Source organism: Aedes albopictus, chromosome 2, assembly GCF_035046485.1.
Source record: "Aedes albopictus strain Foshan chromosome 2, AalbF5, whole genome shotgun sequence".
Lineage (NCBI taxonomy): Eukaryota > Metazoa > Arthropoda > Insecta > Diptera > Culicidae > Aedes > Aedes albopictus.
In genome coordinates, this window is record NC_085137.1 from 435,859,290 (window position 1) to 436,125,423 (window position 266,134).

Here is a 266,134-nt window from a genome sequence, read left to right on the forward strand (position 1 = left end):
TTGATTCCAAGCTTTCCTGGACACCTCACATTGAGTTCAGAATCAAGAAAGCTTGTATGGCCTTCGGGCAATGCCGGCGTACTTTTGGTACAACTTGGGGTCTAAAACCCAAGTATATCAAATGGATTTACACAACTGTGGTTCGGCCAATATTGGCCTATGGATGTCTTATGTGGTGGCAAAAGAGCGAAATGAGAACGGTCCAATCAAAGTCAGGCTATCTCCAAAGGATGTGCCTAATGGCGATGTCTGGAGCGTTCTCTTCAACTCCCACGGCAGCGCTCGAACTCGAAGCTATCTTTGACGTTACTCCACTACATGTTCATCTCATACAAGAAGCACTTTCTTGCACTTACCGTCTACGGGTACTCGGTCTACTAAAAGAACCTCCTGTGAATCGCACATCAACACACACTTCGTTGTTTCCACTTTTGTGTGAATTGGGACAAAATTGCTCCAAGTGATCTTACATTGCTGCTATTTCCTATATAGCACATTTTCCACGAAATTTCCTTCCCGGAAAGAGTGGACATCTGGATATCTGGAGAGAAGTATTTCAGACGGCATCGTATGCTACACTGATGGCTCCCTTTTCGAAGGTCGAGCAGGTGCTGGTATATATTCTCGTGAGCTAAGGCTGTATCAGTCTTACTCATTTGGTAGACACTGCACCGTTTTTCAGGCCGAGATCTTCGCTCTTTTGTGCGGAGTGCATTCGACACTTCAGCAGCACGTAATAGGCAAAGTAATATACTTCTGTTCAGATAGCCAGATAGCTAAATTCAGCAAACGCTGTTTTCCTTGTATGGGTACTAGCGTGGTTTAAAAAATCGTTTTTGTTCCACACCGCTTATTCGATTCGTAATCAGATTCTATGCCTTCTCCCAAAATTTGAGCTCATTTGGTTGAAAATTAGGACTGCACAAGCCCTTCAAAGTTTGTATGGGAATTACTATGGGAAAACGATGTTTTTCATTCAATCGACCATAGCATTTTCCCAAGTGCCCTAGAGGATAAGTTGACCCTTGGTACTCCTAAGTTACTGTATCAGCTACAACTTTACCGAAGACCGCATTAAAATCGCATGCGCTGTCTGTCTGTCTGTCTGTCTGTCTGTCTGTCTGTCTGTCTGTCTGTCTGTCTGTCTGTCTGTCTGTCTGTCTGTCTGTCTGTCTGTCTGTCTGTCTGTCTGTCTGTCTGTCTGTCTGTCTGTCTGTCTGTCTGTCTGTCTGTCTGTCTGTCTGTCTGTCTGTCTGTCTGTCTGTCTGTCTGTCTGTCTGTCTGTCTGTCTGTCTGTCTGTCTGTCTGTCTGTCTGTCTGTCTGTCTGTCTGTCTGTCTGTCTGTCTGTCTGTCTGTCTGTCTGTCTGTCTGTCTGTCTGTCTGTCTGTCTGTCTGTCTGTCTGTCTGTCTGTCTGTCTGTCTGTCTGTCTGTCTGTCTGTCTGTCTGTCTGTCTGTCTGTCTGTCTGTCTGTCTGTCTGTCTGTCTGTCTGTCTGTCTGTCTGTCTGTCTGTCTGTCTGTCTGTCTGTCTGTCTGTCTGTCTGTCTGTCTGTCTGTCTGTCTGTCTGTCTGTCTGTCTGTCTGTCTGTCTGTCTGTCTGTCTGTCTGTCTGTCTGTCTGTCTGTCTGTCTGTCTGTCTGTCTGTCTGTCTGTCTGTCTGTCTGTCTGTCTGTCTGTCTGTCTGTCTGTCTGTCTGTCTGTCTGTCTGTCTGTCTGTTTTTTTTTTTTTTTTTTTTTTTTTTTTTTTTTTTTTTTTTTTTTTTTACTTGGTGGTAAAGCCTTTCTGCCTTCCCGACACGCGTTCGATAAGCATGACCAGTGCTACCGATTTCGTCCATCGCGTGCCAGTTCGTGAGGGACTCAGAACAGAGAAGAGAACTCTGAACCCAACGCCTCTAACCTCCACCAAGGTCTACAGTGCCTGCTTCCCCCGGATTCCACTAGAAGCGACTACTTCGGGGGGGCTGTGCTCATGCACTTCACTTGTTATCAGGCATAGCTAGTCACGCTAGATCGCTGACTTTATCTCCGACATAACTGCTGCGCTCTCATGAGCTTTATCTTAGTCACATAGCTTTAACTGCTGCGCTCTCGTGAGCTTTGACATACTGCTGCTGCTCTCCAAGTTGACCAGTGGAATGCCGAGGTCAGTTCGGCAATGCCAATTGGAGGGTGGCTATTCTACTTCGGGTGGCTTTCTCGCTGCGTTCGTTGACCTTTTCCTGGGCGAACCGGTTGAGTGCCGAGGTCGGTCCGGCGATTCCGGTTGGAGGGTGGCTTCCGGTTCGCTGGCGCCCCGACGACTCGAACCCGGTTGATTCGACGTAGTTTCTTGCGACTCAGCGTAGTCCCCGGCGTTGGAGCTAGCTTACTCCGACGGAGAGTTCTCCGGCGGTAGAATATCTCCCGAAACCGTTGTTCGCGTTGCGTATTCCTTCGATGTTGATTGGCAGGGTGTCGAAGTCGGTCCGGCGATTCCGGTTGGAGGATGGCTTCCGGTACGCTGGCGCTCCGACGACCCGAACCAGTGGTTTTCCACGGGCGCTGATTACTCAGATAGTCCCCGGCGGTGAATCTATCCTACTCCGACGAAGAGTTCCCCGGCGATGGAAGATCTTCCGAACCGATACTTCCCAGATCGGTGCCGAGGTCGGTCCTGCGATTCCGGTTGGAGGGTGACTTCCGGTTCACAGGTGCCCCGACGACCATTCACTGGTGCTTCTCGCGACATACTCGTCCTAGTCCCCGGCGGTGGAGCTAGCCTACTCCGACGGAGAGTTCCCCGGCGATGGAAGTTCTCCCGAACACGGTGGTTTGATCCCGACCAGTCAGGTGCCGAGGTCGGTTCGATGATTCCGGTTGGAGGGTGGCTTCCGGTTCACCGGCGCCCCGACGACCCAAGACCAGAGCGTTACGACTACTCGGACTAGTCCCCGACGGTGGATCTAGCCTACTCCGATCGCGATCCGATGCCCTTTGGTCTTCACGCCATTTCCGCTGCAGTGACGACAGGATCTGTCCCACAGCCCTGTTCACCGCATTCCAGGTGGTTTCTTCCCGACACATTCGTTCTACAATGTTGTCGGGGCTAAGGCTTGTGGTACTCTCCGCTAACATCCCGTCTCGTGCTGCCCTGAATCTGGGACAGTGGAAAAGCACGTGCTCTGGTGTCTCCTCATTACTCGGGCATGCTGGGCAAAGTGGGGACTCTGCGTGCCCGAATCGATGCAGGTACTTCCGGAAACATCCGTGGCCTGACAAGAACTGTGTCAGGTGAAAGTTGACCTCCCCGTGTTTCCTATCCAACCAGGTTGAAACGTTCGGAATGAGCCGATGGGTCCATCTACCGTTTTCAGCGTTATCCCACTGCTGTTGCCACTTTCTTACGGTGTCAGCTCGGGCTCTTCTTCGGACTCCTGATATGCCTCTATCTCTATAGCACTCGTTTTCTTCCTCGAGTAGAAGATCTATGGGAATAGTTCCGGCTATCACGTAGACTGCTTCTGACGAAATTGTACGGTACGCACTGCATACTCGCATGGCCATCAACCTGAACGTACTGTTCAGCCGAGATCTGTTCCTCCTTGTCTGTAGTGCCGTCACCCACACAGGCGCTGCGTATCGGAGCACCGATGTGGACACACTTGCCAGTAGTCGCTTCTTGCTACTGCTGATCGCTGAGTTGTTGGGCATGATCCGAGATAGTGCCGAAATCACCTTTGCAGCCCTTTCACACGCGTAGTCGACGTGACTATTAAAGTTTAGCCTATCGTCTAACATAACTCCTAGGTGTCTCACATTCCGCTTCGATTCGATGATGCACTCTCCGACCGAAATTCTCGCCTGTTGTACCGCCTTTCGGTTGCTTATCAAAACCATCTCGGTCTTGTGATGAGCTAGGGCCAGCTTTTTCCCCCGCATCCAGTTTTCGACAACATCTATCGCCTCCGTGGCGAGCACTTCTACTTCCTCCAATGATTCACCGATCACTAGGAGCGCCACGTCGTCCGCGAAACCGATAATCTTCACGCCCCTGGGGAGGCGCAGCTTCAGTACTTCGTCATACATAGCATTCCAGAGGGTCGGACCGAGAATGGATCCCTGGGGAACTCCCGCTGTTATGGTTTTACTTCTTCTCCCGTTGTCAGTATCGTAGATCAATGTCCGATTCTGAAAATAGCTGCTCATAATGCTACAGAGGTACTCGGGAACTCTCAGTTTGTGCAGCGCATCGGCGATTGCAACCCAACTAGCACTGTTGAACGCATTTTTCACGTCCAGCGTGATCACTCCGCAGTAGCGGTTACCTCTTCTCTTTTGATTTTGTGCCGTCTGCATTGCTTCCACGACCGTTCGGATGGCATCGAAAGTGGATCTACCCCTCCGGAAGCCAAACTGCATATCGGACAGGCCGTGCTCTCCTTCCGTGTATTTTGTGAGCCTGTTGAGGATCACTCTTTCCAGCACTTTGCCGACAGTATCCAACAGGCAGATTGGCCTGTATGCTGAAGGATCTCCAGGAGGCTTCCCTGGTTTCGGCAGTAGCACAAGATTTTGGCGCTTCCATATTTCGGGGAAGTTGCCATCATTGATACACCTTTGAAACGTAATCCTAAATAGTTCCGGGTTCGTTAGGATTGCTGTTCGCACCGCTACGTTCGGGATACCGTCTGGTCCCGGAGCCTTCTTTGTTTTAAGAGCTTTTGCTATTGTTATCAGCTCCTCGTTGGTTATTCGAGCTTCCGCTTCCTGATCCTCCTGAGCACCGTACGGTGTGGGTGGCCAACCCGTCAGTTCGTGCTGCGGAAATAGCGCGTCTACGATGGCTTTCATCTTCTCCGGACACCTTTCCGGTGGTATAGCTGGTCCCCTTATTTTCGCCATGGCTACTCTGTAGGCGTCTCCCCACGGATTAGAATTGGCGTTCCGACAAAGCTCTTCTAGACATGCCTTTTTGCTGAGCTTGATTTCTCTGTTAAGTGCAGCTCTAGCTATGTCTGTCTGTCTGTCTGTCTGTCTGTCTGTCTGTCTGTCTGTCTGTCTGTCTGTCTGTCTGTCTGTCTGTCTGTCTGTCTGTCTGTCTGTCTGTCTGTCTGTCTGTCTGTCTGTCTGTCTGTCTGTCTGTCTGTCTGTCTGTCTGTCTGTCTGTCTGTCTGTCTGTCTGTCTGTCTGTCTGTCTGTCTGTCTGTCTGTCTGTCTGTCTGTCTGTCTGTCTGTCTGTCTGTCTGTCTGTCTGTCTGTCTGTCTGTCTGTCTGTCTGTCTGTCTGTCTGTCTGTCTGTCTGTCTGTCTGTCTGTCTGTCTGTCTGTCTGTCTGTCTGTCTGTCTGTCTGTCTGTCTGTCTGTCTGTCTGTCTGTCTGTCTGTCTGTCTGTCTGTCTGTCTGTCTGTCTGTCTGTCTGTCTGTCTGTCTGTCTGTCTGTCTGTCTGTCTGTCTGTCTGTCTGTCTGTCTGTCTGTCTGTCTGTCTGTCTGTCTGTCTGTCTGTCTGTCTGTCTGTCTGTCTGTCTGTCTGTCTGTCTGTCTGTCTGTCTGTCTGTCTGTCTGTCTGTCTGTCTGTCTGTCTGTCTGTCTGTCTGTCTGTCTGTCTGTCTGTCTGTCTGTCTGTCTGTCTGTCTGTCTGTCTGTCTGTCTGTCTGTCTGTCTGTCTGTCTGTCTGTCTGTCTGTCTGTCTGTCTGTCTGTCTGTCTGTCTGTCTGTCTGTCTGTCTGTCTGTCTGTCTGTCTGTCTGTCTGTCTGTCTGTCTGTCTGTCTGTCTGTCTGTCTGTCTGTCTGTCTGTCTGTCTGTCTGTCTGTCTGTCTGTCTGTCTGTCTGTCTGTCTGTCTGTCTGTCTGTCTGTCTGTCTGTCTGTCTGTCTGTCTGTCTGTCTGTCTGTCTGTCTGTCTGTCTGTCTGTCTGTCTGTCTGTCTGTCTGTCTGTCTGTCTGTCTGTCTGTCTGTCTGTCTGTCTGTCTGTCTGTCTGTCTGTCTGTCTGTCTGGTGTGCAGTTACCACTGGTATGGAAAGTGTTTATGACATAAGAGAAAATCGAAATTTTTGACAGCCTAATGAAAATAACAATTCGTGACCCACCAAAAATTCGTCCACTACCCACACTCTTTACGTACATTTATGGTTTACGCACGTGTAAATTCATATTTTTTAAATAGTGCACCAATGGGCCGCGACCCTTAGTTTGAGAAACGCTAGTCTAAGATAATCAAAATGAGGGGTCTGTGATGTTGTTAGAAGTGACCCTATTAACCTCCATAACCACTCATTTGGACTCAAACTTGGTTTTGTGATTCATTGAGTATTGATTAAATCTGTTGATTGTGTTTTCCTTTATTCTTTACTATTTGATTACATATATCGTTATCTGTATGAAATTACATTACATACTCTACGTAAGATTCGATTGAGTCTTCTTTTTACCCTCTAACTTGTATGTAGGTTTCCTTCAATCATGTTTGACTATACGGTTTCACGTTTAGTAAGTTGTATGATTGTTGGCGTAAATGCGCGCTGCTTGCGTCTAACATATCTGCCGTGATGGTTCCATGCTCTTCAATATTGTAGGACATTTTTTTCCTTATCGATGACTTTATCTAACAACAATGTACATAAAATACTATTTATTTTGATTTTCGATCTTCAAAATAATCTCTGCTCTTTGATAATCCATATGGTAACAAGTGATCTGCAAAATATGGTGTCATATTACAATCGAGTTGTACTTTATCCAACGAAAAACTTCAACCATATTGTGTTAAGATTTGCTCCTAAAAATTGTACAAATTTCAAAAACTATACATTTTTCTCCTTTTGTGGTGAAATTATTGCAATTCGATGAGTGTGCTGTTGATCCACCATTATGTTATTTGCTATTTGCGCCTGTAAGTAGGCTATTCGCTGTACAGGAGTTTTCCTCTTTTGTTCTCTTTCTCTGCACACGTTAATGTATGCTTACTCATCATTTATGTTGGTTTTACACAGCGATGGCAAACTTTACTGATTGGTTTTAAAATTACAGAAACTGAAAGTGTTATACGCAAGAAGAAAAAGAGTGTTGTTGGGATTGTGTTGCAATTATTTTATCTACAATTCATATAAAGTTCCAGCTATGGTTTGCTACGGTTTTAGTCGAATATACTACATATTTTGATTTGGACTCGTTCTTTGATTTTTACTGTTTGTTCTACTTTCAACTACTAGCTTTATCATCGACACATGTGAAGACGGAAAAAGTATGACGTTCTATAGTACTTTGTGTAAATCGATATGGTTTGTTTTCGTATCTGTTCCCTTGTGTGATTTCAGCACCATCCGGATGGTCGTTTGATGGTTGTGTTCATATTTAAAGTACCTATCTTTGGCCGTTGGACAGCTATTTTAGGTTTGGATTGATTAATGATTCCTGTTTGGTGGCTTTTCCCTAATATCATATCCAAGTTTCAATTTGAAAGACAATCTCGTTTCCGATAGAAGCTTATCTGTTCATTGTGTATTTGTATAAAAATAAAGCATTTCAAAATGTAAATATAGTTCAAGTTGCGTTTTATCATCATTCCCTAAATAAGTTTTCATAGTCATAGAGTTGTGCATTTCGCACGATAGTTGATTGGGATACTGGAAATAAAACGGCTTCGTACAATAAGGCTGACACAAATTTCATTTTTCTCTTATGTCACCGCCCCCTTGTAAAATTTTGGTCGAAATTCAACATTTTGAAGGGGGACACCAATAAATCATTCAAGCAATTTTAAAATTTTAAGGTGAAATTAGAGTTGCACAGAAAATTTCTTAACAAATCCGATGAGTTTATAGATTTTGCCTAATTGTTTGGGTATCTATTCGTCAAATACATTTATTATTTATTGTCCTTCCCCTTAGCGAGCCAACGAGTATTGTGACGAAAGAAGAAAATGAGATTTGTTCCGGCCTAAGAGAGGTATAAAATAGTTCCATTAAGCAAAAATTGCAGCATAAGTATGTACTTTGGTATACAAATAGTGGTTCCTTTCAGGTCCACCGTTCTTAGCTTGCGGTTTGGTCTTTGAAATAATTCGATTAGGAATAACATAAACTATCACTTTTTATGTGTGGATTTTTCTGTCTCTGACGGGTTATCAAAACTTATGACATTTTTATTCACATGGGTGACTTTTGTTCTCTACATTGATTTAGGTTCGTTTGTTTGTATAAGATCATTTCGACATTATCATTTCAAAAGGGTGTATTTACTTTTGGATACATTAGCTTTTTTCAAAGCTGTAGATTGTGCTTTATTCACTTAATTCACTGACAGTACTTGATAGAAGAATTGTCTCACTTTCCAATAGTAGCGATAGATTGCGTTTGAGCAATGCAACACGATCTATTGCTACCTTCTTTGAGATTTTGTTCCAAAAAGCAATTACTCCCTTTTTGTATGTTGGTGCTCATTTTTATATTATCGATAGGTACTAGGACAGATGAAGACACAATAAGTAGACATGTTTGTAAGGATCTTTAGGAATAATAAATATAAATTTTGAAGAATATGTTTCTGTTCTAGAAATTACATCAGCAAATCAATCATGGAGTAGGGTGCAAAATATAATTTTGACATGTATGTAGTTTGGACATGCACGGTGCTGTATGTCTTGTTTCGAAGAGCGTAAAAGAACAGAATCTTCTTAATGTCGATTACTTTCAGTCCTAGGCACCCACGTTGATGCAGAGGGCCGAATTGAAAGACTTCCATCGTGGGTGATTGCCAGCCAGGGTTGTGCAGTTTCAGGATGGTTAATGTCGAACGACACTCGCTTTAACCATCACTTTATATACGACAAACGCAGTCCATCAAAACATAATCGATTCACACAAAAGCCACTCAAGCCAACCCTCGTTCTATGCAGAGTCAACCACATCCAGCAACAGCGATCGTCTCTTGTTTTCGAACCACACGAAGAAACGCCGAAGCGAGTTTTTGTTCTACTCCTTGCATTCTATTCATACGGCGTGCTATGTTTGTGTTTGCTGCGCCATGCAATACTACTTAAAAAATTGACCTTCATCCTGGCCCTTTCAGATGATAGTCACCCAGCAGTGACATAGCTCTGCGTCGGAACGACTGTTAAGAAGCGTTCGGCTGCTCAGGAGATTTGCAGAAAAAGAGCGTGGCGGCGGCGGCCACCGTATCAATGCGTTCGTCTCGAATGTGTTCGTTAGGGGCTGTCCATTAATTACGTAAGGGAATTTTTGCGAATTTCTGACACCCCCTCCCCCCCTTGTAAGATTTTTTGTATGAGAACCCAAAAATTTTTGTATGGCGCGTAAGATTTCTCGAACCCCCCCTCCCCCCATAAACCCTTACGTAATTAATGGACAGCCCCTTAGCAACACAGAGACGGTCGGCTGTAGCGTTGATGGAGGAAGAAGGGCAATGTTGATGTTGCGGCTTTTTTGTGTTATGATGGTGATCTTGCACAAGACTGGATTGCCAGCCATCACCTTGACCTGTAGCCAGGTCAAATTTCTGTCGACTTGCTTGATTTCGTTGTTGAGGCTTCTCCGCCATGAGCTCTGGGTTTGCCTCTGCTGCGATGTCCTGCTGGGTTCCAATCTAACGCTTGCTTGCAGATATCGTTTTCTCCTCTGCGTAGAGTGTGGCCGACCCACCTCCAATTTCGCTCCAGAATTTCTGTCGCTATCGGCTTTTGATGACATCGGCGATGGAGCTCCATGTTGGAGTTCAAATTGTGAGGCCACCATGCACGAATTATACACCGCAGCCATCTATTGATGAATATCTGCAGCCGTTGAGTATTCTCCACTGATACACACCAGGTTTCACTGGCGTATATCAGCACCGAATTAACGTTCGAGTTAAGAATTTGGATTTTGGTGCGTTGACTGATATGGTTGTTGTTCCATACATTTCTTAAACTCGCAAAAGCAGACCTCACCTTCTTGATCCGTGCACCCAAGTCGATCTTGGTGCCGCCATCGGCCGCCATTTGGCTACTAAGATATTGGAAGCTTTCAACATTCTCCACTGATTGCCCAGCTACCGTAAAGCTGGAAGGGTTGATCGTGTTTACATCCAACGATTTGGTCTTGTTGACGTTGATGGTTGAGGAGCGATTGGCAAGATCATCGAGCTTGCTCTGCATAACAGGGCGCCGTTCAGCTAGGAGAGTAACGTCATCAGCCAGTTCGAAGTCATTTAGGTGCTCCATGGTCCACGATTTGGTTCACAGTCAATGGCACCTACCAGGATCTCGTCGATTACGATGAGGAACAGTAGCGGTGATAGGATACATCCTTGCCTCACTCCAGCAACGACCCGGATGGGATCGGACAAAACACCGTTGTGCAGTACTCTGCACGAAAATGCCCTGTACTGTGCTTCAATGAGGCTGATGATTTTCTCAGGGAGACCCTTGCGCCTGAGGGTTTCCCACATGTTTTCGTGATTGAGACGGTCGAAAGTTTTTTCGTAATCAATGAACACCAGGTAGAGAGACTCTTGGAATTCATTGATTTGCTCCAGGATGATACGGAGTGTGACAATATGGTCCACACGGGATTGTCCAGCATGGAATCCTGCTTGCTGCCGTCGGAGAGTTGCGTCAATCTTCTCCTGTATCTGGTTAAGGATCACTTTGCAGAGGACTTTGAGAACGATACACAGTAACATGATGCCTCGTCAATTATCGCATACAGTCAGGTCACCCTTTTTAGGTACCTTTATTTAGACGCCTTGCATGCAGTCGGCCGGAAATATCGTGGTTTCCCATATGTTGCAGAATAATTGATACAGTAGTTGTGCGGATACTGCTGGGTCAGCTTTGAGCATCTCAGTTGATATGCGATCGACCCTTGGGGCTCTGTTCGATTTCATGCTCCCGATATTTTCTTGAGATTCCTTTACGAATTACTTTAAAGTATTCTTTCCAGCATTCTTTTGGCTATTCCTCCAGAGATTTATTTAAATAGTGATTCTCCTGGATTCTTTCAAGAACTCCCTTAGTGATTTTCTTGGATATTTATCTATTAATGATTCATTCATAGATCCTTTTAGAGATTTCAACCGGGATTCCATTGCAGATTCCCTTGGGATTTCTCTCAGGATTCCTACATTACTCCTTATTGAGATTTCTCAAGGGATTCCTTTAATGTTTTTTCATAGATGTTATCCTGAGATTCCTTCAGGAATTTCTCCAGGATTTTTTATCCGAAAGTCTTTTAGGGCTTCTCTCAGGATTGGGACTCGGCTCCTGGATTCATTTGGGGGTTCCTTCAGGGATTTCTTGAGAATTATTCCTGAGATTTCGCTTGGAATTTCTTTAGAGATTTTCCGAGTTTTCTCCATGGCTTTCTTTCAGAATTTGTTTCAGGAATTTCTCCCAGGATTCTTTAATTGCGCCTTTCCAGAATACTTTCATTGATACTTTTTTTGTCTGTATTAACGAGATTTTTAACCCAAACCCAAGGCTTGTTCATCTCGGGACCCACACTATACTTCCCTACTGAAGGAAGAAACCACATCTTGTGAGTATTTCAGGTCTTGTGTTATAACCACCACACCAGGTCCGCTCCATTGATTCTTCTCAGATCCCCTTTTGGTATTTCACCCAGGCTTCCTTCAGGGATCCTGAGACTCATCTGTAACACGTAGCCCTTCACTTTAATTACAACTTTTTATTACCCATTATCCTCCCTGAGACTCCCATATTCCCTTCAATAAAACTTATTGCATATCTTTTAGGCAGAAGCATGAGTGCATCAGAAATTTAGGATTTTATTTTTTTACAAGTTGTAGCTTGTACTACCGAGAAAGTATACTTTGTGTTGTTGTTGTTGTGTTGGTGTTGTTTTGCATATTCGGTGACTTCAAGGGTGACTTTTAAAACATATTGCTTATACCCAATAAAGTTATTTGTCACTTGTTTTTAGAACTTCGATTTCGTGTACGGAGGAAAAATATATTCTCTCCTCTCTCTTGTGAATCTTCTTATAAAAAGTGGATCCTGAACCCGGTTGAGATTGGAAGGCTTAACCCGTGTCACGATGAAGGAACCGTCAGGGGGGAAATTTCTCGACTCTGCTAGTTAGAGGAGCCAGCTGCCGTTTTCAAGCACGGTAATTTTGCTGCTGTTAGTCAGAATAGTGTGAAAGGTGAGTCGTGATGTTTTTTGAAGTGTGATTTAAAGATTTAGAGCTGCTCAAAGGCTCTTGTTTGAGGTAAAATAATATGCAGCCGTAGACGCTCTTATTAGGTTCATAATCAACAACCATATTTACAAATTTAAACATGGCGAACAATTGTATTCTTAAACTATGTTTATTAGCGTGGGTCATCGGATCCGTTTTCTCAGATCAAAGCTTTTTTGGTTCCATTTTGGGTCCCGAGTATCTGTGCAAAATTTGAGCACGATCGGTTGCGTCTACACTTTGCGCATTGCAATTGAAATTTGTATGGGATTTTGTATGGGAAATTCGTAGAGGGATTCCTGCAGCCTGCAGGTATCACAGTAAGAATTTCTGGAGGAGACCTAGGAGGCATGCCTGAAACATTAGAAGCAGCAGAAATCGCTTTAGAATCCCAGGAGGAGTGTCTGGATGAAAGTCAAGAAGAGTTCCTGGAGTAATCCAATTAGAAATATTTGGAGAAATCTCAGGAAAACCCCATTTAGGACTTCCAGGAATAAACACTGAAGGTACTTCTGCAAGGCTCCTAGGAAGATTTCCTTGAATAATCCCACCAAGTTTTTGAAGGGATCCCTGGAAAAAATCATAAACGAATCCCTAGAGAAATTCCGGGAGTAAGAAGTAAGAATTTCTGGAGGAGTCCTAAGAGGAATTGCTGGAAGAATTACAGCAGAAATAGCTTGAGAAATTCAGCTGAAATTCCTGGAGGAAGGCCAAGAGGAGTTCCTGGGAGAAAATCTATGAGAAAATTATGAGAGAATCCTTGGATAAAATATCTTGGATTTTAATTCCTGGAGGAATCACCGGAGAGCTTCTGAACCAATCCCAAAAAAAAATCTCAGGAGGTATTCTTAGAAGGATTCTGAGATGTATCATTGTAAAAAACTCAGCAGAAATCCTAGGAAGAATTGCTGGAGTAAACTATTTATACAGGAATATCTGGAGAAACCTCATCAGGAATGCCTGGGGGAATCTAAAGAAAAATCCTTGGAATACCTAGAGAAGTTCCAGCAAGAACCGGTAGAGGTATTCTGGAAGAATATGTAAAGAAGGCCCTGAAGGAATCGCAGGAGGAATTTCTGAAGGATTCTCAGAACGATTTCCCGGATATATTCCAGCCATTATGCTAGAATAAATTCATATAGGAATCACTAGAAGAATTTTTGGCCGTATTATAGTAAGAACATTGATTTGGGATTTTTCGACTGGAACTGGATCTTATTGCGTAGAAACGGCTATCTCAGTCTTAATTTACGATTAAATTAAGACTGAGATAGCCGTTTCTACGCAATAGGGTAACCAATATAATTTGGACCCCCATATATTTTGGACCCCCTGTGTCTTATTATCACAACTTACACAGGTTTAATGATGAGATGACGGAAATTTTTAGAATCATTCGCTAAATAAGATCGCTCTGCACGGGCAGCAATCATTTCCTCACTGGAAATATCCGTATTTGCTTTGAAATTATTTTTTATCAATCTCGTCATCCGTGCGAGTTTCGCATCATGTTTACAAAAAGAGATTGCGGTGCTGAGGAAACTTGCAGATGTAAACAAAAACGAATATCATTCTAGCGCATTAAATTCGCAAAGTTCGTCTAATCAGCCTTTGTCAATCAAGTAATTAGGATGTGATCCAGCATATTCAAGCGGCAAATCTTTCCAAAATAGTTTCAAACGAGTTTAAACGCCGGGTGTCCAAAATATATACTGAAGAGGGTCCAAAATATATTGGGGTGTCCAAAACAGTGAATAGTGATCCTTCAAAAATCAGTTATTTTCATCAAATTTTCAGTCAGAAAAGACCTTGTGGGTATTTTTAACGGATAGTGGAGGTTTTTACGAACATACTTACATCATCATTATGTGTAAATACCCTCTGAATCTGTTTGATTTTGAATTAAATTCACACCAATGTCCTCTAGGGGTCCAAAATTCAACCGTTACCCTATAGTAAGAACTTCTGGAGGGATTGCTGGAAGAACCGCAGGAGGAGTTGTTTGAGATATTCTTGGAGGAAGGCCAAACGGAGTTTCTGAAGGAATTCTATGAGGAATATCTGGATAAATCTTTGGATAAAATTTCTAGAGGAACTCCTGGATGAGTCCTTGGGAAATCCCTGGTAGAACAACCAAAAGAATTTCTGCAAGAATTCCAGGAAGATTCCCTGGTAAGATCCCAGCAAAAAAGCCAGGAGAAAGCTCTAGTAGAATTCGTAGCATATTTTTTTAAGTACCACGGTTAGAATTTATGGAGGAAGAATAGCTGGAAGAACCGCAGGAATTGCTTGAGGAATCCCAGCTGGAATATCTGGAGGAATTCCAAGAATTCCGGGAGGTATCACAGAAGTAATTTCTAGAGAAATCCTTGAATAAGGAATGTCGGGGCGGAGATGCCAGATATACAGATTTTTCTGTATTATACAGAATTTTGACCCTCTTTACAGACAAGATACAGAATACAGAAAAATACAGATTTTCAAAATTTGATACGAACTCTACAGAAAACATAAAATGTTTGGATAGGGTCTTGTACCATTTGGGCAGATGTACCTATTTTGGGCACTTGTCGCTATAATTAAGTCAATATCAAACCGATTGATTTGAATTTTTGTATAGAGTTAGATACTGCACGTGCCTAACTCTATACAAAAATTCAAATCAATCGGTTTGAAATTGACTTAGTTATAGCGGCAAGTGCCCAAAATAGGTACACCTGCCCAAATGGTACAAGACCCTACATACCGAAAATTTTATAAATTGCTGCTTAAACTTAGAAATATTTACGAAAATTTGTGCATTTTAACAAACGCCTTAGAGAAATAAATACCGGTAAAAATTAAAAACCGTCTGAAAATTGCACAATTTTATTAGTTTCTATCGAATTCTAGGATTTTTGGTGCCTGCTGTGCCCTCAAATACGGCGATACAGAAAAATCTGTATTGATACAGATTTTTGATAAAATAATATAGCATCTTTGGTCGGGGGTATCCTAAGAGAAGATCCTCTAACAAATGCCTGGAGCAATACCTGCAGTTCTCGTTGAAATAATCGGTAGAAGTATACTGGAGGAATCCCTAATGGAATCGCAGGAAAAATGCCAGAAGAAATCTTTAGAAGTATTTCTGAAGGAGTTTTAAAGGGAATTGATTGAAGAGTTCCAGCTGGAATTCATGGAGGAAGGTATTTCTAGAGGATAAATCCTTGAAGAAATCACCGAAGGGATTTTTAGATAAATCCCAGAGAGATTTTCCGGAAGAATTTCCAGAAGAACTTCCCTAGTAGAATTCCTGGAGGTACCAGAATGAGATTTTTAAAGGAGTTTTAAGAGAAATTGCTGGAAGAATCTCAGCAGGAGTTGCTTGAGGAATCCTAGCCACAATTGCCGGAGGAAGGCCAATATAACCTCCTGGAGGAATTTTGTGAGACTTTCCTGGAAGAATCTCTGAATAAATTCTCGGAAGGAATTCATAGAAGAATCACCGGAGAAATAGCTGGATCAATCTCTGCAGAAATTTCTTGTATGTACAACCCCATCAGGAAGCAGAATCCTAAGGGAAGTTTATTGAAGAAATATCGGGAGGAATCCATAAAGGACGCATAGAGAAATCACTGTAAAAATATAGAAGTATGTTCATTATTCTTACCAATATCCAAAACGCCAAACCATACAACAGTTATATAAGTAATTTTAGGTTTGCTTATATTTTGTTCAAATGTGCCATCAATAAATATTGGAATGTGTGAAGTTCTAAATTTTAGGTGCCAGTCAAGGAAAAATTCTAGGGGATGCCAAATTTGTTCTAGGAAGTGCCAGGCACCCCTGGAATCCCCCCTAGCTACGTCAATGAAGATAAATGCAAAAAAAAGTGTGTTTTTCCATGTAAAATTCCATACAAACTTTAAACGCTATGTGCAAAACGTAGACATAACCGATCGTGCTCAAATTTTGCACACTTATTTGGGTCCTGAAATGCTACAAAAAAGCTTTGATCTGATGGGATACCATTGATTTTTTCATTTTTTCATATAAACGATGACCCACTCTAATGTTTACAAGCTACTTGTTCCACTGTGAATATTATGTGGAATAACGGCAGTTAATGTGTCGGAAACAGCTTGTCGTCGTACATTATTACAACACCATTAGGCTATTGATGGAAATATCTAAACAACTTTCTTTAAACTTTTGTTCGATTAGTTGTTCAATTAACAAAAATATGATGAACAAAAGTGCTGTTTTCGCTTTTGAAATATTTATTCAACACTTTTTTCACATACTCTTGTCCAACTGTCAGCGCTTTCATAGAATACTTGTTAAAATGGCATACTTATTAGTGATTCTGAATTGTTACTTGGGTATTTAATTGTTTTTGAGCTTCTCGAGAATTTAAAGCATTTCGACAAGTTTCTCGTCGACCTCTAAGTTGCGCGCCAGGGTATAATGTGTGTTGGGCACTTTGCGACGATTAACTCAAATCCGCACACCAGCGCACAATTTGCGCACCGATTGCCTGTGCGCCAAGTTTTTCACTAGCCAAATCACTATTAATTAGTGGTTTAATGAAGTAAAAGCGTTGTTACCGTGAATAATATCTTTGTTGTACATTATTTCCGGACATAAGGAAGTTCAATGTTTTAGACAAAAAATGTAACCGAACCCTAAGAGAGATAGAGCTCTTGGCGCGAACCATTTTGACACTTGTTTATTTACATTGTGTATGGCGCACAACCCGGCGCATGGGCTGTCGGCGCACAACTTTTTGGCCGGTATGCGGAATTCAGAAAAGATTCGCATTAACACTTCAGGTCGTGCATAGTTGGAAAAACTACAATACTACCAAAAACCGCTGTAGGTATACGCGAGTGCGGTGAAGGGTCAGGAGCAAGCAAGCATGCGTCCTGATAAGTTAAATTTATAAGGCAAAAATTCTCAAACAGAAAGAAATGAAATTATTTTATGCTCGTGTATAACGTACCCGAAAAAAATATCCTTATTAATCCTTTCATGCACATGCCACACTTTTTGCGCCCATCATTTCCATATAAAACTAATTAACAACCCTGTTCCCCCCTTAAACCGCATCACTAGTGCAAGCGGGCGTCGTCATTCCCAACATGCTGGTCCCATTGACGGCTAGCTCGTCGTCTTTGCAGTAGCCCATAATGATGCCGGTCCGACAGTCACCGATGAGATTCGGTACCAGCAGCGCCGCTCCCGATATGGTCACAAACGTCCCGAACAGGACCAACCCGGCAGCTGGCAACTTTTCTCGGCTCCATAGCGAGTGTGGGCTTAACTGGATGTACGCTAGGCCAGGGAGTACGTAGGCCAGTGGTATCGCCGCCAGGAGACCCTGTGGGGGATTGAGAGATTGTGAATGAATGGTAGAATGTGCAATGCAGTAGGGTGTGAACTATTCATAGAAAGATTTTGTTGATTTTCTGTTTTCTTCGTATTATATATCTACCTTAAACTTAAGCTTTCTATTTTCACCTTTCTATTTTATTCCAACAAACTTTACTTTATCTATGCTAACTTTTTTCTTCCATATCTGCATATTTTTATCTTCATATTCTCTTTTCTATCTCATCGTTTATGTTTCATCTTTTATTCTTGTGTATTTCTTTTTCTGCCCTGAATTTTTCAGCTGACTGATGATAAAAGTTTTCTATCTTTTATTGGCATAACGCAATATCTTCCTAAACTTTTTGCTTTACTTTCTTCATGTTTTCCTATCGTATCGTCCTAAATTCGTTTTTTCCTATTCTTCTTCTTATTTATGACTCGACGTTCGCATTGGAACTTGGCCCGTCTCTCTTCAACTTTTTTGAGTACTTCCACAGTTATTAATTGAAGGGCTTTCTTTGCCTGCCATTACATGAATTTGTACTTTGTGTGGTAAGCACAATGATAAGTTATGCCCAGGGAGTCGAGAAAATTTTCCTGACCGGAATGGGAATCGAACCCGCCGTCTCCGGATTGGCGATCCATAGCCTTAACCACTAGGCTAACTGGAGACCCCAGTTTTTTTTCATATTCTGGAGTTCAAATCACGAAATCTTCCTGTTTTCTAATCACCCTTTCATACTATCTTTCAATCAACCTGCCTTCTTGTCAATCTTCCTATCTCCTTAATTCTATCTTTTATTTTACATATCTTCCAAATTTCTCATATTCTATCCTTTCTGTCTTCCTATAGGACAACCTTCTTATCTTCTTTTTGCCTTTCTCGTGCACCAAGGTGTACCGAAAGGCTATATGTTCACTCCAAAAACGAAAATTTGATAGAGCCTCCGGAGGGGTCAAGTCTTATATACCAATCGACTCAGCTCGACGAATTGAGGTGATGTCTGTGTGTATGTATGTGTGTGTGTATGTGTGTGTGTATGTGTGTGTGTATGTGTACAAAAAAACTCACATCACTTTTTGGCAGTAAACCTCAACCGATTTTAATGACCGACGGTTCATTCGACGCGGAATCTGGTCCCATTGTTTCCTATTGAAAATGGTTCGGATCGGTTCGGCCGTTCCGGAGTTATGGCCATTTAGGTGTTCCGGACCGGTACCCCTGGAAGGGGCCAGACATGAAAATGCTACAAACCCATGCATGCGACCCATCAAACCACGGCATTTGCTATTATCTGATGAATGGTAAGCAGGAAAATAGTCTCAGGCCATATCTGAACCGGAAGTGTTCCGGAACCGGTTCTGGGTGTCCCACCGGAAGTGACCAAATATAAAATTGAAAATAACCCATTCATGCGACACATCAATCACCGGCATTTTCGGTAGCCTGATGAACGGTTTGCAAGAAAATTGTATAAGACCATATCTGAACCGGTTGTGTTTCGGAACCGGTTCCGGATGTCCAGCCGGAAGTGGCCAAATATAAAAGAGAACCAAACCCATGCATGCGACACATCAAACAGCGGCATTTTCGATAACCTGATGAACGTTTAGCAGGAAAACAGTATCAGACCATATCTGAACCGGTAGTGTTCCGGAACCGGTTCCGGGGGTCCCGACGGAAGTGGACAAATATAAAGTGAACCAAACCCATGCATGCGACACATCAAATCACGGCTTTTCCTATAACCTGATGGCCGGTTATAAAGGAAGTAGGCTCAGACCACATTGGGGACTGCCGGTTGTATTCCGGATCCAGTTCCGGGTGTCTCCCCGGAAATGGCATTATACAGGGTGTTAGGTTCCTGAGTGCAAACTTTTTAAAGGGTGTTAGAGGACCATAAATGGAGAAAAAATTGTTCTACGCATATGTTCAAATCTTAATCGTTACGTAGTTATTGAACTTCCCATGTTTTTGACTCTTATTGCCTTAACTGGCTATAACATGAAAATGGTTAAACTTATCGAAGTTTTTTGACCCTTATTCGAAAAATTATTGAGTTTCCTATCAAATGGCATCTTTGAATCGATTGGTTTAGTTAAATAACTAAGTTTTCTAGAGCAAATAGCTCAAAAGTAGTGTGTTTTAATTTATTTTTGTCAATTATCTTTGAAAAAATGCGTAATAAATTAAAATTCTTTCTTAGGCAAAGTTGTGGCCCCTGTTCCACTCTACAATTCGTTCTTTGGCATCAAACTTCTATCTCTTATCGTTTTGTTGCAATTTTGATTTTAACATCGCATTTCAGATCATAAATTTGCAACTGTCATGGAAAGCACTTTTTTGCGCATTGTGCCGCACATTCAAATCCAAATTGCAAGAAAACTATAAGAGCTAGAAGTTTGGTGTCAAAGAACGAATTGTAGAGTGTAACAGGGGCTACACTTTGCCAAATAAAGAATTTTAATTTAATACGCATGTTTAAAAGATAATTGACAATAACCAATAAAAATACACTATTTTTAGCTATTTTGCTCTAGAAAACTTAGTTATTTAACTCAACCAATCGATTCAAAGATGCCATTTGATATAAAATTCAATAATCTTTCGAATAAGAGTAAAAAAACTGCGATAAGTTTGACCATTTTAATGTTACAGCCAGTTAAGGCAATAAGAGTAAAAAACATGGGAAGTTCAATAACTACGTAACGGTTGAGATTTGACCATATGCGTAGAACAATTTTTGTCACCATTTATGGTCCTCTATCACCCTTTAAAAAGTTTGCACTCAGGAACCTAACACCCTGTATAAAAGTGAACCAAACCCATGCATGCCGCACATCAAACAGCGGCTTTTTCGATAACCTGATGAAAGGTTAGCGATAACCTGATGAAAGGCGAAAACAAAATTTCTACGCATATGGTCAAATCTCAACCGTTACGTAGTAATTGAACTTTATATGTTTTTTGACTTTGCTTGCCTCCAGTCTTGTTAGAGATCACAGTCATTGACACCTTTTCGTCGATATTCTGCTGCCTTTGTCTCCGATATTCGCAACACAAGCAATCACACTACCGTACGAAACAAAAACGTCAAACGAATGCACTTGACCACGATTGCGCCTTCGGGAAACGGTTCGGCTTTCGTTATTCTTGTCTTCCTCCACAATGTGTTGGCCATATGTGTGTCGTATTAAAATCAACAAGCAAGAATAAACAAATATTAACATTCATAATCGAAATTGGCTGAAATCCATGCGATACGCTAGAATTAGACAAATGTCATCGTGTCAGGCGACATTGATTTGACCCTCTTTTATATTCATTGATCTTCGTCCTACCACTCGTGTTGTGTGTAACAAGTGCCGAATGTTTACAAGACTGCTTTCCTCAAACTGGCTATAACTTGAAAATGGGCAAGCTTAGCGCAGCTTTTTAACCCTCATTCGAAAGATTATTAAATTTTCTACCAAAAAGATCTTTGAATCTATTGGTTTAGTTAAATATCTTAGTTTTCTAAAGCAAATAAGCTCAAAAGTAGTGTATGGTTTTGTAAATTATCTTTGAAAAATACGTAATGAATTTGAATTTTCTCTTAGACACCCTGTTCCGTTCTACAATTCGTTCTTTGACATCAAACGTCTAGCTCCTCTCGTGTTCTTGTAATTCCGAATTCAACATTGTATATCAGATCATGAATTTGCAACTGTAAAGGTAAGTACTTTTTTGCACACTGTGCCACTGGAGCTAGTGCACGCTGGTATATCATTTTGCATCGCGCTCACAGTCTTGATCATATGCCGAACCACTGCACTGCTGCAGTGGTTATGAAATAAAAAGACAACGCCGCCGATGTGCGGTGTAAGAAAATAAAGGCACAGAGAACAGACATCCAAGTCCAGTTCCGAAACTGTGTAAGGAATTTAACGGCCATTTGAAATCGGCAACACAAGTGGCAATAGCGCGGCGCTGCAATCGGTTAATTTCCCATACTATTTTAATTCACCACTTGAAATGTTTCAATTCACCACTGACTGTGGCAATATGGTGTTTGGTGGCGTTAGTGTTGTCATCGTGTATTGGTTTGCAACCTTACTCAAGTAAAGATTCAAATCCTTACACAACTTTTCGAATGAAATTTGTTCTAGCCTGGATGTCTGTTCTCTGTGATAAAGGTTTGCACTCACGAACCTAACACCCTGCATTAGAGACTATCGGTAGTATTTCGGAACCGGTTTCGGGTGTCCCAACAGAAGTGGCCAAATCTGAAAGTGAACCAAAGCCATGCATGCGACACCTCAAATCACGGCTTTTTAGGTAACATGATGTACAGTAGACAAGAAAAAAGTCTCAGACCATATCAGTGTTCCACGGAACCGATTCCGTCTGTCCCGCCGGAATAATTCAAATGTACATGATAATCAATACATGTCACATGTCACATGATTTATTCGGTAACCTAATGAACGGTTAGCAAGAAATAGTCTCAGATCAAATTTTGGACAACAGATCCCGTATAAAAAAGAACCATTGAGTCTATTGGAAAAGGTATAGACAAACAATAGATTCTTATGTTAACCATGCTTTCTATTGTGAATGCGTTGTAGAGAACGTTCTAAAATTTGACGCTTCACAATAAATAAACATTAGATTTCAATGTTACAGTATTTTCTATTGCCATACCATAGATTAACATTAGATTCAATTGTTTCAGTACGAAAATGGGTGAAGAGTACAATTTTTAGTGTAACTTTTTTTAAGCGTGTATTTGTTTTGTTGGTGTGGCTTTTTCGGATGCCGGCTGTCCGCCGCGTGTGTTTTTTCAGTGAAGTTTGCTTCCGAGCGTTTGTGTGCCGTTCTTCCAGGCAAATCTGCTCCACCGATGCAGCCGGATAGGTCCGACGGTGAACGAGATTGCGGGGCTATTCACGACATGGCCGGAGACGATGACGGATCAGCGCTGGATCGTATGGTAAGTTTAAAAAGCTTCAAACGTTCGGTGTGTTTACAATCTTTGCAGTAATATTTATTAATATTGAAGTTATCAAACAACTTCTAGGTCGCCTCGCAGATTCAGAAGGACATGGTTGGTTGGCGACGAACAACACCAGATGTTCGAGCCCAGTGGTGTGGGACGAAAGGCAGCGGCTGTAATGTCAAATATTTCGGGGGAAACACGACGGAACACTTCGCGACGGGAGGATCACTCTGGCTGAAGGTGATTTGGCAAGGGCCAACTTTTCTAGGGTGGTGAGAACCAGAACACGAACGGCAACGCTTACAAAGCTATTCATTCCTCTGCTCTGAATCCGAAGGCGAATCTCAGCCGTTTCGCGCAGGTAAATTTCATCAGCCGTAGGCGTAGAAACATCTTTAGTGAAATCTACGGGGGCAATATTTTTAAAAACAAAAATTTGAATAAAAGGTATGTATAAACTTTGGAGCAACCCATGCTGGGCACTAGCTTCTTTGACTGGGATAATGGGGTATTAACTATGAAATTCATAGATTCTATTATCTACCTAACAACTATTTCAATTATAATTTTGTCGTTTCAATTTTGTGATGCAAAACAACTTTTGCGTGTAGAATATTTGAATTTGAACCATTAAAAAAATTATGGGAGGATCGTTCAGAAAAAATACCCTTGTTTCTAAAAATTAAGCAGTTACAGCAAAAGTTTGTTCGGCAGTTATTCTTGTAATGACCCATTTATTTATTTAGTTCAACATCTAATTCATCATAACATTGGATGCACAATTTGCCGCCATAACACTCGATTTGCAGCTGTAGCTCTCCAACGTCGATCACACCCAACGCTCTCCAGATCAATAGTTTACTAAAAATCGTATTGTGCTTCTAAATTCTTACAAAAACACTGCTAAACTTTCAAGGTATCTTGTTTTATTTATGACAACCGCTTTTTAAATTTTTACTTAAAGAAATTTAAGTATAATCTTTTGCATTTGGATGCATTGAGGGGTCTTCAAATGTAGGTTCACTCTTTAAGTTTGGAGCGCTTGAATACGTTTGCGTCAAATTTAATAGCCTTCTCATGCGGCAACTATCAAATTTGACACAATCGTATGCTTGTTCTCCGTGCTGTAGTCCGTCGAGTGTCTTGTTACAATAATGGTTAAGCACGCTGTAATGTTACTTTTGTACCTCATCACCCACTAAATGCAACTACATTAGTGGACTAATAACACTTAGCGCGCTTCGGCACGGTTCCATCATGCCGCTCATAGTGTTGCCACATATAATGCTTAGTTTGTTAAACCCAGTTATCTGGCTGGTGGGGCATGGGAGCCTAAGCTTCGACCATTAATGCAATCAGACGTTATTTGAACTATGACATGAGCGATCCGAATATTTGAAGAACTTTTCAAACTATATAGAAGCTTGTGTATGTCAACATAGAACGAACTAAATCTTTGCAATATTTTGCATTTTAACGCTTCGAACGATCTTCAAGTATAGGTTCAAGTTGTAGTATATCGAGTATTTTAAGTGCTACAATAATGGTTAAGCACGCTGTAATGTTACGTTTGTACCTCATCACCCAATAAATGCAACTACATTAGTGGACTAATAACACTTAGCGCGCTTCGGCACGGTTCCATCATGCCGCTTATAGTGTTGCCACATATAATGCTTAGTCTGCTGAACCCAGTTATCTGGCTGTGGGGTATGGGAGCTCAAGCTTCAACCATTAATGCAATTAAACATTACTCGATTTACGACATGATTGATCCAAATATTAAATAATTGTTCGATCTGTGTTCTTAAAATGTAGCCCTGAATGTAGCATAAAATATACAAGCTTCTAGTCCAAATGTATAAAAATAGTTCAGATTCACTGTTTTTCAGATTGTTTTCAAGCAATCAGTAACAAAAATAAAAAGCAGAAATAGATCAAACCATTCCAAAATGTTCATATTCGTTTGTAAAACAAAACTATTCCAAAACATTAGAATTTTCTGTTTCACAGTAGAAAACAATTCCCAAACCATTGGATAGGGCAAAACAGTATGTTCACAATTGAAAGCAATTCCAAAACAATAGAATCTAATGTGTAATTAAGTCACTGCTTAAATAACAATATGAAAACATAAGAATCATCTGTATCACATTAGAAAACAATTCCCAAACCATTGAATCAATTGTTGAACCAGTAATAAAATTACTACTCAAAACAATACGTTTACTGTGCAATTCACTGTTTTAAACAATTCGAAAACATAAAAATCTTCTGTATCACAATAGAAAACGATACCCAAACCATTGAATTCAATGTAAACACAATACACAACACAATAGAAAACAATTGATTCAAATGTGGAACCATAAATAAAATCACTACCCAAAACAATACGTTTACTGAGCATTTAATTGTTTGAAACAATTCGAAAACATAAGAATCTTCTGTTTCACAATAGAAAACCATACCCAAACCATTGAATCTAATGTAAAATCACAGTTCAAAACAGGCTGTTCTCGGCATATTTAACAGTTCAAAACAATACAAATAAATAAAAATCTACGGTATATTTGATTCCACATATATGTATTAACAACATTTCATTTACATTAGAATCTTATGTTTTGCGAAAAAACTTGTATGAAAAAAGGTCCTTTTTTGTATTGTTACGATACTTAACAACCTATTCAATTCAATGTGAAATGCTCATTCACATTTAATTCTATTGTTAGAAACATTTGATTCTATTGTTTTTCTATTGTTATTTTTACATTGAATTCTATTGTGAGAGCATGGTTTTCAATGGTACTGTTACATTAGAATCCTATGTTTTTCTATTGTATTTTTTATCCGGGATCCTTTCCGGGATCCGATTTTGGGTGTCTCGTTATAAGTGGTAAAATATAAAACTCTACCGTATCTATGCATGCGACACACTAAATCGCGGCTTTTTCAATAACCAAATTTTAACAGCTAAGCTAAAAGTCTCAGACGCATATTTGGGAGAATCAAATATGGGACTGATATGCGATGATACGCAGTGTCATACTGGTAGGGGGGGGGTTAAGGACTTCGAAAATTCCTAATTTCAGCGTGACATACTTACTTAATGGATGCTCCCCATGCAACACATCAATTCATGGTTTTCTAGGCAACCTGATATCCAGTTGACAAGAAAATAGCCATATATGATATATAGATAATATTTGGGACAACCAGTAGTGTCATGGAATCGGTTCCAGGTGCCCGCCGGAAATGGTCAAACGTAAAATTGAACCGAACTCATACATGCTCCACTCAAATAGTGGAATTATGAAAGAGAACAAAACCAATGTTAGCGATAAATCAAATTGTGGCTTTTCTGATAGCCTGATAAACTTTGGGTAAGATGAAAAGTGAAGAAATGATCTAAGTCTTCATATATGCAAGAGAACAAAATCGTGACCAAAGCAATCTCATCAAATCACACAATTCCAAGTGCCTGCGGTGTTTATATAATGTAGGATGGATCAACGTGTTATGGGAAAATTATAATTTGATCGCATCAACACTGAAAAGCACTGAATAAAGTTTTTACAATCTCCTTTTGCGTCTAAAATTACAGTGCCCAATTTCGGTTCATAAGGAGGTCAAATTTTACATGAATCGTATTAAGCATATAAGTGTCCTTAGGATCAGCTAATGTCGACGTAAAGATTATGAATACATATTCGACGAGAAAGGCACTACCACCACTAGGTGGATTAATCTGGTTTTTTCTTATCTTTCTATTCTTCATCTTCCCAAATTCTTCAACTTTTAGTTAACTATCCTCCTACCTTCCTTTCTTTAATCTTTTTATCGTCCTTTCTTTCTATCTTTCAGCCTTCCTATTTTTTCATATTAATTTTATTTTGCCTACATAATTTTGGGACACACCCTAAAGTACAAACCATTAACTCACATTCAGCTCCAGCACCGGTCCGAGGCATTCGGTGTACGGTGAGATGATAAATGCCGCCAGCACGATGACCAACGTGGTGGCAACCGATTTGTCGTCCTCCTCGGCTCCGGTCGCATGCGAGGGATCCTTGTCGGTGTCGTACTCCACCACCTCGTGGGAATAGAATCGTTTGATTTGCGTTCGGACGATTTCGCGCGATACAAAACACTCGATGGGGAACGTCAGGAGGATCGAGATGGAGAACAGGACCCGGGCAAAGTTCATCAGGTCGTCGTCCCAGCAGTAGTTTTCCAGCAGGTCACCTGGGGAGGGAGAATGATATGTTTAAATGGTAATTGATTGCAACTTTAGTAGAAAAAACGGGGTGAGATGGATTATCTTTGGATTAGCAACAGATTGACTACAGAATAGCTTTAGAGTGATCCTAGATTGGCCCTGGATTGGCTCCGCGTTGAAAATTTACCGCTTTGCCTTGTCCTTATGGTTGACGCGCGCTACAATGGGTTCTAGTGCTCCAACCTTTATGAAATTTGGAATATGTATTGTCTAGCTAGTATACTGCAATAAAAAAAGTTCATTTTTTTATCCCCGCAAGGTTCATAACCCTATAAGGGCGTTCCGTCAGGTTTCATTGGCATTTTAATTGGATTACGGGAATTTAGGGGGATGTTTCAATAGTATTGAAGAAGTTTCAGCGACGTTTCAAGGGGCTTTCAGGGCCATTCACGAGGGTCTCAGGACCCGTCAAGGGCATTACAAGGGTTTTCAGAGGAGTGTTGATGCATTTCAGAGAGCTTAAGTGGGTTTCAGGAATGTTTTAAGTGAGTTCCTTGAGATTTTAGGAAAGCTGGATAGATGTTCAATGGCGTTTTGAGGGAAGTTTAGGTGCGTTCCAGGGAGTTTTGGAAGCCTTTCAAAAGCGTTTCAAGGGTTTAGGGCAATTGATCATGATGGTTTCAAAGTCGTTTCAATGAGATTACGGAGGCTTCAGGGGCGTTTCGAGGCATTTCAGGTCAGGCTCGTATGAGAGGGTTTTGGGGACATCCCAATCAATGGTGTTTCAGGAGCAATTTAAATTTCTTACGGAGATTTCAATGGTATTTCAAAGGTTTAATGAAGGTTTTAGGGGGTTTTCATTTGGCATTTTAAGGAGTTTCAAGGGTTTGCGTGAAGGGGTCTCTGAAAATCCACTGAAATGTCCTGAAATGCTTCCGAAATCTCTCTTAAACCATCACGGACCCCCTGTAATGTATCGAGAGCCTCCGAAACTCCCGAAAACGCCTCCGTCCCTGAAATCCGTCGAAAATGCTCTGAAACTTCATAAAATGCCTCCAGAATCCTCATAAAACCTTTAAGAACTCCATGTCCCTCCGAAATCACTGAAAACGCATCTATAACGCTTTTAAAACCCACCAAAAATCCTCTAAAGCATCGTTTCCCTCGTGACGCCCCAGGATGTATGTTGCTACCCCGCTTTTCGTAGAACAATCAATGCGTACTTGCAAGCAGTTGGGGGTCGCGAAACGAAGGTTGGGAAATGCTTCCTAAAGTGCCTTAAAAATCCCCCTAAAACTTCTTCGGAGCCCATGTAATGTATCGAAGACTCTCCGAAATCTCTGAAAACGCCTGCGTAATGCCTCAGAAACCCGTCAAACATTCTCTGAAGTTTCATGCAATGCATTGCATGGCAAGGCATGCCTATGAAATCCCCTCAAAACACACTCGAACCCAATTTTACACATCTGAGACCTTCTCATACACTCGAAAACGCCTGCGTGACACCTGTGAAACCCACCGAAAATCCCCTAAAACATCCTGAGATGCCTCCGAAGTGCTCATAAAACCCGATGGGACTGAAACTTCGTAACTAAATGCCTATGAATCTCCCTACAACTCCCTGTAAGGCATCTGAGCTGAACCTCTAAAACCACCAAAGGCACACCTGTGTCGTCTTCAAAATCCATCGAAAACCCTCTCAGACCCCCGAAACCTCCGCTGAGACCCCCGGAACGCACCTGAGCCCCCTTAAGCGTTCCGAAGACCTCCTGGAGTCCCTAAAACCCCTTGAGCCTCTTAATTTCGCCCCTGAGACCATCTGGTACCCCCTGAAATGGTCATGGAACCCCCCGAAACACCCCTGAGACCCGCTTGAACTTCGCTGGAACCCCTTGAAGCGCCACTGAGGCCTTCTAGAACCCCCTAAGACCTTATGAAGCACCCCTGATACTTATCGAGGAGCCTCTGAGACCCCCTGGAACTCCCTGAAGCCCCTTTGAGAAGACCCTGAATACCCTGAAACAACCCTGCAACACAAACGTTATCGGCACTGCACCGTATTGACCATAGATTTGAAGAACGCGTTTAACACCGCCAGCTGGAAGGCCATTGCACATCAGTGCACATCATGAGGGTTTCCGTGCGAAGTTTTTAAGAGCTACTTTCAGAGCCGAGTACTGGCCTACGAGATAAATCAGGGTTACAGGGCTACACTGTGATATGATAAACGATCATTTAGTTCGGTCAAGATGTAACTGGCTCATTACAAAACAGCGGTAGTGATTGTCAGCAACTGAAAAACAGAGTAGCAGTTCAAAATCAGCGTTGGGAGTCACATAATTTCATCGAAGCCTGTACTAATACACCTGGGTGCGAAGGTTGACGATCGGTTAAATTTTGACAGCCACATTAACTATGCTTGTGAAAAGGCAGTAAATCTACTCAATGCGGTTCCATGATCATGCTGAACATCGGAGCAGCAAAAAGTAGCAAGAGGCGGATATACCATCATCGATACTTATGTATGACTGCCCGGAAGCGCTCAGACTGAAGCGAAACATAACGAGACTAACAAGCGCAACACGTGTGATCAGTGCGTATAGGACGATATTATCGGAGGCAGTTTGCATTATAACCTGAATAATCCCTATAAGCATAACCCTGGCCGAGAATATGAAATGCTTTCATAGGTTGCTGATGTGTTACCAAGCAGAGCCGTGTGTTGGCCGATGTCTCATGCTAGTGATCGTTTAAATCTGTTCAACCGGTGGTTTCTCTTTTGGGCCTTCATGGTTTATCGAGACTTCAGTTTTTGCTGGGACGGCTGAATCCTCTGGGTTTTTAAGTCTTTTTGATCGTATGAGTCTTCTGGCCCATCTTCTGGGTTTCATGGTTATTCTGGGTCTTTGGGTTTTTCTATGAACTCTGTCTTGACTGTCTCTTCTATGCCTTTTTGCAGTTTTTGGGATTTTTTGCGCTTCTTGATATTTTGGGTCTTCGGGATCTTCTGGCATTTCTAGCTTCTCTGCATCTACTGGGCATTCTAGGTCTTCGGGGTCTGTAAGGGCTTCTGGGTCTCCAGAGTCTTTTGGATCTGTTGGATGCTCTGCGTCTGCTAGGTCTTCTGAGTATGTTGGATCTGCTTGATTTTATGCCTCTTTTGGGATCCAGCATCTACTTGGTTTTGGGCCTTCTGGGCAGGGATGACAGATGATTTTTTGAAAAATCTGTATCCCATACAAAATTTGGGTGAAAAATCTGTATCTGATACAACAATAAAACAGCTTCTCTAGCCGAAAAATCTGCATTTCATAGGATACGAAATTTGTACGGATGCTCTAGAATCTGTAAATTTAATCTGTAATTGGCATCCCTGCTTCTGGGCCTCTTTGATCTGCTGAGTTTTTTTTAACTCTTCTTAGTCCTCTAAGTTTCTTAGGTTTTTCGAGTCTTCTGGGAATTCTGGCCTTCTAGTTTTTCTTGGCTTCTTAGTATATTGGGTTTTCTGAGTCTTCTGGGTTAATCGTCTTCTCGATCTTCAGGGTCTTCAGAATCTTCTGGTTATGCTGAGGTTTCCGAGTCTTCTGAGTTTTCTAGATTTCATGGGTCTTTCAGTCACCTGCATATTGTGAGTATTCTGAGTCTTTATCTTTATCTTCTAGGTCTGCTGATTCTCTGGGTCCTCGAGGTCTTTTCGGTCTTGTAAGCCTTTTAACACGCATGTTATATAAGAGTTATGGCAGCGCTAGTTTTGATTGAAGAGAAATCTTATATGTCATGTGCTTGGATTTTCTGAGTTTTTTTTAGGCCACTCTTCTGAGGTTTTTGAGTCTTTTGAGTTTTCTGAGTATGTATATTGAGTCTTCTGAGTCTCTTGGGATTCTTGAGTCTTAAGGTTTTCTGGGTCTTCTTGATTTTTTTTTTTGATTGTTGTTGTTGTCTCTCCTGGGTGTTCTGGATCTTCTAGGTTTATTAGGTCTATTTAGTCTTCTGGGTTTACTAGGTATTCTTGGTATTTGGGTACTACAACCCTGACATGAGATCGATAGACGGTCAGTACGTTCCACTATCATCGAGGATCTTGCTTACGTGTGGGCTAGTGTTCATCAGGCGATATAGCTAGATATAGTTGGCTAGATCATGGTTCCGATGCAGGTAGCTGTGCTGGCTCAAACAAATCGAATGTCGTGGAGTGGCGAGAGAATATTTGCAACGAACTCTTAGGTCAACTAACTTCGGTCATTACGACATCATCAATTTGATACTGGTTCAGAACGCGCGATCGTCGAATGTATAACGGGGTTAGTTACGAACTGGTCGTCGGGCAATGAGCATTGTATCGGGACATTTTATTACTACACAAATAAGTTTTTATTAAGATTATAAATACACGTAGACAGTCTTTTTTACAATAAATGTAGTTTGAAAGGTGTAATAAAGTGTGTTTCTGTATACTTGAAGGCATATTTTAAGTGTTATATCTAAGCATAAAGGTGAAAGGAAGCCCCGACAAGAATCCAACACCGCAAGGAGACAACTCGATGAGCCTTACGTGAGTGCTCTTAGAATCGAGATCGATGACCCCAATCTACACTCGTGTTGGCGTTCTTACAATCATATTCAGCCCAATGGAAAATCGAAGGTAAAAGGTAATCGGTACAGAACCCAACATAGGTGTTTCCGAGTATTATGGTTTTTTCTTGATGTTCTGGTTTCTTGGGTCTTCTGCATCTGCTGAGTCTTTAAGGTCTGCCGATTCTCTGGGTCTTCTAGGTCTTCTCGGTCTTGTACGTCTCTGGGTCTTCTAAGTGACCATGAAATATAACAGTTATGGCAGCACATGTTTTGGTTGTATACAATTTAATGTAACGTTCTTCCAACAGAATAGTAGAAAAACGTCGAGCTTCTATACAGCCTGCCTGTTGACTAGATAGGTAGGCGGGTAGGCTTAATCGAAATATGTAGCATCCATTGCGTAGGATACAATGCCCGAAACTGCTAGATTAAGGACTGTTCAATTTATAAAACGGACAACTTTACAAGCCTATAAAAAGAAGACGCGTAGTTCAAATTTAACCACCCTTGCTTCGTTGTTCAGTACGTCATCTCTCATTATAGTAATCATTTTTGAATCGAATGAAAATAGTTTTATTTTATAGAAAATCGGCCAGGTGTTAAATGAGGTGAATTTTTCAATTGCTGAAAATTGAAATTATATACAAAATTACTGTTCACATATGTCATATCGTTTTTAAACCAGAAAAGTATGTGCCATGCTGCAGCAGCACGAGTAATAAACATTCTGGCAAAATTTAAACACAATTGGAAAATTAAGTGTTGAGATAATAAAGTCTCAAGTGAGATTCGATTTTTTGAATAAAATTCAATTATAAAGCAAAAAGGGCATGAAATATTAAATAATAATAACATCCAGTCGAAAGTGGGAATAATGTGGTTTTAAATGCCGAAAACTGCTTCCTAATAGCATTGCCGGTTTGGTTACTGTGCGCCATTACAGACACAGTAATAAAAACAGTTTCAGTCTCTGAAGGTTCTTCCAAATAACCATGCAACCTAATGCAAATTTTGCATAACAATGATGTTGGAAATAAAAACTTTGCATCCGATTATTATTAAATAAGGTGTACGGTAACATAGGACCAACTGTGTTGAAAATAAATAATAACAAGAATCGCTAGAGTCGAAAATCTGCATCAATGGAGCAAAAAGTATGAAATTTTTTAATATGACCATCTTTATGGATTAAATTTTTGATGAAAAATGCAATTAAAAATAAATTTTTCTTCAGTATCATTCAGACAGCAATATTCTACTACTCTGGACAAATTTTTATCCGAATCTGTGATCATATTGCAACACAGGACTTAAATGAACATTTTTGAATAATTTCAATGAAAACAAGGCAACTCACTATATCAAGCCGGAGAATGCTTGGTGCATTATAACTGACCAACTATTGCGCTTTACCTTCAGCAGAATAGTATAAGATTCCAATACATTGAAAACTTCATGAAAATGTGCATGTTAAGTATGTGGAAAGTTATGTCGAATTTTGAGAAATGAGTTTTTATTGATGTTTTACGAAAACCGCTTCAGTTACACAATAAATAACATTTTGCTTAATGTTATATTTTTCCCATATTTGGGAATAGCTACAGAAAGTTATGCAAAAAACTGATAACGATTTAATTGAAAAATAAAAAAGATATCAAACCAGCAAGTTGTCCGTTTTATAAATTGAACAGTCCTTAGACAGCTTTTCCGAGACGCACGATTTCTGTCCGAATGTAGCCGAGACGATTACAAAGCAACCCGAGAAGAAAGTAGCCATCATGCTCAGTTTTGAAAAGGCAATTGAATTAGTCGTTACATATTAGGACTTTTCTGAGCGCAGTCGGCCACTGAGAATTTAAGTAGTGATTGTAGTGTGTAATAAAGTTAGATGTAGTAATAAAACTGTATTTAGTGCAAATAAACGGAGGGTCACTATTCTGTGAGGGTCACAACACTGCCCAAAACTACACTGCCGTAATCTAGGTTATCTTTTGGGTAAGTATTCTGAGTCTTCACTGGGTCTTCTTGGTTTTCTGAGTCACAGGTGAGTCAGTGCATTTCAGGTACCGTCGTGCGGGGTGACATTGGGCCACTATTACGCACGTTTAAATACGACGGGAATGCATATTATGAGCTAGACTACTAGAATACATAATTCTAAGATACTTTGCATCTACCGTTGGATTCTCTGACTTATATTGAATTCGTGGGTGCGATGGACCAATGGTACCCCCTAGGCCCAATGTCACCCCGAACGATGGTATTCTAGATTTTCAGAGTTTCTGAGTCTTCTAGGTCTTTTAGATCTGCTGGGTCTTGTACGTCTTCAGAAGCTTCCAGATCTTCTGGAATCCCAGATCCAGAAAATCCTGAAGACTCATGTAGTAAATAGAAGTTCATAATTTGCTTTAATAAATTTATCGGAGTAGGCATTACAAAGGTATTACTCAGAGTAGGCAATGAATAAGATTTTGAAATAATAAATCAGTCTTGTGAGATATTTCAACTCCAACGGACGTGTTTTAAAGATGTTCTACGAAAGCGACCAGAATTCGGTGGACTTTAATTCACCCGTTAGACGTCCCCCTGATCCATCAAAGCACCGTACTCCCCGAGGACCCGTCCCGGATAGCCCGTCCGAATCATCAGAAGACAATCCCGTTCTGCCACTCAAGTGCCGTGTATCAAGAGGACCCGTCCCCGATTGTCCGTTCGATTCCGGCAGCGCAAGCCCTTCTGCCAGCCCGTCAAGATATCGTGCATCCCGTCGTCCCGTCCCTGATCACCCACCGGATTCTGGCAGTGAAACTCCATCCGTCCAAGGCCCCGTCAGTCCATCAAGAGATCGCTCCTCCGCGTCGTCCCGTTGCTATATACCCTCCCTCAACGCGTCGCCGATTGGTTCGGCGTACTCCATCGATTCGGAAGCCCGGATCAAATAAGCGCGGTTTGTCCCGAAACTGCGGCTCCACGGTTCACTACAACTCAGTTCATCTAGAAGACATAAATGTCCCGTCTTCTAGATCATGTAAGTCTTCTGTGTTTTCTGGATTTGCTGTTTTTTTTTATAGTATTTTGTTTCTTTTTGGGTCTTTGCGATCATCTGGATTTTCTAGGTCTTCTTAGCATTCTGGACCTTCAGTTACAGGGTTGTGAAGAAGCCACTGCGCATTACTTCTAGCAAGTAAATGCTTAGGGTATTTGTGCCTATCTTAGTCTCATTAAGGATGTGCAACATGAAAAATCACTCACAGCGCAATGTATACGCTTCAAACTTAATGATACAAACCTTTAACACACGTGCTCACTTCCACTGTTGATCTTACGATGCACTAGAGTGGGATTTACCTTCAATATTTGATTTAATTGCGATCGCAAATCGCGAGCCACTCGCACCTATCTTCAGCACACCGTAAAATTTTCATCTCATCGCGGTCCACCGGGTGGCCCCTTATTCATCTCAACAGTATTTACAGCAAATCCACAACCACTCTCACATTTTCTCATCGTAGAGCATTCTGCACTCACCCACTAACGCACTCTCTTTCCCTAGCAGGTGACAGTTTCATTGTGATTGTTTTCCTCTCTCGCAAAGGAGAAGTCACAACAATGTGCCGCGCGATGAATCGTCTATGCTCGCTCCCCACGTTTTGCACTCGCATACATTCACAGCTGATTGGCAAATCAGTGCTGCCGAACTGGATGATAGTTCGTAAAGCTTGAGCGGTAGCAGCATATTTAGATGAAAACCAAACCAAATATTTTGAAAGAAATGGCGTTGGAAAATGAAATTATTGATCGATTTGCGTAGAAGTTCGATTACCAAGATGTTAAACCAAGAAACGACCATATTCTGATTGAAAAAAACATCGTATTTGTAGTGACCAAATCTCATTCAATTAACTACTTGTTTCTTGATGTCTGGCACCGCTGTGATGCTTGCTTTGGTGCTTCGGCAGAGATGTGCGCCGCGGTTAAAACATCATTTTTGGTCGTCGGCGGCGGCGGCGTTAAAAATGAGAATTCAATATTTCGCTCTTTTACATCTCATATAGCGAAACATTTTAACAAACTATACTTTGCATATGAGAATGTAAATACACTAAAACCTCAATTTATGCATGCTATTTTAATGCACTTTTTAATTTATGCACCTTTTTTTATGACCTGCATAAATTAAGGGAAAGCTACTCAGAACCAATATTGTGCATAAGAATATTTAATAATGACGGTAACTATTGCAACGGCGGCTAAAGGGTGTTTATAAGGATGAGCAAATGGAAGTCACAGGGGAGTTTCAGGGGGTTCCCAGGGGTTTCCGCGAGGTAGCAGGAGATCTCCGGGGGGTTTTCGGGGGTCTGAGGGGGTTTTCGAAAGCATTGCAGAGAGTTTCAGAGGATTTTCGACGGGGTTTGGAGGCGTTACTGGTACGTTTTCGGGGGTTTCCGAGGATCTCACGTGCGTTAAACGGGTGCAAGTGGATCTTAGATGGATTCGGAGGCGTTAGGCATGCGTTTTGGGGGGTTCAGATGCGTTACATTGGGTCCGAGGGGATTTTAGAGGAATTTTGAAGGCATTTCAGGAAGTTTCAGAGCATTTTTGGCGGGATTCAGAGGCCTTATGGAGGCGTTTTCGGGGGTTTCGGAGCGTCGCAGGTGCGTTACATGGGGTACGAGGCGGTTTAAGGGGAATTTTGGAGCCATTTCAGGAAGTTTCAGAGCATTTTCGGCGGGATTCAGAGGCGTTACGGAAGCGTTTTTTTTATGCACAAATTTCCCTCATTTTATGCCTTTTTTAATTTATGCACCCCCAGCCATGTGCATAAATTGAGGTTTTAGTGTAGTAACTTGTAATTGCGCACTCGTATATAGTGCGGCAGACAATTAAACGTTCCATAATAAATAAAAAAAATCCATAAGGCGCAGTCCACAAATTACGTAACGCTCTTGGGGGAGGGGGGTAGTATGGACAAGCGTTACGGCCCATACAAAATTTTTTGGATTTCCATACAAAAAAGCGTTACGGAGGGGGAGGGTGGGGGGGTCGCAAAAATATAAATTTTAGCGTTACGTAATATATGGATGCTGCCTAAATAATTCTTAAGCTATGGCATGAATTGAATTATTAGAACCTGAATTCTTCAGATTTCATTACATCGGAGAAAATTGGGTTGATTTTGAAATTCCTCACATTTTGTATGTATGTAATGAAAAATTGACGAAAAATTTTAAACCTCATTTACTCGAAAGTGGGTTTTTGTCACTTAGACCCCTTTGCTTATAACCCCCTCAATTATAAACGAACGTCGTTATGACGTCACGCGGGGAAAAGCATGCATGCTGTCATTGCATGCTTTATACACCTTGTGTGAAGCATATGATATTTGCTAGGATTTTTATATGATGATATACAGGGTGTTAGGTTCCTGAGTGCAAACTTTTTAAAGGGTGACAGAGGACCATATAGCCGAGGCGGTAAACGCACGGATATTCAGCATGACCATGCTGAGGGTGACGGGTTCGATTCCCGGTCGGTCCAGGATCTTTTCGTAAAGGAAATTTCCTTGACTTCCTTGGGCATAGAGTATCTTCGTGCCTGCCACACGATATACACATGCAAAATGGTCATTGGCAGAGGAAGCTCTCAGTTAATAACTGTGGAAGTGCTCATTGAACACTAAGCTGAGAAGCAGGCTTTGTCCCAGTGAGGACGTTACGCCAAGAAGAGGAGAGGAGAGGACCATAAATGGTGAAAAAAGTTGTTCTACGCATATGGTCAAATCTCAACCGTTACGTAGTTATTGAACTCCCCATGTTTTTGACTCTTATTGCCTTAACTGGCTATAACTTTGAAATGGTCAAACTAATCGCAGTTTTTTTACCCTTATTTGAAAGATGATTGAATTTTCTATCAAATGGCATCTTTGAACCGATTGGTTTAGTTGAATAACTAAATTTTCTAGAACAAAACAGCTAAAAATAGCGTGTTTTAATCAGTTTTTGTCAATTATCTTTGAAACATGCGTAATAAATTAAAATTCTCTCTTCGGCAAAGTTGTGGCTCCTATTCCACTCTACAATTCGTTCTTTGACATCAAGCTTCTATCTCTTTTCGTTTTCTTGCAATTTTGATTTAAACGTCGCATTTCAGATCATAAATTTGCAATCGTCATGGTAAGCACTTTTTTGCGCACTGTGCCGCACATTTAAATCAAAATTGCAAGAAAATGATAAGAGTTAGAAGTTTGGCGTCAAAGAACAAATTGTAGAGTGGAACAGGGGCCACAACTTTGCCGAAGAGAGAATTTTAATTTATTACGCATGTTTCAAAGATAATTGACAAAAACAAATTTAAACACGCTATTTTTAGCTGTTTTGTTCTAGAAAACTTAGTTATTTAACTAAACCAATCGGTTCAAAGATGCCATTTGATAGAACATTCAATAATCTTTCGAATAAGGGTAAAAAAACTGCGATTAGTTTGACCATTTTAAAGTTATAGCCAGTTAAGGCAGTAAGAGTCAAAAACATGGGGAGTTCAATAACTACGTAACGGTTGAGATTTGACCATATGCGTAGAACAATTTTTTTCACCATTTATGGTCCTCTATCACCCTTTCGAAAGTTTGCACTCATGAACCTAACACCCTGTATAAGTGACTAAAAAGTAACTAAAATCTCAACAGGATCATTGAACGAAATATTTTGTTTATTTGGCAATGAATGACATGCATTCATTTTGGGAGCGTTTAAACTTAAATCGATTATTTTCTGAAGATTATTGGCGAAATTCTAAGTTCGGCGGCGTGATGAGTTTTAAGCTGGCGGCGTGCTAGAAAATCAAAACATCCGGCGGCGTGAAGTAATAAATCTCGACGGCGCACATCTCTAGTCCTTGAGACAAAATGAGATGAATATAGGTACTAGGCCGAAGAAGGGGGCTTTTACCCTATACGGTGGAAGGGGATCTTTTTCGGTGGGTTATGTAAGCGAAGCTGGTTGCGTTTTGCTTTGGCTGAGTATTTGATGTATGTTCGAACTGTTGATTCATTTACTTTATGGTTGATAATCTATGAACTTGTAACTTGACTGGCAAAGTATTTCGAAAGTATAATATCTTGAAAACAGATGACTGTTTAACTTGTTGTTGCTGTTTTTTTTTAAATATTACCGTACGGGTTTGGGCCGAAGGGTCTCAAATTTTCATGTTTTTTTTTTCCACAGGCAGGTTTCATGGATATATGAATAAAAAATTTTGGATGTTCGAGGGTACGACTGTTTGGATGTAACGATTAGTGGGAGTTCGGCTTTGCAGTCTAAAGTTCTCTAGAACGACCGTTTAGGACTCGTCCCTAAACGGTCATTCTAGAGAACTTTAGACTGCAAAGCCGAACTCCCACCAATCGTTATGAATAAAAAAATTAGAAAATTCAGGGTCGATTATTTTTCCGGAAAGCTCAAGAGGATTTTTTTTTGTTTTTTTCCTGACACTACTTTTTTTGAAAAATCATAACTCAAGAACGAAGCATCGTAGAAACGAAGTTTTTTTTATGGAAATGAAAGCAGTTATGAGTTATGATTTTTCAAACAACAGGCTTATCTATCTATATATATAGCAATGCAGTGGCATACGTGGGACCGCGCATAACTTGCGAACGAATGGTCCGATTTGGGTCGTTTAAGTTTTGTTCTGTTAGTTTTCACCCAAGGAAGGTTTATGATGCAAAAAAAACATGGGAAAATTGTGATTTTTTTGAACATCGGGTTTTCATACTTTTTGAACGGGGACTCAAAAAACACAGTAGGCAAGACAAAGTTTGCCGGGAACAGTTAGTATCCCAAGCAGCACCTGCAACATCATGCAGATTGTGACTTTCTATGCTTTGGTCTAAATGAGTTGCACTAGAAGCACACGAAACTTTCAACTTGTCAGTTGAGTTGCATTTAAACTCCGAAATCCGTAAAGTTGCGGCTTTGTTTCATAGAAATCACAAATTACCACGTGTTTGACATCGATCTGTGGAGGCAGAGCTTACATATTGCTCGCAAGTGATAATACAGTCAGCTTACATTATAGTTATTTATGTAACGAGTTGCAAAATGATGATTTTTACAGCACGAGTCGTACATTTATCCAACGAGGCTTGCCAAGTTGGATAAATATGACGAGTGCAGTAAAAATCGAGTTTTGCAACGAGTTGCATACAACATTTTTTGCAATGAGAAAAAAAAAATCACTTTAATATGACTACAGGTCGGACTCGATTATCCGGGGGTTCGATTAACCGAGGGCCCGATTATCCGGGGCTCGATTATCCGGCAAAAATGGCTCGATTATCCGGGGACCAAATAATTTTTCGTTTTGTTTGCACAATTTAAGATGGCAATATGTCAAAAGATGTAGCAAATGTCAAATACAACACTCATAAATCAGATTCAGCCTTTTTGAGAATTATTTTTATTATGTAGATTTTTCGGGTAAAATTCCATTCTCAACAAATATTATTATAATCATGCCAGCCGTTGAGTTTAAGAACTATAACATCATACACGCTTGCTGCTATGTTTATCGAACTGTTTGTGATTGATAAATTTTAAAAACAAAATAAAAAAAGTTTGGCTCGATTATCCGGAAATTCGATTATCCGGGGAGATTTTTTTTCGGAGTCACCCGGATAATCGAGTCCGACCTGTATTTCCATCAGTAGCATCATGCTTCCTGGTGATTGAACGGGATCACCCACGTGTTCCGTCAAGCTAGACGCAAAATTTGAATCAAGCAAGCTGTGCTAAAACCGTCACAGTTTTTCAAGCTCTTGACGTGGAAACACAGGTTGTTGCCCAAACAATTGCATTATGATTCATAATGCAACCCAAATGAGTTGCATTATGAATCATAATGCAACTGTTTTTTATAGTGAGGAAAAGTAGGCCGTTGTGCTTGTACAGTCGAGTCAAGTACAAGACACTGAAGACGACCTTACAGTTGAGGTCGAAATACGTATCTGTCAAAGGATGCAAATTCTTAGTGGAATTAAAAGGAACAGTACTTAACGCGATTTTCTTTTTATTTTTTTATTTATCTTCAAAGATTCTACTGAAGGATTCTATGACATTTCCCGGAAAATCATTTTCCGGAAAGACATTTTCCGGAAAACATTTCCCGGAATGACCCATTTCCCGGAAACCCATTTTCCGGAATGTCCCATTTCCCGGAAAACCATTTTCCGGAAACCCATTTTCCGGAATGGAACATTTCCCGGAAAACTGTGATCGATATTCCCAGACTTATGAAATGCACAATAATTGACTCATTTTGGTTGGTATTCGTTGAAGAATTTGAGCAGGGCTTTCAGCGTTATTTCCAAATCTTCGAAAAATCATTAAAATTTATTAGCAGTTATGATGCCAACAGTTTTACTACAGCTTGAATTAACAGCCATTGTTTAATGAACAAAAAGTTTCAATTCTGGCAGTCATAATTCCAAAGGATAACATTCGAATGAAAACAAAAGAAAGGAATTATATCTAATAAAATGATAGCGATTGCATTTTGCGCATAGTGTGTAACCAGCATACTCTTGGATTAAAGTTCTCGCATAAACGATAACCATAACTCAACCACCCATTCTGGATACAATTCGAACATTATGCGGTATTGTTGAACCGTCTACATTACGGTCCGTGTATGGTGTTGGTTTATTAGGGTTTCCATACTACTTGCGAGCTCAATAGGTGGGTTGCAGGTTAGTCAATATTAGCTTATGAAATGAAAAAGTTGGCTCGTCTTTCGACAACGCTTCTGGAACCTACACATCAGACACGAACAAAAATTTTGTTAGAAGTAAGTAACAGTGATTTCTGCACAAATGTTAATTTCCAGTGACATGTGTGCTTGGGCTGGATTTTTTGAGTTTTCGAATTTTTAGGTCTTTTTGGTCTACAGGGTTTTCTGGGTCTACTGGATCTTCTTAGTCTTTTAAATCTTCTGAGTCGCCTCGTGGCCTTTCGTCGTCGTCGTCGTTTCTGGCCTTTTGGGCCTTCTAGGTCTTCTTGGTATTCTAGGTTTTCTGAGTCCTCTGGGTATTCTGGGTCTTCTGGGGTTTTTTCGGTCTTCTGGATCTTTTGAGGTTAGCTGGGGGTTTCCAAGCATTGGTTTTTCTGGATTTTCTGGGTCTTCTAGGTCTTCTCGGTCTTGTGAGTCTTCTGGGGCTTCTGAGTCCCAAGAATCACGCATTTTATATGAGAACTACGGTAGCGCAAGTTTTAGTTGTAATGAAATTACTGTGACGTATTTCTAGAACAATGCTAGACATACGTCGAAGTGACTTCTATACAACTAAAACTTGTGCAGCCGTAACACTTATATAACATGTGTTTGCTTAGATCTTCTGAGTCTTTTGAATTTTCTGAATCTTTTGAGTCTTCAGAGTATCTGAGTCTTCAGAGCCTTTTGGGTATTCTGAATCGTCTGAGTCTTGTGAAACTTCTCTGTCTTCTGGTTTTTCTGAGTATTCTTGGTTTTCTATGTCTTTTTTGGTCTCCCAGGTCTTCAGAGCCTCAGGGAATTCCCGGTGTTTTAGGTTGTCTGGGTCCTTTGAGTCTTCTAGGCTGTTTTGGAATCTTCTGTCACTCCTGGGTCGTTCGCATCTTCAGGTCTTTTGACTATTAAAAAAATAGTCTGTTAATAAACTCACCTTGCGAAAGCGCCCGAAAGGTGCAATACCCGGCGATCCCAAAACACACGGCCACCAGCCAGGCGAAGCCCACCGAAATGTGGGTCACCTTTTCCCACCGTTCCAGGGTGGCATTCCGCATCGATTGGTACACCAGGAACGTGTTGTGATGACACATAAAAGCTGCGGTGACGACCAAGAATCATCCAGAGAGAGAGAGAGAGAGTGAAAAAAATATATAGAAACGTAATGTAGACACAACATTATTGTGTCGGTGGGTGAGATGAAGTTGTAAAACTTTTGCGATGCCTTCATAAAGTGTGGTGAAAATTCTTACCGAATGCCATGATGCCCACAGCGGGGATCAGATCAGTGTGAGCAAATCGCCACGACTCCGGTGTGTCTGGCCTGCGGGGCAACGGTGGGAAAGTATGCCGAGGGAGAGAACGAAAAAGAAAAGTTTATGAGTCGAGTTGTTGGCCGCCGCAACCAACAGCACTTGTAGGCTCAGGGTAAAAAGTGTTCCACAGGGTTTTGGCACGATTATTTGCGGTTGTGAAAATTGTATTGGCGAAAGATGTTATTACACTGAAATCATTTATAACTTTTTAGTCTACTGTTGGTTGACAATGATTTTATTGCCCTTTTCCGGCTATACCAGTCGGCTAGTATGTCTGAAATAGACGTAAAAACTTGAAGTATTTTAGGCAAAGTACGTTTAATTGGCAAATTGAGAGATAAATTTGTGAAAAAATTACCACTTGTTTTGGTGGGATTCGAACCCACGACTCCGTTATCGCTAGTCCGGCGCTTTAACCAACTAAGCTACAGAACAAGTTACAACTCTGCAGAATAGAAAGTCAAACTGGATTCGAAGCACCACCCTAAACCGGGTCCGTCTTTCACAACTTTATCTCTCTTTCGGCTCTTAGATGCCAATCTCCCGCACTCTCGCGGCCTACCAACAACAAGTGTGCGCGTATTGTTTTTAGAATGTTGATATTGAAGCTCGATTGACACATACTTCGTCACCAACCATATCTGGAGGAACATTTGAAAAGGGCCCAAGAGGTCTTGTGTCTTTTTTCTAAAACGCTCCGTAGGGCATAACAGCAGCCCGCCCACGCAAATGAACACCGTTATCTGAAAGATCGTTGTTTGCTCTATCTGATAACGGTCTTAGTTTTTGAGAATAAGTTGAGGGGGGCTCAGGAGCGACGTGTGAAGTCATTGTTTACCAATGCTTGTATGCCCTTTTCAAATGTTGCTCCAGATATGATCGGTGCAAACTCAGTATGCGTTGAGCGCTCAACGCGGACGGACGCACGGCCGTCCAACTGCGCTAGAGAGAACGCAACTCATGTATGACAATGATTTTATTGCCCTTTTCCGGCTATACCAGTCGGCTAGTATGTCTGAAATAGACGTAAAAACTTGAAGTATTTTAGGCAAAGTACGTTTAATTGGCAAATTGAGAGAGAAATTTGTGAAAAAATTACCACTTGTTTTGGTGGGATTCGAACCCACGACTCCGTTATCGCTAGTCCGGCGCGGGAGATTGGCATCTAAGAGCCGAAAGAGAGATAAAGTTGTGAAAGACGGACCCGGTTTAGGGTGGTGCTTCGAATCCAGTTTGACTTTCTATTCTGCAGAGTTGTAACTTGTTCTGTAGCTTAGTTGTTTAAAGCGCCGGACTAGCGATAACGGAGTCGTGGGTTCGAATCCCACCAAAACAAGTGGTAATTTTTTCACAAATTTATCCCTCAATTTGCCAATTAAACGTACTTTGCCTAAAATACTTCAAGTTTTTACGTCTACTGTTGGTTGCTTGAGCTATGAATGATTGAGTGCATCAAATCTCACAGCGTGAATAATGTATCACTTTGATGAAGTGGAAATGAAGTTTTCTCATTATTTCTTGAGGGGCGTAGAAATAATTGACGCAAGAAAGAAAATCGTGGGGTTGTGATGAGGAATGGGTATATAGTATTCGCGTAAAGAATTTCCAAACAATTACCAGTTCTGTACTGTACTGTACTGTACTGATATACTCACACGACAGCGTAATCGCCGGCCATCAGTCTGTACACCACGGCAAACAGGATAATCACGACGCACGCCAAGCTGAGGAAGCTCGCCTTCGCCAGCCGGGAAACGTTCTTGTACAAACAGAGCGGTATCACGACGAACACGGTCACGACCAGGACCACGCCGAAGCGCACCGGGCCCATCGCGGTGCCCCAGGAGGGCACCAGTCGCAGCAGCACCTTGGACAGCGTGTCACCGACGACCACGTTGTACGATATCATTGCTGTGGGTGGTGGAGGAGGGAAACTCGGTTAGATACATATATTGGGAAGTGTGGGTGGGTGGGTTTGTTGCTTCGACGACTGTTTGTGACTGTATGAATTGGCTTTTGTGAGGCTGTTTGACACGAGGCATGACGGGATCGCGATGCTCATGGCTTGTTCATCTGTTAGTTGTTGGTGAAAGCAATACAGAACGCTATTTGAATGTGACGCATGTCGTGGGTTTCAAATGAATAGCATTATAGAATTATGTCAGAATATCGATTCGAAAGCGTTGAAAGCGAGAACTTATATTGCCCAACATAAGTGTGAAATCACAGATAAGTGTAGCAACAAGAATTGATCCTACATTAAAACTGGTGAGGCTATTACACAATACTTTGAAATTTTAATGATTCGCAGAGATGCCCTCTCTCGCAGAATTGTTCAGAAGGTCAAATGCAACAACATCTTCTTAGTTCCTCAGAATTAAGCGATGTTTTTGCTTGAAGCTAACTGAAGTGAAAATATAGTGTTACGTTCTATAAACGGGCAGGGCATTACTGAACTGAAAATAAAAACACACAGAAAGGATTAGTAAATACTAATAACTTATCAATTGAATCACGATTTACATTCTTGAAGTGTTTTTATCAAAATCAATGTTATGATCATAACTTATCGAGGCTTTTTTCTACTGAAATTCACACTCTACTATCTTGTACACCTGCTGAAAGAATATTACCAGTGAAGGAACGATTCACCCACGCTCGAGAAAAAAAAAAGTAGGTACGTTTTCTTTTTTGCAAAAGATAAGCATGTTTTATTCATTACTTGTGCAGCGAGCGATACCGGGAAAATCAGCTGGCGGTTGTCAGCTTGTTTGTCGTGTTTTGGATGTTTCTTTTTTTCCGCAGAAAACTTCATTCACTAGGTGCTTGTGCAGAATGATGATGAAATATGGCAGGATATTTTTTATGAAATGTTGATAATCTGTTGGGGAAAAATGGTACAAAGTTTCAAAAGTGGTCGAGAGGCAACCAGGTCGCGGATTGCCAAGGAAGCTGGTCTAGTTACAACTTACTGGTTGCCACTAGCGCGGGAGGCAAAAGTTTTTGCTTTGCATGGATGTTGGGCTGGTTGAGTTGGTCCTGTCTCTGGGTATCGGAGACTGATTTCGAGCTTAAAAACCGTCCTCTCCGTCGGGTTACGTTGGGCTGGAAATATTGGAACGGCCTTCGTTCTCACTACCGGGATTCACTACCCAAAAACCCGTCTGGTTGACGTCCACGGGGTTCCCTCGCGGTTTTGGGCTAGGCTGCCCACACAAAATCAAAACGTGCTCGATAGTCCCTTACACGGGCTCTCTAAGGCTGTGACCATAGTGGGTAAGGTGAGATGCGATCGGATGCGATAAGTTATGAGATGAGAAGAGGGATGTTTGATAGGCCATAGTGCATGAGGTATTCAATGAGGGTGCGCATGTTGTTTTCACATCCTTTTTCGCCTATTTCGTGCGCATCAACGACTCGCGTGATTTGATCGATGAAGCCGCTTGTATGTTGAAGCGCTTCTTTGGATGTGGGTAGTGAAATGATCGTTTCATCTATAAGAGCGGAAAGATAAAATGCACCCGCTTTTTGTTTTGCGCGGGCCGTTTTTTCTGCTATAACTGCTATAACAGTTTTGATCCTGTTGTAATAGCAAAAACCGACCAGTTCAAAAAAAAAATCTGGTGTAACTGTACAAGATTGAGATTATTGAATTAATTATTTAAGAAAAGATTGTATAACATGTAATTATATCCGCGTGAGCGATGTCTTTATTTATACACATATTTTTACTTTCCGAACTGGGCTATCTGAGTGTTGATTTTAATTTAAATCAATATGAGACTGTTATACTGATTTTCGGCATGAAAACATTACTTGATTGCGCTGACCTCGGCAAAAGAAACAAAAATTCGGCAAGTTTGTATTATTTAAGAGTATAGGTTTTTTATTACAAAATTTTCGGCGATATCTACGAGAAAAGATGTCTCTAATAAGTACACAATATTCATCATAAGGACTGTATCGTTAATTATGAGTACACCTTTGAGGCCCTGTATTAAAAAGACTAAGTCTTATTTTGACAACTGCTGTGTGTTTATGCTAGCAACACGTTGTAAACAAAAGATAACCTTCATTAAAAGTTAAAGTTTTTCCTCAAGTGGAGCAACGCGAGTGTTTACGGATGAGAAGCGAAAATCGATTGTGACCAGGTACTGCTATGAAAAATGAAAAAAAATAGCAAAAGTTGGAGGTGTTAGCGTTTTTTCTGTCCAAAATGCTGTCAAACGATTCGGTATACATAACACACTGATAGACTCACCCGGACGCGACAGAAAACCAGGTGCGTCCAAGCCAAATTTGGACAGCAAAATTAGCGAAATCTTCAAAAGAAAAAAGGATGTATTCATCATAGATTTCGCAAAAAAGTGAGGAACGACTATTGGTATGGTTCAACGCGCCAAGGAGCGTAATTCCCTGAAGACTTACCCAAAACAGAAATGTCCAAAAACAGTCAAATTCTGGCGGATTATGTGAAAACTCGGGCTCGGAAACTGTACGACGATGTTTTGAGCAAAAATTACATGTGCATAATCATGAATGATGAAACGTATGTCATATTGGACTACAAGGCACTTCCAGGGGCACAGTTTTTCACTGTGAAGCGTGGCACTGGTGTTCCGAATTCGAAGAAATCGATTTTTTGCAAAAAAGTATGGAAAATGTATTAGTTTGGCAAGCAATTTGTCAAAGTGGTATGAAATCGTCACCTTTCTTCATCGTCCCAAGTATGAACGTCGAAATATACCGGAAGAAATGCCTCGAGAAACTAATTCTGCCACTCATCTGAAAGCACAAAGGTCCTACATTATTTTGATCGGATATGGCATCCTGATATGGTATGAAGAAAACAATGTCCAATTTGTGGAAAAGGCAATGAACCCTTCAAATTGCCCACAAATTAGGCACATTAAGAAGTATTTGGCTTTGATGAAAGGGAAACTACAACAAAAGGATAGAGGAGCAGAGGACGTCATCAAATTCAAGAAAAACTGGGCCAACCCAAGCAAAACCATCGACGGAACGGTTGTCCAAAACCTTATGAAGAACACCAAGAAGAAGGTGCGTGAGCTGACAGACCGGGCATGATCCACGAAAAATTAAATACAAAATGATACCATGGGCTTTTCTGATGGTCAATAAACAATGTAATTGAATTTAATTTACAAAACAAATAAAATATTTTCAGATACAGCAACTTTCAGGTGTACTCATAATTAACGATACAGTCCTTTTATTAGGTAAAAGAGTATCAATCGAAATTGATGTCACACTATTTTCGTTAAGGGATCTAGTTTTGCCTGACAAAGAAAAAAGCAGAACTTTTCAATCAGAATCCTTTTAGCAATTAAGTTGAATACCATAAAACCTTAAACTTTCTAACTTGCACATGAATAACATGCACTGAACAAACTACCATATCAAACATTGATCACTTGATTCAAATTCCGAACAGAGAAAATAAAATGTTTCCTTATATACATATAATAACAAAATTTTGCTGTAAAAAAACTTAAATGATTTGATATAATACTACCTATTATATATGCAATGAAATATGTTATTTTACATAGTGATCGATAGACAATATGATAAATTTTTATTACGTCTGGTTCATCAAAATGCATGTCATGTGAAAAGCATTGAGTTATGTTTAAAAACCACCAACATACGACGCATTTTATATTACCTACTAGCATTCCCAGCACATTAAATCCGCATTGCTTTACATACACAACAAGCGCAATCATAAAATCCATACCCGACAAGCATTCTCTTGCGTTCTCTTGCGATCACATGCGTCGAAGCAGCTCCATCGCATCACCGCACTCATCGCAACTCATCTACTATGTACGGTTCATGCGTTCTGCATATAGTTTCCACAGAGTGTGCTTCGACGCTTATCCGATCTCTTATCTCTTTGCATCGCACCTCAGCCACTATGTGCTCAACGTAACTGGTCGGGTTGTTCGCCGAGTGATAGTCGCTTCGAAACTGCCTATTTCAATCCGCCTCGTATCTCGGCAGCCCCCACCAGCACTCAATTTCAACGATGTTTGAAATGCTGAAATTTTGCTGCGTTTTGCTGCATCCGCTTTTTCATTCTTGAGATCGCTCGGCCACCCATTCCTCAGACCGCGCATTCGAAGCGTTAAATTTTCAGCCGCCCGCACCATTTAATTTGGACGTTAACTTTTACAATATAATTATCTCTACATTTCCACATCATTTTAAACAACACAAAATGTTACCGTACGGTAACAGCACCCCCTAAGCAAACGTGGCCAAATAACTAAAATTTAGTTGATTTTATTCCAGTGGTTTTCGACTAAAAATTATATGCTATGGAGATTCTGGCTTTCTCAGTCTAGGAAATCCAAACGAATCAATTTGCATTGCCCGACGTTTCGGCCTGACTTATTTGACCTTTTTTAGGGTAAACTAAAAGAACAATTCACAATACATCAATTCTGTGGGGCCATCCATATACTGCGTGGACAGAAAAATCGTGGTTTTTGACTGACGCCTACCCCCCTCCCCTAATGTCAACGTGGACTTCAGAGAAAACATATTTATATTTTTTCTATAAAAAAACTGTGTTTTTTAAATTTTTTTTAAAAGTTTTTGTTTACTTCAGAGAAGAGAATTTTTTGTATTAAAAATACTCCATGGCTTTCGTATTACAAAATTATCAACATAGGTTTCCATGGCCGTGATGTTTGTTTAATCCATGATTGTCTCATATTTTAGATGACTTTTATGCTATGATATTTTGAATGCAATGAAAGTTTTTTTTTATTTTTTATTAAGAATTTGCAAAGCAAAAACAAGAACTAGCAAGATTTCGAAAGAGTGTAAACTCACTCATAGTGATATGATTTTGACTTTAATCTCTATCTTTAAATATAAACATTAGTTTGATGTCCCTTTGAGGCAACAAAACTCACGAATGGATGAACCAATCAGCATGATTTTTGCACGGTTTAATCCGTCTTCAGTGTGACTATGTTTATATGTAGAAAAAGTTACGAAATTCAACTAATATTGAAAAAAAATATTGAAATTGCTAGACGCGGGGAAAAGATTAAAACAATTGCAAAAAACAGTCTAGACTGAGTACTGAATGACCACATAAAAATTGTCAAGCAACCACAACCACCAAAATGGCAGTACAACGTCTGCCGGGACAGCTAGTGTCTCATGAAGTATCTCAAGTTTTAGTAGGAATTACAAGACAACCTTTTGTTGTAAACTTGCAAAGTATCTTGACTGGAATTTTAAGTTTCTACAGATATTGTAAACCTTTGAAGTATTTTTGAAAATTGGTATGAAGCTTCGAAAAAATCATTCAAAATACCAACAAAAGCTATTAAAAAATATCAATATCTACATTTTTGAAACTCCAGAATTTTGCTTAGTATTTTTAGTAGGTAATTCGTAATTCTGATTATTTTTCAAGAAATTTTGCTACAGTAATTAAAAATTGGTATTAAAAAGCTGTGATTTTTTTTTTCTGAAATAGCCGTTGTCAACTAAAACAAGTAAAGCAGCTCGCTGACGTAGTGTACGGATTGGGTCAAAAATGACCCAAATGCAAAAGGAGGGTTAATTTGAAACACTCCTGATTAACGCTGATCCGGCTCAGAGCTCAGTTCCCATAAAGGCCTGGGCTAACCCTCGGATGGTCTCCCTGTTTGCATAGATAACCACCAGGATTTTTGGCGACAACTTCATTTGTAGTGAGTGATGGCTCTAAGGGCAACTTATCAGAAATGATGACTACTAAATCCATGAATAACAACAATACAGGGGATAGACAAAATGGGCTTAGGGACAAATCGTCGAAAGACAAAACGTCGAATGCCAAAACGTCAAATGCCAAAAGGTCGAATGCCAAAACGTCGAAAGGGACAAAACGTCGAAAACGTCGAAAACGAGTAATCTAAGCAAATAGTGAGTTCTTTATTCTTTTAAAGGATACTCATTCTTTCACTTGTATCTGCCAACTAGTTCAGAGGGGAGCCTTCCTGAGGCTGCTTGAAACAACACCTCAGGGTGGGCATGTTTCTTGACCAGTTCTTCGCGGGTAGGGAATATTAGTACTGGCATATATAAAAACTCACGTTAAGTGTACCATTATTTATTCCCGGACTTTCCCGGCACTCTTACTTCTACTGGCACCCAGTGTTGCATTTGAACTAAACGCGAGCCAAACGCGAGCCAAAAATGAAATGCGCTTGGATGTGTCATCAAATCTTATGTGCGTCCTGACCAAGGTGCTGCCCTAAGACTTTCTGGAGCATCTGCATACATGCGTTGTTGCGTGAAAATATGCGCCACAATGAAGTGGTATATTTTGGCATCGGGCTTTAAGATTCTGCTCCGAAATCCGGATTTTCCGGTAATTCACGGTGACCGAACCGGTTCCCCCTCTCAATAGAGGGTGAGTTTCTGAATTGAATCAGTCCAAGATTGCTAGAATTGGTGAAAAAATGGTAGAAACATGACCATTTCAGTTTACCAGGTACGGGTACCATGTTGGCATGTTGGCATTCTGCGGGTGCAGTTCTTGCTCAAGTTGCGTTCACACTGTCGAGCTCACGTGCGTTATGTTATGTTATGTTATGTTATGTTTGATCGCAGCGTGTCGTTTTTGAACTTCAACGCAAATTGATTGCGTTCAAATACAACACTGCGAATTTCACAATGTCAGTGGCACCTTCCACAAATGTTCAGCATAACGTCATAACTTGCTTCAGGGTGGCTACGATGGTGGTCTCTAGCTATCGTCGGCCGGGTCTCTGGCACATTTAGGGTGGCGATGGCGATCATCGGGCGCATTATTTAATCAAGGGCGTCTGGTTTGGTTACGGCTGTACTTCTCCGCAACTCATCAGGAATTCTAGATTATGGTACTAGCATACCAATGTCAAGCATCCACACAATAATCTTTACAGAGCTGGTGGTTTCAACTCGGGTATGAAGCATCATAGAGTGCAAAATGAGTCACTGACCTTCAGCGCTTGGGCAGAGAGACCCGAGATAATGAGACATAATGAGTGTGTCCCCGTTAATTAGTTCGTCATCCTGCCATCTTGGTGGATCTACCGTATTGCCACCCCTCTCAAGTATCAACAAGATCAAATCGATCCACACAAAATCAAAAAAATCCACACTGAACTGCGAACAGTTACACACTTTTCGACGTTTTGTCCTTTCGACGTTTTGTCCCTTCGACGTTTTGTCCTTTCGAAGTTTGGCATTCGACGTTTTGGCATTCGACGTTTTGTCTTTCGACGTTTTGTCACCCATTCGACAAAATGATTAGGAAAGACAAAATTTTCCCATCCAAAAAAAAAAATTCAAATAGCTGTAACTTTCCGAAAAATGCATCAAATATTCTTAAATTTTCAGTATAAGTTAATCAACTAGTTGTGTATTAGTGGACAAAACTTGGAATAGATCGGACTATTCTGCACGAAGTTTTAAAGATGTTAGAAAAAGGTATAATTATCCGATAGCCAACTTTGAGCTGTCATATCTCCGGATTCAATGAACCGAATGCAATGGAATTTTGACCATTTATTACTTATATAATGAGCTTTGAAAAACTTTTGATGTAACTTTAAATTCTTAACAAGGAAGAAAATTATAACGATTAGATTATTTTTCTAATAAAACACCAAATGATCTAAAATTTCAACATAGTTTTAAAATTCAATATGATAATTAAAGTTCATTCAAATTCCCTCTAATTGTCTTTAATACAAATATGATTTGAAAGAAAGTAACACCATAGGTTGCAATTCATTGAAAAAGTAATGGGATGCATATTAAAAATAGACCAATCTACTAAAAAAAAACATAAAATTAATGGAATTGCTGTAACTTTTTCTCTTGTGAATAATTTCAAGTTAAGTCAAACGTTTTTCAGAGCTTATTATATAAGCCACTAGCTGACCCGGCAAACCTTGTATTGCCCATTTTAATTATTGCTCTTGCACAGTTTTTCCAATGTTTTTGTTCATTTTCTTAACTTGTTCTACAATGAACATAGCCACCCACCATGAAGACACAATTTTTAGTTGTATGGCTCCAAAGAGTATGTAAACTCATTTGTATAAACATCGGAAACCCGGCTCCAGAGGCACGTTATCCAAATGGAACATTTGTCTCAGATAAAGAAAGCTGTTTTGTGGATTGGTTGCTAACCAATGTAACTTAAACGGACAACTCGACCATAGAATTTACAGTTCAACTGCTATAAACTACACAACAGCGCCACTTGAAAGAAAAACCTTCGATAAAAAGAAGGAAACATTTAGGTATGTTGTGCATTTTAACAGTTTATGCGTAAAGAAAATTGAACAGTGTGACTTGAAAGTTATCTGTATGGGAACCTCCCGTTCCGGAAACCGCAGAGGTCTCACACCAAGCTAAGAATCTTCCCCGATCCAAAAATATCTACCTACAAAATTTTTACACCGATCGGATAAGTAGTTTCCGAATGCATAAGGGTCAGACAGACAGACAGTTAGTGCGAGTAATAAATTCCTAGAGAAATTCCCAGAGGTATTTCTGGAGTAATTCCACGAATTATTGGATGAATATCTGGATGAATTACTGGAGGAAGAATCTTTAGTGAAATCCCTGAAGGTATTCCTGGTAAATTACTGGGAAAACCTGGTGGAATTACTGGAGGCATCCCTTGAACCAATTCCTGGTGGAATCCCTGGGTTCTTGGAATAATGCGTGTATAAACTCCGGGTGGATGATTTCTTGAATAAATTGCTGTTGTAATTTCTGAACGAATTACTGCATTAAATTCTGCAAGAATTCCTTAGGAAATTTCTGCAGGAGTTCCTTGGGTAATTTCTAGGGCAAATCCTGGTGGAATTCATAAAGGTATTCCTAGAGGAGTCTCAAAATCAAATGCTGAAGAAATGCCTGGATGAATCTCTGAAGGAATCCCTATGAAAATCCCTTTGAAAATCCCTGGAGGAATTCCTGGAGGAATGCCTGGAGGTATTCCTAAAGGAATTCCTAGAGCGATCCCTAGAGGATTCCCTAGAGAAACTCCTGAAGGAATGCCTGGAGACATGCCTGTGCGAATTCCTGGACGAATATCTAGAGAAATTCCTCGAGAAATCTTCAGATAAACTCCTGGAGGGATTTTTGGAAGATTTTCTTGAAGAATCGTTGGAAAACTTTCAGGTAGAATCCCTGGAGAAATCCTATAAAGAATTTCTGGAGATATTCCTCGAGGAATACCTAGTGGAATTTCTACAGGAATTTCATGAGGTATCTCTAGAGAAATACCTGGAGGAATTCCTCGAGGAATCCTTGAGAAATCTCCAGAAGAACTCCAGGACGAATCCCTACAGAAATTCCATTAGCAATTTCCAGAGGAATGTTTGGAGGAATTCCATGAAAAAATCTTAGAAGAACATCTGGATGAATTATTGGAGGAATTATCGAAGGAATTCCTGGAGGAATCTCTGGAAGAATCTTTAGAGGAATCACTGAAGGAATTTCTGGTAGATACCTGGACCAATTCCTGATGGAATTCCTTATGGTGTGATTTCTGGAGGGATCCCTGGTGAAATCTCTGGGGGAATCCTTGGAGCAATACCTGGAGGAGAAATTACTGGAAAAACTCCTCTAGGAAACCCTGGAAGAATTCTCGGAAAAATAATCCTGAAGGTATTAATTAAGAAATTCTTGAAAGAATTTCAAAAAGGAATCCCTGAAGAATTTTCTGGATCAATTCCTGGATCAATTCTTGGGGTGATTCCTGGAGGTATTCTTGGTGGCAAGAAATGCCTGGATGAAATACAGAGTTCCTGAGGTAAATTCTGCAGGAATTCCTGAGTTAATATCTGCAGGAATTCCTGGGGTAATTCCTGGTGGAATTCTCAAAAGCATTCCTGAAGAAGTCCCAGAATTAAATCCAGAAGGAATGGCTGGAATCCCTGGAGAAATCCCCATGTAAATCCCTGGAGGAATGCCTGGAGGTATTTCTGAAAGAATTCCTGGAGGAATTCTTCAAAGAATTTGTTGAAGAATTCCAAGAGCAATCCCTAGAGGAACTCCTGAAGGAATGCCTGGAGGAGCTTCTGAAGGAATTCCGTTTCTACTGAGAGAATTTCTTGGGAAAACTCTAGAGAAATTCCTTGTGCTATCTTCTAAGGTACTCCTGAGAGGAATTCTTAGAGGAATTTCTGGACTGTTTTCTTGAAGAATCACTGGAGAACTTTCAGGAAGACTCCCTGGAGGAATTCTTTGTCAATTCCCTGAAAGAATTCCTGGATGATTCCCTGGTGTAATCTCTAGAGGACATGCTAGGGGAATACCTGGAGGAATTTCTAGCGGAGTTTATAGGGGAACTCCTGGACGAATCCCTGTAGAAATTTTTAGACGAATCCCTGAAGGAATTCACAGAGTAATCCTGGAATAATTCCCGAAGAAATTTCTGGAGGAATCCCAAGCAGAGTGATTGGAGTCATTTTTAAAATAATCCCGAAAGGTTTTGTACCAGAAGCCTTTACCACTCTTGTATTCCAGCGTCGTCTTCGCCGGACCGTCAAGTTCTACGTGGTGCCAGTTACTGGACACCACTCGACGCCACGACGCTACCACCTACGATAGCTGTCACGTCGCATTACCCCCATGTTGTAGAGTAGATAGAAATAATAATAAATAATAATAATAAAAAGAAATAAATGGTACGTACTAAGTGAATGTAGCCACTTTTCAGGACCACCCACATCCGCAAACTTCCCCACACTTACAACGCCCTGGGACCCGGGAGCATAAGAGGCCTTCTTTGCCGACCCCGGAAGCGGCCACGGCTCAGACCAGCTGCTTGGGGCCTAGTGACGTCCCCTTCTGGAGCGGCAAGATTCGCCCGGGGTCAAAAGCGAGTTTTACGTTGCTCAACTTACAGTAAAAATTTGAGAATATTTGATGCACTTTTCGAAAAGTTACAGCTAATTGGACATTTTTTGAAAAGTGAACATTTTGCCTGTCCCGATCATTTTGACTATCCCCTGTATGTGATTGAGAGCGGAGAGGCAGAGGGAACAGCGTTGAACCCGTTCGCGCTAGGAGAACTAGCGAGATCGCCACTACGAGGAGCTGATGTACCTACCAGCTAGCAGGTTTGTTTGCTTGATTTGTTTTTATTAATGTGTACAGACGCGCCAACTTGGTCAAATTATTGGGGGGGGAGTTGTCAAAAACATGCTTGCCCCCCTAAGTTGGCGCCTATGAATGTGTATTTTAACTAAAACCTAAACCAGCGAGCAGGTGCCAGGAGGTTTAACGGGAGGAGCACAAGGTGCAGATGACTGGCGCGGACCTCACGCGGGCGCTGAACCGCAACAGGAGTGGTTTACCATAGATGTTGGTGGTTCCCGAACAGCCGAGGCCGTTAATAAACCACGTAGGGTAAAAGGGTAATACGCCCCCCCCCTCATTTTCTAGCGATTCAAGCGCTTTTTGCATGCGGGATCGATTGGAAATCTTAAATATTGATGATTAATTGCCATCAAGCGATCAAGCTGATTCAAGCCATCAAGTCATTAATGTGTCGAAGACAAAGTACATGATGGCAAAGGGCTCCAGGGAGGAATCACCGCACCCGCCACCCCGAATTCATATCGGCGGTGATGAAATCGAGGCGGTTGAAGAATTCGTGTACTTGGGCTCACTGGTGACCGCCGACAACGACACCAGCAGAGAAATTCAGAGGCGCATTGTGGCAGGAAATCGTGCCTACTTTGGACTCCGCAGAACTCTATGATCGAATAAAGTTCGCCGTAACACGAAGTTAACCATCTACAAAACGTTGATTAGACCGGTCGTCCTCTATGGGCACGAAACATGGACCCTACGTGCAGAGGACCAACGCGCCCTTGGAGTTTTCGAACGGAAGGTGTTGCGTACCATCTACGGCGGAGTGCAGATGGAAGACGGGACTTGGAGAAGGCGAATGAACCACGAGCTGCATCAGCTGCTGGGAGAACCAACCATCGTCCATACCGCGAAAATCGGGAGGCTACGGTGGGCGGGTCACGTCATCAGGATGTCGGATAGCAACCCGACTAAAATGGTTCTCGAGAGTCATCCGACCGGTACAAGAAGACGCGGAGCGCAGCGAGCTAGGTGGGTCGACCAAGTGGAGGACGATCTGCGGACCTTACGCAGAGTGCGGAACTGGAGACAAACAGCCATGGACCGAGTGGAATGGAGGCGGCTACTATGTACAGCAGAGGCCACCCCGGCCTTAGGCTGACCGGTAAGGTAAGTAAGCCATCAAGCTGGTCCGTTAGTTGATTGGTATAGAAAAGCAATGAATATATCAAAAAGTCTTAAATCGAGGCTTTTGGCGTAATATTTTACCTCTTGCAAGCTGACTTCATCGTGGACGAAGCTAGTTCTGTTCGCTTATGTTATTTTGCAACTTTTATGCAGTTAAACACTTGCTAAAAGGCCCTCCTAGGATAAGCATGTGGTAGAATTATCCCCTGGTACAGTTTTACCACGGGGCTGGACTTTTTCCTTTGATGGGGCGTATTGCCCCGTTTGTTTTGATAAGGTAAATTTTGGAACGTTTTCGGAAAACGTTTCAAAGCTCCCATAGCCGCCCCTCCAGAAGTAAAGTTCTAATGCAACACTTCACTGACTTTAGAAACAACGATTTGCAGTGGACAATAGATGGAATAAGGCGCCAATTTTAGATATATTGCCATTTCTGCTTAGGGGGGCATATTATACCTGTTTACCCTAGAACACTGGACGAGCTGGGCCTGGTACTATGGAACGCGGCGTATGATGGCGTATTGAGGCTCAAACTTCCACCGGGCGTAAAGCTGGTCGGCTTCGCTGATGATATTACCCTCGTGGTATACGGCGAGTCAATAGAGGAAGTGGAACAGCAACGCACGCAATTGGCATAGTGGAGGACTGAATGAGGTCGAGGCATTTGAAACTCGCGTACCACAAAATGGTGGTGGTGGTAAACAACCGCAAGTCTGAACAACAAGCAGTGACCGTCAAAGGTGGATGCACGACTAACTCTAAGTGCTCACTGAAGCAATTGGGGGTCATGGTCGACGATAAGCTGAAATTCGGAAGCCACGTAGAATATGCCTGCAAAAGGGCCAGGATGGCGGTAATGGCATTGTTAAAAATAATGTCAAATAGCTCGGCAATAGTCTTGAGTAAGCGTAAGCCGCTGGCGGCAGTAGCGGTCTTCATACTACGGTATGGCGCCGCTGCATGGTCGAAGGCACTAGTGGTTAATCGAAACGTGAAGCGACTTGAGAGTAAACAGGCTGATGATGTGCCATAGGGTGGTGAGCGCATACCGCACTGTCTCAAAAGACGCGGTAAGTGTGCTGGCGGGCATAATGTCCATACCTATAGTGGTGGCAGAGGATGAAGAGTGCTACGAGCGTCGCGGCATAAGACATGGGATTCCTCCAGCAAGGGTAGATGGCTCATATCTCCGTGTCCAAGTGGACGAGCAGGCCCCATGGCGAGGTGAATTTTCACTTGACTCAATTTCTGTCAGGCCATGGGTGCTTTAGGTGGCATCTGCACAGAATCGGACACTCAGGTCCTCCCACATGTCCGGAGTGTGCAGATTCGACGAGACCGCGGAGTATGTGCTCTTTGAATATCCACGCTTCGTGGAGCAAAGGTCGAGTATGCAGGATGTATGCGGTAGAGATATCATGCCTGACAACATTGTTGAGAGGTTGTGTATGGGGGAGGACAAGTGCGATTCCGTTACTTCCACGGTTTCTCGAATCGTACTTGAACTACAGAGAAAATGGCGAGCCGAACAACACCTAGTTGAGTTGGCCCCCTTCCCCATCCAGGAGCTTGAGTTCAACGGGTAGTCTAAATACTAGCCAGGACCCGAGCCTCCAGGGGAGAGTAGCGGTAGCTGATGGAACGCTTACTATTAGAGTGTACAGTCCCCCCTTTCTCGATGTCATCCCTAACGGGCGTACCGCGAAGGTAAGGAAGAGGAAAATACGTTTTAGTGGTTCGATCTACACATCACCCGAGGAACCACCTCTTGGGTATCTGATCAGCAGATTTTCTCATTCAATAAAAAAGAGGTTATCCAGATTTCTAGAGGAAACAATCCTGAAGGACCTGAAGGAGAAATTCGCGGAGAAATGCCAAAAGCAATTCTTGGAGGAATCTATCTTTGTAGAAACCGTCTTAAAATTCCTGCACAAAAGTCTGATGGGATTATGCTAGACATTTCTGCTGAGATAGCTCCAGAGGTTACTCCAAGGATTCCTTATGGAATTTTTCTTGGAATACCAGCATAATAAATTTCTGCAAGGAATCATTCATTCATTTTAATTGGGATTTCGCCAGAAATTCGTGCTGGAACTTCTTAAACAAATGCAGCTGGGATTTTTTCAGTTATTTCTCTTGGGAGTGGTTCAAGTATTCCTGAAGGATTCAGATTAAAACAAAATGTTATGTTTCTATACAAATCTAGCTTCTGACGATGATTGAGTTTCGTTCAGTTTGTGTAGAATACACTTCTGGCACTCATTACGAATTCAGATCCTTATTTCATCAAAAAATTGAAACAGCCAATTTTATATTCTACAATGCGCATGACTTAGCTTCTTTAATTCGTAGGAATGCATGTGGGAAGCTGTCAGACGGACTATGTCAACGGTCACTCAACAATGGATGGATCTTCGGAATGGATCCTTCGGAAATGCTCACAAGCCACAAGGCGCGGTTTCAATACTTCTTGAAGACTTGCGATGAACTGAAAGACAGATTTGAGTAAGATGTGGTAAGTGTAGGGCGTTCCTGATTTTTGTGTAATCTAATGAAAAACTTGAGGGAATTCGATTCATTACAAATCTTTCCTAAGTATGTGAGATAAAACAAACATTGGAATTTAAATTAGGTATAACGGTAAGTTGATGGCTGGACGCTAACAGTTATAAAATTTAATTTACGACATTTTCCGAAACTTATGGTTTTTAATATTTTTATATAATGATGTCGGAAACTTTATGCACGTGCTTGGTGCCGCTAGCCTAACCATCAAACTTTCCCCTGTTATTTATAAGCCTTCTGAAACTAGCATACACGTCCGCTGATGAAGGATGATAGTTTGAAGTATGAAACCGAAATTGCTCTCGATATTTGCATTACTTACGAGCCAGCATCAGCATAGCCAGCACACAACAGAGTAAACCAAAGTCACACGATACCTACCGAGAAATGGATACATAAACTGCAGCAACGAGAGCAAGTAGTAGCCGGCCTTGCCGTATGCAGCTTCCATGACACCCGGGTAGCTGAATCTTCCACTGAGATGGCCGCACCGCACCTGGGAAAGGCATACACAAGAAAACAAACAACCGACCGTTAGTACCTACGTCTACTGATGGAGGCTGGCTGCATCATCTGTTTGAGGGAAATTTACGACCCCATCGAGAGAGGAGGGACCGGCAAAGTTGGCTACTACACATGTGCATATGATTTGTGTGAGGGGTGTTCTGTTTTGGGGATGCAGCTAGGTCATACCTGCTGCATTCTGGTCAGGTAGTTGTCGAATGTTCACGTTTCGAATTTGAATTACCCATTTGATACTGAATATGTTGGAGTTGAACGCAAACAGCAATCGTCTAGCGTTAAGCATACATGCAAGGAGGATTTAATTTGCGTTGATTGAATGTTTGAGTTAGACAAATGAACATGAAGGATTTTTGTAGAAAGAATTACACTAGGATAGAACGAAAATTGAACTTTCACACTAGTTCGCTTTGGTTTGCATTTTGGTAATATATTGACTGGTCTAGTTGCAACATACACAACCTTTCATTAAAAGTATACTGAAAAATCATCCACTTCTTGATTTTTTCTTGTCATCACTAATGCTTGCAATTCTTTGCGAGTGTGGTGGTATGGTCTGGATGTAAGTCGCAATTTCATTCGCGTGATGTCAAGACTTATGTCCAACCATTACTCGCTAGACGCGCATTTACACAGGATTAACCTCACGTTGAGCAATGTTTGTACTAAGTGCGGTTCCGGTTATGATGACATCGACCACGTAGTTTGGCAATGCCCGGATAATGACGCCTCCAGAGCGCTACTTTTGGATACCCTTGAGGCCCGAGGTAGACAACCCTTTGTTCTTGTGAGAGATGTGTTGGGGACCCGCGATGTCACATACATGGGATGTATTTTCGACTTTCTTCGCTCTGCTGGTATAAAAGTTTAATTTGCTTGTGTTTTCTTCTCCAGTTTTTTTCTCTGTTTTGTCCTCTTTGTGTTACCGAATACGCTAGCAAGATGCGATTCACCCCCGGAAGAGCAGCAGTGAAAGCTTTGGCCTAATCCTTACCCTGTCCATCCCTCAAAATGTGACCTTCTAACCTCGAGCTGCCACGAGTACCCTGGCTTCCACCCATTACTAACAGATATCATTAAAAAGTTATTACTCTGTATAATGTATACTATTAAGTACAAAGAAAGATCCTCGGCTCCATAAAGCGTTATACGCGATTGAGCCCCAAATAAACAAACTAGATTTAAAAAATATAATGCTTGAAGTACCTCTGATGATGATGTGATCCATTGAGGTGACTAAGAATACTGAGCAGATCATTGTTCATTTATCATTGTTATAGATAGCATATCGAAAGTTGGTTCCACATTGCACATTCCACGTCATTGAGTTGGTTCGTATTGTATTATCCGTTCGATTTTATAGTTATGCGTCAATCATCGAATTCGTCACCTTCAGCATGGTCTTGCTGAATACCCGTAGGATTACCCCATCACCTATGCTATATGAGCGATTCGAAGAGATTATGTTGCTCTAAATTCTTGATTTTCATACGAATTCTGTCATTGACGACTTGGAAATCACATATTTTGAAAATATATTCAGAACTTCATTCAAAAAGCTTCTGTACATAGGATTTGCCTTTATGCTAATTATACCCGTGATTTCAAGTTTTTGTGACCGATTATGAATCTTTATGATAATTGAATTTTATTGGCTTTTATCGGTGAACTTAATACTACTCAGAGAAGGAGGGAGTAACGAAAGTAATGAAAGAAACGGTGGATGGAACCGCAAGTGTGCGACGAGAGAAATTAAATAGAAGTTGAAAATTAACAGAGGGCCACAATTGAACAACACAATCACAACGACGACTCCTTTGCCATACGTCCTGGTTTTGAACGGCTTCCCGGATAAAAACTAACCATAGGGTGTATGGTGAAAACCATTCCTGCATCATACAGTGTACCAGCTACAATAAAGTGTATTGTAATGAAATGGTTCGCTATACTATACATTTACATTGGATTTTTATGTAACAATATATTATACTGTTTTTCTTACGTTTGAACCATTCACTTTTCCGAAACATTATTTTTCCGTGAATTTTTGATTATTTCTGGTGTTCGATTTGAATAGATCGTATGTTTGCTCTGATTCCTATGCAGATTCGACCTATTCAAATCGAACACCAGATTTATTCAGTTTAAGATTTTTTCCGTGCTTTGTTTTGTTGATGTTTGTGACTTTTTTGATGCAAAGGAAAGGAAAGAAAAAAAAGTGAATAAGTTGAAACATCAATTTAACCTTTTGGAATCGATTTTTTTCGCCGCTGTTGACGCAACCTCGCTGGTGTCGAACACGTTTGTTATGCTCGGTTTCATCGCCGGGGTCATATATGACCCCTCCGGCTCCAAAGGGTTAATGCCAATAACATGTTTAAATCAGTGGTAAACCAGATGTCCTAAGAACTGCAGGTCCAAGCAGGGGTCCAAGAGATATGGCGGGCTCGAGGGCGGGCTAGGTGTGTAGGGTGCGATGAGAGAAATACTAATGCAATGTAGGCCAACCCGGAAAGATGCAGGTCAGATTACCGTAAATCAGTAGATGAGTTCAACACTATTCTTTCTGTATTTGCATTTAGGGGAGTTTTCTCCTCTTCTCTCATGTGAACTTGCCTTCGACCACAATCGAATCAAATGCGGTTGACAAACTTTATCTTTGACGTAGAGCCATCTTTAACATATGGACTGGACTGAACACTGAAATGACTTTTAATATAGGTTCATCTGCGGGTTCGCTTTTTAACCTAACTTATATTTGAATCGAACTTGACAGTTATCTCATGAGTTGTTATGCACTCAGCCAAATAACCTTAAGATTTCCATAAGGCCCAACTTATGAAACGGCCTTTAAATAATTCATAATGATTCGGATGAATTTCATAAGGTCACTCTATGACGTAAAATCGTCTCACAGCTTGGCTTTTATTGATGTTTAGCAACATGGTATTCTTAAGCGTCGATAGCCGTGTGGATGAAACACGGGCTCGGTGATCCCGACGTTCATGGATCGAATCCAGTCTGCATCATTTTAAGATTTTTTTGTTATTTTCATAAGTTTATCTTATGAAATTTGTCATAGCAAGCACGATCAATTTTCATAAGGTATTCTTATGCCATCCATAAGAATTAGTTATAGCAAATTTTCATAAGGTATTCCGATGAATTTCGCTAGTTTTTTTCGCTGAGTGTGTATTTCAAACTTTAGTCAAACTGGTGCCTCAATATTGCAATAACGGTTAAGCACGCTGTAATGATACTTATGTACCTCGTCACCCACTTCATGCAACTACATTAGTGGTCTAATAACACTTAGCGCGCTCGGCATAGTTCCATCATGCCGCTCAAAGTGTTGCCACAAATAATGCTTAGTTTGCGAAACCCGGTTATCTGGCTGGTGGGGAATGGGAGCCTAAGCTTCAACTGTTAATGCAATCAGAGACTACTCAGACTTAGACGTGAGCGATCCTATATATGAAGGGTTATCCAAAACGCTCTGGGAATTCCCAAAGCGCATTCTAATAAATCTAATAAGCCTAAGATGCCATTAACAGGAGGAAAATGGCAAGATAATATAACAATATATGGTTTATGTAATGTAAAACAATTCAACATAACAAAAGAGAACCATTCCAAAACCATTTGATTAAATGTATAACCAGTAGTGAAATTACAATTAAAAACAATTTATTTACGATACATTTTATTGTTTGAAACCATTCATGTACCATACAATGTACGGTATATTTAAACCCACGTATCAGTATTTTGAACAATTCATTAACAATAAAATGTATGGTTTTGCAAAAAAATATATATGGAGAAAAATATTTTTTTATATTGTTACGATACTTAACAACCTGTATAATATATTGTAAAAATCTTATTTACAATTCACGGTATAGTATCCAACATTACATCTTATTGTTTTTGTATTTTTATTTTTACAGTGGTGTCTATTGTAAAAATATGGTTCTAAATAGTACTGTTACAATATAACGTTCGGTTTTTCTACTGTATTTTTTATTCGGGTTGGTACTAGTAGTTTGATGATGACTACTAGCCCAAGACAGGCAAAATGATCGTCGTTGTGATCTTTTAAACCTAGAAAGTAAAATCCAGTTGGCAAGACAGAATGAAACTCGGTTCGAAAAAGATCATTTGGACACAATAGGAGCATACGAGATACAAGCGCGAAAAAATCAAATAAGTAACGTTCGCTCGATATGAATCTCTGAACAAGTGCCACCGATCGATAGAACCGAAAGCAAAGCCGAACAACATTTAACAGATCATACCCACGATCTTTTTGCCTGTCTAGGGCTAGTAGTCATCATCAAACTACTAGTACCAAGCCGTTCAAAACCAGGACGTCTGGCAAAGGAGTCGTCGTTGTGATTGTGTTGTTCAATTGTGGCCCTCTGTTAATTTTCATTTTCTATTTAATTTCTCTCGTCGCACACTTGCGATTCTATCCACCGTTTCTTTCATTATTTTCGTTACTCCTTCCTTATTTGAGTAATATTAAGTTCACAGAGAAAAGCCAATAAAATTTAATTATCATGAAGTCATGCGGTTCTAGGTGTAGAAAGTATAAAGGATTCTTAATTTTTACAGAAATTAAGTTTATTGAATCATGTGCTACTAAACCGCTATTTCACAGAACAATAAGACATTTGCAACATTTTGTGGAATACAGAAAGCGTTGTTTTTGCGACTCTATATTTTGAAAATGCCTTCGGCACTAGCTTCGGCAAGATCTCTGAGGATTGTATTTCCATTTTTTAAGGTTCCTCTTAATAACTCCTTCGCGAATTCTTTTAGAAATTCAAACAAAAATATTGTTGGGATTTTTTTTCGTTATTATTTGTAAATGTTTTTGACATGTTTTTAAAATGTTTAAAATGTTTAAAATATTGCATCAGAAATTATTTTGAGAAATAGGTTTGATAATTATTTTGGCCATTTTTTTTTAAATTCATTTGAAAATTACATTGGGGTTCGTGGAAGAACTTCTCTGGGAGGAGTAGGACTTCTTCGGTACAACATTTATAATTCGACAACATATTCAGCATCTGAAAATCCCTTTAACAATATCTTTGGGGATTAGGCAATGTCTTTGAGAAATTTCCTAGCATTTTATTGTGAATTTCTTAGGTAATTCATTTAAAAAATATTTAGAAATATCATTGGAAAATGATTTTGATAATAATTTGTCAATTTCTTTCGTATTTATTTGGTAGTTTTATTGAAATTGGTAGTTCTCTTGGGATTTCTTCAGCAGTTTCTTTGAAATTGTATCAGAAATTTGCTTCTTTTGGGAATACTTTTCTCCAGAAGTAGCATAATGATAATCAAGCTAAAGCTTGTTCAAGGGTGAATCTACTCTTATGCAGTAAACATGTTTGCTGGGAATTTATTGATTCTATCGGTATTCTTCTGAAATTTGTTTAACAAACTCGTTGGGAATTCATTTTGCTGTTTGTTCAGTCATTTTTTTTTTGCGATTTCTATGTAAATTCCTTTGAGAACTTCTTTGACTACTTTGATTACTAAAATATCTTCAAAAATGTTTCGAAAGAAAAGTCTTTTTTTGAAAATTTTTTGGATATTGTTTCGGCATTTCCTATAAAACCTGTCGAGCATTTTCTTTGAAAATTAAAGATTTCTCAATTAATTTGCTTGAGATATTTGCAAAAGGGACAGCAGGAATTCTAGAAGAAACTTCAAAATTTTTTGTCGAATTTAGACTAGTTTCGATCAAATAGAATCATTCAATAAAATTCTTGACCGATGCCTGGCAAAAAATTTCTACAACGACTACCATTTTATTTGTCCTTTCTTCGCAACAACGTTCTGCGATCGAAAAAAAAACATTTTCTTGGGTGATTTAGTGAAGAACATTTATTTGATGCATGTAGGTCGAAAAATTCCGTTTGAACTGTGAACAGATGCTATAAGAATTTCTGGAATCGTGCTGGAACAATTTTCAAGGGTTGCAGTGGATTTTTTCGAAAGAATTTTCCAGTAAATTTGCCGAAGAAATTTACAGAAAATATAATAACAAATGTTCTTCTAAATACATTGACAGAAAAATCAAAAAGGATTTCCGAATGGAATTTCCAAAGGCGTTACTGAAGAAATAACAAATAAAAAAAAATGGGTAGAAGAATAGCTAAAGGAGTTGCTGTAGCATTTCCACGTGGAATTTCCGAAAGATCTGCTGCAGAAATTCTGGAAGAATTGCTATAATTTGCCAAAGAAATAGTCAAAAGACTTGCCGAAAATTTTTTGAGAATTGCCAAAAAATCTGAAATGGTTGTATTATTTCTAAAAGAAATTGTCACAGATATCTCCTAAGAAATTGGCATAGTATTTCACAGAAAGATTAAACGAATCATTCACAAAGAAATTGTCAAAAAATGAGTTAAAAAAAATAGCAGAAGGAATCTGTTAAAGAATTGCTAAATCAGTTTCGGAAGGCCGAATATGTTTCTAAAGCAATTACCAAACAAGTTTTCAACAGAATTGGCTAATGAATTTGCATAGCATTTGCTGAAAGAATTCCTAATAGAAATCCCTGAGAAATTCCCAAGAAGAAAAATGTTTCAATGGATTTGATGAAGACAGATAAAACTTACTAAGGGAAATTCCTGGAGTCGAGAAATTCACAAAAATAGTCGATTGTTTCACTTAGGAATTGTAGAAAGATTGCAAAAATGGATAGGGCACAATCGATGAAGTACTGGATTTGCAATAATGAGCCGAATGTTTATATGTTGTTTCTTTTAAATTCTGCATTTTTTTAATGAAATGGTGCATAAAGCCTCTTTAACAACACATTCGCCTGAAGTTTTTGTCAAACACCATCAAATTAGGCTATGTATCATAATCGCCACGCTTTTGGCGCCATTTCATTGCGGAAACGGAGAATATACCATCCAACAACACAACACACACAAAAGCTCATCAGCTCGTTACTGATAATCTAGTACTTCATCGATCGTGTTCAATTACCAAATGAATTCTACAAGAAACGGTATTAACAAAGGAAATTTCCAGACATTTCCAATAAAATTTCCGAAGAAATTACAAAAGAAGTTGAAGAAAAAGTATTAGCAAACCGAATTCATATGAAAATGCCGAAGATAAGCGAAGGAATAACAACTTAAGCTAGAGCTAAAGGAATAACAGAGTAGGTTTTTAATTTTTATATTTCAAGAGAAATTTCTTAAGGCACCCTCGAACACAAAAATCCCAAATAAATTACGAAAGGAACCAAATGTTTCTAAAAATCCAATGTTTTTGAGTCACAATTCTTCCGATATTTTTTTAAGGTATTCAGCTAACTCTTTAGGAATCCCTTTAATATATGGTTTTTTGAAATTGTTTCGAAAACTCCTTGGATAATTCCTTTTGAATGATGTTCAACTACTTTTCGACAAAAGCCTTCTTTTCGGCAATCTTTCTGGATGTGGTATCGGAAATTCCTATTAAATACAGAAAATCTAATAAAAACGCCTTAGAAATAAGTAAATGTATTGTAGAAGCATTTTAAAAAGAAAATGGAATTGCCAAATCAGTTTTTTAAAGGAATTGATGAAAAAGGTTTCAAAAGAGCAGCCGAAGAAATTTGCAAAGTAATTTCCAAAAGTGTATGTCAAATTTCCAAATGAATTGTCTGACAAATTCCGAACGGAATTTCTTATGAAGTTTTCAAACAAACTGATTGTTGCAGTGGGGATCTTTGAAGCAACTACTGAATGAATTGTCGAAAGAATTTTCCAATGTTATTTCGAAGGAATTCTCAATACATAAACTAAGACTTCACAAAGTATTGTCTGAAGAAATCTTATGGAAACACAGCGGATTCACTAAACATAGGCTGAAGCTGTTTCGAAAGGAGTTGCCGCAGAAGTTTCAAAACTTATGATCAAAGACGAAAATGGCTAATAAATTTCCAAAGCAATTTCTCAAAATCATGAGATATCCCAAAATAAACTTAAAAATAAATTCCATGAAAATAGTTGAACAAATTTCTTAAAATTGTTTCCGATACACTTTCCGACGTAACTGTCGAAAAAAAAAATCAATGTAAGTACTGCAGAAACTTTCAATAACTGATGGCATTTGAAAAATGCTGAGATTGAAGGAATTTCCAATGAAATTGATTTTTTTTTCTCTAAGGAACTGAAAGAATTCACGAAGAAATTTCCAAAGGAATTGCCGAATAAACTACCAATGAAATTTCTTAAGAAATAAGAAAAAAAAAATCGAAAAAATGCATTAGCAAAGTAGCTCTACATGAAATTATCTATCAAATTACAAAGTTATCACTAAATGGGTGTCTGAAAGAATTGCCGAAGCAATTTCCAAGGAAATTTCCGAGAAAATTCCCAGCCGAAGGATCCTTTTTTTGAGAAATTACCAAAGGTGTTTCAAAAGAATGCTTAAGGAATCAGATTATTCCGATTAATTATGGAAGGAATCAAAGAAATAGTCGATGGAATTTTCAATTTTGTGTGACTTTGGAAAAATTTAATGTTCTACATGTTTATTAGAAATTTAATTTGTGAGAGATTCTTAAAAAAGAATTGAAAATCAGTTGAAAATTGGAAAAGTTATGACACTTGAAGTGAAAACACCTTTTTATTACTTGAAAATTCAAATTTGAGGCGACTGCGCCACCTCTAATTCCCATTATTTTTGGCCCAAACTCAGAGGTTTCACTGTTTACGTCATTTGAATCCAAAAGAGCTTACGAATTCCAGGTTTCGACAACTTTTCAGAAATAAGCCGCAGCCTAATACGGAGACGTTGGTTCAAATCCCACAATAACACGGTTTTTTCACAAATTCTTCTCTCAATTTGTAAATTAGCAACATTCTGTGCCTTATAATTAACTACAAGTTTTTCCGTATGGAGTTTTTCAATAGTTGGAAAATAATTTTTAAATAGTGAGTATTATTTCTAAGTTTTTAGTAGTTTTTTTTGTTTTTATTTTTTGTTCCTTATTTATTTTTATCCCGCCCACGTACCTGATGAGAGGTCACAGACAAAAAAAGGGAAACATAATATTTGCATCAACCTATTATCATACACATACTTAATTTTGCAATGATTTGTAGTGTTTTTTTTGGATTCATGGTTTTCATGGTTGCTCACTTCTAACAAAAAATATAAAAATAAGAAACAACTCAAACAGCGCTTCAATCTTTTGTTTTTCGTACGAAGAAATTGGGAGCCACATGCTTAATAAGGGATCCAATAATCCACAATGCTTTCCTAGACGGCGTTGTGATTTGAATTACAAAAGACGAAGCTTGCTCTGGTTGTACTTTTCTCTACCCTTACCAAAGTTCTCACCGACGGGCGGCGGTCTGAAAGGTTTCTGTTGACTTTGACGCAAAACTCCCAGGAGCGGAAGCTGCGATTACCTATGTGAGCTTTGTGATGTGGTGGTGCACGAATAAGAGCAGTCTACAGTTACGCTTACACTTTCTGGTATCTTCTCGGTTTGGGTTGGGAAAATAACTTTGTAGATATTCCAATCTAATGGGGATTGCGCGGAAAATTGCATTTGAACTCAAACAATTTCGGTGAGCACACTTGCAAGTTAAACAGTCTGATTTAAAATCCGATGCGGAGGGGAACTGAGTTGAACAGTTAGTAGTTTAATTGAAGGGATTTATAAAATGCGCACCAATGAATTTACCTATACCTATTATTCAACACACAATCTAACTTCTCAATCAAATTTTCAAAAGCACTCAATTTCCATCGGAAACGAGTGTCCCCGAAAACGTATTAAAAGATTAGTTTTATAAATTGCCATTTTCCCACGTGGTTAAATAAATTGCTTCACCACCTATACTTCCATCGTTTGAACCGCCACGCAACCAGGAGGTGGGAAAAACATTACGCCTACAAGGATTAAAGACCAAACATGCCGTCACACTCCCATTCAAACGTGCTTCCCATAGTAGTCGGTGGAGTGTGGGGTCGATACGCCAGAGGGGTACACCGACCGAACAACGTACGTGTTGACAGAGTGATTCTTGCATATTTAATACCCGCACACCTGTTGTGGGGAATTACGGTCTACCTGCCTAAATGCCACCTGATATGGGACGGGGAACTGTGGAACGTGTGTGTTACATACTTCATTTGCCGGGGGATGCGTGAATGAACAACCATGGTTGGGGTCGGGTTTCTGCGAACGGCAGGGGTGCTGAATTTGTTGGTGAACTCTACAGGTGAATTAATCTGTTCGGTATAGCAAAACGATTGCTTTTGTAATAATTTGGGACCTTCTCTCAAGTACGAATACGAGGGTCACAGCTAACAGGGAAGAGAGCGATTTGAGTCTGTAAATCTGAGCGTCTGTACCCCGCTAATCAAGATCCAAGTTCCAATGAAAGCCTCTAAGTTCAACTGTTCACCGTGGTCTTCTGGAAAATTTGGGTTTGCCTGCAAGTCTGATACGAGTTCGAGACATATCAGAACCATGCGTTTTAATGTCTTACGCTTTTCAGCCGAAGGACTGCACGCTACATCAGAGGATAGGAGAGACCAACGGATCAGGCGATGTCTCTTGTTTATAAGAGTTTATCCATGAAACAGTCCAACGAACAGTGCCAACGAGTGACGAACAAGAAGAGTGCCGCCAGAACTGGAATGCTAGTGTCAAGTACTCGGTTCAACAGGGAGTGATACAGGATGCCAAGAGCAGATGAACGATATGCGGAGTTCGGTACGTGGAACAACCCATGTCACATCGTCATCGGGAGCATCCACCCACATACTCAACGATCTACTGAAGGACCGCGGGTTCGGTATCGTAGCGCTGCAGGAGGTGTATTGAACAGATACCATGGCGCAATAATTTAGAGGTAATCAAATCATCTACCAGAGCTACGGCAACATACGCAAGCTGGGAACAGCTCACATTGTGATAGACAAAATACAGAAGGGTGCTCTCGGAAAGGCCAACCCTTCCTGGGTTGAAGGAAGGAAGTATGGAAAGCATTTCAAGCAGGAGCTGGAAATTCAAGGTGGATTGGTCGGTGCGCTCGTTGAGCAAATATCAGCTGCCAGAGGCTTGCTTCAGGTGTTTCGACCGGGACACAAGTTTTGAGGTTGCAACCCTGATAAAAAATATCATAAAAATACGATAAATTTTATTGTTAAAACACCATTTTTTCGCAAAATATTCACCATTAAACGTATTGTAATTTTCACAGCACACTCACCATCACCCCTATTGTTCTATACCATTCGGCGAATGGTAAATGGCACTTTTACAATAAAAAATGGTGGTCGTTATGTATCTTAACCATAAAATTTTGAGAAAATTTTCATACACTTTTTCGCGAAAAACAATAGAATGTATTGTGTTTTTATGAGACATTTTTAGGGCAATTTTCAAAAGAAAACAATATATCTTAATGTTTTTTCATTGTTCTTACAATACAAATACAATTAATTGAATGGCGTCAAATGAATCGTTTTTACAATAAAAATACAATAATATTTGTTGTTATTTGTAAGCAGTTTTCGCTTTTGAAAATCCATAGAATTTATATTTTCCGCTATCATTTATATCCAGCATTTACGAGCACTAATGGCCGCCAGAATGATATGCACATTTTATGATAAGAGTCAAACACTCTGATGCCTGTCTGGTATGTGTTGCTTGGCAGCTGTTGATAAGATCTATCATCAATCTTTTCAAATAACTGCCAAATATCACAAGTCAGACTTCAGGTCGTATGATCCATACCATAAATCGTTCACAATTCATGTGGCCATTAGTATCTGTAAATGCTGATGAAAAATGTTACCGCGAAACATGAATTCTTTGGTTTTTCAAAGGCGAAATCTGTTTACATAACAACAAATATTATTGCATGTTTATTTTAACATCGGTTCAATTGACCCTGTTACACCACACGGAGTGTAAGTGCCCCGTCGTCAACAGACCCCATTAAACAAATTGTATTTATATTGTTATCAATTGTCGTTTACTATTTACTAGATTCCTTTAATTTATTGGAAAACATTAGAAAAATCATTGTTCATCTTCTTCTTCTCGTAACGTCCGCACTTGGCTAAAACCTGCTGTTGGGGCAGGTTCGGGATTTCCGGTGGAATTTCACAGGTGGAAAATCGGATTTCGGCTGTAGAGTAGCTCTATGCTGTGCGGGTGGTGGTGGTATAGGATTTTGAGCTACTTCGCGTTCCACAAAGCTCACGCAGTTTCGGCTAACTGCCACTAGGAGAACTTCTTCTTCGAAATGGAAACTTCTGGTACTCTAGCAATAACTTTATTCACTTGGAACTTAGATTTAGGCACAATTTAAGGAGTAGTTTATTTCTTGCGAGTTCAACTTAGACTAATTTATTAAATTAAAACTATTCAAGCAGGAAGCTTTCATGGCTACTACTACAAGCTTATTCAAACCTAACTCTATTAGTTTCTAGCACTACTACAGTTGTCTAGTCCATTTTGCGGTACTAGATTATGAGCGGGTTCGGCGCGAGCCTATAGAAATATACTGAGAACTAGTTGAGAACAAACACCTGCTTTTCAGCTAGTTCCTCAGTTATTCATTGAGAGCTTCTTCTGCCAACACGGCTTGACGTCTGTCAGTCGTTGAAGTTTTAGCGAATAACATTCGATAACCGAAACATCTGTACTCAAATTTAAAACGAAAACTATAAAAAATATGTCAAGTGATTTTGTATTTGATTATACAAACATGATCCAAGCAACAATAATATTTATTGTTATTTATTTGTTACGAATTGTTTTTAAGTGTAATTGAGAAATAAACTCTTTTTTAATAAAAAGTCCATGAGAACTTTGCAGGCACGTTTGCAACTATATAAAAACAACTTAAATGAATTTTACTGATAGTAACATTAAATTATTATAGAACGATTGAAAAACAATCGAATCAATTAGTCACTAATAAAGCTAATGTTCACTTATTGTACGAACTATATGGGCTTGATTTCTGTTGTAAAAAGTAACAATATATCTACTATGTGTTTTATTGTGAACAATAAAACCAGTCATATGTTAATAATATTTACCATGTAATGAATGGTAATTTTTTATCCGGGAAAGGCTCAAGCAGGAGCAATGTTTGCAGACTACGTGGAAGCCATAACACAAAACGCTACACAAAACCTCCAAAGTGTTTAATCTGTTCCGGGAAGACCGAGAACAGCAAACACCAAACGGGTGGCCTAAAGTGCCCGATTTTCTAGATCTAAAAGTAAATCACGGGCTGCAAAAAGGTGTGTTGAAAAGGAGTGCGTCCATCATAGCTTTGGTCCTCACAAGTTCCTACCTCATGCTTCCACGGGCCAATCGACGACAAAGAGCTCCAGCTAAGAGTTGTGTGCTTAGCTGGTAGTGCAGCCTGGAGACTGTTGTCCTCCTGACTTCAGTTAGATTGAGGAAGTCCCGTGTGTCTGTTCACCAAGGAGGTGCGGCTCAAACAGCGTCTGTTCTGGCATCCAGCGGCTGAGTGTGAAATGCTCCTCCACCGGAAGCTAAACCTTAGGTGGCAGCCCCACCACGGTTGATAGGGGACCTTAGGCCAACAACCTACTGTCTCCGAAACCCAAAAAAAACGTTACTGAAACCGAAAATGAAAGATTACGAACTGATTCAATGGCAACGACTTTTAGCGCGAAACAACGGACAAGAATTGGAGCTTGGAATGTATTAACCCTAGCCCAGCAGGGTAAACTGGCACAACTAGCCAATGAGGCATGCCGTATGAAGCTTGAGATCCTAAATAGAACTGAGCGAAGTCCGTTGGACGAACTTTGGAGAACACAGATTGGCGTCGGGTCAAATTCTGCTATACTCTGGCCTACGAGATGAACACGCTCCTCGCCACCGCACCGCGGAGTTGGTTTCCTGCTCAGCGCTCACGCCCAAGCTGCGTTCATGAAGTGGGAACCTATTAATGAGAGGATAATTGTAGCCAGATTCAGAACACGGGTTCGAAACCTTATCATGATCCAATGTTACGCGCCAACCGATGTTGCCCAATTACAGACTCCGAAAGGTGATATCAAGATCCTCATGGGCGACTTCAACGCGAAGGTTGGTTCCGACAAATCAGACTATGAGCACGTCATGGGACGCCATGGTCTCGGAGAAGTGAGCGAAAACGGGAGAGCTGTTTGCAGAGTTTTGTGGCAACAATGACATGGTGAATGGGGGATCGCTCTTTCCTCATCGACCAGTGAACAAAGTGACATGGATTTCCCGTGATGGCGTCACGGAAAATCAAATCGACCACATCTGCATCAATCGAAAATGCAGACGGAGCCTTCTTGATGTGCGGAGCAAACGAAGCGCCGACATTGCACAGTGATTCCGTCATAGGTCATTAATCCAAAAATTTGACCTCAATGAAACTGTGATATTATTGCAGAAACATCAAGTTTAATGCTTTAATAGCTAGGGACAATCATTACTTTTATCAAATGTATGCCGAAACTTTTCCGCAGATGTCATTGAAGTAGATGCTCTTGAGTAGATATTTTATTTGAATTTTTCTAATTTCAGTCCTATGCATTTATCACTCTATTGAAAAGTCTCATCCATTCGACATGTATTTGGTTGATTGTATTCGATTCTTACATAGTTGAAATCGATGTTTATCACAAATTTAGATGCCATTCTTTATCATTCTGTTTAAATAGGTGTGACTGAATTAGATGCTTTTTCCACAAAGTATAAAAAACTGAAAATTTTCAACAAGCCTAAAAAAATGTTTCCCCTTCCGACCCCTTCGGACGTTCTTCTATGAAACTTCCCTATAATCTTAAACAATGATTTACTGGCGAATTTAGCTGCGACCGCTTGCGACCAGATTGATGGTAGTCACTTAAGTGACGTACTTTCAATTTACTCAAAAACTAACAAATACCTCTTGCATTGCATTGCACGAAACACTTTTTTTCAACTTTCACTCTCTTTATACATTACATAATATGTGTTTCACTATTCTTGAGCAGTTTTGACTACCGTGGACCGCCTAAACTAATACTAGTATATCCAAATCAGTTGGTAACCAAAACTGCAAAATAATGAATTTCGGCTCCGTAAGGCCAAAAATTCGATTGAGCCCATTTTTAATAAACAACACAAAAACACATTTGGAATGCAAATATGCATCAAATTTAGCGGTTTTATCATAAAACTCGTTAAAATCATATTTATGGCCGCCCTCATATGGGGCTAGAACCACTGTGCATTGCGTCCGACCATCATCTTCTAATCGTCGAGATCCGACTGTGCATTGCCAGGCTCCAGCGACAGGAGGAGAACATCGGGCGCCGGTTCAACACACGCCGACTGGAAGACGCTGCGTTGAAAAGTTACTTCGTCGAGGAGCTAGAGAACCGTGCTGCGATTATTCCAGAAGGTGGAAGCGTAGAAGATCAATGGAGCGCCATCAAGAACGCCTTCATCGCCACCGGCGAGAATAATTTGGGTGAGCTACGCACCCGAAGAAAGCAGTGGATCAAAGATGATACCTGGAGGAAGATAGAGGAGCGAAGGAACACCAAAGCCGAGAGGAGCCAAAGCCGTAGCCCGCCAGCGCTATTCGGCTCTCGAGAAGGAAGTGAAATGCTCATGTAGACGGGATAAAAAAGCGTGGGCGGACTCCTTAGCCGACGAAGGTGAGAAAGCCACAAACACCGATGACGTCCGTCTCCTCTACGATGTTTCACGTCGCCTTAGTGGGACTAAGATGAATGCTACGATGCACGTGAAAGGCACGTCTGGACAGTTACTGACGGCAAAAGGTTATTGCAACCATAACAAATTGCAAATGCTCCATAGAAAATCAAAAAGCGCTCCATAAAGAATGAACATATGTTCCATGAAAATGTACAATGTTACCCATAAATAATTGAAAATGTTCCATACTTTATAAAAAAATGTACCGGTAAAACATAAAATTTTCTCATTAAAAGTGAAATTTTGCACCAATAAATAATACTGAAATGCTCCATAATAAAATATAAATGCTCCATAGAAAAATGCAAAAGCTCCATAAAAAATTAAAATTGTACCCATAGAAAATTGAATATTGCTCCATAGAAAAATTAAATTGCACCATAAAAAATTGAAATTGCACCATAGAAAATAGACAAATGCTCCATAAGTATTATCAAACTGCACCACATAAAATACAATTTGCTCCATAAAAAAATGAAAATTCTCAATAACTTCAAACATTTGCACCACTAAAGCAGTGCAATGTAAAGCAATTCAGCCCTGTCGAATTTAATTATGAGAATATGCTATCTATGGAGGATTTTCAATTTTTCATGGAGCAATTCATATTTTCTATGGTGCAGTTTGATAATACTTATGGAGAATTCACCTATTTTCTATGGTGCAATTCCAATTTTTTATGGTGCAATTTAATTTTTCTATGGAGCAATATTCAATTTTTATGGGTACAATTTTATTTTTTATGGAGCATTTTCTTTTTTCTATGGAGCATTTGTATGTTATTCTGGAGCATTCCAGTATTATATATTGGTGCAAAATTTTACTTTTAATGAGAAAATTTTATGTTTTACCGGTACATTTTTTATAAAGTATGGAACGTTTTCAATTATTTATGGGTAACATTGCACATTTTCATGGAACATATGTTCATTCTTCATGGAGCGCTTTTTGATTTTCTATGGAGCGTTTCTATTTGTTTATGGGTGCAATAAATAGGCTGCCGTTACTGACCGACCCGGCTGACCAGTTGAAACGCTGGTTTGAGCACTTTGGAAACCTTTTTCAAATGTCGGTCACGCCATCAACACCTCAGCATGATTCGCCAAGAGTTCGACACATTACCCGTGTCAACACCGATGCTCCATCAGTGCAGGAGATAGAAACAGCCATCCGTAGCATGAAATCGAACAGGGCCCCAGGGGTCGATCGCATATCAGCTGAGATGCTCAAAGCTGACCCCGAAGTATCCGCGCAACTACTGCATCAACTATTCTGCAACATATGGGAAACCGCGACATTTATACAAGACGCCTTAGTAAAGGTTCCAAAAAGGGTGTCATAACTGTATGCGATAATTGGCGGGGCATCATGTTACTGTGTATCGTTCTTTAAGTACTCTGCAAAGTGATCCTTAACCGGATATAGGACGCAACTCTCCGACGGCAGCAAGCAGGATTCCGTGCCGGACAATCCTGTGTGAACCATATTGTCACGCTCCGTATCATTCTGGAATAAGTAAATGAATTCCATGAGTCTCTCTACCTGGTGTTCATTGATTACGAAAAAGCTTCCGACCGTCTCAATCATGAAAACATGTGGGGTGCCCTCAGGCGCAAGGGTGTCCCTTGTCATCGACCTCATTGAAGCACAGTACAGGGTATTTTCGTACAGAGTACTGCACAACGGTGTTTTGTCCGATCCCATCCGGGTCGTTACTAGAGTGAGGCAAGGGTGTATCCTACCATTGCTACTGTTCCTCATCGTAATCGACGAGATCCTGGTAGGTACGATTGAACATGAACCAAATCGTTCGAAACATGAACATGAATCAAATGGCTTCGAACTGGATGATGACGTTGCTCTCCTGAATCAACGGCGCTCTGATAAGCAGAGCTCGATGATCTTGCCAATCGCTCCTCAGCGGCAGGTCTCATCATCAACATCACACGGTGTCAAAATCTCGATTATTATCGAACTTGCATGTACCTCGTATTTTTCTTCAAAAATGATTAGTATTTGGGCTATATATTCATAATCGGAAGACTAAAAAATATTTCATCGGCGAAAAATTTTCCATGCATTTTGTATGGGACGTATTTTGGGCTAAAACAGTATTTATTGAATTTTAGTATGGAAAATAGCCAAAAACTCATCTAAATCAAAATTTCCCCGATGGAATATTTTCAAACTTTCCATTTATACTATTTGGCCACAATTCTCACATCCCATAAATAAAACTCCAAGGTACATGAAAGTTTGATAATAATCGAAATTTTGACACCGTGCATCAACAAGACCAAATCGTTGGATGTAAACACGGTCAACCCTTCCAGCTTTACGGTAGCTGGGCAATCAGTGGAGAATGTTGAAAGCTTCCAATATCTTGGTAGCCAAATGGCGGCCGCTGGCGGCACCAAGATCGGCATAGGTACCCGGAAGGCGAGGGCTGCTTTTGCGAGTTTATGAAATGTGTGGAAAAACAACCAGATCAGTCGACGCACCTAAATCCGAATTTTCAACTCGAACGTGAAATTTGTGCTGCTATACGCCAGTGAAACCTGGTGTGTATCAGTGGGGAACACGCAACGGCAGCAGGTCTTCATCATTAGATGCCTGCGGTATATAATTCGTGCATGGTGACCCCACAATTGGATCTCCTCGGTCGATGCCATCAAAAGCCGATAGCGGCAGAAATTCGGGAGCGAAATGGGAGGTGGATCGGCCATATTTTACGCAGGGGCGGGGTCGAAATCTGCAAGCAAGCGTCAGATTGGAACCCAGCAGGACATTGCAGCAGAGGCAGACCGAGAGGCTCATTGTGGCGCAGTCTCAACAAGGAAATAAAGGAACTCGACAGAAATTTGACCTGGTTACAGGTCAAGGCGATTGTAAATGATCGTCCATGATGCAGTTCTTTCAATTCGGCCCTCTGCACTACCATGGGTCCACAGGACTCAAAAAAAAAAAATCAGGTAGAAAGAGAGTTAAAAGTGCACATTTGCCTAGGATCAGCTCAACGTCTTTGGTGTACCTATTCCTTGATTTGCAAAGAATAAGTGCACCGAAGAACCCAACTCGACCCGACGTAGTCCTGTGCTGCATTTTTACGGTATGTGCACACTATTATGTCAGTAAAATTTTGGGTGCAGTCAGTAATATAGAGCCATTTTTCTTTTGAGTTTATACATGATCGTTTTGGTCTCGAAGGGTTGACATACCTACACACCAACCAGAATTGCTTGAGAAATTGAAGACAAACGATTAAAAGAAGATCATGATAGTTCTTATCTGTTTTTATGGTGGAACTTTTAAAGAATTTTCTAGTGCACCTTTGACATCCATAAACATATCTTGCGTTATCTGGAGTAGTTTTTCCTAAAATAGATACCTGAAAAAAAGTAATATTAAAAGTAGGAAAGTTTGAGAAGAGGTCCAATATCAGTAACAGCTCCAACAGTCCAATGGAAGAAACAGCTCAATAGTACTCTCATTTTAATTCATTTCTGATATTATTCAACCCAAGATTCAACCTATTTTTGAAAACTTTGAAATGTGAGATTTGTTTCTGAATCAAAGTTGGCAATATCCAAATGTTTTGCGAGTGACCATGTGCATGGATGGGCCGCCTTACTAAAGCTGCGTCAAATACAATACCAACTGCCTGTTGATCGGGGTACGAGTGCATATAACTGCTAATCTCTGCAGCTATTACCTATACATACACGCAGAAAAATATTTTGTAAACACAATTAAATTCTAGTTCAAATCAACCGATTTTTCAGTTTGTTATAGCGACAAACTGATTTCTTGTTTAAACTGAACTGTTCCATTGTTTGATAATACAAAAATTATCATTTGCCAAAATTTTTGACAGTTTGTTATAACAAACAGAGATTTGGTAGTTTCAACATAAAATAACAGATTGTTTTAAACGACTGCACTTTTGCAACTAACAAAGCCGGGAAGTGATTGTGTTGGTGACGGCAGCTCCTGCGGCAGCTCGGAAATCTATTTTTAGACCCTCGACAAGCGGATGGAAGCGAGAACGAATAAAAAAAGGCAAAAAATCGAAACCGACCAACTTTTTTTTTGGATGCAGTCTTGAGTACCTGCGCGTTATCCATCACGGCCAAAACTGCACTTGGAAGTTGGAGTGATGGATTTGCTACACTTTCTTCGTTGTGGCGATGTTGGGGTAAGAATTTTGAAGATGTGTGAGTGCTTCCAGGCCATGTTTATGGTCCCCATTTTGTTGAAACAAATGCAGATTTTAACGTTATATGGAATGATGAGAATTGGTTGTTTTGATCGATAAACTCTAAGTAAGAACAAAGAAATATAACTTTGGAATAAGTAAATGCTCAGTTTGAAAATCAACCATGCGTTTTATTGTTTTAAACAAGCTCCATTTTTCTGCGTGTAGTAAGCTTGAGCTTGAGCTTGATTAACCGCCCGCAGTTGCTACTCCAGTATCGCCAGATCAGCTACACTCACACAAGAAACCAATGAGATAGCTGCTTGGGATTAACAGGTATCTTCAGTGTGTGAGCGTTGGTGGTCTTGTATTTTTAGGCGACAATGGCGCCTGCTGCATCAGGTTGCTGGTCAATGTGGGGAAGGGGAGGGAAGTGATGATTGCAATCGCTTGCCCACATCAGGCCGTTGAATCCTCTGCGCCTGCACAAGGTCATGCGGTCGAGCGGATGTTGGTGTGTTGGTGGGAAATGTTTATTTTTGGCACATGGATCATGCATTGGTGCAAGGGTGCCAGGCGTAAAGCGATAGATTGTGTGAAGATTACTGTGAAGCGGCACAGTCCGCTTGGTTGCATAAACTTGTAGGCGTTATATGATAGATTGACACTGTGCTGTGATGAAAGTTGGAAGGAAGGGAAACGGCTTTTTTATCAATCCGTTTCTGGTTCTAGCGATCGCTACGAACATACTAATATACATGAGATGTATATGTTGGAGAGAGAGTGAGAGAGAAAGTAGATAGAAAGATACAAAGAAGGAGGAAAGGGACGAGCCAGAAATTGAACCCAGGACCTTCTGCATATGAATCAGAAGCGGTAGCCACTAGAACACCAAGCTCGTCTATTATACAATTGTAAAATTGTAAAAACATTACAATCAGAGTTGAATATGGAATCGTAATTCTTCTCCTCAGAAAATGTCTCATTCGTTTCTAAAGAAACTCCACCAAGACCACTAATGGAAGTGACACAATTGAATTAATTGAGCTGTACTTGTCGTACAAAGCGCCCCGAAGGTATTTTTTTTTGTACCTTCTTAAATGCCTGAACGTTTCTTCCGGAGTTTTTATGCTACACCTCACCCCTGGCACAAAGAAATGGTACAGCAAGTTTGGGAGTACCAGCACCAGTCCGGTACCAGACCAACAAAGCCGGTCGGTTTCGTACCCTCGGTGAATGAAGAACGTGCCGGGAGTTTTCCCACGTACCTACTCGAGAGAATCTACAGAGCTCGGGAGAGAGTGGAATGAAACGCGTTCCCTAGAAAGAAGACACTTTGTAATTAATTCAATACTTGCTCTTTGAGTCTGCATATGGAAATCACATGTAAGTCAGATTTGTTTTAATAATTCGTACGTGTGAATACATGTATCTCACCGGCCAATATTATATTTATGTTCTATCATAAGAATAACTCAAGGGAAAAAAAATAGCTTCGAAGAGGTCTTCAGAACGGTGTCAGGCCATTCGGCCGAAGGTCATTAGGCCGAAGGCCATTCGGCCGAAGATCATTAGGCCGAATGGTCATTAGGCCGAATGGTCATTAGGCCGAATGGTCATCAGGCCGAATGGTCATTGGCTCTTCTTCTTGCCGTTACGTCCCCACTGAGACAAAGCCTGCTTCTCAGCTTATTAACTGAGAGCTTCCTCTGCAAATGACCATTTTGCATGTGTGTATCGTGTGACAGGCACGAAGATACTTTATTGATGCTGAATCTACTGATATTTTACCCATGAATTTTTCCTTCTTTTAAATATAGGCTGTTCTTTCTAGTATCATTGCTGAAATAGTTTTTGGCGCTGAAACTGCTGATATTCAATTCATAAATTTTTCCTTCTTTAAAACATAGGCTATTCTTTCTAGTTCCATTGTTAAACTAGTTTTTGTCAAAAATTGTTGGAAAAGGTAAAAACAACGGCTAACTTTCAATTCGTCCTGATGACCATTCGGCCTAATGACCATTCGGCCTAATGACCATTCGGCCTAATGACCATTCGGCCTAATGACCTTCGGCCTAATGGCCTTCGGCCTAATGACCTTCGGCCTAATGACCCAGCATCCCTTTTAGTAACGATTGTTTTACCAAAATGACCCTGGTGCCAAAAGATGGTTAAAGAAATGTACTTGTCTTATATATTTTTGCCATTGCCGTAAATACCAAAAATGTTTCTATCCCACGAGATGTAGGGCATTCTATGCCAACGTACCCCTACAATGCTCCCACATGTTTTGCATTTTCGCGTACGTAGTAGCTTCCGGAAAGCCTACATGGCGGCCACGACTTCCCCGTTACTTCCCTCCCACCAAAAGTAAGAAACGTATTATTTTATAATTTTTCGAGTCCTCCTCCAGTTGTTCACGTTAAAGTGCCAGCACTTTTGAATAATTAAAGCACAAATAACTGAAGGTGGGTGGCGGCGGGTGCTGATGCTGATGCGACGAATGGTTAGGCAGCGACTAGTGAGGTAAGGTAAGCACGGCGAAAATTCACACCACCTGGCAACCTGTAGCTGTTTAGCTGTACATGATGTGGAACGGCGTGGTACGGCAGCGGCATGTTGAATGAGAGTGCCGCTTTTCTTACCCGACAAGGATTTTGTTAAACGTTGGTTGGTAGGAGGTGGGCGGTTTAGGCTTGCGTTTTGTTCTGTTAGAAGGTCGAGTTTGAGTTTGCTTGTTGGCACAGGATAGTGTAAATCACGAAGCGAGCGACGACCAGCTTCACTGCGGTTTTAGCATGAGTAGAGCGTTCAAGCTCCTAATACGTTGAACCGGCTTCCGATTGAAAATCTAAATTTAAAACGATATAGAAAATCTTTGCGATACTTCACATCAAATATGCAATATGAATATTTTTCTCTTCATAAAGATGTAAGAAATTCATTAGACTAACATTTCTTATAGATTGATTTTTATTAGAAGTACGATATCAAGACTTCGAATCTGTCGAGAAAATCAGCATTGCTGAGTTGTTTTTCAGCATTCTTATTACATGCCCTATTCACTGTATCCTTCCGGCTTCAAAAAAATTTCAAAGTGTAAGATTTTTATAAGTGAACTTAATGATAGTTTTCCAACTTTATAACAAACTAGACCCTTACAGCATGTACCTAAAACCGCTAAACCCGACAGTTACAGGTAGACCAAACATAGGACAAATAGCGATAAAAGAATTGTAAGTTCAAACAATTAGAGATAAGGGGCTGTCCATAAACCACGTGGTCATTTTTTGGGACTTTTCAACACCCCCCCCCCCCCCGCGTGGTCATTAGTCCATACATTTTTTTTTTATTTGTCCATACAAAATGCTCATTGGCCGAAACCCCCCCCCCCATGACCACGTGGTTTATGGACAGCCCCTAAACACAAACAATTAGAATATATGTAAAATCACAGTACCCCCTGAGGAAGACACAAAACTTATGTCGAAACGTCGGGCAAATAAAGAACGTCGTTTGTTCAATAAAGGACTGCGTAGCCAAACATAATCAGTTGAATATTGAATTATTTTAAAAGTTTTTTCGGCTATCACTTTCAAAGTTCATTGTGATTTCTTCCAAGTTCAGGTTTAGGAGTTTCTTTGCATATTTACGCAACAGTTTTTACCCTTCTTACACTCATAAGAAGGGTATAAATATCGCTCGAAAAACCGACTTTCGATCCGAGGCCCGGAGGGCCGAGTCTCATATACCAATGAACTCAGCTCGACGAACTGAGCAAATGTCTGTATGTGTGTATGTGTGTATGTGTGTGTGTGTATGTGCGTTACAAAAAAAAAGTCACGCACGTTTCTCAGCCGTCTGTCAACCGATTTGAGTTCTCTGGGAAGCAAATGAAAGCTACTACATCCTAGTAGAACGCTATTGAATTTTTTTCAATTGGACGTTTGGTTACCGAGATATCTCTCGAAGAGTACTTATGAGTCATACATCTAAACTTTTTAAGATTTTTGACCAAGTGTATCATAATAAATATTTCGGCCGTTTGTCAATCGATTTGGGTTCTCTTAGTACCAAATGAAAGCTACAACATCCTAGTAGATCGCCCAGAAATTTTATTTCGATTGGACATTTGGTTACAGAGATATCTTCCGAAGAGTACTTAGGAGTTATACAATTAAACTTTTTGAGATTTTAACAAAATGTATCATATTAAATATCTCAGCCGTCTGTCAACCGATTTGGGTTCTCTTGGCACCAAATGAAAGCCACAACATCCTAGTAGATTGCCCAGAAATTTAATTTCGATTGGACATTTGGTTATCGAGATATCTTTCAAAGAGTACTTAGGATATATACAACTAAACTTTTTGAGATTTTTGCCCAAGTGCATCATAATAAATATCTCAGCCGTCTGTCAACCGATTTCGGTTCTCCTGGAACCAAGTAAAAGCTACAATATCCTAGTTGAACCCTATACAATTTTATTAGGATTGGACATTTGGTTACTGAGATATCTTTCAAAGAGTACTTGAGAGTAATACAGGTTAAAGCCTGTATCCGCAATAATCGGGACACAGAAATGCTGCAGTAACTCTGCAACAGATACATTAAAAATGCTCAAATTCGGCCTAATAACATCTTAAGATGTGTGCATTTCACCTACAAAATTTCATGTGAATCGGTGCAGTACTTTTCGTTGTACCAATGAAAGAGTAGAATGTACGTCATTGAATTTTGTACAGCCCCTAGTTTTGCTTGTCAGCGCTGTAACTTATGGATGTGGCAAAGGAAATGGCTGAAATTTTGAACACAAACCTCTCAATCTACATTTGTTTTATAGGCAAAATTTCAAAAAAATCGATGCTCTATCAACAATTTTATAGTCGAAACATGTATTGGGACTGAACGTGATTTTAGCCCCTCAGACAGCAATTAGTCACCACCCTTTAATCACCCTTTATTGTTTCGATTGTACTATTGAAAGTACCATACCAATAATCATCAAATTTTGCAGACATAATATACACATAATCAACTACCTTCTGTGAAAATTTCATGAAAATTGGCAGAGAAATTCAAAAGTTATGAATAGGCAAACATCGTACATGAAAAACACGAACATTTTTCACTAACACTCACCCCTATCAACACCAGTAGCTTTCAAACCAATGGATAAAAGTTGATGAAATTTTGCAAGAAAGTGTCTCTATAAGTATTATAACTGCTTACAAAATTTCATAATTATCATCACATAACTTTGAACTGTAGCGTAAAAGAACCATCTACTATGCGAATGAAAATTGGTCATGATTGTACAAAATGCTTAAAACCACGTCTGTTTGTTTTTCATCCACAGTTAAAAGTAATGTATCGATTTTTATGAAATTTGGCACAAATAATAAACATACACCAAAGAGTTCTCAGTCAGTTATTTGGCTAATTTTACCGATTCATTACAGAGCTACAGCCGTACTTTTGTGTCCCGATTATTGCGGATACAGGCTTTAACTTTTTGAGAGATTGCGTTGCGTTGCGTTGCGTTGCGTGGTAACGGAGTAATTCGTAGATTGCATACTGAAAGTTGTCATGTTAGAACTTTTATACTTCTAATCTAATTGCTTATGGAATGCTATTTGGGAAGGAATAGCTATCCAACCAGAGGTTGAAGTAAAAAAGACATGAGAACTTCCATTGCCGGCCACGCCCATCTTCTCCGTTACGAGGATAGGAAAGGATGTGATGATATGACACCTACTTTACAAGAGGTCAGCGACTCACCGACACTCCCATAGGTGTCAAGGAGTTGGATATTTGGAATGGGGTGATTTGGGAATCACTATAAGCGAGTGATACGACAACAATCAAATTGTGTAGGTGTATTGGGGTAAATCATGAAGATGTGTTGGAGTGAGTGAAGTTCTTTTAGTATATTTAAACACCAACGATGGGAGTGACTTAGCTAAGAAATTTTGTCACTCCATGGGCCTTTTTGCTTCCGGGATGGGGCACAGGCATTTACACTGTGTCCTGGCTAACAAGCCTAGGCTTAACCGCCATTGATCGGTCTCTGAAACGATAAGAAACATGATATGTGGATGGGGAAATGCAAGTAGGGAAGGGATAACTACTTATCGAAATGCCAGCGACTCACCGACGCTCTCGAAAATAGAAAGGAAATAGGATTGTGGTACAGGAATGGTCAGGAATTCAGTATAATTAAGTTATGCGTTATATATGTATGTAATTTGGCATGTTCCTAGCCCCCTTTGTGTTTGTGGAGCTATACAAAAATACATAAATGTGTCTAAAACGAGCAAAGCGTTAATAACCGTTTCCAATTACATTTCTTACACAGAATAATTAGGTACAAAACAGCAAATTATATGTTAAAGGAACATTCTCACCGAGTTTACACGATGAATAACAGCCACAGCATCCAAAGGCAACTTTTGTTCAGCATAAGGAACCACCATTTTCCTATGACGGTCTGTTCTGCAAGAATGCTTCCCATCTTAACTTTTTCTTCCTTTTGCCCAAGGTTTCTCCTTGCCTTTGCAGATTGACCACACACAAAACGGAATCATAAAATAAAAGCACCACGAAATGTTCCGAGAACCGGAGAAAAACTTGCGCAACGAACGCTGTAGACAAGGAGCAGTGAGTGTCCAGGAGTAATTATCACTCTTCATGTTGTCACGAAAATTTTCTAGATCTGTGAAACACCTCCCGGGCACGCGTTGGCACAGTACACTTCCGGCGGATTTCGTTACCGATATTGTATTTCCATTCGATAGAACCAGAACCACGAAGATTCATCTGTCGACCGTGGAACTAATGGACATTTTCTTCATTGATCTGCTTCAATAGCAAAAGGCCTTAAATCAAAAATTCGCGAACACGAAAAAAATGACAGCGCAAAAATAAACACCCGCACGCGCTCGCGGACTGCTGCGATCCGTCAGGCTTTAACTTTTTGAGACATTTTTGAGAAAGTGTATCATAATAAATATCTCAGCCATCTGTCAACCTATTTGGGTTCTCTAAACACCAAATGAAAGCTACAATATCCTTGTAAAAGTTTCTGAAATTTTATTTCGATTGGACATTTGGTTACTGAGATATCTTTCGAAGAGTGTTTCAATAAATTCCTTTTTTTTATTTATTATTATATTCGCTTGTTATCTTGCATTAGATTTTGACCAGTCTAAGGTAAATTATTTTTCAATAAATAATGCTGATCTCATATAAAGTGTATCGGAGGCGAATGAATTTTTGTTAAAACCTCTTTAATAAATAAATAAATAATAATAATAATATAAAGTGTATACTAGCAGGTTATTATTTTCAATAAAATTATAAATAACAAATTACAAATAAACAGGAATTCTTTGAAAACTAACAATATGTTAAATGAAAGCTTTGAATTTATATATTGTGGGTAAGTGCAAGACAGCCAAAATAACTAGCTAATGCCAAAACTGATTTACATAGTAGATATATCATTTTTGTCCTTTTTGCACCATAACTATGAATACCAAGTACTTCGGGGCTAATTTATTCGACTGATTAAGAGATATTAGACAAAGTGTATCTCGCTGATTTTCTTATCCATTTGTTGAATATGGAAGCTATTATTTTTAAACATTCCATACAATATTTTAGGAGGTGTCTGGCATTTCTGGTAGTTAAGTCCATGGTCTGATGCTATTTTGGAAACCAAACCACTAGATGCCAAATCCACAATATTTTCTAGAACTTTTGGTCAATCAATCAAAATAAATTTAAATAAAAAGAAAATCGCGTTAAGTACTGTTCCTTTGAATTCCACTAAGAATTTGCATCTTTTGACCGATACGTATTTCGACCTGAACTGTAAGGTCGTCTTCAGTGTCTTGTACTTAACTCGACAGGTTAATCATCAAAATAAATTTGTTAAATACGAATAACACAACAATATTTTTAATAAGTGTAAGAAGGGTTCTGTTCACCATAGGTGGATTAAATCGGGTTTTTAATATTTTTTTTAGTTGCTTACCCAGAAATTTCTCTGGGAGATAGTTCAGAATTTTTTTCATAGGTTTTTCGGGAGTTTGTACCGTAGTTCCTTCAATTATTGCTTCAGAAATTTCTTATAAAACTCCCCGGGATTTTCATCGCGAGTTATTTCAGGAGTTCCACTGTGAATTCCTGCCGGAATTCCATTATGAGTTTTTCGCAGAGTTTCTTTTTAGATTTTCTCCAGACAAAAGGTCCATTGGAAATTCCTCCAGGAATTCCTTAAAGAATTCTTTTAGGAGTTCTTCTGGGAGTTCCATCGGAGATTCTTCAAGAAACTTCTTCGAGAATACATCGGGAATTCCTCCAGGAGTTTCATCGGTAATTTCTTCAGGGATTCCATCGGAAATTCCTCCAGTAGTTCTAGCGAGTTGCATTTGGGAATTCTTTCAAAAGTTTCATCGAGAATTTCTCCACGGATTATTTCTTCATCAATTACGTCAGAAATTCTTTAAAAATTCCTCCGGGAGTGTTTCAGGGGATTCCTGTCAAAGGATTTCCTCAATTTCTGCAGGAAATACGTCATCAATTCCTCTAGAATTTTTTGTTTCCAACTTTTTTGACAATTTATTCTGGAGTTCCACTGGGGATTTCTTCATGACTTCTTTAGAGAACTATTTCAAACTTTCTCCGAGAATCTCTGCATGGATTCTTTAAGAAATTTCAAAAATTTCTTGAGGAGTTCCTTCAACAATTACTCTAAAAGTTTCTTGAAAATCCTTTTCGAGGATTCCTCCAAGAGTTACTTTCTCACCAGGAGTTCCTTCGAAAACTTCTTCAGGAGTTCAATCGAGAATTTTCACAGGAGTTTCTTCGTGAATTCCTCCAAAAGTTCTTCTGAGAATTATTCTAGGTTTTCTTTCGATAATATCTCAAGGATCTGCATAGGGAATTCCTTCGAAGGTTCATGTGGGAATTTATGGAGTTTTTCAGAAATTCTACTAGAATTTCTATTGGCGAGTTTTTCTAAGAATTTCATTTATGATTCCTACAGGAGTCTCCTCAATAATTTCTCCAAGAATTTTATCGAGAATTTCCCCAGAAATATCACTTTGAATACCTCAACAAGTTTCTTTGTGAATTTCTAAAGGAGTTCCAATAAGAACTTCTGAAGGATTTGGATTATCGATTCAGTAACAAATTTTGAAAACGACGTATAATCAATGCTACACCATTCCCATCGTTTTCAAAATTTGTTACTGAATTTCTCGAAGAGTTTCTCTGGGAACTCCAGAATTCTATTAAAAATCTCTGAAGAAATTCTATTGGGAATTTTCCTGGAGTCCCATTGGCAATTCCAATGGGAATTCATGGGAAAATTATCCAGTATTTCCAACGGGAATTACTCCTAGTATTTCAATTCTTCCAGCAACTTTATTTATCAACCTTATTTCTTCGTAAGCTCCTTCGAGAATTTCTTTCGGAGTTTTATGGTGAATCATTCCACAAGTTTTCCAGAAATTCTTGAAGGAGTATACTATCGCGAGTTCTTGTAGGAATTCTACCAGGTGCTCCTTCAAAAATTTGTCCTAGAATTATCATCGATAATTCCCCCAGAAAATGCTTCAGGATTTCTGTCGAGAGGAGTGTCCTAAGGAAATGCAGAAAAAAATCTTGAAGGAACACCTGGAGGAATTTTAGAAGGAGTCCAGGAGGAATTCGCAAAGGAACTTCCGAAGGAACTTCTGGAGGAATTCATGAAAGGAAGAAGTCCCGATGGACCTCTTCGAGGAACTACTGAAGGAACTTTTTTTAGAAATGCTCGATGGACCTTCATAAGGAATTCCCAACAGAGATCCTGGTGAAAAAACTGCAGAAGCACCTAGTGGAATCTCGAAGGGAATCCTTGAAAAAAAAAACATGGAGCTCCTTAAGGAATCCTTGAAAGAACTCCTGGAGAAATTGTACAAAAAAAAATCTTTGAGGAATTCCTGTAGCAACTCCTGGCTCAATTGGCGATGGAGCTCATGAAGGAAATTGTGATGGAATTATTGGTGAAATTCCTGAAGCAATAACCTAAAAAAGTTTTCGGGGAGCTCCCGGAGGAATTTGCGAAGGAACTCCTTGAAGAATTCTGCAAGGAACTTTATGGAGAATTTCCCAAGCAACTTCTTGAGGAATTCTACAAGAAATTCCTTCCGGGGGAAGTTCCGGATGAAGAATTGCATTTTCAATACCTCCACAAGTTTTTTTTTCCGAGAATTCCTACCGGAGTTACAATGGGAATTCCTAGAGGATTTCCGTTGGCAAGAAGAATTCCTCGAAGAATTTTATTAGCATTTTCTCTTTGTGCTCCTGCAGGAGTTTCTTGTGGAATGGCTTAAGGAGTTTCTTCGGTAATCCATGCAGGGCTTCCTTCAGAATTGGCTGGAAAAAACGCTCCTTAAAAACATTTAGATGAATTCTTAAAAGAACTCCTGGAGGAATTTCCAAAAGAACTTTATTTCAGTGTTTGAATTCTGAATGATAGAACTACTGGAAGAATTCCCAAATGAATTCTTGGGGGAATTTCCGGAAGAATTGCTCGAGGAATGCCCAAGAAGAAAAAAAAATGTCAGCAGAATTTATACAAGAGGAATCTGTTGAAAAAATACTTACAGGATTCTCCGAAGGAATTCCTGTTTGAAGAACCTTTAAAAGAATTCTAATTAGAGAAACACCGAAGGGGCTTTTCTGCTGGAGATCTCAACAGAAATCGCTGTTAAAAATTTTGCTGAAAGATTTCCTGTTCAGGATACTTCTGAATGTTCAGGATCTCCTAATTGAATCCCACCAGAAATCTCTGAGAGCATCCCAGAAGGATTTCCTCTTGATAGATTGACACAAGAGAACTCCTGCTAGAGAACTATCAAAAGGAATTTCTGCTGTGCTGGAGGACAGACAAGAGGAAATTTGTAGAAGGTGAAAAATCCGATTTGAAACTGAATATGCTGCTTCATGAATGTAAACACGAGTGGGACGATTTTCACGAAGTCCGTCCAGCTGCTTGGTTTCGCTGATGATATTGATATTATAGCTCGCAAATTTGAGACGATGGCGGAAACGTACATCCGACTAAAGAGTGAAGCCAGGCGAATCGGATTAGTCATTAATGTGTCAAAGACAAAGTACATGATGGCGAAGGGCTCCAGGGAGGAATCACCGCGCCCACCACCCCGAATTTATATCGACGGTGATGAAATTGAGGCGGTTGAAGAATTCGTGTACTTGGGCTCACTGGTGACCGCCGACAACGACACTAGCAGAGAAATTCAGAGGCGCTTTGTGGCAGGAAATCGTGCTTACTTTGGACTATCCGCAGAACTCTACGATCGAATAAAGTTCGCCGTAACACGAAGTTAACCATCTACAAAACGTTGATTAGACCGGTCGTCCTCTATGGGCACGAAACATGGACCCTACATGCAGAGGACCAACGCGCCCTTGGAGTTTTCGAACGGAAGGTGTTGCGTACCATCTATACGTCGGAGTGCAGATGGAAGACGGGACTTGGAGAAGACGAATGAACCACGAGCTGCATCAGCTGCTGAGAGAACCAACCATCGTCCATACCGCGAAATCGGGCAGCTACGGTGGTCGGGTCACGTCATCAGGATGTCGAACAGCAACCCGACTAAAATAGTTCTCGAGACCAATCCGACCGGTACAAGAGGACGTGGATCGCAGCGAGCTAGGTGGGTCGACCAAGTGGAGGACGATCTGCGGACCCTACGCAGAGTGCGAAACTGGAGACAAACAGCCATGGACCGAGTAGAATGGAGACGGCTACTATGTACAGCAGAGGCCACCCCGACCTTAGCCTGATCGGTAAGGTAAGTAAGCATCATGATTGTGTCTCCTAAAACGAGTTTTCAATTCAAGTACAACATTCTCAACTATGTCCGATGCCATTAAATTTTACAAAATGTACTGCATTGAAATTATTCGTTGCATTGCATAAACTTTGAAAATTACTCACTCAAAGAGCAAATTTTCGGTATTACCAATCCGTGTGGTCAATTATGAATTTCAAATAACTCAACGTACATATGTACAGATGGGTAAATTATTGGTTAAATTGGGAAAAAATCCACAGCTCAGGTGAGATTTGAACTCACGACCCTTATTCGCTAGACAAGTGCTTTACCAGCTAAGCTACCGAGCCAATTAATAACCCGGCAACCTAGTTGTCATAAGGTTCAATTCTAATCTCATCGATCTATATCATCTTCCCCTAAACCGCAAATATAACCATCTCTGTTGTACATATGTACGAAGAGTGAAAGCGATTTGTTTATTGTTTGAAACTGTTTGCCTATCATACAGGCAACGCTTCCCCAACCACTTGTAGAGGAAGAACAATGGTCCACTGCACGAATTTATTCTGGCCTGCTTACTCTCGCGCGAAATTTGACGTTTGAGCGGTGTCGGCACCGCTCAAACGTCAAATTTCGCGTGAGAGTAAGCAGGCCAGCATAAATTCGTGCAGTGGACCATGCTACCTGGAAGGCGATCAAACGCGTCGCTTTCGCTTTCGCTCTTCGTACATATGTACAACAGAGATGGTTATATTTGCGGTTTAGGGGAAGATGATATAGATCGATGAGATTAGAATTGAACCTTATGACAACTAGGTTGCCGGGTCATTAATTGGCTCGGTAGCTTAGTTGGTAAAGCACTTGTCTAGCGAATAAAGGTCGTGAGTTCAAATCTCACCTGAGCTGTGGATTTTTTCCCAATTTAACCAATAATTTACCCATCTGTACGTTGAGTTATTTGAAAATTTTCCAAGTTTAGAACGACTTCAGCGTTTTTAGTACAATGACGTACGTCATGCAATACATCATTGTGGCTTGTTGCACTGAAAGTCATTGCTTTAAACCGAGCTGACAGTTAAAGCTGAAGTCGAAGTCGATGCAGCATTGTGGCTCCCGCTTAAGGCGAAACTGGAAGAATTTCCTCACTTTTTAGTTTTGGATTTTTTATTAAATAACGAAGCAATATTTTCAAAATCGGGTTTCGTGCACATGTAGAGTATGGATCAAGGTATCTTCTGATTTTTTTATGTAGTGGAAAATGTTTTTCGTTTTTGCAGAAACCATGTTTAAATGAAAACCGATTTTGAAAATAATGCTTCGTTATTTTATAAAAAATCAAAAACAAAAAGTGAGGAAATGGATCCAGTTTTGCCTTAAGGTCCTCTATTCATCGTGATGGGGCTGCCACGTTAGGTATAGTGTCCGGTGGAGGAGCATTTCATTCTCAGCCGCTGGATGCCAGAAAAGACGTTGTTTGAGCCGCACTTCCTTGGTGAACAGACGCTCAGTGCGTACCTCCTTAATCTTACTGAAGTCGAGGACATCAGTGTTAAGACTGCACTACCATCTAAGCACGCTACTCTTAGCAGGGGGTCTTTGCCATCGATTGACCCGTGGAAGCATAAGATAGGAACTTTTGGGGGCCAGAGCTACGTTGATCACTCCTTGATGACTTACGATTTTGCAGCCCATTGTGTGAAATCGATGGACCAATATAACTCTCGATGCCCAATTTGATCCGGAACGGACGGTACCTAGCATCTTCCAAAACATTATTTAACCTTCATCTACCTTGACACCTTGTTGGCTTTGAAGTAACTTCATTCCATCGGCGAGTGTATAGTAAAACACCATTTTAAACACCATCAGGTTAATTTTTCTAATCATCGTAAAAATAAGCTTAAAAAAGTTCCTAAAAGCTTGAAATCTGAAGAAATTTTTCACCCCTTTGTATCTGGGACCATCAATTTTGATTTTGATGTTTCACGGGCTTACCAAAAATGTGTGACTGAGGTCACAGTGAATGAACCTAAAGACTTCAGTTGCCTCTACTAATGCATAATTTAAATCTTCCCTGCTCAGAGTACTATCACTTACCATCAATATCAACGAGTAGTCCGTAATCACTGCCACAATCACCAACAGGAACAACCCCAGTCCGAATCCTGCCCGGTGCAGAGCGTACGGAATGCCTATCACTCCGCTGCCGACGATCGAGTTGATATAGTTGAAAGACGCTTGCGGAAGTGACGACAGAGTTTCCTCTCGGGAGCTTTCGTTGTTTTGCTGCAAATGAAGGAAACGGGGAGAAGAAAGTGTTAGCTTGGTGTAGTCGAAAAATAGACACATTGTTGGCGTTGGTGTAGGGGATAGTGGATCAAGATACTTAAGTGATCAAATATTGATTCCGAAAACAAGTGTGGCTTTTTTAATTAATAATACCGTATGGAATAAAGTATTGTGAAACTAGGTAACATTGATCAGTTTGATTTAATGCACTACCAAAATATGATTATGCTTGAAATAAACATTAAACATTGTTGAATCAACAACAAATGGAGTTGACAGATAATATCTGCCGTATGCAGCATAGTTGTCCCATGTTCTATGGGAATCCCTATTAACATGGGACAACTATGCTGCTCACGGCAGATATACGGTACTATCAAGTTCATTTTGCTCCAAATTCTTCAACGTCGTTAGGTACCTAAAGTTTGAAAGTGTAGATTACAACGATTGCGGCCCTGATTGTGCGTGTAGAGGCTGCTTAATTTTTAATGAACACGAATTATGTGCCAGCTCAATCACGGCGTGTAAGAATGGTTGAATTATTGATAATGCCGGTAGGCCGGCAGCCTATGTAGAAGCTACAGGTGAGTTGGCCGAAGTTCATGATGGTTTGTCACCCAATTGAATTAGAATTCAAACAAATTGCGGCTACGTGTCTGCCTACCAAGTACCCAGAAGTGTTCAGGCTTTCGAAGCTGATTTGATTCACTTGTTGAAGCTCACTCGTGTCCTGGTGCCTTCGGGGGTAGTCGGTTGAAGCTAGAACACACACGGTTCTGGCATACGATTTATTTCAAATGCCAACGTCAGACACCGGCGCGGGTGGTGGTTGGACTTTTATTGATTTTCGAACTTTTCTATTTGTTTCCTCTCGGTTCCGTGCGGTGGGCGTAGAGAAACTTGTTGAACAGAGGGTAAAACAACATCACCACCGACTGTCGACGGCGTGCTAGAATTTCCTCACATGCCAAAAGCGATTGTGGGCGATGAAAGTATAGAAGAGAGTGGCGCATGGCGCTAGCTGAAGTAGCCGTTACCGGTGCCCCTGGGGGTGACAAATTTGCTTTGCTCTCAATCAACTCTTCGTTGAAGTGGGGGCACATTTGTTCTCGGTGTATGGAAAACAGGGCGGAAATAAATCAGATGTACGTGTAAATAAGAGTTTTTGCATTGGAACAAGCTAAAAACAGATGTTCCACTTAGACGTCTGGTCGTTTTGGGAAGGTTCAATCCAATTACGGGTAGCAATATTTGCAAACGGTACCGTCCGGTATGTTAGGAGCGGTTGATCATAGTCCGAGAACCAGAGAAGGACTTCGACTTAGATACCTAGAGGGTTTGTGTTAGACTATGCGACCCGAATTGGAAAGTCGATCTCAGTGACGAAAAGTTATATGCAAATGGAAACTCGCTAAGTGTCGCTAACATACTTCATCGAGAGAACTTGCATGTACTATCTAGTTGATGTTTTGAAAAACAACTGGTTCAGTATTGCAGTGCTGCAGTAAAAGGTCCATTTTTTTTCTTTTAGATAATCTGTTCAACAGACACGTGAACTAGGAGGTCCAGATAATGTGGGTTTAGGGCCGTCTTCTACAACCAAAGTAGATGCCAGGACTAGCATTTCCCCGACACTCTAAACAAAATTCCCATGGTCACCAAACCATTCGTCTCTCCGGAACCACCGAGAAGGCATTGCTTCAGAGAGGGGCACAGCATCAAGAACTGATACCGCGTGCACAGCTAGTTGACCTTCCTGCAAGTAAGGCCCTATCAGCCAGCACACAGAAAGGCGTGCCGACATGGGACGTCCACTTGCCCCGACCTTGTCGAGGACCCCTTTCCAACCGCGGGCTCGGATCCAACCCAGTAGACTAAAATCACGACAACAACGCTATCAGGATGATCTCCCCGCGGCCACTTATTCGCTGTAAGGGTAGATTTCGACTGTAGGACACCAGTAAGACCTAGGTAACCAACTCCGAGCCCTTGGACCCCCTCTTGTACAGCGTCCGTTCTCCGAGTCCACGTGTCGCCTTCTTTGTAGCTCCAAGACGGGGTGGGTGATGTCCGCTGAAACGGCTTCCAGCCAAACTCCACACCACATCCTCTGGATAAGATTTTCCGCATTGTGACCTCCCAACATGTGGCAAGTATGTGGTCACGCATTGTTAAAAAAGCGGGCACACGAACAATACGTGATCCGCCGTTTCCTTTAAACCAATATAAACCGGACATTCTGAAGAACCCGCATGGCCAAAAAGGTGTAGATGTAGATACTGTCGGAAGCAACCATGGCCCAAAATCCTTCTATCTACCCTCTGAATCAATCTGTGGACCCACCTTCCTTTGGTGGAACTGTCCCACGCGTGCCATTTGACCATAGAGGCCATCCTGGCAATATTGCGTATGCCTCTTGTGCCGCGCATTTCGAAGCACTACGATAGGCACCATACCAGTGATGACGTAGAGTGGAACGTGTGATACGGTACGGTACGCGCATTCAACCCTCAGGCGTATGAGTGAGTACTTTCCAGCTTACCACGGCACGGTAGCTTTTGGTACTTGGCGCCGTGCCCCAAGCTGGGCCACCATACCTTAGAATGAACGTAGCAACTAGCCAGAAACTTGCGCTTACTGGCGTACACCGCAGAGCAATTGGACATCATCCGGGGCAGTGCCACTATAGCTGTGGAGGCTCTCTTGCAGGCATATCCAACGTGGCTACCGAAGGTAAGCTTATTGTCGATCGTCACCCCCAAGTGTTTGACGGGGTGCTGCTCCTCCGACTTCCGGTTGGTCACAACCGTCAACTCAGTTTTGTGGTGAGTCAACTCCAGTTTCCTGGATATCATCCACGTCTCCACAACCCTGATCGAGTTGTTAGTAGTCAACCCCACTTCATCGATCGTCTCGCGGTAGACTGAGCGTAATGTCGTCGGTAAAGCCGACAATCTTCACTCCTACTGGGTACTCTAACCTCAGCACCTCGTCGTACATGACATTCCATAACACCGGAGCCAGGATGGAACCTTGCGGGTCTCCTGGGGTTATGTGAAAGCACTTCCGACCCACCTCTGTCTTGTAAACTAACACTCGATTCTGGAAGTAGCTTCCTCGTGCACTCGTGCATTATTTTGCTCTGATTTTATTTGTTGAAGTCTACAAAACATTTATAAGAAATTATAGCTGAACTCTTTTGGAAATTACGAACTCTTTTGAGGTCTAACCTAGAACTTCCTGATTCCTGTATGTGTCCTTTTTAAATAATCTTCTAATACTATTCACTGGAGGAATTCCTCCAAAAATTTTTGAAAAAAAAAACGGAAAAGTTATCAGTTAATTCTGGAGAAGTTCTTGGATACATCCTTGAGAAGATGATTGAAGTATTTCTGAAGTTTCCGAAGGGACTCCTGAATGAACTTTTAAAGAGAACCTGAGAGGAATTTCTGAAAAAATCACTTGAGGTGATGTGAGGTGCAGCAATCCCTGGAAGACTTCTTGGATAAATCCCTGAAGAAACACCTGGATGAATACCTGGAGCAATTCTTACAGGAATGCCTAGAGGAAGCCCTGTAGAATCTCTGGAGGAATTCCTAAAGGAATCCCTAGAAGAATTTCTGAAAATAAACCTTTAGGAATTCCTGGATAAATTATCACAGCACAACATTTTTTTGTCTCAAGAGCAAACTTAAGTGTCTCTGACAGATTTTGGGCCGCTGAATCCGAATCTGGGCTCGCACGTCAGAATTTTGAGCTATACCTCAATTTATTGGGCAAAATTAGCGATTTTTGGCGTTTTTGACTGCCATGCATAAAGCATGCAAATATTTTTTTAGGCAATAAAAAGGCGAATTGGTCAATTAACATCTAAATTAACGACTCATGCAAAATATTTCGTTTTACCAAATCGAATTTGATAGTTTTAAGCAATTAATGTTAGGTACGACATTTCCCATACAAGTTACCCTACAAAAGTTGCATGCAAGTTTACTTACTAATATAAAATGCTTCATTCTATCAAATTCAATTTGGTTAAAAAACATATTATGCATGAATCGTTAATTTAGATGTTAATTGACCAATTTACCTTTTGATTGCTTCTAAAAATTATCCCCACGCTTAATGGCTGGCAGTCACAAAAGCCCAAAATCGCATATTTTGCCCAATAAATTTGGGTATAGCTCAATATTGTGACATGCTGGAGCAAATCTGAGCCCGGATTCGGATTCAGTGGCCCAAAACCTGTCAGAGACACATAAGTTTGCTCTTGAGACAGACCAAAAGTTAATTTTTGTTACGCTGTGTTATGGGAGGAATACCTAGTGAAATTTCTGAAGAGATCTCATGAGGAAATCCTAGGTAAATTTCTGGAAAATCCATTGGAGGAAATTCTGGAGAAATTCCTGGAGGAATTCTGGGAGGAATCTCTAGAAAAATTCCATAAGAAATCTCCTGAGGAACTCTTAGATAAATTTCTGAAAGAATCCTTAGAAAAATCCCGACAAGAATTCCTGGAGGAATCCATTAAGCAATTTCTGGGAAAATCTCTGAAACGACTCCTGGAGGAATGCCTGTAGAAATTTCTATGCAAATGCCTGACGTAATTCCTGGAGGTATTCTGGGATTCTGGGAGCAGGAAATCCTGGAGAAATTCCTTGAGAAATTTCTTGGATGATTTCTTGGAGCAAGCCGTGGGAGAATACCGGGAGGAATTCCTGAAGAAATCTCCAGAGGAATTCTGGGAGGAAATGCTGGAGAAATTTCTGAAAAAAATCGCTTGAGAAATTCCAGGGAGATTTCCTGAAAGAACACTTGGAGGAATTTCTGGAGGATTCCCTAGTGGAATCTCTGAGAATATCCCTAGAAAAATTCGTGGAGAAATCCCTGGAGGAATCCATGAAGCAATTCGTGGAGGAATCTCTGGAGGAATTTCTGGAGGAATTCCTGACATATGCCTGAATGTATTCCTGGAGAATTTTCTGGAAGAATCTCTGAAGAAATCCCTAGAGGATTTCCAGGTGGAATTCCTGGACGAATTGCTGGCATAATTTGTGAAGGATGCAAGGAGCAATCCTCGAAGAAATTCCTGGAGGAGTTCCGAAAGAAATTTCTGGGGTATTTCCTGGAAGTATTCAAGAGAAGTTCCTGGGAAAAGTCCTGAAATAAATTCCTGAGGAATGAATGGAGGAGTTTCTAGTGGTATTCCTGTGGAAATTGCTGTTGAAAGAATTACTGGACGAATGTTTAGAGAAATCTGCAGTCAAGTGTAATTCTGAGAGATTTCTGTTTCTATTCCTAGAGAAATTCACGAAGGAATTCCTGAAGAAATCCCTGGAGTATCCTTGACATTTGTGAAGAAATCCCTCGAGAAATCTCTGGAGGAATTCCTGGAGGAATTCCTGGAGGAATACCTGGAGGAATGCCTAAAAAATTGCTGAAGGTATTCCTGGAGAATTTCCTGGAAGAATTTCTGAAGAAATCTCTAGAGGATTTCCTGGAAGAATCCTTGGAGAAACTTCTGGAGGATTTCCTGGAGGAATCCTCGAACCATTTTCTGAAGAGTTTCCATGGAGAAATCACTGATAGAATCTCGGGAGAAATTCCTGGAGAAATACCTGGAGGAATCCCTAGAGGAATTGCTGACATAATTACTGAAGGATGTCCAGGAGCAACTCCTGAAGAAATTCCTGGGGGAATTCCGGAAGATATTCCTGGGGTAGTTCCTGGAGAAATTCCTGGAGAAATCTCTAGCGGAATTCTTGGAAGAATAACTGGATGAATTTCTAGAGGAATTCTGGGAGATTTCTATTTCTGAAAAAAAAAACCCTTGAGAAAATCCTGGAGGAATTTCTAGCGGAATTTCTAGAGGAATTCCAGGCTAAATGCTCGAAGTAATTCCTGAAAGAATCCCTGGGGGAAACCTAGAAGAAGTTTGTAAAGAAGTCCCTGGAGGAATCTCTGAAAAAATTCCTGAAGGTATTCCTTCAGAAATTTCCTGGAAGAATTTCTGAAGAAATCCCTAGAGGACTTCCAGAAAGAATCCTTAAAGGGACTTTTGAAGGATTTTTTGGAGGAATCTTCGGAGGATTTCCTGGAGGAATCCCTGGGAAAATCCTGGAGGAATCCTAGAAAAATTCCTGAGGGTGGTCCTGATAGAATTTCTGAAAAAAATCCCCAGAAGATTTTCTGGAAAAATTCCTGGAGAAATTGTTGACATAATTTCTGAAGGATGCCCAGGAGCAACTCCTAGAACAAATTCTAAAGAAATTTCTGGAGGAATTCCTGAAAAAAATCTTGGGGTAATTCCTCGAGAGTTTCCTGGAGGAGTTCTTGAAGAAATTCCTGGAGAAATGCCAGGAAGAATTCATGAAGGTTCTCCTTTGGGAATTGCTGGAGGAATCCTTGAAGGAATTCCAGGGGGAATCTCTGGAGGAATTTCTTCAACAATTTCTGGAAGAATTTCTTGGGGAATCTCTAGCTCTGCGAGAAATTTCTGAAAAAAAAAATCCCCTGAGAAATTACCGGAGGGATTTCTAGAGAAGTCTCTAGAGCAAATCCTGGAGAAATCCTCGAACGAATTTCTGAAGAAATCCCTGGAAAAATCCCTGAAAAAGTTCCTGGAGGAGTTTCTAGCGGAATTCCTGGAGCAATCCCTGTAGCCATTCCTGGAGGAAAAATTGGAAGAATTCTTGGCGGAATTAGCGGAAAAATTCCAGAACGTATTCAAAGAGAAAATCCTGGAAGAATTTTTGAAGGAATCGCTAAAGGATTTCCTGGATGAAATCCTTGATTAATTTCTGGTGTAATTCCTGGAGGAATCCCTGAAGAAATTCCTGGAGAAATCTCTGCAAGAATCCAAGGAGGAATCCCTGGACGTATGCCTGGAAAATTTCCTGGAAGAATGCCTAGGAGAATTCCTGGTGAAATTCTAGTAGGATCCCCTGAAGTAATTCCTGGAAAAATCTTCGGAGGAATTCCCGTAGGAGTCTATGGAAAAAATCCTTGAAGGAATCCCTTGAAGAATTTCTGGATAAATTTCTGCAGGAATTCTTGGAAGAATCCCGGAAGCAGTTACTGGAGGAATCTCCGGATGAGTGCCTGGAGGAAGTTCACGGCCCCCCTGCCCCCTTCTGGCTTCGCCCTTGCCACCAGGTGATCGCTGGAATGTAGCCAATGTCTACCCTCCAGTTTGAACTACTTGTTAGGCTAGGACAACAAAAAGAAAAAGGTCAAAAGGTCAAAAGGTCTGGTTCATAATACGGTTTTCCCATTCCACGACCCGGGCATTGAAGTCACCCGCTAATATGTACCACCAGACTTCACCCTGTCAGAACGGTCGCCCCACAATCCAGCATCTGCGAACAGTTCAGAACAAAAAAAAAAGTTATTAAAATTTGAATTAAAAATTATTTTGACAAAAAAATTGCTGTACGGACAATTGTTCGATACACTGTAAATATCTGCGAGGTGCAGGAGGAATTGGCCTAACTCGGATCCTTACAATCGGATCCTCGGATCCAGACAGCTGAAATTCGAAGGCGCATCGTCAGTGAAAGTCGTGCTTACTATGGGCTCCAGAAGAAGCTACGGTCAAAGAAGATTCCCGCATCAAATGCACCATAGGGACGGATGTGATTGAAAGGTGAAAGTAACACTTCGATGAGCCCCCCACAGTAATGGTGATCTTTTGACCCGCATGTAACTGATAAAAAACTTCCTTTAAGTTACTTTTGTCTTTGCTACCACAACAAATCCTACGGTAGTATCAAGATAATTAATTTTATTTGATTTCAATCACAATCCCTACAACTCGTACACATCCCTTGTCCTCAACCCGGTTCCTCGTCGAAGTAGAGACAGCCAGTCAGTAGCGATGGAAATGAGATTTGTTTGCAAAGCGAATCCTTTCGCAGGCAGCCATGAAAGTAAACATCAAAAGTCAAAAGCCTTGAACTTTCCCCATGGTGACGACGTCTCGGGTCTGGTCTGGTAGTACAGAGGGTGAAATCGAACTTGAATGAGATTTCCCCCCACTCGGTATCGTCAAAGTGCGGTGCCGCAGCTCAAGTTTAAATTGAAAATTCAAACTACCCTTGATTGTGTCGATGGTGCTCCACTACACAGCTGCATTGACACCCAACGAGGGACTCTCTTCCGGTGGATCCACGCTAACATGTATCCGCACGGGGTGCAAAACGGTGTCGACCGACTCTGACGGGGACATTTTTCCATTCATCTTTGCTCATTTTGTCTCGAAGCAGGGCAAAAAAAAAACAGGAATCGCAGCGCCAGCGACGACGACGCGATGTCATCTACACGTTCGAAACGATCCAATATCGTGATGGGTGGTGATGAAGGTACGGTAGCTGGGAAGTGCACTGCTATTCAGCATATAGTTCGGGCACAGACAATCAGACGTATCGTTTAGATTAAAATGCGGTCCAAATCGTCCTTACGAATACATAATCGCCCGATGCTATTGGTGGCGGTAGTGAGCGAACGCCAAAAGGCGTGCGTCACAAGTGAGCGGTCGACAAATTACAAAGCAGTTGATTTATCTGTTTGAAAAAATAATCGATGGTGTGAGATGTCTGCTTATCTGTAGTTCGGGCTTGGGACCGTTCGTAAAAAGGTGCAACCCAGATGACTGGAACTGGAGTTTTAATTGATTTTTTTGCTGCAATCATCTCGTTATTGAATTGAACGAGTTATGCCATCACATCGTCGAGTGGTGGACAGCAAAGAGGACGATGCAATTAGTTTTGATTTTACTTTCTGGGAAATCTTTCGATTGATGATGCTATGTAGACCCGCCGGGGGTGTTTGTGTAAATGAATGAAGTTCACGTGGAACTCATATGAATTGCATAATTTAAAGTTGGCTGAAACAACTCCCACGGTCGAGTTGAACTGATCAGCAAAGAGGGCGTTAACCCATATCCGCCCAGCGTCCTATTTAGAGGACAGTCCTTTTGATATGAATATCTCCAGAATTAAGCAAAAATTTAGAATATTTTTTTCAGAGAAGTTATTCTTAGCCGGGGCCCGTGGCGTAGTTGGTCACACGTTCGCTTCATATGCGGATGGTCATGGGTTTGATTCCCAGCCCCGGCACATGCAATTTTTCGTCAGTTGCTCTTCACCGAGAGCAGCTGACACTGACCCTCTTCTGAGCCCCATGGCTCAAACGGACCCGGATACCTGGACATCGGCGAATTGCTACTCATAATGGATCCCCAATCGGACTGGAAAGGAACAACGGCCACCTACAGTGTATCAAACAATTGTCCGTACAGCAAATTTTTTGTCAAAATATTTTTTCCATCAAATGTTTATAACTTTTTTATACGTCAATCAAAACTACTGAAATTTTGACCAATCATGAATCATATATTACTGCTCTATTGGTAAAATTTTGAGCGAAATCGAATAAGTTTTCTGAAAGTTATAGAACTTTTAGTAAATCTTATAAGATTTTTGAACACATTTTTAAAACATTATATCTCAATATGTAGTAGATGAAACTTTTTCAATCTTTTTTGTGTTACAGCTTATACCTAAGGCTTTCATATGCAGCTTCATTTGAGGTTTTATATTCACTACAAAAAATATGAAAAATGTGCTTATGCAGTTGACGGTATTTAAAAAATCACCATATTTTGAACATATAATCTGCCAAACGTTTTCTACCAATAAAAGTGCATTAACTGAACGAAAAATGCATAGGACCTACTCTTCATATGTTGTTTAGTAGGTCCTGTATAAAAATATTACATTAAGAGAGTTTGAAAATGTTGAAAACACTTGGCACTTTTATTGATCAAAATATGATGAATTTCCAAATAATACTCTAAACATATACAGATTTTTCATATTTTTTGTAGTGAATATAGAACCTCAAATGAAGCTGCATATGAAAGCCTTAGGTATAAGCTGTAACACAAAAAAGATTGAAAAAGTTTCATCGACTACATATTGAGATATAATGTTTTAAAAATGTGTTAAAAAATCCTAAAAGTTTTACTAAAAGTTCTATAACTTTCTGAAAATTTATTCGATCTCGCTCAAAATTTTACCAATAGAGCTGCAATATATGGTTTATGATTGGTCAAAATTTCAGCGTTTTTGATTGACGTATAAAAAAGTTATAAACATTTGAATGAAAAATTATTATGACCAAAAAATTGCTGTACGGACAATTGTTTGATACACTGTATCATCCTTGTGCTCATCATTCTACCATGTAGAGTAGAAAAGTGAAAGCAGCAGATAGGCAACCAGTTCGATAAAGAATAATAGAATACATCTAGGCTCTGTACAATACTGTAGGTACAGCTGTCAATTGAAATCGCTCACGTAGTGCCCTAGTGGACAATAGAGCTGTAAATTAGGTTAAGTGATTAAGAATAAAAAAAGTTATTCTTAAATGATACCTTGTCCATAGTGAACAATAAAGTTTGTGGCTGGTTCACTAGGTGGCGTAAACGATGCCGAAAAGATTATATATGAGGGGCCCAGATGCAAAGGGGTGTAAGTGACCTTTTTATCGGTTTTGAGCTGAAAATTAAAAAAAAATCTTCAGATTTCAAGGTTTTAGGAACTTTTTTAGGATTATTTTTAGTATGATTAGAAAAATTACAATAAATCAGCGAAAGTTGGGTTGATTTTGAAACTCTTCACATTTAGTATAGGATGAAAAATTGACCTAAAAATTTAAACCTAATTTACTTGAAAGTGAGTATTTGTCACTTACACCTCTTTGCTCCTAACCCCCTAATATTGTCTCGAGCTATGAGCTTCATTTCCAATACGTAGTATTTCCTTGGATTCTTGACAATGGTAAATAATTGCCCGTGTAGCTGCCGGCTTAGAATAGCACTACGGATCACCTGTTCCGGGGGTAAAAGTCCACCATACAGGTAACCCCAATCCAAGGTGTCAGGCGACCCGTGCTGAGGGATGAATGGTTGAGGGGGTTTAAAATATGCTCGATCTTTAACGGAGCCCGTAGCGTGGGTAGATCGCCTTTTTGGGTTGCGTTGCGGTGAAAGATCTACCAAACCGAACCCTAGTCCTAACTGCTTCCAACTAGTGGAACAGCATAACTTAGTAATCAAAGGAAAACACTTTGGTCCTTATTACATTTTACACCTTGTTGAAAGTGATAGGTCTCGGTTTTAGGTGTGGCCGAGAAAGACCTTGAAACAGGGACAAATGGATTAGTATTCCTAATCTTTTATTCGGTGTTCACTAGTTTGAAACAGTAAGGACTAGGGTTCCGATGCATGGTCAATATCGGTATTATTTCTTGACTTTATCGTTAGGGGATCCGATTTTGACTGAAAAAGGAGCGTGTTCAAAGCGGAACCTATCAATCAGAATCCTCCCTTGCGATCAAGTTGAAAATGACTACTGTAATAAAACCGAATACTTTATAACTTCTCAATGGTGATAAAGTAATACGACATGCACTATACAAATGACACGGGATATACCACAATAGATCAAATATTGGTCGCAGTGGTTTATGTTCCGAACAGAAAAAAAAATGGTAAATAATTTATAGTTCAAATCTTCGACAAAGTTGTTAATCAATACATATTAATATTCAATGTATAAATGTTTATATGATTGTGTTTATATGTTTGTAGTGGAGCGGACCTGGTGTGATGGTTAGATCACTTGACTATCACGCCGAGGACCTGGGATCGAATCCCACTCCCGACAAACTCACAAATGTGAGTTCTTCCTTCGGAAGGGAAGTAAAGCGTGGGTCCCGAGATGAACTAGCCTAAGGCCAAAAATCTCGTTAATATAGATAAATAAATAATAATAATAATATATGTTTGTATTGTGCATTTGTTTGTTTGTATATACGTAGGTATGTATGTTCCGGCATAACTCTGGAATGCGTCAAGCAACTTCAACCAAATTTGGAATAAACATTTATATTAGGTTGTAGAGGCAGTTATAGGGGCATTGGAAATAAAGATCCGGTATTTAGGTATTCCTTCCGGGATTTCTTCAGGCATTCCTTTCGAGCGAAAATCTTCCCAGGGTTCCTCCAGGAATTCCTTCAGATGTTCTTTCCGGAAATGCTGTAGAGATTGCTCGTGAGATCTCTTCACAGATTTCTGCAGGGATTGCTTCAGAAAATCCTGAAAGGATAATTTTAATTATTTTGTTTGAACTCCTCCAAAGATCATTTCTGGGATTGCTGTTGTATTTCCATAAGGCATTCCTCCCGAAAATAAATATGGAAAAATATAGATTTCTACCGAGATTTCTTCAGGCGATCGTAGATTTTTTAGGTATTCGTGCCGGAATTTCTGATGAGATTCCTTCAAAAGTTATTCCCTAGTTTTTTCAGGAATTTAGTTAATAATTCCTTCCGGGATTTCTTCTATGGTTGTTTAGGTATTCCTGCTGATTTTCCAATCAGGGTTTCTGGCATGATTCCTCTAAGGATGCCATCAGGTATTCACTACTGGATTCCTTTAGAAAAAGGTAATCCCTGCTTTGGAAATCTTGAAAGGATTATTTGATAGATTCTAGCCGGCATTCGTTCAGGGATTCTTGGTGGAATTACTTTACAGATTCCTCCTGGTAGTCTTTCAAAGATTTCTATTATATTAAGAGAACCCTAGTGTAATTTTTTTCATGTATACGTGCCAGGACTCCTGCTAGTATTCCTTGAAAGATTCTTCCCTGATTTTTTTTTCAGGGATTACTCCTGGGATTTCTCCCGGGTTTTCTCCAGTAATTCCACCCGGGATTTCTTCAATGCTTCTTTCGAGGATTCTTTTCGAACTTCCAGCTGGAATTCCTCTCAAGAATCTACCAGATATGCCTAGAATTCCTTTAGGAAATCATCCCGAGATTTCTTCATGGATTTCTGCTGGGCTTCCAGACGGATTTTCTTCCGCGATTTCTTTGAGGATCTTATCAGGGATTCCGTACGAGAGTTTTCCGGGATTTCTTTTGTGACTTGCAGGGATTATTCCAAAATTTCTACAGATCAGCTACTGACTTAATTAAATTTAATAAATCAAATAATGTATTATTTTTGTATGGACTGGTTTTTGTTTCGTTTCAATGTAAAAAGTCAATTCAGTATTGGGGTTTATGTTGAAGAGAAAAAAATGAGAGAAGCTTTACTATTTCCCAGTACAAATGTAGGAACTCCTGGAACAAATACCGGGAAAACTACAGGAGAAATTTCTGGAGGAACTCATGGAACAAATTCTGAAGTAGCTTTTTAAGGCAGTTCCATAAGAAAACCTAGAGCAATTAGCTGAGGTACACGTGGATAAATTTTCAAAGCAACTCCTGCAGGAACTTCCGGGGGAACTCCTAGAGGAATTTGAATTGAAACTACTATAGGAATTTTCGGAAAAGCCACTAGAAAAATTTTCGTAAAAACTCTCATATAAATTTCCGAAGGAACTTGGAAAAATTCTCGAAGGAACTCCTGGAGAAATTCCTAGAGGAACTCCTAGAAACTCCTATAGAAATGCATTGAAAAATCCTTGGGGAAATAAGGAAGAAATTCTCGGAGGATCTCCTCGCATAATTTTCACAGTAGCTCTTGAAATAAATGCTGGGGAAACTCCTGAAGGAATTCTCGGAGAAACTCCAAGAAGATTTGCTGGAGGCACTACATACCAAAAAAAATAATCCCAGAGGAACTCAAGCAGAAATTTGCTAAGCAACTACAATAGGAATTCCCAAAAAAAAAATGTAGGGAAAATTGCGAAGCAATTCCTGGAGCAATTCTCAGTGGACATCCTAAAGCAACTCTCTGAGAAATTCCAGGAACAAACTCCGGAGGAACTCTTCGAGCAACCTGCGGAGGAACTTTTGGAGCAATTTTCGAGGAACTCCTGGAGCAATTCCCAGAGGAAACTCTGGAGGAACTTCTGAAGCAATTCCCGGAGGAACTCCTGAATCAATTTTTGGAGAATCTCCTAAAACAAATTTCTAAGGAATTCCTGGAGAGATTCCCGAGGAGGAACTCCTGGAGCAAATTGCGGAGGAACTTTAGGAGCAATTTCCAAGGAACTCTTGGAGCAATTCCCGAAGGAACTCCTGGAACAATTTCCGGAGGAATTGCAGGAGAAATTTCCGAAAGAACTCCTGGAGCAATTTCCGGAGGAACTCTTGAAGTTAGTTTCCGGAAGAACGCATTGAGCAATTTCCGGAGGAACTCCGGCAGCAATTCTTGAAGGAACTTCTGGAACAATTTCTAAAAGAACAATTCCCGTAGGATTTCTTCTGGAAATTTTCGAAAAGCTCCTGGAGCAATTCCTGAAACAAACTCTTAGAGCAATTCACGTAGGAAGGCCAGGAGCAATTCCTGAAGTACAGTCCAGAAGAACTACTGGAGCTATTCCCGGAGGAACTACTGGAGCAATTTCCCTAGATACCCCTGTAGGAATTTCCAAAAAACTGTTGTAGAAATTCCGGAGGAACTCCTGGAGAATATCTCGGGGGAGCTCTCGGAGAACTTCAAGAAAAATTCACTTTGGAATTTCTAGAGAAGCTCCGGTCAAATACCTAGAAAAATTCTCTTCGGAAATCTTGGTGACATTTGCTACGAATCTTTTCAATGATTTCTTAGTGTAGAATTTTCAGGAATTCCTGGAGGATTTCACTATGAAACTTGGAAAAATTCCCTACAAAACTCCTGGAGGAAATCTCGAAAGAGCTCCTAGAGAAACTTCAAACAGATTATCCAAACATCTATCTTCTGGTTTTGCTTCCGGAATCACTAGCGTTCGAAAAACCTCGTGTACATTATCATTCACCCGAAACTGAGTTTTCTCCGGGATCCGTAGATTATTTCCTTAACTATGAATTGAGTTATCTTCAGGAACTCCGATATTTTCGTGAATCCAATTCATTTAAGAGGACAAATTCTTCCGTTTTTGAAAAATCATTGATTCCATATGCGTAATTTAAAACGAACACCGGTGGAACTGAGCGGAATTTGGTCTATTTTTGGCGTTGCAAATTTCTAGAACTGTTATAAATTTGCACCAAAAAATGTACCACCACTAAAAATGACCAACAAATCATTTTGAAATCATGTAATTCAAGTAATCTTTACGAGTTGGGACAAAGTATAAACTCTACGCCTTCGTTGTCGTTTGTTTTGCGCCTCTATCATTTGACAAGTCTCTTCACCAGACCCGTGAACGCAGATTGCAGAGGTGCAGAATCCTAAAAACCTTTTGATTTCACCCTTACACCTTCGGTTCTTGAGCAGTTTTCTCGGTTCATGACCGTAGGTTGGGAACAGGCTTGTAAACATTCGACATTTATCACTACCTTCGTTTCGTTGCCGCGGTCGGGTGTCAGCTTGCTTTATTTCATTCGAGCGCGACTGCTACCTCTTACACGCAACACGAGCGGCAGAACGGAGATCAATAAAAAAAATGGATCAAATCATCGTCGTCTGACACGATGACATTTGTCTAATTCCAGCTTTTTGCAAGATTTCAGCCAATTTTGATTAAGATTGGTATAATATTAGTTTATTCATGTGTGATAAATCGATTACGACACATACATTTATCCAAAACAGCTCTCTTTATGGGAAAGACAGGAATAACAAAAACCGGACCATCTCCTGAAGGCGCATTCGTGGTCAAGCGCATTCATTCGACATTTTTGTTCCGTACAGTAGTTTGATCGCTTGTGTTGTGAATGTTGGAGATAATGGCAGCCGAATATCGACGAAAAGGTGTCAAAGACTGTGATCGCTAAGAAGACTGGTTGGGAACCTCTAAACTTTGCAAAACTGATCAATTATTGATTGCAACTAAGTAACTTGAACTAAAGTAACTTATCACAGGCTCAAAACTTAGTAATTTCAATCTTCACAAACTGAATCCTGTTTACGCCCTAAGAACCATCATAAAACCAGAATAAAAGACATTAAATTTTACAATAGTTCTCAAAATCTCTATAACATGAATTGGTCATTAAAATGATATTAAGGGAGCGTCTATAAATTACGTCACGCAAAAACTGTCCATTTTAAAATCCCTTCCCCCCTATGACACAATTTTTATATGAGATCTCAAAATTTTTTGTATGGGTCGTCACACTTTGCTGAACCCCCCTCCATTTTTGATGAATTTCTGCAAAACTATTATGATTTGTTTTTGTCGGGATGTTCTAAAAATCTTAATATGGAGCTCTAGCACAAATCCTGTTATTAGTGATAAACTTCAAAATACATAATAGCTTTTTTGGACTAATTGTACCGTAAACCGGGGTCAAAAAAATCTCCGGGTTGAAATTGATCAGGCGATTTTCAGTTGGATAAAACATAGTTTAAATAGTTTTCTTCCAAGTATCGTTCTGGTGGAATCAGATACTAAACGATACTTGAAAGGAAACTATTTCAAGTACGCTTTATTCAACTGAAAAACGCCTGATCAACATTGGCGTAGCTAGGGGGGGTTCCAGGGGTGCCTGGCACCCCCTAGAACATATTTGGCACCCCCTAGAATTTTTCCTGGACAGTCACCTAAAATTTGAAACATTACACAATAATACTAATATTTTTTAATGACACCTTTGAACAAAACTTAAGCACACCCGGAATTACTGTTGCACGTTTTGGTGTTTTGGATATTGGTAAGAACAATCAACAGACTTCTACAAAGATTCCTCCAGAAATACCTCTATCTATTCATACTGTGATTTCTCTAGGCTTCCTTTATGGATTTCCCTGGTATTTCTTCAATAAACATTCCTTAAGATACTCCAGGCAGTCCTGATGGGGTTGTACATACTAGAAATTTCTACAGAGATTGATCCAGCAAATTCTGCTAGGATTTATTTGGAAATTCTTACTATGATTCTTCTCGGAATTCTTCTAGGGATTCCTCTAAAAAAATCTATTTGGATTTCTTCAGGAATTTCTGGTGGAATTATTCAAGCAATCTTCCTGGGATCCTTTCAGAAATTCCTCCGGTGATTCTTTCAGGAATTCTTTCAGAGATTTTATTCAGAGATTCTTCCAGAAATTTCTCATGGATTTCCTCCGGGCGCTTTTATTGGCCTTCCTCCGGGAATTGTGGGTAGGATTCCTCAAGCAACTCCTGCTGCGATTCTTCCAGCATTGTCTTCGTCCTCTTTGTTAGAAGAACTTCTTTTGAGATACCCCTGGCATTGCAGATTCTAGGATTTCTCTGGAAATTACATCTATGATAGCTCCCGGAATTCTAAGAATTCCTCAAGAAATTCCAGCTGTGACTGCTCAAGCAATACATGCGGATCTTTCAGCCATTCTTACTCCAGAAATTCTAACTGTGGTACTTCTGAAATTATTCTTCAGATTCTTCTAGAGCTTTCTCCTGGTTTTTTTGCTGAGACCTTTCCAAGCAATCTTCCTGGAACCCTTGCAGAAATTCTTTTAGTTGCTCCACCAGGGGATTTCTCCAAGGACTCATCCAGAAATTCCTCCAGAGATTTTATCCAAACATTTCTCCAGCAAATCCTAATGGAATTCCTGCAGAAACTCGTTTTGGCCTTCCTCCAAGAATACCTCAAATAACTCCTCCTGTGATTCTACCATCAATTCCTACAAAAATTCTTCCTAGTGATTCCTATACGAGTTTATCCTAGCATTATGGCTGGAGTTCTTCCTGAGATTCTTTCAGAAAATCCTCCTGCGATTCTTTTAGGGCCTTCTCTGTAGATTCTTCCAGAATACCTCTCGGTTCTTGCAGGGACTTCTCTACGTATTCCATGGATTTTTATTTGGATTTTCCCCCGGCATTTCTGATGGGGTTTCTCTGGAAATTCCTGTACAGTTTTCTCCAGCAATTTCTATTAGGATTTCAGATGAGAATCCTTCTATGAATACCTCCTGAGATTTTTCCTGTGATTTCTTCAGAAACTCTCCGGTGATTCCTCCAGGATTTTTTATCCAAGATATTTTGTCCACGGATTCTCTTAAAAATTTCCAATGGGATAACTACAGGAACTCCTCTTGACCTTTATCCAAGAATTCCAGCTGGATTTCTCAAGCTATTCCTGCGGTGGTTCTTCCATCAATTCCTCTTAGGACTCCTCCACTTTTGCTTACTGTAATACCTCCCAGAATTCTTCTACAGATTCTTCTAATAATTTCTCCAGGCATTCCTTCAAAAACTTGCTGGGATTATTCAAGACAATCTTTCTATGAGTCTTGCAGAAATACCTTCGGTGTGTCCTCCTGGAAATCCTAAAAAAAATCTGGGATTTCTCCAAATATTTCTTAAAAAACTTCTCCAGGAGCTCCTCTTAGGATTCCATAAGCGATTCCTGCTGCTTCTAATGTTTCAGGAATGCCTCCTAGGTCTACTCCAGAAATTCTTGCTATGATACCTGCAGGAATTCCTCTAGAGATTTCTTCTGGAATTCTTGCCGGGATTCTTCAAGTCAGTTTTCCTAGGATACTTCCAGAAATGCCTTTGATTCTTCCAGGGATTTTTCTAAAGACTCATCCAGGAATCCATGGATTACTATAGAAATTAATCATGGTATTACACCTGGAACTCCTCTTGGCCTTCTTCAAAGAATTCTAGCTGAAGGAATCCCAATAGAAATCTCTTGAGGAATCCTTAAACGAATGTTAGGAATTGTTGAAATTTCCAGAGAAATTCTAGGAGGTATTACTAGAGAAATCTCTAGTGAAATCCCATAGGAATGTACAGGAAAAACTTGTAATTAATTAGAAGGCACAGAATGTTGCTAATTGACTAAATGAGAGATGAATTTGTGGAATAAAATCGCGTTCTGGTGGGATTCGAGAACACACGGCTCCGTATTTGCTAAACCGCAGTATGGCCATTTCTTTGAGGGTTCCTTCGGCATGGTTGTGTTTTTTTTTTTGAAAATTTCTGCGGTAGTTTCATTGGAGCCCAACAAACATTTTAGCTTTATAGGAAAGTAACGAAACACGCTTAAGCAAACTTTAGTATAAGAAACTGATATTCAGCTAGTTACGTTTTTTGGGAATGGAATCAACAAATTCTTTGGATTTTTTTTTTCTATATTTCAATGGCTATTTCTCCGTAATTAAATATTTTAGCAATTTATTTTAAGTTAGTTTGCAAATTTACCTGGCAATTTCATCGTGATAACTTTAGTAATTCTTTATGATTCAATTGTATTTAAATTTATAGCTTCCAAAAATTGCTGAACTGCAAATTCAGAAAATCTCAACTAGACTTGCTAAAAGAAAATCCTATAAAATTCACGAAAAATTTCCTGACAAATTCCCCAAGAAATTTCCGGAAAAAATCCATCAAAATTACCTTAGAGTTTTCAAAGTAGTTGCCAAAAGAACTCATATAAGAACTACCAGAGGATTTCCTGATGGCTTTTTAAAAAAATTGGCCGAATTCAATCCCAAAATAAATTGCCAATATATATTCTACAAAAATGTTCACAAACACTCACAAAAAAATGAAGTAACTCTCAAAGAATTTTCCGAAATCAACAAGGGAATTTCTGAAAAAAAAACTTAGAAAGAATTCGAATAGTGATTGCAGTGACAGATTTTTTAAAGAACCGCCAGAGATTTTTTTCAAAGAAAATACCCGAATAAAAACTCTAAGAAAATTGGCGAATCAATTTCCAAAGGAATTACCGTCGTGCGGGGCTTCTTTATACACTTTTTCATGGTTTTTCAACTTTATGACATTATAACTCCCAGACTAGTGAATGAATTTCCGCAATTTTCATACACAATAATTGTGAGTATTGTAATATTCTGTGACCGTCCGTCTCCGCTGCTAGCAACGAATGTTGTTGTTTTTTTCCCTTTTCCACTTGTTCCCATCAAGGTCTTGTATGCCAAAGGTATGCGCACAGATAATGATGTGAAACAGATCAAGGTATAAATAGGCATAAGGTACGCACATCAATGTTCGTCGGCTAATATACTACAATCTCCCCTTTTCAATAAAAATGCAAACTAGTATACTGTTTCATAGTTTGAGAAATTGTGTTTAACATTCTCCGACTAATCTGATCCTTTTTTGGTACATTTTCGTTCACTACATGCCTACCTAAAAATCAGATAAATTTCATCAGTCAATGACTGTTTTGTGTCGACTCGTGTTTTGCTTTTGACTAGGAGAGCTATGTGTTATCTGGCTCACCACTTTTCGTATAGCTTTGCAAGCAAGCCTTATAGTACTCATGCCAGTCTATAACATGTGTTTATCTGATATCTTCCCTCTTTTTGTAATGATTGCAGCCTACCATCTCCTTGAGTTACCTAAGTACTTTGATTAATGATGAAAAGAATTCACATCAGTATGTACATTTCATCGTTTGCTATCTCCGGATACTTCCATCTCTTCAACCATCCGGATTTCAGCTCTACGTCCACATTTTTTTAGTTGTAATTCTTATAATAGTACAACTACCCCATAATTCAAAACAAGTTTTGTGCTTATTCGTTCTACATACGTTAATGCACGTGGAAGAGCAACCAAGTACCTAAGAGGAACAGCTGAGAGTCATTTCACTTTATCTCACAATGAAACCTTATGTAAATCGTTTACACTGCAACTATCACAGACTACCCTCACAATTGCATGTAATTTTACACCAACTACATTTGGCTAGTAGCAAGCCTGTTGTTAACACCTTTATTTATGGCAATTTCGTTTCTTACGAGCGAGTTTACGAGTTGACGTTAACAATGAGCTGCTGGCAAACCTCTGTGCATGTTCTCATGAGAACATCAACGCAGATCATATCTTACAATCCATTTCATTCAACGCTTGCTTGCATAACAACTATCTTTAATGCAATGCAGGATAACTCGTATCTCAAAACAGCAAGGCAATGTAACGAAGCAGTCAGCTAATCGTCTAAGTTGGCATCCAGCCTGATGTTTGTAGGCACAACAAACATTCAAATGGTGCATGTAGTGAAACATCGCATCAATGATTCAGAAGCAAAAGCAACATTCATCGAACCTTGCATTGTCGACCGAGTTCCTAGAAACTATACAAATAGGAAACTAAGTTTCAACTTTCATAAGAACACCATCAACTTTCTGAATCATTTAACATCTCTAACCATCAATAATCAAACATATTTCCTCTATGTGATATTTTTCCTATACTATCATATTACTGAAATATCTCAAAATATGTTTCGCACAATGAGATTAATAATTATCTGAACTTATCACATCAACTATAATTGATTGAGCATCCTTTCCAACGTTAGCCAATAAAACAACTCCAGATATGCCAAGTTATTCCTGATCGCTCCCTGCTGTATAAAGTTCTTCTTCGAAGAAGTGCCAATCTGACTTATACTTCTCTTATTTTTTTTTATAAAACTGCTATATGCGTGTATGTTCATAGCCATCCCAAGAACCGAAAATGGGCTTAATAATCCGTTTCTCTTTCTTCCAACTTGACAACACAGTAAATTCAACCTGTCAAATTCAGCCTAAAAATCTTCAACCCGCAAACTGTGCTGTCTATCATATTTTTAGTTGCTTAACACAAAGTCTTATCTTACCTATCAAACAGCATCCAAACACAACCGTGAACTTCTGCCAAATAGTCATCTCCAAAGACTGCAACACCTTGTTTGAACTACAGTAGACGTTCGGTCGGTGCAAACGGTTTAACTGCAATGCTTTTTAACTGCAAGTCCGGTAAGTGCAACAAATTTGCAGTTATCGCACCGCCAAACGTCAAAATGGTGCGCCATGTTAGCCCAAATGAACAGTCGGATCACGTTCACGGTTATTTTTTGTCGTTTGACAACTTGTTGACATCTGTCAGTCGTTGCAGTTACCGAATTTCGTTCGCTAAGTGAAACGTAAACATGTTGCAGTTATCGAACGTCTACTGTAGTACAGCCGCAGAGATAAATACGGTCTGCCATGGTTAAAAGAATGGCATTATCAGCATATGCTGCAAATCTGACGTGCTAAGCAATCCTCGACTAAGAGTAGAACAGTCATCTCATTAGTTCCTTGTGCAAGCGTAGCTGATCTGTTGTTACTGGAATGTCAACTACTGGCGGTCAATCATACTCGAGCTCAAGTCCTGCGAATTTCATGTACTAACGTATGTTCTCAGCATAGTCGCAGAATGCAAGCTGAGTTGCTTCCCAATGGTTTGCCATTATTGATTGCTAATATTTTACAACTACTGTGTAACTTTTGACCAATGAAAGTAACAGCCATTTCTGCATGAAATGCACTACTCCGTCTTAAAAAGTGACATAAATATTCCATTTTACAAAACGACAACAGTGTTGATAACGATACATATTGAACTTCTCGTTTCAAAACGTCAACTTCTGTAAAGTTTTCTGTCACCTAGTCTGTCACACAAGCATGCATGCACCAGTACGTAGCTTCAAAGGACTATCTTCTTCTTCTTGGCGTATCGTTCTAACTAAGACGAAATCTGCTTCTCAGCTTACTGTTCAATGAGCACTTCCACTTTCAGCATTGCATTGTCTTGTTGAATACCCATTTACCACTTTGGATATCTTGGTCCTTCGAACGAATGTCCAAATGGCAACATTAGAGCTAATGCCATGCATTGTCTATTTTTCTCATCCGTTGAATAACTAACAACACATTTACAACCCAGTCGTTCTTTTCCTTTCACAAAACTTCAGTACCCCACAAAACTTCAACGATTTCGTTTGTAACTGAAGCAGTTGACCCATCCTCTCTTTGCCTGCTACTCCAAAAGTAATAAGCTTGCAAAATTCTATCAACTTAAAAACGTACTCTGCTGTATGCTGTATGAGTTCATGCACCTGACAGGCAACACTTTGTTTTTTCACAATGTTTGATAAATAAGAAACATTTCTCATCCCAATGGCCCATTGACCAACCACAAATTGAAATCTCCGACTCGAGCTAGACATGTTACCTTGCTAATTTACGTTCAGTGCATTATTTTTTCGTGACCGGAATGGTCAAGAAATTTAACACAGCAAGCCCCATTTGATTTGACGTTTTGTTTCAGCTCCGTACTAGGATCTGGAATAAAGCGACGCTTTATTATTTCTTGAGCGATTCCTTTCCTGAATTTTCCACGCCTCGAGATAGGCCAAGAAATTTCTTGCGATCAGCGTACTACCCAGAACCAGACTAACTGATAACCATTACACATTTGGAGTACTATACTACAGCACCGAAGAGTGTCAACACGTATTTAACGAATGGGTTACTAATCAGGCACATCCGGATTCAAACACACACTGGTGCTTTCTGCTTCTTCTTTATGACTCTACGTCCCCACTGGGATTTGATCTGCCTCGCATCAACTTAATGTTCTTGGAACACTTCCTGTGAGGCAAGCACAATCATACACTATACCCATAGAGTCAAGAAGATTTTCCCGACTGGAACGGGAATCGAACCCGCCGACTTCGGATTGGCTAACTGGAGACCCCTACACTGGTGCTTTAATGGCAGCAAATTTGAATAACCTTCAATTCAACCTCCATTCATGGTAAAAAACACGACACATTACAAAAGCTTATAGGTGTGTTAATTACTCAACTATCCCGATTCCCTCAAAAAGTCGTGCAGGACTGTCGACACACGCGACGTGCAATTCCCTCCGTGCCGAATATTTTCTTTCTCAACTACTGTTCTCGCTCCGCTTTTCGAAGTGAATCTCATCCATGCCAACACTGAAGACATATCAATCACTATTAAAGCACACTAATTCTTCTACAAAGCAACGTTGAGAAGCCACGCAAACAGTCTGCGGAGTTATTTCATAACTAGCGCCTTGCCACGATGCACCCAGTTGAACCAAGCCTACAGCCTAGAGCTACCTGCGCAGTCGTATCGCATTGTTGCACAAATTCATCATGTTCTACATGATTCCCAATTCATCTCATGGTGGAAACCCCTGTTTCCATTTCCTATTGCATGCTTCGTATTCCAGGGAAGCCACAGTCTTCCGCTTACCCATTGGGACTATCCATCTTCCCCAACCTTCAGGATTCCAACTATTCTCACAGAGTTAACATGGGAAACCCTGCCGATTTCCGCCGAGATATTTCGTCAGAGAACTCTACCAATTCTCCTTTACAGGGGAAATCCTTCCGATTTCCGCCAACGCCATGAGAATCACATTAATTCTCTTGAGCTTTGCCCCCAGGAGAATTCTCTCAATTCTCGCAAATAAACAGTGGAAATCCCTTCGGATTTTCCGCCAACTCCATGAGAATCACTCTGATTCTCGCAAAGCTCAACCCCACGGAGAATTCATCTAAATTCTCGCGCCTGAACATTTTCACCCAGTTACTTGCATCACTCCACCTAAATTTCAGTATTTGCGAACATCTGCTTGTCCACATCAATCCGGTGATAATCCGGCCCTGCCGTTTCCGTGGATTGTATTTATATTTACCTTCTTTTCCTTTTTAATCCTCGTCGCCACTTGTAATATTCTGTGACCGTCCGTCTCCGCTGCTAGCAGAGAAAATAGGTAGAGAAGCGAAGAGTGAACCGCCGCCAGAATGGCAACACTTTTTCTGTTTTGATTTCATCGCTCGGATGCTGGCAACTGCAGCAAAGCAGATTAATCCACCCATCGAAGGTAGTGCCTTTCTCGCATACCGCATTTGAAAACTATTTATACTGTTGTTTTATTAACTAGACATTATCAAATTGATGTTCCAAAATGGAACAATTTTCATTAATTTAAGAAATCAATGTTGTTTGCACTGCCATCCATTATATTTGAAAACTTTGGTGAAAATATGTTTGAAACGAATGCAATACTTATCTTTACTTATGCGGCAATCGTCAAGGTTTGTTGATTTTGTTCGATAGGATACCAGTTTGACGGTTCGATAAGGTATTTTTGGCTTCACACTATTCGCTTCTCTACCTATTTTCTCTGGCTGCTAGCAACGAATGTTGTTGTTTTTTTCCCTATTCCACTTGTTCCCATCAAGGTCTTGTATGCCAAAGGTATGCGCACAGATAATGATGTGAAACAGATCAAGGTATAAATAGGCATAAGGTACGCACATCAATGTTCGTCGGCTAATATACTACAAGTATGTATGTAGGATGTATGCAAAATTTGAGCTAAATCCATCAATAAACAAAAAAGTAGTTCATACACCAATCGGACACATCTCATATAGAACCGGATGGGGGCTACTTTGGACATTTTTATCTATAACAAAACTGCATTTCAAATTCCAGGGTTATTTGGAAAACTACATTGTACCAATACTGTAGTATACTGTATCATACATAATTTCAATAAAAATATGCGTTTTAAGATGGTTCTGTGCTACCTTTGGTATTATGAGCAGCGTGATATTGCTATATAGATAGCCCGAAAAAAGGGACCATCAATCCTTTATTTGGGCGAAACGGTCATTTATAACGTATAACGATACAAATATTCGATTGTATATGCTACGTTGATACATTTTGAATGAATTGATCAACCCTTTGAAATTTATGAGCTGTAGAAACAATGCCTACAGACCTAATGTTCTGATACGTTATGTATATTATATTGGTTTATTCGATGTTTTTTCGCGTCCTGACAAGCAATAAACGGTCTGTTTTAAAAATAAATTCAACCAAATGAAGGGAAAACTTATAATAGTTCCTAAGACATCAAACAGATTTGAACCATATTTTGAATTCAAAAAATCCATATTCAAAAGTGTCCAAAGTAGCCCCGCATTTCAAAAGTAGCCCCGCACGACGGTACCGAAGAAGTTCCTAAAGTAATAATGGAAGTTTCAAAGATGTCTAAAGGATTTGCTGATAAAATTCCCAAATAAATGTTCAATGCAAGTAACATCGGAAATGCCGAAGATGTTCCAAAATCATCTGCTGCAGGAATTCCTTACATAATGACTGAAGAAATCTAGAAGAAATTGTCTAGAGAATTTTTATTTAAATTATAGAAGCGTTTGATAAAAGAACTTCCGAAGGAGTTCTCGAAGGAATTGGTGAAGAAATACCTAATAGCATAGATAATGGAAGTCCAAAAAATCGACGATAATCAAAAAAAAAGAAGAATAACTTGACGAAGACATTTTCACAAAAAAAAATGTTAGTCAATGTCGAATGAATCACCAAAGACTTTATTAAAAGAATTCCCAAACGAATTGCATGAAGTGAAATTGGAGAATTTCAAAAAGCAAATATCAATAGAATCGCTGAAATAAACAAAACATCGCTTTTTTTCTTCCCCTGTCGAGGAAATTTAGCCACTGCGTCCATCGCTTGAAAGACTACTAAAAAATTGAGAAAACATTTCAAAGAATTTGCCAATGAAATGAAAAATGCCAAACAAATTTCCTAAGTAATTTCCGATGAAATTTTCAAAGAATGCGTAAAAGGTGTTTAGTATAAAATTCCAGACATAGTACCAAAGAAAAATCCTTAAGAAATTGCCGAAGAAATTTGCAAAATTCAAAGGAATTACTAAAAGATTTCTAAAAGAACAATGATTTACCGAAAACACAAATTTCTTTATTATAGTATAGCATAGAATCAGAATCCCGAAGAGGAAAATCGAAGTTCGCTATTGATGTTGCGGTCAAACCAAAAATGCAAATATGTATCCTAATTTTTCAATTTCAATGCCACAAAAGTACAGCTTATTGGACACTGTGGCTTAATTTTCACAACATATGGGAGGAAAAAAAAAGACTATTAGAATTGTTTTTGAAAACTATTTTATAAGGGTTGTTATCATGCAATAAAACAAAGAGGATGTCACGATGAACACAAGTTACATGCAAATTTGTCGATATTTGATAGTTTCTAATAATTGCTCCGAAAATGTATTCTTAATCAATGTATTCAATCCACAACCCCTTTTGTGATGATTGTAAAGTTCAAACATAAAATACAAATTCAATGTATTATACGTAATCAAGTTATTAAGTTCTCAAACCTCACATGGCGGGGAGAGTGTTAAGTCAGTACAACGATTCGGATAAAAAAAAAAATGGTCCTTTAAAATATAGCGCGTTTGAATTCTCAGGCTAATTTGTCCCGAAGCGACGCAGCATATCATTGTACTAAGAAATTAAGGGTGGATCGATATTTTTTTTCCAAAAAAAAAAAAATCAAAGCAGCCTGGAAATCACTAAAACTGGCACCCCCCAGGCACCCCCTAGGGAAAAATCCTAGATACGCCTATGCTGATCAATTTCGACCCGGAGATCAATTTGACCCCGGTTTACGGTACCACAAATTCACACCAAATTTGGCATTCAAGTTATTTTGTAAACTACAGTCAGGTTTTTTTTTACGCGGGGAATACATACCGCGTAAAAAAAAAAACCGCGTAAAAATAAACCGCGTTAATTCAAAAATCCGCGTAAAAATAAACCGCGTTAATTCAAAAATCCGCGTAAAAAACCCGCGTTAATTCAAAAATCCGCGTAAATGAAAACCGCGTTAATTCAAAAATCCGCGTAAATGAAAACCATGTTTTATAACTTTTAACTCAATAATTTCTTTCTTGATTTTATATTAAAAAATTAAATATTTTAAGACAACATTTTAAGATATTTGCCTGTCACTCAAAATTTCTACAAGTTACACAAACTGCCAAGCTATTGTTTAAAGGTTTTAAGCTTCTACTACCATTGATGACGTCAAACCCGACATCAACCTATCATTCACCTATTTTTATTTTGGCCACCAAACCCAACATGGACCCAATACTTGGTCGATGTTGGTCCAACAGTGGTTCAACATTCGATAAAAATTGACCCAACTTTGACCCGACATTCGATATTTTTTCAGTCTGGCGGAATTTTGCAGGGTTTTTTCGTGTTTCGTGCCCAGCTAAGGTACACCGGGGCAAGTTGAAACGAGTGGGGCAAGATGAAACACGAAGTTTTGAAATAGTTTTCAATACAATTTGGAAATTTTTCTTTCGCCGAAAGATTGTTTCAATCAAAAACTGTGTGTTTTGGCATTCAAGTTGTTTACCATCATTGGATAACAGTGCTTGAAATTCAGTGAATATGAATGGTACGATCAGTCATCAGCGCCAACCATCACTACGAACGAACACGCACAGGGAGCAAAGAGAAACCGAACCAACGGCGACCACTATTCCTCATCGGTCGGTTGGCTGGTGAAGCATACTGACTGGAAACCATTATTTCTCGCTTGCTGCGGTGAGGCTGAAGATGCGTAAATGATTCAGTGGATTTATTTTTTGCTCAAAACTTGTAAAAATAATCAATTTATCCATAAGAGAATGATGGACGTGACTATTATAATCGATTTAATTCGAGTTTGTGTCATTTGCACTGTAATAACCTTTCTCGCTTGCTGCGGTGAGGCTGAAGATGCGTAAATGATTCAGTGGATTTATTTTTTGCTCAAAACTTGTGAAAATAATCAATTTATCCATAAGAGAATGATGGACGTGACTATTATAATCGATTTAATTCGAGTTTGTGTCATTTGCACTGTAATAACGAGATAAAAATCAAGTAGGGTCTGGGACCATTTGGGCAGGAGCACCTATTTTGGGCACTTGCTGCTATAACTCAGTCAATTCCAAACCGATTGACTTGAATTGTTGCACATGGCTAGATACTGTGCGTATCTGATCGTGTCTCAAAAATCAAGTCATTCGGTTCAAAATTGACTGAGTTATAGTAGCAAGTGCCCAAAATAGGTGCTCCTGCCCAAATGGTCCCAGACCCTATATTCATTGCCGTACACGGTTACAGAAGTTACACAGATTTGTGTACTACTAGATCAGCCTCACCGCTGTGTCAAATGTACACAGATACTTTTCCGGCTCCAGCGCTGGCATGAAAACAAAATTAACAATTATTTTTGCACTGATCGATTCCTGATAATGCATGTCATCGTTCAGAGAAAATTAGTTATGAACTTTGCTCCCATACCAGCGCTAGAGCCAGAAAAGTGACTGTGTACATTTGACACAGGGGTGGAGGCTGATCTAGTAGTACACAAATCTGTGTACATTGTACACAAGCCTGTGTACATTGTACACAAGCCTGTGTTGTTTCATTTTAGGGTGTATACAGCGGCGAAGAGAGAGATTCAGAGAGCCGCACGGCGCTGAATCGTCGTCCCTCACTCTCACTCATATTTTTATTGCTCCCGCTCCCACTTGCTTCTGAAGCATGTTAGCCAATGAAGGCACATTGCTACCGCTTGGGTTGAAAAGCGCCGGTCAAAGAAGAGCAAATTTTGATTCGTCTGAGGTAAAACGCTTCAATTTTCAAGCGCTGTTGGATAACTTCATGTTAACCCGCTGTTTCATCTTGCCCCACTCGTTTCAACTTGCCCCGGTGTACCTTACTCATTCGAGTGACAATGTATTCAATTGACAAGGATTCGCTTCTTATTTGATAGGTGCTCTGATTGAATGAAATCGTTTTGAACATGAACAGAAGGATAAATGTTTAAAAAACCCTAATTAATCCACCTAGCGGTGATGGTGCCTTTCTCGTGCTTTAAAATATCCTTTCAACAAAACTCATGTGACGTGTTGATGACATTGACATAAATACAAAATGAAAACTACTTGCTAAATCTACTCAATATGGATACATTTTATATAAGCATAACATCCAATATTCAGAAAATATAAGACAACGATCCATAATTCATACCAAACAAGTGTTATGAAGCCGCAAAATTTCGAAACGTCATTTTAGATATCTACCCCAACTAAACCAAGCGCCATCTTGAATATTGAGACACCATCTTGGATGTTCTGGTATTCATTTTTGGACTCTGCACCTAAAATTACATAAAATAGTCACCGTATTGAATTTTGGCATGTCGTCTATGATTTTCTGGTTACTTGTTTTGGACGAAGACCGGCATTCTTCCCCATTCAAACTACACTCATTGCACAATTATGGGTCACACACAATTATTAGTCACTTTCCACTTCAATAGATAAATACTAAAAATTTGCAAGCTTTTGTTAGCCATTATCATTTTTCGTTCATAAGTTGATTTGTTTTGTGTCAGTATGCGTAACGCACACAGGTTTATACGTTAAAACATTCATATTTTTAATCTTTTTTGTTCAGCGCAAAACCATCTGTCAAAGTAACGCCTCGGTTGTGAATATCGGAAAGTGCGTGCGCTGCTTTCGTAAGCTCTTTAAAAGCGAGCTTTAGTGATTTTCAAGTGCGAAATGGCATCGTCACCAGAACAAAGGTATAATTTACGTTCTAAATGTAGAAATTCATGTGACTGCAGCTAATTAAAGCTTATTTCAGGCAATATTTAAGTGACTCATTATTGTGCCAAGGAACACCGAAAATCACACAATTATGGGTCACTTTTTGTGCAGCATAATATTGACAGTTCTGTGTACATGGGCATTGCATACTTTTAGGCGTTCATCGGTGGTTGTGTTGAAGATTTTGTCCCAATTTTGAAAATTTGATTCCAAATCGTGAAAACACGCTTCGTTAAGAGATTTGAGACCAGTTTTTGATTCTACTATAGTTGATCGATCGAGAATAAGTGATCATTCGTTGAAAAAATAGACGAAACATTATTGTTGAGCCGATTTCTCTTGAGTGACCCATAATAGGCAACAAATTGACCCATAATTGTTACATAGCCAATTTTGACCCATTATTGTGGTTTTCATTATTCATCAACATTTAAGTAATTTTCGCCGCCTGAAGTGAATTGTACAAGCATATTTTTATTAAAAATAATAAAAAGGAGTTTCAATGAACAGAATATAAAATAAAAAAAATGAAAGTGTTATTTTTGCATGAAAAACGATTCATATTATGAAATGATTATTCCTTGAGTGACCCATAATTGTGCTATGAGTGTATAGTCATATTGCAGACCTTGTGAAAAGGCGCACAGCTTGGGTTTTCTGATTACAAATTTTGAATTCTGGACATATTTCCATACAAAATATGTCCATAATGCAAGAATTTAAAATCCTATAAAATAGGCGCTAACTTGAATACTGGGCCATTATCTTGGATTTTGGACCGCTATCTTGGATACTCTGGTGGACTCCGAACATGTTTCCCATAGTGGAGCGGATCTGGTTGGATGGTTAGAAGACTTGACTCTCCGCCGAGGACCTGGGATCGAATCCCACTTCCGACAAACTCACAAAACGTGGGTTCTTCCTTCGGAAGGAAATTAAAGCGTGGGTCCCGATATGAATTAGTCTAGGGCTAAAAATCTCGTTAATACAGATAAAAAAATATATTTCCCATACCAAATACACTTATTTTACATAGTTTTAGAGCTCAAAATTCCTTAAAACAGCCGCCATCTTCTGTTGACGCGATCAAATTCTTATTTTTCCATTCAACGTTGACTCATCCTGCTATAATTTTACACCTTAGGAATCTGGAATGGTATACGATTTGATGAGATCGCTTAAGTTTTGTCTATATTTTGATCTCTTTCATATATGAGAACTTAGACATATTCGTCACTGTTGCTCATACCTACCGTTTATCAGGCCATTAAACAAAGCCACGATTTAATTTTTCACATGAACGTTGGTTCTGCTACACAACAGCTAGTCTCTAATGTGATCTAAGGCTATTTCCTTGCTAACCGTTCATTAGATTATCAAAAAATCTGCGATCTGATGTGTCGTATGTATGGGTTTGGTTCATTTTTATATTTGGTAATTTCCAGCGGGGTAGCGCGGACGTCAACCACGAATAGATGTGCCGTAGCCCACATGAATTTGACATGTTTGGGAAATTGACACTTTTGGGCACTCTGACAGATCTGGGAAGTGCACGACATCTGCGAATTAGTCATTATCATAAGTTATTACTTAAGTAAAACGTGTAAAACTAGCAAAAGGTTACGAAAATTTTGGCGTGCAATCGTTCGAAATTACACGACAACGCGAAGATGGCAAATAAATCAGTAAGAAATTGTGTAACGCATCAGTTTTCAGCACAAACAATTTTGAACGTGTTTTTGTTGTGAGCTACGGGGATTTTGCCTTTTGCTGGCCCCCTGGTAATTTCCGGTGGGATACCCGGATCTGATTCCATGACATTACCGTATGTCCCAATTATGGTCTGAGATAATTTTATTGCTAATTCTTTACCTTTACCTAATCACCGCCATTTGATATATCGCATGTATGGGTTTGATTCACTTTTACTTTTAACCTGAGACGAGACTCGCGAAGACGGTCTTCATTTTCTCCACTTTGTTATTTTTTTCTTCTTCCTATCTGTGTTGACATTATGTTTTGGGCTGGTGGTTCAAACACGTACGTGACCGCATCACCTCACATGCAGTGTGACTGAATCCCATTCACGCACAAAATCATGTTGAGGTGAAATTTTGCATCGCCAACAATCGCCAAGCAAAGTAATCATTGGAATATTTTGTTTTCAATTTATTTTTGACAGTACAGGAGAAGAAAATGCTGCTCGGAGTGAATTTTGGCTTCAGAATTTATCTCGGATAGCAATACTTTACTCGTTTTAGGTAACGTAATCAAACGGGCTACAACTGACAGCTCAGTTGGGCTGCACTTGACGTTGCTTTTTTTCCTCTTCGCGAGTCTCGTCTCAGCTTTTAACTACTTTCGAAGCCACAGCCGAACCCGCAACACTACCGGGCGGGAATCTAATGTGGTCTAACCCTATTTTTCCATCAATTTGTCGATAAGTCGTGAACTCGTGATTTGATGTACCGCATCCATGGTTATCGCAAAAGCCACGATTTGATGTATCACATGCCTGGATTTGGATTACTTTTACATTTGGCCTCTTCCGGCCACTCAAAACCGAATCCGAAACACTTGCTTGCCGTTCATTAGCTAATCTACAAAGCCGCTATTTGATGTGGCGCATGTTCGGGTTTGTTTCTGTTTCATATTTGACCACTTCGGCGGGAACCCCGGAAGCGGTTCCAGAACACTACTGGTTCAGATATGATCTGAGATGATTTTCCTGCTCATTGTCCATCACGTGATCAAAAATGCCGTGGTTTGATGTGTCGCATGTATGGGTTTGTTTCAATTGTTTATTTGGCCACTTCCAGCGGGACACCTAGAACCGGTTCCGGAACACTACCGGTTCAGATATGGTCTGAGACTATTTTCCTGCTTACCGCTCATCAGATTATCGAAAATGCCGTGGTTGGATGTGTCGCATGCATGGGTTTGGTTCACTTGTATAGGGTATATGTACCATTCCTTGGCCTAATTTGCAAGCCGCCTTGACAATCTAGACCATAACTCATGAATCAATAGCACTAGAAATAAATTGTTGACCCTATTACACACTCAAGGCAATGCATGTTTCACCAATTGGAAGTAAACTAACGTAAATATTCAAGAATTTACTTAATTAAGTTAAAAAGATTCGATGCGATGGTATGCAACGTTGGTCTATGGTACAAAAATTGGCCTATTAGTGGATACAACGTTGGCCTATTGCTTTTCATGCACTAGAACCACTAATATCTCATTTTTTCAATATTTCTGCTGAAGTATTATCTCTGTTTGTTCACCAATCTTACTTTTAAATTACATTTTCGGAGCCAAATTTTCAAAAAAATCTAAATAAATCATTTAAACTAAAGTTCTTCTTTAATTTAATAACGAAAACAACGCAACCCTATTATTGTATTATATTTTGACAGTCACTGCACATAAAATCTTTTTTCCTATGCGTTCTTTCTGGTTCTTACGCAAGAAATGTTGTTGACGTCTTCTTATCGGTGTTTTTGACGTCACTTTACTGATGGGCCAAGATTTGGGTACATAGTAAAAAAATGTCCTCAATATTTCGGCCCACATTCAATTTGTAAAATAGTTATTATTCGTTGAAAACAAATACACAAGTTCAAAATAGCGTATTTGACCGTCGCATTAAATGTTCAGTTATTGAAAAGTCAATTCGAAATGTTCCAGAATCATGCCATTTATTATCATGTGTATAGACTACCCTTTAAGCCGAAGAATCATGGCGTCTACAAAAGCTAAACAAAGTGACATTTTCATTCAATTTTAATGCTCCAAAGGGCTAAAATTGAAACGAAATGTTACTGTTGTTTGGCGCATAGCTTTTCCGATATCCAGTTATGCGTGTTTGTTTGAGTTTTTGGTTTATTTTGAGATAGGCCGAACGAGAGGACTATGCCAACGAAGCATCCCGATACCCTATTTGGCCACTTCCAACGGGACGCCTAAAACCGGTTCCGGAACACTACCGGTTCAGATTTGCTCTGAGATGGTTTTACTGCTCATTGTCCATCAGGTCATCGAAAATGCCGTGGTTTGTTGTGTCGCATGCATGGGTTTGGTTCAATTGTATATTTGGTCACTTCCAGCGGGACACCCAGAACCGGTTCTTAACACTACTGGTTCAGATATGGTCTGAGACTATTTTCCTGCTTACCGCTCATCAGGTTATCGAAAATGCCGTGGTTTGATGTGTCTCATGCATGGGTTTGGTTCACCTTGATATTTGGCCACTTCCGGCGGGACACCCGGAACCGGTTCCGGAACACTACCGGTTCAGATATGGTCTGAGACTATTTTTCTGCTTACCGCTCATCAGGTTATCGAAAATGCCATGATTTGATGTGTCGCATGCATAGGTTTGATGCATTTTCATATCTGGTCCCTTCCTGGGGTACCGTTCCGGAACACCTAAATGGCCATATCTCCGGAACGGCTGGACCGATCCGAACCATTTTCAATAGGAAACAATGGGACCAGATTCCGCGTCGAATGAACCGTCGGTCATTGAAATCGGTTGAGGTTAACTGCCAAAAAGTGATGTGAGTTTTTTTGTACACACTCACACATACACACACACACATACATACACACACACACACACATACACACATACAGACATCACCTCAATTCGTCGAGCTGAGTTGATTGGTATATATGACTCGACCCTCCGGGGCTTCTAGCAAAAAGTCATTTTTGGAGTGAACATACACTCTGTCCAACTTCTATAAGACCACCCCCAAATTGTATCAAGTCAACTATAATAATAACAATTTCGGGTCAATGTGCGTATAATTGTATAATGCATTATAGGTTATTTTTTGTCCTAAATTTATTTTGATTAAAAGTTCTTTCTATTACTTTAGTAATAAGACTTTATATTTTCGAGGTGTCCAGTTTCTATAAGACCATCTCAAATATTATACATTTTCATTAAGTAAAACTTATAAAAATCAACATATTGTAAGTTCAATAATCCACAGCTTTGCCATTTAGATTTATGACTTGGAAAATTCGATTTGGCATACTGTTTACTAAATTCAGTAGAACAGATTTCTCAATTTTGTCCCATTCTGTTGTTATAGCGGATTTCAACTCATCAACGGTGACATACTGTTTTCCTTCAGTATAAATCCTACGAACCAAAATCCCTTAAATGTGTTCAACTGGATTTAAGTCAGGTGAACACGCCGGCCAGTCGAGTTAATCGATTTTTTGGTCCCTGAACTATTGCTTCGTTTCGTTGCTGGTATGAATGGTGGATAATCCCTATTGGAATGTAAACTTCTTCCGATAATATTTGCGCAAGAAAGGGAGAAGAACTACCGTGTGCAGCATATGTAGTTGTCCCATGTTCTATTGGAATCCCTATTAACATGGGACAACTATGATGCACACGGCAGAGAAGTCCTTCAAAAATACTGATGCAGTCCTTACTATTCGTTTTGAAAGACGTGAACCAGCTCTTCGATTACACAAAAGCATGCTCACACCATGCATGAGCCACCACTGAAGTTCCGAGTTGAAAAAAAAATCTTCCTTCCCTAAATCCGCCAGTATCCATTGAAGCCGCCTGGACCATCTAAGTTGAACTTCTTTTCGTCGCTGAAAATAGTCTATTTTTATTCAAACAATCTAGACTACTTTACAAGTTTCAGAGATATATTGGAATATTAAAAGGGGTTCGAAAAATAACATTAAACAAAATCTTACCAAATTCGACTGCCTATTCATGTGAGTATTTGTAAAATTCAGCTAATTTTCAATATTAGAAGCTGTAAGCACAGACAAACAGACGTAACACTTGCAAAATTTCCATCGACCACGCTTTTAACGATTATTTTAAATTTTCACAGTTGTGGCTTTCACAACCAGAGGCGTGCGCATTGTTTTTCTATGAGTTTGACGTTTCACACTAGCGCCTTCTGTTGACGATATTGCACAACACAGTGATTGGTGCAACTTTTTCATCAGGTGATGGTAGTATCAACTGGGCGATGGATTTCCATGAAAATCGTTCAAGGTGTTACGTCTGTTTGACTGTGCTGTAAGGTTAGGAGCTTCAATCCTTTTTGCCCTTTTAATATGCGGGTTTCTTTATCAAAACTTTTGAAACTGTCTCCAGGCAAACCTTTCAATTCAAAGTTTGCTTAATTTGCATCAAGGGTTCAATGGAATTCTAAGCTATTCTACCCGCCCTCTTCTCGCGGTCAGATACCTTTGATTTCAATGGAGCTCTATCGTTTTTTCTCGTACCCTTCAGGATCAGCGAGATAATTGCTTGATGGGACCGGACTGTTTGTTATTATGACAAATATTTGCTATTGAAGCCGGACATTCATCCAAGGTTGCTATGGTTCACGCTGTGTTGGTCTTTTGTTGGGCTTGTTTGACCAAATATTTGTCATGTCTTAACGTACCTTAATTCACACTTTATCGTGGTAAAATGCCTCGATTCTTCCCTTCTCCTTTTCCGTGAGCACTTTACCCTTCGGCATTTTGATGCAGCAAAATGAAAACACGCGAATCTGAGAGTGGTCTTATACAAAATGGACACGGTAAATCGCAAAAACAGTAGTTACTGCTTGGTGCGTTCGCACACATACGATTATTCCTATGCATGGCATAAGTTTCACTCACACAAACATATCGTGGTATGAATTGAAGTGATGTGTTTTCTTCCTGAGAAATAGCAATCAAAAATCATCTGGTCTTATAGAAAATGGACAGAGTATATAGCCTTTCCAGTACACTTAGTGTACGAGAAAGGCAAAAATTTGTTGGTTAATGTTCAAATGAATGAGATAAAGTTTTGCAACACTGGTTTAAACCGGTTCGTTGTTAAGACTCCATCTCACAGTTGTCGCATAAGTAAGTGTCAAAGTACAGGCAGTGAATCATGTTCACTTAACCTTCCGTAACTCGCGCGGTAGCCCACCACCGTCAGCACCACGCTAATGCTGAACACGAAAAGCGAGATTATTTCAAAGTGTTGTACAAAATACAACAGCGCGATTGCTCGAGGGTTGATGGTGAAAGGTCACAAAGCATTCTTAGAAAATTTTGGGATATTCCAGGTAATCCTAAGTGTTCTGGAACTCAGTTTCTAAAGTCTATGGCAATGACAGTAGTTTCTCAAGCTAAAAATAGTAACTACACAAAATGAGACAGGGTTTAAATCAATTATTTTTCCAAAATAGTTTTAAAATATTTTAAATCAGCCAATTTAACAGCCAGAAATAGACATAATAGACATAATTATCTGATAGATAGATACAATAATAGAATAGGATCTAAACTCAAGAACAGTTTGGATGTCCTTGGATATCCAAAAAATTACTCTGCATCATATTCTACCTTTTTAATGTTGTTAAGCACCAAAACTACAGGAGTATGTAGAAAAACTCAATAATAATGCTTGGAAAAATTCCGGCTTAAAATGTAAAATCCACGTAAATGAAAACCGCGTTAATTCAAAAAACCGCGTAAAAATAAACCGCGTTAATTCAAAAATCCGCGTAAAAAAAACCTCGTAAATGAAAACCGCGTAAAAAAAACCGCGTAAAAAAAAAAACCTGACTGTATATTGAAACAATTAAAACTACGATAGTCCGTTTAGTTCATTTTTGAAAAATGGCTCAGATTGAGCTGGACAGTAAAAATGTAACTGTAGCTACCACCCAAAACATGTGTATTCAGTGCATCTGGATGGGACCAACTTGATGATGAGGGTACGATTTAATGGATGGATAGGTTTAAGGGACAGACGACGATGGTCAATGTTTACCTTCATCAGTGAGTTGATATCGTCGAAGGCGGCTGCTTCTGTCGAGTCATCGCTACCCTGGAAAGAGAGAGACAGAGAAAGAGACAGATCTGGGTCACTGAAGGGCCATTGGGATTTGTTGAGCTTTGCGAAATTTGTGGATTATTAAATTAGGAATGATTGGAAATTGATTGGTATGATATATAGCGTCTGTTAACTTTGGGAGTAAGGATTTGCGATTCCAATGGAAGACTCACGTCTCTCGGGTGCAAAAGGTCACCGTCGAGGGAAACCAAAGTGTGATAAAGTGAATTTCCTGTTTACAGAAAATCAGAAAATAAAATGAAAATAAATTGCTTGCCTTATGACAAAAATGAAGAGAAAAAAAAATTTCTCGCGAAAGTAGCAAAAGAGCATTGTTGATAATAATCACATCAGGAATGCGTTGTAATATCTAAGCTCCACACATGTGCCGTAGGATCCGTAATGCAAGTAGGATGTGCTTGGGTTACAATACGATCTATGAGATGCATTTGTGTTATAATTGAAAGGTGGAAGAAGTACTTTGACGAACACCTGAATGGCAAACAAAACATTAACGCATCAAATTTTATAGAATCATAAGAAAGTGATTATGTTTCATCAATATTAGAGCAAAATACTCTTGAATCTGTCTTAACGGAAAATATTTACGGGAAAATATTATAATAAACTCGCAATAAAACCGCTTTGTTAAAATTTTGGACGATATTGGGTTAGAAATACGCTCGCATTGTTTCCGAGCTTTCTCGCTTGAATTTCAACAACTCACCCGGACGTTGACATGAGCACTGCAGACATCATATAGAAACAACCGGAGCATCTATGAATATGGAATGAAGCTCCACTTGAGCTTGCTCGCTATCTTACGAACGAAGCATACCGGCATTTTGCCCCAGTTCTAATGCCATATCCCATTCGTCGGGGATCTGTTCGAGCATCTGTTCGAGCGTGGAAAGCAATTTCGCATTTCGCCAAAAAACAGCGCTACTGCCACACATACCCGACGACGACATCCACATCCACCTCATGTGCCCTCATCACCATATAGATGATACCTATTCGTCGACAGTACGACACTCAACGAAAAGAAATGTGCTCCACGTTCGACAAGGCAGGTAATCCGTATCTCCGTAGCTCGACACATCCATCTTGGGAGATTTGCAGCACAACACTTTTCCGGCCGGTCGTTAAGCGGCGGCGGCGGCATCGTCTAATGCCGAAAATGAGAGCGAAAAAAAGGGAGGGGGAGTCAGGCTCTGATAATGACAATAACTGGGTGGTCCACTTTTTCCGCCTTCTTTATTTGCTGAGGGTTAAGGAGTTTATGATTATTTTAGGAATAATTTGCACTATAAGGGATCCTTCCGAACTCCGATGACATTTTCAGAAAAGCGTGGTTCAGTAATTTCTTTCCAGATATTTCAACGGCATAGCAGTGAATGGGACAGCGGGGCAAGACCAGAGCAGCATAAAGAGGGTGTTTGCTGAAGCACCGGAAGGTATGGATCGGAACGATAAGAGGAGACCTTATGCAACTGTCAAAGGTACCAGTCACAAAGATTGCGTCAGTGCCCACTCGTATACAAGTGTGTCTCGGTGTAGAAGAAAAGCTAGGATGGAAGATCTGAATTCTATGGGCGCATTCAATATATCGCCTCACTCTGTTTCGACTCAACCCGTTTGGAAGGATCATCGGAATGTGTTTATCAGGTTCAAGTCCACTCAAATGCTACCGCGCTTCGAATTTCAACACGTCAATCCCACTACCTTCGAGTTATTTTCCCAAACCCCCCACCCCCCAAAACGAACTTCCCGAAGTCCACGCGGAAGCACAATCATCGTCATTTGCAGTTCACGGATGAATTCCCTTACCCCCATTGCTGTTGCTGCTTCTGCTAAAGAGATGGGAATTTCCCACATAGTTTAGGGATTTGCGTCGCCGTGCCCGAGCCTGGCCATCCGTAGCCAGACGGTGACGACGACAACGACGCATTAACAGCGGGTCGAGTTTTCCACTTGTTGAGAGACTGCTTAGAAGTGCTGGGCAACCTGTACCTATGTACGATAGGATCTGAACGAAGAAGACGACAGCATGATACGTGAGGGCAATCTACGATGGGGCTTTTGCTGAATACAATAGACTGGTTCTTCTGGATGGTTCGGAGTGGATGGCTGAGTGGAGAATCATGTGCAACAGCGTATGTTGGGGGAGGAGACGTGGAGCTCTTGATTGGACTCGAGTACAGCAGCAGCCAATGCAATGGACCGTGAATCTGGTGGTGCATCTGTTGGGTGCCATAAAACTAAACGATAACTACTTCTAGTTTAATGGAGAATAAATTTTACCGTTTGAAAGGGGAAACCTTGCATGTTTAATGGACTATGATTTCGTAGCTTGCATCAGGGCACCTGACAGAATTTGGACTGATATTCTCTTTGTTGGAGATAACATAAAATCGGCCATGCTGGAGAGTTTGGACTAAACCCCGAATGTTCCTAGGAGTTTCCAAGAGTGTTTGAGGTGCTTATCGAGGCTTTTTAGAGAATTGTAGGAGGTTTCCAAAAGAAGTTCTGTTGCATTGAGGGGGAAATTCCCTTAAACCCTCTTGGGACGCTTTTGAAGCCCCTTGGTATATACAGGGTGTTAGGTTCCTGAGTAAAAACTTTTTAATGGGTAGGTTAAATCTCAACCGTTAAGTAGTTATTGAACTTTCCATGTTTTTGGCTTTTATTGCCTTAACTGGCTATAACTTGAAAATGGTCAAACTTATCGCAGTTTTTCTTACCCTTATTCGAAAGATGATTGAATTTTCTATCAAATGGCATCTTTGAATGGATTGGTTTAGTTAAATACCTAAGTTTTCTAGAGTATATACATAGCTCAGAAGTAGTGTGTTTTAATTTGTTTTTGTCAATTATCTTTGAAAAATGCGTATTAAATTGAAATTCTTGTAGCCCCTGTTCCACTCTAGATTTCGTTCTTTGACACCAAACTTCTAGCTCTTATCGTTTTCTTGCAATTTCGATTTAAACATCGTATTTCAGATCATAAATTTGAAACTGTCAAGATAAACACTTTTTTGCGTACTCTTCCGCACATTTAAATCTAAATTGCAAGAAAACGATAAGAGATAAAAGTTTGGTGTCAAAGAACGAATTGTAGAGTGGAATAGTGGCCACAACTTTGCAAAGAAAAAAAAATCAGTTTATTACGCATGTTTCAAAGACAATTGACAAAAACAAATGAAAACACACTAATTTAAGCTGTTTTGCTCTAGAAAGCTTAGTCATTTAACTAAACCAATCGATTCAAAGATGCCATTTGAGGGGGTTAGAAGTAAAGGGGTGTAAGTGACAAAAACCCAATTTCGAGTAAATGAGGTTTAAAGTTTTTCACCTATTTTTCATCTCATACAATATGTATGGAGATTCAAAATCGACCCAATTTTCTCCGATTTATTGTAATTTTTCTAAAAATCGTAAAAATAATCTTAAAAAAGTTCCTAAAAGCTTGCAATCTGAAGATTTTTTTGGTACACTCAGCTCAAAATCGACAAAATGGTCACTTACACCCCTTTGCATCTGGGCCCCTCATTTGATAGACAATTCAACAATCTTTCAAATAAGGGTAAAAAAACTGCGATGAGTTTGACCATTTTGAAGTTATAGCCAGTTAAGGCAATAATAATCAAAAACATGAAAAGTTCAATAACTACGTAACGGTTGAGATTTGACCATATGCGTAGAACAATTGTTTTCACCTTTTAAGGTTTTCTATCACCCTTGAAAAAGTTTGCACTCACGAACCTAACACCCTGTATATATGAAACATGCCCGTGCACAGAAGTAAGGCCAAGGGAGGGGTTTTCCTAATTTCGGCAAAATGTGGAGGGGCAACTAGTGTATGGAGCGCCGATAATGGCTAACACCCAAACCCCCCTCATGTGCACGGGTTTGATCTGAAACCACTGGAACGCCACTGAAATCCCTCGGAACCACCTGGAGCCCCTTTCACGCCCCTGAAACTCCATGGAACATATTTACCTTAAAAACTTAAAAATCCATGGAAAGTCTTTTTTACCCTCTTGAAACGCCCCTGAAACTTACCGGAACACCTTTTAAGCCCCTGAAACACCGCTGACATCCCTCAAAACGCCATGGAATACCTCTGAGAAACTGAAATACCATATCGTGGTCCCATGGCGCCTGCCCTTGACAAGCATCCTGATTGGCGCCCCCGACATTTGGACATTGTTAATTTGCAAAAGTTTGTTTTTATAACTTTTTTAAGTTGCTTTAAAAGTTGGATCGTGGTGTTTCGATGAAACAAATCACTCTCGTCCCCCGATTTTTTTTCAAATTTTCCAATATGTTTTACATTTCTGTATTTCTTTGGAAAAAACAATGGGAATCGTTCGGAAATATTTCACACTTTATATCTCTTATGCGAGTACAAGTACGAACACATTTTGCATTTCAAGAATCTCACATAGACCTGCACAATCATCAGAAATGACATTTTAGATTCAAACATTTCTGCATAGGAGGAATAGCCGATGAGCATCCGGAAGACGTTTCAGCAAGAAATTCCAATATAATTCATTTAGTAATTCTTGCAAGAATTCCTGGAGCAGTTCATGCTCGTAAGTATGTGTGCTCGTAAGAATTTGTGGAGAAGCACTGGAAGAATTTCTAAAAGAATAGTTGAAAGAATTTTTGAAGGAATCCCTGAGAAAGTTTTTATTTTATTTCATTCTCTTTTATTTAGATTCCTAGAGGGTTTTATGAAGAAATCTCTGGAGGAATTTCTGAAAGGCTTTCAAAAGAAACTTTTACGTACAGTGTTAATTAGATGTAGATAGGCCGATATTAAGGACTGTTCAATTTATAAAACGGACAACTTGCTTGTGCGATATATTTTTTATTTTTCATTAAAATCATTATCAGTTTTTTGCATAACTTTCTATAGCTATTTTCAAATGTAGGAAAAATATAACATTGAGTAAAAAGTTCTTTATTGTGTAACTGAAGCGGTTTTCGTAAAACATCAATAAAAACCCATTTCTCAAAATTCGGCATAACTTTCCACATATTTAACATGCACATTTTCATGAAGTTTTCAATTTATTGCAATCTCATACTATTCTACTGAAGGTAAAGCTCAATAGTTGGTCAGTAATAATGCACAAGGCAGCCTCCAGCTTGATATAGTGAGTTGCTTTGTTTTCATAGTAATTATCAAAAAATATATATTTGAGTCCTGTGTTGCAAAAGCACAACGGATTCAACTGAAAATTTGTCCAGAGTAGTAGAATATTGATTTCTGAATGATACAGAAGAAAAATTTACTTGAAATTGCATTCTTCATCAAAAATTTTATCCATAAAGATGGTCATAGTAAAAAACTGCATACTTTTTGCTCCATTGATGCAGTTTTTCGACTCTAGCGAACCTTGTTATTATTTATTTTCAACAAAGTCGGTCCTATGCTATTGTACGCCTTATTAAATAATAATTAGATGTAAAGTTTTCATTTCCAACATCATTGTTATGCTAAATTTTGCATAAGGTTGAATTGTTATTTGAGAGAACCTTTAAAGAACGAAACTGTTTTGATTACTGTACGTGCAATGGCGCACAGTATCCAAACCAGCAATGCTATTAAAAAGCGGTTTTCTGCATTTGAAACCACATTATTCCTAGTTAAGACTGAAAGCATAAAATAATTGTTTATTTAAAATTTTCATGGCCTTTTTGCTTAACAATTGAATTTTTTTCAAAAAATTGAATCTGACTTGAGGCTTTGATATCTCAACAACTAATTTTCCAATTGAGCTTAAATTTCGCCAGAATGTTTATTACTCATGCTGCTGCAGCATGGCACTTAGTTTTCTGATATTAAAAACGATATACCATATGTGAACAGTAATTTTATTTATTTTTCAAATTTTCAGCAATCAAAAATTTCACCTAATTTTACATTTGGCCGATTTTCAATAAAATAAAACTATTTTTATTCGATTCAAAAATGATTACCATAATGATAGATGATGTACTGAAAAACGAAGCAAAGGTGGTTAAATTTGAACTAGGCGTCTTTTTTTTATAGCCTTGTAAAGTTGTCCGTTTTATAAATTGAACAGTCCTTAGACTCATCGATCGAACCGAGTCAGATTCAGCATGAGTACCGTCAGATCAGTTTCTTTTGCTTGCACACCGCAGACCTAGCCGCAGACCGATAGGTCGTACAGGTAGTCATCGATCTTCGACAGTTGAGTGCCACCGATCGCGCTGTTGAACAGCAGAGCACAGATTTATTAAATTAGTCTCCTCCCGTACGTCGGCCGCGTCGGCATAAAATATATGCAGTCCGCTAACGTAATCCGTGTATCGATTTTTATTGTAGTTAATTTATTTATTTAATTTATTTCATAACAGAAACTTTTGTAGAAATTCAGGATGAAATCAATGGCAAATTTTCTAACGGAATACCTGGAGAAATGTCAAACAAGAAGAAGAATTCAAGTTTTATGATTCTTTGGAAGAATTTATGAGAAATTCATGAAAGGTTTTTATAGGGGAATACAAACTGAAATTTATGGAGAAATCTCTAGTAAACTTGGAGTATTTCCGTAAGGAATCAATGGAAGACTTCTCAACCGACGTGAGAGATATCTTCATTTCAAAAGAATCTATAGAAGACTTTCTGAAGGAAATTTATGTCGAGTTTCTAAGATTTTCTAAAAAAAAATACCCTGGAAAAATTTCTGAAGCTCTGTGCCAGACATCCAAGTCCAATCTGAATTTTGTGTAAGGAATATTTCATCGGCAACACAAGTGGCAATGGAATGTTTCAATTCACCACTGACTATGGCAATATGGTGTTTGGCGGCGTTAGTGTTGTCACTGTGTATTGGTTTGCAACCTTATTCAAGTGAAGATTCAAATCCTTACACAAATTTCTGTATAAAATTTGTTCTGGCCTGGATGTCTGTTCTCTGTGCTGAAGGTATTCTCAGAAGCATTTCTGAAGTATTTCAAAATGAATCTTGGTAGGATTTTCTATAGGAATCCATAGAGGAATTACTGAAGAAATCTATTGAAGGATTTTTCAGCCATCCTTATTTTGCAAAAAGCTCCATAAGAATTTCTGAAGGAAAGTCTGGAAAATTTATAAAGAAACGAAGATTTTCTAGCAGAAACGCAAAGAAAAAATGCGCAATAGAAGTATTGAGAAAAAGACGCATCAACCCTTAGATAAATTGTTGAAGGAATCTTTCAAGGAACTAATACATTCCTTGAAGAAATATAGGAAGGAATCCTTTGTCTTGTAAAGATATCCAAGTCCAATCTGAATTTTGTGTAAGGAATATTTCATCGGCAACACAAGTGGCAATAGCGTGGCGCTGCAATCGGTTAGTTTCTCATACTAATGTAATTCACCACTTGAAATGTTTCAATTCACCACTGACTATGGCAATATGGTGCTTGGCGACGCTCGTGTTTTCATCGTGTATTGGTGTATCCTTACTCAAGTAAGAATTCAAATCCTTACACAACTTTCTGGATGAAATTAGCTCTAGCCTGGATGTATGTTCTCTGTGGTTTCTGTGAGAATATCTGGAGGAATTCTATGAGAATTTTTCAGAGAAATCGCTGGAGGAATTTCTGAAAAAAAATTGGAAGATTTTCTGTAAGAAACCCAGCAATAAATTCCGAAGAAATACCTGACTAAATTTATAAAGGAAATCCAGAAATGCAGTATGACCTATAAAAATGCGAAAATTTTCAAAGACGTTGTTCATCTGCTTCCAGCCGATAAACCTCATATTTATCAATTGGATAATGTAGTCGATAACCTAATCTAACAGGCATAGGAGTATTAACTGATTTAATTCGTAAATCTTTGAAAATATAACGTCCATGGATGTCAAAAACGTCCTCGAGTCAAAGACCGTTTTTAAAGTTGTAATTCTCGTTTTGTTACTCTCAGTCACATTCAATCAAATTCAACTTCTGCTGAAGATATAGTTGAATAACATTTTATTTCAAGAACATTACTTTCATAGCTAGACAAGGATTTCAGGCGTTCGTTGTCGATTCGATCAAGTTAGAGTATGTATTTTATTAAAATTTATAGGACATTGACTGAAAATTTAAGTATACAAAAAACACTTTAAGAAAAAAAAAATGTTTGTAGGGTAAATGATTATGGTTGGACCAACTGAAAAACTGATCATGGTTGGACCAATTTGAAATAATACAGATTTGAACAACTTTTTCATTAAAACTCGAGCCGAAGTCTTACTATTATCAAAACATAGCTTAATCTTTATTGAAATCAAATGGACTTCATGTAGTATATCTCTAAATTATTTAATTAATTAAGATTTTGGATATGGCTGACTAGAAGCGCAACGTGGACTACAAAATTACTCAATTTGTAACATCTGCAGTAGAGATATTTTGTTTTCAATTCTAATATGTTTTGAGTTATACTTATGCGAAAATGTATGAACTTCATTATGACATATTTGAAATTAATAATTTTCCATTTAAAATTCAATAAATTAGCGAAATTAGACAAAATAATTATGATGATGGTTGGTCCACCGAATGATTGTGGTTGGACCTAGCGGTTACCATGTTGGTTGCTAGGATTAATGCAGTTTGTTTACTATTTTCTCCGCGCGCGGTGACACTTTGAACAAGATTTTCGCGTCCCCAAAACAGTGTTCCAAAGACTAAACTGAGTGTACCGCTGAGCTGCCGCTTGTACTTCTCACCGCCGGATACCTAAACCAGAATCGGTTTGCCGAAGAAGTCGTCGCCTTGTCCCGTCGGTCCGAACAGCTGAACTTATCTCGACGGCCGGTCGCTTTCTCCTTAGTGCGTTCACCAAGATCCAGATTCAGTGAACCAGAATAGTGTTACCGATTGGTTGGAAAATAGCACATCACTTGTCTCCCACTGAAAATCATCGCATGCATTTAGGATTTTCGAAGCTACCTAGTATTGTCATCATCTTCAATGAATCTCAGCCCTACATCGATATATGGTAGAGAAGCTCCGAAGCTCGCTAACCAAGAGCTGCGTCCTAGGCTGCGTCTGTGTATCAAGAATACCCTACAGGATGTGGGGCAATCATCCCTATTTTTTTTTACCTTAGAATGTAGTGCACGCTGGTGACGACTAATATATTTATATCTAAATAATTGTCATGTTTATACCTAGTTTATTTATAAGGCCAAATAAAACCTTACTGATATCTAAATCCTGCATACCCCCTACATTTTCGTCATTCTGGGCGGTGTTTCTCCCGTTTCCATGAACTTTCAGAGTTCCGAGGTCTTCTTACACTGCGTACAGTCACGAAGTCGCCGGCATCTATCTGGTTTCCTGATAAATTTTGTTTTCGCAACTCTTTCGTGTCATAATTGGATATTCAGACATTATGGTCCAACCATGATCATTTTTTTGGTCCAACCAAAATCTGCGTTGGTCCAATCAAAATCATAATTCTATGCTCAAAGAAAACGAATTATTTAATTAATTTTTGAGAAATTTTGGTATTCTCCGGGCTTTTCATAAACTAGAAGAGTAGAGCTTTCTGCCAACTACAAATTTTCTATGTTATTGCGATTCGATTATAAGAAATTCTTGACGTACATGTTGACTACGTATCGAAATATCTCAAATTGGTCCAACCATCATCATTTACCCTAGCAATAAACTGTTTTTAAGTACTGCATAAGTTAGCAAGATATTATTTCAATTATTTTTTATTTTCAAATGGTGTGAAGTTATTTATTAATCTATGTATACGGCTTTTGAAATATGTCACTTTTTTAATGTTTGATTTTCAAGCATCTGTTATTGTTTCGATCAGTTTTTTAAACGTGGACGTGTGCAAGCATACACATTGCTGCATGATTTCCATGTGTTCAAAAGTTTTAATCCTAATTCCTTAAACTCAAAAAAATGAAGAGAAATTGATTTATTTTAGAAATTGTGAGCAATTATGAGGCATCACATACACGTAACCAAAAAGTATTTTGAATCAAATTTGAAACATCCTGTATGATAACCACCTCTTTATTGTAGCAAATATAATAAATTAAAAATAATATAGCAAATATAATACTTAAAAATCTTTGATTGTAGCCTCATCTTAAAAAGATGAAAAAAATAAATCATTATCAATATTGTATAAAAAAGACCAATAAAAATAATACTTAATCAACATTTCAAGAAATTCCGCCAAAGGCGCCAAATCCCAGGTTTTTTTCAGATATTCCTCTCGAGATTCATTCGAAAGTTCTTCCTGAGATATTTAAAAAAAATTTACTGGAGATTTCTTGAAAAATACCGTTAGAGATTCTTTCAGGAATATCAGAATATCTTCAGCGACTTCTTCCGAGTTTGAAGGCATTTGTTAAGGAGTTTAAGTGTGAGATTTCCTTCTAGGCTTCCTGCAAATATTCCAGAGATAGTTTTAGATATTCCTCCACGGTGTTTTTTTTCCAGAAGTTCTTCCAAAAATTGCACAAAAGCGCCTGAAAGAATTCTTGAAAGAATCTCTGAAAAAAATTCTGAAGAAACCCCTGGATGATTGTCTCTTGAAAAACTCCTACTTATAACTTTATCAGAAGGCCGGCTCCAGAGGCACGTTATCCTCCAGTTGAGACATTTGTGCCATCGCCATACATATAAGCCTATTTCATCATTTACCTGAGGGAGCATGGGACAAGGGATGGGAATTAGGAAAGGGAAAGGTGATGAAATAGGAAGGAGTACCCTAGAAAAGGGAATGAACGCATAAGCGCAACGAGAGCTCATAGCCCAACGGGTTTAATCAGTGCCCTGAAAAGGACACTGTAAAACGCATAATCATAAAGAGAGCCTATAGCTCATTGGAGGTAGCTTGTGACGTCATGCGACTTTCAATATGACATTGAAAGGCACGGCATCGAAAGCATCCTCAATATTCGAGAAATCACCCTAGCAAAAACTACGTTTGAGGGAGTACTTTCTTGAAAACGTATACAACTTTGTGTAAAAGAGTCACTGTGGCCATCCCAAATTGGGAGGCATGTGAGTTCACATGAATAGTCATGTCAGCCAGACGAACATCACAGATGTGATAATAAACAATGCGTTTCAAGCATTTCAGGAAGAACGAGGTAACCAGGAACTCATTCATTCTGTATACAACGCACGCACCCTTTCGGGATAAAACTATGGAGTAATTTCACGCCTTCAAAATACCCCATAGAAAACTACAAGAGTTCAAAACATGTTTGAAATACTCAAATCCCTCTGGAGAAAAATAGGACGAAACGCCATCTGCTCCTGGAGATTTGAAGTAAGCAGAGCGTTTTAGTGCCCACTGAGTCAATTATATAGCTATAATTCTCTGGTGGAAGCTAGAGATTCGTAACTATACAAAAGGCTGGTTTATCCGAAGATATTTTGAACTTGAACAGATCAGAGTTCCATTCAGGAATACCTCTTGCGGTCCACACATATCGCAGAGGACAAGCTTCTTTCAAAGCAATAGTTATGGTATACCACAATGGAGGACGTTGTAGGTACAAAGCCACAATGAAACTCTCTTGGGGTAGCCATGGAAGCGAGTTATCCATAAAATGTGGTCGCAACCAATTAGTACAGGTTCCCTAGATTATTGAGCAGGGACGCCTGAATACGCAAATTTTGCGAAGGAACCCGGGTAGACGAGAATATCTAAATCATATCTCAAATCGAACATTTTTTGCTGTCATAGCTCGATGTGATTTTGATGTGTTATTCAAAAATCTAATGAATATCGCACGAATAGCTCAAAGTGAGATGGCTCAATGTTAGTGAAATGCCATGTGCCCCTTTTTGAGCTGTGGAAACGAAGAACCGCATGCTCTTAATTCCATGTTATTTACAACAGTGAGCCACAGTTAAGTGGTAAGCATCGCCGCCTGTGAATCCTAAGGTCGTAGGTTCGAAGCTGGATGCTGGTTTTTGATTGATTGATTTATCTTTATTTGAGAGACTTTCAGCCCTTGGCTGGTTCGTCTCTCTGGATGCTGATATTTATTTATTTATTTATTTATTTATTTATTTTTTTTCTAGAAAAAAATGACAAATCTTGTCTGCTATTCTTTTGATCTTGTAATATCTTTACGAGCTATTAATGAGTAGTTCACCATATTAGATTTTGCTATTATCTCTGAACCTCTTATATCAATCAAACCAATATCAGTTTGTGCGCTTCAGTAATTCAATCAATAATAACTGAATATGCTATTCATCAGATTTTTCCACCTACTCGGGAACACTCAAAAGTTTAAAGAAGGTCAAATGGAGACTCCTCATCTGACACATACCAATCAGTCAACTCATGACAAATTCTGCTCATGCAGAGTTGGGTTAGGTGCAATTCTATGTTAAGTTATCCATATCCATGAACTGTAATACCTAAGTATTCCATCAAACTGAAGTATCTTAAATTAATATTTGAGCTACTTCAGATGATGTAACCATCGTAGCAATACATCCAAATATCAGCGAAAAGATGCTGAGTACAAGAGCTTGCTTGAAGGCATCCATAAGGAAAGGTTGAAACATACTAAGATATAGCATGCTCGAGGCACGACACTTCATTTATAATGAAAGAAGAAAAACTGGGTTCACAAGGTACACTATACAGAAGTAACCCAACGAAAATGAACTTTTTGAAGTAGAGCCACTTGGGCTACACACACTTTTTACGCTGAAAATTGATCTGAGGTTTCCTAGCCGTAGCCACTACCCAAACTAAACAGGATTACACTCTTCACAATCACAGCATAAAAAGGAAACATCAACGAGAAATCAAATCGGTGTCAATTGAAAAACGCCAATGTCAAAAACGCCTTAAGCGAACCCATATAGGTAGTAATGTAAGCTAATTTACAACATTTGAATAATTCCGCCCTTATGTAGCCTCAAATTTGAGACTTAAGAAGGGCAACTGATTATCTCGGAGAAACGCAAGGTCCACTACTGCACCATTGCTCCGGTAAGCGCAGTAAAGGCGTAATACAGTGGAGGACGCCCCAATTCTCCACAGGCTTCTGCACAGTGAGGATTATTGACAACTCCCAGACAACTATTCAGTTGATTCATTGTGCAACTCTCTTTGGTTCGAATCAATCACGGAGTAGCAACCATGGAAATGTGTAGTCAGTCTAAGCTAATCTAATCCGGCCAACTTGTCTGCTTTGCGGATGCCATGGATGCTATTGCTAGAACATTTGGAAAGGTGATAGAACTGTACACCCGCGTGAAACGTGAAGCAGCAAGGGTCGAACTCGCAGTGAACGCGTCAAAAACGCAGTACATTCTAGCAGGCGGAACCGCGTACGATAGTACAAGCCTAGGCAGCAGTGTTACGATAGACGGGTACACTTTAGAGATGATGAAGGACTTCATCTACCTCGCGTCCTCATTAACGGCAGACATCAACGTGGAAGACGGGCTACTTATGGGCTCCACAAGAATCTGCGGTCGAAAAAGATTCACTCTCGCACCAAATGTACCATGTACAAAACGCTGATAAGACCGGCGGTTCTCAACGGGCACGAGACCAGGACTATGCTCAAGGAAGACATGCGAACGTCGGGTGCTTAGGACCATCTTTGGCGGTGTGCTGGAGATGTGGTGCTGGATGACATCAAAACATTAGACTGAAACATTTTCATTTTACTTCGAGACAAAGACAGTTTACCCATAATTGCCGGACCCATAATTGCTGAACTCATGATTGCCCCTGGGTCAAAGCTCCTCAAATTTGATAACGAGAAACGATTCAGGGGAACGGCTTTCTACGGAATGGGTCATTCTAGGGATTTCTTTTCTGGGATTCTGGAGAAAGGCTTTCTGAGGTTTGACTTTCTAGGAAACGACCTAAAACCAAACTAACAAAATGATAACACCGATGACATCATTTGTTATCAAACTATGCTCGGACTAGGAGGTTTTAGGTGGCTTCAGGGGGGTTTCAAGATGATTAAAGAGGTATCACGGAGGTGGTACTATGTTCTTTTAAGGGATTCATAAGATTTTAATGATTCTTTGTAGGTCAATTCGTAATACACGTAAGGATTCGGGTAAACAAATCTGTGTACATAATCATATTTTTATATTCTGATTAATAAAGATAATTCAAATAATTTTATTTGGTTTATGGATTAAATCGAACTCGATTCCCAGCGGATCTAAACCAAAAATTTCAAAACTATAATCCATAGTAAGGTATTCCTTTCATCCACATCGTGTTCATAGCTTTCCCCGACTCCAACAGGTCCGACAGTATTAATTAACCCACATCACTTTCAACAATTACACAACAATGGCTCCATATCATCTAATTTTCTGCATAGACCAGAACAGAACATTTCACTTTTGCCGCCCAGCATAGTAACAAGCTGCTGGGCTAGTTGCTTGTCCATCGATGATTGTGGAAAACCCACCCTATATGAGCGGATCATTTATAGCTTAATAGCTTCATCCTCCCAGACGGGGTGGCCAGGCCAGCACCTCAAAACGCGTCCCTTGTAGGGTCAAGTGGGGTAAAATGCCATTTTTCAAACTTTCATCGTTTTCAACGATAATTAGCCTTATTTGTTAGGCTTCCAAAGTGGTAACAGCAACTAGACAATATTTGCTCGATACTTCAGCAAAAATATTCACAAAACAATTGCATTTTCATCGATTTTCAGCGATTTTAAAAACTGATTCGTAAAACGGAAGTGGTGCAAAACGACCATCTGCCATGGGGTAAGATGCCACTTCATGAAAACATTCAAAAATTACGTCCTTCAGTTTTCGGGCATTTTCGACTCCTTTTTCCTCCTCTGTCCCGCTTTTTCGTATAGGGGAAAGTGGGGCAATATGCCATTTTTCAAACTTTCATCGATTTCAATGGTATATAGCTTCATTTACTAGGCTTCCAAAGTGTTAACAGCAACTAGACAATATTTGCTCGATACTTCAGCAAAAATATTCACTAAACTAATGCATTTTCATCGATTTATAGCGATTTCAAAAATTGGTTCGTAAAACGGAAGTGGTGCAAAAAGGCCATCTGCCATGGGGTAAGATGCCACTTCATGAAAACGTTCAAAAATTACGTCCATCATTTTTCGGGCATTTCTGACTCCGTTTGCTCCTCTGGTTCGCTATTTTCGTATGCTCAATACATGGAGTGTCACCCCTCTCCCCGCTAAACGATGGTCGTCATATTTGAATGACCCCTAACATGAAAAGCGTAGACATTAACAACCATGCGCCTCCATGTGTGTCTCAATCTGCTTGGAAACACTTGGCTGGTAATAAAATCACCAGAAAACCTTAATTGCAAGCACGAAAAACCGGAAGTTGATATTTTTCATTGGGAAATCGAAAGATTTTCCATGGGTATGGCGGCTTAGCTTCTAGAAGAATGTTTTATGTAAACACATCTTGACACCATTCACCTATAGTAATGGTCAAATCACATCGAGGAATGATTTTATGAGTTGGGTTATTTTACCCCATCTTGGCATTTTGGGCTTTGTTCCCCTACTCAATAAATGGAGTGTCACCCCTCTCCCCGCAAAACGATGATCGTCATATTTGAATGACCGCTAACATGGAACGCGTAGACATCAACAACCATGCGTCTCCATGTGTGCCTCAATCTCGTTGGAAACAGTTGGCTGGTAATAAAATCAGCAGAAAACCTTAAGGACAGACTTGTTAGAATCCCAACATGGCCGCCACAATGGCCGACTTTGGCACCTACTCACGATTTCGAGGGCACAAATCTCTTCGTAAACAAAACCAGCGCACCTGATCTTCTTATTTTAGATTTATTACAAGTGAGCAAGAACAGAATAATAGAATACTTTGTTGTGTGAAGCTTGCCTCTTGAGATTTGTGCGTTTGAAGTTTTGATGCACTGTTAAAGCGGGATGTTAAGAAGTTTGTCCTTAATTGCAAGCACGAAAAACTGGAAGTTGCCAATTTTCATTGGGAAATCAAAGGATTTTTCGTGGGTTTGGTGGCCTAGCTTCTAGAAGAATGTTTGATGCAAACATATCTTGACACCATTCACCTATAGCAATGATCAAGTCCCATTCAGGAATGATTTTATGAGTTGGGCCATTTTACCCCATCTTGGCATTTTGGGCTTTGTTCCCCTATTTATCCGTTTTCCATCGGGCATCGACGATACACCACCGCCGGGATGACGACGAGAATCGCTTCATCATTTCCGCACCGAGGAAACTATCAATTTCCCGTTCCACCGCATTCCGTATTGCTTTATATGAGAAGCAGAGCAGTTCTTCTGGCTGGGGTGTGCCGTGCCAGCCATTCAGGCAACGAGGTACAACAGGTCATTGATATTCCAACGGTTTATCCTCCCGAGAGCAACGGAAATCCATCGCATCGGTGGTATCATTGAAAGATGCTTGTGATGCTGGAGCGGGTGCCGCCGCCGCCGGAGTGTGATCATAATATGGGGACCAGATGCACTCGCGGATAAGTGAGATTGGTTATAAAAAAAAATGTGGTTGTAAAACGTCCGTCTGATTCTGGACTGGGAGAGAGGGTGGAACGTGATTGAAAAATCTACTCGGCTTTCGTCATTCCATCATCATTGTATGGCACAGTTGGAAAATTCTAGTCCTGGTAACTAAATGCTAAAGGGTTCGATATTTAATGCCGATCCCAGTGTGACGCATTGGTTTCATTCCGCACGAGATTGGAACGCTATTTGTTATAAAGAAATGTTACATTGTAACATGAACGAGCACTGACTACTGACTGGTATGGCACGGGATGGAACCCAGTCGATCTAATTACCCAGATTGAACAGTTGTAATTAGAAATATCGGCTGTGTCCATCGCACCACCACTTGGGCTGGTTGAACCCTTCTGGGTTGGCGTGACCTATGTCAACGGCATAGTTCAGCTCTTCTGTGTTTGAATTGCGGTTGAATAGGATCATCGTACGGTTGGTGCGGTTTAGTGGTTCGTGATATGTGTCAGCTGGTGTGTTCTACAATTGTAGATATAATTGGCACTTTTGTAAAACGTATCGTCCAGGGTAATGCAGCTATTATTCAAATTAACTTCAAGCTGGAAAATTGTAGGAAACGGTACCCGAAACAGCTGATCCGTTTTGCTGTTGGTTTTACGTATCGATGGATGCCATAGGCATGTTCTGATAATGTCGGCTCATATTTACGTTTCATCTATATGCGATTCAATGGAATGTAATTAAAGTGAAAGCAAACAATAATTACACTTTACACTTACGACTATATGGTATGGCGTGATACCTCTGAAAACAGGAAAACCACTTTCACATTTCTGCAGGGGTCACTCATCAAAATCCTACTTAAAAAATATGTATGAAGCCTTATTGGATTGTACTTCATTTTGTATAGAGTAATGTTGGGCCAAAATTTGCAGTGGATGTTTGTTTGCGTACTATGGTTAAAAAAAGAAACATCAAGTACAGGGGATAGACAAAATGATCGGGACAGGCAAAATTTTCACTTTCCAAAAAATATTCAACTAGCTATAACTTTTTGAAAAGTGCATCAAATATTCTCAATTTTTTACTGTAAGTTCTTCAACTAGTTGTGTATCAGTGGACAAAATTTGGAAAAGATCGGACAATTCTTCACGAAGTTATAAAGTTTTTTGAAAAAGATAAAATTATCCGATAGCCAACTTTGAGCTAATATATCTCCGGATTCAATGAACCGATTACAATGAAATTTTGACAATTCATGACTTATATAATGAGCTCTGGAAAACATTTGACTTAACTTGAAATTTTTAACAAACGAAAAAGTTATAGCGATTTTATTTTTTTCACGATTTTTAAGTAAATTGGTCTATTTTTAATACGCATCCCATTACTTTTTCAACTTATTGGCGGCTATGTTGTTACTTTCCTTCAAAACTCATTTATATATAAGTCAATTGGAGGGAAACTAAATGAACTATAATTTGCATCTTGAATTTTTAAACAATGTTGATGTTTTGGATAATTTGGTGTTTTATTAGAACAATAATATAATCGTTATAATTTTCTTCCGTGTTAAGAATATCAAATTAAGTCAATGGTTTTTCAAAGCACATTAAATAAGTCATAAATGGTCAAAATTTCATTGCATTCGGTTCATTGAATCCGGAGATATAACAGCTCAAAGTTGGCTATCGGATAATTTTACCTTTTTCAAAAATCTTTATAACTTCGTGAAGAACTGTCCGATCTTTTCCAAATTTTGTCCACTGATACACAACTAGTTGAAGAACTTACAGTAAAAATTTGAGAATATTTTATGCACTTTTCGAAAAGTTACAGCTAATTGAACATTTTTTGGAAAGTGAAAATTTTGCCTGTCCCGATCATTTTGTCTATCCCCTGTATATCATGTATCATAGAGCTTTGTTTATGCTTCAACTTTGCGTAAAAATGCCCCACTGAATTTAAGAAGCTAGTCCAGTGTTTACCAAACATTTTAGAGTGATCGCACCTTACTTAACTTACCGGTCAGACTAAATCCTGATTATCCTCTGCTGTATGTAGAGGTCGTCTCCATTCGACTCGATCCATGGTTATGCGTCTTCTATCCCGTACTCTGTGAATGGTCCGCAAATCGTCCTACACCAGATCAACCCATCTAGCTCGCTGTGCACCACGTCTTCTTCACGCAGAAAAATAAATTGTGAACACAATTAAATTCTAGTTCAAATTAAACAATTTTTCAGTTTGCTATAGCGACAAACTGATATCTAGTTAAAACTGAACTGTTCCATTGTTTGATAATACAAATATTTTCACAAACACAGATTTGGTAGTTTCAACATAAAATACCGGATTGTTTTAAGCGACTGCACAGCACATTTGCCTCTTACAAGGCCGGACTGTGATTGTGTTGGTGATGGCTGCTCCTGTGGCAGCTCGGAAATCTATTTTTAGACAGTCGTCGAGCGGATGGAAGCGAGAACGAATAAAAAAAACGAAAAGGCGAAACCGACCAACTTTTTGTGGATGTTGTCTTGAGTGCCTGCGCGTTATCCATCACGGCCAAAATTGCACTTGGAAGTTGAAGTGATGGATTTGCTTCGTGGAGTAGGAATTTTAAAGATGTGTGAGTGCTTCCGGGCCATGATTGTGGTCCTCATTTTGTTGATACAAATGAAGTTTTTAACGTTATATGAAATGATGGAAATTGGTTGTTTTGATCGATAAACTCTACATAAGAACAAAGAAATATAACTTTGGAATAAGTAAATGGTCAGTTTGAAAATCAACCATGTGTTTTATTGTTTTAAACAAACCTCATTTTTCTGCGTGTTGTACCGGTCGGTTGACCCTCAAGAACCATTTTAGTCGGGTTGCCATCCGACATCCTGATGACGTGACCCGCCCACCGTAGCCTCCCGATTTTCGTGGTGTGGACGATGGTTGGTTCTCTCAGCAGCTGATGCAGCTCGTGGTTCATTCTCCTCCTCCAAGTCCCATCATCCATCTGCACTCCACCGTAGATGGTACGTAACAGTTTCCATTCGAAAATTCCAAGGGCGCGTTGGACCTCTGCAACTGTACTGTACCCAACTCTGTAGGCTCCGTGTTTCGTGCCCATCGAGCACTACTGGTCTAATCAGCGTTTTGTAGATGGTTAACTTTGTGTGGCGTAGTTTGTTCGATCGTACAGTTCTGCGAAGTCCAAAGTACGCTCGATTATCTGCCACAATGCGTCTCTGTATAGTTCTGCTACGACACCAGCAGAAATATTCAGAGACGTATTGTGTCGGCGGTCATCAGTAAGCCCAAGTACACGAATTCTTCAACCACTTAGAGAATCGGGGTGACCGGCGCGTTTAATGCTCCCTAGAACCTTTTGCCAGCATTACTTTGTCTTTACCACATTAAGGCAAAACTGGAAGCATTTCCTCATTTTTTTTGGTTTTTGATTTTTTTATAAAATAACGAAGCAATATTTTCAAAATCGGTTTTCGTGCACATGTAGAGTATGCATCAAGGTATCTCCTGATTTTTTTTTGAGATGGAAAATGTTTTTAGTTATTGCAGAAACCATTTTTTTTGTGAAATTTTGTATACGCCAATGAATATGTTTGGGTTTTATCCCGTTATTACCGAGTAAATGACATAAGTTCAAATTAAATCGATTATATTGCCCCTTGTGAAGATTAATAGATTCCGACGCAAATAAATGATTAGGCTAGTTTTAAGCGTAAGTACGTCATAAATGTTTGTTAACAATGCAAAACTATCACCAAATGTGTACCTAACAACACAGCGTAAAATATTCACCAGGACCCACTGTGGGCCCACGCACAAAAAACCACGCAACTAATTTTCGCGCAGGAGTCTAAACAGGTGGAATCTCCGCAATAATAGTCACGTATAACATTTCCATATCAACAAAATGATTGTTTATTACTTGTTGTTTATAACTTGTGGGTAATAATTAAATTTCCCAAGTAACACAGAAAACATCTTTGGAAATTAAAATTTCCAAAGATGTATTTTAAATGAATTATAAGTAGATCTTAAAACATTTACTGTTATAGACAAGCTCTAACTGTGTTGATTGAAAACAAACAAAAAATATTTCTCATCGGTTTCACAAACTTATAAAATATGTTAGTTAGACAATTTTACAGCTTTACTAGCAACTGAGATACACGTTCATTATCAGAACGAATAATGTTTACGTTTACACTGTTTGCGTCATTCATGATAGATCCTCACTTTGTTGCAGTAATGTGTTACGGAAAATGCGAAAATTATTTAAAATACACAGTTGATAATTGTTAATCAATCATTCAAACATACATATAAGCACTCATTGATTCGTCCAATGCAGCTGGCGTTATCTATGCGCAAGACCGAATTAGCCGTCGCAGACAATTGTGAAGCAGCTGAACGGATTGCATCAAATATCTCCCGAAGGACCACTGCAAAAGGACACTCCACTAGCTTGCGAAGTATTGAGAATGCAGTGTGACGTATTGTTTCACCTGAGAATAGGCACACGTCTATAGATTCTGCGCTTTCAATTGTAGATTACAGAAGCCAACCAGCGAATGGGAACTGTGCCAGGTCCAAATATGCGCTGCGGCCCATTCATTGCATCGCAGATTGACAACACTACACTACTGATGAAGATTTCCACGAGTAAACTTGATAATTTACGATATGATGAATCTTTTTATGATTATTGGGTTAATTGTTTACGGTCGCTCATTGTAAATATCATGGAAAAAATGGAAATTTATGAAAACTCTTCTCGGCCTTCGAGTAGTCAAAACAAAAAGCAGCGCGAAAATTGTCAATAAAATTTTGACGTTTTGACAGACCTAGAGTCGCTTCAAAAATAAGTTATAATTCAGTTATTTTTACGTTATCACGATGTCTGCAAAATAAAATAAAAACTTCTGCGTTTCTATATAGGAGAGAAGTAATCAATACGAATTATGAATGTTGTTTAAAGGCCTATCATACTTTATTACTGTGTAGCTCTTCGAAAGCAATTTCAACGCTATTTTTACTATGTTTTTTCAATTAAAAAGAAAGACCAGGAGACGTGCTTTTTGTTTCTATGAAAAATTGCATGAATGAACTCTCTTGCAATCGATGATAGACGGAAGCATAACTTTTGTAGGTAGCGCTCAGCCGTATAATCGCGTGGTAGTTCCCGAAATCGACTTTTGTAGATGGGACACACGATACCTTCCTTCCATTCCTCAGATAATACTTCCTTCCAAATCTTAGTAATGACCCAGTGTAGTGCTTCTCCACCGAATTTGAGCAGCTGACCCAATCTCTCGGAGGTCAAGGGCCGGAAGCCATTAACCCGCAAGTACTCCGAGATCTGTTACAACGCACGCCACCTACGGTGCTTGTAACTTCGCCATTAAGGTGGTACCGGAATGTTTTCGCCACTTCACGCTTGCTCGTGAGTAGCTTTCCGTGATTGTCTCGGCACAAAGCCTCTGCGCGAGCGGTTGAGCTTCTCGTAGAACTTAAGTGTGTCCTTAGCGCGGTACAGCTTTCCCATTACTTCGCGATCTTGTTATTCCTTCTGCCATCCTCCAGAAGACTGAGTTCTGTATAACGTGCCTCATTCCAAATGTTACATACATGCATTTATGCATTTCAGTAATCTTAATTTCTATTTTATTTAATTTTTTTTGGTATAATCAAGAACAATTTTTCCAAACTGGTTCATTATGCAATTGAAATGAGTTGAATAATGAAAAATAACGAAAATTCCGAGTGCTTGCAAGTCCTCCTCGAGCATGGTCCATGTCTCGTGTCCGTAATTTCTATTTTATTTAATTTTTTTTGGTATAATCAAGAACAATTTTTCCAAACTGGTTCATTATGCAATTGAAATGAGTTGAATAATGAAAAAAAAACGAAAATTCCGTGTGCTTGCAAGTCCTCCTCGAGCATGGTCCATGTCTCGTGTCCGTAGAGGACCACCAGTATAATTAGCGTTTTGTTCATGGTGCATATGGTGCGTGGCTGAATCGTTTTGGACAGCAGTTTCTTCTGAAGCCCGTAGTACACCCGACTTCCGCTGAGAGTGCGCCTTCGACTTTCACTACTCACGTTGTTGTCAGCCGTCAGTAAGGATCCGAGGTTGACAAACTCCTTCACCACCTCGAAGGTATCCCCGTCTATCGTAACATCACTACCCAGTCGGATCCGGTCTTGTTCGGTTCCGCCTACCAGCATGTACTTTATTTTTGAGGCATTCACCACCAGTCCGACCTTTGCTGCTTCGCGTTTCAGGCGGGTGTACAGCTCTGCCACCGTTCCAAATGTTCTGGCAATAATATCCATGTCGTCCGCAATGCACACCAATTGTCCGGATTTTGTGAAAATCGTTCCCCGGCTTTTGAACCCGGCTCGTCGCATCACACCTTTCAGAGCGGTGTTGAAGAGTAGGCATGAGAGTCCGTCACCTTGTCTCAGTCCCCGGCGAGATACGAATGAACTGGATAGTTCACCCGAAACCCATACGCAGTTTTGCACACCGTCCATCGTTGCTTTAATCAGTCTACACAGTTAGAAAAAATCACCGACTTCGGTAATGTTTTACCGAAATCTCAACCGTTAAGTTTGTTTTACAGGAAAAAATCGGTAAAGGTAGCAACTTTTACCGAAGTTCGTTGAAGCTTGACAGATAAACGATAACATTTTACCGAAATTTGTTATTTTTTTACAGAATTTCGTTAAAAATCCATTACCGAACGCTCAGCGGTTAAGATTTCGGTAAAAATTACCGAACGCGATTAGCTGTGTAGTCAGCTTCCCAGGAAAGCCGTTTTCGTCCATGATTCTCCATAGCTCTGCGCGGTCGATACTGTCGTATGCCGCTTTGAAATCGATGAACAGGTGATGCGTTGGGACCTGGTATTCACGGCATTTCTGGAGGATTTGCCGTACGGTAAAGATCTGGTCCGTTGTCGACCGGCCGTCGATGAAGCCGGCTTGATAATTTCCCACGAACTCATTCGTTTTAGGTGACATACGACGGAAGATGATCTGGGATAGCACTTTGTAGGCAGCATTCAAAATAGTGATCGCACTGAAGTTCTCACATTCCAAATGGTCGCCTTTCTTGTGAATGGGGCAGATTACCCCTTCCTTCCACTCCTCCGGTAGCTGTTTGGTTTCCCAGATCCTGACTATCAGCCGATGCAGACAGGTGGCCAACTTTTCTGGGCCCATTTTGATGAGTTCAGCTGCGATACCATCCTTCCCGAGCAGAGGAAAATATCATAATAATAACAACGGAATCACAAAACCTGTTTTTATATCTCGATTTGTTATTATTAACTTATTAAGTCATCACCGTTCCATAACATGTTCTGTTGGGCAATCTTATTTTGGTATGATCGTGCTCTTGGTATATTTAAATTACATTTCAATAACATGTTTTGTTGTAGCACAAGTTCAGTTATTATTGTGTCATTGAGACTGTACAAATATTTGATCATTAATATTACAACATAACTACCTTTGCAATCAAAACTACACCATTCGAGATTTTCGTTGTACACAGCATTTCGTGAGGAACTGTAAGAGAAAATATTATTTTTTTAACAGAGTGAAATTTGAGACACCTTTACTGGTTGGTGGTTGACAAAGGAATGATCTAATTTATTTTCTAAAAGTCATACATCGAATAATCTATGATTGCTATGATCTATTGTACTCTAACATCCCGCCTCAATTGATCAATCCCAGCATCGTCCGAAGTTTTCCAAATCGTGGAGCAGCAAGGCCTTTCGTCATCAAGTCCGCTATTTGAATCTCGGTTGGCTGGTACTGAAGTTTGATCTGCTTCTGTTGGACCAGGTCACGCAGGAAAAAGTACTGTATATCAATGTGCTTCATTCTTCTATGCTTTCTTGGTTCTTCACAGATGGCAATGCATGGCTGAATGTCTTCATATACAGTCCCGGTAAGGCAACTGACACGTCGAGCATCTTCAAGAGGTTCACCACCCACATCGCTTCGCAGCAAGCATGACAAAGAGCCATGAACTCCGCTTCAGTGGTCGACAATGCCACTGACGTCTGCTTCCTGGTTGCCCACGAAATCGTTGCGCCATGTAGCTTCACTACGTACCCAGAGACGGATCGCCGGTCATTTGGATTGTTGCTCCAGTCCGCATCGGCAAACACGGAGAGTGTTTCCGAATCCGTCGATCGCCGGAAAGCCAAGTGATAATCGGCAGTAGCTCGCAGGTACACCAGTATTCTCTTCAGGTGTGTCCAATGTTCGTCCGTCGCGCAACACTGGAAACTCGCGAAGTAACTTACCGCTGCGCATATGTCCGGCCTCGACGTTACCATCAGGTACATCAAGCAACCGATCAGCTCCTTGTACGGCTTCTTCGTGAACCGTTTCGGATCTTCACACTTGAGTAGCTTCAGATGAGGATCCATCGGTATAGCAGAAGGTCGACAATCTGCCATCCCAAACCGCTGCAGAATCTTCATCACGTACTGCTTCTGATCAACCGTCATAACGCCCTTCGTTCTATTCCGGTTGATGTTCAGTCCAAGGAAACATTTCACGTCATCCAGATCCTTCATCTCGAACTCTCGGGACAATCTTTTCTTCAATCCGTTGATCGCCGCAATCGAGTTCCCAGCAATCAGGATGTCATCAACATATATAACGAGGTAAATGGTCACCTCTCCTTCCGACCAGTGGTACAGACAGTGGTCGTGCTGACTACGCTTGAATCCGATGCTGGTGATGAAACTATGGAACCGCATGTTCCAACTCCGGGATGCCTGCTTCAGTCCATAAATCGCCTTGTTGAGCTTGAAGACCAGATCGTTTCCCGCCTCAAAGCCTGCTGGTTGCCGCATGAAAATTTCTTCCGTCAATTCGCCATTCAAGAACGCGGTTTTCACGTCCATTTGATGCACGTACAGGTCCCGCTGGTTCGCCAATGCTAGTAGAATCCTCAAGGTCGTCATCTTTGCCACTGGCGAATACGTCTCCGAGTAGTCGAAACCTTTTGTTTGCGTAAAACCCTTCGCAACTAGTCGGGCTTTGTAACGATCGATCTTACCTTCACCGTCACGCTTGATAGTGAACACCCATTTGTTGCCTGCAGGCCGTCTCCCAGCGGGCAGCTTGGTCAGTACGCACGTGTGGTTCTTTTCCAGGGATGCCATTTCAGCTTCGATTGCGTCCTTCCATAGGGGCCAGTCATCGCGCTTCTTCAACTCCTCCATATCGCTTGGAATGTTGTCCACATACTCTTCGGCGTTCAGCGCGAAAGCCGAAATGTTGTAGTCCTCATGCCAGATAGGAGGTGCACGATTTCTACAGCTTCTACGCACCTCAGTTTCATCCAGATCGCCTCCAGCAGCTTCGTCCATCAACGTATCATCCAGGTCATCCTCAGCGATAGCTTCAGGCTCGTCATGGATCACTGGCTCATTTTCGTCCGCTTCTGCGACACGAGCCGGTCGGTGCACACAGTCTTGAATCACGATCAGCTGCTCTTCGTCATTTTTGCTATCGTCCAGTGGAGCCGGACTCATCTTGCATTCGTTGAACACGATGTCACGAGCAACGAAGACCTTCTTTCCATTCCAAATACGGTACCCGTTTGGTACGTATCCGACGAACGTCGCCTTCTCGGATTTCGTGTCCAGCTTCTTCCGCTTTTGTTTCGGGATGTGGACGAAACATTCTGACCCAAAAACTCGAAGATTACTCACGTTTGGCTTTCTTCCATTCCAGACTTCGTACGGAGTGCGGTTTCTATCCACAGCAACGGTCGGGCTACGATTGATTAGGTACACCGCCGCATATACAGCTTCACACCACAAGCGCTTCGACACTTTGCTTCCAGCCAGCATAGCCCGTACTTTCTCTACGATGGTTCGATTCATCCGTTCGCTCAAGCCATTTTGTTCCGGTGTGTACGGAACCGTCATCTCCAACCGGATACCTTTTTGCCGACAGAACGTTTTCACTAGCTAACCGCTGTATTCGCCTCCATTATCGCAGTGAAGACGAGACATCCTGGTTTGGAAATGTGCTGTCGCCATGGCCTCGTACGTCTTCAAACACTCCAGCGCTTCATCTTTCGACCTCATCAAATAGATGACAGTCAGGTGGGTGTAGTCATCCGTGAAGGTGATGAAATACCGGTATCCGTCCCAGGACACAGGCAAGATGGGACCACAGACGTCGCTATGGACTAGCTCCAACGGACGGGTTGTCCGCTTCGCATCACGACTGACAAACGGATCTCGTGTTTGTTTGCCAGCCAGGCACGGCTCACACACCACTGGTGGCGAGCATCCAAGTTTCACGCTGCTGTCCAGATCCAGTCCATCCACCATTTTCTTGTCGATGAGCTGCATCAGGTTTCCGCTGCCTAGGTGACCAAATCGTTGATGCCACAACTCCATTTCCTTGGTTATTTTTCCCGTTACCATGGCATGTTTTGGCGTTGCTAGGTAATGGAAATCCATCGCGTACAGAACACCAACTTGCTTGCCGGTTGCTACAACATCCTCGTCTTCGTCCTGAACGACAACCTTCCCTCTGTGGAAAATTACTTTCTTTCCAGCACTTTCCAGCCGGCGTAGAGACATCAGATTTAGCGTCAGCTCCGGGACATAGAGCACATTCTCCATACGGATGCGGATCTACTTACCGTCGACAATCGAGTACACGTTGATTTCGCCACGTTGCCTAGCGACCAGTTTGACACCTTTCTTCGCTGTTGCTATCCATACAGGCTCTTCTAGCACTTCCAGATTTTCAAACAGCTCCCGTTGATTGGCCATGTGGTCGGACGCCCCGCTGTCCAGGTACCAGCGCCGCGATTCTTCATCCGAGATTGCCCCAGAACCGGAAACAAACGACACAGTTTTCGCAGCAGCGCCAGCGCTGACTTTTGTAGGCTTCTTCCTCTCGTGGTTCCGGACCTGCTCTTGACGCAGTCCAGATTCCGGGCATTCGGCTCGTTTGTAGCCAAATTTTCCGCAGCCGAAGCACTTCAGTCGACACTTTCCACCGGACTTACCAGCAAACGCGACGTCTTCCGGTTCTTGATTCGATGAGCTGCTTCCCTTGCGCTTCGATTCGACGTCCAGGTACTTTCCCTTCACGAATTCCAGGGTCAATTTCTCCGAAACCGCCTCCATTACCGTATTCACCGACTCATACGACGACGGCATGGTCAGCATCAGGTGGCACACGATGTCCTCCTCGTCCATTTTCGCACCGGTTGACTTCAGTTCTCGTACCAACTGGTCGAAACGAAGAAAGTGGGACTCCAGACTTGAACGCTCGTCGTGCTTCATCTCCAGCAGCTTCCGTTTCAGCATGAACCGGTTCGTCAAGCTCTTCCGCTCGAAAACTTCATGCAGTCCGTCCCAGATTTCCTTCGGACTCCTCTTGTCTTTAATGTATTCCAGGTGATTATCCACTACCGCACCGATCAGGACCGAGCGACACTTGTTGTCCTGCCTCTTCCGGCACGCTTTCTTCTCCTCTTTTTCTTTCTTGACAGCCGCCGAATCCGTTTCCAAGATTTCCCAGAAAATTTCCTCTTCCGCTTCCTCTTCGACACAGTGCGCGATTTCCAGCTGTTCCAGGAATGCCAGCATCCTGAACCGCCAGTTGTTGAAACCCGTTCCGTCGAAACGCTTGATCTTGAGGAACTTCTCGTCGTCTCCCATCGTGGCGGATTTTTTCAATCGGCTTCCAGAATCTTCTCGGTTTGGGTTCACTGGGCCCACAACCTTTTAACAGAGTGAAAACTTGAGACACCTTTACTGGTTGGTGGTTGACAAAGGAATGATCTAATTTATTTTCTAAAAGTCATACATCGAATAATCTATGATTGCTATGATCTATTGTACTCTAACAATTTTGTCATCAGTTCCTCTTCTTACTGACATTACGTTTTAACTGTGACAGTGCCAACTTATCAGTCTTTTTGTTTTATAAGCGCTTTGAAAAGTATACCTGTTTTTTTTTGTCCCAGTTTCAGTAAGATATGAATACGAAAATAGAAAGTGTAGTAGAGTGTTAGGCATTTTATGAAACATTTTGGATCAACTGGTGGAATTCAACGACGAACAACACATTTTCGACAAAAATGTAAAATAATAAGTCATCAAGAACTCCATTGATTATTTTTAGACATTTTATTTTTATTGATTTCACTGCGTTGAGCCCACTTAGATTCACTTGGATAAATGTGTCAATAAATGAGGTAATAATGTAAATAAATCTTATAAACAATGAACCACCTGATAAAGGGTAAGTTGTTTGGAAAATAAACGAAAACTATTGTTTCTCTCTGTTTTCGATAATAAACCGTTTGCGACAACAATAGCGTCCCAATTATGAATGAAAAATTTAACAATAGATCCTATTGTTGCGTATCCCATTGAATGCATATGGGACTTTGGAGGAGTTCCTATCCGAATCAGAAAAAAAGCTAATTTTGTTTTCGGATTGTTATCAATAACGTATTCATATCAAAATTTGTTATTGAAATATTTGAAAAATTCGCTATTATTAAGTTGTTATTGAAACTAAAAAAACATGTTATTACACAGGTCTTCCAGGAACATTTTTTTGTTATAATTTTTGTTATTTTGCCGCTTATGACATACAAGTTTATAACAGGATGTGTTATGTAAATAACATGAAAATAACTCTTTCCGATACTCAGTTATTTTTTCAAAATAACACATTTTATTATGCTGTTGATATTCCCTTCTGCTCGCGTTACCAGTTGCTTTGTTGGTTTTGAGCTGGTGAATGGCATCCTTAACTTCCCTTTGCGTGGGAGTTGGTTCATTTCCGCCCTCCGCTGCACTGGCGTCGTCGTTTCCTCCGTTGCCGTGGTCTCCCGTGCCCAGGCCCGGATTGAGGATTGTGGGGGCCCGGGGCCCGAGCGGATGTGGAGGCCCCACGGAGAGACGACCAAAAATGTTTTTCCTTATTTTCGAACAGTTCTGGAGCAATATGAGAAATAAAGCTAATGTTAGCAACCAATAAAAGTTTTTGTGGGGGCCCCTAAAATGTGGGGGCCCGGGGCCCGGGCCCCCGCGGCCCCCCCTTAGATCCGGCCCTGCCCGTGCCTACGTTCTCCAAGCCATTCAGATGTTGATTAGTTGATTGAAGTGTTGCTTCCACCTTTCGATCACCTCACGTCCGTCCGTCAAGACGCCTCCATCTTTATCCCTGCATATTTCGGCTCGCGGCACGAAGCCGTTGCGGGATCCGTTGAGCTTCTGATAGATCTTCCGTGTTTCTTGGGAACGGCACAGCAATTCCATTTCCTAACACTTCGCTTCTTCCAGGCGGCGCTTGTTCTCCCGAAAGAGGCGGGTCTGCTGTTTCCGCTTCTGTTTGTAACGTTCCACGTTTTGTCGGGTCCCTTGCTGCAGCATTACCGCCCTCGCTGCGTTCTTCTCCTCCAAGACCGTTCTGCACTTCTCGTCGAACCATTCGTTCCGTCGATTCCGTTCTACGTACCCGATGGTGCTCTCGGCTGCGTCGTTGATGGCTGCTTTCACTGTACTTCAGCAGTCCTCTAGAGGGGCCTCATCGAGCTCGCCCTCGTCTGGCAACGCGGCCTCGAGATTCTGCGCGTATGTTAGCGCCACAATAGAACCTGACGTCTATGTTGGAGAAATGCCGTCCGTCAATCGATTCGCCGATTTGAGAACTCTTCTGCTGTGGTGATCTCCAGATTTTACTCCTACTTAAAGCAACAATGAAAGGCACATAAGAAATCCAATAACAGTGTTTTAGAATAAATCATGCGGTGATCAACTCTGGAAAATGTAATAGGCCGGCACAGAACTATGGAGAACTAGCGCACACTGGGCGGTATCTTTGGTTGGATCAATGCACTACAATGAATACCTTCGGTCTTGCAGACGGTCGAGGGGCCGTTGGATGATGTGCTTTCCGAATTCTGATGGCATATGTACATCCAATGACTTGCCGATGAATGGTTAGTGTTCCTAAGGAAAGCACATTAGGGCACTGAAACGGCGAAAGAGCTTGAAACCTTAGACTGTCTGAAGATCTACTCCTGGCGGCTTGTCGAAAAAGAGTGTGGAATATCTTTGGACCGCCGGACCACGTACGACCCTCGTACGACGCACCTTATAACGGCGGGACGCCAGTGAATGGTGAGATTCTTGCCCAAGTCCCAACTCATCTCGCAGTCCTCCTTTCCCTCCCCCTTTCAGAAACACTTTTTCTGTTCTGTTCAGTTTTCCAGACCATGTGATTCCTACTAGCAACTCCGTTGTTTTTGAGCTAGTGAATGGCACAAACATTGAGGCAAATCAGGGCAGTGAAAAATTTCAATGCTTTTTCCCCAACCCGCAACGATTTGTCACACTTTAGCACACACGCGCCCACTCAGGATTCATAGAAAGCACGCCCATACTGCCCAGCATCTCAAAGCGCTTTGATCTTCCTGTACACAAAATTCATGGGAAAATTTGATTCTCCCTGAGGCACAAAAATAGCACCCGGCGCCGTCATCGCCAGTAATATGAAGCATTGACTTGGTTCGCCGTCGTGCACGTATCACGGATACGACAGCACGTATCCAACCGGGCCCCCTACGTTACAACCACGCCAAGCCTAGGGTGGTGGTGTGAAAATGACTCCTACATCTTCCTCTGCCCGCCCGGCATTCACATGCGACTGTGATCTCAATCAAACAACCAGCAAGTGAGCGCGTCGTACCTACACTCCCGTTCAAAAGTTTGGGGTCACCCCTTCAAAAACATGTCATTTTTTTAGGCCCATATCTCCACCAATTTGCGTCCGATTTCAAAACCCTAGGTTTCATTCAAAAGATAATAAGTCAAAGAAACTTTGGACATGATTTAAAAGAAACTTTTTCAAAAAAATTTGTATGTAAATTTAACCCATAGTTGCCAAATTTTCTAAAAAATAAATATAAACTTACGGCAGTGTCGCTGGAAGTTGGGTCGACCAAATTTTAAGATGAGAGCGGTAATATGACCCATTTTCTATTAGCTTTCAACTGCTTTTTACAGAACTTAGCTAAAAAATCTAGAAAAAAAGTTGTTAAGTAAATTAATCCTTGACGTCATCGACCAAAAGTTTGGGGTCACTTTCGTAAAACATGGAAAAGTGGTTTGGTGATATCTTCGTCATCTATAGTTCAATTTTAATTCTTTTTGGCTCATTTCAAAGATAATTAACTAAATTTACGTTTGATGTCTTCAATTTAATGTATTTAACGATTTTTGTATATAAAAATGTTATGTAAAGTTAGCACATTTTACCACGCTTCAAAAAATGAGGCAACTTTACGTTAAGTTTTAGTATGTAAATTTCAACAAATATGTGTGGTTCAATGTCTATGCAGTAAGTATCATTCATTTTGTTTCAAATAAGCCAAGAAGAATTGAAATTGAATGAAAGATGACAAAGATATCAACAAATCACTTTTCCATGTTTTACGATAGTGACCCCAAACTTTTGGTCGATGACATCAAGGATTAATTTACTTAATAACTTTTTTTCTAGATTTTTTAGCTAAGTTCTGTAAAAAGCAGTTGAAAGCTAATAGAAAATGGGTCATATTACCGCTCTCGTCTTAAAATTTGGTCGACCTAACTTCCAGCGACGCTGCCGTAAGTTTATATTAGGGGGATTCACTTAACAGCGTAAACTGATTAAACTGATTAAACATCGTGATCATCAAGGCAATCTTTGATTATTTCATTCGCAAAATCATGAAACATTTCAAATAAGCAGAAAATCATGGCTTACGCAGCAATTTAATCTGTTTAGTGAGTACCCCTATTCATTTTTTAGAAAATTTGGCAACTTTGGGTTAAATTTACATACAAAATTTTTTAAAAAGTTTCTTTTAAATCATGTTTAAAGTTTCTTTGACTTATTATCTTTTGAATGAAACCTAGGGTTTTGAAATCGGACGCAAATTGGCGGAGATATGGGCCTAAAAAATGACATGTTTTTGAGGGGGTGACCCCAAACTTTTGAACGGGAGTGTAAGCCGATGATGATGATGTGACGTGTGGGCAATGAAAGTTTGACACATGGTTGGTTGGGGTGATGATGGGCAAAAAAACCGAATGCGGAGAAGCTTTTCCTTTCCTCCTATTGGTGACGGTGACGATACGCTGGCTGAGAAGCTGCTGAATTGACGAGGATGGTTGGGCGGTTATTCAACGCAGCATCGAGTTCAATGGCGAGCAGCAACGATGGTGACGTGACATTTTTGATGAAGGTGGAAAGCCACCCAGAATGCGAAAAGAATTTCGTACGCCCCCATCCATTAGGAGGAGGTTTTGGGTACTTTGTGTGCGCTCTTGGAATGCCAGCAGGAATGTAATTTGTTCATTTTTTTATCTGAGAATTTTCGTTATTTGTTATCTAACATCATCATTAGTGAGAGATGAACCAGCCCAAGGCTGAAAGTCTCTAAAATAAAGCGAATTGAATTGAATTGAATTCATCATTAGTAATAATAATATGATAAAAGAAAAAAGGGATTCCAAATCTCCTGTAGACATGCGTAGCCGAGGGATTATCGAACTTAAAGCAGTTGGTTAAAATGGTTGGTTTCATTCATTCAAAGTTTCTTATTTTGCGTCAATTTAGTCCAAACAGTTGAATAGCAGACACAGTTTTATCCATTTAAGTATTGTTTACCTTTTTATAGAGGAATCAAAAAATCCTAAGCTCATTTCTCCAACCCAACAATTTGTAGCAAATTTCACGCTCAATTTACTTTAAATACACCAAAGCCGGAAGTCATTTCGAAGAAGACTGCCCCATCATTTCATTTGGACATGGTCCCATCCTCATTCCACCCCCATTTGAGCGGTGAAGGCGCTTGATGAAATTCTGTCAAATTACGGGCGCTCGCCAACCGTCGTTCTCATCGTCGTCATCGTCGTTGGAGCCTTGATATGATGGCTGATGGTGGATGGTGTTGGTTGTTTCGCTCTTAAACTTAGACACACCACGTTCTATCTGTGTCTATTGCTCTATGAAGCACCCGGTCACGAGCAGCTCAAATCATTAATTATTCACCTCTTGGCGATTGACGCTCCGTTCCGACCGGCCGGTGCTCTCTACATACCTTTTAATACTCTCACTCCAATTTATCACGACTGCTGCTGTTGATGCTGTTGTGCAGGTCCTGTGGAAACGCGGTTTTTAAATACAGCAGCTTCACGTCCGTGAACTCGAGGTAGACAAAAAAACTAGACAAAAATGATCGCAAATTGCTCTGCGGAAGTACCTCTGAGCTTTCAATTTGATTACTTTTAAAGTGTTGTTAACGTTTTGTCACAAATTGAGTATTTTTTTTAAGATGAGTCGCCATGCGTTGAGGACGATTTCCTGGAACGAATAGGTGAGTGATTTTTGTTCGGCTGTGAGCAAACTAATGAAGCGTAGCTGTCGAACAGCGCGTTTTTGGCGGAGCTGTCCTTTTCCAAAGAAGGTGGTAAAATCATCAGTAAATGATTTATGCTATTCGTCTTTGAAGAACCAACTTGTTCTTTTTGTATCTGGACTGGAATCTTGAATCATTTTTTTCAATTCCTTTTCTTGGCGCTACGGGTTCACCGAGCTGAAGTCTGCTTCTTAGCTTAGGGTTCCTTGAATAGTGTCACTGCTTTAAACTGAGAGTTTTCTCTGCGAATCTGTGGCAGGCACGATGATACTCTATCCTAAGAAAATCAAGATGAATTCCATAAAGAAAAGTTCGGTCGATCCGGGATTCGAAGCCGTTATCCTTAGCATGGTTAAATACCCGTGCATAGAGATAATTTTGTTCTTCAAAATTCCTCTTTTTCTTTATGATTACGGATTGGTAAGGTCGTTTCATGTTATTTCCAATTATAAAATTGAAACAAAAACTAAATAGATGAACAGAAATAATAATGAGCCAAAAATAGGCTTTGCTTCAGTTTTGATTTCACATTTAAACAGGAGAAAAGGGAGAAGAAGATTTTCATCAGTGCTGTCATGGTGAAAACAGAGCTTGAAACTCAAGGCGCAGACAGACGTTCAAGTTTGACTCAGCAGCTTGTGTAAAAACATGGCCGCCACAAATTGCCAAGTGGCAATCAGCAAACAGATGGCGTTAGCGACGTTCATATTCAATGCCTCACATGTGCGTAGCGATCAACAACTGTCACCACGGTCGTCTTCCAGCCGGATGGCGGGAACAGACCGCACGTGTTGCACGCTCACAATATTTCCACATAATTTGTGCAGAGTAAATGACTTTAATTTAACTCTTTTGTGGCCGACAGGGTACCCGGGTACCCAGCGCCCATTTAAAAAGCACGGTGTAGAAAAAAGCAAAAAGTTTGTCGGACACATAACGGTTAATGTCTAAAATCTTTTGCACAAATTAGCGCAGGACTCTTGTGAACTATTTTACACATTATTACTTTTATTTTGCATAGATTTGCTTGAATAAAACTGCATTTGGATGAACTTGACTCGCATTGGAAAATCTTTGTGAATGTGACGCAAATGTAGGGTATGAAATCAAACTTTGAACTAGTCAAATTGTAATCTTAATTTGAACCATTTCGAAATTCATTAAAACGACGTACTTTTTAGGCAAATATTGTCCCGAAAAAGATGTTAAACAGTTTTCCGTAATATAATCTGATAACATGGGCTTTAAAAGCAGTTTTTGTCATGGAAAACAGGCAATTGAAAAATCACTGTGATTTCACCCATTTCCCCCAGAGAAAGCACATTTCGGTGCACTCGTACAGCTCATGCAATGTATCATAAACAATATGTGAATACGTCAAATGAAAGCTTATTTATTATAGAATCGACCAACCGAAAAATATTTCACATTATTTGTCATAAAATTATCAAATTTAAGTAATTCTTACTTGGAGAATGTTATCTTACGTTGAACCATTTGTAATCTAAATTTGAACTAGTAAATGGGGGCGAGCTTCCAGTGTTGGCCTGCAGACTGCGCTAGTGGTTGTTTTGTTTACTCTTGGGGGATGAAAAATTCCAAATTTAGTTTCCAAGTTCCTGAAGAGTTTAGACCAGTGGTGCTCAGGCTGGAGGATACCGCGGGCCAAATTTGCAATCAGGGATCGACCTGCGGGCCGCATAAAACATCGATGCATAAAAACAACAAAAAGAACAATTCTAAAGCATATTTATTAAAAATCTGAACTGTTCAGAACTTGTGTAAGGGTCAAACTTTATAATCTATAGCCCTTCGAGGAGTTCAATTTAGATTCATAAGTTGGTTGAGAAAAACGTTTGAGCTTCAAATTGAAATTCAAACAAATAATTTAGAAGTTGCCCTTAGAATTGCCTTGAGGCCACTTCAAGAACTTATCAAGCAGCTTTTACAAGATTTTCCTTTGAATCGCTCAAAAAGGTTTACTGGATTTTCGCCTGAAATTTCTTATGGAGTTGCTCCAGAAGGATTTCGAGAAATTCCTTGAAGTTTCTTTTAGTTTTTCTAGAATTCTCTTGGAAAACCTCCAAGAACTCCTCTTAGATTTGCCTTTGGAACTGCCCTGAAGTTAATTCAGGAATTCCTCATTAATCGTTTCCAAGAATGTCTCCTAGAATAGCTTCCGGATTTTTCGGAAAATTTTCCAGGAGTTTGTTGAAGATTTTAGTAAATTCTTTCCATAAGTCTCTTCTAAAGTTGATTAAATACTTCATCATTAAATTTCTTCAAAAATTATTTTTTTAACAATTGTTTCCGGAAGTTTCTTCAACATTATCTTCTAAAGTTGTTGCATAAGTTGCTTCAAATTTATTGTCCAAATTTTCCTCAGGCGTTCTAGGGATCTTTTGTGTCTTGATGCAGTTGGTCCTGGAATCTTGTTTGTAGTTACTCCTGAAAATTCTCTTGTTGCTCGAAGAATTTATTCTACAGTTGTTTAAAAAAATTCTGTTAGGGTGGCATTAGAACATTTTTCTAGAAGATGCTCCTATAATTTCCATGCAGTATCACCACAACTTTCTCATTGAGTTTCTTCAGGTTTATTTTCACCAGGATGATTTGAGTTTCTTCATATATTTCGTTAGAGTTGCTTAAATTTTTTTCTCCAATAATGGTTCCTGAAGTTTCTCCAAAAAGGTATCCAAAAGTTTCTCCAAAAGGGCACAGGAGACGCTCGCCTGAGATGTTTTTTCTTTAAGTTCGTTCAGGAGTTTTACTTGGACATTTCAAATTGGATTCGTAAGTTTTGTTTCGAAAAATGTATGAGTCTTATAATAGAAATTTAAACAAACAGTGAAAATTAAACAATATTGGCAACCAAATTGAGAATTGTTGATAATTTTGTCAAAAACTTCGTGCTTTGTGTTTTTATGTTCTTCGGAAAGCCGAAATGTGAAATATTTGCTCAGCGTTGCATTGACTGCGCTTGAAAACTGCAACAAATTTTTAAATGATTCAAGATTACATTTTCAACAAACTTTCATTTGATTCGTACCACTTATAAACAACTATAAGCTGGCTTCGTGGCTTAGCTGAAATGCCGAAATATTTCGGAGTTGCAATTTCGAATCTTACCAAAACGGATTGTTCGTTTTTGTTTATTTATCACTAGCTGTCCCGGCAAACGTCGTACTGCCTGCCTACTGTGTTTTTTGACGTACAGCTTCATAGGGACGTCCCCCGCAAAGTCATCTGTATGGGAGCCCCCCGTTCCAAAGACCGGAGAGGTCCCGCACCAAGCTAAGAACCATCCCCGGTCCCAACAGCACCCACATACAAAATTCCACACCGATCGGTTCAGTAGTTTCCGAACCCATAGCGGTCAGACAGACAGACAGACAGACAGACAGACAGACAGACAGAAATTCATTTTTATATATATAGATATATATAGATTTAATTTGTGTTCAACACTGTGAAAATTGATCTGCATTTTTTGTTTGATTTCTTATTAAATTTAACGAGTTATTTCAAATAATCGTTCAAAAATTTCGATTCGTCTTAAAGTACTCCGCGGGCCGCATCTTAAGGCTTGGAGGGCCGCAGGATGAGCACCACTGGCTTAGACCATTCTTGGTTGAAATTCCACTGCCTAATGAAAAATAGTTATGGGAATTAGCAGATCCATGTGTTTTTCTATTGTTCAGCACGAAATTGGCTGTTGTGGGAGATGCTCGAGCTGCTGCTGCCAGTAGTTCAAATTAAGATTAAAATTGGTTCAAATTAAGATTAAAATCATTGTTGACGAATAATCGATTTTTTCAATGAAATTCGGTGTAAATACAAACTTTTTACCACTTAACTGAAAGCTTATACCCGTGGCTTCATATACATAAGGTTTTGCCGTAATAAATTATTTCCATGTGGGAGAAAATATCATTCAAAATTTGCGCTACTTCAGAAAGCCGCAATTTGGTTCAACTTTTGATTACCTAGCCTAGGAATGATTTTGACAATGTTTGTTTTGATTTTATTTCTCGGTGGGTGATGAAGTGGGTGGTAAGTAAGCGGCTGGAAGCACGTGGTTTCCCAAACTGTCAACTGCACTGTGGCAATCGGTTGCCTAGGTGTCGCTAGTGAAAATTTACATAGAAAATTTGAATAAATTTGTTCGAGCTAGAACGTCTGTCTGCGCTCAAGGTTTCCAAATTTCGGCGCCTACATGAAAAAAATCAACATTACTCTAACCATTTCCATTTATTTTTTCACGATTTTTTTTCTGTAATTATCGTGAAAAAAGAATGCTTGCAGTAATTTCTCTAATAAGTTCCGCAAGTATTCTTCTAAGGTGCTGTTAATAAACCACGTACACCAAAATTTGGTCATCTCAGACCCCTCCCCCTCCCTTGTAGACTTTTGTCCTTACCTTGGCCTTACCCCTCCCCTCCCCCGCAAGTAGTCTATGTAGTTTATGAACGCCCCTTATATTCCTCATAGAATTCGTCAAAATGAATTCATCCCCATGAACTTCTTCAGAGTTTTCTCCAAGAGTACCTCCAGGGACACCGCCAAGAATTCTTTTACGGGTTCTTTCAGAACCCATCAAAATTTATCCGAAAGGTTTATTTTCACAGGATTTCCTAGATTTCCTAGAGGGTTTAAGCAAGAATTCCTTCATAGATTCATCCAGGTATTCCTTTAAATTGCATTCATATCCATGTCTTTCTTTGATTATTTCTTCAGAGACTCCTACATAGATTCTTTCAGGAATTCCTCCATTTTATTTTGCTTGGGTCTTCTTCAGAAGTTTCTCAAGAAATTTCTCTAAAGACTTTTCTTGAAAAAAGGGTATTTTCTCTTAAATTCTTTCAGAAAAAAAACCTTCAAGTATTCTTCAGGAAATTCCTTTAAGGATTGCTACAACAATTCGTGCATGTATTTCTTCATCCATTTCTTCAAATTTTACTGAAGGAACTCTACCAGTATTTCTTCTATGCGGTTTCTCCAGAAATTCTTCTAGAAATTTCTTTGTTTTCCTCCAGGAATTTCTTCAGAGATTTCTTCAAAGTTGCAAATCCAGGATTTTTTTTTACAGAGATTCGGAGATCCTCTAAGGAATTCCATCAGATATTGTTTTAGAGTTTCTTTTAGAGAGATTCAGGACTTTTTCTTTCAGATATTATTGTTGGGATTTCTCCAGAGATTCCTTCAGGTATTACAACATGCAGGGATGGGAACACTCGCTTCGAAAAAGTTACATTCATTTGCTATTTTCTCAGCTCAGAAGCATGCAATCAAGAAACGTTGTATGGACGACTTTTGCCTTGTGGTTTTGTCTAAAATTTTGCCGAATGAAGTAGGGGTCGCACACGAATCCCAAAGTCGTGACAGCTCTGTGAAAGCGACTCTCCACGAGGTGAGTGTAATTTACATTCACCTCGTGGAGAGTTGCCTTCGCAGCTTCCTCACGACATCGTTATGCGTGTACGACCTCTATTGTATTCGGCAAACTTTTAGACAAAATTACAAGGCAAAAGTCGTCCATACATCGTTTTTTGCCTACACGTTTCTGAGCTGAGAAAACAGCAAGTGAGTGTAATTCTTACGAAGTGAGTGTTCCCATCCCTGACAACATGCATTCAAGGATTCTCTCAGGTATTTACAGTGTATCAAACAATTGTCCGTACAGCAATTTTTTGGTCAAAATAATTTTTCATTTAAATGTTTATAACTTTTTTATACGTCAATCAAAAACGCTGAAATTTTGACCAATTATAACCCATATATTAAAGCTCCATTGGTAAAATTTTGAGTGAGATCGAATGAGTTTTCTGAAAGTTATAGAATTTTTAGTAAAACGTATTAGATTTTTGAACACATTTTTAAAACATTATATCTCAATATGTACTCGATGGATTTTTTTCAATGTTTTGTGTGTTACAGCTTATACCTAAGCATTTCATATGCAGCCTCGTTTAAGGTTTTATATTCACTACAAAAAATATGAAAAATCTGTATATGTTCAGAGTGTCATTCGGAAATTTATCATATTTTGATCAATAAAAGTGCCAAGTGTTTTCAACTTTTTTAAACTCTCTGAATGTAATATTTTTATACAGGACCTACTGAACTACATATGAAAAGTAGGTCCTATGGATTTTTCGTTCAGTTAATGCACTTTTATTGGTTGAAAACGTTTGGCAGATTATATGTGCAAAATATGGTAAATTTTATAACATCGTCAACTACATAAGCACATTTTTCATATTTTTTGTAGTGAATATAAATCCCCAAATATAGCTGCATATGAAAGCCTTAGGTAAAAGATGTAACACACAAAAAATTGAAAAAATTTCATCGAGTACATATTGAGATATAATGTTTTAAAAATGTGTTCAAAAATCTTATCAGTTTTACTAAAAGTTCTATAACTTTCAGAAAACTTATTCGATCTCGCTCAAAATTTTACCAATAGAGCTTCAATATATGATTTACGATTGGTGAAAATTTCAGCGTTTCTGATTGACACATAAAAAAGTTATTAACATTTGTATGAAAAATTAGTTTGACAAAAAAATTGCTGTACGGACAATTGTTTGATACACTGTATTTAGTGATTCCTCTAGAAAATTCTTAATAGATTCTTTTGTAAGTTCTTCTAGGGGGTTCTTCAGCAGTCCCTCGATGGATTGATTCAGATTTATTCAGACTTATCTTCAGGGATTCTTCAAGAAATTTTTTCCAGTGATACTTAAGGAATTTCTCCAAAGATTCTCTCAGCAATTTTAGCTAAAATTACTCCGGAACCTTTTCTGTGGCATTTTTCAATGAACTTTTCAAGAAATTCTTCTGCGAATACCTTCAGAGGGTTATCCGGTTTATCCAGTTATACGAAGTTACCTTAAAATTCTATTTATTTCAAAAAAAAAATCAGTGGTTCTGTAAATGGCTCTTTCACGTTTTTGGAGGATTTCCTTCAGAAATTTCAGGTAGTATTTCAGAGATTTTTGTGTACTTATCCCTTCAGAAATTGCATAAGAAATTCTTCTAAAAATTACTCCAGAGATTCTTGCAAAGATTATTTTAGAATATCCTACAGAGATTCCTTCAGAAATTTCATGAGAATGTTTCTTCAAGACTTTCCTCGGTACTTCGTCTGTATTTTTTTTTTAATTTGAAAAGATTTATTCAGAAAATTTCTCTACGGATTTCTCCAGGAATCCCTTCAGAAATTCATTAAGCAATGTTTCCTTGTGATTAAGAGTTCCTCCAGATCCAGAAGTTTCTCTCGATTTTTTTTAAGAATTCGGAAGGTATCTTAAGAAGTTTTGCCTGGCATTCTCCCAGGCGTTCATACAGGAATTACTGCAAGGATACTTCTGAGATTTTTTTTCAGAAAGATTTGATACTTCCAATAAATTTTCTTCAATTTCAAATCTACAAGGAACCAGAAGTTTTTCTAGGGATTTTACAGAAGTTTATTCAGAGGTTTCTTTGAAGAGTTCTTCTAATATTTTGTGTGTAATTTTAGAAAGAACTTCCAAAAATGTCGTGCAAAAAATATGTGAAACAATAGGACAGATCGGTGAAGTTCTAGAATTGTAGTAATGTGCTGAATTTTAGTATGGTGAGAAGGTCAATTCTCCGTTTCTGCAGCGAAATGGTGCAAAAGGCGTGGGTCTTATGATTCCTTGCCTAACACGGACAGAAATACTGTCTGATTAATATAACTTATTCCATAGTTTTCTAAAGCTTCGATGACATTCTTGGTATAATTGCTTAAAATGATTGATTCAGAATGATTTTATGTCTGCATCAAGCATATGGTTCGTTTGAATCAACATCATTGAACACCAACCATCAAATGCTTCAACCAAGCATATATGGCATTACTTGAAGCCTTGCTTGAACCCGTGTCAACCGAGCGTCCTGGCTGCTGTAATTTTTCATCATGGCGGCGGTAGTGCAAAGCGACGATGACGATATTGTCATCTTGTTTTTATTTTGTAATCAGTATAAGTAGTGCAAGGATGGATTCTTCCTGGACGGGTTCTCCCGGGCATTATGCAAGCCGAGAAACACGAATCCTGCTGGAGAAGCGCAACACCGGACTGCATGCGATGGTGAAGTTTGTCATCGACGACAGTCTGCTGCTGCGCCATCGCTTGATTTAGCAGATCAGTAGTGACCGGTCATATCATGGAGAGCTCACCACCGAAGGTCCCAATGACGGACGATAATGCCTCAGCGCTAGTGAAATTCCTGGAAGGCTGCCACAAGCAGATCAAATCCCTGGCCAATTAGTACGCCCTGTGTGGCCTGCACTTGCAAAAGGTGGGATTGTGAGAAACGGCCGCGATCACATTTAGGGTGGAAAGTCAGTTTTTTGTTGCTCGTTTGAGAAAATGAAGAATATATATATATATATATATATATATATATATATATATATATATATATATATATATATATATATATATAATACAAGAAAAACATTTTTGCTAATCAAACATTTCTGTAATGGTGGTATTTAGTACAATGTTTTACAATTAGAGCATATTACACTAAATACGACCATTATAGAAATGTTTATCCTTAAATAAAACTTTTTATTGATTTTAGAAATGTAACATAACCTCATTTGAACAATTTCTTGCGAGTGCTAAAAACAACCATTCGATATAGTTAGTTTGAGCCTCAAGTTTAGGGTAAAGTCAAGTATAAACGTGCTTGAATCTACCATGATAATAAATGAACTGTCAAATCATCAACAATAACTATTGTTGATGTTAGCATAATATGATCGAGTCAACCATTTTTGTTACTCTAATCAGTTCATCAATTTTGATCATTTCAAGCATCTATTATGCTTCGCCCTATGGTTATATGCGTAATACAATCTTAAAAAAGGATTATATAAAAGTCAGTGCACAAATATGCTTGTTCGCGACCGGAATATGATTGACTTAACTTTATTTTTTTTCTCCGTGAATTTGATGCTGTTTGAGCAAAACTTTGGGCAACAGTTTTGCTCAAACAACATCAAATTAGGCAAGGAATCATAAAACCTACGCTTTTCGCACCATTTCGCAGCAGAAACGGAGAATTGACCTTCTCACCATACTAAAATTCAGCTTATTACTACATCTAGTACTACGCCAAACGTGCCCCATTCTTGCAAGAATCTGTAAAGGAATCCCAGTAGATATTTCTGGCGGAATCGCAGGAGAAATTTCTGAAGAAATGCTTGTGGAAATATCTGCAAGAATCCCTGAAGAAATTTCTCAAGGAAATTTTCGAACAAACCTTAGAAGTTAATTTTTTCAATAAATTTTCAGAGGAATTTCTGAAAAACTCCATGGAAGAACTTTTTATTAAATCTTTTGCTGAAACTCCTGAAGGAATCCCTCAAATTCCAAGATACTTTCTTAGCATATTTTTGAAGGAATCCCTGAAGGAATTTCTGATGAATTCTCCAGTAGAAATGTGTGGAAATGTCAGGAAGTACTCTGGAATAAATCTGTAGAGGAAAATTTGAAGACATTTCAGGGAAATTATTGAAGAAATACCAGGAGAAATTTATTAAGATATTTCTGGAGAAACTCCTCAGGAACCCCTTGGTGGGTCCCGAGATGAACTAGCCAACGGCTTAAAATCTCGTTAATACAGATAAAAAAAAATTACTAGAAAAGTTTGTTGAGTAATTTTCAGGAAAATTCCTGAAAAACTCCTTTAATCAAGTTCTTGGAAGATTTTTTGAAAGTGTTCCTGGAGCATGCTGTGGATGTATTTCTGAATGAATTCCTTTAAAACTGGAGAAACGCCAAATACAAATTTCTAAACGAATCTCTGGAAGATTTTCTGGAGGAAATACTGGGATAATTGATGAAAAAAAAAACAATTTGAAGAAACCTTTGTTGAAAATTCTAAAGTAACCCCTGGAGAATTTCTTAATTAATTCCTTGCGGATTTGCATAACGAACCCTTGAAAAAAGATTATTGGAGAAATAATTGGAATTTCTTTAGGAATCCTTGGAAGAATTTTTAAAGAAACCACTGGGGAGTTTTCAAATGATTTTAAGATGGAATTCCGGAAGTAATTTCTGTATTAATCCATGGAGCAACATCGAAAAAACTCAGAGAAGATCTCTTTAGAGAAACCCTTTGGACAAATTTATAGAGGGGTTCGTAAAGAATTTCTGAGGAAACTTTAGAGAAATTTCGGGAAGGAGTGGGAGATTTTCTTAAGAAATTCTCGCATAAGTTTACGGAAGAATCCTGAACTTTTGGTTTTCAGAAGGAATCACGGAAAGAATTTCTTGAAGAATTCCTGAAATAGTTCTCGATTTCTGAAACAAACTATAGAGGATTTTCTGAGGACACCCATGGTAGCTATCAAGTGAAGTTCTTCAACGGGATCCCCAGAAATTACTTAGAAATTAATTAGAAGATTTTTTAAAGAAATTTTTAATGTAATCCATGGAAAAGAACTTTCAAAAGTATTGGAAGATTATAACAGCACTCAATGGAGCTGGAGGATTATCTGAAGAAATGCATGCAACGTTTTCTAAAATAATCTTCTGGGCAAAGTTTTTGGTATACCAATTTGTGTGATCAACTAATTATGTTTCCATCAACTGAACGTTTATATTGACAGATGGATGAATTGTTAGTGAAACAGCTAAGGTGAGACTTGAATTCACTACCCTTGCACAGCTTCGTACGAACGACAAGATGTGTGTTGTAGATCTCATCTCATAAAATGTGAATTTTGATTAATTTCATGACTCCTTTCAAAAGTCTATTTTACATTTCTTCGGATAATTCATCCAAAGATCTGGAGTAAATTTCATTCGGGGTTGTAGCATGGATTACATTCGGAGTTTCTTTTCACGTGTTGTTTAAATCTTATTCCTTATTCCGGGAATTTTCAGAAGTTCCTGCAGAAATAATTTCCTTTCATTTTATAAATGGTTCTTGCAGAAAACCCTTTCGAACTTTTCCGTTCCGAAGATCCCTCAGGAATTCCTTTCATAATTTCTCCAAAAAATCGTTTCTAAGATACTCCAGGACTCCCAACATGCGATTGCTATGAAATTCTTTCCGGAGTTTCTCCGGAGTTTTCTTCCAGAGTTACTCCAGAATTCATTTTTAGAGTTTTCTAGGGCTGTTTTAAACATCCCTTTCAAACTTCTTCATAGAATTATTTTTGTATTTCCTCAATGAATTCCATTTGAAGATCAATGGAAAATTTCCTGTAGGGCTTCTCCGGAAATTACCCTAGCAATTTCTTATAGAGTTTCTCCGAAAAAAAACTTAAAGTCCTCCTTGTGAAGTTGCTTCCGTAATTCATGTAAACATATTTTCAGAGTTCCTCTGGAAATTCATCCCGAAACTCATGAGGGAATTGGAAATCCTCTATTTGTAAACCTTAGAAGGCCATCCATAGAAAATCCGAAAGGAATTCCCACTTGAACTCCGGAAAATGGGATTCCCCGAAAATGTTCAGTTAAATTACAAGAGAAACTGCGGATAGAACCTCGAAAAAAATCCATCCGTAATTTCTCTGGAAATTCATCTGAAAGTTTATCTGGAAATCCTTTCTTTCGGAGTCCAATGGGATTTCCTTTCAGAATTTCTATGAATTGGCTGCTTAAGTTTCTATTCTAGAGTTTGTCAAAGAGGTGCATTCGATTGTTTTTGTTCGGACCTTTTTCAAAAGTTACATTTAAAGATCTTTTCGATTTACCTCCCGAAGAACCTCCGGGAATTCGTTCCAAAGTTTACTTAAAATTCTTTCCGTATGTCCCTCGGGAGTCGCGGATATCCATTCCAGAATAACTTCGAAAACTGTTTCTGGATGTCCTCCGCAAATTTCTGTCTAAGGAGTTCCCTCTGAAAATTTCTTCTTGTGATTCTCATAGGTTTTTTTTTTTCAATTTGTTCTTCGAATATCTTCCGCATTTTAACCGGCGAACCCTCAGAAATTCCTTCGAGTGTTTCTGTAGGAGTTTATTCCGTAGTTACACCAAGACTCGTTTCCGAAGTACCATCTGAAATTGACTAAGGCTCAATCGGATTTTTTTTCTGAATTTCTTTCGGGTACCTTTTTAACCCTTCAACCGAGAATGTCTTCCAACGATATTCGGGGAAATACTTCAGGAGTTTCTCCTGAAGGTTCTTTCGCAGCACATTGAAGGTTATTTTCGAAGTTTCTCCGGGAATTGTTTTGGTAATTTCTTTTTTTCTAGATATCTTCCGACTAAAAAACTAAGTTTTATTTTTGGAGTTTTTGTAGGAATCCTTTCCATACCGAAAACTTTTTTCGGAGTTCTGAGAAATCTTTCGAAATTTACTTTCGGAGCACCTTAGGGTATATCTCGCAGGCTTCCTTCATAATGTATTCTGGAGATCATTCGCAAACCCCAACCCAACCTTTGATCCCCTCCTGTATTTTACTGTAATTCTTCTAGAGCTCATTTAGAACGTCTTTCATAAGTTCGATCGGAGTTCCCCTTTAGTTCCAAAGTTTCTGCGATGTTCTAGCTCTGAAAACCTTTCAAGTAAGTTACTTTCGAAAATGTATCGCTTGTTCATCTGACAATTCTTCAGATATTTCTATGAAAATTTATTTCGTTGAACCTCAGAAAATTGCCTCCGGAGTTCCTGAACCTTTCATCTTCCCCTACGGAATGTTCCAGAACTAATCGCTCAAGCGCTCAGCCAAATAATATGCTCTCAGTAAGAAATCTTCAGAACTTTTTTTATGTCAATCGTTGGTTGATCAAATACAATTTATACCGTACAAGCAATGACGAAATGAAAGGCAGCCTATTTATTGCACCCATAAACAAATAGAAACGCTCCATAGAAAATCAAAAAGCGCTCCATAAAGAATGAACATATGTTCCATGAAAATGTGCAATAATAAATAATTGAAAACGTTCCATACTTAATAAAAAATGTACCGGTAAAACATAAAATTTTCTCATTAAAAGTGAAATTTTGCACCAATAAATAATATTGAAATGCTCCATAATAAAATACAAATGCTCCATAGAAAAATGCAAATGCTCCATAAAAAAATAAAATTGTACCCATAGAAAATTGAATATTGCTCCATAGAAAAATTAAATTGCACCATAAAAAATAGATGAATTCTCCATAAGTATTATCAAACTGCACCATAAAAAACACGAATTGCTCCATGAAAAATTGAAAATCCTCCATAGATAGCATATTCTCATAATTTACATTGCACTGCTTTAGTGGTGCAAATGTTTAAAGTTATGGAGAATTTTCAATTTTTTATGGAGCAAATTGTATTTTATGTGGTGCAGTTTGATAATACTTATGGAGCATTTGTCTATTTTCTATGGTGCAATTTCAATTTTTTATGGTGCAATTTAATTTTTCTATGGAGTAATATTCAATTTTCTATGGGTACAATTTCATTTTTTTATGGATCATTTGTATTTTATTATGGAGCATTTCAGTATTATTTATTGGTGCAAAATTTCTCTTTTAATGAGAAAATTTTATGTTTTACCGGTACATTTTTTATTAAGTATGGAACGTTTTCAATTATTTATGGGTGACATTGCACATTCTCATGGAACATATGTTCATTCTTTATGGAGCGCTTTTTGATTTTCTATGGAGCATTTGCAATTTGTTATGGTTGCAATAACCTTTTGCCGAAATGAAACGTTTTTTTATATTTCTAATATATTTTTAATACGTAAAACTAATGTGATTCATTAAAAATATAAAAATGTACAAATGATTATTAATGTTCGATAGAAATTATTAACGACCTGCCACATGCGCCTTAAAAAGTATTAACAGAATGTACAACATAAATATAAAATGAATAAGTAAACCAAACAACCCTCTCTTTAAATCCAATTCATCCTCACAATATTAAGAGCAAATAAACAAACCATTACATTCGACCCATTTCAAGCAGCAGTGGGACACAAATTGCAATGTTCACACGTGTCACGATCGTCATTTAGCCATTTCCATTTCGGATTATGCGACTTTTTATTTCGCATACAAATGGCGGTATTATTTGGCAAAAGCAAGAACAAGAAACAATGGAAAGGGTGGTGGAACCCGTGTGGAATCTGGTGAATGACTCAAATAAACCGACAAAAGCCACTTCAAACTTGGAAGCGCAAACAGAAGGTAGGTATAGCTACCACCGAATGAATATTGAATGTACTTTTCTCCTTTTTTATTTCCCGTTCCGGAATCTCATCCTCACGGGGTTTTGCCACGACGGCGGCGACTGAAGGTGGTTCATTTTGGCACCGCCATAGTTCCACACCCACATCAAAGTTGAGAAAGTAGGAGAAAAAGAATCCCTTTTTCCCGGATGTCTCCCCGTTTCCAATTGCTTTCGCTTTTTTCCTTGTTCTCTGGGAAAACCGCCGTCGACGACGAATTCCGAAGCAGGACCCCATCTGTGCGGAAAAGGTGATTATAAATCATGTGATGATGACTATCCACGGTGGCGGTATATCAAATCCGATTATATGACGTCATGCTCTGGGGACTGGATGGCCGAAGTGGTAAACGGGTGTATATTTAGAAAGTCAAAGCTGTGGGTGCCTGGGTTCGATCCTGATGACGAACAATAATCTTGCCGCCAATGAAATTGTCTTGACTTTCCTAGGGCATAGAGTATCTTTATTGGTTTTCACATGATATTCGAATGTAAAATAATGATTTGGCAAAGAAAGCTCTCAGGAAGGAATGAAATGAAATTAAAGCAATCCTTACGTCTATCTTACTCCTTGGAGACCAACCTTACCGGTATCTGTCACAAATCTGCTAATTGATGACATCGCAACCCCAGCCAACCACATATCGTAAATCATTGTGTGGAAAAAATCGTATATTTTCATATATTGAATCAGAATTGTATAATAATATATAGGGCCCATATAGCCGAGGCGGTAAACGCACGGGTATTCAGCATGACCATGCTGAGGGTGACGGGTTCGATTCCCGGTTGGTCCAGGATCTTTTCGTAAAGGAAATTTCCTTGACTTCCTTGGGCATAGAGTATCTTCGTGCCTGCCACACGATATACACATGCAAAAAATGGTCATTGGCAGAGGAAGCTCTCAGTTAATAACTGTGGAAGTGCTCATAGAACACTAAGCTGAGAAGCAGGCTTTGTCCCAGTGAGGACGTTACGCCAAGAAGAGGAGGTATAATAATATGTATATTTGTTGACAATGATTGCGTAAAATCGCATTTCATTCCAAATTAAATTTCAATTGCGATTTTGCTTCATATAGTCGTCTCCGATCATAAAAGGTGCGATATACTATTGGTAGGATCGCACAGAATCGGATAGAATCGTAAAAAAAAAAACATACATTCTTAGTGTCAAGCTGCAAGTTCGCTAGCATCGTGTATATGATTTCTTTGAATCGTGAAAATCCTCGCTTCACATCGAATATGAATCTGCTAAATCGAGCTTGCTACCTAAAGGTATGATGAAAATCGGTGAAATCGTATATAACTATAACAATGTTGTATATTGATCGTTTGCGTCACACTTGCGTCGTATACGAAGTGAATGAAATCGTAGAAATCGTATCTTCATTTTAACAGTCGCATATGATTGTTACTGCACTTTTAATAGTCGAATATTAATCTCGGAAATCGTAGATGCTTTTGTTTACATATTTATATGATGGAGAAACAGAAAAAATGGTATTCGTCACAAATTTGTGTTTTTGTTGTTGTTGACACATTCCAACCATGGTAATAATACCAATAATTTCAACCAAATATATAGGTTTTCATACAAGCAGATGACTTACAATAAGTTATGTATAGATTCCAACAACGATGTGAATTCCGGGCCTCTTGCAAGGCACCATTTTTGGTGCCACTCAATGCACAACAACAACGCTCCCACCACAAGTCTCGCACCGTATCATGCTAATTTTTATTCGTTTCATGCCATTCACTTTGAACTCTCTATTTTCAACTTGGCAAAATAGCCAATAGAGATAACGCGCAGTTCTCAATCAAAGGACCTAAGTTCGATTCCCACTGAACACCAATTGTTTTTTTTTATTTGAAAATCTTCAGTCGTATATTGGTACTCTCAATCGTAATAAGATCATGCATAATCGTATATTTAGACGGATAAAATCGGCGAAATCGTAGAAATTTTTCAAGAAATCGTAAATTATGTTGGATGGAATCGCAGTATTCGTATATATGTTTCGATATGGCCTCCACTTTAGTATGTATATGCCTGTTTCGTGCATTGAATACGATTTGTTTGGTGCTATATATGTGTGACTATTTCAGTTGCAATTTCGATATAGCAACCAAATTGCTGGCTGAGACCTTTCCAAGGTAATTTTTACGTTTGAATGACGTAATCCAAGTCTGAAATCTCTTTCGACCCACATGCAATTGTTAGGGGAAGTGTACCAATTGAAAATAAGAGGTTTAACTCTTTGTATATTTTTGAATTTAAAAGAATACCCGATTAGAAAGTCGTAACATTAAAATAACATACCCCTAACAAATCATGATATTTCTAACTCATTGTGATATAATCATGTTCAACATCCTTGGTGTTTTCAAAATACTATAACTCAATTATATCACATTATGTTATAAATGCTGTTTCACAACTCATTGTGTTACAATTTAGTTTTGAATCTTTGACCTTTGGGCAATAATGTAACAAAATTATATCAAATTAAGATAGAAACCAGTAACCCAGAGGCTAAAGTTCATATCACATTTTGTTATACTTTTGATATGATTATTACAAAATAGGTTATAATCATGATTAGACCAGTGTACTTTTTGTTACAATTTTAGTTATTTTAACATCATCCTGCACCTAGTTTATAACATAACAAGTTAGAGAAAAATATTATAACTTCATAACACAACATGATACAAACTTGAAATAATTTTCTAGTTGGGTACAAATAAAAATTAAACAGCTTTTAAACTTGGACAACTGTTTTCGACATTTCAATCTAGGGTTCTCTGACAAGACTATTTTTTAAGAAATACTAAGGATGAGTGTTCATCTTTAAATTATCTGGGATCATCAAGTCTTCACCCTCAAAAGACCATAAACAACAATCTGATTCCCGTCTCGGTATCACCGAACTTCCACCCAACAACCACCAGACGCAGACTGTGACTATCTTCTAAAATGTCAAAGCCATCTCGTAAACTCGAAGAAAAAGCATCATCCCATCCCGATAGCAAGGGGATAAACAAACATGAAAACAAGCCGAAATTTTCGACGCCTCCGCCTTAGGTGGTGTTAATATTGCCATAGCTTGGATTCGCCCCAGTAACAGATGTACCTGCCAAGGAGAAAAACACGAAAGGCTGATTTTGTTTTTCTACATCCTTCCAGAAAAAAAAGAATGGTGGTGAACCTCTCCCATGGCGATAATTGTTGGATTCCGAGATTTCGAGTTACGATTGTGTTCTGTTGCCAATTCGGTACGTGTGATGAGCATGTTCTGAATTAGGTGGAACGGATGCTTTTGTTCCAAATACAACATTTTTGAAGAAAAATATCAGCAAATTACTTAAATTTTTCACGAGATACCTATTTCTTCCTTGAATAAATCTAAAAAAATCTCCAAAAATGTTTCCTGCTGAAACTTAACAGACCTTACTTGGAATTCTTAGTTGAATTTAAGCATTCCTCCTGGAATTCTACCAGGAACTCATTCTGAAATTTATCAAGAATTGTTCCTGGAATAACAGGAGGAACTCTACACTGAGTTCTGCATTAAACTTCACTAGGAATTCTTCTGGGAATTCTAGCAGAAGATCGAGCAACATTCCGTTGCTGTTTGGAAGTGGAGAAGACTTTTAAAACTAGAGCTACCGTGTGTGCCTTTTTCTGAAAGTAAAAGACGTAACGGAAGTGCTGATCAAGGTGGCACCAACAGCGAAAACAGCGAAGGCGAAGTTCGAAGAGATGGACTGGATCTCCAAGGCATTGCTGGTGAGTTTCCTGTCAGAAAAGGTCACTCCGAAGGAAATGTGGACAAGCTTAGAGACGGCTTACGCGAAGAAATCCGTAGCGAGCCAAATTATCGTCCGTAAGCAGTTGCCTCGGTTGCGGATAAAGGAAGGCGGAGATATACGAACGCATCTATTGGAGTTCTACGTTCTCGTGAGTAAATTGAAGACTACCGGAGCAATTTTGGCAGAGAGTGATTGGGTGTCGCAGCTCTTCTTGACCTTGACAGACTCTTTTGACACCCTGGTAACGGCCCTGGAGAACGTCACAAATAAAGATTTGATTCTGGACGTCGTCAAGCAACGCCTGTTGGCAGAAGAAAGGAAGCATTTCGATCGAGAGGGGGATTCCGTTGCCAGCGTTTTCTGGTGATTGCGGCTTCAGAATGTGGTCGTCGCTGACACATGAATAGAGATTGTAATAAAAGAGAAGCCGACTCAGCAAGGATGAATGCCGCCAGCTCGGAAATTCTATCCAATTGTGAGTCATTTGTAGAAGCGAATCATGTATTGTTACTTATGGCTGGATTATCTAAACATCATTTTCAAAATATAGCATAAAACTATAGAAGGAGCTGTAGCATGGTGGATGTTTTAGCTTAGCTTAGCTTTAGCTTAGACTGACTGCACATATCTATGGATGCTACTCCGTTATTGACCCGAACCAATGACAGTTGCACAATGAATCAACTGAATAATTGACTGGGAGTGGCCAACATTCTCACTGTGAACGCTTCAGAGACTCTATTTAACGGTACAATAAAGGCGTCGGCCACGTCTTTGCATTCAGGTTGGAAGAGGGAAGGAATATTAGTAACAACCTGTGGAAACCCGATATTCACTCAACAAGAATCACCCAGCACGCAGGGGATCTGGAACCGCTCCTGATTCCATTGACGACCGAGCACTGTGAGGACCGAGATGCGTTCGCGCCAACAGATGCGTGTGTGTGACAAGCAGATGAATGAACATTCTTGGTAGCGCAGTTCATTCATGTGACAGCTCATATAGGGGTGTTCGTTATCACTAGCACTCGACCACCTTAGGGGTACCACACATCTCCCTCTTCTCTAAAAAAAAAATCATAGAAATAATGTTTTTGATAAAACCAAGACTAATTTTAAGACCTCGATGTACCAAAGAAAATCATTAAATTTTTCTGTATCCAGTCGGGTACCCAATAAATATTCATTACCGTGTATTTTTTTCCCCGTGTAAATTGCCTTTTGTGTAAATTATATTTAGCGTGTTACACCGATCTGACTGTTTTGACAGTAAGGGCGCAGACAGACGTTCTAGCTCGAACAAATTTATTCAAATTTTCTATGTAAATTTTCACTAGCGACACCTAGGCAACCGATTGCCACAGTGCAGTCGCGTGAAGTTGACAGTTTGAGAAACCACGTGCTTCCAGCCGCTTGCATACCACCCAATTCACCACCCACCGAAAAATAAAATCAAAACAAACACTGTCAAAATCATGCCTACATTTGTGTCACATTCACAAAGATTTCCAAATGCGAGTGAAATTCATCCAAATGCAGTTTTATTCAAGCAAATCTATGTAAAATAAAAGTAATGATGTGTAAAATATTTTTCAAGAGTTCTGCGCTAATTTGTGCAAAAGATTTTAGACATTAAATAAAAGTCATTTACTCTGCACAAATTATGTGGAAACATTATTAGCGTGCAACACGTGCGGTCTGTTCCCGCCATCCGGCTGGAAGACGACCGTAGTGACAGTTGTTGGTCGCAACGCACATGTGAGGCAGCGATTGAATATGAACGTCGCTAACGCCATCTGTTCGCTGATTGCCACTTGGCAATTTGTGGCAGCCATGTTTTTTACACAAGCTGCTGAGTCAAACTTGAACGTCTGTCTGCGGTAAGGGACTAAACATAAATTACGTAAGTGGGTACCGAGGATTATTCACAATCTGCGAACTTGACTCCGGAAAAAAATCGCGACCATGACGCCGCTGATAAAACCTTTAAGCGGGACCCAGACGACAGCATTATAGCATATATATATAAAATTAAGAATATATTTATCCAACTCTTGTTCTTAGCAAGCGAACCATTTTACCGACATCAGCGACACGGTATGGCTTACGGTCGAACTAATTTACTGCTGCAAAGCTGCAGGTCACTGTGATTGAAAAGGAAAAGATAAGGAGTTAAAATTTTGAACGAACTCTAGGCGTCAATTTGTTGCTCCAAGCTCCAAGGTTTCAAGCCAAGTTCCACTTCCAAGAGCTTGTGATTTAGTAGAAACAATTATGAAAGTTAGTACCTAAAGGTTCCTAATGATGGGTCGGCAAGGCATTACGATTTGCGATAGGCATTGCGACAGTATCTCTTCGAGGCTAGGGGTAGGCCCGGGCAAGATCCAGTTTTTTGATGGGGGCTTCATCTTAATAGCATATGCAAGAAATAACCCAAGTTTCACAGGGCTTTTCCCTGCGACAACTTCCTGAACGTATATTCCTCGGGGTACTCCAAATCATCAAATTATTCGACCGATCCTAGCCGCGTTATTATCCCAGAACGAGTCCCGAAAATAGTGGAGCGTAACGGAAGTATCCTGCCAATAATGCGACGTGGTTCGTGCTTGGCTTAGTCTTTCCCTTTGGTTTACGACACGGCTCAATGCAAATTTCGTCGTTACATCACAAAAAAATGAATATAGAAAAAGTACACGGCACTTCTGATGGCCATTTCAATCCGGAATGTAACCGCACCTAACCCAAGCATTGACCAAAATATGTAAAATAAAAATCTTAGGTGATTCCCAAACATACAAAGGGGGAAATGCGTTTTGCCCTAGACGGATTTATCTATGGTTTTATACTCTTTTCATAAATTGTGCTTCGAGATTTCATTTGAATACGATGACCTACGACCTGCAACATATCCAAATGATATTCACGATGCAGCGGAAAATCAAAGCTAACTCGATTATCTTTCTTCATTTAGTTCGACTTCCTGCCACAAGTAAGCGCTTATCATCACTTAAGCATCCATACTTTTGAACACCTTAATCGTATCTACAAGTTTATTTCCTAAATGTGAACCAAATTTCAAACCGTTTTGTCACATCATTATATAGTTGTATGCATATAAAACTTAAAAGACGGCCACACCGTACAAAAAAACCTAGATTAATCCACCTAGTGGTGATAGTGCCTTTCTCGTCGAATATGTACTCATGATCTTTACGTCGACATTAGCCGATCCTGAGAACACTTAACGCTTAAAACGATTCATCTTAAATTTGATCTCCTTAGGCGCTGTCCATAAACTACGTAGACTCATTTTTGGCCAACTCAGAACCCCCCCCTTCCCCCTCGTAGACTTTTGTCCATACAAAATTTTCGAAATTTGTAGACTTTGGCAAGCCATTTCATTCGCAAAATCTTGGAACATTCAAATAAGCAGAAAATCATGGCTTACGCAGCAATTTAATCTGTTTAGTGAATCCCCCTATTGTTATTAAGTTGTTGTGGAATCTAACAAAACATGCTATTAAATTGGTCTTCCAGGAACATTTATTTGTTATGATTTTTGTTATTTTACCGCTTATGACAGACAAGTTAATAACATAATAAGATATGTTAATAACATAAAAATTAATGATTCCATTATACAGTTATTATGCTAAAATAACATATTTTATCATGCTGTTGATATTTACTTCTGCTCGGTTTGATGTGCCGCATGCATGAGTTTGGTTCAATTCCACGTTTGATCATTTTCGAAGGATACCTCGAACCGATTCCATGACACTACTGGTTGTACCAAATATTGTCTGTGGTTATTTTCTTGTCAACTGATTCAGGCTACCTTAAAAGCCGCGAATTCATGTGTTCCATGGAGGGCATCCATCAAGTATTTTACCATTTCCGGCGGGGCACTCGTTACCTGTTCTTCAACACTACCGGTTCTCCCAAATGTGCGTCTGAGACTTTTTGCTGATAAACAGTTACACTCATTGCACAATTATGGGTCACACACAATTATTAGTCATTTTCCACTTGAATAGATAAATACTAATCAATTGCAAGCTTTTGTTAGCCATTATCATTTTTCGTTGATGAAATGATTTGTTTTGTGTCACTATACGTATCGCACACGGGCTTATACGTCAAAACATACCTATTTTCAGTATTTTTTTGTTCGGAGTAAAACCATCTGTCAAAGTAACGCTTCGATTGTGAACATCAGAAAGTGCGTGCGCTGTTTTCGTAAGCTCTGTAAAGGCGAGCTTTAGTGATTTTCGAGTGCGAAATGGTATCATCACCAGAACAATGGTATAATTTACGTTCTAAATGTAGAAATTCATGTGACTGCAGCTAATTAAAGCTTATTTCAGGCAAAATTTAAATGACTCATTATTGTGACAAGGAACACCGAAAATCACACAATTATGGGTCACTTTTTGTACAGCATAATATTGACAGTTCTGCGTACATGGGCATTGCATACTTTTAGGCGTTTATCAGTGGTTGTGTTGGAGATTTTGTCCCAATTTTGAAAAATTGATTCCAAATCGTGAAAACACGCTTCGTTAAGAGGTTTGAGACCAGTTTTAGATTCCACTATAGTTGGTCTATCTAGAATAAGTGACCATTCATTGAAAAAAATAGACAAACCATTATTGTTGAGCCGATTCCTCTTGAGTGACCCATAATAGGCAACTAATTGACCCATAATTGTTACACAGCCTATTTTGACCCATAATTGTGGTTTTCATTATTCACCAACATTTCAGTAATTTTCACCGCCTAAAGTGAATTCTACAAGCAGATTTTTATATAAAACCATAAAAAGGAGTTTCAATTAAGAGCATATAAAATAAAAATAATGAAAGTGTTATTTTTGTATGAAAAACGATTCATATTATGAAATGATTGTTCCTTGAGTGACCCATAATTGTGCAATGAGTGTAATGAGGTTATTGAAAAAGTTATGACGAGACACCCGAAATCGATTCCCGGGCAGGATCTGTTGTGCCAAATTTGGTATGAGACTATTTTCTTGCTAACCGTCCATCAGGTTATCAAAAAAGCCGCGCTCTGATGTGTCATATGCATGGGTTTGGTTCAATTTTATATAAGGCCATTTCCGGCGAGACACCCGGAACCGGTTCCGGAATACAACTCTCAGTCTCCAATGTGCTCTGCGCCTACTTCCTTAATAACAGGCCATCAGGTTATTGGAAAAGCCATGATTTGATGTGTCGCATGCATGGGTTTGGTTCACTTATATATTTGGCCACTTCCGTCGGGACCCTCCGGAACCGGTTCCGGAACACTTCCAGTTCAGATATGTTCTGATACTGTTTTCCTGCTTACCGTTGATCAGGTTATCGAAAATGCCGCTGTTTGATGTGTCGCATGCATGGATGTGGTTCTCCTTTATATTTGGCCACTTCCGGCGGGACATCCGGAACCTGTTCCAGAACACTACCGGTTCAGATATGGTCTGATACTGTTTTCCTGCTAACCGTTCATCTGGTTGCCGAAAATGCCGCTGTTTGATGTGTCGCATGAATGTGTTATGTTCAATTTTATATTTGGCCACTTCCGGTGGGACATCCGGAACCGGTTCTGGAACACTATCGGTTCAACTATGGTCAGAGACTAGTTTCTTGCTAACCTTTCATTATGTTATCAAAAAAGCCGCACTCTGATGTATTGTATGCATGGGTTTGGCTCACTATTATATTTGGTCACTTCCGGCAGGACATTTGGAACCGGTTCCGGAACACTACCGGTTCAGATATTGTCTGATACTATTTTCCTGCTAATCGTTCATCAGGTTATCGAAAATGCCGCTGTTTGATGTGTCGAATGATTGGGTTGTGTTCACTTTTATATTTGGCCACTTCCGGCAGGACTTCCGGAACCGGTTCCGGAACACTACTGGTTCAGATATGGTCTTAGACTATTTTTCTGCTTACCGTTCATCAGATAATCGAAAATGCCGTGGTTTGATGGGTCGCATGCATGGGTTTGTTGAATTTTCATGTCTGGCCCCTTCCAGGGATACCGGTCCGGAACACCTAAAGGGCCATAACTCCGGAACGGCTGGACCGATCCGAACCATTTTCAATAGGAAACAATAGGACCAGATTACGCGTCGAATGAACCATCGGTCATTAAAATCGGTTGAGATTTACTGCCAAAAAGTGATGTGAGTTTTTTGTCCACACACATACACACATACACACACACACACACATACACACATACATACACACAGACATCACCTCAATTCGTCGAGCTGAGTCGATTGGTATATTGACTCGACCCTCCGGGCCTTCTATCAAAAAGTCATTTTTGGAGTGAACATATAGCCTTTCCAGTACACTTAGTGTACGAGAAAGGCAAAAAACACAAACACACATACAGTAAACGTTCGGTCGGTGCAAACGGTTTAACTGCAATGCTTTTTAACTGCAAGTCCGGTAAGTGCAAAGATTTTGCGGTTATCGCACCACCATCAATCAAAATGGTGCGCCATGTTAGCCCAAATGAACAGTCGGATGAAGTTCGCATTAATTTTATGTCAGTTGATGGTGTGTTGACACTTTGCGTTGCAGTTATCGGATTTTCGTTCGCTAAGTGAAACGTAAACATGTTGCAGTTATCGAAAGTCTACTGTACACACTTCACAAGTAATCGTTCATCATAGTTGTGTCTATTTTTCTGGTTTTGGCCCAGCATCAAGCCAAAAGTTAGATCGGGGTCTGACTTAACACCATGTGTTACTATGTGTTTTTCAACGATTTGTCAAACAGTTAATAAATCAAGTGTGTCATTTTCTGAAATAACATGATACTGTTATGAAAGAGTTGTCTAATGTTTGTCCAAAATATCGCCTAGTTCACTTTGATTTGAAACCGTCCATATAAGCTGAGTTGTTTAAGATTCCATTATTTATAAATTATTTTTAAACATTTTTGGTCTTCTTCCATATTCACAAGAGCTGCGAAATGTTCTGCTTTTTCCCTCATTGCATACTTTTACGATTGGTCTTAATAGGCACGCATTGTCCCCAGAAAAAGAACTCCACCAATCAATGTGCAGTTGAATTACACCACCACTAATGTGATCCTGCGAGCGTCTCATCCAGTCTACAATTATAATGCATATGCTTGTGTCCCACCACGCTATCAGATGAAATCGTGCACAATAAGTCTTGCGGGTATCCCATCTACAGACAAAAACAAAGGATCAATTTTCATGTCTCTCATGCGGGCGTCCCACCACGCTAGATCCAAATGTACACAATATTTCTGCAGTCATCCCGCCAACGCAGAACGTTTTTCGAACTTAAATCATATTCTACGGGCAACCCACCAACGCAGAAGCTCAAACCCCTAAATTTACAATACATGGGGGTGTCCCACCACGCTCTCATTCGATGTCGTGCACAATCAGCCTTGCGGGCATCCCACCAACGCACAGGTAAAATACTCAAGATCAATCTACAATTGCGGGCGTCTCACCACGCTACATGGTCATCCAAATGTACATAGTTTATCTGCGGGCGTCCCACCAACGCAAAGCCGTTATCCAAACGTAAATAATATTCTACGGGCGTCCCACCAACGCAGAAGCTCGAACCCTCAAATTCACAATGCATGTGGGTGTCCCACCACGCTATCATTCGATGTCGTGCACAATCAGCTTTGCAGGTGTCCCACCAACAAGGTCATCCAAGTGTTCAAACGTAAATCACATTATTCTACGGGCGTCCCACCAACGCAGAAGCTGAAACATTCAATTCACAATTCGTAAAATGCAGGCGTCCCACCTCACATTTAAGTTTGAACACTTTTTCACGAAACTCTATTGGCTTTATTTCTACTTTCATTTCCTCTTCATATAGTATTTACATTTTACTATTTCACACTTATAAACAAGTCTTTGTTCAAAAACCTGAATAGTTGTTATTCAGTTGAATATTCAACCAATGCGTACAGAATAAAAACCAAACAAAACTATTTCGAACTTTTTTCCAAATAATAACAATAACTATTTACCGAATCCTTACACCACATTGTTAAAAAATAAAAAATGTGCAACTGTGACTATCGACAGAGCAATCTCTCATGTGAATATTTTTCAAAAGTGATAAAATTTCTGTCAAATTATGCACCAACTCTTGCAAATTATTTCATTATCATCTTGAGCTTCAACCAACCTCCACTTTATTCATTATTTTCAATATTTTTTTAATGACAACTAAGAATTCAAGCAAAACAAAATAAGATCATTGAAACCCATTTAAAATTTGCACGTGAATTTCAAGCACAAAAAATCTGATCCGCCGCGAATCGGTAGCACGCATAGTAAAATTAGTTAAAAATAAAAGCAATAAAATTTCCAAGCAACTTTTTTTTTTGCCGGAAATCTGGAACTGAAAATATCACCCTAAGTACAAACTATCTGTTGTGGCGCCTCATAACCCATTATTTCGATCACTGGGTAACGTACATGCAACAAACCTTGATACGCTCTGTGTATCATACTGCAAAAACATTTGCACAACTTACCAGTTTTTTTCACACAAACCAAACCTTCTTCTAGTGACTGTCAAAATAACTGTTACAATCAGAAGAAAAAAAACAGACCCTGTTTGCACTTCATTTCGCTCTGTAAGCCACCTCCAAACTTCCAACACGACTCGCGAATACCATTTATTTCGGATGAAAAAAAAAACAATGAATCTCACACTCTGTTTCAACGCGCGCTGAGTGATTCTTGCAGGGGATTATTTTTATTTGATTTAATTCTTACCTGGCAGGATTCGCCAATGTGGAAACCCGATATTCACTCAACAAGAATCACCCAGCACGCAGGGGATCTGGAACCGTTCCTGATTCCATTGACGACCGAGCACTGTGAGGACCGAGATGCGTTCGCGCCAACAGATGCGTGTGTGTGACAAGCAGATGAATGAACATTCTTGGTAGCGTAGTTCATTCATGTGACAGCTCATATAGGGGTGTTCGTTATCACTAGCACTCGACCACCTTAGGGGTACCACACACAACCTTTGTTACTTTTATGGTGGATGTTTTATATAACAAACAAAATATTTGCTTGAAATTATTAATTACCCCTAATTATTTGAGTTTTTGGCCAAACAAAAGATTTTGTGGAGAGCATTAAAACCATTTCTTGAAAAAAAGGGGCTTGGACTTGGAATAATGTTTTCAATTTTACCACGGTTAGACCGAATATTACAAGAAAATGATAAAATCTACATTCAAGATTAACACGAACTGAAATAACTTTTGTTCAATCATGGAAAATTATTGAAAGTACATATTAATGTGGTCATTGAAATCATTTCATCATAAATGAAAGATAAATAGTTGCATAAGATTGAGCATTTTAACACTCCGAATACCATGATAATAGTTATTTATATAACGAGTTGCAAAATGATGATTTTTACAGCACGAGTTGTACAAGGCTTGCCGAGTTGGATAAATACGACGAGTGCTGAAAAAATCGAGTTTTGCAACGAGTTGCAAACAAATTTTTTTGAAATGATAGACAAATTTTCACTACCATGTGATCGTTCCCATCAATATCATCGTGCTGCGTGGTGGTTGAATGCGAACGACCACGGTCTCCATCGTGCTAGACAAACAAAAAATTGGATCAAGCAAGCCATGCTATAACCGTCACAGTTGGCCGGGGTTCTGCTAAACCGAACCAAAGACCATTTTTCGAAAAATTGAGTTTTCTTAACCATTGGATGAAGAATAAGATGATCTTCCTTCCGTATAAAAATCCAGTAATTCTGACAGCTCTTCGTGGTGTTAATTCAAAATTTCTGTTTGGCAGAACATACAAAAAATAAAATTGCATCCAACCAGAGTGAACTGTAAACCATTCTAAAGAATCGGCGAAACATTTTAGTTTTGGCCCAGATGATGAACATTTCAAGTTCTCCTCATCGCTGTCAGATTTCTAACTTCTAACCGACTCATAGTAACAATCTGTGATAGAATTGACAATGTTATTAGAAATATGGGTGTTGGAGGATCCACTTATGTTTCAATGGCGCTGATCGCCATTTTTCCAAATCACATTCAGCCAGACCGAACTAAATCCACTGCATTTTAGAATCAATTTTTCTCAACAATACAAAAATCAACTGGTTTCAAATACCTGCATTATGTCAACACTCCACATACCGATAATTTAATACAGGAGCCGTCATTGAATAACAAGGCTAATAAGAATAATAAAGCTTGAAAAATTCAAACACTTAGTTCGCTTTGGCTGATCGAAAAATGGCGTTTTCACGAAAACCATCGTTGAGAAGAACGTTTAGAACCTGACTCAGACTTAACGACTGACCTTCAGCTAGGTAAAATGACCTAGAGGTAACACGCTTGGTTATCACTCGAATGATCCAAGTTCGAATCTCTTTCATATTTTTGATTTTTTTGTCTTAGTTCACTTTAGCAGAACATTTTCATGGTTTTCTTCGACCAGCATAAATTTTGAAGTACACAAATTGCTCCACTTTCACATCTCAGGACTTCAGGACATGCAAGGACATCATTTGACATAATCACTCTTGCTCTGTGCCTGCACATGCACTGCCTATGAAAAAAAAAACACGGGTGGCAAGGGCTGAGCTGGGAGGGCTTCCGCCGTTCATATTTCAAACTATTTTGAGACCTCCGTACTACCATACTATACGCGTCCTCACTAATTGATGTGAAGGATTGCGAGTGATATCGATTTCAACTTCATAGACGATGAAAAATCTAGTTTTTTTTTACAATCCGACTGGTTTTCTCTGAAACAAAGAAATACAGTCAGCCACACTGAACTATAAACCACATTCCAATGTTTTTGTTCAGCCAGAGTGAACTGAGTGCGAAGTACTGAGAAATTAAATGTAATTATATCAATGGTTGCAAATAATTTACATGTATACTTCATCTCTGGTAGTTAATAAAGGCTTGTAAGTTACATGTGTGCGGAAAAGTTTCAAATAATCTCAGCTGTTGTTTATTTGTGACTGGTTGAACTTTAAGCCTAATTATCTCGGAATAAAGTTTTTGGCGCTTAGTTCGGTTTAGCAGAACCCCGGCCATATGCGCCTCACACATGCAACCCCTACACCCTAACAGTATGGTCACTTGGGTATCCCTGGGTTTTGACATGATGGTCAGGGATCACAGCCATCAAAACGTTCCACACTTTATCAGGGCTTACGACCTGTAGACATGATGATTTCTCAATAGTTTCAAGCTCTTTCGGACCTTCCGCTATTGGAGACCATAATGGCTAGCGGTGTTAAATATAAATAAGGACTTGACATTTTGAAAAAAATGATAAACTAAAATGATAAATAGATTGATTTAGCTATTCTTTCACAACTGTTAACCATTTTAAGCATTTTAAAGCATTTTTATCCAATGCAAATATCTTGGGCGGAACAACACATTACTGACAAGTGATAGTAGTGTGGAATTGCGCCTATATTTTAATTTGCTTTCAACGATGATGGATTAATATTTTTAGGGAAATTTCGAGAGGAGATAACTATTTTTGATATGTTCTCTTGAAATATCAGAAAATGTGATTTGTTTACATTTTGGCTCTTCCGCCCTTTTCAAATGTTGGTCTAGAATTGCGGCTTTCGACGAACAAGCGCTTCAGTGATCTTGCCAAGCATCCTAGAGGGTTAGGGTCTTCAGCAAAGTTGTCTATATTGGTTGGTGCTACTTTTTTATGTATTTGGTTTTGATCTAGATCTGCTGAAACTGATCTAGATAAGTTTTATCTTTCGATACGACGCTCTAGTGTTCTCGATTTGCATCCTATACAGGGTTGGAGTCCTCAGCAAAAAGCTTTGGAATGATTGTTACTACATTCTTACGTCTTCGGTTTTGATCCATTTCTTCTATAACTGATTTAGAAGTTTTGTCTTACAATACCACGCTCGAGTATTCTCGGTATGCATTTTATAGGATGATGTTATTATTGTTTTAATCGCCATGATTTGATGTGCTGGTAGTTCATCGATTGGTTTTCGGCGAGAAATAATTAAAAACTTATTTGCCAGACTGTCCGGACGTTTCGGTCGATTTTACTGGCCTTCGACCATCTTCTGCGGACTCTAAAATATATTAAACATTTAAAAACACACAAAACCAACTCATTAAATTTCTTACAATCTTCCAGCCGTCTCTTCACTATCAGACGGCCATAACTTTACAAACATTCAGGCCCGGATTTAGGGGGGGGGGGGCAAAGGGTGCAAGTGCCCCGGGCCCCCCGATCAGGGGGGCCTCCCAAGAATCCATGAGCTCTATGTATTTTGTTCACGAAACTATAAAAAATGCAGACGATTATATTTTAAGCAAGTTCTAGGTTGGCTATAATTGGGTTCTTCAAGGGTATCCATATACATAAATTCATAATCTGAAATGGAAATCCAAAATATCATAATTTTGAAGCCCTCGAGCTATTTGCGGATTGGATTTGAAGTTTTTCTGGGATTTTTTTTCGGTATGAGCTCTAAAATCATAAACTGTTTTGTCGATTTATATTTTGAAGCAAAAAAATTTGCTCTTTCGATTGAGCTAAAAACAATATTTAAATTACTTAACAATCCGGCTGTTTGGAATTGAAGTGTTTTTTTTTTTTAAATGACTATTTTTAGGGATCAGTTGTAATGCTTGATTGCAGCAAATTCATCTCTAGATAGGCATAACAGTATTCAGCAATTTGATAGAACGAAGTTTTTGTTCTATTTTGAAATACGCGAGTTTCTTTAAAACCCCTTTGGAAGTTCTTATTGAGTTCACTAGAACTTTTTTTCTGTGAGTTACTGTACAAGAACGCCTCTAAGCATAGAATGTTATAAGAAGTTTTGCGGAGTAACTTCAAAATCAGTCTATTGATTATACAATTACAATCTGAAAACTACTACTTAGTACCTATCTGCATCAGTTCATTGAGTACAGATGTAATCATGTAAAAGAAAAGAAAATTGTTCCAGAAGATGTTTCAAAAATTCGTGGCAATTTTGGAAATCTAATTTCCAAAAACATGTCGGAGCTGCGGTTCAATATTTCTGTATTTTGTGGTTCACTTATGTTTTTGAGAATGTATTGCTAAAGGTTCCCCTGGTGTCCTACGTTTTTTTTCTATCTGAATCTTGAAATACTCATAGAATATTGCAATCCTAGATAAAATATCAAAATATGCCTAAGTATTCTTATCAGAGAATGTTGAAAGTGGACATCTATGGACCGATGGACTTGGCGAATTGTGAAGAAGAACGATCGTGGGGTGTGGTGCGTGTTGGATTCAGGTTGACTTTCTACTTCACAGAACTGTCACCTTTTCTATGGCGGTGTTGGTTAACGCGTCCTGTCTTGCGAAGACGTCTGTGGAAGACGTGAGTTCCCCCATCAGAACTACGTGGATTTTTTTTCGCAATTTTTCCACTAAATTTGTCCATTTTTCAAAATAAATTGTGCCGATGAACTTCAGTCTTTACGTACGTCTAACATACCATTTCGGTTGATTATCAGAAAAACAACAACATTCGTGTTCGTAAAAACTTAAAAAAAGTAAAAATACGAACAATACACAACATTGAAGAAAAAAAATACAAATCTTCAAAATCTTGCTGTTGGGGGCCCACTTAATAGGGTTTGCACCGGGCCCCCCGAAGCCTAAATCCGGCACTGCAAACATTGAAATACATACAAATTACATACATTCTATCATTACATACATATCAAGTGTCATTGGTAGTCGTTTTTAATTTCGTTATAATAGAGTCGTACGCCGTCTTAAAGTTTGCAGAGTCTATCTGTTTGTTCGCAACATTTTCGTCACCTCTTATTTTAATGTAAAAAGTTTCTGTTATTAGTCTTGTGTAGCTGTTTGTAACTTTGTCAAGTATTTTTGTCTTGTCAAAGTCGAAAACATGCCCCTCTTCTATGGAATGTTGTGACAAACCAGTACCAGATATGTTTTTTGTTCTAACGTTATACTTATGTTGGTTAAGACGTTTGCACAAAAATTGACTTATTTCACCAATGTACGACTTTTCACATGCACCACACGGAATTTCATATACTACATTTATGTTTTTGTCTTTTGCTATTTTGTCTTTGGTTTTTGTAAATAGAACATCTTTAATTTTGTCAATTGGTTTGTAAGCTACTTTAAAGTCATGTTGTCTCAAATATCTAGATAGTTTTTCTCCTAGTCCTCTTATGTATGGTATATGTAGTTATAAATTTGTTTGTAGCAGTTTCATTGTCTTGATGTGGTGTGTTGTACATTTTGTGTAGTCTTTCTCTAATCACCTTTTCTACCAGGAAACACGGATAATTGTTGTGTTTGAGAATTTGTTTTACAGTTTTTAGTGTGTTTTCTCGGTATTTAGCGTGTGTTAATTTCAAAGCTCTATCCACTAAAGCAATTATTGTGTTGTTTTTGTGAATGAATGGGCTGATAGAGTCAAAATCTAAATATCTACCGTTCACGTCTTTAGGGAACCACTCCGTTGTGATTGCGTTATTCTCACGTCGTAGGATCATATCCAGAAATTTGAGTTTTCCTTCAACTTCCATTTCGACCGTAAACTGCAACCGTGCGAGAGAGCAGGACGTAGCAGCGATCTTGAACGTTTTCAATGGTTTCCACCAACGTAAGACGTAAGAATGTAGTACAGGCTAATCTAAAGCATTTTACTGAAGACCCTAACCCTTTAGGATGCATACCAAGAACACTAGAGCGTTGTATTGAAAGACAAAGCTTATCAAGATCAGTTTCAGCAGATCTATATCAAAACCGAAGACGTAAGGATGTACAGTACGGACCCGATTTTGTCAGCCCCATTTTGCGACGAACTTTTTGCTCTCATTATCTAACGGTCAAACTTTGATCCATTCATTTAAGATCATCATCAAACTACTGCTGAAAGGCAGAACATACAGGGATAAAAAGGGCAAAAGGTTATTGCAACCATAAGAAATTGCAATTGTTCCATAGACAATCAAAAAGCGCTCCATAAAGAATGAGGTCGGCGTTAAGTCAGAGAGGACCATGTGTCTTTTACTTAATTTCTAGAAAAACGACTTTAAAGTTTGCAACTCTATAAGTTCTTAGTTTTTCAACAAATGTTCTTGAATTTTTGCCATAAATCGTAATTACTATTCATCACAGCATCGCTCTGTATTGATCGCAAAAAAACGCAAAATAAAGCTTGAAACCAAGAAATTACTAAGTAATTGATTGTACTTAGTCCACTCTGACTGAACGGTTTTTGGAAAATCTTCAACCAACTACAGTTCACACTCAAGTTTTTACATGTTTGATGAAAAAATAATGCACAAGTAGGACAACAGTTAATAGGAGTAGTGTATAATGTGAGCAGGAAGTTTTAAATTTGATATTTCTGTTACTACACTGTTGATTACCATTTTCAATTTTTATGTTCAGTCAGAGTGGACCAAGTACAACAGTTCAATATCACATGAATGGTAGTCAATCAATGAGCTATTTAGGAATTCTTAACTTGAACATTTAACAGCTAACAACTTTTGAATGTATTTTCATAGTTCGGTACGTTTTTGAACTATTGTAGTTACACAGTTCATAATAATTTATTCGGAGGACTGGCATTTTTCAAAAATTCGTTCAGGCAGAGTGAACCAAGTACCGAGCCAAGTACACAATTCTTAAATAATCGGTAAAATCAATTTCTTCATGAAACGGGTATTAGTACATTTTAATATGATGCCCAACAGCTACTAAACAAACATATTTTGATTTGGAAAGAATTACAAAGAATAAGGTAATTTCAACTATCTTTCTTAGAGACACATGGTCCACTCTGTCTGCACGCGAAATGACACAATATGCTTCAACACGATGATCTGTAAAATACGATGATGATAATAATAAAATGGAATTTCACGTGCTTTCTTGATCAATACTCATTAGAAAATACGTTAGGGAGTCATACGATTTAGAAACGTATCACATTTTGATAAGAAACTATTTTTTTTATTGAATTTTAACCAATACATATTTTTTGAACCCTCTTGACATCAGGCATATGGTCCACTTTGATTGCACATAATTATAGATTTTTGCAGTTCAATCAAAAGAAAATTATGCTATAACTCTCGTTAATTGTAACATCAAGAAAATTGGGTGAATGTTCCAAGTAGCTTAAGTAATTCTTAATTAAATGTCCCAAAAATCTAATTTTCGGCAATTTTGTTACTTGGTCCCCTCTGACTTAACGCCGACCATATGTTCCATGATAATGTGCAATGTTACCCATAAATAATTGAAAAAGTTCAATACATTATAAAAAATGTACCACTAAAACATAAAATTTTCTCGTTACAAGCGAAATTTTGTACCAATAAATGATGCTGAAATGCTCCATAATAAAATACAAATGCTCCATAGAAAAATGCAAATGCTCAATAAAAAATTAAAACTGCACCCATAGTAAATTGAATATTGCTCCATAAAAAAAAATAATTTGCACCATAAAAAATAGACAAATGCTCCATAAGTAATATAAAACTGCACCACATAAAATACAATTTGCTACATAAAAAAATTCTCTATAAATTTAAACATTTTTATCCTAGTTTTTATCACTAAAGCAATGTAATGTAAAGCAATTCAGTCCTGTCGAATTTAATTTTGAGAATATGCTATCTATGGAGGATTTTCAATTTTTCATGGAGCAATTCATATTTTTTATGGTGCAGTTTGATTATACTTATGGAAAATTCATCTATTTTATATGGTGCAATTTAACCCTCTAATACCCAAATTTTTTATTTTGATCTAAATATCATATTTCGTCATCTAAAATCGATTTAAACATGTTTTGGAAGATGATTCTTTTTAATTCTCGATTTCGTGGATTTCAGTTTTTGATTTTTCTAATTTTATTTTTGAACATCCTCACACTTTTATATTTTTCCTGGAAGCCAATTTGGGGAACGGATTTTTTGAGATTAAAACATTTTGAGATTTTATGATTATTGTTGAAATATTATTATTATATTTTTTTTTCGCAGAAAATTTTATTTTCCGTGTAATTTTAAGGAAAATAATTTTAGAGTGTATTCGATTCCCCTAAACTATTTAACAAGGATAGAATGATTTAAGAAAAATTTAAAATATGTTAATTGTAGCGATTCAATACAAAATAAACAATGACTTCTAAAAGGTGACTAAAACATAAATTTTTCAATGTTTTTAAAAAAAGGAAAATACGCTTTAAAATACACCAAAAACCATTTTGATTTATACAGAGCAGTCCTAAATATCAGCTAAAAATATAAAAAAATGATTTTCCTCTAAACAAAAATTACAAAAATGCTCAAACTATACCCCGTCTAAAGGCGGGATTGGGTATTAGAGGGTTAGTTTTTCTATGGAGCGATATCAAATTTTCTATGGGTGCAATTTTATTTTTTATGGAGCATTTGCATTTTTCTATGGAGCATTCGTATTTTATTATGGAGCATTTCAGTATTATTTATTGGTGCACAATTTCAATTTTAATGAGAAAATTTTATGTTTTTCCGGTACATTTTTTATAAAGTATGGAACGTTTTCAATTATTTATGGGTGACATTGCACATTTTCATGGAACATATGTTAATCTTTATGGAGCGCTTTTTGATTTTCTATGGAGCGTTTCTATTTGTTTATGGGTGCAATAAATAAGCCGCCGATAAAAAGTGTGAATATCTGTTTAGATTTTCGACAGGAGCAAAAAATGTGTTCCGGAAAGGGGCTGATAAAATCGGGTCACTAATGTAGTACCAACCAATCCAAAGCACATTTCTGTTCTATCTTTTAGTTTTGACATCTCCATTCACATACATTTTGATTCAAACCTGTTTAGATGTGCCTAGGTGAAAGCTGTGTTAGTTCGTGCTCCGTTCAAAGTTTTGTTAATAAAAAATTAATCAAGTCATTAGACCCGAAATATACAACGTGAAATTAAAATTTCAGTATAATGTTTTCAGCCGTTCAAATTGTCTATGTTCAAACCCACTGGACCTAAAAACAACCTTTAATGTGAGTAATATTATGCTTATGTAACAAATGACTTGGCTACTCAAACTTTATATGTAAATTGTAGTTTGCCCTCAAGGTGAGTGAATAAACGCTCAAAACGTCGGCTATTATGGAAACCGTTGTTTTATAAGCAACCCGATGACCGAGACCACACCAACAATTACTAATTATCATCATAACGGTCATTATCGCTATCAATATTTTCGGGTAGTCCCTCCTTAGTGTTGCTTGTATTTGTTTTTCGATGTTAGTGAAAGAGTAAAATTTGGTTTAAATGAGAACATATTGACAAGAAAACTCAAATGATAGATTAATGTTTCTCTTAAATGTTAAATGTATTATAATTTACTGTAGTTTTATATTAAAACTTCTAGAACCCTTGAAAAAGATCACAAACGGACCGAAACGTCAAGCATAATCAAAAACTAGCATTTTCTATTCTCCCTAAGACTGCGAAGCCAAACAATCAGAAATTGAGATTCATAGAATTTACATTGTTAGTTCAATAGGTTTCATGCGTGTTCAGGAAGATTAGGAGGTTTCAAGGAGCATCATGATTTTTTTTAAGTGTTTCAGAGGTTTCAAGTTGTTTCAGGAGATTACAAAAATTTCAGGGGATTTTCAAAGGGGTTCGAGTGGGTTTCTGGGGTTAGAGGAGCGTTTCAAGGGGATTCAGGGGATTTCAGGGAGTTCTCATAGGCGTTTTAGGGCGTCTAATGATTTTAGGGCGTTTCAAGGGCGCTTCGAGGAGCTTCAAGAAGTCAGGTCGTTGAGGTATTCCAAGGGATCTAAGGGCGTGTTCAAGAGGAGTTCAGAGGCCCTACAGGGGTTTTCTTATTTTTTTTTCTGGAGATTTAGGAATATTTAGATGTCATTTTATAATATTACAGGGGCTGTCTGGTGGTTTCAGATCGGGTTTTGCAAGCCTTTGAGTGTGGGTTTAGGGAGTTTTCAAGTATGATCCAAGAGATGTGAGTCCTTCTGAAATGTCCTTCATGCCCCTTGAGATACCTTTAAACTTCCTAAAATGTATATAAAACCCCTTTGAACGACCCTGCAGAAAGCCTCCCCACAACCTTTTAAAACATCCTTCAAAGCCCTCTAAAATTCTGCTGAAGCGCAAGCACAACTTCCTGGAACCACCTAGAACCCGATTTAATTCATCTAAGAACCTACTCTCCCTTAGGAGTCACCCAGCAAATTCAACCCGCTTAGAGGATGGAAGGGGGTGGGTTTGTGAAAGTATGATATGCAAACCTCATGTATAGGAAAACCCCGTACGAAGTTTGGAAAGAGGGTGGGGGTAGGAGGGATTGTGTCAGGAGCTATGGATGATCTGACATCTGATTGGTTTAAAAATATTCGCCCCTTATCACCTTCAGTGATATCAACTCCGCAAGAAATTCAACCAAATAAATCCTAATCCCCCGCGGGAAAGAGTTTTCATTAATCGTATTAAAACTTTGATTACCTTAACAGCCCGATCTCCTCCAATTCACGCCACCAAACAATTCAAAAGCTAATTAACATTCAGGCACCACCAGCAGGCAGCGTTATCTCAATCTAAGCCGCGCGCTTTACGCCCAATTCCAGATGCTGGCTGGCAACTTCCATGGAAACACACTTCATGCGAATCGCTTAATCTTTTGCCATCGTCGAAACAAAGCATCCCGCGCCCGAAAAGAAAGGTAGGTAAAAGTTTTTTTCTTTCTTCACAAAATCCACTTACTTGTCTCTGCAGCATGTAGCTGAACTCCGACACGGTGTTCTTCTTGCCCCCAGAGCTATCCATCGTCGGCGGGTGCGTCGTCTTTGGGCGGCGTCGGTGGGTCTCACTCTTTTTAGGATCCTTTTGACACTGTCCAGCAGCGGCGACGACGGCGACTACGAAGACGTTTGTTGTGCGATGATTAATTTCCCAAGGGTTTGCCGGCACTTGCTGCTGGAACCACGCACTTTGCTATACTCTGTAGGGGACAATTTTCGCACTCCCGGTTCGGTAATCAACGCGCTGGCTGCTCGGCTGCTGGTGATGATACTAATGATGATGCCCCCAAGCACCCTCGGAGTTTGTACGTACTACACACTACCGGATGAACTCTTGATTACAGCGACGGATGGGAAATCAGCTGATGTGCCGTCAAGTTCTAAATTTCACCTTATCTGATGTGCTTCGACCAAAAATTTGTAATTGTTGATTTTTTTTTTTATTTTTTTTATTTTCTTCAAGTATTCTTGCAGTTGATCCTTCTGTTTTCATATTCAAAAATTTATACTGGGTGTGCAGATGATCTGTCTGCAATTCCCCAAGGAGTTTTATATGGAATTGACTGTAAAGGTGTTTAGAGAATTCCTTCTGGGATCTTTCCAGATATTTCTTCTGACACCCCTGCAGAAAAACTTTTTCAAAATTTTCAAAGCGTTTTTGACATTCCTAAAGAAGTTTCTTCCTCGACTATCTACTTGAGAAATCCCAGAAGGAAATCGTTGATGAATACGAGATTGAACTTCTAGAGGAATGAGTGTAATCAGTTTCGTACCTTTTAATAGGAAGCAATCAGTGAAGTACTAGATTGAAAGTAGTGAGCTGGATTTTTGTATGGTGAGATGATCAATTCTCCATTTCTGCAATAAAACGGTGCAAACAGCGTGGGTTATACGATTTCTTGCCTAATTTGATGATGTTTGAGCAAAAGTTTGAGTAACTGTGTTGTTCAAGTTGCAAGAAATAAATAATACAACAACACAGTTACCCAAACTTTTGCTCAAATAGCATCAAATTAGCGAAGAAATCATATAACCCACGCTATTTGCACCGTTTTATTGCAGAAATGGAGAATTGATCATCTCACCATACAAAAATCCAGCTCACTACTTTCAATCTAGTACTTCACTGATTGCTTCCTATTACGCCCTAATTGCTTAGAGTAAAGTGGGGCAAGAGTTTCTTTTGGAGTTTTTGTGCTCAATTCAAATAATTTCTTCCGGGTGTCGAGGTTGTTCGAACCCTTTTTGAAAAAGAGTCTTTCACTCCAAAAATTATGAAAATTGAGCAATATTTAGAAAAGTTATGACAAAATGTTGGTTTTTGATCAAAAAATTGTAACATGCGATGGTCCTTCCAATGCATGGAAGACGGCCATTGTGGCAGCCATATTTGTACTCTCTGATGTTTCTTCTTAACGGCACGGTTAAATCAACAACTGTGCAATATTGTTGTTGGATTCTTTCCGTTGAATATAAGAAATACTAAAAACATAACGGAAAACACCGTTTCTCGAGAATGGTTTGACGGATCTAAAATTAATTACATTTATTGAACGGGGATTGGGATATTATGAAGCTTGAATGATCCCAATTCACTCAGTTTCATTCTGTTCCTGATGCCGTTCCACTGCCTCTCGATCAATTTATGTTATATACAACTACAAACGAGTGGAACAGATGATGACTACTTAATAATAGTAGAAAAAAAAAACTGCCAGCTTATTATATAACGGCTTACAACAGAAATCTCAAAAAATCATCCTATGTTTCTCAATCATTCTTACTCTTTGTTGATCTAATTCATACTTTTTTATTCAGTTAAACTAAACTAAGAGTGGCTGGGTTGGATTTCCGGTCAGTGCAGCATCTTTACGTCAATGAGGACCCATAAATGACGTCGCCTTTTTTTTATTCATATTTCGACATTCACCTGTCCCTTGTATGTAGTATATTTTCCCATACCTTATACATGACTCGGTACACTATAGAAGAGCACCCTTCTCTCCCACATGGAGTTATCCTTACAAGAAACTTGAAAAAAAAAAAAATGGTGAAATTAATTCTCAGGAGAATCCACAGGAAAACTCTTAGGAAGAATATCCGGAGAAATCACGGGTGGCATCCTTTTAAGGGTTACGGTATAAACCCCCTGAAGAATTCATGGGAGAAATCCCACGAGGAATCCCTCGAAAAGTCCCTGAAGGAAGGAATCCCGACAAAAACCTCTGATGGAATCCTTGGATCATCGATGAAAATGCTGAAGTAATCTCTGAAAGAATCTCAAGATAAGTCCCTGAGAGAATCCCTGGAGAAATCTAGAAAGGAATCCTGAGAGTAATCCCTGAAGGAATCCCGAGAGGAATCTATGAAGAGATGCCAGCAGGAATGCTAGAGAAATCATCACAATAACCTCGGATGGATTCCCAGCAGAAATAGCAGGAAAATCTCTAAAATAATCCTGGGAGTCATCCGTAAATGAAATCCGGAAAGAATAAATGATGAAATCACGGTAGTAATCTCTGAATTAATCCAATAAAAATCCCCGAAGTAACCGACTAGAAAATTATGTCATGTTTATATTATATTGTGTTATGATGATATAATATTTATCTTTAATTTCTCATGCTATAAACTAGATGCAGGATGATGTAAAAATTGTAGCAAAAAGTACATTGGTCTAAATAAAAATATTGCCTATTTTGTTATAATCAGATAAAAATTATAACAAAATATGCTATGAATATAAGCTTCCGGATTACTCGTTTCTATAAAAATATGATACAATTTTGTAATTTTTTGTTCTAAATTTAGAATTATCAAAACTAAATTGTATAACAATGAGTTATCAATCAACATTAATAACGTAATGTGAAAAACATGTGTTGAAAACATCAAGGATGTTGAACATGATTATATCACAAGCAGTATCATGATTTATTATAATTACGCTATATTATTTATACAATGTTCTAGTCGCGAATCCTAGGGTGAAGCCTGGAAAGAATTTCCGGAGAAATCCACAAAAAAAAACCGGGAACTTCCAAAGAATAAAGCTCAAGAGAAATCGTCGGAAATATCAGGAGAAAAAAAAACTCAGGAAGAACTATGAAGAAATGCCGGTAGAAATACCCTAATCAATCTCCAAAAGAATCTGTCAGAATTCCAAAAGGAGGCACTTAGAATATTCTGGAGAAATCCCTGAAAGAGTCACGTGAGAGCTCTGTAAAAATCCTGGAGGAATCCTCGTTTCCCAACAGGAACCGCCATAGAAATTAATGCATGAATCCCCGGAGACATACCTGAAAAAATCTCAAGAGGAATCCTTACTTGAAACTTAGAACGAGTGTATGAAAAATCACGGGAGATATTTCTGAATGAATGCTCGAAAAGATCCTGGAGGAATCCTCGAAGAGATCTCTAAATACCTGAAAGATTTCCGGAGAAAATCTTAGAGGTACTTATTTCGGGAATCTCTGAGAAATCTTGGGAGAAATTCCAAAAGGAATCCCGGGAATAATTTTTGAAAGAATCCCTGAATGAAAATCGTGAGGAATCTTTTAAGGAAATTTGGGAAATATCAATGAAGAAACCTCGAAAGGAATCAAATCTGACAGAAATTTCTGGATGAATCCCGGAACAAATATCAGAAAAAATACTCGAAGAAGCCTCGGAGAAATTTCTGAAGTATTCTGAAGCAAAACAGGAATAATCCTAAAGAAATCTCTGATGCGAACTCAAGAATAATTTGTGAAAGAATCTCGGGAGAAATCAATGAAGAACTTCCGGAAGGAATGTCTACAGGAATTCTGGGGAGAAATTTATAACTGAATACCAGATAGTATTCCTAGAGAAATTCTTGACAAAACCTGGAGAGATTCTTGATGAAATTCCAGGAGAATCCCATAAAGAACACTTGGGAAGGAGAAGGACTAATGAAGAATTCCTTAAATGAATCGGGGAAACATGCTGAAAAAATACAGACAGGAATCCCTGAATACAGCCTAAAAGAAATCTCTAAGCAGTCCCGGGAGAAAAGCTCAATAAGAATATCTGATGTAATCTCGGGAATAATCCATGAAAGAACCTCAAAGAGTTCAAATCTTAAGAAGCAAATATCAGTTTGCGCTGAAAAGTTGATCGATTGGTAACCCGCTGGTGGTACATGTTGATTAACTCTTTAGAACAAACCGATATTCGGTTGTTCTGATTTGTGCTCTTGAAAATTCGGAGTGTTCACCATGTTTTCACCATAAAGGTGTCCCTGGAGAAATCCCAAAAGTAATCCCAGAAGGAATCCCAGGAGAAATAAATGAAAGAATCTCGGGAGGAATGCTTAACGGACATAAAAAATTGTATAGGAATCCCCGAAGGAATCTTAGGAGAAACCCTTGGAGAAAACCTGGAAAAGATTAGTGGGAAAATTTGGAAAGGATGCCGGAAATAATTCTAGGGGGCAAACGCTTTGGGAATATTTGGATAAATGCTGAGAAACCAATGAAGAAATACCGGAACAAATCTCCGAAATAATTCCGCGAGGAATCCCACATTCAAATATTCGTCAATTACTTTGTTTCGTAAATTCGGGAAATTTGACAGGGTATAAAACTGGCAACTTTTCCGGGGTAGCCGGTAGTTCTCGAAATTTGACCAATAGGACCAAACATGCTCCCAAATGTATTTAATTCTTGACTTGTAAATTATTTGAGGTAGACTCATGAACTTATAAAAATCTAGTCACTTCCCCAGGGAAACTTGGTGGTCGCACAATTAGGGGAAAAGACCGACGTGATAAAAACTACTCAAAATACCCTTAATGACATAGTTTGATAAATATACAGGGGATGGCCAAAATGTTTGGGAAAGGCAACTTTTTTTCTCTCACAAAAAAGTTCAACATGCCATAACTTTTTATAGAGTGCATCAAAAAATCTCAAATTTTGACTGTTTGTCAACCTATGATATGTGCATCATTGGTACAAATTTGGGCTTGATTGATTAATCTTTCGCAAAGTTAGAACCTTTCGAGTAAAACACTATTTTTTAGACATCTCATTTTTGAGCTGTCATATCTCGGAAACCAGTAAACCGAATTGAATGAAATTTTGAACGTACACTAACAATATACAAATGCTTCACAAAATATTAAAACATAAATACTTTTTGAACTTTGAAAAAAGTTATCATGGATTGACACTTTTTGGATTTTTCTCGAAAAAATATATTTGTTTAAGTCAATGTCAATAAATTATAGTGTTGATGTTCAAAGATTTTCCACTTCTGTTTTCAAGTTATCTTTAATCAGATATAGTGGAGCCTATTTAGAATAAAGGAAGAACACATTTAGTAATTTTTGTGTGGTTTTGTAAATTTGACTTATTTTCCTCTATATGAGTAAAAATTTCAACCCGGTATAACTTAATTCGCCGTGAGAAAATGTTACATTTTATATCGTTGTATTAAGTATCAATATATTGTTGATAAACGTTAAAAAATTCATTCAATTCGGTTCACTGGTTTCCGAGATATGACAGCTCAAATATGAGTTCCCTAAAAAATAGTGTTTTACCCGAACGGTTCTAACTTCGCGAAAAATTATTCAATCGAGCCCAAATTTGTACCAATGATGCACATATAACAGATTGATAAACAATCAAAATTTGAGATTTTTTGATGCACTCTATGAAAAGTTACAGCATGTTGAACTTTTTTATGGGAGAAAAAAAGTTGCCTATCCCAAACATTTTGGCCATCCCCTGTATATATACAGCCATTCCATAGAAAAACGATATAGTGCATTTCCGACTGTCGTGAAACTTGGTGGGCTTGTAGTTTTTCGGAAATAATTAGATAATTAGATAATTAGTTTTTAAGATATGATTTTTTGAAAATAAAAGGTCAAATTTTCCCATACAAGATATTTTTAAAATTTGATTATATTTTGATTCCTTATAATATTATGGATACCAAAACCACCAGGAATCACTTTAAAAAGCAATACTATGCATAGTTTTATGAGAATTTGCAATTTCAAGCAATTTTAGAGTAGCTAGTACTAAAATATATGACTCTCAATATTCAAAAATCTTACCTAAAAAACAAAACAACATACATTTCTGATTTTTTGATATGTTACGCCAAATTTCCTGAATTTTCTGATAAAAATATAAAACCAGGGTACCTCTTTGGTCCCGAGACCATGAAAACGTGAAAAAAACAAATATATTTGCATATTTTATAGTACTCTTTACATTTTAGCCCCTTTAACGTATTTTTTCTGAAAACAAAAAAAAAGAAGTTTGAAATCGGTCAAATGGTTCAAAAGTTACGATTTTTTGAAAATTTTTAGTTTTGTAAAACCTTGATTTTTTGGACCACCCTATATGAGAATTGGTCACCCTAATGACGAAATAAAAAATACGGGTCTAATTATTTCCGAAGAACTACAAGCCCACCAAGTTTCACGACAATCGGAGATGCACTATACATTATACATTATACATTATACAAAGCAACGACTTGTAATCTATTATGCCCAGTAAGTCTTTAAAAGTTCAATAGACAGTTTCAGATCAGTCGGGATATCCTAGGTCATCCAAACTGTTCTTAAGTTTAGATCCCATATTCTACGGGTGCAGCGATAACTTCTTGCATTATACAAACAACGATTTTTAATCTATTAAGCCCAGTAAGTCTTTTGAAAGTTCAATAGACAGTTTCAAATCAGTCGGGATATCCTAGGTCATCCAAACTATTCTGGAGTTTAGATCCTAAAGTCTACGGGTGTACCGGTAACTTCATTCATAGTACAAAGCTACGACTTGTAACCTTTCATGACTTACTGAACATCTCAAAGTTTAATAGACAGCATCAGATCTGTTGAGATGTTTAAGGACATCAAACCGTTCTTGAGATTACATGAACTTTTTTCATTGTACAAATCTACGATTTGTAATCTATTATGTAAAGAGATTATTATTATATCTATTATTGTATCTATCTATCAGATAATTATGTCTATTATGTCCATTTCTGGCTGTTCAATTGGCTGATTTGAAATATTTTAAAACTATTTTGGAATATTTATTGATTTAAACCCTGTCTAATTATGTATAGTTACTATTTTTAGCATGAGAAACTACTGTCATAGCCATAGACTTTAAAAACTGAGCTCCAAAACACTTAGGATTACCTGGAATATCCCAAAATTTTCTAAGAATGCTTTGTGACCTATAACTATCAACCCTCGTTCGCTGTTGTATTTTGTACAACACGTTGAAATAATCTCGCTTTTCGTGTTCAGCATTAGCGTGGTGCTGACGGTGGTGGGCAACCGCGCGAGTTACTGAAGGTTAAGTGAACATGATTTACTGCCTGTAGTTTGACACTTATGCGACTGTGGGATGGAGTCTTAACAACGAACCGGTTTAAACCAGTGTTGCAAAACTTCATCTTATTCATTTGAACATTAACCTACAATTATTGCTAAACATTTTTCCTTCTAGATATTCATGTTCAAAACCATTTCATTCAATCAGAGCACATATCAAATGAGAAGCGAATCCTTGTCAATTGAATACATTGTCACTCGAATGGGTAGCTGGGCACGATACACGAGAAAACCATGCAAAATTCCGCCAGACTGAAAAAATATCGAATGTCGGGTCAAAGTTGGGTCAATTTTTATCGAATATTGAGCCACTGTTGGACCAACATCGACCAAGTAATGGGTCCATGTTGGGTTTGGTGGCCAAAATAAATATAGGTGAATGATAGGTTGATGTCGGGTTTGACGTCATCAATGATGGTAAAAGTTTTAAACCTTTAAACAATAGCTTGACAGTTTATGTAACTTGTAGAATTTTTGAGTGACAGGCAAAAATCGTAAAATGTTGTCTTAAAATAATTCGTTGAGTTCATTTTTTAATATAAAATCAAGAAGGAAATTATTGAGTTAAAAGTGGTTTTTCATTTACGCGGATTTTTGAATAAACGCGGTTTTTTTACGCGGATTTTTGAATTAACGCGGTTTTTTTTACGCGGTTTTTTTTACGCAGTATGTATCCCCCGCGTAAAAAAAACCTGACTGTATCGTTTTTATATCTTCGAAATTGATCAAATACTGATTACATTCCCAAGAAATCCAAGTGTCTGGAAGATCCCGAAATGTGGCCAATATCACCAGAAATTCTAAAAATAACTATCTCCTCATGTCTCGTATGTATCCCCCGCGTAAAAAAAACCTGACTGTATCGTTTTTCTATGGAATGGCTGTATATATATATATATATATATATATATATATATATATATATATATATATATATATATCTTCGAAATTGATCAAATACTGATTACATTCCCAAGAAATCCAAGTGTCTGGAAGATCCCGAAATGTGGCCAATATCACCAGAAATTCTAAAAATAACTATCTCCTCATGTCTCGAAGTTTGATATGTCGTAAGGCAGGTTTCAAAACTGATCAAAAACTAGTTGCATCCTCGGGGGAGGCAGGTAGCTGGAAGACCCCAGAACTTTCAAGAGTTTAAGGTCATTATAAAAACCTAACGATGTTTTTGAAGAGTTCAAAATGGCCCTAGATGCACTTCCATTCAATAACATTTAATTTATCAAACCACATTTCTTATAAATGCTCAAAACTGAAGAAATATAACCCTTTTTTTTGTAAAGAAAATTGTTGGTAAGGAAGCTACAAGACTGTTAGGCTGAGTGTACCAGTTATCGCCATTGTGGTTCCCTATTTGGCCATAGTGATTATTTGAGATAATTCAAAATTTTGCATCATTTCAGGAATTTTAATGACAAGATACATTTAAACTCATGCGACTAAGGCTTTCATATTCAGGTATCAGTAGGTCGGCTCTAGAGGCACGTTCTCCTCCAGGCTTTCATATTAGGTCAAAACTTGAAAACTTTATAAATTTCCTCTATGGCCAAAAAGGGAACCACTATGGCTATAACACTTACCCTATTATTTTTTTTTAATTGAAGCTCTGCAGTCTAAACTGCAATGCCCGATAACACAAAAAAGGCAGCGTTATGGCGTTTGATGGTGACTCGGGAAGACGTGCTATTTTTGCTCTGTACTCTCTTTCTAACAATTTGTCTTGTGATTTTGAAGATGCAACTATACATACAAATTTAGTGTACTAACGTAGACATAACTTCAGTCGATTATGCAACACAAGTGAGCAAATATACGATCAAATCTCAAGTCCATAATATAATAATATGATCAACCTGAAAACTTTAGATAACCACAGAGAACAATATCGTAGACTGTTTATCTTCGACCTAGTTGTTAATCACACTGACTGAAATTATTTGTTACAAAACCTGTGTTTTTATGCTCCTGTAGTCCTCCTGTAATCATTTATTTCTGTAGATTCCTGCTCAAAGCACGATAGTTACGCAAATGTTGGCCTTTTGACACTAGTTGTAGGTCGTTTAATGAAGTTTCTGATGTGTTCGATTTCAATGTCGCGAAAAGTGTGTATAAGTTAGATCACAGTCAGAATTGGTTCGTTAGCTCTCTTCGGCATTATTTGAAAATTCCATCGAAACTTAATTTGTAATTTTATTGATTATTTTTGCCCATGATTGATTTATTTGGAAATTTATTTTTTTTTTCTTGAAATGCTTTTAAAAGCTCCCTAACCTTCCAGGACGCGCGCCATCAAGCAGGTGAAACTGCACCACGCTCGCGCTGTATACGACGAGCGAGGTTTTTTGGTAGTGTTGTACTTTTTACAACGGCGCGCGCGCTGAAGGGTTAAGAAGACATGACACTAATTTTTATTATTTTTTTAATTTCTCTTGCGCCGCTTTTGAAAATTTTCGTAGAGTTTTCCTTGACAATTTTTTTTTTGAAATTGCTTTTACAATACCTTCCGTAATTTTTCAGGATTTTTTTTTTCATATTTCTTTGTACATTTCTTTAAAAAAAACGCTTAGCCAATTCCTTTTAAACAACTTTGACAACTGAAATTTTGGAATTAAGTTATTATATTGTGAAAAATGCCGTAGGAATCTATTGGGACATTTTCCGAGGAGTACCTGACAAATACACAGAAAGAATTGTAGGAGAAATTCGAAAAAACATTGCCTGATAATTTTTCAAAAGAAAGGAATAAGGATTTTCCAGAAGATTAAAAAAACCTAACAATTTTTCGAATAATTTTAAAAATCTGATTTTATGATGGGATTGCCAAGAGGATTTCCGAAAGATTTTCAAAAGCAGTTTCTATGGAAATTTCATATGAAACTTCAATAAATTTGTCAAAAAATGGCCTAAGGCATAAACGAAGATAATTTTTTAAAAAGTATTACCAAAGTAATTTCCAAAGAAAGTGGGAAAATAATTTTAATCCGAACGCATTACGTCGGAAATTTAGAGAATTTGGATGATTCATCCACCTATTAGTGTAACCTAAAATTTTCAGCAAAGTTATCTGCCGAGTTGTTTGTTAACTTGAACAAAAAAACTGTCTTCTACTGAAAATAGCACTTTTGAAATACATTAAAAATACTCATTTTGAAAATCCGGTTACGTAATATTTGATCTAGATAATGAACTGATCTAGATAGCAGTTCCATATTTTGATAGAAATGGCATGGAAGAAAACTTTCTTCTTCATGTTTGTTCATTTTGTTAAATTAAAAAAAAAAGAAATCAATGTTGGTCAATTGAAAGAGTTCATCTCATACAGTAAGTATTTGAGAATAAGTGAAGTGTTCCAACGCTCATAAAGCTTTACTACCCTTTATCGGCCACTGTTGACCTCAGTACCTCAGTCTACCATGCTAAGCTTAGAATAAAATGATTTAGGGTGTTTTGATTTGTTTAGATCATTTATGTAATTTCGTTTCTATTCTTTCACGAGCAATAAAGGGTTATTTCAACTTTTTGAGTTTTTGGTCGAAACATAGCAGAAAAAAGTGGAATATTGAACCAAGCATACCGTAGATTGAATTGTGTTATTTAATCCTTCGCGCTCACAGATCAGTTTACTCCTAGTACCTGCATATAATAGGTCCTCGAATCACACTTCAACACCACCGAGCTCCGCAGATGAGCACACTCATCATTAAACGTGACACCTGAGGGCCCCCTCGAATCATGAAAAGGTGGAAGGGAAAATTTCACGCACGACCAACCTCCGACACAAAACCACCCCCAGAAGGACCTCCACAAGAAGAAAAAAAATCACTTCACTTAAGCTCACCACACACCACGGGAACGCACAGATTTAATGCGGGCCGATTAATCCTTGCTCGAGCGCTGGTTGCTTGCTTTTTCCACGCGAAAAAGGATGCTGTAACGGGCGGCGGTGGGGTATAGGTGCAGAATGCGGGCTATTCTGTGCAGAAACTGCCGGAGCTAGTGCTGGGAAGAGTGTGCGTGTGAGCGACCGAAGGAGTATTCACCGGAACGAACGCGCGTCCACACTCGTCGAAGGTCCACTGCAGTATGTTCCTGCCGAAGGACTCACTGGACTGAAACGGTATTCCCTTATCTCATCGTTGTGATTGTTGCTGTTGGGGGATAGATTCCTCTCGTTCTCAACCGTGTTGTTCTCTCCAACCGACCGAACCAGCTGGCAGGACATTTTCTCCTTTCTATCTGTGGAGGAGGCTAGGGTTACCATGTTAGCCATGGTTAAAACAGTACATCAGATGCTGTGAATTCAAACTCATGACAAAGTTTCATACCTTGAGAATAAAGGTTTGAAAACAAAAAAAAAACTCTTTGCAACAGTTTCAATCTTCATAAGCAATTATATAGCTTTAATCGAAAATATACATAAACAGAATTAAAAAAAGCACATTTAAACACCAAGTAGCATTAGCATAAAAATACTCAAAAATGTTATCGGAAGAATTGTCAAAGTAGGTCCATGTGTATAGAGTAAGAACAAATAAAAACGCTTAATTTGATCAAAGAAAAATAAACTAGAAGACTTATTGTTCTAGAAATAACACATACGATAACCCTAGAAAACCCAAAGCTCAGGACACCACCTGATGACTGGCTGATGGCATGTGTCTGTTGCTCTGTTTTGATAGAATTTTCCCCATGAAGGCTAAGCGAAAGCATGTCGTCAACATAAACAGTTGTTGCTGCTGCTGCTCTGGGCGAGTACGTGAGAATCATCCTGAAGGCAGCGAGAGAGAGAGGTCACCAAGAGAACGAGGGAGCGAGCGAAAATCAGAAGGGATGGAAAAGCGATACGGTTGGGAAAGTTTTGAACTTGACATTCAAGTTTGCAACCACCCATCTCCATCCTCAGCCGCCTAGGCGATGCACCCCACACGTTTAGAATGCTGACGGAGGCGATGCAGGTTTTGGTGTGGGTGGGTGCATGCATAGATTATAGTAGGGATGATCGAAAATTATATTGATATCGTGTCGTTTTTAAAATAGAGTAGCCAATACATGCATCTATCTGAATTGTTTGTATATACATATAAAAATATATGAATACAAGGAAGGAAATTATTGTTTTTGAATATGTGAACTAGTTTCAGAATAGGAGAAATGTCGGCTTCGAAAGTGCAAGTGCAAGTGCATACTGCAAATGCTCCATAAAAAAATAAAATTGTACCCATAGTACATAAATTGAATATTGCTCTATATAAAAATTGAATTGCACCATAAAAAAATAAAATTGCTCCATAGAAAATATATAAACGCCACATAAGTATTATCGATCTGCATTCTATGAATGCAACATTTACATCTAAACAAAACACGATTGAATGAATATCTGAGCGTGTGATCTTTTTATCGCTTACATTATAACTTGATAGTTCTAAAAATTGATGGTCTCTTGGTGTTGTGAGGAGTTGTCTGACATTATAGGGGGATTCACTTAACAGCGTTAACTGATTAAACTGATTAAACGTCGCGATCACCAAGGCAATCTTTGATTATTTCATTCGCAAAATCATGAAACATTTCAAATAAGCAGAAAATCATGGCTTACGCAGCAATTTAATCTGTTTAGTGAATTCCTCTATTATATTATATACAAATTACACATAAATATACGGGAGGGATGGGACCATCAGGGCACCCGATTGAAACGATTTGGACAGGAGCATCTATTGAGGAGAGTATCCTGTGGCTTGATTTTACAGTTGTTCGTGAGAACTTTTTTTCTGGAAGGAGATTCTCTTTCCCTAACGCGGGTTTCGTGCGTGTTTGGCCCTTCATACAGGAGAATGACTGACCACTAACAACAGCACAATTTTGATCAAATTACAGATTATTTCAGTGCTATAGGCAGCTGCCTTGCTGCGATAGATGGTAGAAACAATATCAATATCAATATTGAGTTTTACAACTCTTTGAAATATGGCATATACTATAATTCAAATACCTTGCGTTTGATCAACCTATTATAAATCTTTTTCCATAAATTAAAAACCATTCGATCATCTGATTTCAGGTTTGACGTCTAATTAATGAAATTCAAAAATTCAAAAACAGCTCAACCGAAGTATCGATTACGGATAATGAGAAGAGAAAGAATTAGAAATCAAATAAGAAAAAATGTAGATTAAATCAAAACATATATTTTTGAATAAGAAGCAAAACGGAAAGAAAAGATTAATTCAATGAGTTTTATTTAATACCTTATAAGTTTATAAGAACAGTCAAAATGCAAAACGCTCTGAAATTTTCTGTCATACTGTTGATGTCTTAACAGTTATAAAAACTAATGAAAAAGTAAACAAGTAAATAAAAACTAGTAAAGTGAAAAGTGTTCCTCAGAATCTGTGATCAGCATATCAGCATATCGACACATGTGTCGAAGACAAAGTACATGGTGGCAAAGGGCTCCAGGGAGGAATCAGCGCGCCCACTACCCAACATTTATATCGACGGTGATGAAATCGAGGCGGTTGAAGAATTCGTGTACTTGGGATCACTGGTGACCGCCGACAACGACACCAGCAGAGAAATTCAGAGGCGCATTGTGGCAGGAAATCGTGCCTACTTTGGACTCCGCAGAACTCTACGATCGAATAAAGTACGCCGTAACACGAAGTTAACCATCTACAAATCGCTGATTAGATCGGTCGTCCTCTATGGACACGAAACATGGACCCTACGTGCAGAGGACCAACGCGCACTTGGAGTTTTCGAACGGAAGGTGTTGCGTATCATCTACGGCAGAGTGCAGATGGAAGACGGGACTTGGAAAAGGCGAATGAACCACGAGCTGCATCAGCTGCTGAGAGAACCATCGTCCATACCGCGAAAATCGGGAGGCTACGGTGGTCGGGTCACGTCATCAGGATGTCGGATAGCAACCCGACTAAAATGGCTCTCGAGAATCATCCGACCGGTACAAGAAGACGTGGAGCGCAGCGAGCTAGGTGGGTCGACCAAGTGGAGGACGGTCTGCGGACTCTACGCAGAGTGCGGAACTGGAGACAAACAGCCATGGACCGAGTGGAATGGAGACGGCTAGTATGTACAGCAGAGGCCATCCCGGCCTTAGCCTGATCGGTAAGGTAAGTAATATCAGCATATCGGTCAATAAAAGAGCTGAACTCGATAAAAGAGCTGAAAAATAGGAAATTAAATATAGAAATTCAAGATTTTTTCAATGAAACCGTGAGGTTACACAAAACATATAGGGTCTGGGACCATTTGGGCAGGAGCACCTATTTTGGGCACTTGCTGTTATAACTCTGTCAGTTTTAAACCAATTGATATGATTTTTTGTACATTGCCAGACACTGTGCGTATCTTACCATCTTATTCCAAAAAAAAAAAACAAGTCAATTGGAAGAAAATTGACTGAGTTACAGAAGCAAGTGCCCAAAATAGGTGCTCTTGCCGAAATGGTCCCAGAACTTATACAAACAAAATCACCTCAAAATTTGGAAGAATGGTGAGACCTTTGAAAATCATAATAGAAGTTAAGAGGAACTATTAAACGAAAGACATGTCGCGTCACCTCGCATTTGGGAAGACTGGTGAACCAATATACACTTTTTCTTGATTTTGATATCATGGACTCGATATATTCAGAGACGGTGGGGGGTGGGGTTGGTTTTGCGACTAAGCCACGTGGTTTTTTTATTAGGTATTTTATTTTTCCTGTCTGTTCCAAAAGCATAAGATCAGTTTTTTTTCGACTGACTAAGTTGATTTTTCCTGTCCACAGCAGGAAAAGTTGTGTTATCTAATTAAAGTCCATGCAAACAAACCACCTGTACCTTAAGAAAAAAAAACATAGGGGAAGGTCGAGCATTGAGAATAAAGACATTTGGTGCAATTTAGCCTTCCGTCAGCCGTGTGGTTGGCTACCATCGCAAGCACCACGCTAATGCAGAGTACAAAAAGCGAGATTTTTTTAACGTGTTGTACAAAATACAGGTTAATGAGAAAATTCAGAGATACTTTTTCTTTTATTTTGCATACAATTCCGCTTTTTTCCTATAAATACTTGAAAGTTGCATAATCCCAGCTAATTTAAGTACATGTTCATAAGGTCAGGTCAGGTACTTACAATGTCCAGTTTGCCTAAAATTCTATATCACATATTTCTCTTCTAGCAGAAACAAAATAATATGAAAACATACATAGATTCAGGAAAGGATTCCGGGTGATTTTCTTCTTCTTCTGTATGGCTCTACGTTCCCACTGGAACTAGGCCTTCCTCTCTCCAACTCAGTGTTCTTTGAGTACTTCCACAGTTATTAATTGGAGGGCTTTCGTTGCCAGCCATTGCATGAATTAGTATACTGTGAGACAAGCACAATGATACACTATGCCCAGGGAGTCGAGAAGATTTTCCCGCCCGGGGCGGGAATTGAACCCGCCACGGGGTTGGTTGTGGTGTGGTCTGAAACCACGCAAGACCATGGTGGAGGAGGGGGGGGGGTCTAGAATTCAGGAAAAAATGACCACGTGATTTATGGACAGCCCCCAATGCGTCGAATCGACGAATAAGCCAACACGAGAAAATGAAAATGGCTTCGGCGGCCAATTCATAGTAATTTGAAAACTAAAACTGCATCTGCAATAACACTTTCCCAAGAAATGTTCCACGTTCCACGTATTTCGACCTCAACTGTAAGGTCGTCTTCAGTGTCTTGTACTTGACTCGACTCAAGGTCTCGAGGTCGAAATCGACTCGAGTTGAGGTCGAAATACGTATCTGTCAAAGGATGCAAATTCTTAGTGGAATTCAAAGGAACAGTACTTAACGCGATTTTCTTTTATTTACAGATTTTCCCCTAACAAGCCCAGGTTAATCATCATCGTAGAATTAGCTCCTAAGTTAAAATACACATTAATACAAAAAAAACTTTCTTGGAGAAGCGCGAAGACACCACTCATAGCGTTTAAGCGTGTCCTACAGACTGAAAACTCCATTTGAGTGAATTCTATGTCAGTATCTTTATTAAAGTAACATCACCTAAATAGAATTTATGTTGAGTGACTAAAGGTAAAGTTGAAGTAAAAAGGATGAAACTATGAGTTGTACAGCATTTAAGTAGAGGTAAGTTGAACCAGGAGATAGTCTAGGAGTATTCAAGAACTCCTTCTTTTTATGATTTATTAATTTTTCCCTGATGCTTTTTAGAAACCTCCTGGCAACTAAAATGTTATGAAACATCTTGAACCCCTCTGAAACTCTCATATAGAATGCCTCCGAATCGCCCCTTTTCCATATTTTGATCGTTATTATTTTAGAACATGTAATTTTAATGGTATTAAATTATAAATTATTATTATCATTATAAATTATAATTTGAAAAGCTTCATTTAAAATTTAAAAAAATGGAAATATGAGAAAAATCATTTGGTAAATTTATACATTATTCATATTGTTTCGGATAGGTGTTGAAGGTGTTAAACCACGTCTTTCCAGCAGCTAATGCAGCTTCAAGCTGTAATTATATTTGTATTTCATTAAGGTCAGCTCTTTTGTACAAAATAATCGACTTACATTTCGTGTTCTTCATATATCGACCCGAAACACTTCGAACTCCTATTTGCATGAAACTGCTTGAATCTTTCTTATATTTAACAAGTTTAGTTTTAAGGTTTTAGATAATTTTACTCAACTGAATTCAAGCATTACTTACAAAGATTTCACTCATTAAACAAAAGAAGTGCACGTTTTACGACTTCGCAAGCTTAGCATTAGGATCTACAAATTGATTGAATTTCATTTAACAATTAAGTATAAATTTTAGGATACACAATTTACGTACAACTTATTCCAATTTCTCCTCAATAACTCAGCTCTCAAAATATATGGAATATAGAGAAATTAAACGATATACGTAGCGAAAAACAATTCAACACTTTGCTTATCTGTTTCCTCAATTACGTTGCACTTTTTCCGCATCCCTCACCGAAAATGTCATCCTCCGTTACTTTTTGGTAGATTCAACCAAACCGTTAAGTCTTATGTCATCCGCACTGACAGGCATGGGCATTGGCGAAACTACTTATGTTGGCCAGGAGGTGCACCACAAACAAATATTCTGTAGTTCATCCATTCATTATGCTTCGCCCAATATTTCACAGCAATGTGTTCAAATTCTAGGGGGTGCCTGGCCCATAGGCGGGCATGGGTGATACGGAACTCACCATCTCTTGACTGCCCTGTTGTTCGTTTACACATATCAAACTTCATATATTGACAAATACACTAGAACCTCTTTCTCAACCATAGGCTAGGGGTGCATATATTAAAAAGGGCATAATAAGAGAAAAACCCGTGAGATCTTCTGAAATTCTTGAGACACCCTGAAACCCTCCTGAGACCTCCAGGTACCCCCTGAAACCTACCTGGGCATTGGGCTTGCGCGCGAGATCAACGAGCATGAGCCTAACATGATCGCAATGTCTCTGCTCTGTGAACGAACTGTTATGTTCAACTCGTTTATAGCCAACGATCACGATTTTTCACTTCACGATAAGCTGAAGTTTGCTTGATGACTCCTTTCTAGTTAATCCTATGTACCAGTAGAAAATCTTAGCAAACAAAAATTGATTTCTTGCACCGGAACAGTCACATTTGTCATAACAGGAAATTGTAAGAGATGACTCCAGTAACGCGGGTAGATCACCTTGGAATGGCGCGTTACGGCGTAAGATCTACTACATTGAGTTTTGATCCCGCTTTTTTCCTAACTAATGTAGTCAGGCTCCTGTAGGAACGTTCCAGGATCAAGATGATTTGATGTATTTTTGTTTATTTGTTCAGTGTTTACTGATAAGGATAATTATGTATCGGGAGGATTCAGATAGGTTTATCATATGATGCAAGAATTATAGTAAGGTATATAACCGTTGCAAGCGTATCGCAAATAGCTTATTCAATGGAAGATATCGTTTCTATTCCAGAATTTTGGTCACTTTTACCCTTCCACTAACAAATCCCAAATTCCCGTGACACCTGGTCCTGAGAGATCGTAGAGCTGTCTATGTCTACATCTTTCAGAGGTGTCCAACTAACCATCCTTTCCTATCCCTCAGCAGTCGCAAGGACGTGGCCAGGGCAGTTCTCGACAATAGGAGGATTGCATCAGTCTTGTCTAAGGGTCAGAGATTATGCCCAAATATTCGAGCTATGGTACGGACGGGAAGGAGGCAACTCTTATAAAAGCGGTTTAGGACAGTACCACCTACGAATGTCTGTGACAGGCATCAACTGACCAAAAGACCAACTGACCTCCACAAACTGCTGAACGGCTGAACCATGACTCCCGGATTCCTAACTAGCCCAGTAGCATGGAACCCTTGAAATAGACACAGTGCCCGCATGCTCGGATGCAAAAACGGTGGATTTTTTGTGGATTTAAAGTGTGCGCTCTTGAGACTTCCTGGTACCCCCTCAAACCCACTACAAGGACCCCTGGAACCCCTGAAAACCGTATGAGACCCCCTGAGATACCCAAGACCCTCTGAAGCATCCTTGAGATCTCCAGGTATTCTCTGAGACCCCTGAAGCGCCTCTGAGACCTCCTGAAACGCCCTCAGTGGCTTTTGAAGCGCCCTTGAGACTACCTGAAAACTTCTGAAACCCACATAAACCCTTTGAAACGAACTTAAGACCCCAGGAACGCCCCTGAGACCCCTTTGAGCGCTGCTGAGGCCCCGTGAAACCCCCCTCAAGACCATCTTCAGGTACCCTTTGGTACCCTCTGAGACTCCCTTAAGGTGAAGATATCACGAAGCCACATCTCGAATTTTCCCAAGCACAAACAAGCACCAGCGAATATCCGTCATTTAGTACTTTATATTTGTGCTTTGGAATATTTGAGCAGTAGCTTTGTTATCTTCACCTTAAATGCTCTTGAGAAGTCCAGGTTCGCCACTAAAACACCCTTGGAACCTATCTGACATCCCCTGAGACCTGCAGAAAGGCTCTGAGACCCATTGAAGCGCCCCTTAAATCTCCTGGTGTCTCCGAAACTCCCATAATACGCCCCTGGCCCCTTCAGGTACCCCGCTGATACCTCTTATGACCACTTGGCCCCTGCCCTTGAAACCCCCTGAAACGCCCCTGAGATCCCATGCAGCATCACAGACCCTGAGACCTTCAGGCTCACATGGCACACATGGCATCCCTTTGGGACTCTCTGAGACTCCTTGAGACCCCTAGAACCCTCTGAAACGCCCCTGAGTCCCTTTGAAACGCCTTTGGAGACTCCTGAAACGCTCCAGAGACCCCCTAAAGCCCCTGGGCCGTTGATACGCCCCCTGTAATCCACTTCATATTTTTTGGAATTTCAGAGAAAATTTGCTTTTGTTTTCATTTAAAAACTTTGTTTCTACGATGTTTCGTTATTGAGTTATGATTTTTCAAAGAAAAGGCCATAAAATTTGGACATTTTTCAACAAAAATGGCCATAACTCAAAAACGAAAAAAAAGTGCATTCCAAAAATTTCAGCGATCAAAGCTTATAAAATAACCTTCTCAAACATATTTTTTCGAAAATTTTCCACGAGTTCGGGCATACAGTATGCGGCAGGAAAAAATGCGAAAGTGTTTTTCAACTTCAAACCTCGTTTTCGTCCATTTGACGTTAACCAATCTATGTTTCAACGTTCCATGATCTCTAATACGCTAGTTTTCTGAAAAATTAATTAAACAATTTCCCATTTTGGTCACTAACCTTTACAGGGCGGCGCCTGAAGCTGAAGACTATCAGAATTTTCAATCCGCAGAAAAGTACACAGGTCGCTAAATTTCGTATCTGATAAAACAAAATGTTTAATTTTCTCTACAGTATCATCAAATATATGTACTTATTTCATCTAGTATGTGAAACTACATGGCTCTGGATCAGTGTGGTCTGATTGTTCATCGAATTTAAGCTAATTTTGTTACTGTTATAATCATTTTGTTTAATGACCATTGGGCGCGCAGTTTATTGATATCCGCTTATTAGGCTTACATTATCACATGTTAAACATCAAATATGTTCATTTTTATTTTTCAGTGCTAGAATATAGAAATTGACTGATACACTGTCATGAAAAAATAGTCATATATATTCCATATTTAGCGTGTAATAGTGCCTTGAACTTTTCGCATTTTTTCCTGCCGCACCCTGTAGTTTTTCCGGCTTTTCTTTACGAATTTTCTCAACTGTGAAAAATTTTGTGGATAACTTTTTCCAGTTCATATTTTATTTTATTCCTGAGAAAATTTACTTTCATTTTCTAAACAAACTTTGTTTCTACGATGCTTCGTTCTTGAGTTATGATTCTTCAAATTAAGTAGTGTCTGGAAAAAAACAAACAATTTCCACCTGAGTTATCCGGGAAAATAGGCGAACCCGAATTTTTCTCATTTTTTTTTGTTCATTTATTCATGAGCCCTGCCTGTGGAAAAAGTTTCATGAAAATCTGAGACCCTTCGGTCCAATTTGTACGATGATAAAAAAAAATGCCCTGGAGTCATTTTGATACCGGAAAATAATTTTAAAAAAATCCAAGGGCAATGTTTTTGAAAATTTAAATTAAATGAAATCTAACATAAATTCGCGATTAATACTACTGATTATTTTTCTCTAAAATCCTTCAAATATCTACACATATTTTCAAAGACATCTTTTCAATCCAACAAACCTTTTTAAAGTATTAATTTTTTGAAGAACGTTTCTAATTTTTTATAGCCCTTCATAAAAGTTAGTTGAAGAATATTGCAAAACAAATAACATGAAAAACATTTTCAGATAGAAGCTCATGCCTACATGGCAAAATTTCGCGGAAAAGGCCGCGTCCACACTATTTGTGTGTTGATTCGGAAATTTTCATATTAATCATGTTTCAATATAAATAAAGGAGTCTAGATGTAAAGGGGTGTAAGCATATTGAAAAAATCCTCAGATTTTAAGCTTTAAGGAACTTTTGTAAGATTATTTTTACAATGATTAAAAAAATCACAATAAATCGGAGAAAATTGGGTCCATTTTGAAACTCCATATATTTTGTATGGGATGAAAAATAGGTGAAAAACTTACACCTTATTTACTCGGAAGTGATTTTTTGTCACTTACACCCCTTCGTTTCTAGTCCCCTCAATTATTCAGTGTTGGTATTATAACAAGGATTAAAACTACCAAGAGTTTAGTCTTAACACACCGGATTTTAAAAAAATGCACCACTAGAATTCACATGAGATATTTCATAGGCTACATTAGTTACGCTTTCACCACAAAAAGCTCAGAAGCTTTTATCCACCTGAAAGCTTTAACCATACTTTCTGTTGGATTTTATCCACGCCATTACAAACCGTTTCACCTGAAGAGTCCAACGCTTGGTTGTTGGTGGTATTGAGCTTCTCGAGAATTTTTAGCATTTCGACAAGTTTCTCTTCGACCTCTAGGTTGCGCGCCAGGGTATAATGTGTGTTGGGCACTTTGCGACGATTAACTCAAATCCGCAAACCAGCGCACAATTTGCGCGCTGATTGCCTATGCGCCAAGTTTTTCACTAGCTAAATCACTATTAATCAGTGGTTTAATGAAGTAAAAGCGTTGCTACCGTCAATAATATCTTTGTTGTACATTATTTCCAGATATAAAGAAGTTCAATGTTTTAGACAAAAAATGGAACCGAACCCTAAGAGAGGTAGAGCTCTTGGCGCGAACCATTTTGACACTTGTTTATTTACATTTTGTATGGCGCGCAACCCGGCGCATGGGCTGTCGGCGCACGAGTTGTTGGCCGGTATGCGGATTTTAGAAAAGATTCGCAATATCTACCTTTGACTCGCGGCGCGCACAGAAAAACACCGCAGTGCACCACCCGCCGCTGGTCACATACAGAACAGCGTGCAGGCCACAATGGTAGTGGATCGTCTTCACCGGTCGGAAAGGTGCGTGCCGGGGAAGTTGAAAGCTTGAAATTAACACCTAATTATGATTGGTTTTATTGCACACTCAATAGATTTGTCGAGCTGGTACCTGGCTGGTTTACTTCCTCGAAAATCACTTGAACGCCGCATCGCATATGCGTTCTGGCAGGGACCTTGGCATTAACCCCGCGTTGCGGACCAAACAAACAGCTGAGGTGTCGAATTGTTTTTGCCTTTCTTTGAGTGTGTAATGTGTATATGGGGGATTTATCAGCCGGGGTAGATGAATTCAGGTTATATGTTTTATGGTCTTTGCCGGCGGGTTTGAATTGAACAGTTGGCTCACTTGGCCGAATGCAAATATTGGGGTAATGAAAAGTAAACCGGAAAAGTAAATATGGGTTTTATTGCGTTGTCCGGCTTGAATCAGCATAATGAAATTCGGATCCGCACCGATCGGAAAGATAAACTCGTAGAAGGTCAGCGGGCAAACAGTTGGATAATTTTTCGTTTCATTTCTTTATGGTTTGTTAATCGACTCTATCGTTCTTCTTCTTTGTGGCGTTACACTCTCACTGAAACGGAGTTTGTTTCTTAACTTTTCAATATTCTATGAGCACTTTCACAGTTATTCTCTGCGAGTTTTCTTTGCTATCGATTTCGTTTGTATTTGTTTATCGCGTGGCAAAGGCGGAAATAATCTATCTTTTATGAATAAATAGTTCAAGAACAATGGAAACAAAAACATTGACAAAGAAACAGTTGTAGATTCATGTCAAAGCAAAGATTCATCGTCAAAATGATTTTCCCTTTAAAAAATCTATCGAAGATTCATTTAAAAAAAAATCCAGGGATTTCTTTAGTTTAAGTTTTTTTATCTTCTAGCGATTCCTTCAGAAAATCTTCCCGGAAATTTGAAATAAATTTCGTCATGAATGCCTTCGGAGATTTCTCAAAGAATTCTTCAGGATTTTTTTCATTGATTGCTTGAGAAAATTCGTATTGTCGTTCAGAATTTTCTTAAAAGTTTTCTAGAGATTACCCCAGAAATTATTAATGGATTTTTTTGTAAAACTTTCCCCTGAATCTTTTTTGCTCCATCCATTTCTTTGAAGAATCCCCCAGGAATTTCTTGCTTAACTTTCCTTAGAAAGTTCTTTTGAACATCTTCATCGCTTAACCCTCTAATACCCAATCCCGCCTTTAGACGGGGTATAGTTTGAGCATTTTTGTTTCGTGGAAAATCAAGTTTTTTATATTTTTGGCTGATATTTAGGACTGTTCTGTATTTCTCAAAATGGTTTTTGGTGTATTTTAAAGCGTATTTACATTTTTTAAAAATCATTGAAAAATTGATGTTTTAGTCACCTTTTAGAAGTAATTGTTTATTTTGTATTAAATCGCTACAATAAACATATTTTAAATTTTTCCCAAATCATTTTATCCTTGTTTAATAGTTTAAGGGAATCGAAAACACTCTAAAATTATTTTCCTTAAAATTACACGGAAAATAAAATTTTCTGTGAAAAAAATTTAAAATAATATTTCAACAATAATCATAAAATCTCAAAATGTTTCCATCTAAAAAAATCCGTGCCCCAAATTGGCTTCCAGGAAAAATTTAAATGTGTGGGGATGTTCAAAAATAAAAATTAGAAAAATCAAAAATTGAAATTCACGAAATCGAGAATTAAAAAGAATCACCTTCCAAAACATGTTTAAATCGATTTTATATAACGAAAAATGATATTAAGATCAAAATCAAAAATTTGGGTATTAGAGGGTTAAGATTTTCCTGTAGAATTTCCATCGGAATTATCGTTACTCCACATATTTTTCAAATCAATTCTCTAGAAAAGCTTTCATAAGTTTCCGTAAAAATTTCTCATATTCAGCATTCAGCGATTCTTTAAAAAAAATCAGAGGTTGCTCCAGAAACTTCTCCAAGGATTTCTTCGGGAAATCCACAGACTGCTAAAGACAATCTAATGAAGAATATTTCAGAATTTTTTCCAGTGATTTGTTTAGAAATTTGCCTAAAGATTACTTCACCTTCATAAATTTGTTGAAGGAACTTCTATGAATTTCTTCCAAAATTTATCCATAGATTTCTTCAGAAATAACTCTGAGAATCCGATCTTAAAATATATCAAGACTTCTGGCAGAAACTCCATGGTTTTTTTTTTCGATAAATTCTTCCAGGAACTCTTTAAGAAATTTCTCCTTGACTTCCTTCAGATATTCCCTCTCCAAGAATTCTTTAGGTAGATTTCTATGGGTTCCTTATGAAACTTCACCAAAAATTACTTTAGGAATGCTTCTGAGGATTCGTTTAAACAATTCATCGGAAATTTCGCCAGTAATACTGTTTGATTTTTTTACAGGGATATCTGCAGAAATTCTTTCAAAGATTCTTAAATAGATTCTTCTTCAGAATATTTTCCGTATATTCCTGTTGAAATTCCTTTAGGTATTTCTGCAGCAACTCCAACAGAGATTTGTTCAGGAATTGTTCTGAAATTCCATTGATAATTCCCTCATGAATGTGTCCAGATTCAGAAATTTCTCCATAGATTTAGAAAATTCTGCAGAAATTCCCCCAGAGTTAATTGCAGTATTGCGCTTATCGATGCCATTCTCCAGAAAATAAGTTTTTGCCTTTCTCGTACACTAAGTGTACTGGAAAGGCTATATGTTCACTCCAAAAATGACTTTTTAATAGAAGGCCCGGAAGGTCGAATCACATATACCAATCAACTCTGCTCGACGAATTGAGATGATGTCTGTGTGTGTGTATGTGTGTGTACAAAATAAACTCACATCACTTTTCTGTACTAAATCTCTACCAATTTTAACGACCGATGGTTCATTCGACGCGGAATCTGGTCCCATTGTTTCCTATTGAAAATGGTCCGGATCGGTACCCCAGGAAGAGGCAAGATATGAAAATACTACAAACCCATGCATGCGACACATTAAACCGTGACATATTCAATAACCTGAAGAACGATTATCAGAAAAATAGCCTCAGACCATATCTCAGCCGGTGGTATTCCAGAACCGGTTCCGGGTGTCCCGCCCGAAATGGCCAAATATAACAGTGAACCAAACTCATGTATGCGACACATCAAAAAGCGGCTTTTTCGAAAACCTGATGAACGGTTGGCAGGGACAAATATAAAAGCAAACCAATCCCATGCGTGTGGCACATTAAATAGTGTTTTTTTTCGATAACCTGAAGAACGGTCAGCAAGAAAATAGTCTCAGACCACATTTGAGGCAACCGGTAGTTTTCGGGAACCGGTTTCGGGAGTCCCTCCGAAAGTGGTCAAATATAAAATTGAACCAAACCCATGCATGTGACACATCAAATCGTGACTTTTTCGATACCTGATGAAAGGTTTGCAAGAAAAAAAGCCTCAGATCACATTAATAGAGACTAATGTGAGTTGGAGTTGTGTTCCAGAACCGGTTCCGAGTGTCCCGGTGGAATTGGTCACAAGCTAAAATGAACAAAATCCATGCATGCGACACATCAATTCGCAGCTTTATAGAAAACCTGATGCACAGTTAGCAAGACACATATTTGGGACAATCGGTACTGTCCCGGAACCGGTTCAGGGTGTCCCGTCGGAAGTGGTTAATGTAAAATTGAACCAAACCCATGCAAAAAACTTTGTCGAAGACTGCAAAGTGATCTGTGATTGTGGAAAAAAAAATATCTTAGTTTGTCACTATCGTTTTCATATTATTCGGCCTCTAGTGATAGTAAAGGTGATTTCCCTGCTCGATGATAGGTTTGATAAAATTCTTGCTGTTCTAATCAAGGTATTCTCAGGATTTAGGAACACTTCGGCTTATGTATATCGACGGAAAGATCATGAGTACATATTCGACGAGAAAGGCACTATCACCACTAGGTGGATTAATCTGGTTTTTTTTAATTTGTGTCCGAAACGTCGGATGAAAACATAAGAAAAACAGACTGGAAGCCATTACCCCGATTTTTTTTGAATAGTTCATAGAATGAGAGGTTCAAGCTGACACTTCAGGGGAGAGCCCGCCTTCCTGACCACAGAACCCTCTTAGAATCAGATGTGTGCATGGCGATCATTGTGGTAGCCATATTCGGATTCTATCAACCATGTTTTCAAGTTATCCCTGAAGGAATTTCCAAAAAATTTCTGAAGAAATCACTTGAAAACTCTTGCGGATATCTCCGAAAACTCCTAAAAGAAATTCTTGAGTAGTTTTTGCACAAATTCCTGAAGTAATTTCTGTTATCTTGTGCGCAATTCATAAACCACCTGAAAAAACACCTTCAAATATCCCTTTTATTCTCTAACAAAAAAAAAAACTTTGAACACCTATGAAGGAACTTTGCAAGTACTTCTAAGGAATATATGCTTTCGAAACCACTGGAGCGATTCCTGAAAAAAATCGTAGAGGAAATTCTGAAGAAATCTCTGAAAAATATCTGAAAAAAATCGCAGACAAAGGTACTTGTGGAATTATTGAAGAAAGCCTTCAATAAATTTCTCAGAGATCCCTGGAGGATTTTATGGAAAACTTCTGAAGATACCTCTGGAAGAATTTATCATACAATTTCTGAAGAGCTTTGCACACAAAAATTCCTATACTACTACCTAGAGACAAATACAATACAATACAATACAATACAATACAATACAATACAATACAATACAATACAATACAATACAATACAATACAATACAATACAATACAATACAATACAATACAATACAATACAATACAATACAATACAATACAATACAATACAATACAATACAATACAATACAATACAATACAATACAATACAATACAATACAATACAATACAATACAATACAATACAATACAATACAATACAATACAATACAATACAATACAATACAATACAATAGAATACAATAGAATACAATACAATACAATACAATACAATACAATACAATACAATACAATACAATACAATACAATACAATACAATACAATACAATACAATACAATACAATACAATACAATACAATACAATACAATACCATACAATACAATACAATACAATACAATACAATACAATACAATACAATACAATACAATACAATACAATACAATACAATACAATACAATACCATACAATACAATACAATACAATACAATACAATACAATACAATACAATACAATACAATACAATACAATACAATACAATACAATACAATACAATACAATACAATACAATACAATACAATACAATACAATACAATACAATACAATACAATACAATACAATACAATACAATACAATACAATACAATACAATACAATACAATACAATACAATACAATACAATACAATACAATACAATACAATACAATACAATACAATACAATACAATACAATACAATACAATACAATACAATACAATACAATACAATACAATACAATACAATACAATACAATACAATACAATACAATACAATACAATACAATACAATACAATACAATACAATACAATACAATACAATACAATACAATACAATACAATACAATACAATACAATACAATACAATACAATACAATACAATACAATACAATACAATACAATACAATACAATACAATACAATACAATACAATACAATACAATACAATACAATACAATACAATACAATACAATACAATACAATACAATACAATACAATACAATACAATACAATACAATACAATACAATACAATACAATACAATACAATACAATACAATACAATACAATACAATACAATACAATACAATACAATACAATACAATACAATACAATACAATACAATACAATACAATACAATACAATACAATACAATACAATACAATACAATACAATACAATACAATACAATACAATACAATACAATACAATACAATACAATACAATACAATACAATACAAGTTGAATAAATAATTACACGTTTAAATTAACTTTTAAATATGTGTTCATTTTACCCCCATCGATTGTTCATTTTACCCTCATTGTTTTTCGCTACTCGGTTTTCTTTCAGTTTTTGCAATCGGAAAAAATAAAGAAAGCTGTAGTTTTGAGTATTTTTTTCTTCTAGATTGTTGAGAACATAATCCCATCTACGATATTACATGGTAAAAAAGAAAGATTTCAACATATTTCTATTGAAATCGATGCCAAACGCTTATGGTGTTCATTTTACCCCCATTTCTCCTACATGAAAAAAATCTAATAACCTGTTTCAAGATTAATCTTTTGATAAATTTCTTGATAAATTTCTTAAGAAGGATCAATTAATGTTTTTGTGGGAATTCCTGAAAGAATATCTGAAGGAATACCTGGAGAAATTTTCAAAGAAATCAATGGACAAGGATGCATTTTGAAGGGTTATTGAGAGCAATCTTAAGACATCCAGCGAGAATCCGCTTTCTGTAGACATTCCAGAATATTTTTGATATATCCTTAGAGGATACCAAAGGATCTTTGGAGGTAATCTTTTGTCTTTGGAGGTAATCTTTTTGAAAATTTTTTTGCAAAACTCATAAAAAACAGTCCAGCAAAAATATTCCTTCCGCTTTAACTAATTTCGTTTAATTTCCCGGAGTAATTTTTAATTAGACGCAATAGTGAAGTCATTCCTTTGGGGGTGTACCAGGTCAGACTCGATTATCTAGAGTCGTGTTCTAAACCTTCCTAAACATAAACCTGAATTTTTCACTGTTTACTAATCGAAGTTGGCTTGACAAAATGTTGAAATTTCAGCTTCATACAATATTCCGTTCCTCAAATATATGTTTGGGAAGCTTCAGAACCTTACTCCGGATATTCGAGTCCGACCTGTAAAGGGTGCGCCGAAATTTGGAAACCTTTAGTAACCACCTCTGATTTTACCATGAGAGCATAGTATACACATGTAAAATGGGCATTGGCAGATGAATGTGGAAGGGCTCAAAGAAAACTTAGCTGAAGGACAAAGTTTGTCCCAGTTTGGACGCTTCGCCAAGAAAAAGAAAAAGGCAAAGAGGAACGAGGACAGTAAATCCACGTCATAATCATTCAAATTATGGTTTTTAGATCGCTGTGCCATGGGCTCTGTTCTCCGTTTTATTAAGTCAAGCTTCACTTGAACAAAGTAATATTCATAAGTCACTTGGTCCGTTAATAAATCGAAAGGACTTCCTCATTTAACAGCTCCGTTATAATTCCAACCAAGAAGTAAGCAATTAATCACGATTCACCACATCCCGAGCGCAGAGGCAAAAGGGTGTGTGTGTGGGCATTCACGTTGCAAGAATAGCACCTGCAAAAGATAATTAGAAGACCGTTAAACTAGCCGGTAGTGTTCCTGCGAAGCCAGACCAAACCTAAAAGCTGCACACATGCATCAAACCAGATTAAGGTCAAACAATTGCACCTGATTTAGTGTGTAGCACACCAAACAAGTGCTGCTCCGAATAACAACGACGACGACAACAACGACGCAGACGACAATGCTCTGATCGGCGCACTACAAAACCGCAACAGCAACAGCGAAAATAACGACATGCGTGGTTGATAGTATGCAATATAATTAGCTTAATTTGTACGCAGCGTGAAGCCGGGCGGCGGCGATGGCGCGCTACGATGCGATGGTGGATTGCATGTTACAGCGCGGAAAGGTGATTAAACCGCCTCAGGAAGTGGAGACGCTGAACTGGAGGGACCGGACAACAACTAGATGGTCCTTGCGTTCCTGATTGGATGAAGGCGACGAAACTTCTGAATCTTTTCAGTTCTATTCTGTTTTAAACACACCGGGTATTGTGGTGTACTATTGTTGATAATGTGTTACTCTCCAATAGTGGGCCTCTTAGTAGCTGAAATTTTGCTAAGAGCATGGACATGAGCATAAGCATAGATGACCTTACAATTCGTAGTTGCTACTCTGTGATTGACCAGAACAATCGAAATTGCACAAGGAACCAACAAACGCAGCTTGGGAGAAGCTATCGCTCTCAATGTGCATTTTCAAGAATTCCATACTTTATTGAGTCAACAGTGGCAGTGGCCACATCCTTACGGTTGTCGAGGTAGGGAAGGAATGTTAGTGTAACGAACGTTATTACCAGAGACCGAGATCACTTCATTTTCTCCACAAAAATTGAAACTATTCGGTTTACACCGAAACTTGCGACAAACTGGGCAATGTCTATTTGTTAAATTTACATAGATGACAGTCCGTGCGTGTCCTAGTAAGACATACTATTCCAACCTTTTGAGATATGGGAGAATAATATTCTTTAAAACTTTCACAATAAAACAATAGCATGAAACGAGCTCACCAATCAAAACATGTATCACCGGCGATAAATGCGGGCTGCAAACGGTGAGATGACACGCAGCGTCCAACATACAAAGTTCTGGTCCTCACAATTTCCTACCTCAATTCCACCGATCAATTGATGAGAAAGACAGCCAGCAATGAGTTGTGTGCTTAGCTGGTAGCAGCCTGGGCACTGTTGTCCTTCTGACTTCAGCTAGATTGAGGAGGTATGTCTGGAGCGTCTGTTTGTCAAGGAGGTGCGGCTCAAACAGCATCTGTTCTGGCATCCAGTGGCTGAGTATGGAACACTCCTTCACCGGAAGCTTTACCCAAAAGCTATACCTAAGGTGGTAGTCCCACTACGGTGGACAGGAGACCTCAGGCCAACAATCTACTGTTCCCGAAACCCAAAAACCGAAAATAAAAGATTGCGAACTAATTCGACGGCATCGACATTTTGCACATAGCGACTGTCAACATTTCAGCCAAATCGGGTCACTAGAAACTGAGCATCACATTGTCAAACTTGGCAGTTTTTATGAAAAAGGATGGTGATTTTATTTTTTTACGACACTGTACTGCACAAATGATCAAATTGTAGAATAAACATGTACCTGAATTACCTGGGATTGTGCAACTTTCAATTATGAGAAAAAAGCGCGAAGGCATCTTCAGAAACAATATATGCCTTAAAATGTATATGTTCTGAAAGATTGAGCTTTTCCTTTTTCTGAGATGTACGTAAGGACTATAGTCTATGACTATACATTAGACCTGTTCACTTTGAAACTTTTTTCCGTGACACATCAAATTATCAATCCACATGCAAGAACAAGTCTTCAGTCCAAAATTGAGCCAAATTGATAAAGATTTAAAGGTGTATCAAATCGATTTTGTGTTTTTTAGCCGTTTTCACAGAAATTTACTCAGAAATTCACAAAATTGCTCCGAAAAGGTGCCGAGGATAACGTTAGGATATAGTTAGAACAATACTCTGCAACTTTGCCGAAGACACTACGGGGTTTAAATTGCGTATTTCGAAGTTATTCAACAATTTTAGTTAAAAAAATCGTGATATTTATACGGTTTACATATAAAAGTCATGTAATTTTACATTATTTTACGTGATTAACTTAACCCTTTAATACCCAACCCCGCCTTTAAACGGGGTATAGTTTGAGCAATTTTGTAATTTTTGTTTCGTGGACAACCTAAATTTTTATATTTTTGGCTGATATTTGGGACTGTTCTGTATATCTCAAAATGGTTCTTGGTGTCTTTTAAAGCGTATTTATATTTTTTTAAATCATTGAAAAATTGATGTTTTAGCCACCTTTCAGAAGTAATTGTTTATTTTGTATTGAATCGTTACAAATCACATATTTTAAATTTTTCCCAAATCATTCTATCATAGTAAAATAGTTTAAGGGAGTCGAATACACTCTAATATTATTTTCCTTAAAATTACACGGAAAATAAAATTTTCCATGAAAAAAATTTAAAATATTAATATTTTAACAATAGTTATAAAAACTTAAAATGTTTTCGTCTCAAAAAATCCGCATCCCGAAAAGGCTTCCAGAAAAAATATAAAAGTGGGGGGATGTTCAAAAATAAAAATTAGAAAAATCCAAAACCGAAATTTACAAAATCGAGAATTAAAAAGAATCATCTTCCAAAACATGCTTAAATCGATTTTAGATGACGAAAAATGATATTTAGATCAAAATCAAAAATTTGGGTATTAGAGGGTTAATTAAATATTACCCAAGTAACAATTTTAATTTTATCAAAGTTTTTTAGCGATTCAAAAATCCCAAACATAAAACCATTGATGCCGACTTGAAAATGCTCTCGAATTCTTGTATGCCTCAATAAGCCCACGTTCTGGCTAGTTGGCCCAGTCTTATTAGGGTCTACAGCACTTCGTATGCAAACCGGCTTAGGATTTCGGGTTGTATCATAGTTTTATCAATCATCTAAATAAAACCATCTTCTGACTTGTCAAACAATTGTTTTGATTATTTTTCCTTCTCAATGTTCGATCGTCAGAATAAATTATGCTTGGTTGTTTATCCAGCCATCAATTGTAAAGATGCAGATATGGAATTCAGATTTGTTTTCCTATTTATCATGTATCAGGAGACATGGCACGGAAAATTTGTGGTGAATGTGACTGTGATAATGACAAAAACTTAGTGCGCCACACAAACTATGCATAATTTGGAAGTTAAATGCATTTAATTTACTCGGTGGAAGTGGGTGCAAAAAAGGTTTTTTCAACACAGCGGAGTGTAAAAGACATTATGTTTTTTTTCTGACAAAATAAAATGATGGAAACGTGTTGTATGGTTTAATTTGATCTTAAGCTGTACGTGAAATCATAAAATTGAGTAATAATTTTTCTGTATTTACATAAATTATCCCGGCTAGGCGACATATTTTTCAGATAAAACTCCGTGTTCCTGATGATTCCTCCAATAGGGCTAACCCTCCTGAGGTAGTCATAACTGAGCTCATGATATAACTAGCGGTTTTATCACAGCATTTTTTTGGTTTATGTTACGGCCACGAAATCTTTTGTTGGTTTTATGCATTGCTTCACAGTTTTGTGTATTTGTTTACAAAAAAAAAAATCTCTCCGACAACAACCGCAAATGCAAGTTTTATTGAAATGGTATATATTAAGTGATAAAACCAATTCATGTCTACTTGCAAGTCTTAAACTGAGGATGTTTATAGCAGAAGTTATATAATAGTTTTATGGAACGCCAAAGGTTCAAAGTAAAAAACTACCACATAAAACTAATTTAGAACAACTAGCTTTTTGACATACTCGTATAAAACCAGGATAAAACATGAATAAACCTTCAAGGCATGCTGATTGTTACTTGGGTACTCCTTTGTGTAACGAACAATTCGTCCATACATTGTTTTTGTGCAGGAATCCGTTTTCATTGATTAATTATCGAAAATATGTCACGTTGATACTAAAAATCGCACAGAGTTACCAGCACGAATTAAACCATAGTTACCCATGATTAAGACGTCATGCCATCGTATTCTAATGTCTTTCGATTTAAGTATTAAAAATGGTGCAGATGATAAGGTTCGAGCCTGCGGATCAGAAGGTCCCAGGTTTCAAGCTCAAATACATCATAAACTTTTTTTTTTCTTTCTTTGTAGCAGTTAGGATGATGAATCTGCCATGACTTACACGCAATCTCCCAAATAATAATGATCGGGACCTGTCAATTTATCCCATTCCAGGACTAGCTAGATATTTAGTTTACTTGTTGACAATAAATCGTGTCGACGAGATCAGCTGGGCGAAATATTGAGCATCTGTTTGATAACGATCAATTTAGCTAAAACAATTCAATACGATGATGGAACTGCTTCTGGATGCAACATTTTTCAGACAACTGCGGGTGGAGCTTACTTGTATATATCTGCCCACAAATCAACACAACTACACGATGAAGGGAAACTTCATTCTTACTATGCACTCTACGGTTTCGAAACAAGGCTATGATGCCAAATTGCAATGAGATGCAGTGCGTAGTTTCATTAACTTATAGCTGGATCGAGACGCAAAAAATCTTATTCCAGAACTCGAACCTTGAATCTTCGAATCGACAATCTCATGCTCTACCATCTGCACCAAATTGAAACTAATGCAGATGAGACAAAGAAGTGTAATGACGTTTTAATCATGGGTAGGGGGATTAGGGGCATAATGGACACCCGGGGCGAAATGGACACCCCTGTTTTTGTCGAAACCGTTGACTTTTATGTAAAACTTTTAATGCATAAGTGTAAAGGAACAAGTCATTGTTCTATTTTTCGAAAGTACCATTTATATTCCTTCAAAATAACCAAAATATCATTGAAATTGAAGTATGTTTTTCATATGGTGGATTTCTTATAATTTCGAAGCAGCAGCAAATAAGGCATAACGAGTATTTGAGTGTGTCCACCATGCAAACAAGTGAATTGTTAGCTTATCTACATGTATACGCAGATTTAGCAATGGATGAAGTATTATATTTTTGATCAGAACTTACTGAAAATAGCAATTACAATGTTGTAGTCTATTCGGGGCGAAATGAACACTGGCAATTGTGAATGGATGTACGCGCATTGCATACTGTTAGGCGTTTTAGAGAGTTTGAAAAAATCAATCCGATTATTTTAGCCTAAAGTTTATATAATTACCTTTGAAGTTATGTAAACTCGTCTAAGATGGAGTATTATATCTGTGGTATTGATCTCCGTAGGCAAATTACTTAACTGGTCGATATTTTCAAAAATACAGCATAAAATATGCAGGGGTGTCCATTATGCCCCGATGGGTGTCCATTTCGCCCCGTACCTTTCGTGTCAGCCCCAAAAAACACACGGTTTTCAATTCATTATTTCTTCTCAATAATAACATTCTACCAGCTGTGAATGATTGGAATACGTAGGAAACAAGTTAAAGTTGTAGGCCAACTGATAATATGTTAAGTTTTTGTCTGTTATACAGACCAAACATACTCATTTGCTTAGGGTGTCCATTATGCCCCTAATCCCCCTACATTTGTTTTATTTTGTGCTGGCAACTCCGTACAATTTTTATTATCAACGTGGCAAACTTTTGATAATTAGTCAATGAAAACGAATTCCTACACTAAAATGATATATGGACAAAATGTTCGTAACACATAGGAGCAATAGCTAGTTGAACTAGTCACGTAAAACAATGTAAATTACATGACTTTTACATGAAAAATCGTAAAAATATTGTATTTTTTGTGATTTTTTAACGAAAATTGTTGAATAACTTTGAAGTACGCAATTTAAACACCGTAGTGTCTTTGGGAAAGTTGTAGAGTATTGTTCTAACTATATTTCAACGGTACTTTCGATACCTTTTTGGAGCAATTTTCTGGATATTTGAGTACATTTTCGTGAAAATGCTCGAAAAAAAACACAAAATCGATTTGATACACCTCTAAACCTTTATCAATTTGGGTCATTTTTGGGCTGAAGACTTGTTTTTGCATGTAAATTGATAATTTGATGTGACACGGGTAGGTCAAAAAAAGTGAACAGGTCTACTGTACATCTAAGGGTTTTTTTGCGTATTTATATAATTCTACGATAAAATCGACATGATTTTTGAAAACATTTTTCTCTGTATTTAAAAAAAAAACATGATATAAGAAGTGTTTCACGAAAATCGCCTTCGAAATTGCATGAATTGGTGAATTGTGAGGAAAGTACAATGATATATATGCCCAGGGAGTCGAGAAAAATTTTCCGACCGGAACGGGAATCGAACCCGCCCGTCTCCAGATTGGCGATCCATAGCCTTAACCACTAGGCTAACTGGAGACCCACAATGATCTAGTACTCTACACCAATTCAATCAGCGTAAAATTAACGATATTAACGACGTCACATGTTCACATCCAAAAAAAGCATTAATAAGACAATGAAAAAACATTTTTTTTTAAATTTTTTTCTTTGACCAAGTTATGACAGATTTCTTTTATGAGACTCGGCACGGAAGATTAGAATTGGTCGTGCTGTTGTATTTTGTACAATACGTTGAAAAAAGCTCGCTTGTTGTACACAGCACCAGCCCAGTGATGATGGTGGTAGCCGACCGCGCGAGTTACGGAAGGGTTATATCAACATTCGAATAAATTGTGATTTTCAGACAAAACGCTTGTATTCTTATACCAAAAGCAATGATAACAATCTCTGCACACGAAGTAATGCGTTTCCAAATGTTCTGTCGGAGTGGGCAACTTTGGTGAGAAAATAAAATTAAAAAAAAAACAGTCAGAAAACCGGGTGTTCTTGAACCACCCTAAACTTATTCAGAAAAAAAATCTAAATCGTCATTTTTAAAGCCACATAAAAACTTTTTTTGCAAGCTTGCTCAAAATTAATAGATCCACTACATTGCTTGAAAATTTATTTAACCATTCCTGCAGATTTTAATTTCTTGAATAATATGGATCATCCTAATTTTTATGGCCATTAGAATGAGGGTCTTATTATTAGGCTGCATCCATTCGTTACGTGTACCCAACATCCCCCCCTCCCCTCTCCGTTACGCTTTTTTGAATGGAATTCTTACTATCTTGTATGGACCGTAACGCTTGGTCATACTCCCCTCCTCCCCCTAGAGCGTTACGTTAATTGTTGCCGACGACTTAGGAACAACTTCGTAAAAGACCATATGTGTCTTAAAACCCATTCGGAGGAGATGAATGCATTTTTCCTCATACATATATATCCTGGACCATTGTTCAATGTAATATCTATTCTGCTGTATATTTTCCATTTAAAAGAATATCAACTATTCCTTGCGTCATATCAGGCATCTATAAATGATTCACATTGCTAATAAAAGTACATATTGCATTAACGTAAAAAAATGGTGAATAATTGTTTTTTCAATGTTTCACTTGCGTATGGCTCACTGGTTGTTTGAACAAAACTTTCACCATAGATTTCTATGAATTTCAATGACTACAATAACTTGCTTTTGTGGTTTTGAGATACTCTAGAAAAAAAACAGACGTTTATCGTGTTTGCATGATAGCATGCAATATTAAGTCTTGCGAAATCACCATGGGGATAACTTCAAAGCTTGACTTCGTAATTTTGTTACCAGTTAGGCTGACACAAATTTCAATTTTCTCTAATGTCACCACCCCCGCCCCTCCTCGGAAATTATTTGTCGGAATTCGACATTTTGAGAGGGGACACAAATAAATTATTTAAGAAATTGAAAAAAATATAGTGAAATTAGAGTCGTTTGAAAAATTTCTTTACAAATCCGATGAGTTTAACGATTTTGCCTATTTGTTTGGATATTTTTTCATCAAAAACATTTTTTTTATCATACCCCCCCCCCCCCCCCTTGACGAGTCAACGGGCAAAGTGACAAAAGAAGAAAATGAGATTTGTTCCGGCCTTATTGTTTTGATACACTTCATTTAAAACTCCTGTAAATCCCCTTGAATAATATTATATGAATTTTAGATAAGCAAATGACGGGCTTTTATTTAAATGAGTGATAAAAATGTTCTGCAGATCCTTCAATTCATCCTCTCAATACAAATACACTTTTTAACTTGCCTTAACTCTAGCCTAACTTAACCTAATCATATAAACAGTTAATCGTAGCAATACATAATACAAATATGGATACTGCCCATGATGTGAGATTCACCGTTGCGCACAACTGACTGACAGAACGGTAAAAGTGTTAAACTAAAATTGTTCTTGCTAAGCGCAATATTTATCAAAAAAAAAATTGCGACAAAGTTTCAATGCTCTCTGTTAATAACTGTGGTAATAACAGACTTGTTTTTTTTTTTATCCCGCTAATTATCAGTTCTTACTATCAACAAATACCTCAATTATCCATTTATGACACCCCCATCCTTCAGTAATTATTATTTTCACTGGCTGGAATGAGTTGGTGCTATCATGCACTTAAAAATGCAACAAAGAATAAAGTGGGTAAACATTCCTTTTTTTTTCAGAGAGCATCCGTATTTGTTCAACCTACACATAAATTCACAACTTCAGATAATCTCAGTCATCAGCCATTAGAGAACAGAATATCACAACTTTTTATCTTCTTCGCGTACTGTCAATCAGAGGAGTTTTTGTTTTGCTTCTCTGAACAGTTTTCAAGCTAATTCATCTGCGAATTTCAAAGTATCATTCATGAGTACTGGTGTAAAAACGTGATCGTCAATTACCAACTACCGATGTTGCTTTGGTGTATCCATCGATCCCATTCTTCATCGCGACCAAACAAAAAACAGTTCAACATGACCGCGTGGGGTCACCATTTGAACCCATCGCACTCACCGAAAGAAAAAGTTCTGGTTTGATACATCGAGCCAAACCCGGGGGCCACTCGACAACAAGGAATGGTAATTGCCATCGAATGACGTACATAAATTTGTGAAGTTTGTTCTTTACGTCGCGCCGTCGCCTCACCCGTCGTCGTCGCTCCTCACGTCTAATCACAATAATGGGACTAAGGTTCGATAGGGGTTTCGGGTGAGTGTAAATACGATCACGCTGTGTACATAACCGAATTGAAGTAGTTTCCCTGCTAATGACTTTCAATTGCTTGATCATCCTTGGGTGCTGGCTGGAGAGGCGTCAGCGCATGTGACGTCAGTATTTATGTACGGAAGAGCGAAGGAATAAAAAAAACCAGGAGGAGATTATTACTTGAAATCTTGTGGACCCGGTTCCTGTTTACGTGTGGCTTTCAAGCTGTTTGCTTTCGATATAAGTTGGTATGGGAAGTAGTTACGTGCTTTCCCGTAAACATATTTATTGAAAGAATGTGTCATGCTGGGATACTTGTCATAAGAAAACACAAAATGTTGAATAATTGTCGAACAAGTCATGCTAATAAATACATCTGCTCATATTCTTAGAGACAATAACTTCAACTGAGTTCTGAACATTATTACTGTAATCGTTATTTAGAGTCACAAAAAAAAACAAATACAGGGGATGGCCAAAATGTTTGGGATATGCAACTTTTTTTCTCTCTCAAAAATATTCAACATGCCGTAACTTTTCATAGAATGCATAAAAAAATCTCAAATTTTGACTGTTTGTCAACCGATTATATGTGCATCACTGGTACAAATTTGGGCTCGGTTAATCTTTCGCGAAGCTAGAACCGTTCTTGTAAAACACTATTTTTTAGACAACCAATTTTTGAACTGTCATATCTTCGAAGCCAGTGAACCGAATCAAATAAAATGTTCAACGTTTATCAACAATATATTGATACGTCATGCGATATTATGAAATGTAATATTTTCTCACGACGAATAAAGTATACCGGTTTGACATTTTCACCCATATAGAGGAAAGTAAGTCAAATTTATAATACCACATAAAAATTACTAAATGTGTTCTTCCTTCAATCCAAATAGGCTTTAATATACCTAATTAGAGATGTCTTGAGACCAGAAGTAAAATTTCTTTGGATATCAAAACTAAAATTTAATGACGTTGATGCATAAAATTACATTTTATCGAGAAAAATCCAAAAAGAGTCAATCCATGATAACTTTTACAAATGTTTAAAAAGCACCTATGTTTTAATAATTTGTGAAGCACTTATATATTGTTGATAAACGTTCAAAATTTCATTCAATTCGGTTCACTGTGGTTTTTGAGATATGACAGTTAAAAAATAAGCTGTCTGAAAAATAGTGTTTTACGTAAACAGTTCTAGCTTCGCGAAAGATTAACCAATCGAGCTCAAATTTGTACCAATGATGCACATATAATATAATGGACAAACAGTCAACATTTGAGAATTTTTGATGCACTCTATGAAAAGTTACAGCATGTTGAACTTTTTTGTGAGAAAAAAAAAATGCCTATCCCAAACATTTTGGAAATCCCCTGTATGTAAATGGGTCGACCTAAAACAACCTCTAATTTGCTGCAATATCAAGCTGCCTATTTGCTGACGAATATTAAAAAGCATCAAATTAAATTAATCGAAACTCCTATTAAAATAGGGCATGAAATGCCGAAAAAGTATAGGAAAATTCAATTTTCAAACCTTTAAGAAAACTTCTGCAAATCTTTTGGGCAACATTTTTTTTTTTAACGAGATTTTTAGCCCTAGGCTAGTTTATCTCGGAACCCACGCTTTACTTCCCTTCCAAAGGAAGAACTCACATTTTGCAAGTTTGTCGGGAGTAGGATTCGATCCCAGGTCCTTGGCGTGATAGTCAAGTGTTTTAACCATCACACCAGGTCCGCTATTTATTTATTGTTTATTTTTTTTTTCTAGATGATATTTCAGAATAAAATTCCAAAAAAAAACTTCTTGGGATATATGTATCAGAAGAGCCATTTGGAGAATTCCAGGAAAAAACTCTTTCGGGGAATCTGGCATATATTCGAAAAGAAAATCCACAACAAAGCCCAAAAAGAAGTCCTGAAAATCCTCAGAATAATCTTTTTGTAAAAACTCAGAAAAAATATGGAGGAATCCAACAAAAAAAACTGGAATACCAGATGGAGCTCTAGAAGAGATGTTATAGAAAAGTCTATGAGAAATCGCTGAAAGAACTCCTAGAAGATTCTCAGAAGCTCTTTCGCGAGGTAATCCAAAAGAAATAAAGGTCGGACTCGATTATCCGGAGTCGGGTTTTGAAGCTTCCCGGAATGTTGTAGGAAGCGAAAATGTCGATACTTTGGCAAGCGAACTTTGATTCGCAGATATTCGTGTGGGAACCTTCAGAACCCGACTGCGGATAATCATGTCCGACCTGTAGTTGGAGTACTTCCAAAAGAAAAAAAAAAACACGCACACACAAACATATATTTGTAAAAATGTTTGAGAAGGATCTCCTCGATAAATCCTGGAGAGAACTCTTTCAAAAATTTCAAAAGTAAACCTTTGAAGAGAAATTTGAGAACTTGCGAATGAATCATTTCCTGAAGAAACCTAGAAGGGCTTTCCAACGCAATACCTGAAGGAATTCCCGTTGATATGCTCAGAATACTTTCCGATATCACTTCTAGCAAAATCCCTGGAGTAATGTTCCGAGAATTTCATAAAGAAAATTTCCAAGGAAGTTTTGAAGAAATTCCCTATGGAATCTCTGGAGAAATTATTGAAAGAAGCAAGAAGGGTGTTACAATGATTTCCTGAAGATGTTCCCGAAGAAATTATTTTATTTTATTTATCTCGTTCATTTATTTGGAGCTCAATTGCGTATAATGTCGGGGCCCGTGGCGCAGTGGTCCACTCGTCTGCTTCATAAGCGGATGGTCATGGGTTCAATCCTAGCCCCGGCACTTGCAATTTTTCGTCAGTTGCTCTTCCCCCCGAGAGCAGCCGACACCTGACCATCTTCGGAGCATATAGCTCTAACGGACTCGGAAACTAGGATATCGGCGAACCGCAACTTAAAATTGACGACCCCCAATTGGACTGGAAAACGAGCAGCAGCCACACATCAGCATCGTCGTGCTCATCCTTCTACTGTGGACATGGTAGAAAAGTGACAGCAGCACAAAGGCACCAGTTCGATATAGTTGAATCTGGGATCGAATCCCACTCCCGACAAACTCACAAAATGTGAGTTCTTCCTTCGGAAGGGAAGTAAAGCGTGGGTCCCTAGATGAACTAGCCTAAGGCTAAAAATCTCGATGATATAGATAAAAAACCCGGATTGATCCACCTAGTGGTGATAGTGCCTTTCTCGTCGAATATGTATTCATGACGTTTCCGTTGACGTGAGCTGAAATGTTCCTGAATCATGAGAATACTTTACTTAGAATTTTATCAGAGCCATCATTGAATTGACTTTAAACTTATTGATGGCACATATTCCGACGTTATGTTCAACGTATAGGCAGAGCTGAAAAATATCAGACCTCTCAGTTGACAGCTTGACCTCCTTCACTATCACTGGAGGCCGATCAACGACCAAGACGATGCAACTTTTTCACAAACACAGATACCTTAACGATTTTCGACAAAGTATTTTCTACACACTTCTACACACGCTATATTTTATTATCGTTGGCTACAAGATACATGTAAAATTTGACAAAAACATGCAAGTAACCGAAATTTTTCATACTGAATCCCATTCAACTTTCAACCACATTACAGTGCGTGAGGGAGCAACCAGTCGCACAAAAATTTTACGCAGTCATTTTAGACGCGAAAGAGAATGAAGTTGTACCTAGCTTAAGTGGGGAAAATGGGATGTAGCTTTTAAGGCTATATATATATGTTGTTCTTTTTTCAATAAAGTGTGGTGGAGTTTTACAGTAGCGTTTTCGAGTCGTTACTAAGATAACACTACCTTGTGAGAAGTAAGTTAGAAGATTCCGCTCGTTTGGAAGTCATCGTCGCGCATCCATGACTAAAAGTCCCGGTGACCACTCGGACAAGGCGTGCACAACATTGACCCATCCTTCTGCATTATTACACCTCAGGAATCTGAAATGGTGTGATTGGATGAGATCGTCTTAGTTTGGACAAGATATCTATCGCTTGCTTTAATTTTTCTCACTTTTGAATTCTGACGAAGCACCAAACGCTAGTTTTGGAATACTACCGGTAGTTTCTTATGTGGTCTGAGACTATTTTCTTGCTTACCGTTCAACAGGTTATCGGAAAATCCGCGATTTGACGTGTCGCATGCATGGGTTTGGTTCGCTTTTATATTTGGCCACTTCAGCGGAACACTTGGAACCGGTTTCGGAACACCATCGGTTGTCCCAAATATGGTCTGAAACTATTTTCTTGCTAACCGTTCATCAGGTTACCTAAGGAGCCGCGATTTGATGTGTCGCATGCATGTGTTTGGGTCACTTAAATATTTGGCGGTGGAGCGGGCCTGGTTTGATGGTTAGAACACAAGACTATCATGCCAAGGGCCTGGTATCGAATCCCACTCCCGACATATTCAAAAAACGTAAGTTCTTCCTTCGGAAGGGAAGGGAAGGGTCCCGAGATGAACTAGCTTTGAGTTAAAAATCTCGTTAATATAGAAAAAAAAATATTTGGCCACTTCCGGAGGGAACTCGGAACCGGTTCCGGAACCCCACCGGTTGTCTCAAATATGGTCTAAAACTATTTTTTACTAATCATTCATCAGGTCGCCTAAGGAGCCGCGATTTATAGTGTCGCATGCATGGGTTCGGTTCACTTTTACATTTGGCCACATCTGGCGGGACATACGGAACCCGTTCCGGAACACTACCGGTAGAATCTTAGGTTGTCTGAGACTATTTTCTTGCTTATCATTCATCAAGTTATTGAAAAAGCCGCGACTTGATGTGTCGCATGCCTGGGTTTGCTTCACTGTTATATTTGGCCACTTCCGGCGGGACCTCCGGAACCGGTTTTGGAACACCGGTAGTTTCTTATGTGATCTGAGACCATTTTCTTGCTAACCGTTCATCAGGTTATCGCAAGGGGAGCGATTTGACGTGTCGCTTGCATGGGTTTGTTTCATTTTTATATTTGTTCACTTCCGGCGGGACGCCCGGAACCGGTTCAGGAACACTACCGGTTCATATATGATCTGAGACTATTTTCCTATTAACCGTTCATCAGGTTATTGAAAAAGCTGCGATTTGATGGGTCGCATGTATGGGTTTGGTTCACTTTTATATTTGGCCACTTCTGGTGGGACCTTCGGAACCGGTTCCGGAACATTACCGGTTCAGATATGGTCTAAGACTATTTTCTTGCTTACCGTTCTTCATATTATCGAAAATGCCGTGGTTTGATGTGTCGCATGCGTGGGTTTGTTGCATTTTCATATCTAGCCCCTTCCTGGGGTACCGATCCGGAACACCTAAATGGCCATAATTCCGGAACGGCTGGACCGATCCGAACCATTTTCAATAGCAAACAATGGGACCAGATTCCGCGTCGAATTAACCGTCGGTCATTAAAATCGGATGAGATTTACTGCCGAAAAGTGACGTGAGTTCGTTTGTACACATACACACACACATACACACACATACACACACACATACACACACACAGACATCACCTCAATTCGTCGAGCTGAGTTGATTGGTATATGTGACTCGAATCTCCGGGCCTCCTATCAAAAAGTCATTTTTGGAGTGAACATACAGCCTTTCCAGTACACTTAGTGTACGAGAAAGGCAAAAAATTAGATTAGCATATATTTAGGCACTGAGGGGTCTCCAGTTAGCCAAGTGGTTAAGGCTATGGATCGCCAATCCGGAGATGGCGGGTTCGATTCCCGTTCCAGTCGGGAAAATTTTCTCGACTCCCTTGCCTCACAATATACAAATTCATGCAATGGCTGACAAAGAAAAACCCTCCAATTAATAACTGTGGAAGTACTCAAATAACACTAAGTTGGAGAGAGGCAGGCCAAGTTCCAGTTGGAACGTAGAGCCATACAGAAGAAGAAGAAGATATTTAGGCACTGTACAATGTGTATCAGGTATCGGGTATCAGTAGGTCGGCTTCAGAGGCACGTTCTCATCCATTTGGGAAATTTGTGCCATCGCCATGAATACGAGCCTATTCATCATTTACCTGAGGAAGAGGAAAGGGAGGAACAATTGATGGGATAGGGAAAGGGAAGGTAAGAGAATAGGGCCGACATAATCGCATAAGCGTACCACAACGGGTTCAAACATCGCGATGTTTGAAAAGGGCACTGCAAAAATCGCAAAAAGCGTAAAGTAAGCATATAGCTACTTGCCACAACGGGTTCAGAACAACAGAACATCCTGAAGATTCAGGCTTCTTAGGTCAGTTTCACTTATTCAAGTGTTTACCGAGTACTCGGAACGCAGTTGCATAAAAACATGGTAGTTACATATCAAATGATTCAAAGTTCCACAGTCGGATTCTCAGCTAAGATATACAAATGAAGCAGCCTGTTGAGGCTTGTGATGGACAAAATCGTAAGTAGGAAAACCACATCGAGTTATCTCAATTGCGTTTCTGCTACGAGATTCCTTAAAAGTGATGGCAAGACTCCTGCATGGGGTCATCCACAAACACTTGATTTCCTAATCGCTGCCTGACGTAATGCCGAGAAGAGATGTTGGTTTTTGAGCATTTGGTAAATCCAATTGGAAATGATTGAAAGATAACAAAAGGACAATGCGACTTCCAATATAGAATCAAAAGGTACGTGTTTCTGGAAATCCAAGAAAACACCCAAACAAAATTGTTTTTGAATAAATGCTTTCCGATATCGTAAACATTATTGTGTAAACAAATCACAGTGGACTTTTCATTTTGGTAAGCATGTTGGCATTGGCGTAGCTAGGGGGGGTTCCAGGGGTGCCTGGCACCCCATAGAATAAATTTGGCACCCCCTAGAATTTTTCCTTGGCAATCACTTAAAATTGAAAACTTCACCCGATAATTCCAATATTTATTAATGAAGCATTTGAACAAAACATACACTACACCCAGAATTACTTCATTACCTGTTTTACTTTTTAGAGTTTTGGATTGGTAAGATCAATATCAAAGAAATACATTTATTGCTCAGTACGCCTTATTTTGGTTCCCTTATTAAGCATGTGGCTCCCATTTTCATCCTACGAAAAACAAAGGAATGAAGCACTGTTTGTTTTGTTTCTTATTTTTGTATTTTTTGTTAGAAGTGAGCACGCATGAAAACAAAAAGAATGGAATCAATCGGTGCCGTAATCGCTTGTTTTCGAATAGGATGAAATTGGGAGCGTGAGATTACTGATGGAACACAAACCCTATAATGTAGGAAATGTATTTTTTTTTTAATTCGAACTTAACATTTATCGCGCCAACCTATTTGTTTTCTAGCTTGTAAACCATCCTGTGTACACACAGGTGAAGCATTTTCCAGATTAATTGTTGGAAGTATGAACTCTGTAAACTGGATTCTGTCACATTCGCCCGAAAACCATTCGCCCGAATGACATACGCCCGAATGACAAACGCCCGAATCCCATTCGCCCGAATAGACCATTCGGTCTATAGTTTCATGGCTTTTATTGTTTTTCAAAAAGTTTCAACGATTGAAGCTTATGCCTAAGTATGAATCATTATACTTTTGCTGATCTTGAACATTTAAATCAAATAAACCTCTTCAAGATGACAAAATTTTTAAAAATCACGTGAAAAATCGGAAAGGATGTAAAATCTGCTTATAATTGCTAAGGTTTTCTCGTAAGTTATTTCCAAATTATTACAAGTTTTACACCCTAAACCAATAAAGTCCACGTAGAAGAATATATTTGACCGGAAAAAAAAATTTAAGTTCAATAAAAAAAAGTTTTGAAAATAATTTTAACAAAATCAGACCGTGGGGGTAAAATGGACAATCGGTTCAAATTTCACCAAAATTTCATATATTTTTTTGCAAACTTCAGGATCATCAGCCGTCATACCTATCGTGAGATAGTTGAAGAAAAAAGTTGTAAAAAAATATTTCATATCAACAAAATTTAATTTTCATCCAAAACTGTGCTTGTTTTTTACACTATTTTTACAATAATTATTTAAGTGTGTTTCAAAGTTTGTATTGAAGGTTTGAAAGCAACAAAATAAAGGTACCGTAAACCGGGTTCAAATTGATCTTCGGGTCGAAATTGATCACACGTTTTTCGACTAGGTTCAGCATATTTTAAATAATTTCCTTTCAACTATCATGCAGTTGGGAACCGATACTAAACGATATTTGCTTGGAAACTATTTGAAGTATGTTTTATCTGACGGAAAATCGTCCGATCAATCTCGACCCGGAGATCAATTTGACCCCGGTTTACGGTATCGTATGAAATTTGATAGTTTGTATTTAAAAACATAGAAACAATATGCTGTTATATAACTTTTAACGACTTGTTCATTTTACCCCATCGATGATTGTGCGATATTTGCCAGAAAACCATTCGCCAGAATGCCATTGGCCAGAAAGACATTTGCCAGAAAATACCATTTCCCAGAAAACCGTTTGCCAGAAAGAACCATTTCCCAGAAAACCATTTGCCAGAATGTAGCATTCCCCAGAAAGTACCATTTCCCAGAAATTGTCATAGTTCTCAATCCAGAAGTGTTCCCAATCTAATGATCAGGGTACGAAAAACGGATTACGCCGAAAAACAAACGCTTTGTCCTAAGCGGTGCATGTCGGTAACAAAGGCGCTCCGCAACAAACGCATGTCAAGCCATGAGAGCAATAAAACAAATATCGCTTGCCGTGCCTGTGCCGATATTTCGGCTTTTCTGCTGAAATTTTCGACCCACATCATCGAATTCATGAGCATTTGGACGAATTAAGACTCTTGCCATCCTCAGAGTCGAGTTTCAGTTGTAAAACAATGAGAAAATCACGATGTGAATAGAACGAGACAAATATTCCTACCGTTTTTGTTGTGAACAAACTCGGGAGCGATTTTGTCATTATCTGCTAACGAAAAAACAAAGCGTTGTTGCCGTGCCTTCTTTGTTGCCTATTTTTCGCTTGCGGTGCCATATTTTGCGTACACTGCTAATGATAATTTAAAAAAATTCTTATTGAAAAATAAATCGTGTTTTTTATTTGTTTGGGATCGATTAGCCCACATTAACGATTGTAAAAATGTAAAATTTATTTTTTTTTCAAATTTATTATATGCGAAAGTTAAATAAATTACCGGAACTGATGTAAGAGCAAACAAGAAATGATTTTAGAGTAACTTTTAAAGAAAAGCCTATAGTCTGAAGAAGGGCAAATCACTGTGAAACAAAAAAAATGATGTGAACTTAAACCTTTCAAACTTCACAATACATTAAATCATCGATGTTATTCAAATATTTCATTGCGCACAACAGCTTATTTTTTCAATTAGAACATTTCCACAAATTTGTCTTGTGGACAAGTTGATCATGATGTGGATCCAATTGATCAAATTTTATTTTGGCGGAATTTGAGCAGTACTCATTAAAGATTTTCCTTTCTTCAACACATAGAATGTTCTTCCCAGCTTTTACTGATATGAAATTTTTGGTTTTACTTATATTTTTCAAAGATTCCCTGCTTTCAATTGAAAGTAATTTTTTAAGCTTATTTTTGACAATAACAATAACATTAAAGAGATCATGTTTGTGCCAAACAGCAAAATTACCCGGAATTGTTGATCACAGACTTAAATCAACCGAATACCATAAACAAAAACCTATTGGAAGCAACGAGTAAAATACACAGAAATAATAACTCAAGTGACGGTTTTACCTATACCATTAGCCTGACTGTCACTTCCCGAATATCACTTGATCAAATGCTATAAAAAGCTTATTCTTGAGGAAATTAATTCTAATATTTCCAGCAGAGTTTTTTTCCTTCTTTTAATCATCTGCTGTTCTTTCTGGATGAACTTCTTAGTTTATTTGCGCCATTTCCAACCAATATATTCCCTTATCACGGTAATTGTAACATGTGAGCTTAACATATTTGGGCTTTGGTATTATGGCTAATGGCGCTTCGGTTACTGTTGTAGAATCTTAATATCAATGGTGTTAGGGCATTCGACTGAAGGCCATTGGGTCGAATGTCATTTGGTCAAAAAGTGCCGAATGGCCATATTTTTTTTCGTTTTCTCCTTTTATGCTGTTAAAATAACTGTTGAAGTTGGAGCTACTGTATTTTTACCATAAATCTTTCCTTCTTTTATATATAGGAACAATAAACGGGCTTAAGATCTGTTATTTTTTTTTTCAATAATTAAACTATTAGTCCCGCAATACCAATATTGCTTTATGGTTCTAACATAATCAACAATTTATGCCAAAAACTAGTCTTACAATGAAACTAGAAAGAACAGCCTGTGTTTAGAAGAAGGAAAAATTCACTATTTGAACTAGCCAAGTAACCACGGTGCTGAAGCCTTATTGCATGCAGATATACGGTGTATTTAGAACAATCATTACTTTACATGAACATTTAAGGTTGATTTAAAGTGGAAATGGCAATTATGCGACTGAACTAAGATTATAACAGTGTTATATTAATTTGATTCTATAATTGACCATATCCACTTCAAATCAACCTTAAGGTTGCTTGTAAAGTAATGATTGCTCTAAATACATCGTATATCTGCACGCAAAAAGGCCATGGTTACTTGGGGAGAGAATAGTTTAATTGTAGAAAAATAGTTTTTTGCTTCGAAACCGTTGATGTTCAACTAGTGAATTTTGCTTTCTTTTATACATAGGCTGTTCTTCTTAGTTAGTAAGACTAGATTTTGACATTAATTGTTGATTGTGGTAAAACAATACTGAAATAATAATATTGTAGAAGTATCAGCTAGTTATTGGAAAATCGAACAAATTTAAGAAAGCGTCCCGATTCCTGTTCCATAAATAATCACTGAATAGCGATTCGCGATCATTATTCTATCCATTGACCAATCGGCCTAATGTACTTCGGTCAGCTGTATTTTCACCATACCAGATGTTTGTAGACCTATGCACTTATAGTCTGTTTTACGGAACGACAACAGTGTTGATATTGATATTCACACTCACGGGCTTGGACGCGACCTCCTATCAAATTTTCATTCATGAAATGAGTGATCAGCTGATCCAAAACGTCTCGTAAAATGGCTCATAGCCTAGTTACATCGAATTCTCGCGCTTAGTATTATACAGGCGTATCTGTAATGATCGATTTCTCTTCATCGATTTTCTCTTTGCTTAATAACTATCGGTGAATCATTTCCAGTTGTTTTTGTTGTTCTAGCCCTAGTCATCCTTTATCGAAACAAACCAAGAGATCATCCTAGCAGTGAACATATCAAATTATTGTAAAAGATTGAAACTGACGACATTTTTTATGTTAATGGACTGAAATTAATTCTTAGAAAATGGAGAAAATTTCTATTTGCCCGAAAGTACCATTTGCCAGAATGTACAATCCCCAGAATTTAATATTTAATATTAAATTCTGGGGATTGGTACATTCTGGCAAATGGTACTTTCGGGCAAATAGTATTCTGGCAAATGGTACATTCTGGCAAATGGTTTTCTGGCGTTTGTCATTCTGGCGAATGGTTTTCTGGCGAACGGTTTTCTGGCAAATATCGCACAATCCCATCGATTGTCCATTTTACCCACACCAATTTTTTTCACGCTATTTTGATGCACGATTTGGTGAAGAAAATAATCAAAGAAAACAATATTTTGTAAATGCAACCCCTTACAAGATTTCCAGAATATAGCATTACCGTCCATGTTACTCGGAAAAGCAGATGGATTTTGTCGCATTTCCGCGGGAAACGACCAAAATGCTTAGGTTGTCCACTTTACCCCCACCACCCCTATCTTTGAAATTCCCAGACAACAACTAATTCTCAAATGGGCTTGCTCAGAGAATTTACACAGGAATTGAGATTTTTAAAAGAATTGTCAAAGACATTTAAACGCCGAATCAATTTGCAAAAAAAAATCTCGAAGGAATTCTCGAAGGAAACCCCGAAGTGAATCACGGAAAGCTTCCTGGGGAACTTTCAAAGAAACTGCATGATAAATTTCCATCAAAATTTCCCAAGAAGATTCAAAAGGAGTGCCTATAACAATTCTTTAAGAAATGATCGAAGTTTAAAAAAATCACCAAACCCAATAACAAAATTAATTGCCGACATATACTACAAAGAAGTTGCTGAATCAATTTACATAAAAAAGTATTCACAAAACAAAAAGAAAAGTTCAGAGAGGAATTGCCTAAAAATGTGAATGAGGGGTTTCCTAAGAAATTAATGCGCGATTTTCCAAAGAGACATTGCCAGAGGAATTTTCAAAGAAGTTGTTGATGAATTCATCTAAAAGGGTTTCTGGAGATTATTAGAAAGGAATTGTTGAAGGAATTTCCCAGCAAATTCCAAAGGTATGCTCTAAATAATACTGAAACAACTGCCGCATATTTTTTCGAAGTAATTTATTGACGAAATTTCCAGAGGAATTACAGAAGAAGTACCCAGAGTAACAATTGCAGAGGTCTCCAAAAAATATTCCTGAGAAAATTCCAAACGAGTTGCTGCTGAAATCCCTGATGGTATTTACGAAGCATATTTTATTGGAGTTGCCGAAGCTATTCCAAAAGAATCTGTTGCAGGATATCCCCAAATTATTACTGAAGAAATCTCAAAGAAGTTATATAAATAATTGTCATAAAAAATATAGAAGGGATTCATAAAATAATTGTCGATGGAGTTTTAAAGGAATTACGGGAGGAATCCCAAGTAACAATCCTTATTCTATTTGGTTTTATTTATTTTTATGACAGTTTTATCGGAACATTGCATATTCTAGTTGACCTTATCGGAGTTTCAGCTGAACACAACTATTCTTCATCAATATGTGGTTTTAAAAACACCTCCAAGAATACTTGAGGTTCAGTTCATAAAACCATAAACACAACAAGAACTGTTGAACTTATTTTCAGTTTTATAAGGTTCTAGTAGTTATGTTCAATCATCCGTTCTTGATCAAGAGCAACTGTTCTCGCATGAGAACAGTTTGGAACATGAAAAATACAAGAAAAAAAAACTCGAGCATCAGATTTTGATGCTCATCGTTCCATTATTGCTGCCAATCAAGAACACCTACACGGAAACCCAACCGCGACGCGGTGCAGTGCCAAGTTCCTCCGGTTGCAGCATCCGAAATGAGGTTGGTTTGGTCATTCAAGACGTCGATTCCCTTGTAATCGGGAGTCAAATAATTGACCTGCAAAATCACTTACCTGTTGGAAATGCTGACCGGAGGAATAAGGCGCTGCACCACTTCAAGGCCGGTTCCCGAAAAAGGTCTGCCTGATTAGCAACGGTACCGGGCTGATGATTAAATTTATCGCACGAAGTTCACAAAATCCACCACGGTGCGATAATTTGTTGTTTGTTTACAATTTGGCGTACATGATTTATGACGTTCTCGGCGGAGTTTGCATAAACCTACATCAAGAACGTTATAAACCTGAGTACTCTTGAGTAATACTTCTTACCCTTGAATAAGATGAAATAAATTTAAGATGTTCTTGATGGAGGCCAACCAGGCTGCATTGAGAACGTTATAAATCCTAGTATTCTTGAGCTATGCTCTTAGCTCTGGCATGAGTTGAAAGAAATTTAAGACGATCTTATGGTGATGTTGATTAAAACCATCGTTGATGGACCGACCACCGGCCTAGATTTCAATGGAAGCCATGTTGAGAAAACTCATGAGCAATGTTCGCATGACCAGGAATAATATTTTTAAATATTTTATTTGTGCGTTATAATGGAAGCGCGTTACAATTTTTGGAAGTATCTTGCAACATATATACGATGAATTTTGCTTGGCATTTGGCATCCTTGCTACATCCTGGAAATATTTCCAATTTGTGTAATAAATTAATCCCGATTACAATAATGTATCATTTTCATTGTGTTTTTATTTTCAATTTAATTCACCAAACTTTTCCGTCGATATAAAAGCTGCATCAGCTACAACACTGACAAATTTATTATCGTTTTATCGTGCACTTGAAGATTTCTACAAGGAGAGAGAAATTCGCCTTGAGGACAACTTGGGAAGTACAACAAGTTTTAAGATAAATTTAAAAACAATTCTCCAAGAGCATCTTAGGATGGGCCTCTTTGATTTTATGGCGGGTTTATGGTTGAGTTGATGTCGTGTTGTAGAGCAATTTGGTTTATGCATGGTTTTAAAGAACAGGTGTTGAAGAATACTTCAAAAGCATTATAAAATTAATTTTGTTACTTGGGATGGCGATAGAATAGATAAACAAATTCCAAAATAATGTACCGATGAAAATCCTGAAAAAATGTAGAAGGAATTTCCGAAGACATTTCCAAAGAAATTTGTGAAGACGTTTGAGTCATTGTCGAAAGAGTAATCAAAAGCATTACCGAAGGAATTCCAAAAAAAAAACTAAAACAAATACTAAAATAATAGTTGACATAGAAAGACTACTGAAAAAAAAATGGCGAAGAAATTTAAAAAAAATCCGAAGGTTTTAACGATGCAATTAAAAATAATGCCAAATAAACTCCTAAAAGAATTAAGACATTCTTAAAGAAATAGCCAAAGAAAGTTCAAATTGCCGAGTGAATTTGCCAGTTCCAAAGGAATCATTTAGGGATTTCCAAAAGGATTTTAAATTGTCAAACTAATTGCAAATAAATTGCCGGGAATATACCCTGAGGAACTGCCGGAAGAATGTGTTGCCGAAAATACAAATTTCTTGTATTTCAAACTTCCTGTAGTACATGTCGGACTCGATTATTCGAAGTCAAGTTTGGGAACTTCATAAAACATATATCTTGCAAACGAAATTCTGTACGAAGCTGAAATTTCAATTGATTACACTAGTTTACAGCATTTTTGAACTCGGTAAGCTAATGATGGTTATTAGTGTAGAATCATGCCCTGAGTTCGAAAACCACAAGGAAAAAAATTACAGTAGAGCGGAAATTTTTTCGACTTTCCATACAAGGCTGATGATTTGAAATCGATTTTTGTTCTATTTTTAAGCAAAGTCGCTCACTTCACACATGTCATTCGCCGTAATCGTTGATCCGATTGCGCTGATTTTTTTACTGTAACTCGCCTACATATAATATGCCAAATTAACGTTGAGAAAGAATTTTTAAATTGTTTATTTCTTATTGAAAAAAATACATTTCTTCACAAATTTTTGAAAATTTTGCTAAAATTTCAGGAGATCGTCCCTAAAACTCGTCAATATCTTGAATTTCATCAATCTGACGCAAAACCTCCCTTCAGATGATCGAATGGTATTGTATTCAGCTTTTAATTTATGGAAAAAGATTTAAAATTGGTTGAAAAAAATGCAAGATATTTGAATTTAAGTAAATTCCATATTTTAAAAAGTTGTAAAACTCGATATTTAGCTAAAACTCAAAAACTGTTCTACTTAAAATTTTTTGAAGCTCGGTTTCGAAATCAGCGCTAAATTGTGCTTCAAAAATTTTGGTCGTTGACAAAAGTTCACGACTTTCGTTTTATTTTGTAAACTTGTGTTATGAATCAAAGCTGGTTTTACAGAAGTCAAAATTTTGGCTGTATAAGGCATTCCATTCACCAGATATATGTTTGTTAAGCTTCAGAACGCTACTTAGGTATTCACAACTTTTACAATTGTTTTGGAAAGCTATTTGTTTATACAAATGCTTTTTTTTATTCAATAAAACTAAAAGGGATGTCACAATTAATGTTAAATTTGAAACGAAAATGCAAATCTCTAGGACATTCATTGTTTTGTCAATGTTTTGTGGTTTCCAAGATTTTCACAAGGATTTACACTTTCACAAAATTTCTCTGATTATTTTCATTCAACAAAAAAAAGGGTTGTCGTGATAAAAGTTAAGTTCATTAAATGTGAAGGCTAGTTCTTCCCGCAACGTAGTGGTACTGGACGCCAATGGGACTGGCACCCCCTAGGCACCCCCTAGGAAAAAATCCTAGATACGCCAATGCATGTTGGTTCCCATGGAGAGGCATGTTTGCCAGAAAAACATCACGGTGGGATTCTCGACAAAGCGTTCTAATCATTTCAGAAGAAAGAGGTCAAATTGATAGGTCTGATCTTCATACGATGCATTATCTACTTACGGAATAAACTTGACAGTCACCAAGATTTGGGAATAGCAAGGCTGCAAACAAGCAGTTTTATCAAAACATTTTGGGGCTCGAGGCATGACACGCGATATTGCCATTTCAATTTTACTGAAAGTAGCAAACAACGGGTCAAACGCAAAATGCGGAACCATATAGGTGTTAATTAAAGCATTACATCTACATAGAAATCCCTTCTACGAAAGTAAGGTTCTTGTACCAAAGTTGTTCTTTTATGCTGAAGATAGATCTGAGCTGTCATAACCATAGCCACTACCCAAACTAGACACGATCAAACTCTTACAATCACAACACAAGTAAAAAGAGCAGCGATAAAAAGCAATGCGGTATCGATTGAAGAACGCCAGAGACGAAGATATACAGAGGACATGTGAAGAACGCATAATGCGAAGAGCCATATAGGTTATAATTAAAGATAATAAACAGCATACTAATAATCCCCCCTCTTATTGAGCCTTGTAGTTGAGGCTTAAGACGAATAGCTGATTATCTCGGAGAAACACAAGGTCAACTACACCATTGCTCCGGTTAGCGCAGTAAGGGCAGAATACTGTGGAGGGCGCCCTAGTTCTCCACAGGCTCCGTTAAGCGGCTAGGATTTTATTAGACCCCCCTAACCATTCATTCCTAGGCACGGTAAGCATATAGCCGCATCACACCATGAATTAGGGGTCACCTGTTTAATGGATTCTTACCACCGGAACAGGCAGTCCGTAGTGTATTCTTAGCCAATTGTGACAACCGTTACCGACCTGGGATCGAATCCCACTCCCGACAAACCCACAATTTAGGGGAGTGAGTAAGAAAAGAGAAAAGGCTAGCTACACCAATAGGTATCCCTCTACGAATACCTGAAAACCCTCACCATGGAATTCCTAGAAAGATTCCTATCCCTTGGATGAATTTCTGCAAGTATACCTGGAGGAATTCCTGGAAAAAATCTTGCAGCAATCCCTAAAGGAGTTTCTGAAGGAATAATTGGAGGATTTTCGGGAGGCATCCCTGAAGAAATTGATGGATGTCTGGAGTATTCCCTGGAGTATCAAGAGAAATCCCTGGATAAATCGGTGGAGGGATTCCTTAAGGAATTCTTCTAGGAGTTCCTGCAGTAATGGCTGAAGAAATCGCTTAAAGAATATCAGGAGAAGCTCCTGAATAAACTTCTGGATCAAACCCTGGGAGAAATCCAGAAAGATTCCCTGGATGAATTCCTGGAAAAGGTTCTGAAGGAATCTCTTGTTAAATACCAGGAGGAATCCCTAAAAATATATCTGGAAATTTTTTTTTGGAAGACTCTCTGGGGAATTCTTGGAAAAAACCCTAGAGGGATTCTTGGTATACTTCCAAGAAACTATCGCTGGAAGATTTCCTGGAGGAATCCCTAAATAAAATTCTGGAGGAATCTCTAGAGGAATTCTGGGAGGAATCCCTGGAGGAATTTCAGAAGGATTTCTTGGAAGACTACACGCGAAAAAATCCGTTCTGATAAACGTGAACAAGCAAAAATACACCGTGAACTGGAACTACTGGAGTTTTTAAAGGAATCCGTGAGGGAATTTTTGGCCTCCGAAAATTTCCGAAAGATTTTTTTAAAAGATTTAGAATAATTTCAGAAGAAAATTGTTGTAGATTTTCTAAAGTTATATCCAATAGATTCTCCAAACGAATGTCTAGAGAAATTTCTGAAGTATTCCCTGGGCGAATTTCTTAAACAGTATCTGAAATAATCTGTGAAAAATCATGGAGCAATTCACACCAGATTTCATGATAGAATTCTTTATGACGCTTCTGGAGGAACACATGGAAGATTTTTCTGAAATAATCTGTAACATGATGATTTGATTCGGAAAGTTTTCTTCGGAGACCGTCATAATAAAGTTGAAAATTCTGGGTTCACTTACTTTTATTTAACACAGCAGAATTGCAACTGAAGAGATATCGGTACAAACCTACACTACTCGCAAGAAAGATCGTTCGGCAAGTACAGCACAACCAGTAACCACGCTCTATCATGTGCTTTGCTTCTCACAAGTCTCCAAATTTCCGAAGGAACCCTTGAGGAATTCCAGAAGCAATTTGCAAAGGAATTTTTTTAAGCAGGGTTAATCATCGGAGACATTTTCGAAGGAATCCTAGAATTTCAAAAGATGTCGATCGTAACCAGCTATCGAGTTAGTGGTTAATTCGTTATTTAACGCAAATTACTAATATATGCCAAAAACTCCGAGTCTTCTATCAAAAACTCAGTGTTCTTACAGTTTTTATATATTTTGTTACGTTTTGATTACAATTTGAATAAAAATAAAACAAAAATTACTTTGTTTCTATGTGAAATCCGATTTTATAGACATTTCGAAAATTGAAATGTCCACTAAATTGAGGTGTACCTGTATTTATTCTTAATTGGAAATGTTTATACAGCTTTTGTAATTTTAGGGGGTTTGACAAGGAAGGGTTTGGAGAGATGGATTCAAGTGAGAAGGGGATGGCTTAAACCCCGTCTCTTATCCGCACAATTTGGATCATTTTCGTTGTGATTGACATATTACTGCTGCTTCTTACTCCTATCATTGCATGTTGAGCATAGTTGATCGGCCATATCAGGAGCTTCATTTTAATTCAACATTGCTGGATTTGAATGAACATTGACGATCTTTTGCAACGGCGTCCAATGTCCATTACAGGGTTGTAGGCAACTGCCCATAACATAGACACATTGCTGATGTTTATGCAAGAGATTCGCGATAATAGGTCATAACACACTCATCAACAACGTTTTGCATGGAGCTAAACCAGTTCCTACCATTGAAATCCCACAATTGAACAGCTGTGTACATTTTGTTCTCGGTGGGATGCGTAGTGACATAATTGAATGCTGTGCGCAAAATGTGTGGCATTGACCGATCAACATACTCAAGAATGTTACAGTTTGCAATCGCGATCAAATAGCAACATTCATTTTTTGGCAATACTCTTCAAGTAGCAGCTGTTGAAACAAGTTCCCATATGGCTTCAACTTACACAATGCATTCGCATTGCAGTCTGGAAAGTTTGCCTGCACAAAAACACACGGACACGAGACCATTTGCATTTCCTACTTTTGTACAAATCACGAGCAGCGCAAACGCCGACCGCAACAATCCTCAATGGTTCTCGACTGCGCGGAACGAGGTATGAACAACAACGCAGAAAAATCCCTGAAATGCACGGCGCGCAATAGATTGATCTCAAATTACCGTCTACCTACCAGCACTTCCTCCACAGCAGCCACCGCAGCACAGCTTGTTGTAAGCAGCGCCACGCTTTCGATTGAGCATAGGAACACTCCATATGTGTGCGGAAAAAGAGCTTGCTCTAAAACAAAAAAAAAGTTCTTTAAGTAGTGATCGACCGTCACCCGGGTCCAGTTCGGCGTTTTGTTGGCCGGATTGGTGGAAGAGCGCTCTCGAGTGGGTCGTCGATGTTGACCACCACCGGAGAGCTATGCGAATATGTTATTGGTGGTATGTGCGATGAACTAGCTAGGTATGCGGATACTCTCTAATTCCTTGGAATCGTCCATCGGCCGTTGTTGTTAGTCTAGTGGTGGTCCAAAATAGTATACTCACCACCCGGTATGAGAGGTACACCAGAGCATCTAATTGTGCTCGATTAAGAGTCGTGATTGGTGGTCGAGAGACCTCTGAAGGTTAAGGATAAATCGACTATGATCACGATCATCAAGCTATTGATGATGATGATGATGATGAGATGAGGAATAATCGAATTAATGGGGACGGAGGAACTTATGTTCATGTTGAACAACTAATCAATTACACTAGTTTACAGCATTTTTGAACTCGGTAAGCTGATGATCATTTTTGGTGTAGAATCATGACCTGAGGTCGAAAACGCGAAAGAAAAAAAATTACAGTAGGGCGGAAATTTTTTCGACTTTCCAAACAAGGTGGATGATTTGAAATAGATTTTTGTTCTATTTTTAAGCAAAGTCACTAACTTCAAACATCTAATTCTCCGTAATCAATGCTCCGATTGAGCTGAAATTTTTACTGTAACTCGCCTACATATGATTTGTCAAATAAACGTCAAAAAAGAATTTTTAAGTTGGTTTTTTCTTATTGAAAAATATACATTTCTTCAAAAAATTTTGGGAATTTTGCTAAAATTTAAGGAGATTGTCCCTAAAACTCATCAATATCTTGATTTTCATCAACCTGACGCAAAACCTGTATTCAGATGATCGAATGGTATTGTATTCAGCGTTAAATTTATGGAAAAAGATTTAAAATTGGTTGAACAAAACGCACTATATTTGAATTTTAGTAAATTACATATTTTAAAAAATTGCAAAACTCGATATTGAGCTAAAACTCAAAAACTGTTCTACTTAAAATTTTTTGAAGGTCGGTTTCGAAATCAGCGCTAAATTGTGCTTCAAAAATTTTGGTCGTTGACAAAAGTTCACGACTTTCGTTTTATATTTTGTAAACTTGTGTTATTAGTAGCTTTCATCGTTCCAACTATCCGTGAGCCTGATTTTTTTTGTATCTGTATTAACGAGATTTTTAGCCCTAGGCATCATTGGCGTAGCTAGAAGGGGGGCCTGGGGGCCAGGCACCCCCAGAATCAACCAGCCACCCCCCCCCCCCAGAAATTTTTCATGACTTTATATATGGAAATTAGAAAAAAAAATCTGAGAGCCACTGTGTTAATGATAAACATGGATCTATAATAGCCCAAGCAACACACATGTTATATAAGAGTTACGACAGCGCAAGTTTTGGTTGTATAGAAGTTAATTCGACGTTATTTCAACATTGTTTTAAAATAACGTAAAATAAACTTCTATACAACCAAAACTTGCACTGCCGTAACTGTTATATAACATGTGTGTTGCTTGGGAGACATTGAATTGGCATAATATGCGTTTTAAATTGATAGTTATTGGAGACTATTCTCAACTTGTCACACTTTACAAGATCATTGTCTAATATGGACTATGTGATTGATTCTATTAGTTTTGTTTGGAAATATGATACCAGAAATATTAATTAGAATTACATATATAAATAGCAATTCTTTGTACGACTTCTTTTTTAAATCGCCGAATAATGAAATCTTAAGTGTTTAAAGGAATTCTTTTTTGGGTATCCCAAAGAAGTTCTGAAATTTCTAGCAGCATTACAGAATAATATTGATAAATGCTTGGATAAATGCTTCCTTGTGGAATTCAAATATCATATGGAAAACAAATCTGTTAGAATTTGACATGGAGTACAGCAGAAGTTTTTGGAGCCCCAGAGAAAATATATATCACATTATATACGGCCCATATAGCTGAAGCGTAAACGCGAGTGTATTCATTAACACCATGATGAAGGTGATTTCTAGTCAGCAACTATAAATTTCATTGACTTTCTTGGGCATCGATTATTTGCGTGTCTATCAGACAATGCACAAACTCAAATGTGCATTGAAGAAGTTATAATATTTTTCAACTTTCAACTTCAGACGAGTTTAGCACCGCCCAATTGTGAATAAATTAAGCTGAAATCAGAACGAACTGAAAAGGGTACCCATCGAACTTTTTGAGATGTGTTTTTCCCATATAAGTTTGAGGTGTCCTAGTGAGAACCTCTGCAGGGAACCTATGAAAGAATTTCTTGGAAGTATTTCCGGAGAAAAATCCAGGAATTCCCCTGGAGAAATGCCTGGATAGTTCCTGGGAGAATAACGAAATAATCTTCTCTGGATGAATTCCTGGAGGATAACCTGGAGAAATGTCCGAAAGCGCTTCAAGCATGTAAGTACTTACATATTTAAAGTTAGTTACAGTGATTTTGTAAGAATCACAGGATATATTTACGAAAGAGTCGCAGTCGACTTTATGAGGAAACTACTGTGCAGGAACTGCAGGGAGTATTCTTGATGAAATTCATGGACGGATTCCTCAATAAATCTGTGGACGATCTCCTTGAAGATTTCTCGGAGATATATTTGAAAGAATACCTGGATGACTTCTTGGAGAATGTCCTTACTACTGTATCCCTCTAAAATTACATTAAAGAATTCCAATAAAAATCGCTGGGGCAATTCCTCTGGAAATCCTTCAAGTAATTCAAAAACTCTTCAGGAAATCCTGGAAAAAAACTTGGGTGATTCCCTGGAAAAGATGATTGACGAATTACTGAAATTTTTGAACGAATCCCTGAAAATTTTTTTGAAAAGATCCCGAGAGGAATTTCTGAAGGAATCACTACAGGAATTCCCGGAGTAATCCCTGAAAGAATTGTAGGAAAAATCCCTACAGGAATTCCTGTAGGTATGTTTGGAGTACATATGTAGGAATCCCTGGAGGAATTTCTAAAACTATGCCTCGAGGAATCCCTGGAGAAATCCTTAGAAACCGCATCAGGAATCCCTGTAAGAATTACTAGAAAAAATCCTGGATGGATCCTTTGAGGAATTTCTGGAAGAATTCCTGGAGGAATCCCAAGAGAATTTTTTTGAGAAATCACAGAAGGAATTCCTGGAGAAATCCCCGAAGCAATTCCTAGATGAATCTCTGGAGGAAATCCTGGAGAATCTTCTGAACAAATCCCTGGTGGAACCCCTGGAGAAATTCCTGGATGAATTGAAAGATTTCTTGGAGGTATCCTTGGAGAAATTCCAGGACGAATGCCTTGGACAATCCCTGGATAAATTCCTAGATGAATTCCTGATAAGAGAGAAGAATTCTGGGAGGGACCTCTAGAAAAATTCCCGGAGCAATCCCTAGATGAATTCCTATAATAATCCCTGGAGGAATTTGCAGATGAATTCCTGTAAAAATCCCTGGAAGAATTCCTGAATTAATCCGTGGAGGAATTCATGCAGGAATATCTGGAAGAATCCCTGGAAGAATTCCAGGAGAAATTCCTTGAGGACTCCCTGGAGAAATTCCTGTATGAATTCCTGGAGCAAACCCTGGAAGATATCCTGAAGGAACCCCTGGATGAATTCCTGGATGATTCCCTAGAAGAATTCTAGGAGGACTCTCTGGAGAAATGTCAGAAGAACCCTTTTGTGAAATTCCAGAAGGAACCCTGAGAGATATTTCTACAGAAATTCTTGGAAGAATCCCTTTGGGAATTCTTGGAAAAAATCCCTGAAGAAAATTTTTGGAAGAACCTTAGAAGAAATGCCTGACGGAACTTCTGAACGAATTCCTGTCGGAAACCCAGGAGCAATTCATGGATACAT

The 266,134-nt window shown here is 38.8% G+C and overlaps 1 protein-coding gene and 1 long non-coding RNA gene across 5 annotated transcripts; one reads left to right on the forward strand and one right to left on the reverse strand.

Moving 5' to 3' along the window:
• Positions 1-14,802: 14,802 nt before the first annotated feature.
• LOC109417070 (putative sodium-coupled neutral amino acid transporter 11) lies at positions 14,803-215,627 on the reverse strand. Of its 4 annotated transcripts, none has more exons than XM_062853666.1 (10): positions 214,968-215,627; positions 203,951-204,244; positions 131,970-132,026; positions 93,712-93,900; positions 59,649-59,763; positions 44,036-44,291; positions 42,318-42,388; positions 42,002-42,163; positions 26,455-26,756; positions 14,803-17,536 (listed from the first exon to the last, which is right to left on the reverse strand). In XM_062853666.1, the coding sequence occupies exons 2-10, from the start codon at positions 204,011-204,013 to the stop codon at positions 17,255-17,257; spliced, it is 1,497 nt and encodes a 498-aa protein (XP_062709650.1). In that variant the 5' UTR covers positions 204,014-204,244; positions 214,968-215,627; the 3' UTR covers positions 14,803-17,254. The 4 variants fall into 4 exon arrangements, with proteins under 4 accessions (XP_062709650.1, XP_062709649.1, XP_062709648.1 ...); XM_062853665.1 differs by having other exon boundaries at positions 203,951-204,259; XM_062853664.1 differs by having other exon boundaries at positions 203,951-204,321.
• On the forward strand, positions 22,048-24,731 carry LOC134287375 (uncharacterized). Its single transcript, XR_009997258.1, has 2 exons — positions 22,048-22,502; positions 22,590-24,731. It is a non-coding gene; the product is annotated as an uncharacterized LOC134287375 (long non-coding RNA).
• Positions 215,628-266,134: the final 50,507 nt, after the last annotated feature.

Bases quoted from the DNA above. Each gene is read 5' to 3' on its own strand.
- LOC109417070 (XM_062853666.1), bottom strand. From the start codon at position 204,013: ATGGATAGCTCTGGGGGCAAGAAGAACACCGTGTCGGAGTTCAGCTAC. The intron at 42,164-42,317 runs GTAAGAATTTTC...TCGTCACCGCAG, and splicing joins TGTGGGCATCATGGCATTCG to CTTTTATGTGTCATCACAAC. The intron at 17,537-26,454 runs GTGAGTTAATGG...AATCCCCCACAG, and splicing joins GACCGGTGCTGGAGCTGAAT to GGTCTCCTGGCGGCGATACC.